Source organism: Bubalus bubalis, chromosome 15 (genome assembly GCF_019923935.1).
Source record: "Bubalus bubalis isolate 160015118507 breed Murrah chromosome 15, NDDB_SH_1, whole genome shotgun sequence".
Lineage (NCBI taxonomy): Eukaryota > Metazoa > Chordata > Mammalia > Artiodactyla > Bovidae > Bubalus > Bubalus bubalis.
In genome coordinates this window covers 38,768,366-39,056,723 of record NC_059171.1, presented here as the reverse complement: position 1 = coordinate 39,056,723, position 288,358 = coordinate 38,768,366, and the positions used below count along the sequence as shown (strand labels likewise).

At 40.7% G+C, this 288,358-nt stretch overlaps 2 protein-coding genes across 5 annotated transcripts; both read right to left on the bottom strand.

Annotated features, from left to right (window-relative positions):
• Positions 1-49,205: 49,205 nt before the first annotated feature.
• MRPS28 (mitochondrial ribosomal protein S28) lies at positions 49,206-151,752 on the bottom strand. The gene is made up of 3 exons (XM_006057047.4): positions 151,490-151,752; positions 134,979-135,160; positions 49,206-49,624 (listed from the first exon to the last, which is right to left on the bottom strand). The coding sequence occupies exons 1-3, from the start codon at positions 151,703-151,705 to the stop codon at positions 49,453-49,455; spliced, it is 570 nt and encodes a 189-aa protein (XP_006057109.3). The 5' UTR covers positions 151,706-151,752; the 3' UTR covers positions 49,206-49,452.
• An 8,255-nt stretch (positions 151,753-160,007) lies between these two features.
• On the bottom strand, positions 160,008-284,191 carry TPD52 (tumor protein D52). 4 transcript variants are annotated; one of them, XM_045162793.1, is made up of 8 exons: positions 283,814-284,191; positions 192,002-192,117; positions 180,819-180,967; positions 178,940-179,041; positions 177,885-177,911; positions 167,198-167,239; positions 165,634-165,682; positions 160,008-161,665 (listed from the first exon to the last, which is right to left on the bottom strand). In XM_045162793.1, the coding sequence occupies exons 1-8, from the start codon at positions 283,830-283,832 to the stop codon at positions 161,546-161,548; spliced, it is 624 nt and encodes a 207-aa protein (XP_045018728.1). In that variant the 5' UTR covers positions 283,833-284,191; the 3' UTR covers positions 160,008-161,545. The 4 variants fall into 4 exon arrangements, with proteins under 4 accessions (XP_045018728.1, XP_006057110.1, XP_006057111.1 ...); XM_006057048.4 differs by lacking the exon at positions 283,814-284,191 and adding an exon at positions 207,871-208,120; XM_006057049.4 differs by lacking the exons at positions 177,885-177,911; positions 283,814-284,191 and adding an exon at positions 207,871-208,118.
• Between the last annotated feature and the right edge of the window lie 4,167 nt (positions 284,192-288,358).

Sequence of the window (288,358 nt, the reverse complement as noted above, 5' to 3'; positions counted from 1 at the left end):
ATAAAGAATGTTATATGTATATGTCTAAATATATATGTATCAATTATTTCTCAGATTCTTTTCCCTTATAGGCTATTACCAAATGGTGAGTATAGTTCCCTGCTGTACATTAGGTCTTTGTTGCTTGTCTAGTTTATGTACAGGGGTGTTTATGTGTTAATCCCATCCTCCTAATTTAAAAGGTAACTGCCTGCAGAGTGGAAGATGGATTAAAGGAAACTTCAAAATTGGACACTGGGAGAACATTTAGGAAGGTATCGTAGAAGTTCAGCATGAGTGGTGAGTGGCTCAGACTAAGATGTGGTGTTGGAGGTGAAGAACAGCAGGTAGATTTGGGAGAAGTTTAGCAGAGAGACTGATAGGACCGGACGACGGATGGGGTCTGGGAGAGGAGGGAGCAGCAGGGTCACCTATGAGAGAGTGGGTGGACAAGATGCCATCAGTTAGACAGAAGCATGGGAAGAAGGCCTCCCATTCCAGCCATGCAGTGGAAAAGTGTGAATCTGGAAACTTCATAGCCGTTCCCCAAGCCAGCCACCCACAGGCTGGTGAGAACACCGGCTCTTGGGTTTTGATGCCGACAGTAGCATGGTCTGTGCTAATTAAAAGATGGAGCAGGTTGGCTCACACAGTGCACTCGTGTGCTATCTGACAGGGTGCTAGGCTTTCTTTCCTTCCTTCTTTTCTTGGCTGCTATCTCAGTCTGACAACAGGAACAAACGGAACTCTGTGATTTTCTTTTTTCTTTTTTCTTTTTTTTTTTTGAGCTCCCAACAGCCTTTTTACATAATCTTCAACAATCACCAGCCTTTGAGAGTACGGGCACAAGCTGTACCCTGCACTCAGAGACACTTATCTTCCACGCTTAGATGAAACGATAAGCATTCAGTCTATAGATAAAGCATTAGGCAACTCATGCAGCATTAGGCAACGTGTTTTCCGTTCTACTTTTCTGATCAACCATTAAAAGTGCCAGGGTGTGGGGATTTGCCTGGACTATCTTAATCCCACTTCACCTACTGTAGCTGTTTACCCTTGGTGATGGGTTTGACACAACACAGCATGGAACAGGCACACAGCCAGCCACTGTTCTCTTTTCTTTAAATGGAAAAAAGACAGGGATTCAAAATTCAAAAGAAGGAGCCGCTCAGATTCTAATTCTAGGGAGGAAGTCTTCCTGCTTCGTGAAGAAGTCAGAGCAGGGGAAGCCCCTTCGGCATTCCCAACCACAAAATCGTCACATCCTCACCACAGGCAGTGAGTGCTGTGTCCTCAGGGTGCCCCCAGCCAACATTTGGCCACGGAATTCCAAGGGGAGATTCGGTGAAAAGACTCTGACGGCCCACATTCTGGTGTGATCCTAGTTCTGGTATTAATGAGTCAAGTGACCTGGAACAAGTTACACAGCCTCACTTGTGTCATCTTTGAAAACAGACTGAAGTGAAGTGAATGTCTCGTCTCAAACTCCTTAAAGCCTTACTTGTCTGGGCAAAGTCAAAATTATATCCAGATCAATGTCACTTTCTTTTTAAACAGGCAAAAATCTTTTTTTTTAATTGAAGTATAATTGATATACAATATCATACAAGTTACAAGTATACAATATAGTGATTGACAGTTTGTAAAGGTTATATTTCTTTTATAGTCATTATAAAATATTGACTATTTTTCCTGTGTTGTACAATACATTCTTGTAGCTTATGTATTTCATACATAATAGTGTGCCCCTCTAAACCCCTACCTCTGTATTGCCCCTCTCCCCTTCCTTTTCCCTACTAGTAACCACTAGTTTGTTCTCTATCAATGTTGTTTTAGAGGGTTTCATTTTATGAATCATTTCTTGCCTTCCAACCAATGACCTTGACCGAAGGATTCATTGTGTTTTCATCATGTGGAGTTCATGCAGGAAGTGATGACAAGGAGTTTCTGCTCATAGTTTATTATTTCTCTCTTGTCAAGGGTGTACATTCCCCAAGAGCTGGGAACCTGTCTGTCTTGCAACAAATACTTGCTAAATGGAAGAAAGACTATTCTTTCCCTCATGAAAGACAAGATGAGGCCTTGCCAAAAACTAAAATCTCACTAAGTAGAGAAGAATTCTTTATTTTCAGGAGAGCCTAAGGACCTGGATCACCAAGGAATGACTCTTTACAGAACAACAAGCAGTGTTTTGTGTAAAGTGAGGCTTCTCTTACTTGGGATCTAACGCAGCTGTACATGAGAATTACATACAGTCAAGGGATCTTTATAAACATCAAAACAAAAATATACACTTTATAAAGTAGAATGCAGAATTATATTGACCAGTTGGAAGAATAAGCAGTGACTCTTGCAGGTTTGAGGCACAGTGAAGGGAAACAACCAGTGGACTAGTGCCAGAAACCAGGACCATTCCAGTAAGTTGGCTATTTGATTTTTTTTAATTTAAATTTACTTATTACTTATTTCTAATTAGAGGATAATTGCTTTACAATATCGTGTTGGTTTCTGCCATATCATAAGCTGGCTCTTTGACTTTGGAGAAGTTACTTCTCTCTGGTCTCAATTTTCCCACTTAGGAGGAGATTGGACTAGGCAGTCTCTAATACCACTTCCAGCGATGATGATTCCACAGGAAACAGGTGAAAACTACTTATGTAGTTGTGTCATCTGTTCAATTTTATCATTGGTTCAATTTGGTCTCTTACCTTAGAGAGACATGTAACTTCAGGGGAAGGTGGAAAATTTTGAAGATCAGATATTCTAAGACATTGCATCTTCCACCTGTCCTCCTCACTCTCCTTCCTTCCTCATCTTCCTTGATATATAGATAGGCAAATAGATAGATAGATGGATGGATAGATGAGAGATGGATAGATATAGATAGGTGGATAGACGGATATATATGAAATACTTCCAGAAAATGCCAGCCATGAACCCAGCTAATTCCTTCATCTACTAGTGTTTCAAATTTCTTTTCTCCAAACACCAGCATAGTTCTTGGAAAAACCAGTCTGATTTCCTTGTCTCGCCATCCAAGCATTCATTTGCACTTTCATTGCTTCCCATGTGTCTTGTACCCTCTCCACTCTACAAAACGTTATTTCCTTTTCTAAATGCAGCCTGATCAATCCTATGGCTCCTGGGCTATTCTCCTCCCTCCCTCAATGCCCCTCTTCCATACAGTCAGTGAGTCAGTTCAGTTACTCAGTTGTGTCTGACTCTTTGTGACCCCATGGACTGCAGCACACCAGGCTTCCCTGTCCTTCACCAAATCCCAGAGCTTGCTCAAACTCATGTCCATTGAGTCAGAGATGCCATCCAACCATCTCATCCTTTGTCGTCCCCTTCTCCTCCTGCCTTTAATCTTTCCCAGCATCTGGGTCTCTTCCAACAAGTCAACTCTTCATATTAGGTGGCCAAAGTATTGGAGTTTAAGCTTCAGCATCAGCCCTTCCAATGAATATTCAGGACTGATTTCCTTTAGGATGGACTAGTTGGATCTCCTTGCAGTCCAAGGGACTCTCAAGAGTCTTCTCCAACACCATGGCTCAAAAGCATCAATTCTTTGGTGCTTAGTTTCCTTTACAGTCCCATTCTCACATCTGTACATAACTACTGGTAAAACCATGGCTTTCACTAGATGGACTTTGGTCGGCAAAATGCTGTCTAGGTTGATCATAGCTTTTCTTCCAAGGAGCAAGAGTCTTTTAATTCCATGGCTGCAGTCACTATCTGCAGTGATTTTGGAGCCAAAAAATAAATAAAGTCTCTTACTGTTTCCATTGTTTCCCTATCTATTTGTCATGAAGTGATGAGACCCGATATCATGATCTTTGTTTTTTGAATGTTGAATTTTAATACAGTTTTTTTACTCTCCTCTTTCACTTTCATCAAGAGGCTCTTTAGTTCCTCTTTGCTTTCTGCCATAAGTGTGGTGTCATCTGCATATCTGAGGTTATTGATATTTCTCCCGGCAATCTTGATTCCAGCTGGTGCTTCATCTAGCCTGGCATTTCGCACGATGTACTCTGCATATAAGTTAAATAAGCAGGGTGACAATATACAGCCTTGACGTACTCCTTTCCTAATTTGGAACCAGTCTGTTGTTTCATGTCCAGTTCTAACTGTTGCTTCTTGACCTGCATACAGATTTCTCAGGAGGCAGGTAAGGTGGTCTGGTATTCCCATCTCTTTAAGAATTTTCCACAGTTTGTTGTGATCCATACAGTCAAAGGCTTTGGCATAAGCAATAAAGCAGAAGTAGATGTTTTTCTGGAATTCTCTTGCTTTTTCTATGATCCAACGGATGTTGAAAATTTGATCTCTGGTTCCTCTGCCTTTTGTAAATCCAGCTTGAACATCTGGAAGTTCACAGTTCACATTCTGTTGAAGCCTGGCTAGAGAATTTTGAGCATTACTTTGCTACTGTGTGAGATGAGTGCAATTGTGTGGTAGTTTGAGCATTCTTTGACATTGCCTTTCTTTGGGATTGGAATGAAAACTGACCTTTTCCAATCCTCTGGTCACTACTGAGTTTTCCAAATTTGCTGGCATATTGACTGCAGCACTTTCACAGCATCATCTTTTAGGATTTGAAATAGCTCAAGTGGAATTCAATCACCTCCACTAGCTTTCTTCATGTGATGCTTCCTAAGGCCCACTTGACTTCGCATTCCAGGATGTCTGGCACTGGGTGAGTGATCACACCTAGATCGTGGTTATCTGGGTTGTGAAGATCTTTTTTGTACAGTTCTTCTGTGTATTCTTGCCACCTCTTCTCAATATCCTTTGCTTCTGTTAGGTCCATACCATTTCGGTCCTTTCTTGTGCCCATCTTTGCATAAAATATTCCCTAGGTATCTCTAATTTTCTTGAAGAGCTCTCTAGTCTTCCCATTCTATTGTTTTCCTCTATTTCTTTGCATTGATCGCTGAGGAGGGCTTTCTTATCTCTCCTTGCTATTCTTTGGAACTCTGCATTCAAATGGATACATCTTTCCTTTTCCTTTCACTTTTTTTCTCAGCTATTTGTAAGGCCTCCTCAGACAACCATCTTGCCTTTTTGCATTTCTTTTTCTTGGGGATGGTCTTGATCACTGCCTCCTGTACAATGTCATAAACCTCTGTCCATAGTTCTTCAGGCACTCTATCAGATCTAATCCCTTGAATCTATTTGTCACTTCCACTGTATAACTGGGATTTGATTTAGGTCATAACTGAATGGTCTAGGTATTCAGACCATTCTTTTTCTGAAGTATGAAAAGAAAGTATGGAAGTAAGAAAGTATTTCCATACTTTCTTCAATTTAAGTCTGAATTTGGCAATAAGGAGAAGAGAATGGCAAACCACTTTAGTATTCTTCCAAACAGAGCCTTACACAAATTCAGTTCCGTTGCTCAGTCATGTCCGACTCTTTGCATCCCCATGGGCTGAAGCACACAGGCTTCCTCGTCCATCACCAACTCCTGGAGCTTACTCAAACTCATGTACATTGAGTCAGTGATGCCATCCAACCATCTCATCTTCTGTTGTCCCCTTCTCCTCCTGCCTTCAATCTTTCCCAGCATCTGGGTCTTTTCCAACAAGTCAGCTCTTTGTATCAGGTGGCCAAAGTATTGGAGCTTCAGCTTCAGCATCAGTCCTTCTAATGAATATTCAGGACTGATTTCATTTAGGATTGACTGGATCGATCTCCTTACAGTCCAAGGGGCTCTCAAGAGTCTTCCCCAAAACCAGAGTTCAAAAGCATAAGTTCTTCAGCTCTCAGCTTTCTTTATGGTCCAGCTCTCACATCCATACATGACTACTGGAAAAGCCATAGCTTTAACTACACAGATGTGCATCAGCAAAGTAATGTCTCTGCTTTTTAATTTACAAATTATGGACTGCGTAAATATTTGTCAAATTGAGTTTCTGAATGTCCAAGTATTATTTGATACTTTATGTTATTGAAAGGAACCCTACTCCTCTTCCTACAAAACTTTCTCTTCAGGAGACATAACCCCCTTTGGCCAAACTGAACTTAGGATAAAGCAAAAATGGCTAAAAATGACAAAGCTATTCCCTCCTCCCCCAAAGAGAAACCTTCTAAGGATGATGAACTTTCACCCATTTAGCTACTATCTTCTCTGAATCTCAGTATCTGTCTCCACTTGTCAAGTCCTAACTGTGCTTCAAGACTCATAAAATATCTGCCTAGAGCCCACGCCCTGCAACAAGAGAGATCACTGCAGTGAGAAGCCCTCGCACCACAAGCGGCAACTGGAGAAAGCCCGCACCAACACAACCAAAAATCGATGAATAAATAAAATTATTTTTAAAAACAAATAAATTGGACTATTAAAAAAAATCCTCATGGAGAAGATCATTATTGGAATCAGAAAGACTGCTGCTGCTGCTGCTAAGTCGCTTCAGTCGTGTCCGACTCTGTGCAACCCCAGAGACAGCAGCCCACCAGGCTCCCCCGTCCCTGGGATTCTCCAGGCAAGAGTACTGGCGTGGGGTGCCATTTCCTTCTCCAATGCGTGAAAGTGAAGTCGCTCAGTTGTGTCCGACCCTCAGCGACCCCATGGACTGCAGCCATCCAGGCTCCTCCATCCATGGGATTTTCCAGGCAAGAGTACTGGAGTGGGGTGCCATTGCCTTCTCCTCAGAAAGACTAGTTTTTTACAAAAAAATATATGCTCTTACATAAAGCTTTTTGTGACCACTTCTATGAAAATATTGTCTACATCTACTTTATCCATAGAGCTATGTGTTGTTATGATCTTTTTGGTATTTATCACATGTAGTATTATAGGCAGTAATAATCCTACAAAAAATAAGCTTCTTGAAAGCCAGGTCTCTTTCTTTTCTTTTTTATATCCTCCAAATCACATAATAGATACCTATTAAATACTTGTTTTTGACAGAAGATGATCATAGAATGTTCCAGGGCCAGACCCTTTGCAAAAATATGCTATAACTGCTGTTTCCCTAGACAAACCACATCTCTACTATCATAACAAGTTTAGCCTAAGAGTTCTTTTGGAGTAATCCGTTTGATTTTGAGAAGCATTGAGATAAATGGCAGAAGTACTGGTGACCCAACTAGAGTTTTACTGGTCCTAAAACACTCATCCATTCAGTCAACAAGTATTTTATGAGTACCTACCAATTACCAAGCACTGTTCTAAGCACTGGAGATATAGCAGTGAATAAAACAAAGAAAAACATCCCTGCCCTCATGGAGCTTACATTCTAAGGTGGAGGGGGATAGACAATAAACAAAGTAAGTAAGTATATGATATAATATCACAGAAGGTCATGAGTGTGTGGAGAGAACTAAGGGAAGGAGATGGAGAGTGTGGGGCAGTGGCTGAAACTTTAAATTTGGGTGATCAAAGTAGGACTCTTAGAAATTAATATTTGAAGAGATGAGAGAGGAAGGCTTATGGATACCTAAGTAGGCAGAGGTGGGAAATCACTGCAGGCAGAGGGACTGATGAGTGCAAAAGCCCTGAGGGCACTGGCTTTGCTGACTTTAATGAGCTTCAAGGTCAGAGTGGCTGGAATGGAGGGGCTGATGGGGAAAATAGTAGGAGTGAGGTTTGGGAGCTAACGGTAGATTTTGTACGACCTTCTAGGCCATGCTAGGGACACCAGGATTTATGTGGAGTGAGATGGTGCATTTTCAGTAGAGGTATGACAGAATTTGGCTTAGGCTTTCAATTCATTTATTTTTACTTTATTATTATTATTATTTTATTTTGGCTGTGCTGGATCTTCATTGCAGCATGTGGGCTTTATCTAGTGGTACACTGGCTTCCCTTGTAGAGTACAGGTTCTAGAGTGCATAGGCTTCAGTAGTTGTGATACTCAGACTTAGCTGCCGTGGGGCATGTGGGATCTTAGTTCCCGGACCATAGATCAAACCCATGTTCCCTGCATTGGAAGGCAGATTGTTAACCACTGGACCACCAGGGAAGTCTCCTTGACTTTGGTTTTTAAATGATCACTCTGGCTTCTGTGTTGAGAAAAGACTGTTAAGGGAGCCAAGGGAGAAGGATGACCACCACTTAGGAAGCTAGTGCAGTAATTCAGGTGACAGATGATGGCAGCTTGGGCCAGGATGATAAAGCAGAGGTGGTAAGTGGTTAGAGTCTAGATATGTTGTGATGGTAGAGACAAAAGGATTTATTGTGAAATCAGACATGGAGTGTACATCGAAGAGAGGAGTGGATGGAGTGAGTGGCCCAGTTAGGTGGGGACAGAAGTCTGTGGGAGGTTAGAAGTAAAGGGATCAGACATTCATTAACAATGTTTTACAATTCTGACCAGACAACATACTGGAGCACATGTTGTGTAAGTGATATACACACATATACATACATATGTATATATAGTTTAAAGTCTAGTTAAAAGTCTCATAAGACCACATGAGATCACTTGAGCAGAAGTGAGTATATATCAGCAGATAAAAGGTATAAGGACTGAGTCTGCACACTCCACTGTTAAGATGTAGGGAAACAGAAAGTGAAAAATCTGTTTGCACATTTTGAATCTGTTTCTAAATTGTATTCATCAATTCCCTAATATTCACCAGATCCCCTAAAGTAAACCCATTGGGGGTCCTTCTTCTCTGATGCCAACAACTTGTATAATTGGCAGCTTGTTGGCTATAATTTTCTAGAAAGTCACCTCAGAACTGGCTACCAAAACCGTCTGTTCTGTGTATGGGCCCTATATTCTAATCCTATGTTCTTTTTTCTTTGGAGAAAATGGAGAGGGGTGTCACTTGATCGCCCTTCAATAATATTTCCCAAGTAAATCCATTCTGGAATGTTCAGCTGCAAAATACATATTTGGAATTTCCTGGAAGTCCAGTGGTTAGTTAGGACTCAGCACTTGCACTGCTGTGGCCTGAGTTCAGTCCCTGGTTGGGAAACTAAGATTCCACAAGCCCAGAGGTGCAGCAAAAATACATAATATGTAAGTTCTCTTATCCTGCTAATTAAGACACTGTTCAGTTTTGTTGAGAAAGACAGAAACAGGACCAATGCATCTATGTTTGGCTGGGTTCTTGAAGAATACACAGAAACTTTGAGCCCTGAACCCTGCCACACCAGAGATTCTCTTATTACAAAGGAAACCTTTTACAATGTACTATTTCATGTGCATTTTATGTCTGGCTCTTGAGGTTTTAACATTAAGAAATTTTTTAATATAAAAATTATAGTAAATAGAATGCATGAGTTATTTTCTGATTGCCCTCTTCTCCCACCAACACTGGAAGGGGAGAGAAGTAGGAGGAGAATTGAATTTCTATGTATTTTTTATTTATTTGTGGGATGGGGCAAGAAAAAAAGACTAGTCAGAAAGTCAGCAAACGGAGAAGATGGTAGACTAATGTCCTAAAGAACCATCTTAATTTGGGGTAAAATTCAAGCTTCTTTTATGCTAGGGAAGGGGAAAGCAGGAGAGGGTTAAGTTCAGTAAGTGACTAACAATGGCAGATATCTGAGTGCCAGCAAGATGCTAAAGTGTATGCTCAATTGCTCCGTCAATCTCCAACTTTTTGTGGCCCCATGGACTGTAGCTTGCAAGGCTCCTCTGACAATGGGATTTCCCAGGCAAGACTACTGGAGAGGGTTGCCATGCCTTCCTCCAGGGGATCTTACGGAGTCAGGGGTCAAACCCATGCCTCTTGCAACTCCTACATTGGTAGGAGGATTCTTTACTACTAGCACCACCTGAGAAAGGTTGTGAAAACTCTGTTCCCAGTCAGTTGCCTTTGGTTGACATGAGTCTGGTCACAATGTTCCTGCTGGTATTGGTGGGTCCACTACAGAGGTGAGGGGTAGTGGCAACCCACTGAGGATACAAAGACACTGGTGTTGGAAATTCTGGGGAGCACCCACTGGCATGAGCCCTTCCAGAGGCCACCACCTTCTCCCTATTTATTTTTTGAAGTTTGAATCATTAAAATGTTAGCTCATTGAGGAACAAACACTATTATCTGGAAAGAAATCATGAGGAATGTAGATTTAAAAAAAAGAAAAGAAAAGAAAATTTGATATCATGGGTAAAGTGCTTCCCAATTTTCTTTTTCACAAGCCTAAACTTTGTGTTATTACCTCATTATACTCCTCAGAATTTCTCAAACCGCTAAACAAAGAGGTAGAAAGTAGACAACTACAAAAGGCTCCAAATCCTTTTTCTGTGTCAGAATACAATACCAGCCCCTTGTCCAATTACATAGGACTCTTTCCCTCTTTCTGAGTTGCAGAAAGAACAGGTCTCTTAACTTGCACTTGTGTTCATCAGGTGTCTCTAACTGCATTCTACTAAGCAAAGTCAGCAATAACAAAGGAGGTGCAGACACCTGACAAAATCTCTAGACTGATATTTACTCTGAAAAGCTTGAGTCTTTGTTGAAAAAAGAGGGAAAAGAGAACTGACACTTCATTGATACTGAATATTAAAACATAGTCTGTATATTTGTAGATGCCTAAGGACCTGGATGGGGCTTTCCTCGTGGCTCAGTAGTAGAGAATCCATCTGCAACACAGGAGCCACAGGAGACTCAGGTTGGATCCCTAGGCTGGGAAGATCTCCTCAAGATGGAAATGGCAATCCCCTCCAGTATTCTTGCCTGGAGAATCCCATAGACAGAGGAGCCTGGCAGGCTATAGTCCATGGGGTTGCAAAGAGTTGGACACGACTAAAGTAACTTAGCACACATGTATGCAAGGACTTGGATGCCAGTATAAGCAAATGGAGTTTCATTTGTTTGGGAAGGCACATGGAGAAACACAGGCTGTAGAAAAACACAGGCCTTTTTACTCAGCCATTAAAAAGAATGAAATAATGCCATCTCAGGCAACATGGATGGATATAGAGATTATCTTGCTAAGTAAAGTACGTGAAAGTGAAAGTGTTCACTGCCTCAGTCATGTCCGACTCTTTACGATCCCAGGGACTATATAGCCCACCAGGCTCCTCTCTCCATGGGATTTACCAGGCAAGAATACTGGAGTGGGGTGCCACACCCTTCTCCAGGGGATCTATCTGAAGTAAAGCAAAGCAAAGAGAAATATCATGTGATATCACTATGTATGTGGAATCTAAAAAGAAAAGGAACAAATGAACTTATTTACAAAACTGAAATAGACCCACAGACGTAGAAAACAAACTTATGGTTTTCCAAAGGAGAAAGTAGTGGAGGGATAAATTAGGATTAACATATACACACTATTGTATATAAAATAGATAACCAACTAGGACCTACAGTATAGCACAAGGAACTATACTTAATATTTTGCAACAACCTATGAGGGGAAAGAGTCTGAAAAATAATATATATGTATAACTGAATCACTGCACTGTATATATAAAACTTACACAACACTGCAAATCAACTATACTTCAATTTAAAAAAGGAAAAAAAAACTAGACCTCCATCACTTTTACTATCAATGAATACAAGGGCAAGTTACATTTTAAGCTTTAGCTTTGTCATTTAAAGAAGATAACAAATATCTTTCTCATTAGATTTTTGTTTTATTGAGGCATAACTTACATATTCAGTTCAGTTCAGTCGCTCAGTCGTGTCCGACTCTTTGTGACCCCATGAATCGCAGCACGCCAGGCCTCCCTGTCCATCACCAACTCCCAGAGTCCACACAAATTCATGTCCATAGAGTCAGTGATGCCATCCAACCATCTCATCCTCTGTCATCCCCTTCTCTTCCTGCCCCCAATCCTTCCCAGCATCAGAGTCTTTTCCAATGAGTCAACTCTTCGCATGAGGTAGCCAAAGTACTGGAGTTTCAGCTTCAGCATCATTTCTTCTAAAGAACACCCAGGGCTGATCTCCTTTAGAATGGACTGGTTGGATCTCCTTGCAGTCCAAGGGACTCTCAAGAGTCTTCTCCAACACCACAGTTCAAAAGCATCAATTCTTCGTCGGTCAGCTTTCTTCACAGTCCAACTCTCTACATTATACTAGTTTCAGGTGTGTGTCTGTGTGTGTATGTTAGTTGCTCAGTCATGTCCAACCCTTGTGACCCCATGGACTATAGCCCACCAGACTCCTCTGTGCATGGAATTCTCCAGGCAAGAATACCGGAGTGGATTGTCATTCCCTTCTCCAGAGGATATCCCCAATCCTGAGATCAAACCCAGGTCTCCCACACTGCAGGTGGATTCTATTCCATCTGAGCCACCAGGGAAGCCCTTCAGGGGTATAACATAATGATTTGTTGTTTGTATATATTGCAAAATGATCACCACAGTAAGTCCAATTAACATTTGTCATCATACAGTTACAAAATTTTTTCTTGTGATGAGGACTTTATTGTGTTTTAAAATAGACATTATGACTAGAGGGAAAACATATAACTCTTTTCCAAGTGATTAAATGTTGTGGTTTGCATTATCTTTTTTTTTCAATGAAAGGAAACCTTTGCCATTACCAAATCTATAAATGTAACTTTGTGTTTTTTACTCTAAGGAAATTTGTGAGCTTTTTCCCCTTTAAATTAGATGACAGATGAAAAATTTTCCAGGTCCAACTGAAGTGTTAGAATCAATTTTTTAAACAACCATTAATGAATTATCCTTGAAACTGAGCTAAGCCAAACAAAAGTTTAATATCTGAATCTCATTTCTGAAACTATATTTCCTTCCACCTAAGTTCTTTTCCGTTTTGTATGACTCAGGAGGAACCAAACTCTTATGATATTGTTTCCTTCTTTTTGAGCTTTTTAGTAAACCCAGATCTTCTTTTTTTTTTTTTTTTTCATATTTATTGGACCATAACCAGTAGTGGTCTGATATGCTCCATGTACCTCTAGTGTAACTTTCCATGTAATTCTTGTGGTCAGTTCTGAACTTTCATTTCCCAGATATTTTCTGTGATTTTATCAAACTGCATCCCAATCCTTAATGACTTACACAGACAATGTGGTGACCCAAATCTAACATGTCTAGAACTCATGATCTTTAGACAACTACCTCTGGATCAGAATCTCACAAACTAAGCAAAGTCAGGCCTTGATGCTTCTTGGATGGAAAACTAGATGAAAAGAGGATGTGAGCTGGGGATTATTTAGTGGATGATAATCCTTCCTGTAATCAGCACTGTACAAAACACTCCTTGTAATCTGAGTTTAACTGGAAGCCATCCATTATAATATGTAAAACTAAGGTGCTATTAGTTTTTCCTATTGCAATGCTTCATTTGTCTAACATTCTTGAGGAGTAAGGAATTCTCTTTTATATTTCACAAGCAACTGGAGCTTATTCCTTTAAGTGCTGAAACTTTCTATTTTAAATAAAAAACCTTTATAAAATTACTCTCTACATCCCCATTTTTCTAAACAGAGTGCAAAAAAGAATTGTTTCACTTGATCTTTTGGCCTTGATCTTTTCACTTGATCCATAAGTTCAATGTTTAAAGCTCATAATTATCATCATTTATATTGAGTATATATGAGAGTCCCTTGGACAGCAAGGAGATCAATCAATCTAAAGGAAATCAACCTTGAATATTCATCGGAAGGAATGATACTGAAGCTGAAGCTCCAATTCTTTGGCCACCTAATGCAAAGAGCTGACTCATTGGAAAAGACCCTGATGCTGGGAAAGATTGAAGGCAAAAGGAGAAAGGCGTGACAGAGGATGAGACGGTTGGCTAGCATCACTGAGTCAATGGACACGAGTTTGAGCAAACTCCAGGAGATAGTGAAGGACAGGAAAGCCTGGCTTGCTGCAATTCACAGGGTCACAGAGTCAGATACGACTTAGCAACTGAAAACAACAACAAATATTGATGTATACTGATGACCCCCAGATAGTTTATGTTGAAAAGCTTGGGCACAGTCACAAAAGGTACAGATGACTACTTGTTTTTAAAATTATTAATACTTATCACTTCTTTTTTTGGGCTTTAAACTTTCAGGTTATCAGTTACAGCCAACATCTTATCTTCCCCATTCTAATTATCTATTGTGACATGGAGAATTAAAAGTCCAATAACATTTGCGTTGTACCTCAGTTCAGTTCAGTCGCTCAGTCATGTCTGACCCTTTGAGATCCCACGAACTGCAGCACGCCAGGACTCACTGTCCATCACCAACTCCCAGAGTTTACTCATGTCCATTGAGTTGGTGATGCCATCCAACCATCTAATCCTCTGTAGTCCCCTTCTCCTGCCTTCAATCTTGCCCAGCATCTGGGTCTCTTCCAACAAGTCAGCTCTTCGTACCAGGTGGCCCAAGTATTGGAGTTTCAGCTTCAGCATCAGTCCTTTCAATGAATATTCAGGACTGATTTCCTTTAGGATGGACTGGTTGGATCTCCTTGCAGTCCAAGGGACTCTCAAGAGTCTTCTCCAACACCACATTGCATTGTACCTCAAGATAAAGCAAGTAGACTCTGAGAGGAGGCCTGTGGGAATGTCCTAATATTAAGGTATATAACCTCTCATGTGTGGTCTTCTTGGGCTTTTTTTTTTAAAGTGCATTCTAATTTGATAAGAATTTTGTGTTCAGGTAGGAGTCAATTGCTTGAGTGAATTTGTTTCCTTATAAGAAAACATAAAGCATTTAGTCCTTATCACCACCAGCGTTATTTTAACCAGTGAAGTGACTTAAGCAAGGCCAGTAACACAAGAGTAAGAACCAGACACAGAAACTACATCTTTTAACCTTTCTGATCAATTCAGCAAACTCATAATAATCTATAGGACTTGCACTTACCTGAAATTTCAATTAAGGTATTTTGTTTTGTTTCATGTGTAAATCAAACACAATGGACAGACTGATACCTGTTTATGACAATACTATATTTAGTGATTTCCCAAAATGATCAGTTTTCATACACAGAAGGGCTTCACCAGTGGTGTCAATGGACAGGATGCTTCATGGTACCTGTCTCTGCCATGTGGGACTCGGAGATGAATATGATTTAGACTGTCTTTAAATGAAAGTAACTGCTTATCATGTGACCCCTCAAGAACATGTACTAGAGTAATAGGAGATATGCATTTCTTGTCAAGCGTCTATAATTCCACCTGTTACGTAAAAGGCATTGAGTTGATTTCTTGGATTGTTAGGAGCGTAAAATCCTGCAGAAAAATGAACAGTACTTTCAGCCTAAATCTTTAGAACAAAAAGTTCTTTTTTAAAAAAATCGAGGTATAGTTGATTTACAGTATTATGTTTCAGGCGTACATAGTGATTTACAATTTTTAAAGGTCATATTCCATTACCATTATTATAAAATATTGGCTGTAGTCCCTGTGCTGTACAATATTTCCTTGTAGCTAATTTATTTTGTATATAATAGTAGTTTACTTGTTACTATCTTGCTCCAATCCAGTACACAACATTTTTATTTGAAATGTGGCAGTATCTATGATTAACAGATTTATTTGGCTGTATCTTTTTTTTTTCTTTAATGCAAGCACCAGACCCACAGACCCCAATAGGAAAATACATTAAAAGTATTATTAGTCCAAAAATTTCTGCTTTACCCTAGGCAAACTGATGGGAGGGCTGTGGGGTGTGGATTGGAGGACACCGGGTTACAGGAGTGGAGGGTAGCTGAAAGCAAGGTAATCACTGAACATCATGCCATTGCTCTCCCAGGTTGAGTGGAATACTGTTCCTATAAGGGACTTCCCAGGTGGCACTATTGGTAAGAACCCGCCTGCCTATGCAAGAGACATAAGAGACTTGGGTTCCATCCCTGGTTCAGGAAAATTCCCTGGAGGAGGAAATGGCAACCCACTCCAGTATTCTTGCCTGGAGAATCCTATAGACAGAGGAGCCTGGTGGGCTATATTCCATAGGGATGCAAAGAGTCAGCCACCGCTGAAGCAACTTAACAGCAAGAGGTCTCATTTTTCCCAGCCCAACACCAAGCTCTTAGCACTCAGAGAACGGGTTAATTCCTTGTTGTCTACAAGGAGTAAGGTAATGTCAGGTGAATGCTTCACTCAATGCAGTTAATTATCTCTTACATTAAATTCTGCTCATGTCCCTTACAATTTTTGAAACATAGACCTATCCATTTGGATATGGAGAAGCAAGCAAGCAAAAAAAAAAAAAAAAAAAAAAACCCTTTAATTTTGATGCCCTTGATCATTCATTCAGTGAAGTCTTCTGAAAATGAATGTAGTACAGAAAGAAAAAAAAAAATGTGTTAATAGGGACCAACTGAGATGAAACTGAGCCATTACTCTCATCTGCCAACTTAAGGAGTTTCTCAGCCTGTTGTTTACCTGGTTTTACTAGTTCTTAAAGGGTTAACGTTTATTCTGAACCCAGATGCACTCCACCTCCCAAACACACACAGAAGCACGCACGCACACGCATCTCCACTTCGGGTTCTGTAATGATGCCAAAACTGACAAGGAAGGGAAGTCAAGATTAACAGCAACAAGGCTGCTGCTGATGAAAAGAAGCTCAGCAAGTTGTATTTACACCGCATTTTCCTTCAAGAACCGCAGAGCTCTAGGCAGATAGGATCTCGCTAATCCTCAATGGAGCTTTCTCAAAGCGGCTTTATCCAGGCTCTCACTGGAGGAAGCCAGGCACCGCGAGCCTGCGGCGAGGCTGGAAACCGAACCCAAGGCTCCTGACTTGCAGGCCATTGTCCCGTCCCTTCCCCCAGGCCACCTTCCTGTCAGGTGTCTGTAAACAGGTTAACCGATCCGGTGATTAGGGTGCCTCCCACCTACGTGCCAAAGGGACTGCTGCAGTGCAGCTTTTCCCTATTAACACGACATCTTTCAGTACAAACCAGTGAAGCTGGAGATTTAGATATTGTCTCTAATTGCAGAAAACTGGCTCCGACCAAGCTCGATCTGGGCACGGGCGTCAGGAGCTGGCAGGGAACCGGTCGGACCCCGCGAGGTCGCTGGGGAGCGGCGGCCGCCCCGGGGGACCCCTTAGTGCGAGCCCAACCCTGGGGCGGGAGAGACTGAAAACCAAGCCTCATTTGTTCTTCTTTTTTTTTTTCTATTCGCAAATGCCACGGGCACATTCCTTTAAAAAAAAAAAAAGAAAGATAAAAGGGGAAGGAGAAAGGTCCTGAGAAATGATGGGAGCTTGAACTGCGGGGCGGGAGGGAGACAAGCATCCTTTGGCGGCCGCGGCGGGGCCAGCGCTTTCCCAGGCGGCCGGGGGCGATGGGGTGATGACTCCGCATCGTGGCGGCGGCTTTTCACACCAGCACCCCGCTCCCCGCGGCTCCTGGGAAGGCCTCCGCCGCCCGCCGCCTAGCAGACCGCGAGCCGCGGTAATTGGGCACAGGAGCCTTTTTCAGAGTCGCTCAGTCGGTAAATGAAACGTCAGTTCCCCGGTGATCTCGCGTGTGTGGGGCTACAGAGCAGGGCTGCTCTTTCACAGCCCCGAGCCCTGCGCTGCCCTCGGCGGCTGGCGGCCTCCGGTCACTCCCCGGGGCTCCCGCTTGGACTCTGTCCTCTACCGCCCCCTGCCCCCTACCCCCAAGATGCCCCTGCAGCCTCTTAGCCTGGTGCAACTCCTCTGAAACCTAGAGGCCAAGAGGGAAACCCTGGGGAAAACCTGACCCAGTCGTCTAGGCCAGCCCTCCAGAGATAACCAGGTTCACTTTGGTCAAGTATTAGCCTCTGCCTTTTATTTAACGTGTTGTCTCAAAGGGGACTTGTCACTCAGTTCGATTAGATGCTAGCCGTCCTAAAGTCATTTCATTGGAAACTGTCAGAACCGGAATGCACTTGGATCAACCCAAGTCGGCCCTGGCCTAGATTAAATTTCTTCTACCTGTTCAGGGATTAGTAAATTGCCCAAACTTTTTTAGTCTTCTCTGCGGCAGCCACTGAAACGTGGCTTCTTTCACCACCGCCCTCATTCTGCTTCAGGAGAGAGAGCTTGAGCTCTTGGGAGAGACAGGAGGTCCTTACGCCTCTCAGTATCACTCACTCCTAGGGGCTAGCAGGGTCACCGCTAACTGCCCTGTGGTGTCTGGGCTTCCTAACTGGTGTTAGGCCTCAGGAACAGGCCTAAGGGAACAGCTGCTTCCCACCTAGGAGAGCGACTCTTTGCGACCCCATGTACTGTAACCTGCCAGGCTTCTCTGTCCATGGAATTCTCCAGGCAAGAATACTGGAGTGGGTTGCCATTCCCTTCTCCAGGGGATCTTCCCCACCCAGGGATGGAACCTGGGTCTGTCACTTTGCAGGCAGATTATTTACCGCTGAGCCACCCGGGAAGCCCACACCCATTTCTGCACCTCCCAACAAAAACAGAGCAACACCATATACCTGGTAACTACCATGCACCATTTATTATTACCTGACCTCTCACAGCCATCTGTTTTGTGGGTGGAGGTTCAGAAACTCATTCAAGCTGCAGTTAGTATCAGGTTTAACTGACTCTATCATAATGGCCTTTCTCTTCCTCGTCTTTAAGGCTACAGTCCCATAACACCCATGCTTAGGACTTCATTTAACCTTAAATACTTCCTGAAAGGGCTTCCCTGGTGGCTCAGCGGTAAAGAATCTGCCTGCCAATGCAGGAACCATGGATTTGATCCCTGGGTTGGGAAGATACCCTCGAGAAGGAAATGACAACCCACCCCAGTATCCTTGCTTGGAAAATTCCATGGACAGAGGAATTCTTGCAGGAGCCTTGCAGGCTACAATCCATAGGGTTGCAAAAGAGTCGGACACACTTAGTGACTAAACAACAACTTCCTAAAGATCCTGTCTCTGATGTACTCACATTAGGGGTTAGGGCTTCAGCTATAAATTTGGGGAGAGGGGATACAATTTGGTCAATAGCACCAGTGATTCAGCACAGTTCCAGAACTCAAACTTGTGGTACCCAACCTCCAGTTGTAAGATAAATAAGTACTAGGGATGTTGTTTACAACATGATCTCTGTAGCTAACAGAGCTGTAGCATACATATGATATATACAAAAAATTGTTAAGAAAGTAGATCCTGAATTCTGACCACAAGAAAAAATTTTCATTTTTTTCTTTCTTTAAAACTGTATCCATATGAGGTGATGGATATTAACTAAACCTGTGGTGATCATTTCATGACATATCTAAGTCAAAACATTACGTGATGTATCTTAAACCTATACAGTGATGTATGAACGTATATCTTAATAACATGGGGGAGGTTGGCATGCTGTGATACCTTCTACAGCAACAAATACTTAGATATTCATTAATGCACTGATATTAATGGAAAAGGGGTAGGAGTAAACAGGAGAGAAGAAAAGTGATGCCCTTGTTGCTGCTGTAGAATCATTTCACATTTTAGAAGATATGACTTGATATTCATTATTTGCGTATACCATAACCAGGAGACCTTGTTTAGGATGGATTGTTGTATAATAATGCCTCTGACACTTCAGAAATTAGATTCTTTTCCAGAAAGGGAAATACACCCTGCATTATAGAGAATCATATTTTCAAAAGTTTTTCTTGTAGCTAGAAGCAACTTACACAAACTTACTTTTTTACAAAGCTAGAATCATTTCTTTAATAGGGCATTATTGCTTTTATTTTTTACTATTTACTTATTTATTTGGCTGTATTAGGTCTTCATTGTCTCATGTGGGATCTTCCCCTGCACCCCACTTACTCTCTACTCGTAGCAGGCCAGCTCCAGAGTGTGTGGGTGGGCTCAGTAGCTGTGCCAAGCTGCCTTAGTTGCTCCACAGAATGTGGGATCTTAGTTTCCAAACCAGGGATAAAGCCCATGTCCCCTGCATTGCAAAGGAGATTCTTAACCACTAGACCACTAGAGAAATAGAGCAGTTTGGGTTCAGGCTAATATGTCATGCAGTTCACTCGGTCACGTCCGACTCTTTGTGACCCCATGGACTGAAGCACACCAGGACTCCCTGTCAATCACCAATTCCCAGAGTTTACTCAAACTCATGTCCCTTGAGTCAGTGATGCCATCCAACCATCTCATCCTCTGTTATCCCCTTCTCCTGCCACCTTCAATCTTTCCCACATCAGAGTCTTTTCAAATGAGTCAGTTCTTCAAATCAGGTGGCCAAAGTATTGGAGCTTCAGCTTCAGATCAGTCCTTCCAGTGAATATTCAGAACTGATTTCCTTTAGAATTGACTGGTTGGATCTCCTTGTAGTCCAGGAGACTCTCAAGAGTCTTCTCCAACACCACAGTTAAAAAGCATCAATGCTTCGGAGCTCAGCTTTCTTTATAGTCCAATTTTCACATCCATACATGACTACTTGAAAAACCATAGCCTTGACTAGACAGACTTTTGTTGGCAAAGTAATGTCTCTGCTTTTTAACAAGCTGTCTAGCTTTTCTTCCAAGGAGCAAGCATCTTTTAATTTTATGGCTGCAATCACCATCTGCAGTGATTTTAGAGCCCAAGAAAATAAAGTCTGTCATTGTTTCCCCACCTATTTGCCATGAAGTGATGGGACTGGATGCCATGATCTTCGTTTTCTGAATGTTGAGCTTTAAGCCAACTTTTTCACTCTCCTCTTTCACTTTCATCAAGAGGCTTTCTAGTTCCTCTTCACTTTCTGCCATAAGGGTGGTTTCATCTGCATATCTGAGGTTATTGATATTTCTCCTGGCAATCTTGATTCCAGCTTGTGCTTCATCTTAGCCCAGTGTTTTTCATGATGTACTCTACATATAAGTTAAATAAGCAAGGTGACAATATATAGCCTTGATGTACTCCTTTCTCAATTTGGAACCAGTCTGTTCTTCCATGTCCAGTTCTAACTGCTGCTTCCTGACCTGCACACAGATTTCTCAAGAGGCAGGTCAGGTGGTTTGGTATTCCCATCTCTTTAAGAATTTTCCAGTTTGTTGTGATCCACACAGCCAAAGGCTTTGGCATAGTCAATAAAGCAGAAATAGATGTTTTTCTGGAACTCTCTTGCTTTTTTGATGATCCAGCAGATGTTGGCAATTTGATCTCTGGTTCCTCTGCCTTTTCTAAATCTAGTTTGAACATCTGGAACTTCACAGTTCAGGTAGTATTGAAGCCTGGCTTGGAGAATTTTGAGTGTGTGGGATGAGTGCAATTATGCAGTAATTTGAGCATTCTTTGGCATTGCCTTTCTTTGGGATTGGAATGAAAACTGACCTTTTCCAGTCCTGTGGCCACTGCTGAGTTTTCCAAATTTGCTGGCATATTGAGTGCAGCCCTTGCACAGCATCATATTTTAGGATTTGAAATAACTCAATTAGAATTCCATCACCTCCACTAGCTTTGTTCGTAGTGGTGCTTCCTAAGGCCCACTTGACTTCACATTCCAGGATGTCTGGTTCTAGGTGAGTGATCACACCATAATGGTTATCTGAGTCATGAAGATCTGTTTTGTATAGTTCTTCTATGTATTTTTACCACCTCTTCTTAATATTTTCTGCTTCTGTTATGTGCATACCATTTCTGTCCTTTATTGAGCCCATCTTTGCATGAGATGTTCCCTTGGTATCTCTATTTTCCTGAAGAGATCTCTGCTGTTGCTGCTGCTAACTCGCTTCAGTTGTGTCTGACTCTGTGAGACCCCAGAGATGGCAGCCCACCAGGCTCCCCCATCCCTGGGATTCTCCAGGCAAGAACACTGGAGTGGGTTGCCATTTCCTTCTCCAATGCATGAAAATGAAAAGTGAAAGTGAAGTCGCTCAGTGGTGTCCAATTCCTAGTGACCCCATGGACTGCAGCCTACCAGGCTCCTCCATCCATGGGATTTTCCAGGCAAGAGTACTGGAGTGGGTTGCCATTGCCTTCTCTGTGAAAAGATCTCTAGTCTTTCCCATTCTATTGTTTTTCTTGAATCTAGTTTTCACTTCCATTGTAAGGGATTTGATTTAGGTCATACCTAAATGGTCTAGTGGTTTTCCCTACTTTCTTCAGTTTAAGTCTGAATTTGGCAATAAGGAGTTCATGATCTGAACCACAGTGAGCTCCCAGTCTTGTTTTTGCTGACTGTACAGAGCTTCTTCATCTTTGGCTGCAAAGAACATAATCAATCTGATTTTGGTTTGACCATCTGGTGATGTCCATGTGTAGAATCTTCTCTTGTGTTGTTGGAAGAGGGTGTTTGCTATGACCAGTGCATTCTCTTGGAAAAACTCTATTAGCCTTTGACCTGCTTCATTCTGTACTCCAAGGCTAAATTTGCCTGTTATTCCAGGTGTTTCTTGACTTCCTACTTTTGCATTCCAGTCCCCTGTAATGAAAAGGACATCTTTTTTGGGTGTTAGTTCTAGAAGGTCTTATAGGTCTTCATAGAACTGTTCAACTTCAGCTTCTTCAGCGTTACTGGTTGGGGCATAGACTTGGATTACCGTGATATTGAGTGGTTTGCCTTGGAAATGAACAGAGATCATTCTGTCATCTTTGAGATAGCATTTCAGACTCTTGTTGACTATGAAGACTCCATTTATTCTAATGGATTCTTGCCCATAGTAGTAGATATAATGGTCATCTGAGTTAAATTCACCCATTCCAGTCCATTTTAGTTTGCTGATTCCTAAAATGTTGATGTTCACTCTTGCCGTCTCCTGTTTGACCATTTCCAATTTGCCTTGATTCATGGACCTAACATTCCAGGTTCCTATGCAATATTGCTCTTTACAGCATCGGACTTTACTTCCATCACCAGTCACATCCACAACTGGGTGTTGTTTTAGATTTGGCTCCATCTCCATTCTTTCTGAAGTTATTTCTCCACTGATCTCCAGTAGGATATTGGGCACCTACAGACCTGGGGAGTTCATCTTTCAGTGTCCTATTTTTTTGCCTTTTCATACTGTTCATGGAGTTCTCAAGGCAAGAATACTGAAATGGTTTGCCATTCCCATCTCCAGTGGACCACGTTTTTTCAGAATTTTCCACCATGACCCGTCCATCTTGGGTGGCCCTACATGGCATGGCTCATAGTTTCACTGAGTGATCAGATTGGTTAGTTTTCTGTGATTGTAGTTTTCATTCTCTCTGCCATCTGATGAAGAAGGATAAGAGGCTTATGGAAGCTTCCTGATGTTAGAGACTGACTGAGGGGAAAACCGGGCTTCCCTTGTGGGTCAGCTGGTAAAGTATCCACCTGTAATGATGTGATAGATAGAGTGCCTGATGAACTATGGACTAAGGTTCATGACATTGTACAGGAGACAGGGATCAAGACCATCCCCATGGAAAAGAAATACAAAAAAGCAAAATGGCTGTCTGGGGAGGCCTTACAAATAGCCGTGAAAAGAAGAGAAGTGAAAAGCAAAGGAGAAAAGGAAAGATATAAGCATCCGAATGCAGAGTTCCAAAGAATAGCAAGAAGAGATAAGAAAGCCTTCCTCAGTGATCAATGCAAAGAAACAGAGGAAAACAACAGAATGGGAAAGACTAGAGATCTCTTCAAGAAAATTAGAGATACCAAGGGAACATTTCATGCAAAGATGGGCTCGATAAAGGACAGACATGGTATGGACCTAAGAGAAGCAGAAAATATTAAGAAGAGGTGGCAAGAATACACAGAAGAACTGTACAAAAAAGAGCTTCACGGCCCAGATAATGATGATGATGTGATCACTGACCTAGAGCCAGACATCCTGGAATGCGAAGTCAAGTGGGCCTTAGAAAGCATCACTACGAACAAAGCTAGTGGAGGTGATGGAATTCCAGTTGAGCTCTTTCAAATCCTGGAAGATGATGCTGTGAAAGTGCTGCACTCAATATGCCAGCAAATTTGGAAAACTCAGCAGTGGCCACAGGACTGGAAAAGGTCAGTTTTCATTCCAATCCCAAAGAAAGGCAATGCCAAAGAATGCCCAAACTACCGCACAATTGCCCTCATCTCACATGCCAGTAAAGTAATGCTCAAAATTCTCCAAGCCAGGATTCAGCAATACGTGAATCGTGAATTTCCTGATGTTCAAGCTGGTTTTAGAAAAGGCAGAGGAACCAGAGATTAAATGGCCAAAATCCACTGGATCATCAAAAAAGCAAGGGAGTTCCAGAAAAACATCTATTTCTGCTTTATTGACTATGCCAAAGCCTTTGGCTGTGTGGATCACAACAAACTGGAAAATTCTTAAAGAGATGGGAATACCAAACCACCTGACCTGCCTCTTGAGAAATCTGTGTGCAGGTCAGGAAGCAGCAGTTAGAACTGGACATGGAAGAACAGACTGGTTCCAAATTGAGAAAGGAGTACATCAAGGCTATATATTGTCACCTTGCTTATTTAACTTATATGTAGAGTACATCATGAAAAACACTGGGCTAAGATGAAGCACAAGCTGGAATCAAGATTGCCAGGAGAAATATCAATAACCTCAGATATGCAGATGAAACCACCCTTATGGCAGAAAGTGAAGAGGAACTAGAAAGCCTCTTGATGAAAGTGAAAGTGGAGAGTGAAAAAGTTGGCTTAAAGCTCAACATTCAGAAAACGAAGATCATGGCATCCAGTCCCATCACTTCATGGGAAATAGATGCGGAAACAGTGGAAACAGTGTCAGACTTTATTTTGGGGGGCTCCAAAATCACTGCAGATGGTGATTGCAGCCATGAAATTCAAAGACGCTTACTCCTTGGAAGGAAAGTTATGACCAACCTAGATAGCATGTTAAAAAGCAGAGACACTACTTTGCCAACAAAGGTCCGTCTAGTCAAGGCTATGGTTTTTCCAGTGGTCATGTATGGATGTGAGAGTTGGACTGTGAAGAAGGCTGAGCACCAAAGAATTGATGCTTTTGAACTGTGGTGTTGGAGAAGACTCTTGAGGGTCCCTTTGATTGCAAGGAGATCCAACCAGTCCATTCTGAAGGAAATCAGCCCTGGGATTTCTTTGGAAGGAATGATGCTAAAGCTGAAACTCCAGTACTTTGGCCACCTCATGCAAAGAGTTGACTCATTGGAAAATACTCTGATGCTGAGAGGGATTGGGGGCAAGAGGAGAAGGGGACGACAGAGGATGAGATGGCTGGATGGCATCACTGACTCAATGGACGTGAGTCTGAGTGAACTCCAGGATTTGGTGATGGACAGGGAGGCCTGGCATGCTGCGATTCATGGGGTCGCAAAGAGTCGGACACGACTGAGTGACTGAACTGAACTGAACTGAAAGAATTGATGCTTTTGAACTGTGGTGTTGGAGAAGACTCTTGAGAGTCCCTTGGACTGCAAGGAGATCCAACCAGTCCATCCTAAAGGAGATCAGCCCTGGGTGTTCTTTGGAAGGAATGATGCTAAAGCTGAAACTCCAGTACTTTGGCCACCTCATGCAAAGAGTTGACTCATTGGAAAAGATTCTGATGCTGGGAGGGATTGGAGGCAGGAAGAAAAGGGGACGACAGGGGATGAGATGACTGGATGGCATCACCGACTCTATGGACGTGAGTTTGAGTGAACTCGGGGAGTTGGTGATGGACAGGGAAGCCTGGCGTGCTGCAATTCATGGGGTCGCAAAGAGTCAGACATGACTGAGCGACTGAACTGAACTGAACTGAGGGGAAAACTGAGTCTTGTTCTGATGGGTGGGGCCATGCTCAGTAAATCTTTAATCCAATTTTCTGTTGATGGGTGGGGCTGCATTCCCTCCCTGTTATTTACCTGGGGCCAAGCTAAGGTGGAAGAAAGTGAAGTCCTTCAGTCGTGTCCGACTCTTTTCGACCCCATGGACTGTAGCCTACCAGGCTCCTCCGTCCATGGGATTTTCCAGGCAAGAATACAGGAGTGGATTGCCATTTCCTTCTCTAGGAGATCTTCCTGACCCAGGGATTGAACCTGAGTCTCCCGCACTATAGGAAGATGCTTTACTATCTGAGCCACCAGCGAATACCTAAGCTATGGTGGAGGGCTTCCCTGATGGCTCAGACAGTAAAGCTGCTGCTGCTAAGTCGCTTCAGTCATGTCCAACTCTGTGCGACCCCATAGACGGCAGCCCACCAGGCTCCAGCATCCCTGGGATTCTCCAGGCAAGAACACTGGAGTGGGTTGCCGGTTCCTTCTCCAATGCAGGAAAGTGAAAAGTGAAAGGGAAGTCGCTCAGTCGTGTCCAACTCTTCGCGACCCCATGAACTGCAGCCCACCAGGCTCCTCCATCCATGGGATTTTCCAGGCAAGAGTTCTGGAGTGGGGTGCCATTGCCTTCTCTGAGACAGTAAAGCAGCTGCCTGCAATGCAGGAGACCTGGGTTCAATTCCTGGGTTGGGAAGATCCTCTGGCCAAGGAAATGGCAGCCCACTCTAGTACTCTTGCCTGGAAAATTCCATGGACGGAGGACCCTGGTAGGCTACAGTCCATGGGGTTGCAAAGAGTCGGACGCGACTGAGCGACTTCACTTAAGCTATGGTGGAGGTAATGAAGATAATGGCGACCTCCTTCAAAAGGTCCCATGCATGCACTGCTACAACTCAATGCCCCCAACTGCAGCAGGCCACCGCCGACCCACGCCTCCACCAGGGACTCCTGGACACTCACAGGCAAGTCTGTTTTGGTATAATTTTCATTCATTTAAAAAAAGAGATCCAGGGAGGCCAGATTGATCAGGAAGTTGATTATATTTCTCCATATGTGAAAGAAGAATCTGATTGAGAAGGCTTATCTTAGTCCAGCATAACGACAATGGAAGGAATGATTTCCTGTTTGCTTTCTAATGGCATTTTCTGTAGGTTGGGTTGATTGTGGGAAAGACCTAGGAACTAATGGCTGCCACATTCTAATAAAATTCCTCTCTGGCCTCAATGCTTGGAAAAGAAAAAGTATTTCCCGAGACTCCGAATGGCCCAGTATGACAAGAAATGATGGCTTTAACACTGACCTAAAGAATTGCCTCCTTCTGCTAGTAAACCCTTCAGTCCTTTACATCTTAGTGTGAGCTTGTTTTTCTCTTATGTGATAGATGGAATTAATATATTTTCGCACAGTTTAATCATTTCACAAATCACTATATAGTTTATAGTAGAGAGTGTTTCTTTCCACGATCTTCAGGCACTTTGAAAACCTATTATTAGATCACTAGAAGTTTTGATATGACAGAAAGAGATGCAAGTCAAGATAATTCTAGTTGCTTATGCCTGGCTTCCTGGATGGCAAGTCTGAGGGTAAGATGAGTAACTGATGGCAAGAGGATTAGAGCTTCAAAACTTAACCACTGAAGGCATTTTACTGTCCTGTGGGAAGGGGAAATAAGATTTCAGCAGATAGATAAAGAGGAAAGGAAGGGAATTGTAAACCAGATTTTATATGCTTTATGGTTTAACCAGATTAGGTCCTGAGCAGGGACAAAAATATCGTACACCAACCCTGGAACATGGCCCATTCTTGGCAGGAAGGTTCATGTGGACCTTCATAGCACTACTTATTGAGTCAGAAACAGAGGTTACAGAACTGCTATTATTATACATGATTGAAACAATTATTGCTCAGAAATAACCAAAGCATGGCATCCTAAATTATGGGCTTCCTAGGTGTCGCAGTGGTACAGAATCCACCTGTAACACAGGAGACACAGTTTTGATCCCTGGGTCAGAAAAATCCCCTGGTGAAGGAAATGGCAACCCACTCCAGTATTCTTGCCAGAATAATTGCATGGATAGAGGAGCCTGACGGGATACAGTCCATGGGGTTGCAAAGAGTCATACATGACTGAGCAGTTGAACACACATACCCACACACACACCCACATCCTAAATTATAACCTTTCAACTTTCCTGGGTTCCTAGGCTAGCTATACCCCTAGATTTACACATTTGTCTTTTACTTCAATAGACAGACCATATTAAGCCTAATTTCCTGGAAAATTTAGGCTCTATTTCTGGACCAACAACTATAGAGTAATCACTTAAAAACATTTTTTATTGTGGGAAAATATATATAATATCATAAAATTTATCTACCCAAAAAGAATTACAAGTATGATAGTAAAGATGACCCAAGATCTTGGATAAAGAATAGAGGCACAGATCAAGAAGATACAAGATGCTTAAGAAAGACCTAGAAGTTAATTAAAATTTAACATTTTAACTATTTTTAAGTGTAGTTAGTGTCATTATCTGCACAACTTTTTCATCCTCCCAAACTGACCCATTAAGCAATAGCTCCCCATCTTCCCCTCCTCCCAGCCTCTGATAAATGCTGTTCTATTCTCTGTCTCATTGTATTTGACTAGGAATCTCATAGAAGTGGAATCATATCTGGTTTATTTCACTGAGCATAATGATTTCAGGTTTTGTCCACATTGTAGCAAATGTCAGAATTTCATTCCTTTTAAAGGCTGAATAATGTTCTATTTTATGTATATACAATATTTTGTTTACCCACTCATTTATGGATGGAAGTACTTAGTTTTTAACAAGCATGCCAGTACTTACATGTAAAAATTACATGGTCTTTCAGGTATGAGTGGGGCTTCCCTGATAGCTCAGTTGGTAAAGAATCCACCTGCAATGCAGGAGACCCTGGTTCAATTCCTGGATTGGGAAGATTCACTGGAGAAGGGATAGGCTACCCACTCCAGTATTCTTGGGCTTCCCTTGTGGCGCAGCTGGTAAAGAATCCACTTGCAATGCAGAAGACCTGGGTTTGATCCCTGGGTTGGGAAGCTCCCCTGGAGAAGAGAAAGGCTACTCACTCCAGCATTTTGGCCTGGAGAATTCCTTCGACTGTATAGTCCATGGGGTCACAAAGAGTCGGACACGACTGGGCGACTTTCACTTTCACTTTCTTTCAGATCAGAGCACGTGAAAAGCTATACACTTAGTGATGACTGTTGTTAATGGCTGAATTGTGTTAAGGGCTGAATTCTTCTATACAGAATTCAAATGCTAAAACACTAACCCCACATATCTCAGAATGTGACTGTATTTGGAGATAGGGCCTTCAAAGAGGTGATTAAGTTAAAGAAAGCTGTTAGGGTGGGCTCTAAACTATTCTGACTAATGTCCTTGCAAGAAAAAGAAATTTGGACGCACATAGATACACCCGGGATACACACAGAGAGGAGAGACCATGGGAGGACAGAGCAGGAAGATGACCGTCTACAAGCCCGGAAGAGAGGCCTCGGGAGATACCAAAGCTGTCAACACCTTCGCCTTGGACTTCTAGCCTCCAGAACTATGAGAAAATAAGCTTTTGTTATTGAAGCTCCTCTGTCTATATTACTTTGTTATGGAAGCCCTACAAACTTGTGACAAAAATACACTGAGGGTGCTTTGTGGAATCGCCTCAGAATTAGCTTAAGCCCAGGTACCGAATCAGCCCTGTTGTTTTTGAGTGACGAGCAATGTTAGCCAGCTTAATTGCTAGCTTTATTCCATCCCACTTGGCTCTAAATGGCTTTTGACTCTTTAACAAGAAAGTAAATCCTCTCTTAAAGGATAAAAATGCCTTCTACTGAGCATATTCAAAAGAATCCTCTGCCAACTTTACGGGCACTTCTGAAAGGCAATTGTTTTGAGCAATAGCGACGGAGTTGAAATGAGTATTTTGTCTACCATGGTAACTTGCATTGAAGGAAATAGCACTCAGTAAGATATAAATGCTCTGTTATATTTGCTAAAAAGTCTGCCACTTAATTTTATTTTTTAAAATTTTATTGAAGTAGAGTTGATTTACAATGTTTTTTAGTTCTTCTGTACAGCAAAGTGACTCAGTTGTATATTCACACACATATATACATATATGTATATACTCTTTTTCATGTTTCTTTCCATTATGGCTCGCCACAGAATATTGAATATAGTTCCCTGTGCTCTACAGTGTGACCTTGCTGTTTGTCACTTTATTTTATATTCCTTCCTTTTTATCTAAATATGATGCATGTGCATTTGGAACTTGCCTCACCTTTTTTTTTTTTCCTCCAAAAGCTCAAGCTTTTCAAAGAGCTCCATGACCTGACTCTTAAACCAAAGCTTCAGAGCCTTCTGTTTCCTTAATCTGCAGCTGGATTGCTTTGATACTGTGGTGAAAGGATCAGCTGTCAATGGGGCTCAGTTCCCTGGCATGCTCCAGGGCGGCCCTCTCTGCATTGCCCTCAGAAGGAGCAAGTGAAGGTGGGGGTCATGATGAAAACACTGAGCGATAAGGAGGAGCAAGCAAGTTCTGGGAAACTAGGGTTTTGTGTCGTGAGGGAAAATGACTTGAAGTTGGAGAACTGAAGCTATTACCTGCACTTAGATTGGTGGAGACTTAATATTCTTCAGGTACTCTCCAAAAAAGCTTTCAATTACATAGTCTGGTAGAGTTATTCCACCAGGAAAGAGGAGTTTGGAATGAGGAATCATGGTCACTGTCATAATCGCATTGATCTCTGACTTTACCCACTGTTCTTGTCTGCCAACATCCCATTGGAAAAATTTCAAAAGTGGTGCCAACTAAGAATTGCATTTATTCTTCTAAAAAATTGAGTCCTGTTTCTCACTGGGCTGAGCTCCTTAAGGGTAGGGTCCGTGCCTTCATCGCCTTCCTAATTCAGCACAACATCGGGCACTTAGTGCATGTGTGCGTGCTAAGTCACTCCAGTCGTGTCTGACTCTGTGCAACGCTATGGACTGTAGCTCACCAGGCTCCTCTGTCCATGGGATTCTCCAGGCAAGAACACTGGAATGGGTTGCCATGCCCTCCTCCAGGGGATCCTCCCGACCCAGGGATGGAACCCATGTCTCTCATGTCTCCTGGATTGGCAGGCAGGCTCTTTACCACTAGCGCCACCTGGGAAGCCCCAGGCACTTAGTGGCACTCTATAAATGAATAATGACCTATAGTCCTTCACCAGGATTTCAGATCCTGTAATTCCAAAACCCATTATGCTCCATTGTGGCCCCTGTTTCTGTTCCATTGCTGCTGCTAAGTCGCTTCAGTCGTGTCCGACTCTGTGCGACCCCATAAACGGCAGCCCACCAGGCTTCCCCATCCCTGGGATTCTCCAGGCAAGAACACTGGAGTGGGTTGCCATTTCCTTCTCCAATGCATGAAAGTGAAAAGTGAAATTGAAGTCGCTCAGTCGTGTTCATCTGACTCCTAGCAACCCCATGGACTGCAGCCTACCAGGCTCCTCCGTCCATGGGATTTTTCAGGCAAGAGTACTGGAGTGGGGCGCCATTGCCTTCTCCATCTGTTCCATTACCACTTGATTTTCTCTCATTCTGTAATCTTCATGTTGAAGCCCAAATTTACAGTAAAATGTTGCCCCTGACCAGAATAGTTGTTAGGTCCTCACAGCTGTGAATTTGAATTGTAAGGCAGGTGGGGGCTATGAAAAGGAAATGGGTGCTGTAGAAGCCTGGATGTGAATCAGTTGAAAAAGGACTTGGACTCATGCTCTGTCCTCGTTTTGTTGACCATCTCTCAGACTGGTAAAGATGTGTCCAAGTCAAAGGAGCCTGACCATTACAGTGGACTTAAGGTTAGTCCTTTAGACTTCAGAAAGTTCATAAAATTAGGTTACTGCAAGAGAATTCTTTTGGTTAAGAAAAAGAAATTCTAGTGCATGATGACAATTCTTTTCATGGGAAAGAGACAAATGGACCAAAATATCCTTTCAAAGATCCACCTTTGTCCTTGGAGCTCCATGGCTGGTGTGAAATTGAAAGAACTCCTTCCACTGTTAATAACCAACAAAAACCTATTGTACAGCACATGGAATTCTGCTCAGTGTTATGTGCCAGGTTGGATGGGAGGGGAGTTTGGAGGAGAATGGATACATGTGTATGTATGGCTGAGTCCCTTCACTGTTCACCTGAAACTATCACAACATTGTTAATTGGCTATACTGCAATACGAAATGGTTTGGCTTTAAAAAAATTAAGTTTAAAAAAATGAGATCAGGTGAAAGAATTCCTTTCACTGTTACCCCAAAACATGCCACATACAGAATGACTCTATGTGGACAGAGATTAAGAAAGATACTCCCTGCCCCATAGTGAAAGAAGTGCGAATTCTTTATCTTTAGGAAAATACTTTTCCAGCAGACCATCGTGTAGGCTGGCAGGGTGAGGGCACTCCCTTTGTGGACACCAAATTCCTAAGCAACTTAACTGTGCCTGAACTTGGCAATGATGCCTATTGAGAATGAATTCTCTTTTTTTGAGGACTGAGGAATGCAATATGTACAATGTACTTTTTTTTTTTTGCTTCAGGAGTTATTTTATTCCTCATTAATGCCAAGACAAAGGGGTTATAAGGGCCCTTGACATATAAACGTCTAATTAGGAAATTTTCAAAGCTGACATCGTCTAAAATACTCAATTTTTTTTTAAAGTCAAGAAAAAGAAACAAGAGTTTATCATTAGACAGCTAAAGAAGGCCTCCAATAAAATAAGCTTTTTATTTGTATCATCCATGCAAGCGAGGCTAGGCTGCTGCTCTCATCCGCTAAGTCAAAAGTGCATGTTTTCATTTAGAACAGCCCTGGGGGCAGGTGGCATTTTTCACACACTCCTGGTCTCACCTTGGGTTCCCCGGAGGAAGAGCTTGACACCAGGGCTTGTGTGCAAATAGATAATTTGGGAGGTGATCTTGGGAAGGAAGAGACAGAGAGTAAGAGACAGAAAGTAAGAAAACAAAGAGAACACAAGACTGTGGGAAACAAGGGCTTCATTCTTTCCAGAGACCACCCAAGAAACCCACTTAATGCCTTCCAGAATCATCCTCTTGAAAGACAGGAAGTAGTTCCATTAGTTCACATCCCATCAGTCAAAGATCACCTTTCGGAGTGTTAACTTCCTGATCTATGCGAATGCTTGGGCCAAACCAACAGTCATCATATCTGTGGTTCTCCAGGGTAGAAAGCAAAAACATGTGATAAATTAGCTACTGCTGCCTGATCGATAACCTTCAAAGTTAGTAGCTTTAAAGCACAAGCAATTATTATTTCATAGTTTCTGTGAGTCAGGCATATAGACGTAGCTGAGCAATTCTAGCTCAGGGTCACTCATGATGCCGCAGTCAAGAGGTTGACCCAGGCTTCTGTCAACAGAAGGCTTAATGAGGGCTGGGGGGATCTGCTTCCAAGATGGCTCACTCACACGGCTGGTGGCAGTTCCTCATTGCTGTTGGCAAAAGGCCTTATTTACTCATCACTGGGTCTCTCCATAAGGCTGCTTGAGTGTCCTCGTAGCATGGCAGCTAGCTTGTCCCAGGATGAAAGTTCCAAGACAGACAGTAAGGCAGAAGCTATGACGTCTTCTATGACCTAGCCAGTAGTATCTATGCTGTTGGCCACACAGACCAATCCTAATACATACGGGGAAGGACTATGCAAGAGTGGGAATACCAGAAGTTGGAGATAATCAAGGGTCATCCCTTAGGCTGGTTACCACATGTGATTATGTGCTGAGGGGCACTGGCAGCACAAGATATACCAAAACCTACACAGAACTGTCTACCCCAACCGTGGCTGAATAACAACATGAGACCATGAAGATAAAAGTCGCAGTGTCCAGACACCTTTTGGAACCTTCCATCACTCAGATCGGATCATTTCTTGGGCTCCTCCAGTTCAACCTAGAAGGGTGTTCAAATTAAACAAAGATTTCAGAAAATACTGATGGGCAGAGCTAAGCTATAGAGTTCTAAAATACAAATGCAATACAGATGATCTGGAAATGGCATGCATCTTGGATTGATTAAACCACCTCAGAAAGTTTATTTCTTGGTTTTCTTTCACTCTGAACCTACAGCAAACAGGCTACAGAAGCCCACACCAGACTGTCTGCTTCTAGCAGGGAGCGAAGCTGATCTGATGCTCGAGTTTTAGGAACAGGGCAAAACACAACCCTAAGGGGAAGCAAATTTGTGTTAAAACACTAATGTTAATTGAATGGTTCATCAAAGAAGATTCATTTTGGTTGAAGTCCAGTTAATGCTGCAACAGACTCTTTCAGATTGTTAGGAGTCATTGAAATACATATGACAAATTTTGCATGGGTGTAGAAAAAAGCATTTTCACTTGCAGAGTAGGCTTAAAAACTATAAGTTGCAAACACAACTAATTGTCCATCCAACACCCATCTTTCCCCTTTTCCTAATTACAGAACCTAAACCTAACTTTTCATACTTAGCTTTAGAAAGTTTCCCATCTTCTCTGGCAAAGAGGAGTGGTCACGTGCCACTGTTCTGACCAATAAAATTTATGTGAAGTCTGCTGATGAACTCTCAAGTTTTGCTTTCCTGATACACAAGTCACTGTTACTGCCTGGAAAATTGAGATAGTGACTCGAGCTGGAGCATAAGCAGCTACCTTGTAGCCATGAGGAAAAGACCAAGAATCACAGATACCTTGAATCACCAAACAACCAGTCACTAAGAACAAGAAACCTCTCTGTAGCTTTAGCCACTATCATTGGCTTTTCTCTTAACGGTTGAACCTAATCCTTGATAAATACAGCTCACACAAATATTTTTGGATCACCCCTAATCAAGCAGGCTTCCCTGGTGGCTCAGTAGTAAAGAATACACCTGCCAATGCAGAAGACACGGGGTGGATCCCTGGATCAGATCCCCTGAAGAAAGAAATGGCCATCTACTCCAGTATTCTTGCCTGGGAAATCCCATGGACAGAGGAGCCTCGTGGGCTATAGTCCATGGGGTTGCAAAAGAGTCAGACACAACTTAGCAACTAAACAACTTCAATAACCAAGTCATAATTTTACTGCATTAGTTAAAATTTCACATTTTTCTTCATCTTCAAAGAAACAGTTTCAAAATTGTCAGTTTTGTAAAACCATCATTATTGATTTTCTCCTGAAAAAATACTCTGCCCATGATAATCCTGACACTTCTGCCCATTGATGTTTCTTCAGTCTTTGCATCTGGCCAAGCTCTTCCACAATTCCAGGTCTTCATACGTGTGCCTGCCCCCAGGTTCCCCCATATTTCCTTGCTGAGGTTCTTCAATCTAAACCAAGTCATCAGTTCAGTCGCTCAGTTGTATCCGACTCTTTGCAACCCCATAAATCGCAGCACGCCAGGCCTCCCTGTCCATCACCAACTCCCCGAGTTCACTCAGACTCACGTCCATTGAATCAGTGATGCCATCCAGCCATCTCATCCTCTATCGTCCCCTTCTCCTCCTGCCCCCAATCCCTCCCAGCATCAGAGTCTTTTCCAATGAGTCAACTCTTCGCATGAGGTGGCCAAAGTACTGAAGTTTCAGCTTTAGCATAATTCCTTCCAAAGAAATCCCAGGGCTGATCTCCTTCAGAATGGACTGGTTGGATCTCTTTGCAGTCCAAGGGACTCTCGGGAGTCTTCTCCAACATCACAGTTCAAAAGCATCAATTCTTTGGTGCTCAGCCTTCCTCACAGTCCAACTCTCACATCCATACATGACCACAGGAAAAACCATAGCCTTGACTAGATGAACCTTCATAGTTTCATGTAAACAACTTTTTGTTTATGGAACTTATCAAATTTCTGCTCATGTATTTATTTTTAAGAGTATGTGTACCCTGTCGGTTTCCTCACTGAAATGAAGCTCGAGGAGGCCAGGGCTGTACCAGCTTGGCTCACACTTGTAGCCCAGTCTCCACAGTAGTGCCAGGGGGACTGTGATGGCCACACTATCTTTCAGGGAAGCCCTGGAAAGTTCAAGCGTCGTGCTCTTGTTCTGAGGATGTAGAAAACTCAGACACTGTCAGAGCTATTCCTCATACTGGATTCTGCTCATTGAGATGTTTAAGCTTTTCCACTTGTTTCTCTTTGTTGAGTATTCCTCGCTGAAATCCTCTAGAGAGCAGGAGTACTCCCAGGAATAGGGACCTCCACTGCACAGTCCAGGTGGGTTTCCATGAAGTCCAGACAACTGATCAAGCTTCCAGGGGGACAGGCCAGGTTCTTACCCCTCAGTCTCCCTAAACAAGGGGAAAAATACTACTAATTGTCCAAAGTTAAAGATGAGAACCTCTTAAGGCTTTTTTAAGTGTGTGTGCCCATGCGTGTGTTTTAAAGGACTGCATTTTGAAGAGGTAAATACAGACTGGAAAATATCTGTTTACACTCTGGTGGCAGAGCAAGCATCTGGAGAGCATTTAACTATGGTGATACTTTGCTCCCAGGTAAAGGTTCTGTTTGTTACAATATGACAGAGTTATTTGGCTTTTCAGAAAGACGCCATTCTCCTTCTGGGTTCTCTACGAAATCAAAGACAAAATAAGCTATTTTGAGAATATTAAAACATGTGCAAACCAAAGTGAAAAGACCAGGAAAAACTGGAAAGGAATCCAACAAGCCATGAGAAAATTTGAAAATATATTATCTACTTGGAAAATATGTTATCGTTTTCTGCTGCTTCTGTTTCTTTTAAGCACCTACTACCACAGAAATGCCCTAGGTGAGTCTTGCCTACCCAGAAGGCTAATTAAGCCAGACCATCTGAGGCTTGAATGATGAGGAGGCAGGAAGTGATATAAGAGACGTGAGGAGGAAGAGGTTGGTTGGATGCTGCATCTCCAGGCAGAGATTATACAATGTGAGGCTGAGAGGTCTTAGTTACAGTGGGTCAGCTTGGAGACAAGTGTTCTAAGATATTTGGGTGCTTATATATTCAGATCAAGGAGATCAAACTAGTCAATCCCAAAGGAAATCAACCCTGAATACTCACTGGAAGGACTGATGCTGAAGCTGAAGCTGAAGCTTCAATACTTTGGCCATCTGATGCAAAGAGCCACCTCATTGGAAAAGAACCTGATGTTGGGAAAGATTGAGGGCAGAAGAAGGGGACAACAGAGGATGAGATGGATGGATGGTATCATCAACTCAATGGACATGAGTTTGAGCAAACTCTGGGAGATAGTGAAGGACAGGGAAGCCTGGTGTGCTGCAGTCTTGGGGTCACAAAGAGTAGGACACGACTGAGCAACTGAACAACAAAAACAAATATCCAGATAACTCAGGTTCCAAAGGAGCCAAGGAGAAGAATTTCTATTGAATAAATTAAATCTTAGCAGTGACTGAATTCAAGGTAGTAATTTTTATAAATTGCTCATTTTCTCCTGGAATTTTAGGATATAAATCCTAAAAAATTAACATTTAAATGACTAAAAGTGAACATAAAAGTAGGCTATATGAGGAGGGACACAAATCAACTTATGAATCCTTTAGTATTTGAGAGATAACTACTTGAAGAGGGAAAATATACTATTACTGAGGTTTTTAGTGTGACCTCAATACTCTAAAAATACAGTGAGAAAATAACAATTTTTAACTAATAATACTTTTCAGTGCCTTTTAGCCAAGGACTTATCGAAGGTTACTGGTAAGTTATCTACCACAGAGGTGACATATCATAAAGAATTGACCAGAAAGTATCAGAAACATGGAGATAATAAACCTAAGATAGAGAATGGTATACTTTTGTACTTTCTATATCTCTATAACAAGGGTAATAGGTTTAAATTCAAAGAGGAGGTGTTGTCTTTGCCAGAGACAGAAATGTTAAGTTTGGATGTTTTTCCACTGGAAAAAATGTTTTAATTTTTAAAAAAAAATTTAATATACTTTTAAAAGTTACTCTCCATTTACAGTTATTACAAAACATTGGCCATATCCCCCACGTTATCTATACATCCTTGAGTCTATTTATACCCAGTAGAGTCTGCCTCCCACTCTCCCACCTTTGTATTGCCCCTCCCCGCTCCCACTGGTAACCACTAGTTCTCTGTATCTTTGAGTCTGCTCCTTTCTTCTTATATCCACTAGTTTGCTGTATTTTTTAGATTCTGCATATAAGAGATATCATATAACCTTTGTCTTTTCTGACTTCTTTCACTTAACTTAATGCCCTCCATGTCCATCATGTTGCTGCAAATGGCAAAATTCCATTATTGTAATGGCTGAGTAGTATTCCATTGTAGACATATATAACCACATTTTTATCCATTCATCTATTGTTGGACACTTAGGTGGCTTCCATATCTTGGCTATTGTAAATAATGCTGCTATAAACTTTGAGGTGTATGGATCTTCTTGAATTAATTTTTTTTTTTTTTTTGGATGTCTACACCAGAGTGGGATTGCTGGGTCATATGGTAGTTCTATTTCTAGCTTTTTGAGAAAACTCCAAACTGTTTTCCACAGTGGCTGCACCAATGTACATCACCATCACCAACGTATGAGGGTCCCTTTTCTCCACATCCTCACTAACACTTGCTATACGTGTGCTTTTTGATTACAGCCATTCTGACAGGTGTAAGGTGATACGTCATTGTGGTTTTGATTTGCATTTCCCTGATGATTGCTGAAGTTGAGCATCTTTTCACGTGCCTGTTGGCTACCTGAATTTCCTCTTTGGAAAAATAGAAGACCTATTGAGGTCTTCTGCCCATGTTTTAGTTTACTTGTGAGTATCTAACATATGTGTATATATATATAAATAACTCATATAATTCAATATCAAAGCAATTTTTTTAAGCCAGGTGGGCCAGAATATCCATCTAGAAGTTCTGTACTTATAATTAAAGTCACTTTCAAATCCACAAAAACAGGGTGCCCTCTCTTTATCTAATCCCTGGGGGATCAGATACATAGAGCTGAACTTCCAGCATATAGATTATATTACTGCCAAAAACGTTTAGATAATGGCTTAAAAAAGTTTTTTTAATTGTTGTTGCTGTTTTGTTTTAACTACAACTTGGGATGAACACAGAAAAAGGACAGTTCTACATATCTGTTCTGAAGTTCTAATAGATAAATAAATGAAAAAATTCCTAGACCTTGCCCATGAGGTTATATGTAAGAAGCCTGTCTGATGTCATAAGTGAGTCTAGCCGGGCCTCTTTCATAGCTCCCACTGCTTACATTTTTAGGTAAATAATAGAAATATTTCACCTACTATGTCACAGCTTAATCCATGGGACTTGGGCTAGAAGAAACACAGATGGAACGGATGGAAGTTTTACTGTATAGACCATGCAGTTACTCACTAGGTCTGAGTGACATTGTTTTGTGTATAGACATGGAGAAAAGTTTAACAAGCCATTGTTAATTATGTGAACGGTGGCATAGGAGCGGTTCTCAAACCAAAGAGCAGAGATTATCTCTTCGTGAGGACAAACTTGATTAAAAGGCATTCTTGTTCACTTTGGGGGCCATTGAACAGGGAGTCAAAAGATTAGCTTCAATGGAACCATCTTTCCAGCATCCTTGAGGAAAAAGCTGCTTGTCAACACTTGGGTAAACAACATCTCTGAGTGATGGAGGGAAAAGTACCGAGAGGCAGAAAAGCAGTGGGCAGTGAAGCACCAGACCTGCAGGCAGTTCATGAACATACCAGAAAGTTCCCCCCCCCAAAAATGGAATTCAGGCCTTCCTCTCTTCTGTCTCCTCAAACTTCCCACATCCTTTAGGCCCAAGAACTTCTTCCCTGGTCGCAATGAATATAGTGACCACTCTAATGTTTGTGCCAACAGAGAAGTAAAAGAGCCCAGGTAACATAAAACAATGAGACGTCCTTTCAAGTAACACACACAGTTACTGCCTCTGTCCCTGCTCTGCAGGCCAGCAAAATGCTGAAGTAGGAGACAGGGGCCCAGCAACCAGTTTTTGCTAGAAAATTATTAGGAGACATGAACGAGACTCAGATGGATACATAAAATCTGTTCATGTAGCATCACCTCTCAGAGCTTCTGTTCAAAGTCTCTAAAACAAGTGGTGGCTGGGAAAGCATGGGGTGGCAGTGAGAGGAGGGGTGGGAGTGGGGAAGAGCAATGTGGAAGGGAAGCCAGGAGATTACTGATACCAATCTCATTGCTAACTGTCTGCTTCCTACCATGGGGGGCAGAGTTTAGAGACCATCTAAACTTTCTCTGTTGATAGAGGTTTTTCTACAGTGACCATTGAGACCATTGGTGGTGATAAAATGAGACCATTTTGTCACAGTTTCTTCTACAGTGACAAAATGAGACCATCCAGTGTACACTGCATCAACTAGATTACATTAAACAGATACGGAGGGATATTTCCTCTGTGTCTGACACTGTGTTGAACACAGAAGACACGAAAATGTGTAAAACATAATCCCCACCTTAGAGATATTTACAATTTATTAAGAAAGTGTAAATAACTCTCTAAGAGATAAATCTACAAAGTACAGTACTAATAGGCTTCAAAGCAGAAATAATTAATCAAACCATTCATCCATCACTTATTTACTTAGATGCTTCCGGCCTGGAAAATTGTATCAGGATACTCTTAAAATTGATCTAAAATCTTATCAGTTGTTTTCTCTTTTTTCTAAAACCTTTCATTTCAGTGATAGACTGATAGCAATTTTTGACATCTAAAACAGAGAGGTGGTCCTGAAAATAATGAGTTAAAAGGCTTCAAATAAAAAAATAGATATCACAAAAAGTGTGCACATATCTACAATGCTACAAAATTTCTCTCAACCTTCTTCCAAACTAGTGTAAAACAAGCATTTAAATTAGACACAGAAAAGAACACTGACATCAATAAAAGACATAAAAAAAAGACAGCTGACAGAAGAGGAAAGAAGGCGCAAAATGTTTGAAACAAACAGAAGAGCTGACGGATATTCATTGAGACTCGGTGTACAGCCACAATCCCCTGAAGTTAGATTAAGGGCAGCATGGGGATTACGAGAAGAAACAGGTACACTGGCACAAGTAAAAAGCATCAGGCAATAGCAAGAGAGGTAACAGGTAATAAGTTGAAAAATTTCAAATAGTGCAACGGTCCTGGACCACTCAGTAGGAACTGGCAACTCTACTCACCTTCATAATCCCTGGGAAATCACATCATTATGAAACTGTTTTCCATAATGGTGGCCCTGAGTCATCAAGGGAAACTTTAAATCCTGTTCAGTATTCTCTATTTTGAAAAGCAGGAAATGTCTGGGGGTGGGGGTGGGGCAGAAGACTGAGTAATCCATTTTAGAGGTTTTTAGGCAAGATTTCGGAGAAGGCAATGGCACTCCACTCCAGTACTCTTGCCTGGAAAATCCCGTGGGCGGAGCCTTGTAGGCTGCAGTCCATGGGGTCGCAAAGAGTCGGACACGACTGAGCGACTTCACTTTCAGTTTTCACTTTCATGCATTGGAGAAGGAAATGGCAACCCACACAGTGTTCTTGCCTGGAGAATCCCAGGGACGGGGGAGCCTGGTGGGCTGCCGTCTATGGGGTCTCACAGAGTCGGACACGACTGAAGCGACTTAGCAGCAACAGCAGCAGGCAAGATTTGGTTGTGTAGACATCTACATTTTTCCGAGCAACTGACATCTCTCTGATTAAACAGGAGTTTACCATATTTTGGATCATAAAAATTTAAAAGAATTTTCTTTAATAAATACCAAACATGTTAACATATAATTAGAAATGGCTAGTCAGAAAAATAATATTGTTTTCCATATATCTCTAAAATTATTTTTAGGTATAAATGTGGCTAATGGCAACCCACTCCAGTGTTCTTGCCTGGAGAATCCCAGGGATGGGGGAGCCTGGTGGGCTGCCGTCTATGGGGTCACAGAGAGTCGGACACGACTGAAGTGACTTAGCAGTAGCAGTATACTGGGGAAAGCATTTTGTGTTGAATGTATATTGATGAGAGATGACAGGGAGAACACTGAGAGCAGTAAAACAACTTGAAGAATAGGTGTTGTTTTGGCACCTTTGCTAATGCTAGTATGAACTCACTGTGCTGCCAAGTCTGTACTGCTCAGCGCATGACAGTCCAATAAGTCAAGAGGTGTTGGGGCAAGAAAGAGTGACTTTATTTAGAAAGCCAGCAGATTGAGATGATAGTGGACGAATGTCCCAAAGAACCATCTTGCCCTGGTTTGGATGCTAGTTTCTTTCATGGAACAAAGAAAGGGTGGTGAGGAGGTAGGTAAAGCAAAAAAGGCAGTAAATTGTTGCGAATATTTTCTGGTTCCGGCCAAGACTCTGGAAGGGATGTGTTAATTTCTTGCAGCCATTTACAGGTTGGCCAGGTCAGGATGTTTCCTGTGAGCTAAAAAAAGGTATTTTAACACTCAGGCATAGGAGGCAGAACTCCCAGAGATGGACCCTTATGTGTACTTCAAGCTATATATAGGCAACATCCCTGTGGTGATTAACTTGTGTGTTAGTCCCTCAGTCGTGTCTGACTCTTTGCGACCCCATGAACTGTAGCCTGCCAGGCTCCTCTGTCCATGGGATTCTCCAGGCAATAATACTGGAGTGGGTTGCCATTTCCTTCTCCAGGGAATCTTCCCAACCCAGGGATTGAACCCAGGTCTCTGGCATTGCAGGCAGATTCTTTACCAGCTGAACCACAGGGAAGCCCTTGTAGCAAAAGCAATAGATACAAAGGTTAAAGTAAAAGAAAGGGATGCAGTACGGAGTCAGATTTGGTCTTCCCCATTACCACTGCACAGAGACTGTGGTGGAAAGTGGAGGTAGGTCACCACAGGTGAGGCCCTGAGGTTTGGAGAACATGCTTCTATATATCTCGCTGCAACAGATGTGAAGACTACAGTGTTTTACCCCAATATGCAAATCCTGTCCAGGCCCTGCAGAAGCGGGGGTATACTTCTGGGAATGGGAAATAAACCTGACAAGCAGTCCTTACGCAGGGGAGAGAAGACATCGAACTTTCTCAGAGCTTCATTTTTCTGGGCTTTGACTTGGAGCTGTCTAGATATGCTTGAGGTGCTGTGTGAAGGAACACCTGGATGAAAGCAGAAGCTGCTGTCTTGAGACAGGAAGGTAGGAACAGAAGCCAAAACATACCCTCGGGTCTTATAAGGATAAGCAAGTCTCGTCTAATGAGCTCAAGTTCTTTGTTACAGGTGGGTTCTGAGTCTGTTTGCCTGAATAACTGTGGAAACTTTGTAGAGTCTTCCCTAAACATTACAGCCTCTTCTCAAGTGGTCATCCAATCCATGCCGTAAATAACCATGATGGATGACTTCCTAGGCTTAGAGAATTATTTAGAAGGTAGTCACTGTGAAGTTAATTCACCTCACATGAGTAAGACCTTAATTTGTGGTTTACCAGAGGATCTCACTTTATAATCACTCTTCTTGCTCTTTATGGAATCATGTCTTTTCTGTTTTTTCTAGTTCTGCTCCACACCAATCAAGGAACATTTAAGTTAGAATATGTGGAGGCTGATTATAATATCCACTTGGTAGATTTTCCAGGACATTTTCTCATCCATTAGTCATTTCAAATTTTAACACCTGCACCAGAGGCTGAGTGGGAAGGGAAAGGTGTTAACAAAGATAGAAATGACTAAGGGACCAGAATTTTTTAAAAAACAAAATTATAGGCATGAGATTACCTTAAATTATCACCTATCTTATGTGTTTTTATGGAAATTTACTAGTGTATGGGTCATCACTAAATATATCTGAAAGATAGTTATGCTGGAACATAACTCAGATGTACTGTTTCCCACCAAGAGGCTTGCAGAGTTTTCCCACAATCCTTGTCTCAGCTGCCTTCCTTAATGGAATTCCCACTCCTTTGGTCTGGTTTTGGGAGTTAGGACATCATTTTTATCTACTGGCTTCTGTGGTATTTACTGCATCTAAAAATGAAAGATGCTGTATTTAAATGTTGCCTGGAAAAAAAACACAGTATCTTGCTTTCTTTTATTCATTTGAAGTAATTATTGCTATCATAGTCTCATGTGCATTTTTCCCAAACCATAATGATTTGAGACTTATATGGTAAAAAAAAAAAGTTGGACTGTTTTTTCAAGCAGGCAATTTTGTAAAGCAAATGGTAGTAATCTGAGCCACTTTTTTGGTTTCTAAAGATTTCATCTGTCCACAGGATGATTTCAGAGTCCCATACAACTTCTTACCTGGAGGCTAAGACCCTGTGTTCAAAATCCTGTTTTCCATTTCCTACACATAGAATGCAGGTGTGAGAACATAAAAGCACACACATTCATTCTTAAGGGTTTCCTATATCCTTTCACTTAGAGCATTTCTGAGTTCTTTGTAATTCATTTAAAAGAAACATGGGGGGAAAGTTACAGTCATTTCAAATAAACTACAAGTTTCCCTTAGGAATTTATACTAAAATGAGTATTTATTTTTAAAAACCAAATGATATAAATATAAGACATGCAATACTGGGTCAACCCAATGGTCTAACCAGCCTGTGGTTTCAAAGTCTCGTAGTATTGCATTAATGTTGGCCTCTGAAGTTTTGGGATTCATTTCAAACTCCCTGGTTTCCTTTATTATTCGAATCTGGGTTTACCATTCATAGATTCATATAAATGTTTCCTGAACTTACTCATATCTTTAGGTTATATCAATTATGGAAACAATGAGTTCCCCAACAGCAAGGATTCTACACCCCATACATCGTGAGACTATAAGCAGGGGTTCTACTACAGAGGAAGGAAGAAATGGGGTGAAAAAATTCAACCTATTTTGGTTGTCCTCTTGGATACAACTGTTCACATCTCACTCACATGAAAAACTTATTCACTCCCATCCAATGACCACCCTCTCCCCTAAGCCTCACCTAATTATGGTATTTGTCAAAAGTCCAGGATCCTATGATTTGCATCAGTCCAGACTCCGCTACTCTCAACCCAGAGACCTATACACTGAATAGAAAATTATCTGTCTTCCACATACCTAAGGCAGGAAGCCTCTAGGATGACCCCAACGGCCCCCACCTCTTGGCATTCATGGCCTTGAGCTATCCTCTTCCTTTTAGTAACCTGCTTCTAACCAATAGAATATGGCAATGGTAAGGGGATGCCACGTTTGTGACGAGGTCACATAAAATAGTGACTTTCATCTTGCCAGCAGTGTCTTTCTCTTTTTATCTTGATGACTTTGTTGAAGCAAAGTGCCACGTGGAAGATGCCCTGAGGGTGAACCTCTACTCAACAGCCACCAGGGAGTTGAAGTCTTCAGTATAGAAACTCCCAGGGAACTGAATCCTGCCAACTCTGTGAGTGAGTTTGGGAGAGGGTCCTTCTCTAGTCACGCTCCGAAGTCTAGCTGACAACTTGAATGAAGGCTTCTGACAGCTCAGAATCAGAGGACCCAGTTAAGTTGTGCCTGGAGACCTGATCCACAAAAACTGTGAGATAATACATGTGTGTCATTTTAAACTGCTAAATTTGGGGATAATCTGTTACTTAGCAATAGATAATTATTTTAACACCTAATGTGCAATGCTGGAACATGATGACAATAATAAATACTACAATTTAAAAAGGCAAAAAAATAGAGGGCACACAGCACTGAACCACAGCAATTCTACAATCCCACTAGGTGTTACAGACTCCCTATTGTTAACCAGTCAAGCCCCTGTATCTCAAGTCAAGCGGTGTTCCTTGATTAGACCCCTATTCTGCCTCACAGGAGTAGCTCTCAAGTCCATTTTTCTCCGTTGTTTCTGGCTTCTCTGAAGTCCTTTCTGTTCCATCATGCTCCTTGCTATCTTGTGACAAGAACACAAGCACATAAAAACATACCAGCTAAGCCATTTTTTAAAGACCCCTTTCTTGCTGCAGGAGTTCAGGTCCATGAAGTCTTTTTATATCTTGAACAGTTTCAGTCTAGACTGGAAGCACTTTTGTCAAAATGTGTCTTCCCAAAACTTTATGGGCTTTCTACTTACTTGATTCCAATAACATCATATGCCAAAAAGCACGTCCACTTTTTTTTTTGAGCTAAGCCTTTATGTCTCTAAGCTTAATTACCTCACTTCGGGCACAGTCAGGCTTCTATGACACTTTGTCCTTAAGATTTCTGAGTTCTTCTGTTCATCTGAAAGAATCTACTAGACATATTTTAGTCCTTTCGAAAAGTCCTTTCAAAATGTTTTAGTTACATTCTAGATTTGGTCTTTACCCTGGGATTATGGCAACACTGTGGATTTCACTTTTGTTTGAGCTGTTTTAATGCCTACACCTTTGATAAAATTGTCCCTGAATTCATTTTAGTACCTTATTAAGTGCAGCTTATGCTTTCAACATTCTGCTTCATTTTTTTTTTTTTTGCCCAAATGTCTCTGTTAATTAGGTAATTTTCCTATCTTCTAAGTTACCTTAGGTGACAGTTTTAACAAATGTTTTGCTACTATTTAACACAGGCTGCTATTTTTTCAGTCCCTCATTAACTTTTTTTTGCTGCCCACCACTCAATCCCAGGACCAGTGTCACTTTCAGGTACTAATTTCTGTATCGGTTAACAAAAAGCCACCAAAATGTCAGTGGTTTATAATAAGCTTTCACTTCACTCACTGGTCTACAAGTCTGGGATGGTACTGTTTCAGGCTTGGCCCTAATGTGGGTCCATTAGGCTTGGCTCTACTCTGAGGGTCTGTGCCCCAGAGCAAGGCCAAACATGAAGGCATGCTTCAGCCTCTGCTCACTGCCATTAAGATACCACTGGCCTAACAGAGTCATACGCCCAAGTCCAAAGTCAAGGGGTAGGAAAGTATACTTCACCATCATGAGACCATGTTGAGAGTATGCATGTACAATATTACTACATTGAAGGGAAGAAACGAGATCAATAATCCAACCTTTCACACCAAATAAAATTTTATTTGAATAAGGGTTTCTGTGCTGACGGATGTTTTAAATTCCTAGTCTAAATTTTTAAGTCTTTCCTAGTTGTTTGAAACACCATGGAAATAGAAAGAACATTTGCGTGGAAAAGGGCAAATCAGAAAATACAGAAGGAGTCCAGTACTTTTTGTCAAAACATGGAGGGTGGTTATAGATTTCATCAAACACCTGAAGGGGTGCAAGAAAGGAGTTTGTGAAGATGCTGCACAATGAACCAGCTTATCTTGAATCAGCCCACTGTTTATTATGGGATAGCATATTTCTCTTGCATGCCCCAAGTTGTTCAGGTCACGGACTCATTCAATTGCAGGTTGAAAACTATATACTTATATATAGACCATTCAGGTATGGTCAAATCCCTTAGGATTATACAATGCAAGTGACAAATAGATTGAAGGGATTAGATCTGATAGACAAAGAGCCTGAAGAACTATGGATGGAGGTTCATGACGTTGTACAGGAGGCAGGGATCATGACCATCCCCAAGAGAAAGAAACGGAAAAAGACAAAATGGTTGTCTGAGGAGACCTTACAAATAGCTGAGAAAAGAAGTGAAGGGCAAAGGAGAAAAGGAAAAATATACCCATTTGAATGCAGAGTTCCAAAGAAAGCAAGGAGAGATAAGAAAGCCTTCCTCAGTGATGAATACAAAGAAATAGAGGAAAACAATAGAATGGGAAAGACTAGAGATCTCTTCAAGAAAATTAGAGATACCAAGGGAACATTTCATGCAAAGATGGGCACAATAAAGGACAGAAATGTATAGATCTAACAGAAGCAGAAGATATTAAGAAGAGATGGCAAGAATACACAGAATAACTATACAAAAAAGATCTTCACGACCCAGATAACCACGATGGTGTGATCACTTACCTAGAGCCAGACATCTTGGAATGTGAAGTCAAGAGGGCCTTAGGAAACATCATTATGAACAAAGCTAGTGGAGGTGATGGAATTCCAGTTGAGCTCTTTCAAATCCTGAAAGATGACGCTGTGAAAGTGCTGCACTCAATATGCCAGCAAATTTGGAAAACTCAGCAGTGGCCACAGAACTGGAAAAGGTCAGTTTTCATTCCAATCCCAAAGAAAGGCAATGCCAAAGAATGCTCAAACTACCGCACAATTGCACTCATCTCACATACTAGTGAAGTAATGCTCAAAATTCTCCAAGCCAGGCTTCAGCAATATGTGAACCGTGAACTTCCAGATGTTCAAGCTGGTTTTAGAAAAGGCAGAGGAACCAGAGATCAAATTGCCAACATCTGCCGGATCATGGAAAAAGCAAGAGAGTTCCAGAAAAACATCTATTTCTGCTTTATTGACTATGCCAAAGCCTTTGACTGTGTGGATCACAATAAACTGTGGAAAATTCTGAAAGAGATTGGAATACCAGACCACCTGACCTGCCTCTTGAGAAACCTATATGTAGGTCAGGAAGCAACAGTTAGAACTGGACATAGAACATTTCCTGGAGTTTGCTCAAATTTGTGCCCATTGAGTTGTTGACACTAAACTTAGCAACTTTCAAATATATGATACAATACTGGTAATTATAGTCACCATGCTGTACATTACATCCCCGTGGCTAATGTATCTTATACCTGAAAGTTTGTAGTTTTTAACCGCTTTCACTCATTTTGCCCACTGTTAGCACCATCAACTCCTGCTCTCAACTACCAATACATTCTTTATATCCTTGAGCTCTTTTTCTTAGATTCCACATATTAGTGAGATCATACAGTTTCATCATTCTCTGTCTGACATTTCACATTACACAGTGCCTTCAAGGTCAATCCATGTTGTCAAAAATGGCGAGATTTCCTTATTTTTTAATGTCTGAATAATATTCCATTATATATATGATGCATGTGTGTGCATGTATATCACAGTTTCTTTATCCATTCATGTATTGATAGACACTTGAAAGCGTTAGTTGCTCAGTCGTGTCCGACTCTTTGCGACCCTGTGGACTGTAGCCTGGCAGGCTCCACTGTCCATGGAATTCTCTGGGTAAGAATACTGGAGTAGGTAGCCATTTCTTTCTTCACAGGATCTTCCTGACCCAGGGGTCAAAGCTGGGTCTCCTGCAGAGAGGGAGGAGTTTCTTTATCCATTCTTCCATTGGTGGACACTTAAGTTGCTTCCATACCTTCAGCTATTGTAAATGATGCTGCAGTGAACACAGAGGTGCATATCTTTTTGAATTAATGTTTTCATTTTCTTTGGAAATACCCATAAGTGGAATTGTTGTATCATGTGATAATTCTATTTTTCATTTTTTGAGGAACCTCCATAATGTTTCCATTGTGGCTGCACCAATTGACATTCCAGTAACTAGTGCACCAGGGTTCCCTTTTAAAATTCCACATTCTCGCCAACCCTTGTTACTTCTTGCCTTCTGAGGACAGCCATTCTAACAGGTGTGAGGTGGGATCTTGTGGTTTGACTCATTTCCCTGATGCTGAGCACCTTCTCATGTAACTCTGGGCCATCTGTATGTCTTTTTTGGAAAAATGTCTATTCACATCCTCTGCCCCTTCTGCTGTATTTTTGTCCTTAGCGCTCATCACCATCTAACATGCTATTTATTTTACTTACTTGTCAATTTCCCCAGCCAAAGGTAAGCCCTAACAGACAAGCAATTTCATCTGTTTACCACTGTTTCTTTTGTATTTAGAACAGTGGCATACACATAGTGAACACTCAAAACATATTTATTGAATGACAGAATTTCTCAGTACAATTTATGCTATTCCAATCAAAGGAAAGAACGGGCATAAAAACAGGGGGAGGGGAGATACAGCTAAAGAAAATTCTAACAAATAAGAGCTATAATTATAGCTTTCATTTACTATGTCTTTTTCTAATCATTTATTAATAATTGTCTAATTGTGTTTGACTATCTGCATTCAACATAAAAGGAGTGAACGCACTCAGCAAAGTTCATTTATTTTCCTGACGTTCCTCTTTTGATTTTGAGTCTTTACTCTCCTGGAGTCCTAACAGAACTGCTTCAGCCTCTAGGATGGTTGTATCTGTTGTCGCTCCCAGGAACCTGGATGTAAGTTCAAGATCTAAAAGTCGCAGCCGGACTCTGGTTCCTTTCTGGTATTTCCTAAATAGTAAGAAAAAAATTCCATTAATTCTTTATATCATAAAATGAACAACTAAAATCAAACTCAAGTTCTAATTCTAATTTGTGTTGACTCCAGATAAGGAAATTAACACTGGTATCAGGGAAATAGTTGTTTTTGACAGAAAAGTTATTTAGTTGTATCAGAATTTTTATGTTAAAGTCACCTTTAAAGATTTTATAACTGAAATGAAAATGTATTCCAGACTGAAATTCAAACAAGTTGGTCCTTGAAACTGACATTTATTTTAATGTCATTCATTTTTAAAGTCAAAGAGTATCAAGGGGAAAAAATGTTTTCAGAAACATTTTGTCTTCTAAAATTAGTATCTTCTTTGAAAAACAAAATGGAAAAAAGTCTCACTGCAAAATACTTACTATAGGGGATTGACTGCACTGTAATTAAAATATAACGCTGGCCCCACAATGTATGATGGCTCCATTTGGTAAAAATAAAAATATTCAAGTATTTCACAATCCCAAGTCAAAACTGATGCTCATTTATCTTTCTTCCTTGATCAATCATTTTAAGAGCTTAATATCAACATTATGAAAAGGTACGGAGAGTGAAAATATTGCTACTAAATGAAAATCACAGCTCTTTCTTAAAAACATCTACATATACACCTCAAGTGCTCTAAGGTAACTTTAAAATTAAAATAATTTTATATAAACAGAAAATGAAGAAACAGAGTTCTCCCAAAAAGAGAAAATGATTTTGGTAGAGCATACAGTGAACAGCCTTCACATAATGTTTGATTAGGTATTCTGGAGGAATTTATAGGTGATTCATCAAGTAAACCTGTAGGTTATTTGGCTTTTTTCTAAGTCATTTTTCTTCCTGATTACAGAACAAAATGTCCTTCTGTAAAATTTGAAAAATCACAACGTCAGTCACACTTCCTAGTCTTTCTATATGTATATTTATATATATGTACGTGGGTGTGTGCATGTGATGGCACAGATCATACTTTTTTGTTTAAAAAAACTGAAGAGATATCCTAGAATAGCAAGGCCTAGCTTTATACTCTTAGAAAACAGAAATTCCCATCCTACTTCTCTTTGCCTTTTGCACTGCCGCCCTGCTTGGACCTTCATTATGAAAAAATCCTGTTGGTTCCCAGGTATCCAGGTAGAATGTATCTAACGCAGCCCTTGAGAGTTTCCACATTCCCCTTATCAGAATGTCGATTCTGTCACTGGAATTCCCAAGAAAGACAGCATAGCCAAGTAAGCACAAATGTTAGTGCCCTTCACTCACCTCTATTGGTTATCTGTGTAAATCTCTGATTTCTCATTAGATCAAACGCTCCCTAAGATCTGTCACTGTGTTTACATCTGTATCCTTCCAGGGCCAAAGCAGCAGGAACGCAAATATTTGTCAATAAATTAACAAGACACTTGCTGACAAAAGCCACCACCTCATCGACAGTCTAGATGCTCCATTCTCTTGGCTTTAGCAGCTGTGTGGCCTGGCTCATTTACTCAACCTCCCTGAAGTCTGCCTGGCACAGTGCCTGGTGCACTGTGGTTATTAAATGTTAGTTTTCTTCTTCCATTGTTCAGAGTTAGATAATAAACTGACCGTGATAAAGAGGAACAGTGATTTTTTTTTTTTTTTCCTTTTAATGAAAAGAGTTGAACATGCACAAACACTTGGGACATGCTATCTGGGCACAGTCACACTGAAGGGGCAGCTCTCAGTGGAGACAGTCCTGTGTCTTGTAAATGTTAGCAATCTCCTGTTACAAAAATAAAATCAGAAATACCATGAGTGTCCAGTATGTTTGGTAGTTTATGGAAAGCAAAACTGTCCCTATGTTTAGGTGGAGGAGCCTTTAATAATATGAAAGTTTTGCCTTCATCTCTAAAAAGTATGGAAATTCAAGAAGCTATCCAGTGAGTTGGTACCAGAAATGAAAAGTGAGCTGCAGGCCTTTACATGTGCTGAATGAATCAAGAATCACCCACACTGTGCCCTAAACAACAACAACAAAAATACCTCTAGAAGATTCTCTGACTTCAGTTGTCTGGAAGTAGCTGTTTCTACTTTTAGGGTACTTACTTTTCACTGTGCATTATTTGTAGGTGTTATCTTCCCTAGCAGACCATAAGCTCCTTAAGGGCAGGGCTTTTATCTCATCCATGTCTGTACAGTGCCCAGAGGAGACCTATACATTTCACACACCAAAAGCAACTGCAGTGCTCCTTAAAAATGCAAATGGGGGAAGCAACCCCAGAGAGTGAGTTGGCAGATCTGGGGTGGGACTCAGGAATTTGCTTTTTTTGTTGTTAAGAGTTATGTTTCATTCAGTGGGAATTTTTAGGACTTCACGCCTGGGAGACAGCATCTCAGGTAACCCTGAGAGAACTGCTCTGAGGAGGCGGGGGCATGGAGGGGCAAGGAGAGGGGAGGAGTCAGGTTATACAGAAGTTTGCAACAAAGGGCGGGTAGTCTGAACATCAAAAGTATTTTTATGAATTAAGAAAACCAGATTATCTCAAAAGTTAAGGAGTTTAGTGCTTTCTACTTTTCTATGTATGGGAAGATTCAAGTGTTGGGGCTCATTGAAATCATTCCTTCCACAGGCATCTCAGTGATCTGGGGCCAGTATGCTGAGATTTTTCACATCCTGAATTCTTCAGTGCTCACCTAGGGAGGGGCTGCAGGGGAATTTGCCTTTTTAAAGCTCCCCAGGTAAGCAGATGTAGTCTTCTCCGATCAGCATTTGAGAAAAATCTGGCCTAGAACCACCTGTATTATATACAAGGCACGGCATCCTACATGCATACAAAGGGCCAGTAAAACGAGGACCTCTGATGGACTTTGCAGCCACCGTGAACAGCCTTTGAGAGTAACAGATGTTCTCCACAAGTGATGACAAAACCAACAAACTTCAGGATGAGTAATTTAGATTAACCAAATAAAATAAAGCCAGGCAATGACAACATATAAAGGAGAAATGCGCCTTAAAAGAGTCCCTTGAACAAAGCCTGGTGACCACTGGGGCGGGACTGACTCTCGCACACACAGACGGTTCCCTCTGAGAAACCCAGGACGCGGAAAGGTTGGTAGTCCTCACTCACAGGAACAGCAGCCATACCATTAATGTGGAGTTTATCTTTGCTTTAAGTTTGAAATACTTCATTAGAGGAAAGTAAAGAAATGACTGATATATTTCAGAGAACTCCATTTCTGCCAATGTAATTTAAGGTGACCCTCCAGTACTGCAGTCTTTGATAATCATTTATACCACTTAGTCTTCCCATTTGGGTTTCCATTGTTTCACATAGCAAGATTTAAATGAATATGCCAGTACACTCTTTCCCCAAGACTGCATTGCTCATACAGTTTCCAAATGCTCCTTTTAGTCAAAGATTTTGGCCTAAGTATAAATATCCAGAAAAGGCAATGAGGTGGTGAAGACTGTAGACTCTGGAGCCAGATGATTAGAAACGTGCCCAGCTCCACCCCTAAACATGCAGCTCTGAGCTAGTTACTTCATCTCTATTTCAGTTTCCTCATTTGTAAAATTGAAATAATAATTATGGGCTTCCCTGGTGTCTCAGATGACACCAGATGAACTTCTAAGTGAACTTCCAGATGTTCAACCTGGTTTTAAAAAAGGCAGAGAAACCAGAGATCAAATTGCCAATATCTGCTGGATCATCAAAAAAGCAAGAGAGTTCAAGAAAAACATCTACTTCTGCTTTACTGACTATGCCAAAGCCTTTGACTGTGTGGATCACAATAAACTATGGAAAATTCTGAAAGAGATGAGAATACCAGACCACCTGACCTGCCTCTGGAGAAACCTATATGCAGGTCAGGAAGCAACAGTTAGAAATGGACATGGAACAGCAGACTGGTTCCAAATAGGAAAAGGAGTACGTCAAGGCTGTATATTGTCACCCTGCTTATTTAACTTATATGCAGAGTACATCATGAGAAATGCTGGGCTGGAAGAAGCACACGCTAGAATCAAGATTGCCAGGAGAAATATCAATAACCTCAGATATGCAGATGACACCACCCTTATGGCAGAAAGTGAAGAACTAAAGAGCCTCTTGTTGAAAATCAAAGAGGAGAGTGAAAAAGTTGGCTTAAAGCTCAACATTCAGAAAACTAAGATCATGGCATCTGGTCCCATCACTTCATGGCAAATAGATGGGGAAACAGTGGAAACAGTGGCTGACTTTATTTTGGGGGGCTCCAAAATCACTGCAGATGGTGATTGCAGCCATAAAATTAAAAGACGCTTACTCCTTGGAAGGCAAGTTGTAACCAACCTAGACAGCATATTAAAAGGCAGAGACATTACTTTGTCAACAAAGGTCCATCTACTCAAGGCTATGGTTTTTCCAGTAGTCATATATGGATGTGAGAGTTGGACTGTAAAGAAAGCTGAGCACCGAAGAATCGATGCTTTTGAACTGTGGTGTTGGAGAAGACTCTTGAGAGTCCCTTGGACTGCAAGGAGATCCAACCAGTCCATCCCAAAGGAGATTAGTCCTAGGTGTTCATTGGAAGGACTGATGTTGAACCTGAAACTCCAATACTTTGGCCACCTGATGTGAAGGGCTGACTCATTTGAAAAGACCCTGCTTCTGGGAAAGATTGAGGGCAGGAGGAGAAGGGGTCAACAGAGGATGAGATGGTTGGATGGCATCACCAACTCAATGGATATGAGTTTGGGTAAACTCCAGGAATTGGTGATGGACAGGGAGGCCTGGAGTGCTGCAGTTCATGGAGTCGCAAAGAGTCAGACGCGACTGAGCGACTGAATGGAACTGAACTGGTGTCTCAGACAGTAGAGTCGGCCTGCAGTGCGGGAGACCCATATTTGATCCCTGGGTCAGGAAGATCCTCTGGAGAAGGAAACAGCAACCCACTCCATTATTCTTGCCTGGAAAATCCCATAGATGGAGGAGCCTGGCAGGCTACAGCCCATGGAGTCGCAAAGAGTCGGACAGGACTGAGTGACTTCACTTTCCCTTTCACTTTCAGGTTACTATGAGCATAAAATGAGTTAACACCTGCCAAGTCCTTATACATGCTCAATAAATGTTGGCTGCCATCATCAATCACCACCACTACCACCACCATCAGCATCAAAACAAACCCAGTGACAGTAGATGTTCCAGCCTTGGCATGATGGAGGGTACAAGAACACTCTCAAGGGATATAGGTAGATGTAAGGCTGATTCACTTTGCTATACATCAGAAACATCAGCAGTGTAAAGCAACTATACTCCAATTAAAAAAATTATGACAAGAAAAAAAAATAAGAACACTCCCAGATATAATTTCAAGTTATAATTAAATCAGTTAAAGGATTTCTACAGACAGTAAGCTTTGCAGATGGGTTTTCTTTCAATAATTTGCTTTGATTCAAATCTTACTTATTTTAATAGTATAAACATTCCTCTCTTAAAATATATTATAAATGTCCTACCAAAAAGAAAAAAATTATTTAAAATGAATGTTGAATTTCTTTTGAGGATGTGAGGCAAACTAGCACTGAACAAAAGCAAGTAAAACTCACAGAACTACACACCACATTCACACCACATTTAATGGTCCACACTTCCCCACCTTAGCTACATTATACCTGAAAACAATAAAGTAGAAATATATGGTGAGTCACAGAAGGGTCACAGTGACTCATCCACTCTAGTATTCTTTTTGACAGGGGCTCAATGAACACTGAGGGGCAGGCAGAGCTGTCTAATTTTACCTTCTCCTATCACTCCTTAATTCTTGATGGAGTTCAGTGAATCTATTTTTAGCATATAACTATTTCTTGGAAGGGGAAGATGATCCTTTCAATAGGTTCATAATTTTTCTTCTTCTTTTAAAATTGACCATTTCAATAGCAGACTTAACTTCGAACCTGTCAAATATCCCTTTCTTTATAGAACTGACTCGACTTCCTCTGTCTTCTATGTGTCTTAGTCACTTGGTCATGTCTGACTCTTTGTGATCCCATGAACTATAGCCCGCCAGACTCCTCTGTCCCTGGAATTCTCCAGGCAAGAATGCTGGAGTGGGTTGCCATTCCCTTCCCCAGGGGATCTTCCTGACTCAGGGATTGATCCTGGGTCTCTTACATTGTAGGAGGATTCTTTACCATCTGAGCCACCAGGGAAGCCCTTTTCTAAAATGAGGTTTTATTCTTCTTTTGGACTTCCAAGGAGGCACAGTTGGTAAAGAATCTACCTGCCAATGCAGGAGATGCAAGAAACACAGGTTTGATCCTTGGCTTGGGAAGATCCCCTGAAGGAGGAAATGGCAAACCATTCCCATGTTCTTGCCTGGAAAATTCCATGGACAGAGGAACCTTGGCATGTCCATGGGGTGCACGGGGTCACAAAGAGTCAAACACTACTAAGCATGCACGCACAAAAAATTATTCTTTTAATTAGTTTTCCCTCATTCCTTTTATTTTATCAGTGGACTCTTCCTTCTAAAAATCACACAAATGCCCATAAATATAACGGGGGTACAATTTCAAGAGGTTCACAGATTACCTGAAGGTCATCTACGGACCTCTAAGATTAAGAAGTTCTGTTCTAGATTTTAAGTCTGTTTATATTTCTGGATATAATATAATCATATAATATAATTGGGAAAGGAGTACGACAAAGCTGTATATTGTCACCCTGCTTATTTAACTTATATGCAGAGTACATCATGTGAAATGCCAGGCTAGGTGAATCAAAAACTGGAATTAAGATTGTTGGGAGAATAGATATGCAGATGATACCACTCTAATGGCAGAAAATGAAGAGGAACTAAAGAGCCTCTCAAAGAGGGCGAAAGAGGAGAGTGAAAAAGCTGGCTTAAAACTCAACAGTAAAAAAAATACCCTAAGATCATGGCATCCAGTCCCATCACTTCATGGCAAATAGAAGGGGAAAAAGTGGAAACAGTGACAGATTTTATTTTCTTGGGCTTCAAAATCACTGTGGACAGTGATTGCAGCCAGGAAATTAAAAGATGCTTGCTCCTTGGAAGAAAAGCTATAACAAACCTAGAGAGTGTATTCAAACATTGTTTTGCCAACAAAGGTCTGGATAGTCAAAGCTATGGTTTTTCCAGTAGTCATGTACAAATGTGGAGTTGGACCATAAAGAAGGCTGAGTGCTGAAGAGTTGATGCTTTCAAACTGTGGTGCTGGGAGAAGACTCCAAAACTCCCTTGGACAGCAAGATCAAACCAGTCAAACCTAAAGGAAATTAACCCTGGACGTTCATTGGAAGGACTGAAGCTGAAGCTCCAATACTCTAGTCACCTTATGAAAAGAGTCAATTCATGGGTAAAGACTCTGATGCTGGGAAAGATTGCTGGCAGGAGGAGAAGGGGGTGACAGAGGATGAGATGGCTGGATGGCATCATCAACTCAATGGACATGAGTTTCAGCAAACTGCAGAGATGGTGAAGGACCGGGAAGCCTGGCATGCTGCAGTCCATGGGGTTGTAAAGAGTTGGACATGACTTAGGTATGTTGTGTCCAACAACAATAAATGAACAACAACAGTTTTTGAGGTAAAAGGAATGGGTTCTCATTCTATCTACACAACAACATGGCCTTATAATTACTTGTGTTGTTTTATTTCCAGTGTGTTTCTTAAGGAGACTTAGGACTTCAGTCAACAAGCTCACCGGGCCACTGCTTGCAGCCACACAGCTGTAAGTGGGAGAGGCAACCTCTACCACAGCCTCATTTTCTAGTTTAAATAAGACAAAAGTTCACGGCATATGTAAGTAAAGATGGAATTTTTCTTTTATTACCCCTGGTCACTTCCTTAAGTCTAACCCTATTATGAATGAATAAGGACAAGTCTTAGGTGCACAGCAGCACAATATTTTCAATTAAAAAAATATGGAACAGGGCAGGGAGGAGGTATAAATTAAGAGTTTGGAATTAGTAGATACAAACTGCTGCTGCTGCTGCTAAGTCACTTCAGTCGTGTCCGACTCTGTGTGACCCCATAGACGGCAGCCCACCAGGCTCCCCCGTCCCTGGGATTCTCCAGGCAAGAACACTGGAGTGGGTTGCCATTTCCTTCTCCAATGCATGAAAGTGAAAAGTGAAAGTGAAGTTGCTCAGTCGTGTCTGACTCTTCGCAACCCAATGGACTGCAGCTTACCAGGCTCCTCCATCCATGGGATTTTCCAGGCAAGAACACTGGATGTAAAATAAACAAACAACATGGTCCTACTGTATAGAGAACTATAGTCAATATCTTACATAAACTATAATGAAAAAGAATAAGAAAAAATATGTAACTGAATCACTTCGCTGTATACCAGAAACTAATACAATATTGTTAATTATCAGTTCAGTTCAGTTGCTCAGTCGCATCCAACTCTTTGCAACCCCATGGACTGCAGCATGCCAGGCCTCCCTGTCCATCACCAACTCCAGGAGTTTACCCAAAGTCATGTCCTCTGAGTCGGTGATGTCATCCAACCATCTCATCCTCTGTTGTCCCCTTCTCCTCCTGCCTTCAATCTTTCCCAGCATCAGGGTCTTTTCAAATGAGTCAGTTCTTTGCATCAGGTGGCCAAAGTTCTGGAGTTTCAACTTCAACATCAGTCCTTCCAAAGAATATTCAGGACTGATTTCCTTTAGGATGGACTGGTTGGATCTCCTTGCAGTCCAAGGGACTCTCAAGAGTCTTCTTGAACACTATAGTTCAAAAGCACAAATTCTTTGGAGCTCAGCTTTCTTTATAGTTCAACTCTCACATCCATACATGACTACTGGAAAAACCATAGCCTTGAGTACATGGAACTTTGTTGGCAAAGTAATGTCTCTGCTTTTTAATATGCTGTTAGATTGGTCATAACTTTCATTCCGAGGAGTAAGCATCTTTTAATTTCATGGCTGCAATCACCATTTGCAGTGATTTTGGAGCCCCCCAAAATAAAGTAAGCCACTGTTTCCACTGTTTCCCCATCTATTTGCCATGAAGTGATGGGACCAGATGCCATGATCTTAGTTTTCTGAATGTTGAGCTTTGAGCCAACTTTTTCATTCTCTTCTTTCACGTTCATCAAGAGGTTCCTCACTTTAATTAAAAAATAAAAAACATGGGAAAAATTAAATTAAAAAGTGTATGCAGCAAAAGAACAGGCTTAAGATGACGATCTTAAGAAGTTGAAGGAGGCTACCATCTTGAATATTTATACCAAGATGTGTTGGAAATGTTCAGAGGTGCTGTTTGGTTGTCACAAAGATCAGGCTGACATCTAGCAGGCGTGGATGGGATGGAGACATTGTGTAATGCAAGGAACTATTCCATGCAAGAGCTGTCCTACTAGCCATTGACAGTGGTGAAAAATCTGCTTGCAATGATCTAAGCCTGGAACTCTGTCTGCTAAATATTTTTTATAGGTTGTTTTTTTAAAAATAAGAGTTTAAGTAAACACTACATTTTCAAGAATGAGATTACAATGTAAATTAAGGGAAGACTGATTTTGTCCAGAATGTTACCAAGAGTTGTTCACAATTTCAGACAAATCACACCGTCATAAGAAACACCATCATTTCATTTTTGTGTCTTGCTACATGGGTTAAGGGCTTCCCAGGTGGCACTAGTGGTAAAGAACCCACATGCCAATTTCAACCTGTAAGAGATGCAGGTTCGACCCCTGGGTCAGGAAGATTTCATGCAGAAGGGCATGACACCCACTCCAGTATTCTTGCCTGGAGAATCCCATGGACAGAGGAGCCTAGGGGGTTATAGTCCATGGGGTTGCAAAGAGTCAGACACAAATGCAGTGACTTAGCATGCAGACACACACACATGGGTTAAATGTATCTTCTTTACAGCTTCAACTTTGGCTTATTCTTTGCACTGGGAGGAGATCAGTCTCCTCTATACCTGATATCTAAAAATATACAATTTATCTTCTTGGCTTTCAATGGAATACGCTGATAAAACTCGGCTTCCCTCCTAGCTAAGTTGGTAAAGAATCTGCCTGCAATGCAGGAGACCCAGGTTCGATCCCTGGGTCAGGAAGACCCCCTGGAGAAGGAAATGGCAACCCACTCCAGTATTCTTGCCTGGAGAATATCCATGGACAGAGGTGCCTGGTGGGCTTCAGTCCATGGGGTTGCCCAGGGTCGGACATGACTGAGTGACTAAGAACACTGGCATACATCCCTACTACTCAAAAATATACAATTTATCTTCTTGACTTTCAATGGAATACATTGATAAAACTTAATTACAATATCAACAATTCCAAAATATAACTTTCTATAATGACAGAAACATTCTATATACTGTGGTCATGGAACACCTGAAATATAACTAATGTGGAGAGGAACCAATTTTCTACTTTTATGTAATTTGAATTAAATGTAAACAGCCGCTTGACAGTGCAGCTGCAGACAACTTCAAATTGACAAGAAAAATAGTAAAATACTTGTCTTACAAATATATAAACACAATCACTGACAGAAACGCTAGTTTTACCAGAAAAATAGCACTTTGAAGTAATTTGTTATAATAAATAGCTATTGCTAATTAGATTCCAGCAAGAGTAAACCATCAGATCCATGCTTGCCATTCCTAACTGCTCATGTGTTTCTTTCCATTCTCTTACCTTTTATATTTTTCCTCATATCTGTGTGACACTGTACTAGACACATAGCAATTGAACTGTCTTTTAGATATTTAGAGGTTAAAACAAAATTCCCTGTAAAGATAGCTTACTCCACGTTATAGGTAGAAAATTAAGATACATGAAGTCATTTGCCAATACCACAAAGTTGTATAAGACGATTTACAGATTTTTTTTCCCCTCTTCCTTTTCTTCAGTTCTCAATTACCTTGACTTCTTCCAAGAACTGTAAACCTACTCCCTTTGGGAGTGATAAGAAGTTACCACTTCATGTAGTCTCATAATGTCATCCCTTTGAAATAAAATGTAAACCATGTTGCTGTCACCCAAGTAATTGTTTTAATTAGAAAAATGGTTACTGTCAGTGGTAACAAATAATAAATTATATATATATTAAAAAAAAAAACCCTGAAACTGTATGACTTCATGCAAGGTTGTCTATTTTTTATACCTTTTTTTAATTAGGAGGAAAAAAACCCTTAGATATTAGTTTTTCAGAAATGCTGTATTTCATATTAGAACCGTTGAATACTGCTGTCTTGAAAGCGAATAGGACGTCTCCAATGAGTACGTTCAAAATGAAAATAGCCCGTGTTTTCACTGGTCAATGTGTTTCTTTAACTTTGAACGCTTGCCTCTGCTGGATCTTTGTCAATTCCAGCCTAAACGGATTCAATCTCAGCCTTCACCACGACTGCTCTCTTCCAATGTGCACTTTCGCAGACCATATGCTTCAGTAAATGAGTCTGCATGTCTGAGCTGTTTAGGAAAAGGGCAATTAAATCTGGTTTTGCATTTCTGTATTAAGGACATGGTTTAAAAACTTTCCTTTGGAGGGGGTTTTGACATTCTTTCCACAGACATTCTTTAACATCTGTTAGTGCAGGCTGCTGACGGTTCTCATAGACTTAAAATAGAGACAGTGTCTTGACTAGTTCTTTGATATACATAAATTAAATAATACAAAGCCGACAAATACAAGTCTTGGATTGAATCTCAGTATCCAAAGAGAATTTTGTAAGGAATTCTGCCTTTGGAAGTCAATGTAGCTGCCTTACTATAATCAAAGTTCACAGAGATTTCAAGAACAGTTGTTTTCAAATCATTAACCATCTATGTTTTCATCCCAACAAGTTAAAATATTTTAGAACTTTTCCTGATTTTCTTGTGATCTGTTAAAGTTTTACGACTTTGGGAGTAAAATTTTCTTTTCTTTTTTTGTAGAGAAACAGCTAAGATACCTTTAATGGTTTAATTACTCCCTATTTGTTTTTTCTAATTTGTACAAACATTCGCAGTAATGCTGGCCTCTCTGTGAAGCCACACTTTGCATGTGTGCGCTCGTGCACGCATCTGTAAGGGAGAGTGCCTGCACAGGAGCGTGAAGGGATGTGTGTACTGTGTTCTCCTTTAATTGAACTCTCTGGGCATCAACTTCCCCATCTTTGAAAAGCATAATCTTAGAATAGACCTAAGGTCTTCTGCAGTTCAATGATTTTATTCTACTTTTATACAACTTAAAGTGTTTGAAAACTCATACAGTGCCGAGAGCTACTGAGTGCAAAACTGATTCAATATACGTACAAAATGCAAAATGTTAAGGCTTTTTATTAGCTACACATGATATTATTATAGTCTTAAATAAAATAAAATAAGTAAAATTTTATATGCAGGCTCTTTGGTATATTTCAGATGTGTCCCCCTTTTTCAAATGCCATCCACTGGGTTTCTTTGACTGTGTTTCTAGTCTGCTGCTTCTTTCTGCTCAGTTTGTAGGATGCCTATGAGATTGACTCACTACCATACTAACTATTCTGTCTTATCAAGCACAACAGCCACAGTTAAAAAATAAAGGTAGAAAGTGCTAGCTTTCTATAATTCCAATAATTATAACTCCAATAATTCAACTGATTAAAATTTAAATTATTGTTCATAATGCTAAAATGTACTTCCTCAAATTGCAATCATCCTGGAATTTAATCTTTTTCTGCAACTCTACGATAAACATATGATTTTGTTTTTCCCTTAAACCAAACGCTTTTTAACCTTGCCCTGCTGGTTAGTACCACAAACAAGCTTTTATCTCTTGTTCAAACATTGATTTATTTTATGAAATGAAACATTTTTAAACTTCCAATAAAATATTTCACTTTTTTAATAATGTGGAACATGCATACAATGTAATATATTACATATAGCATAAATAATGATAGTTACAAACTTTTCTTAGAGTTAGCAAAATAAGATGTGTCAAGAAATTAGGGAAAGAAATAACCTAAAACCTAATGACTAAATAGAGTCTATTTTTATTTTTTGAAAAAAACAAAAAACAAAATATGTGTTGCTGGTCAGAATATACATATGCAATAAAAAAGAATATATATATTTGGAGGGACAAAAAAATCCAAAGGAAACAGAAGGAATAAAGCCTTCAGGTACCTGAGATATGCTGATAACTAACATTAGATCAAAGCTGGAACTAGAATTAGAGTATCTAAGCAAAAAAAGGATATACCTTGTGGTATACAATTTTGTTTTATGAGAGAAGAAAATATATACTTTTATTGTCAGAGATAAGTTTAGTCAGGGTACAGCAGAGGAAGGAATATGAGTTTTAAAATGTCATAGAAAGGTCTAGATTTGACCATGACTGAGTATGAGACACTTAGCTCGTATGGACTGCTTGCCTGAATGCTTAGTGCTCAGTTGCTCAGTCATGTCCAACTCTGAGATCCCATGGAGCCTGCAGGCTCCTCTGTCCACGGAATTTTTCAGGCAAGAATACTGAGTGTTGTCACTTCCTATTCCAGAGGATCTTCCCGACCTGGGGACTGAACCCCCGCCTCCTGCATCTCCTGCATTGGCAGGTGTATTCTTTACCATGGAGCCACCTTGGAAACCTTGGACTGCTTACTTAGCTGTAAAGTGAGTATATAACACTTGGTAAAGCTGCTGAGATGCTTAACACGTTATGGCACATAGTACATACTCAATAAATAATAGGTATTATGAAATTCATTACATTGATTCTTATATATAATATAAAGTGTAACATAACTAAAAGGATAATAATTTCAAATATGAACTAGAACATCACTCAAATGGACAAGTCTGACAGCAGCCTTCAATATATACAAAAGAAACAAAAGGAAGACAAAACTGACTGAAGGCATTCTTTGAGTCTGAGTTTGGGGCTGAGGGATGAGGATAATAAAATCCAGAAGTTACTTTATAATTTACAGGGACAGACTTGATAACTCTGCAGGGAGTCAGAGCTGAGAGGCAAAACACAATCAATTGGCTGTGGAAGCTTTTTACAGTTTTTTTCTTTCCTTTTTTTATAAAAATACTGATGCCTGGGATCTAATCCAGACCTACACCATCCAAATCAGTAGGGTGGAGCTGGAGATTCATGCACATTTAGGAAAAACTTCTCAAATGAGTCTGGTTTGAAAAGCATTGGCTACAGTATTCATAAGTTCTCTGAGTATTTATGAGTATTCATGAGTTCTCAGACATTCTCTGAGTCTCTGTTTCAGTCAAACTCCAGATAAATGGTTCATGGCAGTCAAGGGACCGAGCTGAATCTTGGTCAATTCAAGCTTTAGTTGCCCTAACAAGTGCATGCAGTGCAGACATTACATAGAAAGTCAAAGTTAGAACTGCACATTTTAAATATCAAATATGAGATAAGCAAAGTTGCTTTCCTATTATGAAACTGAAGAGATTAATAATATGTATTTCTCTCTAAACAAGGGGCTTCCCTGATGGCTCAGATGGTAAAGAACCTATCTACAATGCAGGAGACCTGGGTTCAATCCCTGTGTCAGGAAGATCATCTGGAGAATGGAATAGCTTTTTACTCACTCCACTATTCTTGTCTGGAGAATTTCATGGACAGAGGAGCCTGAAGGGCTATAGCCCACAGGGTTGCAAAAGAGCTGGACATGACTTAGTGACTAAACAACAGCAAAGCACAGGTTCCACATTATATTTCCCACATAAAAATTCCAGTCTCCTTTCACTTTTCTGACTACATCTAGGGAATTGTCATCTGTTTGGAAAGAAGACAGTCAAAGAATCTTGCAGTATGTGAATGAAAAATTAAGGGAAGGAGCAGTTTGAACAAAAGTAGAAAAGGATCTTATACCTGTCTAAAGAATTTGGAAGTCTTTAATACTAAAGAGGTCACAATATTTATTTTGTGCATCTATTTTGTATGCCTCCAAGAAAGCAGAAATAAGAAAAATAGTTAGAAGTTATAGGGGATGGCAGATTTATGGAAGATTCAGCTTTAATATGAGGAAGAACTTCTAACAGGGTTGGCTGGAAGGGGAACTGGTTGTTTTGTGCATTACTAGAGGAAATCACAGGGAATCTTCATGACAAATGAGCACTGTGGTCAGATGAGCATGGTCATCTCATGATGGAGTTTGAATTCAGTAAGGGCTGAATTAGATGACTTCCAAAATTCCTTTCATTTCTAAAATTTTATGAGTCTATGACTCAAAATACTTACTAGGTCTCCCACCATCAGGAAGCACAAAAGCTGGAAAGCAAGTTAAAGAAAGAGCAGCCAAACAGTCAGAAGGTAGGCTGGGTATGCAGTAAAAAATTTTAAATCAATTTTTAGTGTACCTTTCAGTACTTAACTCTTTCAGAGCATGAAGTACAGTTACTCTCATTAATGACTTACCACCTCCTTTGGTGCCTGGACTTAGTTCTGGATAGCAAGATCTGTTAGGCACAATTAACTTACTCCTCTGGCTTGAATTTAAAACTAAATCATGCTTCTTGACATGACTGCTTGCCAGATGGCCAGCTAAATTTTGTTTCAGATACAATACACACTTAATTGAGCACAAAAAACAAAGATATTTTACCCTTTCTACTTGTCACTTCCCTCTGCTTGGATGGGCTTCCCTTGTGGCTCAGCTGGTAAAGAATTTCCCTGCAATGTGGGAGACCTGGGTTCGATCCCTGGGTTGGAAAGATCCCCTGGAGAAGGGAAAGGCTATCCACTCCAGTATTCTGACCTGGAGAATTCCATGGACTATATAATCCATGGGGTCACAGTCAGACATGACTTGAGTGGCTTTCACTTTCACTTCACTTCTGCTTGGATAGAAGTGAGAAAAGTGACAAATAAGCCAAATATAGCTACCATTTCCTGTTACCTATGGTCCTCTCTTTAATAAATTTGTTAATGTGATACTTTAAAACCTCTACTTTGTAACACTGTGCTACACTATACATAAAAGGAATTTGATCACATCTGTGGAAGACTATAATCAATACACTGGAGAAGGAAATGGCAACCCACTCCAGTATTCTTGCCTGGGAAATCTCACAGACAGAGGAGCCTAGCGACCTACAGTCTGTGGAGTCACAAAGAGTCAGACACGACTAAGTGATTGAGAACGCGCGCGCGCACACACACACACACACACACACACACAGAGTGAATATGTAGTCTCAAGTGCTTCACAAAACTTCTACAACTGGTTCTGCAAACTGGGAGTCTACATTTGACCCCAGTGCATTCCACCACCAGTCATATGTGTCTTAACTGAGCTCCAGTCTCAATGCCACACAGATTTATTCCAAGTCCTGAGAGCAGCCTGCATGTTGTCAGTGGGTTATAGGATGCTGCACATGCTGCCTGATCGCTGGGTCCTTCCTGGCAGAACAGGAATGTGACTACACAGTGACCAGAGGCTTCTGCTCAGCCAGTTGAGGATTTTTTTTTTTTTTTTTTTGCTTCCAATTTAAGAAAAGTAATTGTTTCCTTTTAACAGCTAAAGAAAGCCACTGTTTATTGGTTTATTGTTCAATGATAATTAGGACCATGATAACACACTGACAGTGTCTAAAAACAATTCTGTTCCCCAATTTACTCATCTTATGCAAACAATTCTATGATCATTATGTAATGCTGGGCAAGGTTATCTTTATTGTAAAAAGGTAATCACCACAGTATCTACCTCCTAGGACTGCTGAGAAGATGTCCAAGAGAATGCAAATAAAGGACGGAGGAAGCGTTCAGTGTGAGTCTAGTTTGGACAGGTCTTGCTTTAACAAAGTGATAGTTCAGGCATATAACTTGTTCCATCACAAGTAACGCAGGCCTGGCTGTAAGGCTCACTGGGGCCGGTAAGCTGATTTGGCACGTGGGTTGATCTGGGGATAGACATCGGTAGACAAAAACAGTTTTCAAAGACCTCCGGCTCAAAGAGATTAGGTTTAACTTTTGACGGATGTTGATTGCTTATCTACTGGATAAGCAGCTGGACTCTTGATGAAGTGTGTTCCTAGGCCCTAAATGGCCTTTCTGTGGATAGCAAGACTCCTATGACTAAGGATACAAGAACACTATATGAACCCTGAGAAAGGTGGCCCGCACGAGTGCTTGCCAGGGACCTGGGGCTCCAACCTGTCAGTTTGTTCATTGCTTCATTCATTTGACAAATATTTCTTAAAGGCCCATCTGTGGCAGGCACTCTTCCACATGCTGGAGTAACCAATAAGAAAGACAAGGTTCCAGTGTTCTTTGGCTAATGGAGCTTATGTTGTGGTAGGAAGGAAAAGACAAATAAACAAATCAGACAGGAGTAAGAGCTATGCAGAAAATTAAAATAAACGGTATTATAGAGAGGAGACATATAATGGGGTGGTGAAGGAAGGAATCTCTGAAGAGTGACATTTCAGTGGAGCCCAGAATGGTAAATCAGGGGCCAGCTGTGTAAAGATGGGGGCAGAGCCTTTCAGGCAGAGGCACAGTGAATTCAAAGGCTCAAAGACAAGGACAAGTTGGCATGTCGAGAGAAGGCCACTGTAGCTGGAGAGCACCCAGTGACAGGGACACTGGGAGGAGTCATATGGTGGACAGGAAGGCAGGGAGCAGGCCACCCATAGTGCCTCAGATGCCAATGGAAAGGGTGTGGGGAAATGCACCACCAAATTTGTTTTTAAGATCATTCTGGCTACTCTTCGGAAAGTGAATTGCAGGAGATGAGGATGGAAAGACGCTGGGTGTGGAGGACTGAAGTGCTAAGTACGAACTTATCCGTGGGCAAGGGTGTTGCACAGATACACCTGTGTTGGCACACCACAATCCAGGCTCAAAGATCTAATCCTACTGATAACGCTGCGTGTCTTGGTTACACTTCATCCAGGATCACAGTAGAACCTGGCTGAACCTTTTAATACACCGCCTGTATTCTTGTTTTAACAAACAATTTATGCCAGTGCAGAGTCATCTACTTCCTGTTATACTTGGCAGAGCCTGGCTGCAAGGTCCTCTGGGCTGGCAAACTGCCTTGGAAATGGAGTCAGATTCTTATGAAGATAGACAGCGGTTGACAAAAGTTTTCAGAGATGTGTGGTGGGATCTGGGGAGGCATGGCTTCTGAGACTTTCTAAAACAATGTCTGCTGCTACATTTGTTTACCGAAGTGCATACTAGTGTGTTTGGGCTGCTGCAACAAAACTAGGTGTTCAAACATCAGGAATTCATTTTCTCACAGTTCTGGAGGCCTGAAGTTCAAGGTCAAGGTTCTGGCTGATCTGGCCTCTGGAAGACTCTCTCTCAGCTTGCAGACTGCTGTGCTCTTGCACACAGCAAGAGAGGACTCTCGCATCTCCCCCTCCTTTTGTTGCAGGAAGGGGGACCCCTTCCAGGGCCCTAAATGGAGCTTTTGCCTAACACTTGGAAATGAGCTGTCTGAGGAGAAACACATACTGACAAAGCAAGAGACTTTACTGGGAAGGGGCGCCCAGGTGGAGAACAGGTAGGCAAGGGCACCCCGGACAACTGCTCTGCCACGTGGCTCACAGTCTCGGGTTTTATGGCGATGGGATTAGTTTTGGGGTCTGACCTATCACTCTGATTCAGGGTCCTTCCTGGTGGCACATGCATTGCTCAGCCAAGAGAGATGCCAGTGAGAAGGATTCTGGGACGTAGTAAGATACGTGGGATTTCCTTTTGACCTTTCCTCTACTCTTCTGGTTGGTGGTGGCTTGTTTGTTCCACGTTCCTTACTAGAACCTCCTGCCGTCAAATAACTCATGCAAATATTAATAGTTACTATGGCCCCTGGACTGGGTGGGCAGTTTCAGTCAGTGTGTTTCCCCTAACACTTTTATAAGGACACCAATCCCACTGGATACTAACCCTACTTAACCCTTAATGCCTTAACCTCATCCTGATCTCACTTAACCTTTATTACCTCCTCATAGGCCCTATATAGTCATAATGGGAACCAGGGCTTCAAAATATGAATTTGGGGAAGACAGTTCAGTACATAACAATGTGTTATTATGAATTCTCATTTGTGTGAGTACATGCAAATGTTAAACTTATTTGAAACATATTTATTGCCATTATATGCCAAGGAGGTATTCAGGGTATGAAGAATAAATCTGTGATCTCAAGAAGTTTTGCTGTTTATTTGCTCAGTTGTGTCCGACTGCAGTCAGACCCCACAGACTGCAGTGCGCCAGGCTCCTCTGTTCATGGGATTTTCCAGACAAGAATATCAGAGTGGGTTGCCATTCCCTTCTGCAGGGGATCTTCCTGACCCAGGGATGGGACCCATGTTTCCTGCATTACAGGATTCTTTACTGCTGAGCCACTTTATATTAGTTCAAAGTGAGTCATTATGCTTTGGGTAATTGATCTCCCATGAGGATTTCCTTTTTCCTGCTTCCTTTCCCTAAAATATTTCCTCCTCCCTATTTGCCCATACCTCATCCTTGGCCCAACAGTGAAATGTGGAACACTATACTAGAGGTTAGAGGCCATTTATACTAGAGGCCATTTCCTTCTCCAGAGGATCTTCCCAACCCGATCGAACCCAGGTCTCGAACCCAGGTCTCCCGCATTGTAGGCAGACACTTTACCATCTCAGCCACCAGGGAAGTCCATACAAGAGGTAAATTAATGCAGAGAATTCTCTTAGGGGAAAAAATGTCAGGAAACCCATAAGGAGAAGAACTGAAAGTTATGTTAAATTTTAGAGAATGAGTGGGAATTCACCAGTGAGGCAGACAAGAAAATCCAGACCTACCTCAAAACTCAACTTCTATGAAAAAGATTTTCCTTGACAGCCTGAAGACATATATCTTTTTACTGAGTTTCAAGGATAATTATTGTTTGCACAGTTCCTTTGGCCTTTAAACTACTGCTTTGAGATACAGCTTCTAGTATTATCTTAAATTATTAAGTCTTTCATTATCAATAAGTTTTAATGAGTGTATGCTTATGTTTCTTGAAGGTAAAAAACATATCTGATGAATCGTTCAAGAGTAGTAAATGAACATTCTTTGATTTGACGAGACTGAAGGATGTACAAGAGAGGACTAAGACAGGAGAATTAAGAGCATTACAATCAGGTTCTGACACCTCATTAACAAAGAGAATATTCCTGGTTAATTTCTCTGGGTCTCCAAAAGAGAGTTGATGTTTTTTGCCAAAAGAAAGAGTTGACTAGGTAGGTATCTATGGTTCTGACAAAGTCTATGAATATACAAGTTGAATCTCCATGAACCTTCATGTACACACTAGTTCAATCTCTCATTCAACAATCCTATTTAATTAGGGGTTTCTTAAAGGTACTAGTCTTTACTACTTTTAAGAAAATTTCCTTTCCATTCTCATTCAGATTTTATACAAGCAATTAAAAGCTCACCCAATATGATATTTAACATAAACAGGGGGAAGGAAGGAACAACAACAAAAAATTCAATATCAATCCTTCAAGATTAAATGTTAACCTTAAAATACAGTTAACATCTAAGGTAATCGTTCTATTTCAGGCAAACCATATGGAAAATCAGGACAGAAAACACTGGCAAGCAAATTATATACTCACTTTTGCTTTCTAATGATTAGATTTAAAACACATGGTCCAAGCATTTCACAATGTAGTATTTATGTTTAAACAAAAACACACTCCAGCTATACACAAAGAGATTGCTAAAATGTAAAACATGTAAGCCATGCACCTTCTATTTTATAACAAAAGCTCATCCCAAATGATCCAGTGGGTTGAGAAGAAGCAACTCAATTAAAAAGATATTTTCTACAACAATTCAGAAACAGACTAGTTTAGTAATTATCCAAAAACGGAAGAGTTCCATTTGAAAAGTTGGTTACAGTTCTAACTTTACATTCACAAACTCTTTTGTGGGATGATGTGAAACAAATTGGTTGTTAAAAACTAGTGCTTGCAAAAGGAATTCTGATGCCCAAGAAAGGAACAGGCTCCATGACCACAAACCTACGCCAGCTCTTCTACCTTTTCAACAGAGTTTGCCAAGATGAGCATGTTATTAGCCAGGCTTGGCTGGAACAATCCACTGCCCACAAAGTTACTTTAATGTACTGTCTCTATTGAAAATCACAGTAATCCAACAATACATCACGATACTTTCCCATCACTGCCGCAATTCCCACCACAGGCAACACTTTGTCTCCAACAAAGAAGCCTCACATTCTACGTCTGCACAAACCCTGATCCTGCCTAGTCCTGTGTGGCTGCCAAGTGGAACATCTGTGTGCTCGACAGTACACAAAACTGGCTCTTTTCTTTTTTCTTTTTCTTACTTTCTGTTTTCTTCTTTTTTATTTCCTAGACAATAAACTGTGTGATTGCTGGTAAGGAAATGGTCTTTCATTCCCTTCCTCTTCCCTTTTATTTATTAGTTTGTTTGTTTAAAGTGACAAACAACTACATCTGCCATTTACCCTTACTTTAATTCTAAATCCCAAAAGCACATTATTTTAAGTCCAAACCCTGATTCCCTACGCATTTAGACTTGTGATCATCTGAAGAGTATTGACTTTAAAGATAAAGATCCTTAAAGGTATATTAACAGAAAGAACATATTCAATTCTAAGAATATTCTAGAACTTCATTTATATTTACAGAGTGAAAAAAAAAACACTAAAAAATGGTAATATACTCATGAGAATAAAAAACTCATAAACTAATGTTCCTTGTAGAAAGTTTACAACAACAGCTATTATTTCCATAAAATATTACATTTTGATGTTTCATGCCAAAGAAAGACTTTTCTATTATGTTTTTCCTACTATATTTCACCTCAAATCAATATTTGGGCTTAAAAAAGTAAAAGAAATTAAGGCACACCAAGAGACAACTGCACAAAGAATATGACTAGGAATTAACTAGAGAAAAATTACATATTATAAACCAACAACTTCTATCTGCTCCCCAAACAAAAGAGAAAAAAAAAATGCTCAATTTCATTAGTCATCAAACAGACACAAATTAAATCTGGATACTTTTGCTATCAATATGACTAATATTTAAAAACAGAGTACACAGGTTTGCCAAGGACTGGAACAGTAGCAATTTTAAATTAGTACTACCTTTCCAGAGAGCAATTTGGAACTATGAGTGTTTATATCAACTGGCCCAGCAACTTCACTTTTTGGATTTTATCTAAAACAAGTGAGAAGACAGGCATCCAGATGTCTACTGTAGCTCTATTTAAAATAGAAACAATTTAGAAACAGATAAATATCCAATTATAGAGGCTCTGTTAAATAAATTATGATACATCTCTCTGAGAAGTACTATACAACCAAGAACAATAAAGTTTAAGGGAATATATAATTCATGGCATAGTTGAAAAAATTTATTTCATAGTTAAGTGAAAATAGCAGGTTATAAAATATGATACATAATGGCAATCCATTTTTTAAAAAATGTATGCCTGCTTAGGAAAAATAAAAAATGTTAATAGTATTTTCTCATGATGATGTAAAAATAAACTTCTCTATTTTATAATAAACTTGCCTTTAGTTTTAAACCAGAAAAAAGTCCCTGAATTATTTCTTCTTAGAATATATGGCAAATTTTAATTTATTATCATTAAAAAAATGAAGGGTAATTCATTTCTTCTCAAAGATACATTAATATTTTCCCAGGTTTTCAAAACCTGTTCCATTGAAAATCATGTAAAATTTCACATGAAAACAGTATCAAGAAACAGAAGGAATCTGTACAATAATTTCAGATTGAGAATGGAAAAATCTCTTAGATTTATCACTTTAAGTAGAAGTTGGCAATCATACAATTGTAACTCAAAAAGTTTAATGAAGATAGATAGAGCTGACACTGATTTCAGAGCCTGAAAGACCAGTCCATGTGAAATGTATCTCTAATTTTAGTCGATTAAAACAACATAAACAAACAACTATAATTTATGTGTGTCTGCTTATTGACAGAAATGGAATAAATAGAAAATAATGAAGTTTTTTAGTCTTTAATTCAAAGACAATATGGAGAGCGTTTTTTTCCTACCTGTCTTATCTTATACTACAAAACTAGATTAATAAGGAAGTGACCTTCCAGTTTTATTCTAACAAGATAAAAGGAATTTTCTGCTACTTTATATTTAATATGTTTACTCTCCTCTGACATCTTGCACAGGAGCCAGAAAGCTACAAAGAGAAGATCTGTGAGTTCTGAAAGCAGACAAAGTGTGAGCTTTATCCTTTGAGTTGTATCATTCTTTCACTATGACAAACTCTATAAACTAGTTTTATGCTTCAATCACCTGTGTATTTCTTTTGAAAAAAAAATAAAGTTAACTGCTAAAATGGCCATACACAAAAAAAAGTGTTTGGAAAGCAGCTGTTAAAGAAATGAGACAGACAGAGCTGTACTCTATTAATTGACACCAGTTTACTACGTAGTATTTAAAAGCCATCACTGGAAAAGCAATAAAAAGTGTCCTGCTTTGTGATCTGGATTTCCTCTCACTGGACACAGAGTTCATGTGATGTTTCTAAAGTATTATTATTCTATATGCTAACTTGTCCATCCATTCTTTCCGTTTGATATGACCAAATATGTTCATAAGTAAAATTAAAGTTCATAAGTAAACTTATGTTCACTAATATATGCTCAAATACATTCAGAAGTAAAATTAACCCCATGCATTGGAAGTATGGCGTCTTAACTCCTGGCCGCCAGGGAAGTCCCAGTCAGTGCTCTTTTTACCAAGTTATCGTGTCAAGAGAAGTAGATTGATTGAATGCTGAAATTGTAGGACCCCTTATGGTTGTAGTTTCAGCAGTAACAGCATCAGATCAAAGATACCTTACTTGTTGCCAGTGTTTTCCCTCCCCTCAAGACACCTGCAAAGTCCATTTGTTATAGCACAAGTTAGATCCAAACCACATGTTTGACATGAGAATTTATAGATAACTGGACAATGATCTTCTTTTTTTCTTTTTGCAAATCTGTCAAAAAGGCACAGCAGACTGTCAAGTTCTAACCTGACATCCAAAGAAGCTGAACTAACAGATATAAATGGGTTTTCTGTTCAGGGAATTTTGATTTGACCACATAAACAAATGAAAAAGAAACAAAATTAATCTTTACATACATTTGAGACTATTAAGTGAAACCAAACATTTAACATAAAATCCATGAGTGGGCATTCTCTGCCTGTGGGAAAGGGGAGGAGGGTGGCAAGATGTCTGTAGTGACTATTACTTCCGCTTCTAGTTTCTATTGATAGGCACTAGCAATCATAGTTTTTGACATTTATTGAAAGATTAGGGCAGAGTTTCTCTATGAATTTCTTAAGACTGGATTCAGCCACCTGGTTTCATGAATGATTTTCATCCTTCCCTTCAGGATGATTTTGCTTACACTGGAATAAAATACCTTTTGTGGTCACACCACATTCTTACACATTTCAAAGTGGGTCAAAACTCCTTTGACAAAGTCATTGCTCGCTGAGGGGCTTATTGATTCCTAAAGTCTCATCACGATACAGTCAAGCAATCAAATATCATCCAAGTCATCAATCGGCCATTTATCATTCTGTTAATCTTTTAACACTTTGCCTGCATGATAATTTAATTTATTTATTAAATTTTTATTGGAGGTTAGTTCATTTACAATGTTGTGTTAGTGCCAGGTGTACAGCAAAATGAATCAGTTATACATACACATGGACCCACACTCTCTCTTTTTCTCTTTTTTTATTTCAAGATTCTTTTCCCATATAGGCCATTATTGAGTACTGAGTGATTTTGAGTACATGTTGATTTTGAAGGAGAATGTATACCTAGTCAGAGTTGCCTAAAATATACATAATTCCTTGCCTTTTTTAGGTCACTGAGAATAGAACTGCATCTAAAATTTTACTGTACAAGCAATGTTATAATAAGAGGTAAAACTTAAAGAAAAAAAAGCCCAGCATGGTCTCAGTCATCATTAAGATGACTTGGTACTTGCCTCAATTTCCCATTTAGTTTTTATAAGTAAACCACTTCTGATCTCCTCTTAGCTGAGAAACCAAAAAAAAATCTTACTAAGAAATTACAGGTTAATGAAGGTTGGTGAAGCTCTTTACAAGCGTTGGAATTATACAAACATTCATTTGGAGTAAGCACTTGAAGTAGCTGAGGGATGTGTTAAAGGCTGATTTCTGGGCCTCATCCCCAGATGTTCTGCTTCTTTACATTCGGGGTAAAATTAAGGGATTACCTATTGAGCAGAAAATATCTAATAAGAAGATACCAGGTTTTAACACAGAAGTTCTGTGGCCACTGTTTTCAGAATTCCACATTATTTTCAGGTTCTCTGCTTTGTTCTGAAGAGCTATCATTATCGGAGTCTTATTCTAAATAAGTGATTTTTAAAGCTTTTCTTATAAATTTTGCTTTTGAAATCAGTATTGTAGGATGGGGTGCATACTATAAATTTGAAAAGAACAACAGGCAAATGATTAAGAAGCCCTGACTTTATTTCACAGCCCAAGAAACTACACAGCAGAACTATATCCTTCTACTTTTCTGTATATTTATTCTATTAATTTTTAAATAAATTTATTTTTTAATTGAAGGATAATTGCTTTCCAGAATTTTGTTGTTTTCTGTCAAACGTCAACATGAATCAGCCACAGGTATACATATGTCCCCTCACTGTGTTATTTTTGAAAGTTTGATATTGAAATTCCAACTACAAATCTTAATTTATCTACTTACAAAATAATTGTGATATATAGTGGAACTATACCTAACTTTGTTCTGTATTTTCCGAGTCTCCTGTAAATGTGTTATCATACTTTCACAATTTAAAAAAATAAAAAAAAAAACAAAGAGAAAAAAGAAAAAAAAGAAACTATACAGCAGAATCTTTCTTTTTTCACCATCTCTAAAGGTGGCGTGTAGCTTTCCCACAGTATCGGGTTGCTAGTCTAGGTACAAGCACAACCTAGGTGATAATTCACTCAGATTTAAACTACTTTTTTCAAGGCCAACTTTCCCCAACAATGCATCATCTACATTTTAAATGGTAGGTGAAATTCTACCACCACTCTCAAAAAAAGGGACAAGGAGGTGTATTGTACTGGACAAAAGAAATGGAGGAACCTATTGACAGTACAAACAATCTATAGCACCCCTGGCTAGAAAGATTTGTTCAAAGTTTTCTCACACGAGAAAAATGCAATGAAGCATGTAACACTGATTATATTTCATGATTTTTTGGACCTACGTGTTGAAATACCTGAAAAGAAACCATCATTTGTGAATATGCATAATCCCTTTTCCCCTACTGATAGAGAAATCAGTGATATAATCCTATGCTTAAATATAAAATTAAAATGTTAGATTAGCAGGACATTAGAAAAATAAGTGTCTTTAAAAAAAGTAAGACATATAATCAATCGCTGGTTGCTGCTTTATAAATTTAATCATTTGGAGAAATGTATGAAAAGCTCAACTATTCCAGCCCTTCCTCAATTCCAAATGTGGGAATGTAACATCTTGATCTATTTGCTCCCTCTGAAAGATGCTTTAAATGGCACAAAGATACAACTATTATTCTCCACATCCTTGCGTTTGTATAATTTTTAAAAAAAATTTTAATTGACGTATAGTTGATTTACAATATATTAGTTTCAGGTGTACAGCAAAGTGATTCAGTTTTATATATACATGTATTCAGCTATATATATATATATTTAGTTAATATATACATTTAGTTATATATGTATATATATCTTCTTTTTTAGATTCTTTTCCATTATAAGTTATTACAATATATTGAATTGAGTTCCCTGTGCTATACAGTAGGCCCTTGTTGTTGTGTTTGTACAATCTCAAACCCAGAGATGTTCAATACTCACACTAAGCTCACACTAAGTTTCCCACACTAAGCCATTACTGATTAAGAAAGGCACCTGCAGAACAGAACAAACTAAATATAGTATAAAATTTACCTTATTGAGGCTCTGAGAAGTCACCAAGTCAAACCTCCTGCCCTTGGTCCTCCTAAATCAAAAGAATGTATACAGCCATTCTAAATCAACAGGAGCCTGAAATACAGCTCCTCCAAGATTTTAGGTTCTATTTTTTTCTTTAAAGTCAAAATTAGCTGGCATTAACTAATGAGCCAAAAATGAATTTGAGAAGTTTGGTTTCAAATGTTGAAAAGTTAAGTTCAGTGTTACTTGCAAAAGAAGGAGAAAACTGTCAACAATTTATTCAGATCTAAAGAGAAGATAGATATATCTTCCATTATACCATCCGCCACAGGAATTTATAACGAGTATTGGACAGCAGGGCAAAAGGGATTAAGGTGAAAAATGTATTTCACGTTCATGCTCATGCTAATTACTTTGACCACTGCTATGGAAGAAGGAAAAGCGTAGTATGTGCATTTAACTTGGATTAATATGGTCAGATGGCAAGAAAATTTGTTAAAGAGGTTAGTAAGTAAGCTACATCAGATAAAGCACCTGGAGGTCTGAGACTCGACCTAAGACTCTCTAGTGCACACAGAATTTCTTACTGAGGGGACAAGATGTCTGACAATGGTGACCTTAAAACCTGGGGGTAACACATGCCGGGTGCAACTAAGTCTGCACACCCAGAGAAGCCTGAGAAGATCCTGCATGCTGCAACCAAGAACTGCTGCTGCTGCTGCTAAGTCGCTTCAGTCGTGTCCGACTCTGTGCGACCCCATAGACGGCAGCCCACCAGGCTCCCCCGTCCCTGGGGTTCTCCAGGCAAGAACACTGGAGTGGGTTGCCATTTCCTTCTCCAATGCATGAAAGTGAAAAGTGAAAGTGAAGTCGCTCAGTCGTGTCCGACTCTTAGCGACCCCATGGACTGCAGCCTACCAGGCAAGAGTACTGGAGTGGGTTGCCATTGCCTTCTCCAACTAAGACCTGAGACACAGTCAAATAAACAAACAAGTATTTAAAAAAATTTTATCCGGGTAAAAATGAGAACATTTTGATTTTCTAATCCCATAGAGAAGTGGGTAAGGAGATGATGATAGAGATTACACTTACTCCCCTGGCCAGGCCAGGCTGCACCTAAGGAAGCAATACACTTGGAAGATGGGTAAAGGTAAGGTCACAATTTCAAGACAGCCATACATTTTCAATAGCATAAACTGTGCTTTGCAGCTACCTCAGGATGGCTTGGGTTCAAGAACTGATTCTGCTCAAAGTAAAGGCATGACATTTCTGGGATTTTGAAGATGAGTCTCAAAATGCCAGAATTATCCCCAAATTTCTGGCTAAACGACCAATTCCAGGCAATGTTTGTATCCATCTGGTCCTGTGACACTAGTTTCTTTCATAACATTTCTGTGAACAAAGCCGAGAGGACCAGCACTTCTAGGCCTGGAGTCACAGTTGTTATGGGTCAATGTGAATTTATCCAACCATTCTCAAGAATACCAGTGTATTCACTGACTTCATCAAAACTCATCTCTGTGCAATACCAGACCACTATTTGTACGCTTTTATCATCTAAAGTTAATTGAGCTGGTCTTAAGATTGTTTTTAAAATACTTTAAAAATTAGTATTTTTAAAGTTTCTAACAAGTCATTGTAACTATGGCTAACCTAAGATAAAACCTCATTTTTTTGAGGTCTATAGATAAAAGGAATTTTTAATATGTGGACCTACTTTTGAATAAAATAAACAGTTGTATATGTCCCTGTCCTAAATAACTCAGGAAGGGTAGATTGTGAGGGAAATAAAAGGCTAGCAAGAAACTCAATTAAAACTACTTCACTCTCTTTCCATTAATTATCTGTATTTTTAGAGGAATCAATAGCCCTATTCCATTTGAATTGGCCAAGATCTAAGATTAAAAGACCCAACCCAGCCCCTGCCAATTGTCTTTTTCATACTTCTGTTAAATTTTGTTGTTAATACCAAGTGCTATTTCCCCAGCTGTGAAGTCAGGCTAGCAGCTGCCATAGCAAACCATGCCAACCAACACTACAACAATATATAAAGACAGCTGCCTTGCCTGTCTTTACAGATGAAAGAAGAGTGCTAAAGGCCTAGAAAAGTCTCTGGTACTGGCAATGGCGGTGCAGGCAGCTGCCTGCCCATCATACTGCTGTAGAGTGTGCTATGCGACAACAGCTACAAGAGACCAAGAAAGGATGAATACTACTAATTTCTACCAATGGCACGTCCTATTTCCAAATTGTTTTCTCTTTGGGATATTAAATGGTTTTCGATATTTAAAATTTTAGATTCTTCACCATTCTATGCACAGAGGCAAAACTTCACTATTACATAAGCAGTACTGATTTCTATTTTAATTTTAATAAATTAAGCAATAAAAAATCTTACAGATTTGTATACAAAAATTTAAGAGTTACAAACAGTAATAGATTTTTCTAACATAAACACTGTTATAAAGCTTCAAAATAATCTGATAATCATCCCAGGGTACAATTGACTTTGAGATTGACAATAATTTGATGGGAACTACCATTTATTAGAGTGTTTCTGTTTCATTAAAATGGTCCACTTTGTATACATTTCATATGGATTAAAATCTACATAGAGTTTACAAACAGATCTGATATTTAGATTTCTTTTTTAGAAGACATGTTTACTTTAATAAAAATATTGCATACCATACTTGATCAGGATGCCTGCAATTTACTTTGAAATATTTAAAATTATACTTACATACATTTCAGAGGATGGTCAACTGTAGTCATTAAAAAAAACCCAAAAAACCCATATTCTAAAGGTAGCCCCTATAAGTGCCTCTAACATCTGTATTTCAGAGGGCAACTGACCTTTTGCTAATCACCATACTGTCAGAAGAGGTTTTGCTGGTGAATATAGAGGCCTATTGGAGAAGGAAATGGCAACCTACTCCGGTAATCTCACCTGGAGAATTCCATGAACAGAGGAGCCTGGCAGGCTATACAGTCCATGGGGTTGCAAAGAGTCAGGCATAACTGAGCAACTAACAGTCACATAGAGGCCTATAACCAGCATGATGAATATTAAAATGGGGTCCCATTTGGGAAATAAAAAGCACATGTATACCTGTGGCGGATTCATTTTAATATTTGGCAAAACTAATACAATTATGTAAAGTTTAAAAAATAAAATAAAATTAAAATAAATAAATAAAAATAAAAAAAAAAGAAAAGAAAAGAAATATGGGCTGAATAAATAGTATTTTATCAACTTGTGCCATTGTTTCATGAGAAGAGCCTAGGGATCAAGTGGGCATAGATGCTTTCCTGATGGACCATGTCCTCCTTTAAATCCAACATTCCTTCATCAGTCTGAATCGTGGAAGACTCTACTTGCCTGTTGCTCATATGAAGGAGGCAGAATTTCCCTTGCAGTACCCCCTTTTCTGCAAGATGTTGGTCAGAGCCGCTGTGAGGTCTCAGAAGAGGGATTTCCTCCTATTCCAAGTACAGTTTTCCTCCTATTTCGAGCACTCCTTTGTGCCTTGTTAATACTTAAGCAACAAATTTCTATGTGTGTCTTCAGGTGCAGCAGAATCAGGTCTGAGATTTGCTTTCATTATAACTTGACAATGATGTTGTAAGAAGTATCTTAGTCTTCACCTACTTCAAATTTCTTTGGAGGTTATCATTGTCTACAAAAGGAGCCCAAGAGCAGGGCATAACCACACTTACTTAGGTCAATGTAGAAGAGCAGTAAAATATGTATACTTTAAATTAATCCTATTTAAAGCTACAATTTTGTCAAACACAAAACTGCAAATCAACTAATACTATCAAGGGGTGTTTATCAATAATACAGATTGGTCAGCATACGAACATGTGACTTCATACAAAATATATAACAAGTTTCAACAAAACTAGTATATAATTTTTGAAAGTCCTGGCACCCTGGTCACATGGAAAGCCATTCAGAGACCTTTTATCATATTAGAGAAAAATATACATATATAACCATGCAAAGAGAACAACTAGAGGGATGTTGGAAAGAAGCTTAACCAAAAGGCAGTGCGTTTATAAATTTACTTTTCTAAAATCCCTCAGCAAGAGAACTGAGGATAAATAATGCTGAAACAAACCTAAGTAGGGAACTTAGTATATAATAGAGAAAGCATTTTAATCTTGTACGAAAAAGGAAGAATCATTCAATAAATTGTATTGTACAAAAATGGGAAACATCTTTTTGACCTCAAGGTAGGAAAGATACACAGAATACAATTATGACAGCTGGATAAAAAATTACCCTAGAACAGTGGCTTCAAGTAACAACAATCATTTACTATGCTCAAGAATCTGAAGTGTGGCCAGGGCTCAGCAAGGACAGATCATCTCTGCTCCACATGTCTGCTGGGGTGGCTGGGCTGGGACCGGAGGATCCATCTCCAAAAAGGCTCACTCACAAAGCTGTGAGGTGAGAACTGGCTGCTAGTTGCTGTCCACATGTAACATCCTACCCGGCTTGGGCTTCCTCACAGGATGGGGGTTTTACTTCAAAAATATCCCATGAAATAGGAATTACATGTTACCGGTTTCTTAAACCCTGGGCCCCCCAAACTGCCACAATGTCACCTCTGTTCAGTCTATTGTTCAAAGAATCATATGGCTCAGATTCAAGAAGAGGTACAGACCCATCCTTGATGGGAAGAATGTGAATAGAATTTGAAGGCTGTGTTTTAAGACTTAACAATAGCCATTCCTGAAAGAAAAGTTGGGCAGAGTAGACTACACCAAAATTTAAAATCTTTGCATGATAAGTCACTGTGGAAAAGGTACAAGGTAAAACATAAAGACAGTTTGAAAAGAGGCAATTTGTAACATTTACAAGAAAGAATATATAGAAAATATTATATACATATATATATACACACACACACACACACGCATCAGTCGGAAAAAGAAAAAAACAGCAAACAGAGAAACAGATGAAGAATATGAACAGTCAGTTCATAGGAGGGAAAACCTAACTGGATACTATATGAAAAAGAGGCTCAAAATCATTTTATAGTGATAAGGAAAAACCAAATAAAAATACATCACCTATTAGACTGTCAAAGTCTTTAAGACTTAAAATACCCAAATTTTGATGAATATGAGGGAAAATGGCAACCAGCATAAACTTTGAGTTTTAAATGGAAAAATGATGTTAGCAATTTGGAAGTATTTAATAAAACAGAAAAAATATATATATATATATAGTTTTTAACCAATTAAGCTTTCAAGATGATATAAGGAAACAAATACATATGGAGACATAAAGAAGAATGCTAATGCTCATAATATTCATAATAGTTAAAAACTAGAAACCAACTCAAGTTTCATCAATAGGGAAAAGTATAAACTGCTGCTGGGAGGGCAAGGATTATATTTCCCAGCACCTTTTTGTTGAGGTGGAGTCATGTGACCAATAGAATATTAGCAGAAATGAGGTTGGTCACACAAAGACCAAGGAACTTAATTTTAAGCAGTGGGAATGCCTTTCACAGTCTCCCTTTTCCATCAGTTTGATCCATACGAGCACTGTGACCTTGGAAATGTGCTGAAAATGGTGGAGCCATAAAGTGGAAGGAGTCTGGGTATTTACCTCACCAGCCATCACCCAGGAACAGTGAGTGACATGGCAGTGTTACACGAGTGAGAAATAGTTGTAAGCTATTAGAATTTTGCAGCTTGCTTTAGCTAGCTTTACCTGAATAAATTTAATATATTGAATGACTTCAAAAATTTCAAAACTATATAGAAAGAAACTCTACAGTCTAAAAAGTGGGAGAGAACAAAAGAAAAAGTCCACACAAACAATTCTTTTCTAATCAGAAGAAAAACAGCTAACATTTCCTGAGCACTGAGCATGTGCTTTGGGGCTTCCCTAGTGGCTCAGCTGGTAAAGAATCTGCCTGCAATGCGGCAGACCTGGGTTCGACCTCTGGGTTGGGAAGATCCCCTGGAGAAGGGAATGGCTACCCACTCTAGTATTCTGGCCTGGAGAATTCCATGGACTATATAGTCCATGGGGTCGCAAAGAGTCGGACATGACAAAGCAACTTTCACAGTATGTTTTAGGCTCACACTGGATAGCTGTCATTGATAACAGCTAACGTTTCCTGAGCACTTAATATGTGCTAAGTACAATATTTTTAATGTTAACTCAGTATGTCCTTCAAACAATACTGTAAGGTACATTATAAAGCCCTAATTTAAAATGAGAGTCAAAGAGATTAGTGAGAAATCTTCCTAACACTACTAAATCTGTGTTAGGAACCCATCCAAAAAGGTCTAACACGATTTCAAGAGCAAATTTTGCTTATCCAAGGTTCTTAAAATGGAAATCTAAAAAATCTTTTTGACATCAATGCTCAATTTTAAATATCAATTCCATGGCTTAATACTGTCTAAATATTTCATGAACCCATTCTTGCCTTACATATCCAATCAGTTGAGTTCAGTTCAGTCACTCAGTCGTGTCTGAGTCTTTGCGACCCCATGGACTGCAGCACGCCAGGCTTCCCTGTCCATCACCAACTCCCGGAGTTTACTCAAACTCATGTCCATTGAGTCGGTGATGCCATCCAACCATCTCATCCTCTGTCGCCCCCTTCTCCTCCCGCCTTCAATCTTTTCCAGCATCAGGGTCTTTTTCAATGAGTCAGTTCTTTGCATCATGGCCAAAGTATTGGAGTTTCAGCTTCAACATCAGTCCTTCCAGTGAACACTCAGGACTCATCTCCTTTAGAATGGACTGGTTGGATCTCTTTGCAGTCCAAGAGTCCTTGACTCTTGAGAGTCAAGAGTCTTCAACACCACAGTTTAAAAGCATTAATTCTTCGGTGCTCAGCTTTCTTTACAGTCCAACTCTCACATCCATACATGACCACAGGAAAAACCATAGCCTTGATTAGACGGACCTCTGTTGGCAAAGTAATGTCTCTACTTTTTAATATGCTGTCTAGCTTAGTCATAGCTTTTCTTCCAAGAAGCAAGCAACTTTTAATTTCATGGCTGCAGTCACCATCTGCAGTGATTTTGGAGCCAAAAAAAAAAAAGTCTGACACTGTTTCCACTGCTTCCCCATCTACTTCCCATGAAGTGATGGGACCAGATGCCATGATCTTCGTTTTCTGAATGTTGAGCTTTAAGCCAACTTTTTCACCCTCCTCTTTCACTTTCATCAAGAGGCTTTTTAGTTCTTCTTCACTTTCTGCCATAAGGAGTGTCATCTGCATATCTGAGGTTACTGATATTTCTCCTGGCAATCTTGATTCCAGCTTGTGCTTCATCCAGCCCAGCGTTTCTCATGATGTACTCTGCATATAAGTTAAATAAGCAGGGTGACAATATACAGCCTTGACGTACTCCTTTTCCTATTTGGAATCAGTCTGCTGTTCCATGTCCAGTTCTAACTGTTGCTTCCTAAACTGCACATACCATTGCCCAAAGTTAAATCATTAAGTCAAAGTTAAATCACATCTTAACTATAGCAGTCATCTGGTACCTCTCTTCTGGGCTCATCTCACCCTTTTCTCCACCTAGAAAAAACTTAGAAAATTCTACGACAATAGTCATGTTTTGATACACTACACTGTGGCATTCTTGGATTGCTCTCTTAATATGTGTTTGCTTGAAGGGAAGAAGGAATAGATATTGGAACATAAGCTCCTTCCTACTACTGAAAATACAAACAATACTCCTTGCCAAAAGAGTTTAACTTTTTTTTTTTTAGCTGAAATCCAATTTAATATTCACTTGGAGGTTCAAAATCTTATAGGAAGAGAACCAATTTGCCAAAATTATAGCTAGCTTTTGAAAATATCATTCAGTCCTTCTCTGTTCAAGATATCCTACTTGGGAAACAAATCCTCAGACTGCAACACACGGTTATATTTCCAAGGGTCATTTGCGAGTGGTATGATTCATTTTCTTCTTTCTTTGTTTTTACATAATTTCTAAAATTTCCAGTTAGTTTTAAAGAAAAAAATATATCAGCAAGTTTGATCCTAGTTGTAGGTTTTTCACGCGTGTGTGTTAAGTCGTTTCAGTCGTGTCCAACTCTTTGCACCTACAGACTGCAGCCCGCCAGACTTCTCTGTCCATGGGACTCAACAGGCAAGAATGCTAGAATGGGTTGCCATGCCCTCCTGCAGGGGATATTCCCAACCCAGGGATCAAACCTGCATCTCTGGCGACTTCTGCATTGTAGGTGGATTCTTTACTGCTGAGCCACCGGGGAAGCCCTGTCGGTTTTTCACAGATGTCTGTATTAAGCTGAAAAAGTTCCCTTCTATACCTAGCTTGCTGAATGTTTACTATTGAATGTGTGTTGAATTTTGTCAAATGCTCTATGGCTGATTATATTATTCTAAGAACATGATAAATTACACTGATTGTGCAAAGCTTACATTCCCGGAGAAAAAAACTACGCTTGGGTCAAGACTCCTTTAAAAAGTTATTTTTGGATTGCTAGCATTTTAAGGATTTTTACATCCAAATTCATGAGATATTGTCTGCAGTTCTCTTTTCTTGGGACACTTTGGTCTAGTTTTGGTAGTCTATGTGCATGCATGCTCAGTCTCTCACTCTTGTCCAACTCTTTGTGACCCCCATGGACTGTAACTTGCCAAGATCCTTTGTCTGTGGACTTTTTCAGGCAAGAATACTGGAGTGGGTTGCATTTCCTACTTCAGGGGATCTTTCTGACCCAGGGATTGAACCCATACCTCCTGCATCTCCTGCACTGGCCAAGCAGATTCTTTAACATTAGTGCCACTTGGGAAGCCCTTCTATTCTGATCATTATGCGGTGGTGGAGAGTGGGCCACCCCAAGGAGATCTCTCGGCTAGTTTCATGAGTGTGTGACCAGTGCAGTCACTCAGCGCCTCATGCACAGAGAGGCCTGTGTTTGGGGTCATGCTTTATGGTCCTTGACTTGAAAATTTTAATAAATTGACCTTTGCATTTGTATTTTTAAGTGAAATACAATGAAACAATGGTGTATGCACTCAAGGCTTCAAGCCTTGACTTGCGTGTAGTCTTGCCTTCCTAGGGCAGGGTCTCAGCTCCCCTCCTCCATGCCATGATCAGTGAGGAAAAGCCCACGCTCCACTGTCACCCTCCACCCACAGTGCGGGGCCTGTGCACGAGTCCAGGAGCCCCTCACTCATCTGCAATCCAGGTTCCCCTGGGCACCCTGGCATACAGGTAGCAATCCTTTGGGGTTGTCCAAAGGATTAGGGTTGTGGGACCACAGGAAGGGAAGATTAATTTCCCTGCTCCTGATTTGGGCATCACACTTTCAGTCTGTACTGAATCTCGCAAATTTTGCGGCCAGCCCGAGCAGATCCTGACAAGTCTGAATCAGTCATGGTGGTCTCTTCCACCAATTCTGCTTCGTATCTTGGCATATGTTGAAATTCCAGCCAATAAAGAAGGAGGGATATTTGCAGGGGAACTTTTGGGAACGTTTTCTTACTCTTAAAAGAGACCTAAGAGACTCCCTTTTGCATGTGTAATCTGTCAGTTCTGGACGTGATACTCGTACTGTCACCACTATTTACGATCATAAAGAGACCAGCCTGAGTACAAACCTGTATGGAGGGGAGAGCTAGTTAGACTACAGAACGATAAAGGGGAGGACCCGGGGCACTTACCACAACTAAATCACAACTGTCCTACTTCTGGATTCCTTGTGATGTTAGTTAATATATTTCCTTACTGTTTAAGACAGAATGGCACTTTCTGTTAATTGCAGCTGAAGCATTCTAAGTGCTGAAGACATTTTGATATATAAGTTACTACAGCTTTGATAGCAATACAGACCTCTTAGAACCTATTTTATCAACTGTGAAAAATAACTACCTATTCCTCCGAGTGAATTCTATGCATTACACTGCTCATATTTTAAACTAAACCATTCAAAAACATGCCCTTTCAAAACTTGCTAGAATATTCTCAGTGGTTTCTAGATCACAGTTAACTAGATAGAAAAATATTTACTCCTATAGATTCAGGTGACTCATCATGATAGATTTAACATGGTATATTAGAAAGAAGCCAACTTTCTATTAAATCTATTTTCTTTCTCTTCCTATCTTGGCCTTCTAAAATCAAGCTCATCATCAGTGAAAAGTGAAAGTGTCAGTCACTCAGTCGTGTCTGACTCTTTGTGACCCCATGCACTATAGCCCTCCAGGTTCCTCTGTCCATGGAATTCTCCAGGCAAGAATACTGGATCGAACCCAGGTCCCCTGCATTGTAGACAGGTTCTTTACTGTCTGAGCCACCAGGGAAGTCCAAGCTGGCTACCACAGAAACAGAGAATAGGACCATATTTCCACTGAAACTAGATATGTCACTGTATTCTATCCGGTAAGAGAATGACACGAGCTTTTGGGCAGAGGTAGAAATGTTCTTCCTATGGAGCATTCCGGTACCAAGATCCAAATGGTCTGGAATTTCATCTCCACATAGCAAATCCATCATCAAGGAAAGCACCCCAACAGAGGCATTCCTGTTCTCCTACTCCACACATCTGGGTCCTCCACACAAGGAAGGGTTCCACACCCTCAACAGAGTTCCCTTTTTTCCCAGGAGCAGTTTCTCTGCTACAGGGAGCCAGCTGTTCGATACAATAGATGGTTAGGTGTCTTCTGAGAGCTGCCTGGGTCTGCACAGCAAATGGTCTATTCATGGACAAACATAAAAAGAAGACAGCATGCTGACATTCACAATTGGAGAAACGATAAATCTGTGTTAGGTAAAGCATCTCAGCTTTAGGGACAGAAATCTCATCAGATTTCGGGGAAAAAAAATCATAACTGACTGCAAAATCCCCAAACCAGTTAAAACATATGATTACAGCTTTCTTAGAGATAACTTTTGGTGGTGAGAAAACGAATTAAACATTCCTTGGAAGCCACGGGGCTGAAGTCAGTGCGCTGACTAAGGGAGCAGCTGTCAGTGCAGAGTGGGTTTCTGTCCTAGTCCCGTTCTGACCTCAGACTCGAGCCTGAGAACCTGTCAGAAAGGTGCTCTCACAGTGCAAGACATCGAGCAGCAGCTGCCTGCGCTCTGCAGGCTGCAGCCGCTGTCTCTCGATTAAAAAAAAACAACACACCACCACTCTGCTTGCATACTGCATGACACACGGGGTGTGCGTAAGTTCTCCTGCTACCACAGAGGACAGTGAGGATTCGACTCCATTACTATGAATACACTCCTGTCCCGCAGCAAAAATGACTCTACTACCGTCACACACAGGAACACAGTCATCTCAACAGGCTAGCAAAAGCAGCCAGACACAAAAACCACCCTCTCCACCGGTTCCATTTAAACAAATGCAAAACCCAGCCAAATTCACCTCTGGTATTAGATGTCAGGAGAGGCCTGACCTTTGCACAGGGAGAGGAGAGGAGGAGAGGACTAGTGGGGCAGGGGAGGGGGAAAATGTGAGGCACTTGAGGTAATAGTATTAATAGTTTCCTATTCCTTAAACTGGGCTTCCCCGGTGGCTCAGACAGTAAAGAATCTGCCTGCAATACAGGAGACGTGGGTTCAATCCCTGGGTTGGGAAGATCCCCTGGAGAAGGGCATGGCAACCCACTCCAGTATTCTTGCCTGGAGAATTCCATGGATAGAGGAGCCTGGCAGGTTGCAGTCACGGGGTTGCAAAGAGTTGGACACGACTGAGCGACTAAGCATAGCATAGCAAATTCCTTAAACTGGGTAGTGGTTACATATGTATGTTCACTTTGGGATAAGTTATTGAGCTGTACACTTAGGATTGGTATACTTTTCTTTAGGAATGGTATTCTTCAATTAAAATATTGAAAAAAGAAAAAAAAAGATTAAATGCCAAACACAACAAAACTCATAACCACTCTGACCAAGCAAGCTACCAACCCCGAATTAGGCAGCAGTTCTCAGCCAGGGTTTCCCACGTGGTTTCCAGACATGGAGTGTGACATTAGATATGGCTGGGACCTCAGCTGGGGCTGTCACCCAGGATACCTACCTCTGGCCTCTCCATGTGATCTGGGGTCCCTCACAGCATAGTGGCTAAATTCCAAAGCAGATAGTGAGGTAGGATCACCTTATGACCTAGCCTCAGAAGTCAGGTCACTTCCTCAGTCACTTCCACGGCCTCCTATTTGTGAGAAGTGAATACTGTAAGGCAAGCCTGTATTCAAAAGGAATGGAACTGGATTCCACCTCAGGTGGGAGGAGCATCAGAGAGTCTGTGGATATGTTTTAAAAATCACCACAGCCCAGTGATGACCACAGATTATTTCCATTCCATGCCCAACATCTCCACAAGTCTCATTTATAAAAATAGCACCAGGCTGAGGCTCAAAGTCCAAGGTTTCGTCATCTAGGTCAAGCCCAGGTGCAGATGAGATGCCGCCATCAGGGCTTCATGGGAGCAGAGTCTTTATAATAGGTCCTCTTGACATGAATCCCTGTAAACAAACAAACTAAGTGCACATCCTGTACACAAACACCCAGCACACAGTGGTGGGACAAGCAGAAGGTAACTGCTCTAAAGCCCCTGTTCCAAAAAGAGGGGAAATAGGAAGCACATAGCAGATTGTAACAACTCTGAAATCCAGTCAATGTTGCCAGTTGCTTGATTAGGGCTTAGTCTCACTATCTGGGAATATCTCTCCAGGGCTCTTCTCTGCCCTCTGCATTCTTGGTTCCTCTGAATTATTTTTCCTTTTTCAAAAAATCCAGCCTGCATTTGCAGAAGAATGGTAGTTTTCTCAGCCTGGCACCTCCCCTTAGAAATCCGAGTCCAAATACCTCTTCATTTTAGCCGGTCTATGTTCCTTTTAGTCAAAGCCAGCAGAGACTCCTCCAATACAATTCTCTTAAAAATTCTGGGAGTTTTCTGTGAGTCATTCTAGAAGTCACTCCATTAGATCAAAGCAAAGACACACCACAAATGTTGTTGAGATAGACCTTCTTTTACTTTAAAACTGCTATAGAATAATGTCCTTAAGAATATTAGAAGCTCTATCTAATCTATTTAATGAAAGAAGATAAGTGAGGCACAGCCATAAGATTTGAAGAGAACCTTTTGTCTGTTTAAAAGGGTCTAGAAGATACCGCCTTATTAAATCATTCTGAGGTCTTGATAAAGGGTTTTATAGTGATGTGCTGACTTCATCTTTAGACCATGTTTCCGTGAAAACACCCTTAGATTTCACCTTTGCCCATTAACCATTTCTTAATTTGAGAATCATCTACTATCTGGAGAGGCTAAGAATGAAAAAATAAATTTATTTTTTGAACCCAGCAAGTCCTGGCTGATTTATAGTTTGCATCTTGTATTTTAGTTTATTTCTCCTCTCTCGTCATTTTATTACAAAGGGGAGAAGAAGCCAAGGGGTTACCTTTAACCTCTGTCTGGAAAGTTCTTTAGCTAGATCATCTAGTTCCTTAGGTACATTTTCAATTTTCCATATTATTGTGATTATGTTGCTAAATCTCCTCCACTTTACATTAAAGATCCCTTTCCTTCAACTTCTGCTAACATCTGAGCCCTCACTGATAGTTTCTGTAAAGTCCTTTAGGCTCCTACTAACATGTCAAGGTTCATACAGCTTCAATCCACTGCCTAGTCCCAAAGCCAAAGCCACATTTTTAGGTTATTGTTATATCAGTATTCTACTTTCAGGTACTAGAATCTATGCCAGTTATCCTTTTCTCGGCAAGATACCACTCCAAAACTCAGTGGCTTAAAACAAAAACAGTTATATACTTTATAAAACTATGACTTATCAAATTTCGAAACAAAGGTTTTGGTCAAAACATTTGTTCTGTGAGTAAAGTTCCCTGGTAGCTCAGCTGGTAAAGAATCTGCCTGCAATGCAGGAGAACTTGGTTGAATTCCTGGGTCAGGAAGATCCCCTGGAGAAGGGATGGGCTACCCACTCCAGTATTCTTGGGATTCCCTGGTGGCTCAGCTGTGAAGAATTAGCTTGCAATGCAGGAGACCTGGGTTCGATCCCTGGGTTGGAAAGATCCAACCCAGGTGGAGGGCATGGCAGCTCACTCCAGTATTCTTGCCTGGAGAATCCCCATGGGCAGAGGAGATTGGTGGGCTACAGTCCATAGGGTCATGACTCAGCAACTAAGCACATGAGTAAAGGTGACTTTCTATAGGTAAAGATGACAATTTTTCAGAATTTCTTAGTTATTACTAGACAGTATTAGAAATGCTTCTGAAAATTAAGAATACCTACCTTTTAGAACACCCAAAAAAGATGTCCTTTTCATTATAGGGGACTGGAATGCAAAAGTAGGAAGTCAAGAAAACACCTGGGGTAACAGGAAAATTTGGCCTTGGAATATGGAATGAAGCAGGGCAAAGGCTAATAGAGTTTTTCCAAGAGAACGCACTGGTCATAGCAAACACACTCTTCCAACAACACACGAGAAGACTCTACACATGGACATCACCAGATGGTCAACATCGAAATCAGATTGATTATATTCTTTGCAGCCAAAGATGGAGAAGCTCTATACAGTCAGCAAAAACAAGACCAGGAGCTGACTGTGGCTCAGATCATGAACTCCTTATTGCCAAATTCAGACTTAAATTGAAGAAAGTAGGGGAAACCACTAGACCATTCAGGTATGACCTAAATCAAATCCCTTATGATTATACAGTGGAAGTGAAAAATAGACTTAAGGGCCTAGATCTGATAGATAGAGTGCCTGATGAACTATGGACGGAGGTTCGTGACATTGTACAGGAGACAGGGATCAAGACCATCCCCATGAAAAAGAAATGCAGAAAAGCAAAATGGCTGTCTGGGGAGGCCTTACAAATAGCCGTGAAAAGAAGAGAAGTGAAAAGCAAAGGAGAAAAGGAAAGATATAAGCATCTGAATGCAGAGTTCCAAAAAATAGCAAGGAGAGATAAGAAAGCCTTCCTCAGTGATCAATGCAAAGAAATAGAGGAAAACAACAGAATGGGAAAGACTAGAGATCTCTTCAAGAAAATTAGAGATACCAAGGGAACATTTCATGCAAAGATGGGCTCAATAAAGGACAGATATGGTATGGACCTAACAGAAGCAGAAGATATTAAGAAGAGATGGCAAGAATACACAGAAGAACTGTACAAAAAAGATCTTCACGACCAAGATAATCACGATGGTGTGATCACTCACCTAGAGCCAGACATCCTGGAATGTGAAGTCAAGTCGGCCTTAGACAGCATCACTACGAACAAAGCTAGTGGAGGTGATGGAATTTCAGTGGAGCAATTTCAAATCCTGAAAGATGATGCTGTGAAAGTGCTGCACTCAATATGCCAGCAAATTTGGAAAACTCAGCACTGGCCACAGGACTGGAAAAGGTCAGTTTTCATTCCAATCCCAAAGAAAGGCAATGCCAAAGAATGCTCAAACTACCACAGAATTGCACTCATCTCGTACACTAGTAAAGTAATGCTCAAAATTCTTCAAGCCAGGCTTCAGCAATACGTGAACCATGAACTTTCAGATGTTCAAGCTGGTTTTAGAAACTGCAGAGGAACCAGAGATCAAATTGCCAACATCCGCTGGATCATGGAAAAAGCAAGAGAGTTCCAGAAAAACATCTATTTCTGCTTTATTGACTATGCCAAAGCCTTTGACTGTATGGATCACAATAAACTGTGGAAAATTCTGAGAGAGATGGGAATACCAGACCACCTGACTTGCCTCTTGAGAAACCTATATGCAGGTCAGGAAGCAACAGTTAGAACTGGACATGGAACAGCAGACTGGTTCCAAATAGGAAAAGGAGTACATCAAGGCTGTATATTGTCACCCTGCTTATTTAACTTATATGCAGAGTACATTATGAGAAATGCTGGCTGGAAGAAGCACAAGCTGGAATCAAGATTGCGGGGAGAAATATCAATAACCTCAGATATGCAGATGACACCACCCTGATGGCAGAAAGTGAAGAGGAACTAAAAAGCCTCTTGATGAAAGTGAAAGAGGAAAGTAAAAAAGTTGGCTTAAAGCTCAACATTCAGAAAACGAAGATCATGGCATCTGGTCCCATCACTTCATGGGAAATAGATGGGGAACCAGTGGAAACAGTGTCAGACTTTTTTTTTTTTGGCTCCAAAATCACTGCAGATGGTGACTGCAGCCATGAAATTAAAAGACGCTTACTTCTTGGAAGGAAAGTTATGACCAACCTAGATAGCATATTCAAAAGCAGAGACATTCCTTTGCCAACAAAGGTCCATCTAGTCAAGGCTATGGTTTTTTCAGTGGTCATGTATGGATGTGAAAGTTGGACTGTGAAGAAAGCTGAGCGCCAAAGAATTGATGCTTTTAAACTGTGGTGTTGGAAGACTCTTGAGAGTCCCTTGGACTGCAAGGAGATCCAACCAGTCCATTCTGAAGGAGATCAGCCCTGGGATTTCTTTGGAAAGAATGATGCTAAAGCTGATACTCCAGTACTTTGGCCATCTCATGCGAAGAGTTGACTCATTGGAAAAGACTCTGATGCTGGGAAGGATTGGGGGCAGGAGGAGAAGGGGATGACAGAGGATGAGATGGCTGCATGGCATCACTGACTTGATGGACATGAGTTTGAGTGAACTCCAGGAGTTGGTGAGGGAAAGGGAGCCCTGGCGTGCTGCGATTCATGGGGTTGCAAAGAGTCAGACACAAATGAGCGACTGAACTGAACATTTACTGAATGCCACAAAACCTTTTAGCTTCTCATTTTCCAAAAGCAAGTGATAAAGGATGAAAGCTGTTGGAATGGGACTCAAAGAGTTCTAGGTGTCAATTCTGATTTGAACAAAGTTCTCTGGTCCTTGGTCTAAAGAATGAGAGGCTGAACTGAATACCTCCTTTCTGCACTTGAGTGATTATACATTTCTTAAGAAATGAACAGTTCTTAGAGCTCTTCTTTTGAGAAATTAGAGAAGCCTATCAGGATCCTGCCTGCGTTTGTGGTACTGCTGGTCTTGGTGGCAGCTCCTGGCATATGGACTCTTACCTAAGACGAAACCTGGGCCACTTGCAGTTCTTGAATTGTCTGGGCTTGTTTTGTTTTCCTCTCATCCCAAGGCCTTGTCATGAGCCATTCACTCCTTCTGCCTAGAAACCTTCATCTTCCTGGTCCATTGTCTTTTTCCTCCAATTAGACCAAACTCTTGTTCTCAAAGAAACGTCCCTCATGCATTGAGGCAGATACAGCATCCCCAAAACCCTCTCTAGGACGTCAAGTATGACACTGACATGTGTCAGCTGTGCTTATGCTTTTGTCTGTCCACTCTCCTAATGGTGAGACGCTGGAGGGCAGAAACTGTACTTTTGGACATGCCTGTCTTTTTAACATGTAGACTATACCTGGAATATAGTAGAAATTCAACAAATATTTGCTGAATGAATTGTATTTTAACTCTGCTGATAACATGGTCCAAGAAGCCACAAAGTCTAACAGTCAACTTTCAGGACTGTATTAACTTCTGTATTGTGGGTATTACTACAAGATATTAAAATCAAGCTAGGCTAATGGTTTAGTTCACATACAACTTTTATTTACTATGCTAAAGTAGTACAACTTGGGAGAGATTATCTATTAAGCAAAGAATATTAATTTTTATCTACAATATTTTCTGTAACTACAGTTTTAAAAAAACAGCTCTATTGAGCGAATTCATATATAAAATTTACCCATTTAAAATACAATTCAGTGATTTTTAGTATTTTCACAGAGCTGACCCACTATGGCCACCAATCTAATCTTAGAACATTTTTATCACCCCAAAGAGAAACCCTGCACTTCTTAGCAGCCACTCCCCACTTACCTCTCTCCTGGCCCCTGGCAGTGACAAATCTTCCTGTTTCTATGGATTTGCCTATTGTGGACATTTCATAAAAACAAAATGATACAATAATGTGGTCTTCTGTGACTGGTTTCTGTCATATAGCATAATGTTTTTGGGGTTCAACCATGTTGTATTATTACAACATCTTTATCTTTTGCAATGTTTGCAAAATCAAGAGCTAGAAGAGAAACATGTTATCATCACTTTTGCAAATCTCTCCCAGAGAGCATAATATAAAAAGAGATCACTGAGTGAAGGAGAAAAGGTTGAGATTCAGAGGAACTCGAAACCTATTTAAAAAATAATTTTTATTGCTAATTTTGATTGGTACAACAATTAAAGACATTTACACAGACACACACAAAGAATAGTCACTAAGTTGATTTTGTTGGGTTTCTCCTTAACGCAAATGGAAGTTCAGAGACTTTGTTGATGGGTGTGTATCAACACAAATTGACACAGAGAACGGCAGCTGCCCTGCTCTTCCACTCTGTCCACAGAGCTAAAACACTCAAAAACGTGACACATGCTCAAAACTATAGACACTGGATTCTGCTGGTACAAAGAGTCAGGGTGAATTTTTCTTAGATCTTGTAAGAAATGTTTCAAATTTAACCCCCAAGTATACCAATACTAATCGGGATCTGCTCAACTCACAAATCAAGCAAATTACACAACTGCAGTTAATAAGGGCTCACTGTAAGCCCTTGTACAACACTGCCTTAAAGAAAAATATGGGATTACAATCTAGTCTGGAGAGTTAAATAAATAATACAAGCCCATCTACGGCTAAGTACCAAAATAAATGTGTGATATAGACAATGGCAATAGGCTTTTTATAGCTGGAGTTACACAACAGATTTTAAAATGAAATTCTTTTCTGTTTTCACCTGTCAGTTTATAAACATTAGAGTATATACGATTATGTTATTGTAACTGCAGCAAAGATTATTGAATTAATGACAGTCTATTGTTAATCTGACTTTATTTGTAAGACCAAATCAATTCCAAAATACTATTACTAATTTTCTTATGATGGTGAAATAGCACTATATAAATAATGCTTCAAGAGTAGGTCACAGGCTGAGATCTTTGTTACACAAAAGAGTATAAAAGTCAGAGCTGGAGGTCTTTGTTATACAAAAGAATATAAAACAAATAAAAAACAGAACTGTCACTCCCAGGGAGGCATTGTATCTACTTGTAATAATCATAGGAAAAGTGACTTTTCTAAGTAAAAAGACGTAAGAGCTTTTTCTAAGACTGGCAAGATTTTAAAGTTACATGTTTGTTGGAGTCACAGTTTTTTAAAGCTGGATTTCATCCTGAAAGATTAAACAGTATGACACTAAATAAATGGGACAGAAGGAGGTTTCTAATGTGAAGTGGTTTCCCCTAACTGAAAATTTCACCCAGAAATTTTTTTCTGGCAGAAAGAAATATGTTTACTGTACAGATTTTTGGTACAAAATGAAGTTTACTATAGAAGCTTTAATCTTAAAAACTTGAGTTATGAATCATCAAACAGCAAATCAATTTATTTTAACCAGAAAGAGAAGTAAAACTATTTAATTAAAATCCTTGGTCTTTTAGTTTTGGACACTTCACAAAACCAGTGTATATGTTTTAAAACTCACACTGATAATATCTTATTTCAAAGGCTCATAACCTTGTGATAGATAATTGATTTTATCATTAATAATGACAACAGAAGTCATACTTTCTTTTCTTGAAAAAGCACTGAGGCTAAATAAACATTGACGGATTGAAACGTCTCAAAAGCTTCCAAAGCTCCCCAGGGACCATTCCCAAACCTCAAATCCTGACAAGATCCTGAGCCACAGGGAAGACCTCTTTCCATAGGGTGCAGCCTCAGAGAAAACTGCAGCCTCAGAGAGAAGATGGGCTTTCCTCAGGGGTTTAAATCAGCCCCTCCCTGCAAGGCATGAAATGAACCACTACTGTCTCGATCACAGGTACCCCTGCTCCCTTTGAAAGAGACAAATTACAACAGGAAAGCTGGATGGGAAATCGCCCGGTGCTTTGTCCCTTGTCTGGACAGCCTCACTTTCCCACAACAGGTAGGCACAAGCACAGACTGTTGCTGAATACTACAGACCTTGCCAAGATGCTGAAACCCACTGGTTTCCGCGGCTATCCCATTTTCTACTGATCCTGGCTCTTCGCCAGAGCTTAATTAAGCCACTGAAAATGCTAGATGGTTAATCCTCTCTGTATTGCACCCACCTACAATTATTTGCAAAGCACTTCGATATGTTTTCCCTCTTCCCAAAGATAAAGATAAGCACCAGACTATTAACAGTGTACCTCAGGGTGTGTGGACTGTGCGTGCAGGCACCCAGGGTACTGGTAATTGCTACCAGTACTTACTGTAAAGGAGAAACTCAACTGCTAAGGCCAGGGTTCAGAAAGCCATTCCAAAATATATGTGGAGTTTGGTTTTATTTGTTAGGGTCTAGAATAAAATGCAGAAGACTTCTACAGTTTAATCATGCTTAACCTTAGGGAACTAATTTTCCATTAAGAGAAAGAAAACAAGTATTTGGATCACCCTCTATGCTGTGAGTCCTTTTTATCATACGAACAAAACGTTATAGCGCTTTTGAAATTCCCAGAGTCGCTGCTGTTCATTAAAAGGAGAAAGCACCCTTTTAAGACTGAGGTGCTTTATCTTTTACAAAATGAAAAGATCAAACATAAAACCTTATTTGTAAGCAGGGCAATGGTGTCTCTGGGTCTCTCGCTAAGATCAACAGCGATGAGGATGAATGAGGGGAAGCAGTGACAATGGTCAAAATGGGTGAAAGGAAGCTCTCTGTTGAGGCCAGCCTTCCCTGATTGCAATCTCTAGACCCAAGCCCATAACTCTGTTTAACTACTATATCCTGACTAAAAAGTTAATTCTGCTCTAATGAGAAGCAAGTGAAGTCACATGAGGAGAGGAAGACTGAGTAACCTAATTGAGCCCCTACAATCTGATATCAGAGAAGATCTGTATTTGAAGATAATTTAAGGATATCTGAATTGGATTCAGGAGAAATGCAGGAAATTGATTGGTCAGGCTAATTATTCTCTCTTTTTGACAACAGGGTATCCCACTACACACACCAAATAATTAAGTGATCTTCTCTCATTCTGTATTCTCTAGCAACAGACTTGATAGATGCTCAGCTTCCATCTTCTTGATAACAATGAGGAAATCTTTAAGGGACCAAAGTGACAGGAGTCACTTGTCAGCTATCCAGTGCCAAATTCATATTTTCACTTTATCTCCCAAATTTCTCCCATTCTTCTTGTGCTTCAAATATCTGTACTTAAAATTTCCATTACTTTGTAGGAGAATAACACCAGAAGTTAACTGCTTTCCCTATTAACTATCATGGATACACACGAATATTCCTATTTGCTAAAGACAGAAAATTTCACACCTATACACACCACAATATGGTCAAAACAAAAGAGTGGCTTAATTAATTGCTGGCTGAGAGCCATGTTCTTTCCAAATCGAGGCTTCTGCAAGATGGCATATGGTTTGTTATTTCTTACAAATATGTAAAGCCTTTTGAAGTGATTATACTTGTATCTGTCAAAATAATTCTATACATGAAACTGTACAAAAATTTTTAAATATTATTTGCAAAAAAAATGTCATTTTAAGAATTTGGAAATAGTTTTCATTTCTAGGAGTTAAGACAGTGACCAGCATGCATTTTAGCAAATATTTTAATTTCACATAGTGGTTGTTCCATGTAGAATATACCAACATTTCTTAGGAACATTAATAGGAAATATAACTTTTAAATTTTTATTTATTAAAAAAAATTTTTTTTGGCCATGCCATGCAGAATGTGGGATCTTAGCTCCCAGATCAGGGATGGAACTTGCGCCTCCTGCATTGGAAGTGGGGAGCCTTCACCACTGAATCTCCAGGTAAGTCCCAACAGGAAATATAATTTTTAAAGTGAAAAGATTATTTCTTCATTTTTGGCCAATGTTTTCAAAGGCAGAATATATTCAACACTTGATTTTTTATTATTTATTCTATTAAATTTAATCATTATGCCATTTTTTCCCCCAAATTGTGCTTATATTGAGGATAGTTTAAAAAAAACAGGCATTTAATCTGAGTTCCCTGATGGTAAGAGTTTTATATTATTCATCATTATAGCTCCAGCACCTAGGATACAGGAGGTTGTGATGATATGTCATCCCTGAATAGTAACAGTCCCCCTGAATAACCTCACAGTCTCAAAGAAGGCAGCGCACCGAGCCCTAGCACCCTCGGAGCAGTGCACAGCAAGAGGGCATGGGCTAAGCCGGGTCCACAGAACTCTGGCTCAAAAGGCAGCACCATCCAAGTGCTCGGGCATCCGGGGTGTTCTCTCCTCAAGGCTCCAGTGGGATGATAACTATCCACTTAGACACATACGACATACAGCTAAACATTTAGGAGATGGGAAGTGTAAAAACATTAGAAAAACCTCGAAGCTGCAAAGTCTAAAAACTGTTTTACTCTGTCTCCTGCCTCAGTTCTATCCTGGTAGACTTCATAATGCTTGCTGCTAGTGATCATGTGAATCAGAAAAACTAAGATGGCAGATTTTTATTTTTAAATGGTAACCCAATACCTACTCCAGAGTCGATCACCTATCGGGCTTTAAATAAACATTGTTCAATAATGAATTATGGAGGTGAATGAAATACAGGTACAGCGTGCTCTCATGGTAAATGGATTTTCATGGTTGGTGGGAACACATTTCTAAATGTTTTTTCTTCTGCTAATATAAACGTATTTTGTTTCCAAAGGACATCGAGGATGTAAGGTATCAGGGCTGACTTATTCATAACTTTGGCTCCTTAGAATACTGAAAGAAACTAGAAAGGACAGAATTTATTAACATAACTAATAGCCATAAAGGCTCAATTCACTCCAGTGTACTTATGACTGGGGAACATGGACCTCTTGCATATATGAGCCGACACTGGGGGATCAGGGCAATAAAACACAATGGATAAAACCAGTAGGCAAGCAAGCGAGACAAAACTATGAGAGATAGATCTTTCAAAGTGACTTAGTATGATGGGCTTGTATGGGGTGGAAACATAAAAATTATCTTTACCTCACACACCTGAGAAACTAAAACTGAGCCAGGCTTACTCCATCTTGAGTCATGGGAATGCACTGTGTTATCAAAGGGAAGTGTATATGCAAACAGCTGTGGCAGAGGCTATTTTAAAGTACCCACCTTGCGGCTCTTTTAGTCCCCCTAATCCATTATCTATTTTCAGTTAAAAATCATTAATGCCCAGCATATAAGAACCGAGAGACAGACAAAAAACACACATTTTTCTTTTCCTATGGGGGTGGTAACCAGATGTCAATAGCTGCAGCTGTGACTATATAATTACCTGTTTGCATTAACGGAGACCGCAGTTTAGATTTAATAGGTCAGATGACAATGCAGCCAAACGCATTTAGCCTATGATTACCCCTTTTCAAACATTCTCTCACTCGCAACTTCGACCCTGGGAACATAGCAGGCACAGACTTAGGTCAATAAGAAACACTGGCCGGCACAATAGGCCTTGCCTCAAACAGCGCTGTTGACAGACACCAGCACAAAGGAAATGAATAGAGTCCCCCTCAGTTCTCACACAGAGCGAAGAATGACTCAGTGTACTGCTGCTTTGGTGCTCTGTTTGTACAGTGTATACAGCTTTTGTCCTCAGCCACTGTTCACAGCTCAATGGGGGCTAAAGAGCCGAGGAAGTGAAGGCGGAAGAATGGTCCACACTCTTCCCGGTGGCCAGCAGTTGTCTCCACAGGCACAGAACAGGTCAAGTGAGAACTGGAAAGTCACTCGATAAAACTCCTCCTACCCCAGCTTACAGGAATAAAGTGATTTCTGAGTTAAAATACAAAGAGGGCATTATTTAGAGTGCCTAGAAAAGCCTAGAAAAGTCACTGTTGGTTTGATACTAATATATTTATTGATTGAATTACTGGCCTTTTGGCATTTCGTTCTCTGTCACATTTCTTGTACTTCTTTTTTAAAAGCTTATGTTAGGTGCAAAGAGAAATTGGGGCTGGCTCGCAGTAGGGAACTAAAGTAATGCAGGCCAGGACTCACTAGAGACCACAGGAAAAGGGGTGGAGAGCAGGTGAGGAGTCAAAATCCAGGAAGGGGGTCCGAGGCATCAGTAAGGCCGGCAGAGGCATTTCTTCACTTAGGTATAAACAGCATACTGTCCCAAGGATACACACATCTCTCTTTATGCCTACTTCCCAAGGTAACAGGAGTTTAACAGTAAATAACCCAACCCAGGGATAAAGTAGACTTCTAAGACAATTCAGTGGAGACTGTGAACAGATAGCACCATAGGCTTAAGACTAGTTTGCTTGATACTGGCCAAGAAACCTAGATAAAGTGAGGGGCAGGTGCCAGCGATGAATGAAATGTCGTTGGCTTGAGCCAAAACCATCTTGGCAGAAATGCACTTGCATTTATGTACATGTTTTGAAACTGAACTGTGTTCAAACTCAAATCGTACTAGCTGTGTGATGTTGCATAACCGCTCCAATTCATAATTCCTGCATCTGTAAAATGGGATGTCCCTCCATTTCTTTATCCCAAAAAACAATAATGGAGATATTAATAGTACCTACTTGTACCACTGATGCAATGGACATGAACCTGGGCAAACTCCAGGAGATAGTAAGGGACAGGGAGGCCTGGTATGCTGCAGTCCTTGGGGTTGCAAAGAGTTGAACAAGACTGGATAACTGAACAACAACAACTTGATTGGTTGCTTGGAAGATAAGATACACGTAAAGCACGTAGAAGAGGACCTGCTATCATGTAAATACTCAGTAAACATTGCCTATACTCAGTGTTAGTCCCTATTGCTCTCAGAATGACTACTCTAATTCTCTAGCACTAACACCACAAACTCCATCACTGCTCCTGCAGAGAGAACTGCCTTTGCAGGACTCTACAGAAAAGTCTTGCCAGATAATTTAATTAAGATCACCGACCCTTAAATCCAGGAGGGTATTTCATGTACTCAGAGGCTGTTTTTAGTGGTCCCCAGTAAAGAAATTCAAGCTTTATTAACTAACACTATGCTGCTGCTGCTAAGTCACTTCAGTTGTGTCCGACTCTTTCTGACCCCATGGACTGTAGTTCACCAGGCTCCTTGTCCATGGGATTCTCCAAGCAAGAATATTCGAGTGGGTTGCCATTTCCTTCTCCATGTGAATGGTATACATGTGACATAAATTATAAATAAGATACATAACCCTATTAATATTCAAACTTTTTCAAAAAATGTGTATGATTTGAATTTTTCTCAAATCTACATCAACTGTAAAACCTGATAATTATTCCTAAGGGGGAAAACAATAGCAATTTTATGGCAGCACTAGTTACTCTATTGTCTAAATACTCTTCTAAGAGACTTATCCAAGGTATAATATTTTTACAGTGAAAAAATTCAAGGGCAAAGCATTAAGTAACTTGCTTAAGATTATACTGTATTTAACAGTATAATCTTAAGCAAGTTACTTAATGCATATTTAAGTATGCATTTACATTACACATTTAATGTAAATCCAGGCAGTAACGTTCCATCTTGTGCTCATCAACACTACATTGTACTATTTCATTAATATTCCTATGAAAGCATCTATAACAACTTGCTAAGTAGTAACTATTCTTACTCTTATACTTAACAAATGAAAGCAGTCCTTTCCATGGAAGATTCCGGCACAGAATCAAACCATATACCCACAGCAATCTTGTAAATGATAATATACTATGAATTAAGATGTTTAATGTATATCCTTTTACCCTTTTTGAGGACCAGGTAGTTGCTGACTACTAGTCCAGTAGGAGTCAAAAAGTAAAATGCTTTGTTTAATTGCTCTCATCACCACACAACCGTAATTAGTTTTGTGCTTATGAATTTAATCTTACATGTTAATTATATCTGCAATGATTCTGAGACTGCAACGAAGTTAATTAATGAAAAGTAACTGCCTTGAGGATAGATGCTTTAAGCATATAAATGATTACAAAAAGAAAAAAATGTACCCAATTTCAATAACTTTCAGAATGCCTCCCCACATCTAAATCTCTCATGGTATTGGTCAATGAAACATCAATACCAAGCAAGAACATGTCAGAAGTTTAAAATTCTGCCCTTATTTAAAAATTCATTCTGTATGGCTCTGATTTAACTTATTCTTCAAAATCTAGACTTATATAAACATAGACAAATATTCATGAATGACCTTTATTACAATGAAATTAAAAACAAAGATACCAGACTTCCATACCCAGCAGTATGTTAGGATAAGTAAGCTGACCAAAGCTCCTGCTAAAAAGAAAGAAACACAGTGGTTAAAATACCCACAAAACAGTTTTCTTTAATTGTATCAGTCAGCAGTTTACAATTGATTATAGAAAGGTAGAAAAAGAAAAGAGAGCCAGAACTCATAGAATAAACAGAGCACAGAAGCTGGGTTTTGAAAACTTGAGCTTCTTTTAACATTTTTATAGACACAAAGAGTCACTGCATAATGGGAAAAAAGGAGATAGTTACCTAGAGGATAGGAAATTCTAAATTTGTAGAAAAGAAGTAAAAAGTCTCAAGTTAAATACAGCAAAAATTTAAAGGATTCCTGACAGAAAAGACAAATCCACCATCAAAATTCTTTTAAAAATGGAACAGTTAAAAAAATTGATTCAAACAACTGACTTTTAAAAAGGAAATTTTAACAAATATAAAAAATTTGGTAATATTTTCTCTGGCCACAATACAATTATGCTAGAAATTAATAATAAAAAAATTCTCATTTGGAAATTTGAAATATACTTCTGTACAACTCATAAGTTAAGAAATAATGGAACTTTGAAAATAACATGAAAATACATAAATTAGCCAAGTTGTTCAAATGTACTATATAACAATAAAGCAGTTTAATTCTTATAATCTATTTTATTGAACAGCCTGCAATTTGTTTGGCTTTAGTTTTTTATAATTTATAAAAAGAATACTTGATTATCACAGTATAATCATGTATGCTAAGTATAAAATATGATCAATATTTTTTCATTAAAATAAACTATGTTCTGTTTGTGTGTGTGCTCAGTCCGACTCTTTGCGACCCCACGGACTGTAGCCCGCCAGGCTCCTCTGTCCATGGGATTCTTCAGGCAAGAATACTGGAGTGGGTAGCCATTTCCTCCTCCAGTGGATCTTCCTGACCCAGGGATTGAACCTGCATCTCCTGTGTCTCCTGCATTGGCAGGTGGATTCTTTACCCACTGAGCCACCTGGAAGCCCCATGTTCTATTTTACTCTATATTTATCAAGAAGCTCTCTTGATTAGGTTATCCCAAAGTATTATCTGTTTGAGTTAGTTTGGCATCTTAAAATTTTTCATCTTGAAGGTATGTATTTATGATTCTTTGAGTCTAATGTAAATATCCTTTTTAAAAACTTTTGAGCATTTGCATACATGTATGTAAGGCACCCTTGATCCCTGAACACCACAGAAATAATGTTTATGTCCCCCTAAAATTCATATGTTAAATCCTAATGCCCAAGGTGATGGGCATTATTTGGAGTTGGGGGCTTTGGGAGGTGATTAGGTCACAAGGGTAGAGCCCTTATGGGTAGAGCGGTAAGTGACCCTCTAAAAGAGACCCCAAAGACCCCTTGCAACTTCCACCAACTGAGAACACAGCGTGAAGAGAGCTGCTATGAACCAGGAAGTAGATCCTCAACAAATACCAAATCTGCTACTGCCTAGATGATGGGACTTCCCAGTCTTTGGGGCCATGAGAAGGAAACACTTGCTGTTTAAGCCACCTCATGTATGGTATTTTTTTTTTACAGCAGCCCGAAGAGACTAAGATACTGAATAAGTTCCATTTTTCTCTATATTAAAAAACTGGCTATAAAACTTGGCAAGAATCATTTGAAAAAAGTTAGGAAAAGAACAGTAAAAACCAGAACCCTGAATTAAGTGTTCAGAGATACACTGGATATGTACTTGGATTTAAAAACTTGTGTTGGAACCCATACCACTGTGTTTCCCACTTAAAATGGCTAATTGTGGCAATGTTCAATTCAAATGCCTAAGCTGGACTGAAAATATGAAGGCCTGACCTGTATTTTGAATCACTGAATCCAAGGATGTGGTCTGAAGGCCAAATACTTTTCAAAAATGGCAGCCTAGTGTGCTTGACAGCACATCCCAGTAGCATATCTTTTAAAAACCAAGAAAGAGACAAGAACAAGAAGGGTTTGATGTATAGATACTGACTCTCAGCTCTCCAAAACAGAAATTAACCTAAACTAGCTTAAGTGTCGGAGAAGGCGATGGCACCCCACTCCAGTACTCTTGCCTGGAAAATCCCATGGATGGAGGAGCCTGGTTGGCTGCAGTCCATGGGGTCGCTGAGAGTTGGACACGACTGAGCGACTTCACTATGACTTTTCACTTTCATGCATTGGAGAAGGAAATGGCAACCCACTCCAGTGTTCTTGCCTGGAGAATCCCAGGGACGGGGGAGCCTGGTGGGCTGCCGTCTATGGGGTCACACAGAGTCGGACACGACTGAAGCAGCAGCAGCTTAAGTGTACTTCCCTGGTGGCTCAGATGGTAAAGAATCTGGCTGCAATGCAAAAGACCTGGGTTTGATCCCTAAGTTGGGAAGATCCCTCGGAGAAGGGAACAGTTAACTACTCCAGTATTCTTGCCCAGAGAATTCCATGGACAGAGGAGCCTGGTGGGCTATAGTACATGGGGTTGAAGAGTCAAACACAACTAAGCAACTAACACTTTCACTTTACTTTCAGCTTAAGAAGAGAGAGAAAAAATGAATTCATTATAAGGCTATATGGTGCCTTCAGAAACCCTGGAGCAGACTTCTCTTGTGTCTCTTGCGTTGGCAGTTAGGTTCTTTACCACTGCACCACCAGGGAAGCACCTCAAGAAGGGCAGGGTCCAGAAACTATGAGGAGCCATGAGAGACTCAGGCGGTGAACTTTCTCTAATGCATCTCACCTCTCTTCTTGCCACATGACTATGTAATTCCTTCTTCTTTGAACCAGCTCTGTTCTTCAGTCTGCATGGCATACAGTATGGTTACTCAAAACCTTTCAATTTATGTTAAAGGCCAAGATATATGAAGAGACTAATCACCTTTTCCTTGTTAACAATTCCAAAATCCAGGGGATGGAATTTTGGTTTGATTCCAGCTTGGGGTCAGTGACTACTCTGGTCTAATCAGGTGAAAGAGCCCACGTGGCTTCAGCATGGCTGCCCACAGACCACTGTTTGGGTGGTCAGGTGTCACCAACGGTACTGTTGGAAAACAGTGTTGAAAACTGCAAAAGACACTCAGCATAAGCAAGAAACAAGGGTTGTGTATGAGCAATATGCTTTCTGATGGAATTTCAAACGGCCCTGTACAGGTGGGGCTAGAGGTAAAGAACCCACCTGCCAATGAAGGAGACGTAAGAAATGTGGGTTCAATCTCTGGGTTGGGAAGATCCCCTGGAGAAGGAAATGGCAACCCATTCCAGTATTCTTGCCTGGAGAATCCCATGGATAGAGGAGCCTGGCGGGTTACAGTCCATGGGGTCACAAAGAGTTGGACATGACTCAACTGACTTAGCATTGTACCCGGTAGATAGGTGTCATGTTGGATAACCAAGGTTGAGGGCATTGCCTGAGGCCTTGGGTAGGGGGATGGGAAACCAACTGGGCTCCAAGCAAAGAGGTGGAGGGTAGATTTCCTCAAGTAGCAAAACAGGCTACAGCAGAGAGAAGTGTGGCCAGCACTGCCCCAAATAGCTGACAGGACATGTTGAACATACATTCAACATGTAGAGAAACATATAAGTTTCTCTGTATTTGATTAGTGACTTTTGATAGAACTGCTAAGTTCCTTTTCCCTGGAGCCTTTACTATTAATAAATATTTTGAGATTTTGATGCCTATACTAAACATTCTGCTTGGTCTCAATTCACATAATTCGACACATACTCTATATTATCTACTCATTCTTTAGGAATCAATTCAAATATGACCGACCTCCTCTGTGAAGCCTTCCTTGACTGCCTCTGGCATTTATCCACTCCTGATTATAGAGTTTAAGAGGCAATCTAGAGGTGGTTAAGAGTATAGGCTTTGTAATCAGACTCCAAATGTTTGAATTCAAGCTCTGTGAGTGGGTGACACTTGGCCTTGGACAAGTTATTCAACTTCTCTGTGCTCTCAGTTGCCAACACTATAAAACAGGAATGATACTGTGTGCCAATTATAATGTTGTAAGGGTTAATGAGTTGATACATGTAAAGCATTTGCCTGAATCATAGCGATTGGTCATTAAATATTAGCTTCTTGTTTAAAAGTTACTCCTATAGCTGAGATTATGAACTAGACTTTTATATTAAGTCAATCAATTTAAGAATTCCCTTTCTTAGGTGTGGTATAAAACAACAACAAAACAAAGAGGGTAATTTATATGTGAACTTCAATGTAATTTCATTTACTTCTCAAAAAGTGACTGAGGATAATGTACTAAACCTAAAGAAAAGAGGGCATTTATATGGAAAGGCTTTTCTTTTGAAGTCATTCACTAGGGAAGTAGAAAAAACTTCAAAACTTAGATATCTATTTGAATTTCAGAGAAGAAAGCAAATATTGAGCCCAGCTTTGGGCTATTGTTTTTTAAATGTATAGAAAAAGAACTTAGAAATCTGGACTGAAATCTCACAGAGCAAAATTTCCATCATTTATCAAACCAAAAATTTAGCCAAAACTATATTTCATGAAATCCTGCAGGTTTTCAAAATAAGTAGAAACAGTACAAAACCTTTTTATGAGACCTGCCTTTTCTCTAATTACTAAAGTAATGTCTGAAATGGAAAAGACTGAGTGATGGAAAAATCTGGTCATCTGCAACAAAAGAAAAACAAATGATGGCTATGCAAGGTAAGAAGTAAATGGTCCTCAAACGCCTGCTCTGTAATGTTACTAGATGCATTCTCATTTTCTTATTTTGCTTCTGAACTATCAGCTATTAAGAAAGGGTAGACGGTAAAGAATCTGCCTGCAATGTGGGAGACCAGGGTTTGATCCCTGGGTCGGAAAGATCCCCTGGAGAAGGGAATGGCTACCCACTCCAGTATTCTTGCCTGAAGAATGCCATGGACAGAGGAGCCTGGAGGGCTACAGTTTATAGGATCACAAAGAATTGGACACAACTGAGCAACAAACACTTTCTTCACTTTCAGAAAAAAGATGCACTGAAATCTGGAAATAAGACTCACTTCTTCCATGGAACACATTTCTCCTTGGATCAGTTTCATTCATTCAATAAATATTCACAGAGCACCTACTATGACACATGTTTGGCCACAGCAGTAAACCAAAGAGCCAAGCATGTGTGTCGCTATTTCAACAAATCCAGCCACCTTATACGCTGCCATGAGGAACATATGGCTCTACCTCCAAATTATCATCATTAGTGACTCCAAAAAATAAAATTACCTTGCTCCCAGATTTCCAGACCATGGATTTTTAACCTAAGTCCATGGGTCTCTAAAGGTTAATGAATGTGTTGGGGGAACTGTGAACCCTGTGCTATTACCTGCAAAATGTGTATAGTATATACAAGTGTAAACTTTCCTAGACACACAATGTGCTTTCACTATATTTTCAAGTTGGCCTATGACCCCCAAAGTATAAACCATCACTGCTCTAGGCACAGGAAAATTCCAATAATTCTATCCTACTGAAAAGACTGTTGCCGTATACCAACGTGGACAGCAGCTAGTAGATTCTCATCTGACATTTTATAGCACAATATTCTACGATTTTATTGACAAGTTACATTTTACGCATCTAAGTTCTGACTTCAACGTTCTGAGTACCAGCAATCTAGTCAAGTCTGTTAGACAAAGACTTCTTCCAAAAAAACTGTTTACAGAACTTGGGCTCCAGCAACTCTTGCAATATAATTCTTGTGTATAACTGAACCACAGAAAAATAACTCCTTAATCTGTGGTTAGAATAACCACTGCAGAAAAACCTACGGTGGGTGGCATGAAACTATCACAATTATAAAGTAACCAAGCAAATAATATACTACGTCTATAACAGATAGAATGTTATAAATCCAAAACATACAGTGCTATAAATAAAGTCTGAGGTTATTTGCTGGGATCCTCTGACTAACACGGCAGTGACAAGGACCTCTCTGAGCTTGTTTTATAAAGGACTAACTAGAGCCATTTGACGGTAGACTCCGTGGCACCACATGTATTGTTTGGGCTAAGAAATGAGGTGAACTACACTGTATAGCAACTTTGGGAAAATGCTGCCTTTAATATAAACAAACAATGGACTTTCCTTTAGAAGCCATGATAAGGGAGAGGAGGGCAGCGGGATTAGTCCTATGAAATCAGCATGCCTGCAATTTTGGAAACCATGAATAAGAGCAGTCAGTGTGTCTAAATGCCTATTTGTTGACAGCTGTAATCAGATCATTTCCCCCCAAATTAAAATCATAGATTTTAGAGTTGGTAAGTCACAAAAAAGATCAACAAGCTGATGGGACTGAGGACCAAAGACCATACATGACTTGCTCAAGTTCACAAAACGAAACACAAAAGAAACTGGGCATCCCTGATGCTTCCATTTCTTTTTCAGGAAAGACTATTGCTCTCTGTTTGCATCTACCTAGGATTCAAAATGTCTTGACTTGGGGACAGAGGAGACACACCTAGCTTTATGGCAGGTGACACAATGCTTCTGAATCCTTTTCTTGGCAGGGAGAGTTGATCAAGTGAGTGAGTAGCATGGACAGCATAAATATCTAACTTTTGGCACAATCTGACTCCTTTCAAAAACTATCCAATAGAGTAAATCAAAGGGAAGCAGGAAGTTAGAAATGCAAATTCTAATGTGTAGATCCAGAACCATGCCTTGACAACCAGCTGGGTAACAGAATGTTCTGTTGGCCAGGTACTCACTGAAATTTATCAGGAATTCCAGAAGACACTGAGTATGGATGGTTTTCTTAAGACAGTACAGTGCTTTGACCTGGGCTCCCAGAGACACTTTCAGAGTACTTAGGAGATGAAAAGTTGTCATAATGCCTCGAAGATATTACTTGGCCTTTTCCATCATTCTCAAGTAAACACTGGATTTTCTAACTACAAAACTGAATGAAAAGAAAACAGAAGCCTATGAAAACCTTCCCCCCGCCACTCTTAAAGAGATCTGTGACAGTTTCAAATATAATCATGAATTATAACAAGATAACCATATGAAAAAAGTTACAATATAATTCACATAGCATATAATTCACCCATTTAGAGTAAGGACTTCAATGGCTTTATGTATACTGTACTCACTAAAAAAAGAGTTGTGCATTCACTATCACAATCAATTCTTAAATATCATCATCACTCCAAAAAAAATGCTATAGCCCCTAGCCATCAATCCCTTAAGCCCTTCCCCTCCTCTTCACACCCCTAGGCAACCACTAATCCACTTTACACCTCTCAATATATTTGCCTACTCTCATGTACATGTAATTGTACAATATGCAGTCCTCTGTGACTGGCTTCTTTCACCTAGCACAATGTTTTCAAAGTTCAGCCAGGTTGTATCTTCATCACTTTTTATACCTGAATCACACACACACATATAAATACCACATTTTGCAGTAGGTGGGCATTTGAGTTCTTTCCACCTTTTAGCTATTACGAGTAATACTGCTATGATCACTTGTTTATAAGTTTTTGAGTAGACATATGTTTTCATTTCTTCCGGTTATAAACCTGGGGATGGAATTGCTGGGTCATGTGGTAACTCTGTTTAAGTATTTCATGAACTACCAACCTAATTTCAAAGTGGCTACAGCATTTTATGTGTCCATTCATCAGAAAGTTCTTGCTTTTAAAAATCATAACAATGAAACAGATTGTGAATACAAACTCCTTATTTTCTCCTAACAGGTAACTGAAGAAAAAAATACAAGTATTGATAAATATGATTTTTAAAAATACATACTATTAGCATATGAAATTCAAATGCAGAGATCAAAAACACAGAAAGATAGCTTTAAATCACTATTTTTAAAAAGGAGTGCCATGTACTAAATAATCCCTGTATTACTTAAACCAAATGGAAATATTACACATGGACTATACATATTGGGGCTTCCCTTGTAGTTCAGTCGGTAAAGAATCTGCCTACAATGCAGGAGACTCAGGTTCGATTCCTAGGTCGGGAAGATCCCCTGAAGGAAGGAAATGGCAACCCACTCCAGTATTCTCGTCTGGAGAATGCCATGGACAGAGGAGCCTGGCGGGCTACATTCCATGGGGTCACAAGAGTTGGACACGACTTAGCTATACATCACTCTAAAATAGTGGGGAATCTTAAACATAATTTAAAAGGACAAATTAAATTTCTCAGAAACTAAACTAGAATTTATCTACTCAAGGATAGCTCATACTTTCAGTCATTAGAAAGAAGAAAACTATCTTTAATATGGAAAACTAATGCATATTCATAGGGCAAAGTAAAGGCAGTATGCTGATCTGGAGAAGAAAATGAACGCTATACTATACAACCATATAGTAAAGATGAAAAAGAGGTATTATCCAACAGGTTTGCGGCACACAATTTGGGAACAGCAACTTCCTAAACTATGCAGTAAACTGCATATTCTGGACAGTGAGGGGCTTTACTTCTATAAATTGGGTGTGCTTCCTATACAGGAAGACAAGGCAAGTTAGTATCTATAACTAAGTGTGTAGCAGAGATTAAAAGAAAATTTGGCCAAGCACCACTAACTCCTACCGGTGCTTCTGCCAAGAGGGAGTTTATAACATTGGAAACAGCAGCAGGCTGACAAGTGACCAGGGGGAAAGTGCGATTAGCAGCAGAAGACAGAGGGAAGCTATTCAGATCAGAAGATCCAGGCGCACACAAATCAGAGTTTTTATCACATGCCAGCACCAGCCACTTTGCCTTTTCTGGTCAGCAGTGGTTTTAGTCTTCCACAATTGCCTTTAACCTCACCTTTACAATCTCTGGACAACGATGGCTGACAAAGTAAGAAAAACGGTTCACACCATAACCTAGCACCCAGGAGGCTCCTTCTGGGATTCCCTGGTGACTTAGTGGTAAAGAAACCACCTGCCAATGCAGGAGACACAAGTTCGATCCCTGGTCTAGGAAGATTCCACATCCCACGGAGCAACTAAGCCCACAGGACCACAACGATTGAGCCCGTGCTCTGATGAGCCCAGGGGCTGTAACTACTGAAGCCCATGCACCCCAAAGCCCATGTTCTGCAACAAGAGCAGCCACCACAGCAAGAACCCTGAGCACTGCAACTAGAGAGTAGCCCCCCTTGACACAACCACACGAGAGCCAGCACAGGAATGAAGACCCAGCACAGCCAAAAATAAATAAATAAATATATTTTTAAAAAGAGAGAAATCTTCTATACACACATTAACACACAACTGAAATAAGTTTCTGAAAAGCTATAATCAGTCTTGCTATGTGCAGTGCATTCTAAAATACCCTATTCTATTTTACCAATGAAAAAATGCTGAGAATGACACAATACATTGTGGTTTACAGTCTTACATAGCTCAAAAATAAGTTAATAATATAAATAGTCAAAACTAGGGACTTGCCTGGTGGTCCAGCGGCTAAGACTCCTTGCTCCCAGTGCAGGGGCTGGGGTTCGATCCCTCATCAGGGAACTAGATCTCACATGTTACAGCTAAGACCCAGCACAATCAAATAAATTAAAAAAAAAAAAAGAATATTATTTAAAAAATAGTCAAAACTAATTTTGCATATGAGCAGGCAATGACAACCAAGTCACAAGTGTCACTTGGACAATAGAGATTTTAAGGAAGTAAGAGAGGTTAAAATTCAAATGAATCAGTCTTAAGAATAATAAAAGAAGGTAATACGAGCTCAATGCGTATCAGTAATTCTTATTATGGGGCAGGGGGGGAAGTAGCAGTTCTGACTTATTCCAAGATAAATTTTAAATATTTTAAAATAAAGGCTGAAATATAAAACTATAAAATACTAGAAGGAAACATATGCCAATATTTCCACGGAGACAATGGTTTTTCTGAGCACGACAACCAAAGTAGAAAGTATAAAAGAAAAAGCATATAAAAATCAATAATAATAGGAAAATGTTATATGACAAATGTAACCAACAGTAAACTGGTAGTAAATAGTTTTAACAGTTTGACAAAGGGTATAAATTAAAAAGTGACAAATCCAAAGACTAATGAGCAATTGGAATAGGCAAATGAAACTGGAATACAACAGTCATTCCAGAATTTAATAAATGGCAAGATGTTAACCACTGCTAGTCATCAAAAATGCAAACTAAAACAATGCCACTATTTTTGTCTATTAGACTACATGAAAGATAAAATGATATAACAACCTGTGTTAGGGACAAATAAGTCTCTTTGTGGCAAATGGAAAGTATGTGTAAATTTTTAGGAAATATACATCCTTTCCAGTCTTCCCATTCCAAAGAATTTACTTCAAGGAAATAGTCAGATAATCATACCAAGATTCATGCAGAGAATTATCTCTGAAGTGTTTATAAAGGTACTGAAAACTGGAAATGTCAATAATATCAATAGTTTAGTAATGGAATGCTACATGAAAAGTGAAAGTTAGTCGCTCAGTCGTGTCCGACTCTGTGACCCATGGACTGTAGCCCACAAGGCTCCTCTGTCTATGGGACTCTCCAGGTAAGAATACTGGAATGAGTAGTATTCTACAGGGGATTTTCCTGACCCAGGGATCAAACCCAGGTCTCCTGCATTGCAGTAGTTTCTTTACTGTCTGAGCCACCAGGAATGCCCACTATATATATATATATATATATATATATATATATATATATATATACATACACACATACACACACTATATGGTCTTTAACAATTTTCTTGATGACATACCTAGATATCTAACTATTTGGAGGGAAAACCTAGTTATAAAATTGTTGTTGTTTTAGAGGCTAAGTTACGTCCGACTCTTTTGCAACCCCACAGATTGTAGTGTGACAGGCTCCTCTGTCCACGGGATTTCCCAGGCAACAATACTGGAGTGGGTTGCCATTCCCTTCTCTAGGGGATCTTCCCAACCCAAGGAACCCATGTCTCCTGCACTGGCAGGCAAATTCCTGACCATGGACCTACCCGGGAAGCAGTTATTAAATAGTACTCAAAAATAAGATTTTTTGTTAAGAGCTTTTTTTACATTATTTTTTTACTAGATGATCTCTGTTTATTTCTGCTAATTTACTTGAATTTATTGTATTTTGCAATAAGCTTGAATTATTTCTGTAATAAAATGATAAAAAAGATGAACATTAATTATATCTAACACTCATCATATACATAGGTCAGGAAGACACTACAATCTCAAAAAGATAAATTAGCTCAGCAAAGAAACTGACAATTTATAAAAAAAGGAAATACTATTAATAAATAAACCTATGAAATGTTCAATCAGTTTGCATAAGCCTGAAAAATATTAATAAGCTTTGTGTGTGTGTTAGTCACTCAGTCATGTCCAATGCTTGTGACCCCACGGACTGTAGCCCACCAGTCTCCTCTGTCCATCGGATTTTCCAGACAGGAACACTAGAATGGGTTGCCATTCCCTTCTCCAGGGGATCTTCCCAACCCAGGGTTTGAACCTGGGTCTCCTGCACTGCAAGCAGATTCTTTACAGTCTGAAGTACCAAGAAAGGTCAACTTATTTCCATTAATCTTTCTTCAGGAAATAGTCCTAGAAGTCTTACCCTCAAAGATGTTCACAGTTGGGCCACTTACAAGAGTTAAAACAGCAGAAACAACCTACATGTCTAATAAACAGGACTGCTTAAAGAAACTGTGCTTTATTAGGTGATATATAAAGCATTCTTCATAATGAAAAAGGCTGTACTACAAAATTAAGTGAGAAACTTGTGATTCAAAATTATACCGGGAGATTAAAACCATATACAAATAAGATGAAAACCTGTATCTAATGAAAAGACTGAAAGGAAATTCACCAAAATGACTGGCGGATCTATGAAGGGTTTTTTGTTGTTGTTGTTGTTGTGCCTGTCACTTTAGCAGTTTTTTGGGTTTTTTTTTTTTGAGGTATAACTGACCATATAACATATTATATATATATATTTTCATATATTATATATTTTTTTGAGGTATAACTGACAATATAACACTGTATTCGGGCTTCCCTGGTGGCTCAGAGGGTAAAGCATCTGCCTACAATGTGGGAAGCCTGGGTTTGATCCCTGGGTCGGGAAGATCCCCTGGAGAAGGAAATGGCAACCCACTCTGGTCCTCTTGCCTGGAAAAATCCCATGGATGGAGAAACCTGGTAGGCTACAGTCCATGGGGTCACAGTCAGACACAACTAAGCAACTTCACTTTCACTTTTCATAACATATTAGTTTCAGCTTGAACAACATTATGTTTCAATATTTGTATATATTGTGAACTGATCAACACCATTAAGTCTAGTTAACACTCATCACCATACATAGTTAAATAATTGAACCTAAGAATTTTTCAAATTTTCCTACTTGGGAATTTCCCATAGCTTTTTTATGAGACTGCATTACTTTCATAAGTTGAAACAAAAAGAAAAAATTAACAATAGAAATTCCAACGTAAGTGCAATTTTAGTAGTTTGGCATGATCAATGGAGATAATTAGCTTTGACACTGCAGTGATCAATATATAGAATAAATAAATAAATTAAAGCTTTAATCTAAAATGAAGGAACCAACAGATTCAATTGAATTTGGCTTGGTCAGTAGCATATTTTTAAACAAGAGTATACAGAAGTATACTTAAAGAGTATACTTAAACAAGAGTATACAGAAAAATGGGAAAGACCAATAAGCTATCAATTTTCAGTGTAGAAGGACACAGTATTGGATATTTACAATGATAGATGTACACTTTTTTCTACTTTCCTTTTTTAATAATAAAAACACTGTTTAATTGTCCAATGACAGAAATCAAAAGGATAAACTATGGTTTATACTTAATAATGCTTCTTTATTATTTCACAAAAGCTTACTGCAACAAAAATGTTCAAATGTAAAAAGTGATACCTAGAGGCATTTTTTTCCTGGAGGAGGGCATGGCAACGCACTCCAATATTCTTGTCTGGAGAATCCAGCGGACAGAGGAGCCTGGCAGGCTACAGTCCATAAGGTCACAAAGAGTCAGATGTGACTGAAACGACTTAGCATATATGCATGCAGAGGTATTTTTTATTTGATAAACATGTTATTAAATATTTTAAAAGAAATGGAATGATCTAAGTGAACAGACTGCTAAGGATTCTATCCTCCCAACACATCGTGCAACAGGTTGGGCTCCAACCCAAACCCTACCGTGTACTAGTTCACTGATTGCAGAAGTCGCCTTATTTCTCTAGGCTTAGTCTTCTTGCCTACAAAATGTGAATAATGCTGCCTGGCTCAAAATACTACTGCACCTTATCCTTTTATCTCTACAAAATTCAATGCAACTTATCTCAAATATTAAAAAGACAAAATAAAAGCGTAAGCTATGGTTATGTATTTGAGGGCTGAATCAAGAATTAGGATTATGACCTTCATTTCACCCACTATTCATCCCACCCCCATCTCTGAAAAAACAAAACAAATAAATAAATATGCAGTTTCCAAGAATTGTGACATAATTTCATTCCAGAAAATGAAATCAGTGGATAACCACCCCTTAGGAAATGTGCACAGAACAAACTCATTTACCATGAGTTAAAACATAATAATTAGAACGGAAAGAGGCAAAACCTTATTACGTTAGTGATGTATTGAATATTATGGGTGTTTTTTTACTACAGAAAGTTGAAAAATGTTATCAGAAATTTCCTGAAATAAACATAACTTGATAATCATATCTAATAGAAAAGCACTCAATCGTTAATTTTTGGTTTATGTTTTATTTGAAAATAGGGAGGGACAAATAATTCATACCTTCAAAATTCAGCCAGCCTAAAAAGGTAAGTAATTTTTATTCTGAAAAACACAAAATTTTGAGAAGAAAAACTGTGCCTGTATACAGATGTTGGAAAATGGTTCTTCAAATTGTTTGTGAGGATGTCTTAATTCTTAGAGGCAGAACTGGAGAAATAAGCTTTGGAGCAAGACACAGCTGGATTAGGTGCTTCCCTGGTGGCTCAGTGGTAAAGAATCCCCCTGCAGGAGCTGTAGGAGCTGCAGGTTTTTTTCCTGGGTTGGGAAGATCCCCTGGAGGAGGGCATGGCAGTCCATTCCAGTATTCTTGACTGGAGAATCCCATGAACAGAGGAGCCTGGTGGTCTACAGTCAATGAGCTGGCAGAGAGTCAGATGCGACTGAGCACATACACACATACACCTGGTTTAGAATACCAGCTCTGCCACTGAACAGCTGTTGGAGCTTCAGGAAGATCCTCTGCAGGAGGGCACGGCAACCCACTCTAGTATTCTTCCCTGGGAAACCCCACGCACAGAGAAGCCTGGTGGGCCGCAGTCCATGGGGTCGCAAAGAGTTGGACACAACTGAAGTGACTTAGCATACACAGGCAAAGCTGCCTGGCCCTCTGGCTAGATAAGAGAAGAGTAATTCCCCTCCCCTATTCCCTTGCAGCACATCACTGTGAAAAGATTAAACGCTGGTTTTCAGAGTTTTCTCTGCAGTTAGGGAGGAGCCATGAGGTCTGATCAAGGAAAAGTGAAGTCGCTCAGTCGTGTCCGACTCTTTGCGACCCCGTGGACTGTAACCTACCAGGCTCCTCAACCCACAGAATTTTCCAGGCAAGAATACTGGAGTGGGTTGCCATTTCCTTCTCCAGGGGATCTTCCTGACCCAGGGATCGAACCTGGGTCTCCCACATTACAGGCAGACGCTTTAGCGTCTGAGCCACCAGGGAAAGGCAGGCTGAAATCTGGAAGAGATTGCTAAGAAAGGTTTTGTTTTCCTGATAAAAGAGGCAGAGAAACTGACTCTACCCTCCCCGACTCTCTTCCTCTCTTGAACACAAGACATGTAGCCCAGGGGAATCAGCAGCCTTTCTGTACCTGTGATGCGAGAAGAAGGCGACGCTAATGTCAAACAGCTGAAGCCACCCCAGAAACCACCAGCATCCAGGATTCTTATGCAAGAAAAGTAAGTCTCTTATTTGTTTAATCCACAAGTTTGTAAGGTTTCTGCTAAGTATAACTGATAAACCTAAATGATTTGGAAAGTCACTTAATTCTGTGAGGCTCACTTTCTTCCTCTGTAAATATGAGAGTTAAGATATGTATGTAAAGTATTGTTATCTGTTTGGTAACGTCAGCTGTTCATGAGGATGATGACAACCTTATTTAATTCTCACCCAAACCAATTGGACTAATCATCTCATTCATCCATTTTAAAGGCAACAAAATTGAGGGTCCATGAAGTTAATCACCTTGACCAAGATTACACAATTAGTAAGTTGAAGAGCCAGGATTCAAGTTCAGGAATTCTTATTTCAGGGCCACTGGACCTAAACCACTATGATGCTAAGTAAAGTGACTCAACATAGTAAGAGCTAAAGCTAGTAACTGCTGGCTATAATGATTATGATAATGTTAGACAACTATGAAGACAAGAACAGATACATCCTAATTTTCATTCTGGAAAATAATAAATTCTCATTAATTCAACATTAATTTCATTTTTCTGCTTAAAATTAAGATGACTCACTTCTTTATTGAAACAGGAATACATAGCACTCATCACTGAAGGCAATTTTGTTCCTTTATAATACAAAAAGGGAACTAATAATAGTGAATCGTGTGTACATGTGTGGTAAGTCATGTCTGACTCTTTGCAACCCCATGGACTGTAGCCCATCAGGTTCCTCTGTCCATGTGATTTTCAAGGCAAGAATACTGGAGTGGGTTGCCATTTCCTCCTCCAGGAGATCTTCCCAACCCAGGAAACAATCGAACCTGCATCTCCTGCGGCTCCAGCATTGGTAGGCATATTCTTTGCCACTGTGCCACTTAGGAAGCCCAATAACAGTATATGCCAACCCAAACTTGCAATACCTAATGTGAGCTAAATGCTTTTGTGACTCTTGTCTAACAAAAAGGTAAGCAATGACTGTTTATAGTGAACATCTACAAGGCACTATATCAGATATTCTTAAATTATTTTTGCCAAAAGGGAGATTTCATAAGCCAGTGCTAAAGTTAGGAAGTGGCTGCTGCTGTTAGCGATCATCAATGTCATCACCACCATCAGTTACATACCTAGAACTTATATCAAACTAGCACATACTCAGCTTTAGGTACCACTTTGGGAACCTTTTCCTTCAAACTCCAGAAAGTTTTCTTTGGTGAAATAAATGAAACCAACTTTTAAAAAATTCATGCTGAAGGTATAGTATTTGGAAAACAAGCAAAATTCAAAATTAAAGTTTCTAAAAAAAATAAATAAATAAAATAAAGTTTCTAAATAAATTACATTCAAGAAATAGGCAGGCTAAAATATTTCCAGTTGCAATTAGGAAAAGATATTTAGTTTCTGGAACAGATTGAGACTTTAAGAGTTTATGTTTAGCTGTTAACATTCAAAAATAGTTTGGCATATGCCTTTCCAGTAAATAAAAAATAAAGGTGAAGGCTAAAACTAAATGATGGTGAGTAAAATAGAAGTTTTGAGGTGATGTTAATTCAAGTAAAAATGTTAAGTCTCAAAATACATACCTTCACAGCAACATATTTTGGAAGCCAGATAAATTTCAATCATATATTCCACTTTGGAAGACGGATAGCTCTCTCCACTACATATCATAACAAATACTCGATAACCACATTTTCAAAGAAGGACTGTATATTTTAAATGCCTTCAAGGAAAATACATCAAGGAAAGAATCATTTGCTTAATAAATTAAAAAATGACACAGGCAACAGCATAAAATCCACATGAAAATTATAATATGTTCAGTCAGTACTAATTAAGGGTCTAATTATACCTATTCATAGCTAATTTGCATTTTTAAAAGGAACACAAAGTATTCTATTTTAGGTCCAAAATTAAGGTTCTGAAATAAAATTTTAGAGGAAATCTAACTGTAGTATACTTATGGAAAAAAATCTGTTCTTAAAAATTAAAACAAGTGAAAAGCAAAGCATCATACTTTCAAGTACAGGACTATGTTGAACCTGAATTTACCAAATGAAAGAAGTAATACATATAAACTGATACATTTATAGTGTCATTTATAGGCTTTTAAGAGGGCTTCCCAGGAGCTCAGTGGTAAAGAATCCACCTGCCCATGCAAGAGATGCGGAAGACATGATTTCAACCCCTGAGGGTTGAATCTCCAGGGGAAATCTCCAGGAAGATTTCCTGGAGAAGGAAATGACAACCCACTCTGGTATTCTTGCCTGAAAAATCCCATGGACAGAAGAGCTTGAGGGGCTACATTACTTGCAATTGCAAAGAGTCGAACACAAGTGAGCACTATAGTCTTTTAAAGTATTTTTCAATTATTATAATGCTGGGATTTTTTAAAATAGGAGAGCTCCAATCCACTGCTTTTTGAACAATTCTCTTGGTTAAAGTTGAGCTTCCCAGGTGTCGGAGTGGGAAAGAATCTATCTGCCAATTCAGGAGCCACAGGTTCCATCCCTGGGTTGGGAAGAACCTCTGGAGGAGGAATTGGCAACCCCTCCAGTGTTCTTTCCTGGAAAACCCCATGGACAGAGGAACCTGGTGGGCTACAGTCCACGGGGTGATAAAAGTCAGACATGACTGAGAGAGTGAGCATGCCTGGCTAAATTAACCTAGGCTTAAATTCTGGGGTTCAGTTCAGTTCAGTGACTCAGTCATGTCAGACTCCTCTCGATCCCATGGACTTCAGCATGCCAGGCTTCCCTGTCCATCACCAACTCCAAGAGCTTGCTCAAACCCATGTCCGTTGAGTGGGTGATGCGATCCAACCATCTCATCCTCTGTCGTCCCCTTCTCCTCCTGCCCTTAATCTTTCTCAGCATCAGGGTCTTTTCTAGTAAATCAGTTCTTCGCCTGAGGTGGCCAAAGTATTGGAGTTTCAGCTTTAGCATCAGTCCTTCCAATCAGTCCTGAATATTCAGGACTGATTTCCTTTAGGATGGACTGGATGGATCTCCTTGCAGTCCAAGGGACACACAAGAGCCTTACCAACAGTTCGACAGCATCAATTCTTCGGCGTTCAGCTTTCTTTATGGTCTAACTCTCACATCCATACATGACTACTGGAAAAACCAGAGCTTTGACTAGATGGACCTTTGTTGGCAAAGTAACGTCTCTGCTGTTTAATATGCTGTCTAGGTGGGTCATAGCTTTCCTTCCAAGGAGCAAGCATCTTTTAATTTCAAGGCTGCAGTCACCATCAGCAGTGATTTTGGAACCCCAAAAAATAAAGTCTCTCACTGTTTCCATTGTTTCCCTATCTATTTGCCATGAAGCGATGGGACTGGATGCCATGATCTTAGTTTTCTGAATGCTGAGTTTAAGCCAACTTTTTAACTCTCCTCTTTCACTTTCATCAAGAGGCTCTTTAGTTGTTCTTTGCTTTCTGCCACATAGACATCACCAGATGGTCAATAACCAACTGAAATCAGATTGATTATATTCTTTGCAGCCAAAGATAGAGAAGCTCTATACAATAAGCAAAAACAAGACCAGGAGCTGACTGTGGCTCAGATCATGAACTCCTTATTGCAAAATACAGACTTAAACTGAAGAAAGAAGGGAAAACCACTAGACCATGCAGGTATGACCTAAATCAAATCCCTTATGATTATACAGTGGAAGTGAGAAATAGATTAAAGGGATTAGATCTGATAGACACAGTGCCTGAAGAACTATGGATGGAGGTTCGTGACATTGTACAGGAGGCAGGGATCAAGATCATCCCCAAGAAAAAGAAATACAAAAAGGCAAAATGGTTGTCTGAGGAGCCCTTACAAGTAGCTGAGAAAAGAAGAAAAGCGAAAAGCAAAGGAGAAAAGGAAAGATATACCCATTTGAATGCAGAGTTCCAAAGAATAGCATGGAGAGATAAGAAAGCCTTCCTCAGCGATCAATGCAAAGAAAGAGAGGAAAACAACAGAATGGGAAAGACTAGAGATCTCTTCAAGAAAATTAGAGATACCAAGGGAACATTTCATGCAAAGATGAGCACAATAAAGGACAGAAATGCTATGGACCTAACAGGAGCAGAAAATATTAAGAAGAGATGGCAAGAATACACAGAAGAACTGTACAAAAAAGATCTTCATGACTCAGATAACCACAATGGTGTGATCACTCACCTAGAGCCAGACATCCTGGAATGCGAAGTCAAGTGGGCCTTAGGAAACATCATTACGAACAAAGCTAGTGGAGGTGAGGGGAATTCCAGTTGAGCTATTTCAAATCCTAAAAGATGATGCTGTGAAAGTGCTGCACTCAATATGCCAGCAAATTTGAAAAACTCAGCAGTGGCCACAGGACTGGAAAAGGTCAGTTTTCATTCAAATCCCAAAGAAAGGCAACGCCAAAAAATGTTCAAACTACTGCACAATTGCACTCATCTCACAAGCTAGCAAAATAATGCTCAAAATTCTCCAAGCCAAGTTTCAACAGTACGTGAACAGTGAACTTCCAGATGTTCAAGCTGGATTTAGAAAAGACAGAGAAACCAGAGATCAAATTGCCAACATCTGTTGGATCACTGAAAAAGCAAGAGCATTCCAGAAAAACATCTACTTCTGCTTTATTGACTATGCCAAAGCCTTTGACTGTGTGAATCACAACAAACCATGGAAAATTCTTCAAGAGACGGGATTACCAGACTACCTCACCTGCCTCCTGAGAAATCTGTATGCAGGACAAGAAGCAACAGTTAGAACTGGACATGGAAGAACAGACTGGTTCCAAATGGGAAACGAGTATTGTCACCCTGCTTATTTAACTACTATGCAGAGTACATCATGCAAAATGCTAGACTAGATGAAGCACAAGCTGGAATCAAGATTGCCAGAAGAAAGATCAATAACCTCAGATATGCAGAGGACACAACTCCACCCTTATGGCAGAGAGTGAAGAAGAACCAAAGAGCCTCTTGATAAAAGTGAAAGAGGAGAATGAAAAAGTTGGCTTAAAACTCTGGAGTAAAAGTGCTTTTACTGTACATACTGATTGTCAGAGGATTAGAGCCAAAGGCTTTTTGCCCTCCACACTCGTGTTCTTCCTGACACTTGCTTTGCTATCAACTTCCCTACACATTCCAAAAACCAGAGTATCTCCTTCCTATCATTTTTATTCTCTAAAATTTTAGAAAGCAGTTTTAGAGGAATGAAAAAAAAAAAAAAGAACAAGGAAAGAAGGAGAACCAAGATAAGGAGGTATATGACAATTTCAGAAATGAAAATGGTCCACAGACAGTACTGAACACTACGGAGAGCTTCAGCAAAGATAACTGGGCCGAGAGCCAGAAGGCCACTGATGCATTTAAGAGGGAGCTTTTAGTTAGCACTTGGCAAGGGCAGAGTCAGGTGGGCTGAGCTGAGGAAGAAATGAAATGTAGAAAATAAGGGCAATCTGGGAGACAGGGAGGAAGAGAACAGTTTGAAGGGTAAAATGTTTCAAATTTTATCACATTTTCTAGAAAAGATAATATCAGAGAAAATTTAAAGTAGAGAATAGGAAAGCCAGGGAGGACTAAGTTGAATTAATATGATATTTCAGATATTCAACTATTTTTTTTTTACTCTAAAAAGTAGCAATTTCATATAGATTAAACTAATGTATGAACTTAATTTCAATAACGAAGGAGCTAAAGCAATCTGCTAAGGAGGTAGAAGAGAGGAACAAGAGGACTAAGAGTAAAAAAGGTAAAGTAACAAGGACTCTACCAGAAATAAATGAAAGCATTTTCAGAACTCTGCTTAAAGTCCTACAATATGATCCTATGCTGAAAACACCTGGCAAGGTTGTTATCCTCTAAAAGGATCCCACCTGCTAGTTCTACCTTTGCATTTATTTCACTTTTAGAAACAAAGCTACTGAACTCTAACAGGATGCCTGAACCTGAACACTGCAAGATTTCTTTTGGGGGGGAAAAAAAATCACTCTTGCTTAATGTGCACTGATGCGCACTGATGTGCACTTAAAGCTGCACTGATGCTGTTGCCTTTGTTTTTTGTTTTTTTGCTGATACAGAAGATATAGAAACTTAGAGCCCAATATGAAAAGCAGAGACATTACTTTGTCAACAAAGGTCCATAGAGTCAAAGCTATGGTATTTCCAGTAGTCATGTATGGAGGTGAGAGTTGGATTATAAACAAAGCTGAGCACCAAAGAAATGATGCTTTCAAACTGTGGTGTTGGAGAAGACTCCTGAGAGTCCCTTGGACTGCAAGGAGATCCAACCAGTCAATCCTAAAGGGAATCACTCCTGAATATTCATTGGAAGGACTGATGCTAAAGCTGAAGCTCTAATACTTTAGCTGCCTGATGTGAAGAACTGACTCATTGGAAAAGACTCTGATGCTGGGAAAGATTGAAGGCAAAAGGAGAAGTGGATGGCAGAGGATGAGATGGTTAGATAGTATCACCAACCTGATGGACTTGAGTCTGAGCAAGTTCTGGGAGTTGGTGATGGACAGGGAAGCCTGGCATGCTGCAGTCTATGGGGTCGCAAAGAGTCAGACACGACTGACCGACTGAATTGATGAAGTTGCTAATTTCAGGTCTACTGTTTTTCTATATCCTAATTTCTCATAAATACAGCTGCAAATAGCCAAATATCTACAGAATAACCACATATCTAAAACCAAGCTCCATGCCCTGCCCTATGAAGAGCAACTCTATCCAATTTTCCTTTTGCTGTGACCTCCATCTTTCTAGTCACCTGGGCTGGTACCAGTCAGCAAAACCTATCAGTCAACTTCTTCGAACAGTCTCTCCTAACTTTCCTTTCCCATTTTTTCTTGCTCTAGTCCAACCAGCAGTCAGCCCGTCTGGATATCTATGATAGTCTCAGAACTGGCCTTGCCTATCTATCTCCCATATCACTACCAGTGTGTTATCCAAAAACACCAGTCCCCAAACTCAGCTCCTTTGTATCTCCACCATCATAAATTTTCATCTTGAAATTCAGTTTTCTGTAAGGAACCTTGACTGTCTAGTAAAGCAAATATTTCATTGTTGTATTTTAGTCATTAAGTCATGTCCAACTATTTGTGACCCCATGGACTGTTGCCCACCAGGCTCCTCTGTCCATGAGATTTCCCAGGCAAGAATACTGGAGTGGGCTGCCATTTCCTTTTCTAGGTGATCTTCCTGATGGAAGGACTGAACCCATGTCTCCTGCTTAATAGGTGGATTCCTTACCTATTCCTTACGCCATCTGGTAAGCCCAAATATTTCATTACTCCTTAAAATTTCATCCAAGCCATGGGCTCTTGACCCATGATAATTTTAAAAATGTACACATGCTATGTTCATACCTCCCTCTAAAAGTGGGGACTAACTCCTCAGCCACTGAGTGTGGGCTGGGCTTACTGACTTACTTCTAATGAAGAGAATATGGCAGAAATGACAATGTCTGACTAGGTCATAAAGGAAATCACAACCACTTCCAAGGTCTCTCTTAATCACTCAGGGGAGAGCTAACTGTTATGCAGTGAGGACACTCAAGGAGCCCTGGAGAAGTCCATGTGGTAAGGCCTAAGGCCTCCTGCCCACAGCCAGCACTAACTTGCCAGGCATGTGAGGCAGCCACTTTGGAAGCAAAATCTCCAGCCCTAGTTAAGCCTTCAGATGACTGCAGCCTGGCTGCATCTTAAGCTTCATCTTAAATGAAGCTCATAATAACCTTGAGCCAGGATGGTCTAGCAAAGATACTCATAAGTTCCTGACTCACAGCAATTGCATGAGATAATAAATGTTTATTGCCTTAATCCATTAAGTTATTGAGTAATATGTTACATAGATGGAGAAGACAGGCTTATTCTCAATTCTGTGCCATTGCTCATGCCATCTCCTCCACCACTGTCCTCTCATTGTCCATCTTCCAATGCCCCTTCCCCTACCCTTCAGATTCAAGCCAAAGTTTCATCTCCGTGAGGAGCCCCCTTCTTTTTTTTCATAAAACCACTTCAACTCTTCCTTCTCCAGTTCTACTTTGAACACTTCTATGCTTAATCACATCATTCATTTAGGCATTCACTCATATATTCCTGTGTTACTGGGCTATATGCATCTTTCCTCTTAAAGACATCATACAGTTCTTCTAAACTGCATTCAGCACACTGTAATTAAGATACTCAACATCTGCTGAGAAAATTAGCAAGTCACACATACACGTGCACCCTGGAAGTGCATTTGATGAGTACGTATAAAGTAGAGGTAAACAATATGGACTTAGAGCTAACAGTCTCTCCTCTCTGCTTATTTACTAGCTGCTGTCCTTGGGTAAGTTACTTAAAATCTCTGTAAGCCTTTATTTCTTCAGTGCTTTTTAATAAGGATTCTAACAGTATCTATTTTAGTATCTACTTAATCAAAAGATGTTTAAAAAAACACATGCAAATCTCTGAGCAAAGTGCCTGGCACAGAGTGTTCAACAAATGTTAGTTATTATTGCTTGTATTATTAACCACAAATGACAAAGGACATGTTGAAATTCTGGGTTCCTGAAAGTCTCTAGATGTTATCAAGTGGCAATTTAAATTAATATGAAATTCTACAAACTAAAACAGGATTCACAATTTCTATTAAGATAACTTAATTTTTCTAAAATCTACTTTTAAGTCAATAGAACTACAGCCTGAACCAATTGTACAAGTGCAGCCTAGACTTTTTATCCTTGTTGTCCTAATAGGATATTAACTTCAAAGCTTTTGTGGGAACACTTAATTGCTTGCATTCCTTAACAAGTAGCCACCTAAGGAGTTTCCAGATTCACTTTTAACCTTTACAGTCCTGAGAAAGAATATAAGGCAAACTTACGAGACATTTAAATTTACACAGTCTCTGGGTTGATACAGCTGCATGTATGTGAATAAGCCACAAAAAGTAAATGAATTTTGTACATCAATCAAAATAGAATCCAATAGAAAAAAAAAAATCAAAATAAAAGAACACTGCTATACCATATACCTGAGGGGACGTGGGTGGGAAACTATAATGTTATTCATTAAAAAAAATTTTTATTGTGGTATAATTGACATTTGCTATTATATTAGTTTCAGGGGTACAACATAATGATTCACTATTTCTGTATATTGTGAAAAGGTCTCCACAAGTCCAGTTAACATCCATCACCATAAACAGTAACAAATGCAACTTTTTGTGATGAGAACTTTTAAGATTACTCTCTAAACAACTTTCAAATATGCAACACAGTATTATTAACTGTAGTAACCATGTGGTACATTTTATCTCCATGACTTATTTATTTTATAACTGGAAATTTGTAGCTTTTGACCACCTTCTCCATTTCACCCACCCTGCAACCTCTGACAACCACCAATCCATTCCCTGTATCTATGAGGCCTGTCCCCTGTCTTTTTTTGTGTGTGACTAATGTTATTCAGAGTTGGAATTACATATGTTTCATGAACTCAGATCATTCCTAAGCTATTTTATAATTTACATATATTCTTAACCATTTCCTAAAAAATAATCGAAGCTGTGTTGAGAAAACCTAATAGAATGATTTTCAATAACCATTCTATTTAAAAACAAGCTTACTTTTTAACTGTGAACCAAGTCCTCTGGAATAAAAAGAGCTACTTAATTTAAATTGTTATTTTCTCTTTCCCCCTACCAATATACCTTGAAAACTTTAGTTTTTGAAACATTCAGTATCCATTCCACTCTTTATGTGACCCTATACATCACACAACCTGAAATAGAAACAAAGACTGCAAAATTAGCTTGTTTATTACACCTCAGTGTCAAACAAAAGTACAAATAATATTCAGTGCATGTGCTAGTTACCTTAGAACTGCCAATCATGCTTGTTTTGAAACCTTTTGATTTTCAGAGCTGTCAATCTTGTGTGTTGTAAGAGAGAAGTGTGTAGAAATAATGCTTTAAGAGATGCAATCTTCATGAAGCATGAATAAATCAATGGACTTTACTCATAAAATTAAATCTTAGGATTTGACAGAAAGGTATACAATTCTCACAAAAAAATAAAAATATAAATTAATGAAATTAATTTATTTAAAATTAATTAATTTAATTTTAAAAATATAAATTAATGAAATAAAAAAGAGAATAAGGCTCTTTAACCAAAAAGGTAAGCATGGTTCAGCCATAAGGATTTGATATTTCAGTAAAAAAGAGGAATGTTCTTTAACTGATACTAATCAGAAGTATTATAACCATCGAGTGGGAAAGGGAGAATCAAACTAATCTAAATCTGGACATTAAAAAAAATTTTTTTGAAGCAGGCGAAAGTATCAATATAAATTCTCCACTTCCCCAATACAACTCAATTTTCTATTTACCTATTCATTCGTGTCTAAAATCAAACACCATCAGAAGCTTTGCCCTCTGACTTGCAAGCCACAATTAGTCACCAACACCTGTTTCTTCTATCTCCTAAATTACTACTAAAAATCTCCTTTCTTGACCCCTAGACTTAATTCACAGAGAAGGCAATGGCACCCCACTCCAGTACTCTTGCCTGGAAAATCCATGGATGGAGGAGCCTGGTGGGCTGCAGTCGCTATGAGTCGGACACGACTGAGTGACTTCACTTTCAGTTTTCACTTTCATGCATTGGAGAAGGAAATGGCAACCCACTCCAGTGTTCTTGCCTGGAGAATCCCAGGGATGGGGGAGCCTGGTGGGCTGCCATCTATGGGGTTGCACAGAGTCGGACACGACTGAAGTGACTCAGCAGCAGCAGCAGTAGCAGCAGACTTAATTCACATTCTTGTTATTTCTTTCCAGAAGCTTCCTTACTGGCCTCTCTAACTCTGGTTTCATTCTTCTAATACATACTCCACATCACAGCCAGAATGATCTCACTGAAACACAGTGTGGTCCCTATTACCTATCAGGATATTTTCATATCTTTACCACTTTCAGAGTAAAGCCTCAATGTTTGAAAATGATACATAAACTCCTTAAGGATCTGGCTCCTGCCCATGTCCCTGATCTCCCAATTCACTTCTCCTAAACTTAAGCCAACTAAGCCACTTGAGTTCTCTCTCACTGAAAACTTTGGCAAGTACAGCTCCCTCTCATTTTCTGCACTTTGTATCTCCTATCCCCCCTCTACAACTCAGTTCAACTGCTAGTTCCTCTGGGAAACTGTCTCTGACACAAGCTGACTCCATCATTGATCCCCTCTTTTCCATGCCATTAGGGTACAGTAAATAAAACTTGACACGATACTATGTGTATTGGTTTACATCTCTATCCCCGAGCAGAATCACAAACTCCCTGAACACTGGGAATGTCTTTCATCTGTACATCACTAACATAAAACAAGAAGTGGTGCACAATAGCTGCTCATTAAATGTTTGCTGACTCAGTGAAAAATTATACTATGGCCTATTTGTTTAAAAATAAGGTTAATAAACAGAGAAGGCAATGGCACCCCACTCCAGTACTCTTGCCTGGAGAATCCCATGGACGGAGGAGCCTGGTAGGCTGCAGTCCATGAGGTCGCTAAGAGTCGGACATGACTGAGCGACTTCACTTTCACTTTTCACTCTCATGCATTGGAAAAGGAAATGACAACCCACTCCAGTGTTCTTGCCTGGAGAATCCCAGGGACGGGGGAGCCTAGTGGGCTGCCGTCTATGGGGTCACACAGAGTCGGACACGACTGAAGCAACTTAGCAGCAGCAGCAAGGTTAATAAAATCAGCAACTTAGTTCTTAAGATTAATAAAATGTATTATGGGTACATTCCAAGCCAACCAAACTAATCAATGCCATAAAGCAATACTTTGCACAAGGGCTTCCCTTGTGGCTCAGCTGGTAAAGAATCCGCCTGCAATGCGGGAGACCTGGGTTCGATCCTTGGGTTGGGAAGATCCCCTGGAGAAGGGAAAGGCTACCCACTCCAGTATTCTGGGCTGGAGAATTCCATGGACTCTACAGCCCATGGGATCACAGAGTCGGACCCGACTGAGTGACTTTCACTTCACTCACTGTAAGAACTGGCACCATCTCAAGTGATATTTGAGATCCAATAATCCCATCCTATTTTCACTACTGTTCCTACTAGAGGTGTTAAAGTCTCAACCACGACAACTGCTCCTGTCCAAGACACTCAGTACCTTGATTGATTCAACAAACACTTTTCTGATATGTGACCATCCCTATCAAGGGCTTCAGTGAACAGGTTAGTCAACATAGGGGCCAGACCCCGACCTGGTTACATGTCACTGATCAGGAAGTTAGTTATCTGGTGACATCAAGTCTCCACAGAACTCGGTGAGAATTAAGCAGGGGAGCTTAGAAGTGGTCAAGATACACATCGACACTCGCATACTAAAGCACATACACTTTACTTACTTAAGAGGCTGCTAGGTCCTTATTCAAACTCTAGTTGTCTTATTTTAAGCACAATTTTGATGACTGATTTCCCAGGCATCAGAATATTAGAAGAAAATTAGAAAGTGTAAGAAAGCTAAAAATGCAGACACAAATACAAATAGAAAAAGAAACATGACACCCAAAGGTGAAACACAAAAACTACAAAACTGGAGGGTTACATGGCTGAGGAACAATAATTCTATATATTTAAGTTGTGATACAATACAGAAATTAATGTTCATAATTATGACCTTAGGTCATCAAAACAAAGACAAACAAGTTAAACAATTTTAGGTCTAATAAGGTTCAAGAAAACAAATGATACATTTTATAAAATGAATCAATTAAAAATTGCGTTATACATAGAGAGTCAACTTTCTACCCTTTGCAAAATAAACTTTTTTGAAATATGTCTTTCCCAAATAACAAGAGGCATGCTGACTCTAAGCTACTTATCATTGTCAGACATTAACTAGTTCCTGTGACTACAGGAGTCACCACAATCATGATTCACAGCCGTTCCAAAACAAAGCCTGGACCTGCTGGCCATTAGATTATTGGTGGTAATACTACCCAAACACACTGTACCATGGACACCATAACCCAGGATATTAGAACTGACTACCTACCAGTCTTTAACAGACCTCTAAAGAGATTCACTACCATACTGCTTTCAAGGTCCCTGGTATTAAGCTGGTTCGTATGTCAGACTATTATAAGGAAGTTTCTATAACACTTTAGTACTAATAGCTACATGCTGTAGGATTTAGAAAGCAGCACAGCAAAGTGAAAGAACATTCCTGAGTGATGGATACACACAGCCCTAGGCTTTAATCCCTGCCTTGTTAATTACACCTGTGTGACTGCAGCGCCTTGTTTATGCTCAGAGACTTACTTTCGTTTTGGAAATGGGGATAATATCTTCTACTGTCTATGCTTCTTGTGCAGAACAAATCAGATAATGTACATAAGGTGCGAACATACGTTTTAAAAAGCCTGGCCATCAGGATTATCAGATATAGAAATGAAATGATCTTAATCCACACTAGGACAAATTTTGTGAGATTGTGTGCTGTATTAATAACACACAAATGTTTAAAGGGAAAAGTGCTTTATATTTTTAAGTCAGAGTAGAAGTCCCCTGACTCATAGATTGGTTTATGGAAAAGCAGGTCAAAGTGAGGACTCCATAAAACAAGTATACACATAAACTGTAGAGATATTAACTTAGCAATTAATGCAAATATTCTGAGAGGGGGCCAGGCCTTCTTACTGAGAAGAGGTCCACTCACTGGAGCTCTGCACTGATCTCCTCAAACAAATAATATCTATACTGCAAAGTCTGGGATTGCCAGAGTCAGTCAATTTAAACTAACCCAGGGACAGAAAGAACTGCCGCCCCCATTTCAATCTTTATAGTTTACTTAAACTAATTCAATAGCAATTTTAGTTTAAAAAGATTCCCTTATGGTGCCTTTCTAAAACATTAAAATTAGCTTTCATAAGAACAAAGACCCTTTCGAAACTATTTTATTAATTTATGTAATAATCAAATAAATTATTTAGCAATAATATAAATGGGTTTGGGAATAAACACAACTAGCTTTTGCTAAATATATACTTCAACTGAATGAAGCAAAAATGCCCAGCTATGGTACAGAACTATTAGTTTCTAATTGTCTAAGTGCTGATATCATCCTAAAGCAGATCAGTCCTGGGTGTTCATTGGAAGGACTGATGTTGAAGCTGAAACTCCAATATACTTTGGCCACCTGATGCAGAGAGCTGACTCATTTGAAAAGACCCTGATGCTGGGAAAGATTGAGGGCAGGAGGAGAAGGGGACGACAGAAGATGAGATGGTTGGATGGCATCACCGACTCAATGGACATGAGTTTGGGTGAACTCTGGGAGTTGGTGATAGACAGGGAGGCCTGGCGTGCTGCGGTTCATGGGGTCGCAAAGAGTTGGACACAACTGAGCGACTGAACTGAATTGAACTGAAGTGCTGGTATGGGTTAATGGGTTTTATAGAAGAAAATCTTGATTAAATTTAAGAAGTCAGTTAATTCAATGATAACTGCCAAAAAAGTTAATGCCAGGGTCATCTTGATTTGCTATAATCTGACTTCTGATTCCAAGTCATAAACTGATGTTTAAAAAACAAAATGGAGACACGTGTACCCGAATGTTCATCACAGCACTGTTTATAATAGCCAGGACATGGAAGCAACCTAGATGTCCATCAGCAGATGAATGGATAAGAAAGCTGTGGTACATATACACAATGGAGTATTACTCGGCCATTAAAAAGAATACATTTGAATCAGTTCTAATGAGGTGGATGAAACTGGAGCCTATTATACAGAGTGAAGTAAGCCAGAAAGAAAAACACCAATACAGTATACTAACGCACATATATGGAATTTAGAAAGATGGTAACAATAATCCTGTATGCAAGACAGCAAAAGAGACACAGATGTATAAGATGTGTATCAGATGTATGAGACAGCAAAAGAAACACAGATGTATAAGAACAGTCTTTTGGACTCTGTGGGAGAGGGAGAGGGGGGATGATTTGGGAGAATGGCATTGAAACATGTATAATATCATATAAGAAACGAACTGCCAGTCCAGGTTCGATGCAGGATACAGGATGTGTGGGGCTGGTGCACTGGGATGACCCAGAGGGATGGTACAGGGAGGGAGGTGGGAGGGGGGTTCAGGATGGGGAACACGTGTACACCCATGGTGGATTCATGCTGATGTATGGCAAAACCAATACAATATTGTAAAGTAATTAGCCTCCAATTAAAATAAATAAATTTATATTAAAAAAATATAAAAATATAAAACAAAATGATTAAAACTTTTGAGGCTGGTACTGTAAGAGTTAGGCCCCAACCACACTGCCAAAATTTCTGAATAATATGCCTACTTTGCAACTCACTCAAAGTAGATCACACCACTATTATTCATGCCTAAATACTATACTTAATATTCTAAATATTACTATTAATGCAATGCCTTTCCAGACTTAATTTTTCTTTTAAAGTGTTTTTCGAACTTTTTTTGTATGATAGAAATACTCACCACCACTCCCTTCAACACCTTAAACAAGACGTTACCAGAACTGTAATATATAAAAACAGTGAAAGCAGAGCTGCTCTGAAATAGGACCTAACTGCCCCCTTTTCTCCCAGAGCACTCTCTGAAGCCTTTTTGCATAACTTTATCTGATTCAATGGATATGAACCTGGGCAAACTCTGGGAGATGGTGAGGGTCAGGGAAGCCTGGCATGCTGCAGTCTATAGGGTTGCCAAGAGTCGGACATGACTTGGCAACTGAATAACAACATGCTTCTTGGGACAAAAACTGAAAATTTGTTCCTTTAAACAACAATCAGACATCAATATTAAAACAAAAAAAGCTACAGAACTTATTAAAAGGCTGTAATTTAGCTAATTAGAATATTCAGTTAACCAAAACAATTTGGGATCCTTATCAGTTGTTTATCACTTTTTTTAAAAAGAAGCATTCTGGTGGCATTTTAAACATTTAGCAATAGAAGTAAGGGTCAAAGGTCTTCTCTGATTACTGTTATCTTCTACTCACTGACCATCTTGTCATCATATTACCTCTTCTTACTCATTTAATTACCAATTTTTAAAACTGATTTGTGCACTAGTTTATTATCTATTCTCCATTCTCCCAAGAGAGTAAGTTCCCCCAACTTCATGGAAGCAGAGCTAATCTGTCTTGTTTATGAGCCCTTATAAACAGTGTCTGCCAAACTGAAGAGATCCTAAACTCTTGGGTACTGTTAGCAAGAGCAAGAGCTGATCATTTTTCATTAATAGAAAATATATCAGTAATTTGCAAATGAAGTACCTCTTTATTTCATGTAAAGAAATTCTTTCTTCTCCTCCCTACAACTGATAAGCTTTAGATCATGCCACCATGGATGCCACCCAGTTGAACTGGCCATACTTATTCTTACTAGTTGACCTAATGTGAAGCCAGACCAGCAGGTATTAGCTTTATAAAAAGATGCATTTTATATATAAGTCTGCTGAATTATGAATATTTTACCTGCTCAGCCAAATTTATTATAAACTGGCAAATGCCAGTGATATACATGTTTATGTTTGTATATATTAAAAATTTATAGAAAAAATTCATTTCCATCTTGCTGACTACTGTTTTCCAATCTCAGAGTTTTAGTTCTGCATCTCTGTTCCCTCTTTATATTCTACTCCCAGGTCTCCCACCTTAGTGGTTTTCATAAGGCATATTTATATTCACAATTATCTTTATCTACAAAGACTATAAACAGAATGAATTCTGTTCAAATAATAGGAAAAATGGTAATCCAGAGAGCAGATGCAAAACAGGAAGAAAAAAATATGATAAAGAATCAGAATTTGGTACAATAAGAGAAAAGAACATAAAGAAAGAAAAATCAGAGGTTTCTCTTGAAAGGCAGATGGAGACTGTGAAAAAGAAGAGGCACAAAAGTTACACACACAATGGGTTGAACAGCATGTATTATTTACTCCAAAGATGGTTTTAATTGTATGATGTGGAACGGTTTATTATCAGGATGGACATTCAAGTCTTCTCCAAAACTGATCTCACTGCTTTGAGAAGACATGAATCTAGCCTAACTTGACTAATATAACATGATGTGAACTTGGCCTACGTGGACTAACTGGCATGATGAAGAGAAATAATCCTATTTTTTATCTTTTCAAAAAATCACCACTTAAAGTCCAACAATACTTTTGAGATATCTCAACTTTTATGCACACTTTTAAAGCATCTGGAAAGGATTCTACTTACTCTCCATCCACTTCCGGTCTTGTACATACACAATGAAACTTGCCGCCAAAATCTATATAAAGATTGTTCTCCACAATATGAAAGATTCGCCCAATGACTATTTTATCCTTTGCAGGTCCCATCTGTGTAAGAGGAGAATGTCTCAGCATAGATGCGAAGGATTCCACATTTTTCGGAGAGCCCTAAAATATGAAAAGAGACATCGATACGTATGTAATTCAATGCAAAGGTATAATATGGTAAGCACAGTGACAGCTTCCGTGCCCACGCAGCCACCACCTCTTGGCTTCTCTGGTGACTCGGACGGTAAAGAATCTGCCTACATCGCAGGAGACCAGGGTTCAATCACTGGGTTGGGAAGATCCCCTGGAGAAGGGAATGCCAACCCACTCCAGTATTCTGGGAAATCTCATGGACAGAGGAGCCTGGAGCGGTCACAAAGATTCAGACACGATTGAGCAACTAACACACATACATACAGAGTAATAGCTTACAGGGGAAGTTTTTAAAAGTCAATTTGCTGTATATTTGTTTTGCAGCAATAATAAAAACACTGAAATAAAATCTTGCTTTAAAAAGTCAGGTACACTCTTCAGCTTCCTCCTCATTCTTTTCCTCCTTGAAGAGCCAGAGAAAAGCAGGCATCTGTGCTTGGGTGGAGATGTGGTGACCCCGGGTGCAATCTGGAAGGTGAGCAGGTAAGAACTGTCCTTAGACAAAGCCTCAGGCCTGGGGTGAGGAGGTGAGTATGCACGAAGGGTATCCAAGAAGGTAACTGGCTTCATTCCTATATGCTGTGCTTAGTCACTCAGTCGTGTCTAACTCTTTGTGATCCCACGGACTGTAGCCCTCCAGACTCCTCTGTCCATGGAATTCTCCAGGCAAGAATACTGGAGTGGGTTGCCATGCTCTCCGCCAGGCGATCTTCCCAACCCAGGGATCGAACCCAGGTCTCCCTCATTGCAGGTGTTCTTTACTGTCTGAGCCAGCAGGGAAGTCCTCATTCCTATATGACTATCTGCAAAAAAAAAAAAAATGCCTTTGAATACAGGTTAATGAAAGTGACTATAGTTTTAATACAAATTTAAATAAACATTAAGATAAAAATTATTATGGGTCATATAATTAGTAGTCTGAATTAGCATTCTTGTTACATAATATTTTTAAATGACCTGACTTTAATTTTAACGTTATATTTTAATGCTGTAATTTTCTTTTCCTAAAATAAAATTTTAAAGGAAAGACAGCTTTAACTGTTTTGTGTTACTCATTTCTAGAAGTTGTTTTACATACTGAATTTATTTGAAGTAGGGTTGCATATATAATACAGGGCGATTATTTCTTTTTTTTTTTAACTTACGAAAATTTTTTTCCAAACACATGCTTTTTCAGAAATCCATGAGTACATATTTGTGTGCCTTCTACTTATCTTTGGTGGAGAAGGCAATGGCAACCCACTCCAGTACTCTTGCCTGGAAAATCCCATGGACGGAGGAGCCTGGTGGGCTGCCATCTATGGGGTCATACAGAGTCAGACACAACTGAAGCAACTTGGCAGCAGCACTCATCTTTGGGCTTTCCTGGGGCTCATTAGTAGAGAATTCGCCTGCCACTGCAGGAGACACAGGTTCAATCCCTGGGTAGGGAAGATCCCCTGGAAAAGGAAATGGCAACCCACTTCTTTCTTTTTCTTCATCTATTTTTTGGGGGTGGAGGTATTACTTAAATTTTTTTAATATATAAAACATATGTGCATTGATGAGTGGTCATTTAGCCACGCCCAGTTCTTTGTGACCCAAAAGACTGTAGCCCACCAGGCTCCTCTATTCATGGAATTTTCCAGGCAAGACTACTGCAGTGAGTTGCCATTTTCTTCTCTAGGGGATCTTCTCGACCTAAGGATCGAACACTCATCTCCTGTGTCTCTTGCAATGGCAGGGGGATTCTTTACCACTGAGCCACCTGGGAAGCCTATAAAGAATATGCATAAATTAGTATGTATAAAATTATCATGCATATGAAAATATTTAATATACAGCTTGGAATCAGAGGAAGCAGGAGATAGCAGTGAGTGCAGGCACCTCCTTTCACACATGAATACCGTATCTGCTACTCACTACCACGTGACAGGCTGAAAAGTGATTTTAAATACAAGTTGTTTCAAAAGATGGAAAGTAGCAACATGACTAAAAAACTTAAAAGGAAGCAAACAGTACAGCAGAATAATAAATATTCAGGAAATTGGGTTCTATGAGTAACTCAGCCACTAAATAGCTAAACATCTTGACTGTCACTTAACCTCTCTGGATCTGTCTTCTCACTTGTTAATGAAAAGGTTGGCTACCTCTCAAGTTTAAGAGTAGGAATTCTTAAATATTCTACAATATAAAATGGTTTTAGAAAGTAATAAACTGTTGAAAGGGGAAGACAAATCCTACCCAGCTCCCTCTTTTAACACAAACAGTAACAAAAATAATGAAATGGTATATGTACCTTACTTCATATTAGTTAACAAGAAAAACATTTTTACATGTGTCTTCTCTGACAGGTAAATTAAAAATTACTTCCTTCTATTAACTGTACTACAACAACTTCAGTTTCTTCAATCCTAACCAATAAATGCTATGCTCATAACAAAGTTCTTTTAGTAAAATTAATGGAGTAGTGGTTCAAGATGGCACAGAGGAACCTTAACATTTTTCTCTCCCTCCCTCTGAAATTCCATTCAGTGATGGTAAAGAAAGAAAGTGAAAGTTGCTCAGCTGTGTCTGACTCTTTGCGACCCCAAGGCTTCTCCAGGCCAGAATACTGGACTGGGTAGCCGTTCTCTTCTCCAGGGGATCTTCCCAACCTAGGGATGAAACCCAGGTCTCCTGCTTTGCAGGCACATTCTTCACCTGCTGAGCCCTCAGGGAAGCCCAAGAATAATGGAGTGGGTAGCCTATCCCTTCTCTAGCGGATCTTCTCAACCCCGGAATTGAACCAGGGTCTCCTGCATTGCAGGCAGATTCTTTACCAGCTGAGCTCCTAGGGAAACCCAATGATGGTAAAAGAATGAACAAAAAAATTACAAACTGCCAATATTAAAGAGAACAGAATGGAGACAAAAAGTATGCAAGAAATTTAAATTACCTTCTAGTGGACCAAAAGCATGCAGAAGGGTGATAACTAGTGAAGGAGAGTGAAGGAAACTGCAGCTAAAAATACACAGAAGGAAGAACCTATGAAAATAAGCCAATCTATTCTGAAGAATCCCATAAAGGCACAGGACTCCATCATGCCAGGAATTATAGAAAGCTGGAATGAGAAGCGAGGCTGAAAGCAAGTGGAATAATTAAAAGAATATAGTCAGGGAAGGCAATTTTCTGTCTAGCACAGAACATTTGACAGAAAGGCCAAGTGCACCACACCTAGAAATAAGGTGTTTATTGCCCTGGCAAAATAAATACATTTTTTCTCTTCTCTAAAAAACATATAATTAAATAAATAAATGTTCTAGAGAAATAAGTCTGGAGGGCTGATTATGCAGCAACAGGTAACTCAGTCCATCAGGAAAGAAAAGAATCAAAATGACAGCTGTCTGGCAAGGCATGAGCAGTGGTAAGGCCTGGAGTAGGAGCACAGGCTCCTCAAGGCTCTGAGGTTGGACTGTGTGGCTTAAGTCCTGATGGTCCACTCACCTGCTCTGTGATTGGGGCAATGCACTTAGACTCTCTGTGCTACTGTTTACTCACATATAAAAGGGGATTAATAATTATGCCTATTTCACAGGGCTGTTATGAGGATTAAATAAATAAATAGCCACATGTAAAGCTCTCAAAATATGCCTCTGGTAGGACCATCACCCCCTAAAATGTAGCTTAAAAAAAAGCTAATCAATTCATTATAGACCCAGTCATCACTGGGGCTTCCTGGGTGGCTCAGATGTTAAAAGAATCTGCCTGCAATGCAGGAGACCCAGGTTTGATCCCTGGGTTGGAAAGATCCCCTGGAGGAGGGCATGGCAACCCACTCCAGTATTCTTGCCTAGAGAACCCCACGGACAGAGGAACCTGACAGGCTACAGTTTAAAGGGTTGCAAAGAGTCAGACACAACTGAAGCAACTTAGCACTCATGCACAGGCAGAGATTCAGATACAATATATTAGCCTAAGTGGCTGGAAGAGGCTTTTAATAGCTTGCTTGGTGGACTGAATGAAACCTGGACCCAATGACAGACTATACTAGATGAAGTTGAAATACCAGAACTTCCTTAGTATACCACTGAGAAAGGTGTTCAAAGGCTAGAAGAAAATATAACGTTAGGATGGATTTATTATTTATGATCTGTTCACCACCTCTTATTATGGCCCCAGCAGGATCTATAAGATACATACTTTACCAAGACTAAGAGAAACACCTTTGAGAAGGGAGTCCCAGCATTTCTGAGGGCCATGTGGTAGCTGTTCTCCATAGGCCAGGACTAACAGTGAGAACCGCTGCCAACAAGAGCTCCCTGAACTCAATGGGAAAATGAGATCCTTTAGCGGCAGGAGTCAGGTCAGCACTTCTTAGCCAACAACATGATGGGCATGGTTATCATAATGCTGCAGAGCCTAACAACCTGTAGAGTTTTCTGGTACTGGCTGGTTGGTTATGGTGTCCTTAGAAATAAAATAGATGGGAAAACTCTAATTCTAGAGAACAAAAGTCTGATTTGAATCACCACATATGAAACTCACGGCCCCTCAACCAATTCCCTTGAACCAATTCCCAGACATCAAGCTTTTCAAATGAAAAGGAGGTCGTGTCCCCTTGCGGAAGGATGCTATTACCAAACCCGAAATCTGGACCACCAATCTTCCTTCCAGCTTTCCCAAAGGGGTCTGTGGCTATTTACCAGAACTGAGGGAGGAGAAATTAGCAGACTTTTCAGAGATAATCTGAACTGACACTAACTCTTCCAGAACAAATTCAGTGCCAGTCAGAACAAGGGCTTATGGAGATTGCATGATAAATGGAGATTTAGCTCAGATCTACCTCATGAATCTGCTCTATGGTTATTCTCCCTAGAATGTACAACTGGAACATGTATAGTCAGCCACTGGCAGCATCTCCACACCGGTTCCTTGGTCTGTGGAGTGAAGGCTATTAGAGTAGGAATGGCCAAGTGAGAACTTCCGCTACCTACCAAAGGAGTAAGTCAAAGGCAAAATACCACCCTCCTAGGGCACTGCAGCAGTCAGCACCTCTGTCAAGGACCTGGAAGATGCAGGGTGGTGACTCCTACCACATTCGCATTCAACTTGCCTATGAGGCCCTGAAGAAAACAGGTCTTCCAGAAGGACAATTTATTGTCATAAACTTAATCAAGGGGTAACTCCAATTGCAGCTGTTGTTCCAGATGTGATTTCATGGCTGGAGTAAATTAAAATATCCCTCAGCACCTGGCATGCAATAATTATCTAACAAATGCTTTCTTTTTCTAGACCTGTTAGTAAAGATGATATACCTCCGGGTCACATTAACTCTCTAGCTCTATGCCACAGTCTAGTTTACATAGACTCTGAAGGCCACTCCATTCCACAGGACAGTATGCTACTCCATTACACATGCTGACTTGACCTGGAAGCAGAAAACTGCAACTACTCTCGACACATGGTAAGACACCTCTATGCCAGAGGGTGGGAAATGAATCTCACAAAAATGCTGGGCCTTGGTTGAAATTCCCAGGGGGCCAGAGGTCTGGGCTATGTCAAGATATCCTTTCCTACCACAAAGAAGCTCAGTGCTTAATGGGTCTCTTTGATTTTTGGAGGCAACAAATACTTCATATGGACATGTTTCTTCAATTCTTTTAACAAGTAACCCAAAAAGCTGCCAGTGTTGAGTGGGGCCCAGAACAAGATAAGACTCTGCAAGAGGTGCAGGTCATCAGGCAAGCTCTTCCACTACTTGAGTTTTATAACCTGGCAGACGTGATGCTTGCAGTACAGAGATGGACAATGAGTATTCTGAGAGGTCTCTATGAGTAGCGTATGCAGAACTAGAGTAGCCCTGAACGATAGCAGTAGAGGGCTCTGAGCAGGGCACTTGAAGGATTATCTTTCTGCAAAGACAGATGGCCTAAAGTGAGGACCAAAAATGATTTGTGTCAAGTGACTAATGATTGTGCTGGATGGTCAGAGATTTAGCAGAAACAGGATTGGGAAATATGTGACAAGAACGTCTGGGAAAGGGATAGGAAGACAGATCTCTCTCAAACAGGCACAGAGTGAAAAAATAAATGAGTCACACGTGAATAATTTCTTCAGCAGAGAAGAATATTAATAATCAAGGGACAAGACAGCTAGTCGTGTGGAGTCAGTCAATCTCTCTCCCTGATACTCTTGCCCACCTCCCCAGTGGGTTCAAGAACAAAGTTGCCATGACAGCAGGGATGTGCTTCTGTCTTGGGGGTAGGAAGAGTATCTCAACATGGCCCAGACCACTGGCCAACTAGAAAATTTACCAGCTGCTAGGCCCCTGAATTTCTGTGGTATGGAACTTATGCATAGATTCGGGAATACTGACTTCCACTCACCCTGTGAGTAGTGATCTGGCTACAGTCACTGCTAAATGACCAATCTACCATGGCAGAAACCAATACTAAGCTTCCAAGACAGTATGATTCCCTGGGAGCATCAGCCAGCCACCTGGTAGCAAATTGGTGACATAGGACTATTTGAAATGGAAAGGGCAGTGATATATTTATCACTGGAATGGACATTTATTCTGAATATGGATTTGCCTTTCCTGCCCACAAAGCTTCTACCAAAACCACCATTCATGAACTTACAGATTCTCATGTTCATTGTCATGGTATTCCAAATAGCATTATTTTTAACCAAAAAAATCATTAATTATGTGGGATAATGGGGTCACGCTTATGGACTTCACTGGGCTGACTAGTGCTGGACCTGGCAGACTAGTGAAATGAAACTTCTCTTTAAATTAAATTTTCTATTTTGAGACCATTGTAAATTCACATGCAATTGCAAGAAATAATACATGGAGAGCTCCTGCAATGTTTATCAGTTCTCCCAATGGTAACATCTTGTAAATCACAGTATATTACAACCAGGAAAGTGACATTGATGTGATCCATCAGTAGTATTCAGATTTCACCAGTTTCAGGTGTAATCATTTGTGTGTATATTTAGTTCTATATACTTTTACCATATGTGAAGGTTCACGTATACACCACCAGAGTCAAGTCACAGGACATTCCATCACCACGACGATCCCTTGTGCTGTCCTTCCACTCCTTATCTCCCTTCTGCCCTATCCTAACTCTTAGCAACCATATATCTGTTCCCCATCTCAGTAATTACACTATTTCAATAATGTCATATAAACAGAATCACAAAGTATGTAACTCTTTGGGATTGGCTTTTTTTCACAAAGCATAACTCACTTGAGAGCCATTCAAGTTGCTGTGTGTATCAATCACTGATTCCTCTTTACTGCTGAGTCATATTCCACAAGATAGATATACCACATTATGTTTAACCATTGACCAGTTGAAGGACATCTGGGCTGTTTCCAGTTTTTGGCTATAATAAATAAATAAAGCTCCTATGGCCACTTCTGTGTAAGTTTTTATATGAACATAAGTTTTCATTTCTCTGGGATAAACATCCTGTGCTCCAGTGTGCATTTATCTCCTTTGGGAGGATCTGACCATCTCAACCTGAGTAGCTGGTCAGAGGCCAGAGGACTTGAGTCGCTAACTTCTGGACTGGGAGTCTATCACTCCATGTTTGCCAGCTGACAACAGCAGAGTGCCCCAAGTTTTACAAAGAGAGGGAGAAGACAAATGGGATAATCACTGTTTAATTTTATTCCTAAATCCCTACAAACCAGGCTCTACTCAAATGCTATTGCTTTCTTTATTTCCTGTTATTTAATGCCAACAGATAAAAACAAACTTAAGCATCATAATCACATTAGAAAAATTAATCACAAGAAAAATCTTAATAAAACCTTTAAAAGTAAAAACAAAATAAAGGAAAATCCAAACATATTAAAAGAAGAAAGTGAGATGTTTAAGTAAAAGTAAGAGTTAGGAAAGAGACATAATAAGTGAAAGCTAATGCTGACTTGGGAAATCATAGGAGTCTGATTGTATACAATCAGAGCATATTACCACCCAAGAAACAGAATACATACAGAATATATTCATCTTTTCTTTTAGGCAATGGCACCCCACTCCAGCACTCTTGCCTGGAAAATCCCATGGATGGAGGAGCCTGATGGGCCGCAGTCCATGGGGTCGCTAAGAGTCGGATACGATTGAGCGACTTCACTTTCACTTTTCACTTTCATGCACTGGAGAAGGAAATGGCAACCCACTCCAGTGTTCTCGCCTGGAGAATCCCAGGGACGGGGGAGCCTGATGGGCTGCCGTCTATGGGGTCACACAGAGTCGGACACTGAAGCGACTTAGCAGCAGCAGCAGCAGTACTATTTATATCAATATGTATATTACAGCTGTTGATAAAAACCTACTTTCCTTAGAGATTTATATCTACCTCAATACACTCTTTCATTGTTATTATATTAACTGGTCATTTCCTCTAAACCTGCTTTGAAAATGTTTTACTCTACTGTGAAACTAAATATTTCAGAAGGCTTTTATTACTAACTTGGAGATAATTCTCCTAGAATTCTATAATGTAAAAATCAGGGAATACTATGGTTAAAACCAGAAATGTTTTGCATCATTTCTTTACATATTAGTTTTTAAAACATTGGTGTAATTTTTTAAGTTGTCAATATAAAACTAGTGAGAAAACAAAGGGGTAAATAAAGCTGTATGAGTATTGCCAGTATATGAATTTAGAAGACTTATATCTTATATTAAAAATAAGACAACTGAAACCAATCCTTCAAATAAGCTATTTTTGGACTTTTCAGTATTCTGAAAAGACAAAATATCTGATTTAAATATTCGGTTGGAATATTCCATCATTTTGAAATAAAAAATACCAATAAGAAATATTCATGAAAAATTTTAAAAATATTTACATAAAATCTATCTAATATATTGCTAAAATGAAACTATAAAGTGTATTATAACATCAGTATTCTACATAAATCAGCTAAAATAGTTACTCACCATCCTAAAACAATAAAATGTTCTGGGCGGCCTTAAAAACTCTTGCAACCCATTTTCTCAATGTGCTGTAAAGTAACATGCCACCCTCTACTGTTAAGAAACAGTAACATTCATAAAGCAGAAAACCAGTTTTTTGCTCAACTGTTGCCACCTGGTGGCTATAACATGGGTTTTTCACTACACCACAGCTCCCAATCGGCTTAACAGGCTCTACAAATCTCTGTTCCCTAGAGGAAATGGCAACCCGCGCCCCCAGCCCCCAATCCGCCCCCCCCCCCCCGCCCCCTCCCCTCCAGTATTCTTGTCAGGAGAATCCCATGGACAGAGGAGCCTGGCGGGCTACAGCGCATGGGGTTGCAAGAGTCGGACACAACTTGGCGACTAAACTACTACTATTACTAAGTGCCATAAGAGGGTTAAAGGTTTTAAAATATTTTTAAAAGGAAAAAGGCATTTGACTTTAAAAATGTAACATTTAGCAAATATTTACCAGGTCCTCTATACGTAAGCGTGTGTTACGTTGGTTACAAAAATGAAAAGGACTTGGTCCCCATCCTACAATAAATATAACACTTTACAGAGACACATCTTAAAATAATGAACCAAGGAAAAGAGAAATGAATAAGTGAGCATGGACGAATAAATGGACTTTCAGGTCACTGAAACTTGAGATCACTTGAGATCACTGAAATAGGCAGTTCACATGAATTGTCCTTGATTAAATTCCTGCCTGCAGGGGAAAGTTCCTTTTAAGGATAACTTACTTGGTTCTTACTAAATATTTCGTATTTCTGAGGTGCACATATAGATACATGTGTTTATATTTTAAAGATAAGAATTTAACCAATGGGTACAAGGTTAACTTTCATTCATTCATATATATATATATATATATATATATATATACACACACACACACACACGTGTATATGTGTTCACTTTCATATATATATATATATGTGTGTGTGTGTGTGTGTGTGTATATGCTTTCCTGATGGCTCAGCAAGTAAAGAATCGGCTGCAATACAGGAGACACAAGAGATGCAGGCTCAATTCCTGGGTTGGGAAGATTCCTGGGGGACGGCATGGTAACCCATACCAGTATTCTTGCCTGGAGAATCCATGGACAAATGAGCCTGGAGGGCTACAGTTCAATGGGTTGCAAAGAGTCAGACATGACTAAGTGCGCACACACACACACATTTTAATCAAAGCCCCTGGACTTTCAATGTAAGTCTCATCTGGTTGGTGAGATGATAAAGGCCTAAAACAAGAGATGATTTTTACTATGGAATTTGTAGGCAGGGAAGCTAATTTTAGGGGGAAGAGCACAGGTAAAGATATCATGCTTTGTTCAGGGAACAGCTGGCTAAAATGTCTGGCTCCAAAAGCTATCTTTAAAGCAGAAACCATGTTACAAATTAAATCTTATATAGAACCCAATATATATAAAAACAAGCATAGTATTTTGGTAGTATAAGTATATTTTATCAGTTCAAATTCATAGAATTTACTTAATATTAAATAAAAAACTGTGAACATGCAATTATTTTGATAAAAATTACAAACTAGTATCAGAAGTGAGGGATAACAACCCGGTTCTCAATTTCTGTATTTTGACTGCCCAATACCAAGAAAATCTACTTATAATACCCCACATGTGTAAGTGGGTGAGGAAACAGGCACTGTCATGCACTATAAGTGGGAGTGTGGTGCAGTGTTTATCTATCAAAACTCAAACTGGGTGTGCACACTTTTAGTCAGTATATATCCCATATATACGGATAAGGGTGTGCTCAGTTGTGTCTGACTCTTTGCAACCCCATGGACTGTAGCCCACCAGGTTTCTCTGTTCATGGAATTTTCTAGGCAAGAATACTGAAGCAAGTTGCCATTTTCTACTCTAGGGGATTTTACTGACCTAGGGATTGAACTGGCGTCTCCAGCATCTTCTGCATTGGCAGGTGGAGTCCTTACCACTCAGCCACCTGGTGGCTAAGTCATGTCCAATTCTTTTGCAATTTCAAGGACTGTAGCCCCATCAGACTCTGACAATGGGATTTTCCAGGCAGGACTAAAGGAGTGGGTTGCCATTTCCTTCTCCAGGGGTTCTTTCCCATCCAGGAATTGAACCCCCATTTCCTGTATTGGCAGGCAGAATGACAGAAGAATCATAATTCAAAGCAAGACCATCTGAATCAAGAGGTTTCATTCTTAAACATTAATGATGTAGTTAAAAAACCTGTATGTTTTTAAGTATATCTGTATATATAATTAACTTATATTCATATATGCATACATAAAATCTCTAGTAGTATGCATTTATAAAAATACACATTCCAGCTTTGAGAAAATGAGGGAAAGGAGGCTTTTATATGCACTTTGGCACCCCACTCCAGTACTCTTGCCTGGAAAATCCCATGGACGGAGGAGCCTGGTAGGCTGTAGTCCATGGGGTCGCCAAGAGTCAGACACAACTGAGCGACTTCACTTTCACTTTTCACTTTCATGCTTTGGAGAAGGAAATGGCAACCCACTCCAGTGTTCTTGGCTGGAGAATCCCAGGGACAGAGGAGCCTGGTGGGCTGCCGTCTATGAGGTCACACAGAGTCGGACACGACTGAAGTGACTTACCAGCAGCAGCAGCAGTAACCTTTACCACTGAGTCACTGGGGAAGCCCTATATAGTTCATAAATATGCAGAAAAAATGTAAATGCTCACTGTAGCACTGTCTGTATTAAGGGGAAGGAAAAAAAAAACAAAACAGCCTAGAAGCTCATAGTGAAGGTCTGGTTAGATGAATAATGCTACATCCAAACCATGGAATGCCCAACAAATATTTTTTCAGTGAGCTATACAGACAGCCTCCTGTATTTGCAGATGTGGAAGCTGCAGAAGGCTAACTGCACCATTTATATAAGGGACTTGAGTATCCAGGAGTTGGGTATCACAGAGGATCCTGGAACCAATCCCTTGTTGGATAGGGACAAGGGTAAGCACACTACACTACACATATATAATGATAAGGAAAAATATTCAAAGTTATACTTAAGTGAGAAGAGCAATTTTCAGCAGCAGCCATGAAAATATACTGAGTGCTCATTACCAGGTCCCTGTACTAAGTGTTTAAATAATAAATTCATTTAGTCTCATAAAAATCCCATGATAGAGTTTCCTGTTATTTAAAAAAAGGAAAAGAAGATACATGGATATTACATAACTTTCCAAGGAAACACAGGTAGTAAATGATAGAAGAATCATAATTCAAAGCAACACCGTCTGAATCCAGAGGTTTCATTCTTAAACATTTATGATGCAGTTCAAAAACCTGTATGTTTTTAAGTATATCTGTATATATAATTAACTTATATTCATATATGCATACATAAAATCTGTAGTAGTATGCATTTATAAAAATACACATTCCAGCTTTGAGAAAATGAGGGAAAGGAGGCTTTTATATGCACTTAGTAACCTTCAGTGCTATTTACATTCTCCTTTCACAACATCACTTTTATACTTTACAATTTTTTTTCAAAAATCCTGATCACACAATCAGATCAGATCAGATCAGATCAGTCGCTCAGTCGTGTCCGACTCTTTGCGATCCCATGAATCGCAGCACGACAGGCCTCCCTGTCCATCACCAACTCCCGGAGTTCACCCAGACTCACGTCCATCAAGTCAGTGATGCCATCCAGCCATCTCATCCTCTGTCGTCCCCTTCTCCTCCTGCCCCCAATCCTTCCCAGCATCAGAGTCTTTTCCAATGAGTCAACTCTTCGCATGAGGTGGCCAAAGTACTGGAGTTTCAGCTTTAGCATCATTCCTTCCAAAGAAATCCCAGGGCTGATCTCCTTCAGAATGGACTAGTTGGATCTCCTTGCAGTCCAAGGGACTCTCAAGAGTCTTCTCCAACACCACAGTTCAAAAGCATCAATTCTTTGGTGCTCAGCATTCTTCACAGTCCAACTCTCACATCCATACATGACCACTGGAAAAACCACAGCCTTGACTAGATGAACGTTTGTTGGCAAAGTAATGTCTCTGCTTTTGAATATGCTATCTAGGTTGGTCATAACTTTCCTTCCAAAGAGTAAGCGTCTTTTAATTTCATGGCTGCAGTCACCATCTGCAGTGATTTTGGAGCCCAGAAAAATAAAGTCTGACACTGTTTCCACTGTTTCCCCATCTATTTCCCATGAAGTGATGGGACTGGATGCCATGATCTTCGTTTTCTGAATGTTGAGCTTTAAGCCAACTTTTTCACTCTCCACTTTCACCTTCATCAAGAGGCTCTTTAGTTCCTCTTCACTTTCTGCCATAAGGGTGGTGTCATCTGCATATCTGAGGTTATTGATATTTCTCCCGGCAATCTTGATTCCAGCTTGCGTTTCTTCCAGTCCAGCGTTTCTCATGATGTACTCTGCATAGAAGTTAAATAAACAGGGTGACAATATACAGCCTTGACGAACTCCTTTTCTTATTTGGAACCAGTCTGTTGTTCCATGTCCAGTTCTAACTGTTGCTTCCTGACCTGCATACAGATTTCTCAAGAGGCACGTCAGGTGGTCTGGTATTCCCATCTCTTTCAGAATTTTCCACAGTTTATTGTGATCCACACAGTCAAAGGCTTTGGCATAGTCAATAAAGCAGAAATAGATGTTTTTCTGGAACTCTCTTGCTTTTTTCCATAATCCAGCGGATGTCGGCAATTTGATCTCTGGTTCCTCTGCCTTTTCTAAAACCAGCTTGAACATCTGGAAGTTCACAGTTCATGTATTGCTGAAGCCTGGCTTGGAGAATTTTGAGCATTACTTTACTAGCGTGTGAGATGAGTGCAATTGTGTAGTAGTTTGAGCATTCTTTGGCATTGCCTTTCTTTGGGATTGGAATGAAAATTGACCTTTTCCAGTCCTGTGGCCACTGCTGAGTTTTCCAAATTTGCTGGCATATTGAGTGCAACACTTTCACAGCATCATCTTTCAGGATTTGGAATAGTTCAACTGGAATTCCATCACCTCCACTAGCTTTGTTCGTAATGATGCTTTCTAAGGCCCACTTGACTTCACATTCCAGGATGTCTGGCTCTAGGTCAGTGATCACACCATCGTGATTGTCTGGGTCGTGAAGATCTTTTTTGTACAGTTCTTCTGTGTATTCTTGCCACCTCTTCTTAATATCTTCTGCTTCTGTTAGGTCCATACCATTTCTGTCCTTTATCAAGCTCATCTTTGCATGAAATGTTCCTTTGCTATCTCTGATTTTCTTGAAGAGATCCCTAGTCTTTCCCATTCTGTTGTTTTCCTCTATTTCTTTGCATTGATCGCTGAAGAAGGCTTTCTTATCTCTTCTTGCTATTCTTTGGAACTCTGCATTCAGATGTTTATATCTTTCCTTTTTTCCTTTGCTTTTCACTTCTTTTCACAGCTATTTGTAAGGCCTCCGCAGACAGCCATTTTGCTTTTTTGCATTTCTTTTCCATGGGGATGGTCTGGATCCCTGTCTCCTGTACAATGTCACGAACCTCAGTCCATAGTTCATCAGGCACTCTATCAGATCTAGGCCCTTAAATCTATTTCCCACCTTCACTGTATAATCATAAGGGATTTGATTTAGGTCATACCTGAATGGCCTAGTGGTTTCCCCTACTTTATTCAATTTAAGTCTGAATTTGGCAATAAGGAGCTCATGGTCTGAGCCACAGTCAGCTCTTGGTCTTATTTTTGCTGACTGTATAGAGCTTCTCCATCTTTGGCTGCAAAGAATATAATCAATCTGATTTCAGTGTTGACCATCTGGTGATGTCCATGTGTAGAGTCTTCTCTTGTGTTGTTGGAAGAGGGTGTTTGTTATGACCAGTGCATTTTCTTGGCAAAACTCTATTAGTCTTTGCCCTGCTTCATTCTGTATTCCAAGGCCAAATTTGCCTGTTACTCCAGGTGTTTCTTGACTTCCTACTTTTGCATTCCAGTCCCCTATAATGAAAAGGACATCTTTTTTGGATGTTAGTTCTAAAAGCTCTTGTAGGTCTTCATAGAACCGTTCAACTTCACACAATAAAGACAAACTTTATTCATCTTGTAATGTCAGGATACTCTGTAATTAAATGGTTCCAGAAACTTCGAAGAGCAAAATGATTTTTTCACAAAATTGAATCTTTACACCAATACCTATCAATTACTCATAGTCTTCATCATAAATATGTCAGAAAAATACTGAATACCTCCAATAAACACTGCTGCTGCTGCTGCTACTAAGTCGCTTCAGTCCTGTCCGACACTAAAATAAAACTAACGTGGTATGTTCGGTTTTCTTATTACTCTGACAATTATTCTTGCTCTGTTATTATTCTGGACTAGCACGTTTTATTAAGTGCTCAAGCCTGTGCTATCCTCACTTGTTCAACTGTTTGTGAGCAGTCACACAGAAATCTCAATTCAAAGACTGCCCAGGCTGTCTTGAAGTTCAAATGTGCACTATGCGTTCTATTCCTTCATTCATGCATCTGGCAAACACGGAGTGCCCACTAAGAGTCAAGTACTGTGCAGTTTTCTGTAACCCAGAACACTACCCGTCTGTGAACTGTTTGGGACTGGTTCCCAAGGGGCTAAGTACAGAAATTGGGAATTTATTTTTATACAGTTTAATACTGCCAACTTCATGTCTGCTAGCTCAAAAAAATCTAATTTGTTTTTCTGCCTATTTCTTCCATTTCACCTATCTAATAATTCTATTGTATTTTACAGAATTATTGCCTGGGGCAGATGGATTTTTTTTTTTTAAAGGTCATTTACAGAAAAAGTGAAGCACTGATAGGTTAAATTACTTGCTCAACTTCATAGTGACACTTATTCTGTCATTTACCTATCCACTGAATTAAGAAATATTTCTGAAGAGCCTGGGACACCAGACACTAAGCTCCACGCTGCAGCTACTATGCACAAGAGAAGCCGAGAGCCCAGCCTCTTCCAGCTGAGTCCCACTCGGAGTCCCAGGAGTCGCCCTAGACGCGCCGCCGGCAGCTCTCGCTGCTGGTTTCCCTTCTAGCCCTCAGTTCAGAAGACGCGTGCAAAGGAGTGTGGACAACGCAGGCCCAACATGTAGATACCATACTGAAGTACAACAAACCGAGGAAGAACACGACCGCACGCTGTTCCAAGAGACCAGCCCAGACTTTACTTCCTACGCTGGGCCCCGCCCCCGGCTCCGCCTCTCGGTCTACCCAACTTCGCCGGGCCCAACAACGACGTCAAGCTCCGCCCTGCCCCCGGCTCCATCGTGACTCCGCCTCCAACCCCGCCTCCGGGCTCCGCCCCCAACTCCGGCCCCGCCCGCCAACGGGTGCCAGGCTTAGCTCTCGCGACTCACCTTCGTCCGGCCGAGCTCCGCCTTCCGCCGCAGCTCCGAGTGCCGCTCCAAAGCGCTTGCGAAGCCGCCTGGGCGCGGCCTAGGCTCCGTGGAATCAGAACTCTCGCTTCCGGAGCCACTCTCAGTGCCTGTTCCTCGACAGGATCGAGAAAAGAGAAACACTCGCAGAAAATGACTCTCGGCAGTCACGGCACGGGTCCGACACAGCGCCGCCATGACGGATCCACGGCCTCTGACCTTTGGCTTCTCCGCAAGCGCGCAGGTCGCGGGGCGGAGCAACGAGGGGCCGCCTATTGCAGAGCCCTGTGGGCGGGGGCCGTGGCCTGGTCGGTGGTGGGGCCAAGTGTGGGTCGAGAGCTTCGGGTTGGTGGACAAAACCCTGGATGGCTAGCAGCTATCCCCTGCTAGCAGCGGCCCGCTAAGTTTTGCCTGGAAAGCGTTCTGACTCGTAGTAGTTTCGCCCTCCCAAGTACCCCTTGGGCGTTGTGCTGCTGTCAATTCTGGTAATGTGACACTTGCCGCCCCCGCCTCCCGCGTCCTTCCCCAGAATGTCCGAAGGTTCTTACCCCCACCGCTCTTCAGGACTTTGCTCAACTGCGAGGTTCTCCTTGGCTATCTGATGTAGAATTGGAACTCCAAATACTATCGGACCCCCGCCACTTAACACTTATTAATATGCCATGTAGTTTACTTACAATAATTGTGCTTGGCGTGTGTTCTGAATTTATGAACTCTATGAGGGCAGGAATTGTGCTGTTGAATCCCTGACAGCGAGCACATGGTAGGGCTTAAACATTTGGGTTCCAAGTGTGTCCTTCTTTGCCTATTCTGTGGTCAGCCCAGCCACGTTACAAAAATACTAATTTGAGACGTTTTGGGTCACCTCTGGCTGCAATCCCTTCTCTTAGGGAGTAAGTTCATAATGCCTAAATATGCACCACCCAGAGGACCCACGCTCACTTACGATTTTCTGCCTTCCAGCACCATGTTAATTGCCAGATTTGCCCACGTTCTTCAAAACTGAGACGAACACCATAGATGTGTTAATGAATTAAGCTGTCCATCCTTCTACCCAGCATTTTTATAATAATATACAATTATTTACTTCAGCAAGCACTGTTCCATCGCATTTGCAAGTACTTTGAGGGGAGGAATTTTTATGTATGACCCCAGACCCTATTTTAATAATGCTTTTGACTGTAAGACTTTTGTTTTTGGCCAGGCCAGGCATCTTGTAGGGAGCTTATTTCCCTGACCAGGGACTGAACCCTGAACTGGACAGTGAAAGCTCAGACTCCCAGCCAGTGAACCCATCAGAGAATTCCCAATAATGCTTTTGACTATGGATTTTAAAACTCTGATATTCTCATCAATTGTGTAGACAGTAGAAAGAACACAAGAAGTGGACTAACCTTTGTTGTTCAGTCACTTAGTCGAGGTCTGACTCTATGACCCCATGGACTGTAGCACACCAGGCTGCCCTGTCCATCACGATCTCCCAGACCTTACTTAAGCTCAAGAAGCTGAAGTTGAATGGTTCTATGAAAATCTATAAGACCTCCTAGAACTAACATAAAAAAAAATGTCCTTTTCATCATAGGCAATGCCAAAGAATGCTCAAACTACCACACAGTTGCACTCATTTCACATGCTAGTAAATTAATGTTCAAAATTCTCCAAGCCAGGCTTCAGCAATACATGAACCGTGAACTTCCAAATGTCCCAGCTGGTTTTAGAAAAGGCAGGGGAAGCAGAGATCAAATTGCCAACATCCGCTGGATCATCGAAAAAGCAAGAGTTCCAGAAAAACATCTATTTGTGCTTTATTGACTATGCCAAAGCTTTTGACTGTGTGGATCACAATAAACTGTGGAAAATTCTGAAAGAGATGGGAATACCAGACCACCTGACCTGCCTCTTGAGAAATGTGTATGCAGATCAGGAAGCAAGTCAGAACTGGGCATGGAAGAACAGACTTGTTCCAAATAGGAAAAAGAGTATGTCAAGGCTGTATATTGTCACCCTGCTTATTTAACTTATTTGCAGAGTACATCATGAGAAACACTGGGCTGGATGAAGCACAAGCTGGAATCAAGATTGCCAGGAGAAATATCAATAACCTCAGATATGCAAATGACACCACCCTTATGACAGAAAGTAAAGAACTGAAGAGCCTCTTGATGAAAGTGAAAGAGGAGAGTGAAAAAGTTGGCTTAAAGCTCAACATTCAGAAAACGAAGATCATGGCATCTGGTCCCATCACTTCATGGCAAACAGGTGGGGAAATGGTGGCTGACTTTATTTTTTGGGCCTCCAAAATCACTGCAAATGGTAACTGCAGCCATGAAATAAAAAGACGCTTACTCCTTGGAAGAAAAGCTATGACCAACGTTGACAGCATATTAAAAAGCAGAGACATTACTTTGTCAACAAAGGTCCATCTAATCAAGGCTATGGTTCTTCTAGTGGTCATGTATGAATGTGAGAGTTGGACTATAAAGAAAGCTGAGCACTGAAGAATTGATGCTTTTGAACTGTGGTGTTGGAGAAGACTCTTGAGAGTCTTTTGGACTGCAAGGAGGTCCAACCAGTCCATCCTAAAGGAGACGAGTCCTGAGTGTTCATTGGAAGGACTGATGTTGAAACTGAAATTCCAATACTTTGGCCACCTGATGCAAAGAACTGACCCTGATGCTGGGAAAGATTGAAGGCAGGAGGAGAAGGGGACAACAGAGGATGAGATAGTTGGATGGCATCATTGATTCAATGGATGTGAGTTTGGGTAAACTCCAGGAGTTGGTGATGGACAGGGAGGCCTGGTGTGCTGTGGTTCATGGGGTCACAAAGAGTTGGACATGACTGAGCAACTGAACTTTCATCATAGGGGACTGGAATACAAAAGTAGGTAGTCAAGAGATACCTGGAGTAATAGGGAGGTTTGGCCTTGGAGTACCAAACAAAGCAGGGCAAAGGCTAACGAGTTTCGCCAAGAGAACATGCTGATCATAGCAAACACCCTTTTCAACAACACAAGAGATGACTCTACACATGGACATCACCAGATGGTCAATACTGAAATCAGATTGAGTCTGTTCTTTGTAGCTGAAAAAGCAGCTCTAGATAGTCAGCAAAAACAAGACTGGGAGCTGACTGTGGCTCATATCATGAATTCCTTACTCCCAAATTCAGACTTAAATTGAAGAAAGTAGGTAAAAATCACTAGGCTATTCAGGTATGACCTGAATCAAATCTCTTATGATTATACAGTGGAAGTGACAAATAGATTCTAGGGATTTGATCTGATAAGAGTGCCTGAAGAACTATGGATGGAGTTTCGTGACACTGTACAGGAGACGGGGATCAAGATCATCCCCAAGAAAAAGAAATGCAAAAAAGGCAAAATGGTTACCTGAGGAGGCCTTACGAATAGCTGAGAAAAGACGAGAAGTGAAAGGCAAAGGAGAAAAGGAAAGATATACTCATCTGAATGCAGAGTTCCAACGAATAGCAAGAAGAGATAAGAAAGCCTTCCTCAGTGATCAATGCAAAGAAATAGAGGAAAACAATTGAATGGGGAAGACTAGAGACCTCCTCAAGAAAATTCGAGATAGCAAGGAACTAACCTTAGAATAGTGCATAATTGTATGAATCACACATTATTACTAGCCACCTGTATGGCAAGCCTTAAATTCAGTAGAGAGCTTAAAGTAAATTCTGTTCTAGGTGAGTTCTCTCCTTTGGTACATAAACTGTTTATTTCCCTTGCCTCTTGATGAAGTCTTGCCTAAGACAGTTTTGCATTACTTTCTAAGGCTATTGCTACTTCTGTTTCCCTTCAGGGGAAAAAAAAAAGTGTAGTGAAAAGCTTTGGCCAGTGCTCTTAGTTCTAATTCAACCTCCAATCCTGATTGCAGGAGAGCAGTTTTTTTTTGTTGCTGATTGGATTCCCTCACATACAACCAAGTTATTAGTCTCTATCTCAAGTTTAAGGAAGTGCTCTGTAAACTTAATCAGCATCTACAGAGCAAATGGGATCACTAATATCCAGTGTCAGACTCTATTTTGGGGGGCTCCAAAATCACTGCAGATGGTGACTGCAGCCATGAAATTAAAAGACGCTTACTCCTTGGAAGGAAAGTTATGACCAACCTAGATAGCATATTCAAAAGCAGAGACATTACTTTGCCAACGAAGATCTGTCTAGTCAAGGCTATGGTTTTTCCTGTGGTCATGTATGGATGTGAGAGTTGGACTGTGAAGTAGGCCGAGCGCCGAAAAAGTGATGCTTTTGAACTGTGGTGTTGGAGAAGACTCTTGAGAGTCCCTTGGACTGCAAGGAGATCCAACCAGTCCATTCTGAAGATCAGCCCTGGGATTTCTTTGGAAGGAATGATGCTGAAGCTGAAACTCCAGTACTTTGGCCACCTCATGCGAAGAGTTGACTCATTGGAAAAGACTCTGATGCTGGGAGGGATTGGGGGCAGGAGAAGGGGACGACAGAAGATGAGATGGCTGGATGGCATCACTGAGTCAATGGACGTGAGTCTAAGTGAACTCCGGAAGCTGGTGATGGACAGGGAGGCCTGGTGTGCTGCGATTCATGGGGTCGCAAAGAGTTGGACATGACTGAGCGACTAAACTGAACTGAACATCCCAGCTCAAAAAATCAATGGCTGTATTATATTCATGTCCTACCTTAGCCAGATGATAACTTCCTTTGTTTTGATAATGCATTTGGGGACAAATTCTGATGTTTTTAATGGATAAATGTGTATCAACTAACTTCAAGCATGCCTAGTTCTCTGTCTTTGGCAGAGCAACAGAAGCATCAGATAAGATACTGTCCTTCCCTATATCAGTGCCAATAGTAACATCAACCCTAATGGCAGTATGTTAACATCACAGCCCCTTCTGATCCTCCTCCGATTCCTTGAACCACACCTTCCTTCTTGATTTATTAAAAATACAAGCTGTTTTTTTCCCATGTAGCTTGCAAATTGTTAGTATGCTTTGTAAAAATAGTAATGGCAGATGGCAAGTGAATAAAATATAATTCAAGCTCTTTGTCTGCTAGCTGTAATCTCATCTATAAAATCATGACAGTTCAACAGCCTTGAGTGAGGAATTGAAGGAAGTGGGTGTGAAATGCCCATCACCTACTGAAAGCTCAAATAGTGACTACTAGTGGCTAGATGGAAGTGATCAGAAGGTGATTTAGAAGTTTATGCCTTTGAAACATGAAAGATAATCTGGAAAAAAAGGGCTAGTGATACACTGGCAAGACAGATGAGTATAACTGTAAAGATAAGTCCTTTCAACCATAGAGATGAATGCTATCATTAAGGAGATCATGTAGAAGATGACAAGAGATGGGCCATAACATTTAAGGATTTGGAAGAAGAGAATGCCAGAGAATAGTCAAGCAGGAAAATGAGAAAATAATTCCAGAAACCAAGGGGAAAATTTTCAAGCATGTTGGGATGGAGACTGTTAACAGTGAAAGTGGCCAGGCAGCATTTAAGTATGAAGTCCTGGCAGGTGATAGGTATGTGAGTTCTTTTGGCTTCTTTTAATTTTGGTTCATTTTTATTTCAGAATCAAAACATGGAAACTGAAATCTATGGTTTGTAGGTTTACTTAAAAGCAATAATGCTTCCTTCAGATCAGATCAGATCAGTCGCTCAGTCGTGTTTGACTCTTTGCGACCCCATGAATCGCAGCATGCCAGGCCTCCCTGTCCATCACCAACTCCCGGAATTCACTCAGACTCATGTCCATCCAGTCAGTGATGCCATCTAGCCATCTCATCTTCTGTCGTCCCCTTCTCCTCTTGCCCCCAATCCCTCCCAGCATCAGAGTCTTTTCCAATGAGTCAACTCTTCGCATGAGGTGGCCAAAGTACTGGAGTTTCAGCTTTAGCATCATTCCTTCCAAAGAAATCCCAGGGCTGATCTCCTTTAGAATGGACTGGTTGGATCTCCTTGCAGTCCAAGGGACTCTCAAGAGTCTTCTCCAACACCACAGTTCAAAAGCATCAATTCTTCGGCGCTCAGCCTTCTTCACAGTCCAACTCTCACATCCATACATGACCACTGGAAAAACCATAGTCTTGACTAGACGAACCTTTGTTGGCAAAGTAATGTCTCTGCTTTTGAATATGCTATCTAGGTTGGTCATAACTTTCCTCCCAAGGAGTAAGCATCTTTTAATTTCATGGCTGCAGTCACCATCTGTAGTGATTCTGGAGCCCAGAAAAATAAAGTCTGACACTGTTTCCACTGTTTCCCCATCTATTTCCCATGAAGTGATGGGACCGGATGCCATGATCTTCGTTTTCTGAATGTTGAGCTTTAAGCCAACTTTTTCACTCTCCACTTCCACCTTCATCAAGAGGCTTTTTAGTTCCTCTTCACTTTCTTCCATAAGGGTGGTGTCATCTACATATCTGAGGTTACTGATATTTCTCCCGGCAATCTTGATTCCAGCTTGTGTTTCTTCCAGTCCAGCGTTTCTCATGATGTACTCTGCATATAAGTTAAATAAGCAGGGTGACAATATACAGCTTTGACGTACCCCTTTTCCTATTTGGAACCAGTCTGTTGTTCCATGTCCAGTTCTAACTGTTGCTTCCTGACCTGCATACAGATTTCTCAAGAGGCAGATCAGATGACCTGGTATTCCCATCTCTTTCAGAATTTTCCACAGTTTATTGTGATCCACACAGTCAAAGGCTTTGCCATAGTCAATAAAGCAGAAATAGATGTTTTTCTGGAACTCTCTTGCTTTTTCCATGATCCAGCGGATGTTGGCAATTTGATCTCTGGTTCTTCTGCCTTTTCTAAAGCCAGCTTGAACATCAGGAAGTTCACGGTTCACATATTGCTGAAGCCTGGCTTGGAGAATTTTGAGCATTACTTTACTAGCATGTGAGATGAGTGCAATTGTGCGGTAGTTTGAGCATTCTTTGGCATTGCCTTTCTTTGGGATTGGAATGAAAACTGACCTTTTCCAGTCCTGTGGCCACTGCTGAGTGCTTTCTTAGTAACTGAAAACTAAATGGTCTCTATAATTAATCCAGTTACAGTGGGACAATTCACTAATTAATGGCCCAGTGTCTCTCCATTATGGATAAAAATCTGTTTTGTCATTTGGGTCTTAATATAAAGAAACATGCAATCCTTACATAGGACCTTATGCAGCATCTCTGGCACAAACTGAGCAAAAAGTCACTTACAAATGTCTTTGTGTAGTCAGCATGTAGCTTTTTTGTTTGATAAATTGATTCCATACAGCTACTCCTGGTTCTTTCTATACCCAGGATATGAGTCTGGAGAGAAGTTGTATAATTAATGGATTTACCACTTTCCTCAGCAGATAGGTAATACATACAAAAGAACTCATGCCCAAATTATAGAATTTTTATTGTTTTCAAATACTATACAAAAAAAAATAATAAACAGTAGTATTTCTTCATTAACAGATCCAGAAATAGTCCAAATTCAACATTTTTTTCCCCTCTATTTCAGTGGTTTGAATTACTATTAAAATAATCCAATGGTTTCTACTCTCTTCCTTGGATTACTTTGGCTTCATAGGTGTAAGAATTCTTGCTTTATTTCCCACAAGCTCCATAAATTAAGGATATTCCTTTGTAAGAAGGGGATAATTTTAGGAATTGTTTTCTTCTATCACACTTCTTGAATCCTTAAGTATCTGAGCTCTCACTCTTGTTGCTATGCTCTTCTAGTGTCAAACATGAAACACAGTAGAATAACCAGGATCCCTCTCTGGTGCTCTTAGTAATTACTGTGTTCTAAATTGCTTAAGTATCTGTGAATTTGTAATATTGGATCTTCCATAGAGACTACTTGGAATAAGATTTCTAGGTTTATGTGTATTTTTCTACATTTATCCTCCCTCTACTTTTTTGTTGCTTCTTTAGAGGCAGAGTGCTTTGCCATAGATTAAATCATTTCTAAATTAAGTTTAGGTAGATGTCTATAAAAGTGTTTCTCCATTTTCTTCTTTTACGACCATCACCAATACCCATGTACGCCCATCCCACCTTCCAACCCTATCTCTATCATTTCTCCCATAAAATAAAGAGATTTGAGGATATTTTGTTAAACTGAGGAAATTGCCATCTTCTCCATTTTGCCTTATTAAAAAGACAGTAACAGGGCAGGACATCCAAGAATCAATGGATGAAAGATGTGATAAAAGCAACTGAAAGACTAACTGGTTGAAAAAATAACTTACCAGCCTTATTGAGTAACCATAGTATCTCTTTAAAAAGACAAATGTATACACATGGATTCCTCTGGGACAATGCTTCAACAACTTTTGCCTTAAAGCCTTTTCAAGTAAATATGGTAGTCTGATACCATGAAGCAATGATATAAAGCAGATGGTAAAAAATTGCCTTTTTTTTTTTTTAAAGCCTGGGTACCAGTTGATTATGTAATACAACAAGCTGTTTCCAGACCATTGGTCTCATAATAAATACTGGGACCTGTGCTACTGACACACAGAATTTATTAAGCTTTTCACATGTAATAGAGCAGAGTTTCAATTGCATCTGAAGTGCTCACAAAAGCTCCAGCAATCAAAAAGGGCAGCATGTTACTTCATAACAATCAACACTTGTAGCTTTTCAGATTTGGTTTTCATAAGATAATTTATCCCCAAGTAAATCTAGTCATGCTTTTAAAAAATGCTTTAGGTCACTCCAAACTTGGCAATTAACATTTGGCATAAACAATAATAAAACAATCACAACTTGATAAATAACAAATACAACGTTGTAGGCCATAACCATACACAGCATAAGGAAAAGACAGTGATGATGAGTAAGTAGCTACTAGAGTTAATGAGAGTACCTTGGCCTCCATGCAGATACTTCCAGAGGCTTTGGTTCATTCAGCCCTGACACTCTGTTTTCAAAGCAGGGGGCAATGCCTACAGTATCATTTTGTAATTTCTAACAAACTGAAAACAAGTAAGTAGAAAATGATGAGTTGATTTTTATTAATGCATGAAATCCTCAGGAGTTATTACCAACCCCTTAGTATAAAAATTTTTCAAGTTATATTAGTCATATAACTTGGTGTGCTTATTTTAAATGCTGCTAAGTGAATTAAATGAAGACAGCGTTTCCCCTAATGCGATTGATTTTAGCACTTTTCAGCCACCTAGATCTAAAAAAACTTTCAGGCTTTGGAACTGAATGTTTGAGGACAGTGTTCAAATTTCAACCTATTGATAATACAATATACTTAATTTAGAATGTTACCTTATAATTTCCTCCAAAACTAAAATTTTAATCTGGTGAAAAATAAGTAGCTATAAGTGGCATAATAACCATGACACTGAAATGGTTACTGTCACAGATGGTGATAAACAAAGGGCTCCACTCTCAGTCACCTAGGATTTGAAATTACTGTACATAACGTCACTTACAAAACTATAAGAAACTGAATATAGAGCAGATTTATTTAGTCTGGTGTCTTCAGACACCCAAGATATAAGATACTTTATCCCCAAACAATACTCAAAAATATTTTGTGTAGCTGGTTAGTTCTTCCCTCGGAGGTAAAGAACATTTCGCCAAAACTTTTTTAATAAGCAGGATGCAGAGCATTTTAAAGAAGAGTCTAATCTAGGAATCAAATATACAGAGATTCAAAGAGGAAAAACAGAAACCTGTATAGAAGAAAAAGATCAAACTGGTAGCCCACACCCAGAGCAATTGTGTAAGCAATTATGATAACCCACAGCTTCTCATTTCATTCTAGTGAGGATCCCCAGGTACTAGATGTGTTTTCATCGTGACATTTGCTAAATAAAGGGGCTGAAATGCACACTAAAGGGTGTTTCCCAGGAATAGAAGTGAAGATACTTTTACATTGTTCAACCCACAAGCTATTTGGTCAAAGGAATATGTAAAGCTCAACAAAAGCACATCTGGTGGAAGTTCATGGCAATGAATGTTGACAAGATGTGCTTGGATCTCGCTTGCAGCATCTGGCAGTGAGCAGCAGAACAAAGGTGGGAGGCTCACAGGCCCTCCTGCGTCTGCTCTGGAAGAGGCTCCGTGGTGCTGGCACTGGCGCTTGCAGTCGAATTCAAGACTTCTCCGAAATCACCACCAGCAGGCTTGTTTCCCCCAACTTTAGACTTTGAAAAGTTCAAAAAGGAAGAGACGTTATGAAACACACACTTCGCTGACTCTGCATAAAGTAACTCAAATCTTACTTTGAAGAAAAAATAAACCAGGAGCCCGAGAGCTCAGTGATTATTAGATTTGTACAGATTTAGTACTGTTGTCATGTTCCATGCAGTTTCATAGAAAAACTTAGGCAGTTTCCATGCTGAAAATATTCAAATCGGTAAATTCTACCCCTTTACTTTATCCCCCTATCTGCTTATTGTTCTTCACAGGGAAATTTATCTTTATAAATATAGAATTAAATATAAAATATTATATAAATTTAAATATATTTAATATAAAATTTATAGAATTATATAAGGCCTGTTCTGCTAAAGAATCTACTGAACTCTCTATATCTAGATGACATTTTGTGAAATATTATTGAGTAAAACAAAGGAAAGAAATACATGTATGTTTATAGAATTATTATTTAATATAAAATTTATAGAATTGTATAAGGCCTGTTATGCTAAAGAATCTACTGAACTCTCTATATCTAGATAACATTTTGTGAAATATTATTGAGTAAAACAAAGGAAAGAAATACATGTATGTTTCCCAGACACAGCATGATGCTCTTAGCTCAGTCATGACTGGCCACAGACTCATTAACAGTTGGAATCTAGTTGAAATTTGCACTCTCATTCTTTTTGGCCTCCCATCCAAAATCTTTGAATTGTCTGAAAAATTTGCATGACTTGTATCCACTGTATGGTTGTTAAATTTATTAAAACATTCCTTAATTATAAGAAAATGTTAAGAAGACCTCTTGCAATTTATAAGTCTAAAATAACTCCTCCCCACCACTGGTCCCTTCCTACTCCAAGGCCGTGAATGGCAGTAGCACCTCCCAGTCAGACTGCTTTGTTATCCTTGGTCCTTCCCCATCTTGTTCCCCATCCAGTCAATCACTAACTTTTTGTCTGTCACTTCTAAATTCTAAATATGTTTCGACTCCGTTCCATTGGCACTAGCTCGATTCATACTCCATCATCTTTGGCCTGATCACACCACCTTCCTCCCACCTTATCTCCTTCTCCAGTCTCTCTCCCCTTAGTTCTGCAGGGCCAACACTGAATCTTTCTAAAATGCATAGAAGAATGCATGACTCGGATTGTTTAAAATCTTTCAATGGCTTCCCACCTTTTCTTTAAGGTGGCCCACCCATCTAGCTCTGTCTCTTGCTCTATAACCTATAGCACAGTGAAGTTCCTCAAAGGGTCCCCAAAGCTTCAAACATTCCTTTCAACCTAAAGGCCTCCATTTACATTACTGCATCTTCAGAGAAGCCTCTCTGATCTTCCCTCCTGCCAAGGGTGGCAGAGTCCCACTGCTGATCCTCACTGCGCCCTTGACCTCCACTGTCCTAGTGCTTTGTTGTTGTTGTTGTTGTTGTTTAGTCACTAAGTCATTTCAAACTCTTTTGTGACACCATGGACTGTAGCCCGCCAGGCTCCTCTGTCCATGGGATTTTCCAGGCAAGAATACTGGAGTGGGTTGCCATTTCTTTCTCCATGGCATCTTTCCAACTTAGGGATCGAAACTGCGTCTCCTGCCTCTCCTGCATTGCAAGTGGATTCTTTACCACTGAGCCACTTGGGAAGCCCTTACCCTCCCTTTATTTTCATTGGCCATTTAATTGCCTCAACATCTTCAGAAAGCATCTGTGTCACTCTTGGTCACTGTGGTATTCCCAGTGCCCAATACTCATCTCCTGGTACATGGCAAATGCTCAAGAATCACAGTTAATGACTCAATCCAAAACCTAAATGAAAGTACAAGTAGACCCCATGTTTAACTGAATATCAGTGTAAGTTAGGAAAAACTATATCCCAAGCATACAACTATATTTTACAGCTTCCTTTGTGATATTTGTCTAATACATTATATGCTTTTAAAAATTACATTTTTTAAAATCTCAATGGTGCCTAGTCATACTTCAAAAACTGATTTTATAGAGTCTGAATATACTCAGGAGGACAGTACATAGTAATGACCTGGAAGTTTCTCCTCCTCTTCATTGTTAAAAGAACAGAGGCTGCCTGGTTTTCCAGCTAGTCATTTCAAAAACTAACACTCAGGGTAGATTTCAAGGAGAGACTATGATATTCCTAAAATTTTGAGAACTGAATTAGAGTAAAATCTTGACTTCTTGGAATGCAGTTTGTTTTCAAATACCTAAGTAGGAATTAACAAGAATAAAGCAGGCCTCTGGTACTGACCTAGAAGAATGACCGTGACATATTTTTTTGCTCATCAAATATTTATTAAGTAGCTGCAGTGTGTCAAGGACTCTTCCAGGCCACTGAAAAGCATCAGTGAGCAAAAAGAACAGGGGCCTGAATTTGTGGATTCATTAGAGCATGCATGCTGGGGGCATTAAATGAACAAGTTGCAGGGCTGAGTGTACAGCGTGATTCCTTTTTGAAAAACACACATTTATGTAGAAAGAGAAAAGGTGGGAGTAGTGTTTCTATATGCAAGAAAAAAAGATCCAGCCTGTGATACAGTGTTTGGTTTTCTTTCTATTAGCATACCCTGATTCTGTAATTTTAAAAAGCTGTATTTAAAAAGAAATGACTCAATTACAATTCTGAAAGATAAAATGATTATTTTAAAGCTGATATAGATGAAATACTTAAGATATCAGTTTTATCTTAATACTTAAGTTACTAGTTTTAATTTGTTTTTAAGTTTATTACTTAAGATATTTTATTTTAAAGATATCCACCATAATTACCAGAATTCGTTTTGGAAAAAATGAACATATGAGCTTTGTACAAACTCTGTGGAGAAGGTTGGACAGTGGATGGGAACAAAACATCATTTCTCATCACTTGTGATCCTTGGTGATTTTATAGTTTCGAATATAATCTTGAAGGTAATGCAGTTTACAAATTCATAAAGTTGATTATTATGGGCAAATGTCCACCTTCACCAAAATCAAAGCAATCAAAAAATAAAAGTGAATCATCAATGATCACCACAGCATCATCATAATAAAAATGTCCAATAATTAAGGACTGAACAAACAATATCCATTATAAGGCTATGCAAGCAGCTGTTAAATATAATATTGAAGAATATTTAATGATACAGAAAAATGTTTATGACTTATGGTTAATTCTTTTTTAAAAAAAATATTTATTTGGCTGCATCAGGTCTTAGTTGTAGCATACAAGATCTTCCTTGTGTCATGCAGGATCTTTCACTGTGGTGCACACACTCCCTAATTGCAATTCTTGGGCTTAGTTGCTCCACAGCATGTGGGATCTTAGTTCCCCAACCAGGAATCTAATCTACGTCCATTGCATTGCAAGGCAGATTCTTAACCACTGGACCACCAGGGAAGTCCCTGGTTAATTTTTTTTTAAAGTGTAATAGTATAGTCCTACAACATATCACTGTTCCTGGGTTGTAGGACCATATTTTTATGTTTTATTCTTTGTGCTTTTCTACATTGTTTTTAATTTTCTACAATGAGATTTGTATTACATTTTGTCCAATTACAAAAGTATTTGAAGTGAATAATACAAAAAGCAGCACAAACTTCTGAAGTACTACTTTTAAAAATTATATGTTTCTTTTCAGCACTCATGCTGTCATACTACAATATATACTAAAAAAATTTTATTAAGAGTATGTATCACCTTGGTTGGTTTAGTCGCTAAGTCATGTCCAACTCTTGCAACCCCATGGACTGTAGCCTGCCAGGGTCCTCTGTCCATGGTATTCTCCAGGCAAGAATACTGGAGTGGGTTGCCATTTCCTTCTCCAATATATCACCTTAAATACCCATTAATAAGGTAAAGATTAAAGTTATTAAAGTTCTTTAAATATTTTTGAAAGGAAATTCTAATTTGAATAATCTACCCACAACAAAGAAAGTTCAGGCACCAAACAAGATAACAGAAAGACCCTGTTCTTTACTTGCCTTTAAGTTTTCAACCTTTTCTTCAAATGATTTGAAAGTTGGGGAGTTTCTATGGAGAGAAAAGAAAAATAATAAAATTACACACACTGAACAAAAATTTCAACAATTCAGAAAACATTATTAGTTGACTGTATTCCCCTTGGCCATTATTCTCAATCAGCAAAAGAACACATAAACCATATGTAACATCTGTACCATAGGCATACATACAAATGGTGTCTTATTATGTGAGATTATCAACTTCTGTTCTAAGATTTCTACAACAATCTTTTTGATTCTTTGAACAGAGCCAGTGTTAGACATACAGATAAAAATACATGTGTGAGAAGAGGGAACAAAGGTACAACACTGAGTCTATCACTTCCTCAACCAACTTGTCACCATATAAGAAAAAGCCACTGTTAGCTCAGTCTGACTTTGGTTAAAGTGCTACAGTCCAGAACTAATGTTTAAATTCATATGTTGCCTGGCAAGATTTCTACCTAAACCCACATCAGCTCAGCAGGACAAGCAAACCACAGGAGGTTCCACACCAGGGATCCTGGTTCCCAGGAGCAGCATAACAGGAGAAACAGAGACCGAAAGGAAGGGAGGGGCACGAAACTCGATTTGGCCACTTCACAAAGCTGCCCCAACTAACAGAGGCTCTCCAAGCCCACAGGAAGCCGCTCCCGTGCCTTCACATCCATCCACATTATTTAGGGAGGGTCACAGTGCCCGTGTGTCGCTTTCACCTGGGTTTCCAAAGCTTTTATACGATCCACCTGATCTCCAATATCCTTCCTGCTACCTTGATGAAACAGGAGAAGAAGGAAAAATGGGCTTCCCCCTTCCCACCATCGTGACGGGCAGTCGGTCCCAAAGGGTGATCCCCAGACCAGCTGTATCAGTAGCCCTTGGGAAGTTGTTAGCAAAGCAAATTTTCAGGTCCCACCCCAGGCTTATAGAATCAGAAAGTCGACATGGGCCCACCAGGCAGGGACTTTTAACAAGCCCTCCAGGTAGTTCCAATGAACACTAAAGTTCAAGTCAAGCGTACATTGTTGAAAAATTCTCTGCCTCTATAGAGAGGTCAGGTGAGGTAGTAAAAGGTGCCACCTGCAAGTGCTTACTGATGAAAGAGGACACTAGAATGAGATCCCAGTTGATTCCAGATGTCACAGTGGGATGAAGGAAGTAGAAATGGGGACGATGAGAAAAAGGGAGACTGTAACTAAAGCTAATGTGAACAGAGGAGGTGGGCCACCTACACCCATGAAAAGAAAAGGTTGATCAGATGAGCAGTGTTCAATTTTTTTTTAATTAAACAGATTCCAGAATGAAACAATTTAACAGGTTTACAAAATAAAGTAGAAATAATAATTCCTTTTTAAAATCACAAACATTTAATGGATTTCTTACACCAGCCTAATAACATTGGGAAGACCAACGGAAAGCTAGTAACAGTTTTCACAGCTTGTTTAGAGCAGACTTCTAGCTCCTACTTCAGAACATTCAAGAGAAACATCTGGATAAAAAGTAAGAAAGCATAAGACCAACTACATTTTGTGAAAATATACTTTACCTCATAGCAGGCATGCTAATTGAGTGTTGAATGGAGCGTATGCTAAGAGGCAGCATTAAAAAGAGACAGAAATGGAGTTAGTAAAGTGGCAATTAGATATTATAAAAAGCAAACAAAATTTAGTTTTCTAGAATCTTGTTCTTCTGGCACCATAAAAAATTACTTGCTTTTTGAGGTGGAGGGGATCAAAGTTAGCACAATGTAACTTTTATTCATGGGCCAATTTGATTCCAGTAGTTCATAATTCAGCTAATAAATCAACTTGGCATTTTTATAGCACTTTGAAAACTGTCGAGTGCTTTCACCAGTACCTGTAAGGCATCTGGCATCAAGCTCAAGAGTTAATAATTTATAGGTCACAGCAGAATCATAAATGGAACTTAGGTCTTTGAACTCCTAATCTAGTGTTCACCACCTCCCCTCAAAAGATAAAGCACACACATACAGGTACGTACACACACACACACACACACACAAGCAAGACCACTGAAGAGTTCCTGCAGCCATCATTCTCCCACACATTTGGTACCAGAACAGAAAGGTTTCAGAGTCACTATTTGACAACTTCAAGTGACTTTAAAATGACATCACTTCTTAGTAGCAGTAGTCAGTTTTCTAGTAAGAAACCTGTACTTGCTCTTAATTAAACTAAATGTCCTTATAGGCCATTCAAATAAGATTTGCCCCCTGTCATTATACAACTTGCAGCTGTCAACACCCTTGAGCATACGCCTATTTGCATTCCCTTTCCTGACTGGTGGTGGGTACAAGCCCTATTATGTACAGCACAGAATCAAGAGGAGACAGGGAGTATAAAAAGGGAAGCAGAGAGCGATCACTGCCACTCCTTCAGGGTCAGCCTGCTCCCATGTCTTGGGAATGTACTATCCCCTCTGTTTAGTAAAAGAACTGTAACTGAGCTGTAACCAGTCAGTCATTTCGAATCCTTGCTACATTGAGATAGGAACTGAGAAATCATTGAGATAGGAACTGAGAAATCCTGTCTGTGTGAGCTGTAATTAGTCTATCGTCCCAAATCTTGGTTACAACAAGACAAGAAAGGAGGAGAGAGAGAAATCGACCTGACATGAAGCTGCCTCTATTGCCACAGCCACCTTGCCAAAGCCACCCTCTACCATCAGTAGAGTTCCACCCACCAAAATTAATCTTCTGGTAATCTACAAATTGTTTAGACTGAATGAAAAGAAAAACACAACATAAGATTCTTATCTTGGGACTGTGTAATTAAAACACTAAGGTGCTAATCAGTTAGTGGTAGGCACTTGAGCTAAAATCTCATGGAGGCTTTGATGTTGAGGAAGATATTTTTGGGGAACAGGTAAAAGTTGTAAGAATACAGAGGAAGCCAATTCCCAAAGAAAGATTTGCATATGAGCAGAGAGGAAGAGGAAAGGAAGGAGAGATGACCATTAAGAAAAGAGGGCTCAAGTGTGAGAGAAAGGAGTTTCTTGGTTTCTTTGGGCTCTAGAAGCTACCTTGACTTCTAACAGCTTTCCAATCTGCAGGACTAGTCTGGATGGGGCTGGGCTTGCTTCCTTTCCTTGTCTTGAATTACAAAACAACCTTCATCCTGTGCAACGCCTTTCCCTTTTTAGGTGAGCAAAGTCACAGTTTTCTATTCTTCTTAACCAAAAGACTCTTCACTAGAACATTTTGGCAGAAATAATCAAATTCTGGCAAAAGAAAGTACATAATAGCTAAGCCAGTGATAAGTTGTTTGTCCACAGGACTCACACAGTGAATTCCATAGTATCAACAAAATGAGAAAATGGGTGAATGAAGTAAGTACAAATTCAGAAATGGACAGTTAATTCTGGTCATTGTCCCTAAGCATCTACATAAAAGATCATTTCCTCCAGTGGTCATCTGGTGTGTTCCATGCCCCTTTAAACCAGGAGACAAGTTAGTTTAAAGGAACTAGGGCAAAGGCAGAGTGAGGAGAAAAATCATAAAAGCGAATTAATTCTAGATGCATCAAATTGACTATGAAGTTAACATCCAGGGCAGAAGTCAATTCAGGATTATACTCCGTAAGAAACAAGTCCTGATCATAAAAGTTGAAAAACTGAATTGTAAATGTCACCTGGAATTTTCAGGGGATGAAGAATTAAAACAGGAAAGCAGTGGGGAGCTATGCATGACTCATCAAGGGGTCCTTTCTGGATTAGGTAAGAGAAGGATGGCAGTGGAGCATCACTGAGAGGGGACATCAGGGGGACAGGGGAAACTGACCAACAGGGTAAACAGTTAGGAGAAAACTCAATAATGTTGGAAATACAGACAACTTTTAAAAAATATTTTGTTTTCACAACATTATCATAGAAAAGTACTACCAATACGCTTCCAAGAAAACCAAAGTAGAAATGATCAGGGGCCTTTTAACTTATTAAGTGCCTGCTGCTGCTGCTGCTAAGTTGCTTCAGTCGTGTCCAACTCTGTGTGACCCCATAGACGGCAGCCCACCAGGCTCCCCCGTCCCTGGGATTCTCCAGGCAAGAACACTGGAGTGGGTTGCCATTTCCTTCTCCAATGCATGAAAGTGAAAAGTGAAAGTGAAGTCGCTGAGTCGTCTCCGACTCTTAGTGACCCCATGGACTGCGGCCCACCAGGGTCCTCTGTCCATGGGATTTTCCAGGCAAGAGTACTGGAGTGGGGTGCCATTGCCTTCTCTGTATTGTCTAGCAGATGCCAAAGATGTTTGTGATATGACTTAAAGAATGTTAAAAACGATCTCTTTGAGAATACTAATAGTATAGTATCTCCTGTAGAGGACTTTAGGGTCCTTTATGGGATAATGACAAAGTCAGTCTTGCTGGTATTGCACTTCAATCAGCAGCTATGGCAGATAAAGAATTTAAACATTTGAGTACCATGAAGGATGCACTCACTAAATATGTGTAAGTGCGAATGTGTAACAAAAAGCAAGGAAGTAATTAACAATAAGGTGTTCATTTTGTGATAAACACAGTTGAATTTGTGTATGTGTTACTTTTCACAATAAGAAAAGATTAAAAAGAACAGAGAATGAAATCAGAGTAATACAAAGTCAAGGTGTCGCCATTTTTGAAGTAGCCATTACAGCAGCAAGAACAAAGAGTGCATATTAATTTCAAGTCCCACCAAGGCTTCTCTACCTGAATATCTCTACAACCCATATTCAGATCAAATTCTATTTTATCGGTGGCTAGTGTGTAATCTAACAATCGGTCAGCTGTCTTTGCATTTTTAGCTTCCCTATGCAAGGTTCGGAGAAGGCAATGGCACCCCACTCCAGTACTCTTGCCTGGAAAATCACATGGATGGAGGAGCCTGGTGGGCTGCAGTCCATGGGGTCGCTGGGAGTTGGACACAACTGAGCGACTTCACTTTCACTTTTCACTTTCATGCATTGGAGAAGGAAATGACAACCCACTCCAGTGTTCTTGCCTGGAAAATCCCAGGGACGGGGGAGCCTGGTGGGCTGCCGTCTATGGGGTCGCACAGAGTCGGACATGACTGAAGCGACTTAGCAGCAGCAGCATGCAAGGTTACACAAAGTTTCAATTCTCTTCAACTTACATATCACCTCCAATTTCACTGATGTTCAAATATAATATGGAAAACTTAAAAAGCAAAAAGCCACGTTGCTCCTGGACCAGAACTATCTCTAATAGATGTTAATATATTGGGAAGATTAGCTAGCATCTATAAAGCAAATTTTGTTGCAAGTTTTTCCAACTGGATTTCAACCCTCAAAGATAGTAACCTACAATCAAAGCAGGAATGTAAATCTGGATTCCTCAAAACACTAAAGGAAAAAAATCAAAGAGGACAACCTGACTATCACTCAGACACACTAAGTATTTTACAATCTAATATTTGCTCTTACTTTGGAAGTTATTCTTTTAAAAAGCTGAACTGACTTTTTAAATGTTTGTTGTTTCTTACATGGTTGGTTGAACTTTTCATCCCTAATAATAGTAAAGGGGGAGGAGTAGAGGGAAAAGAAGAAGGAAGAATGTAGCAAATGGCAGACAAAGAAGAGAGGCTGGTCAACATGTTTCAAAGCATACTGTGTGCCGAGCATGCTTTTAAGAGCCATCCATGTATTGTTATTCCCTTTTGCCCTCAAAATAATCTCTTGATCACAGGTGATGAACCAAAGTAACTGCCAGACAGTGGCTGGAGGGTTGAAGTCTTAAGCTATCATTGCCCTGGGGAGACAGAACAAGGCAGAGGGGACCACAGGCTCCTGAACTTGTGTGTGCCTGGGTTCAAGTCCTGGCCTTCAGCCAGATGGCTGTGTGACCATGGGGAAGTCACTTAACCTCTCTGTGGCTCAGTTTTCCTCATCTGAAAAATCATAAAGCTAACAGTACCTACTATAACTGTTTACCATTATATTATTATTACAGATGACTTTATTTTTTATTTATTTATGTATTTGGCTGTGTTGGGTCTTAGTTATTACACACAAGATCTCCCTTGCATCATTCAGGATCTTTTGTAGGACCCCACGGACTCTCTAGTTGTGGTGTGCAGGCTTAACTGACCCATGGCATGTGGGATCTTAGTTCCCTGACCATGAATTGAACATGTGTACTCTGCATTTCCAGGCAGATTCTTTTCCACTGGACCACTAGGGAAGTCCCTACAGATGACTTTAACTGAAATACACATTAATGCTTATCTAAGATTATATCCTTTAAAGCTTTCAAATTTCACCCAGCTATTATTTTGGTTGGTAACTCAAATCCTACAGTCCAGGACAGTGCCTGGCACAAAGTTTTCATTCTATAAATACTTTTGAATTAAAGAATGAATGAATAAATAACTGCAGCAACTGAAATTAGGATGTATGAGCATGAAAGATAGGAAAGTGCATTAAAGTTTTTCAAATTCTGGAACTTCGCTAGTGGTCCAGTGGTTAAGATGCCACACTCCCAATGCAGGAGGCCCAGGTTCAATACCTGGTCAGGGAACTAGACCCCACATGCCACAACTAACATCTGGCACAGCCAAATAAATTTTTTAAAAAACCTTTACAAATTCATATCAAAAGGTACCCTATTATAACAAAAGAGATCATTTCTTATTAAGTGGTAGAAATTTTCAGCAAAATGGAATCATTTGGAATAACTTGAATGAACCCCAAATCAATTTTTAAAAATTAGAGGCCAAAAGGAGAAGGTTCCTTTGAAGAGAAAGGCAAATCCGCCTGAACATATCAGAAATATTTGTCTAATGAGGCTGCTGAATTATTAGAGCATGCTCTTAATAACATGAACATCAATTAAACACCTGCACCCAGTGAAATGAAAACACTCCTTTAAAGTTTCTCTCAACAAAAATAAAGGCACGAGTCCATGTTTACCATGTACATGCAGAAAACAAGCCAACAGCAGAGGAGTGGCTGTGAACACCCCACCTGGGACAAGACATCTGTCCTCAGAGGGCTCCTCTGGCCTGCTGCTGACCCCTAATTGTGAGGTTGCCAAAAACAGACATCTCTCGCTGTGTCTCTCCGTCGCTGTCTCTCTTCCTCCTTTCTTCTCTCCCTTTCTTGCCCTCTCTCTCCTTCTCCCCATCCCTCCTCTCCTCTTCCTCTTCCTTACTCACCCACCCAAGGCATACACAATATCTACACCTCAAGTGCTAACTTATTAACTGATAATGTATTAATAGTACAATCAAAACTGTTGCTGGCTCTAACAATGCAAGCCTGCAAAATGCCCACAATTCCACCAGAGACTGAAATCCTCGTCCCAAGTCTTCTGGTTTAGCATGAACTTGGAACAAAGGGTAGTCAACAGGATTACCCAACTACCACAAGCACTGGCAAAAAGGGGCCCCTGCATCCATCTCCATGAGAGGAAAGGCCATGCTGCTCGGATGGAAACCCTCAAGCTTGCTGCCCACGCTCCTCTTCTTATACAGTTCATGGGGGCATATAGTCAGTATCTGCCTCTGTGACTCACTCACCTAAAAAGATGTAGATTTTTTTATACATGTTTTCTAATATATATGTTTTATATATTCCTATTATATGTTTTCATATATTTTCTATTATATATAAATCAGATTACAATCAGGACACCTTGATCGAGAAATGATTTTCTAAAGTGAAATTAACTCAATTGAAAAGTTGAGTTCAGTTCAGGCACTCAGTCTCGTCCGACTCTTTGGACCCCGTGGACTGCAGCACAGCAGGCTTCCCTGTCCATCACCAACTCCCAGAGCTTGCTCAAACTCATGTCCATCGAGTCAGTGATGCCATCCTGTCATCTCATCCTCAGTCGTCCCCTTGTCCTCTTGCCCTCAATCTTTCCCAGAATCAGGGTCTTTTCAAATGAGTCAGCACTTTGCATCAGGTGGCCAAATGACTGGAGTTTCAGCTTCAGCATCAATCCTTCCAAAGAATATTCAGGACTGATTTCCTTTAGGATGAACTGGTTGGATCTCCTTGCAGTCCAAGGGACTCTCAAGAGTCTTCCCCAACACCACAGTTCAAAAGCATCAATTCTTCAGTGCTCAGTTTTCTTTACGGTCCTACTCTTACATCCGTACATGAACATTGGAAAAACCATAGCCTTGACTAGACAGACTTCTGTTGACAAAGTAATGTCTCTGCTTTTAAATATTCTATGTTGGTCATAGCTTTTCTTCCAAGGAGCATCTGTCTTTTAATTTCATGGCTGCAGTCACCATCTTCAGTGATTTTGCAGCCAAAAAAATAGTCTTGTCACTGTTTCCATCGTTTTCCCATCTATTTGCCATGAAGTGATTGAACTGGATGCCTTGATCTTAGTTTTCTGAATGTTGAGTTTTAAGCCAATTTTTCCACTCTCCTCTTTCACTTTCATCAAGAGGCTCTTTAGTTCTTCTTCACTTTCTGCCCTAAGGGTGGTATCATCTGCGTAACTGAGGTTATTGATATTTTCATGGCAATCTTGACTCCAGCTTGTACTACATCCAGTCCAGCATTTCTCATAATGTACTCTGCCAAGTAGGGTGACAATATGCAGCCTTGACGTACTCCTTTCCCTATTTGGAACCAGTCTGTTGTACCATGTCTGGTTCTAACTGTTGCTTCTTGACCTGCATACAGATTTCTCAAGAGGCAGGTCAGGTGGTCTGGTAGCCCCATCTCTTGAAGAATTTTCCAGTTTTTGTGATCCACACAGTCAAAGGCTTTGGTGTAGTCAATGAAACAGAAATAGATGTTTTCCTGGAACGCTCTTGCTTTTTCCATGATCCAGCAGATGTTGGCAATTTGATCTCTGATTCCTCTGCATTTTCTAAAACCAACTTGAACATCTGGAAGTTCACGGTTCACATACTGTTGAAGCCTGGCTAGAGAATTTTGAGCATTACTTTGCTAACATGTGAGATAAGTGCAATTGTGCGGTAATATGAGCATTCTTTGGCATTGCCTTTCTTTGGGACTAGAATGAAAACTGACCTTTTCCAGTCCTGTGGCCACTGCTGAGTTTTCCAAATTTGCTGGCATATTGAGTGCAGCACTTTCACAGCATCATCTTTCAGGATTTGGAATAGCTCAACTGGAATTCCATCACCTCCACTAGCTTTGTTCATAGTGATGCTTCCTAAGGCCCACTTGACTTCACATTCCAGGATGTCTGGCTCTAGGTCAGTGATCACACCATCGTGATTATATAGGTCGTGAAGATCTTTTTTGTACAGTTCTTCTGTGTATTCTTGCCACCTCATTTTGATATCTTCTGCTTCTGTTAGGTCCATACCATTTCTGTCCTTTATTGTGCTCATCTTTGCATGAAATGTTCCCTTGGTATCTTGAACTTTCTTGAAGAGATCTCTAGTCTTTCCCATTCTATTATCTTCCTCTTATTTCTTTGCACTGATCACTGAGGAAGGTTTTCTTATCTCTCCTTGCTATTCTTTGGAACTCTGCATTCAAATGGGTATATCTTTACTTTTCTCCTTTGCCTTTAGCTTCTCTTCTTTTCTCAGCTATTTGTAAGGCCTCCCCAGACAACCACTTTGCCTTTTTGCATTTCTTTTTCTTGGAGATGGTCTTGATCACTGCTTGCTGTACAATGTCATGAACCTTCATCCATAGTTCTTCAGGCACCCTGTCTATCAGATCTAATCTCTTGAATCTGTTTATCACTTTCACTGTATAATCGTAAGGGATTTGATTTAGGTCATACCTGAATGGTCTAGTGGCTTTCCCTACTTTGTTCAATTTAAATCTGAATTTGGCAATAAGGAGTCCATGATCTGAGCCACAGTCTGCTCCCGGTCTTGTTTTTGCTGACTGTATAGAGCCTCTCCATCACCCTCCGCAATGTCCCACACTGTCTGTGGAATGTGTTCTTCTCTAAATAAACCTACTTATTATTTATCACTTTGTCTCTCACTGGATTCTTTCTGAGATGAAACATCAAGAACCTGAGCTTTATTAGGTCCTGAAACCAGATGCCAACAACTAAGGGCTTTAGTCAACTTTTAACCTGTAAGAAATAATTCCAAAATGTAGCTCTCTTATATCTCCCACTTCCAAGTTGTCATATGAAGCCTAACTTTAACCAGGACCTGCACTGATACATAATATATTGATACACAAAGAATACATTATTCATTAATAACTAGAGTGAAAATGTTAGACAGAGTATGATCTTAATTGAATTTTTTTAATGAAAGGAAAAAAAGTGACTGTGTAAGCAGCAAGAAGAGAGCCACCAAACTCATATTATTTCCAGTGAATTAATAAGACAGCACATACTGAGCCATGCTGCTGCTGCTGCTAAGTCACATCAGTCGTGTCCGACTCTGTGTGACCCCATAGACAACAGCCCAACTACTTAGGTACATGTGCTTAATATTCTCCAAAGTATACAGAAAAAAATGGTGGTATGAACTGATGAAATCCTTCTTCAACAGCACTTACATAGTTTTATTATTTTTGTTTACATTATACCTAGTATTGTTTTATACTTAAGTATGAACAGGGCTCTTCCATTCTTTTGAGGCCACACCACACACCATGAGGGATCTTAGTTCCCTGCTGGACAGTGGTTAAGAATCCACCTTGCAATGCAGAGGACGTGGGTTCGATCCCCAGTCAGGGAATTAAGATTCCACATGTCCCAGAGCAATGAAACCCGAGTGCCACAACAACTGAGCCTGCATGAAACAATGATGATACCAATGGCTGCAACCAAGACCCAAGGCAGCCAAATAAATAAAACGGTAATAATAAGGCCACACAACACAGCATGAGGGATTTTAGTTCTCCAACCAGGGGCTGAAGCTGTGCCCTGGGAATGCAGCATCTAACCCACTGGACCACCAGGGAAGTCCCAGGGCTCTTCCATTCTTAACTCATTCCTGGGCCCCACCTCCCTTCTCCCATTCCATGCACTCAAAGATTTTAAGGCCTTTCCTAATAAGAACTGTGTCTGGTATAGGTTATACCCTTTGGATCCATCAACAGTGTACACCTTAATGTTAGCAGAATGGATTATGTGAGTGAACACATCCTCACACAACCCCTTAATGTTAGATAAAATTCTCTTAATAGTTTCCTAAAGCACTTAGGCCATTTTCAGTTGAACACCAAAGATACAGAATTGATTCCTATCACTGATTTCTTGTTTTTTTTTTTAAAGCACAATTCTAACCATAAGTAGTTTAACACTCAGAGTTTGTTTATCTCCCTGACTTACTCTTTCAGAGATAAGTGAGAAAAAGCCTCAGTTATAAGTATCTGCTTGATTAGTTAAGAAGGCACAACGCTAGCCACAGCAAGTGACTGCTTGAGAAGACAATTCACGTTAATAGGAACAGAGATAGAGACTAGTGTGTTAACTTTCCTACTTATACTCAAAAGACCTTCCACCTTCGTTTTCTGTACCTACTAATTGGATAATCAGAGAGTCTGTATGGGAGGGAGAGGAGAGGTTTGCTCAATATCACAAAGATTCCTTCCAGAAGGGAAGGTTTGGACTGACATCTTTTTAACATGCTTTCTTTTTTGGCCTAATACACTTTATTTCTCCTTTTGCAGCTATGAAATGTCCTTGTGTGCAGAGTTACAGAATACAACTCATGTAAAGAAATAATAAAATAGTAAACACTAGAGGCTAACAAAACAAGTACTAAAACATGCTGAATCATGGTATATTATCTTAGGCATATTTTACCATAATTAAAAAAAAATGTCACAGTAACCTGGAAAGAGAAAAGACTAACATTGTGAGACAGTACATATGCTGTCGATTACAGCTGCATAATGGGAGCCAGGTGAAGGGGGATTCCAACATCCTGACATAGGCACCAAAGAAATTACAGCATCAAAAACAAACAAACAAAGTCAGACATTAAAAGGGAGGAATTCTGCATGCCATGGTAAAGCTGATTCTTTTTTTTTACCAAACACACACATACACAAAAAGAAAGTAAAATGTCAAAATCATTTCCATATCCCTTGAATCACGTGTCAAATTATTCTCCTTTTAATGTATCCATCACCCATGGTATACAAGAAACCCTCCCTTGAAAATAGGAATGCACCAGAGAAAAGATATTCCAAAATGCAAGATTATGTAGTGGACAAACACGACCATCCAATGTGGCATCATAGCCTAAGCACACTTGTCTTAGACGAGAGCTGGGCTGCAGCGATGGTTTACACTCTCCTTACCTAAAGGAATGTGAAAAGGCTTGCAATCTGCAAGAAGCCAGAGTAAGCATTAAAAAAGAAAGGAAGTTCTCGTAAATCTAAAACAATTAAATAACCTACTTTTTAAGAGCTGTGTAAAGTTTTAACTGAATTCTAAAGGGCTACACAATCGGGAGTTAGCACAGAAAGAAAAGAGCTTACCTAAGAGAAGTATATATAATGGTCAAAAGGGTTTAAGAGAGCTGTGTTTATTACGTTGTGTTGAAATGATAATAGTCCAAAAGAGCAAGTCATTGGGTATTTTTGGTACAAGTATAAGACCAATTAACCAAACTTATTCAACCAACAAAATTCTGGTTGTAAAATCTACTTTCCCCACAAAAAGAAAACACAAGGTCATGCAATCTGAAGGGTTTAAAAAAAACAAAACACATAAATCTTGCATGCCAACAGAAGCACAGCCAATTTAATCCACATTTGTCATTTTCAGCACTATTTTAATCCACAGGGTGGGTGGCATGAGGTTACTGGTGGACACAAAAGCACTCTGAAGCGGTTTTATCAAAATGACCAGGAAAATTCTGCAGACACATTGAAAATAAAATGCAAAATAAATAGCTCAAAACAAGATTTTGGCCTGGGCATGAACATAGATGGTACAAAGCAGTACACAAATGAGTATGTGCCAAGCACACCATGGGCTAAAAATGTACCACCGGAAGTGAAGGCAGGACTCAGTGCTCCCAGACTCATCCCCACCAGACACCAGGCTCCGCTCACAACCACAGGTCTGCAGCCACATACTTACCCCGTGTGATCAAGAAGGGCTAAAAGGAGGAAAGTTCACAACCAGAATTTTTCAACAACTTTAAGTGTATTCATAAGACAATCAGTTTGAAGGCTACGCTTAGAAGGATTTAGGGATGCATTTCACGTCCTGGTTTGAAGGAGGGCTCTTCCTCACTCAAACAGGGGGAGTCCAACATCAGCCAGTACCAGGCAGGAAAGAAATGCAACCATGATAACAGATTTTAATCTGCCTCATCTTAATTAAGCAAGGAAAAATGAGGACGTACTTTACATCTTCCAGCTTTTTGGTGATGACAGAGCCAACAGACGAAAAAGCAGCTGAAGCCTTCTGTCCGGCCTGAGATAAGGTTTCAGAGGTCTTCTTGTACCTATATTAAATTACAAAAGAACAGAGCAAAGAAAGTAAGCTAACCTTTCCAATATCCATTATGTGGTGACAGAGGATGAGATGGTTAGATGGCATCACCGACTCAATGGACACACGTGTGTGTGCTAAGTTGCTTCAACTGTGCCCGACTCTTTGTGACCCTATGTCGCAGCAAACTCTGGGAGACAGTGAAGCACAGGAAAGCCTGGCATGCTGCAGTCCATGGGGTTGCAAAGAGTCAGACACGACTTAGCGACTGAACAACAATCTTTCTAATATCCACTATGCAGAGTTCAGTGATCACCACCTCTTGGAGAACTCTCAAGAAAAAAAAAAAAAAATAGAACATCCAAAATTCTTCATGACTGCCAAGTCAACATCATCACATCATCTTTTACTTAACCACCATTTCAAACACAACCTTTTGCAGCACCCTAGGACAGCCAGAAAGGCCCATAAAGGCAAGGCTGAAGAAATCTGGGTAAGAGTAAAAACAGTTATGAAGCCAAGATCAAAATGGGCCAGAGGTTAAATGAAACTATATCTCTGATTTTTTTTTTTCCTTTTTCACTTAAGCTAAACAAAACAAAAATGAAATCAAATTCCTCACATTTCTTTCACAACTTTATTTTCTAAAAAGGGACCAAAAGTAAGGTGGGACCCAGGAGTACGTTTTATCACCCAAATCAATTTGGGGCAGAATAAAGAGATTTTTCAGTTCTCCCTATATGTAGAGTTACCAAATAAGGACTGGTGCATTCTCAACAGGGTACATAAAAGGTACAACACTTCAAATGACTCAAGTAGGATATTTGCTGTAGCACAAAAGCAGAAAATTTACCACCCCCCTCCTCCCATCTACGCAGGGATGAGTGAAGGGAAAAACTAAACCAGACAAAAGAATATGGTTCTTATCCCAAAGAGGTTAAGCCCACATTGTAGAAAGGGATGTTCAGGCATTTTTACTTACCTTATCAAGATCAAATACCAAAAAAGAGAAAAAGAGAAAATGTTTAAGATGATACAAGGAATGGCATCCTGCATGTACTTCCGCTGCCTACTTATATGGAGAAAGCGGGTGGGTACCCCCATACTGCCACGTTAGGAAGCAGTCAGCCTCGCTGCTGCTGGTCACCAGCTCGGCAGACGGGACTGTATAGAGAACACCTTTTGGAGATTCAGGAAATGGAGCTGCATCTTGATAATGCTGTACCAAAACCGTGTGATCAAAAAAGACCAGAAGATTAAGGAGTGGTCCTCTGCCATTGGCACACATCAGAGATGGTGACCTGAGAGTCTCATGCTGTGTATAAAGCAGGGTTAAAAAAAAAATAAAAAGACTGGCTCTGCACTTGGCCAGATCTTAGTTCAAACAGTGCCTCCAGACTTTGAGAGATTTGTGATCTCAACACTGATCTGATCCTGTTTCTTTATCTACGGCTATCTCACTACCCACTCTACTGGGTTATTCTGAGGACCAAGTGACTCATGTATATATCTGGTAAGTCAGTATATAACGTTTTAAGAGCTTAGATTTTATTTCTTCAACTCACATAGGAGGCTGGTTTTCTCGCTACACCCCAGAACAGTCCAAAAGAACAGTTGGAGAAGACTCAGATACACTTGAGAACAGGCATGGTGGGGAAGGTTGCCCTGCACAGTATAGACAAAAGCTGCAGAAACCTCCTCAGTCCCTTTCCACCCCTCCCCGCTTCCAGACAAAAAGAGCAAAGTGTCCTCTACGTTCTCTAGAAAAAGGTAGGGTCGAGGGCACATACGCAGATGTAGCTGTCACATCTTGCCACCCTTTGGCAATGTTCTGTTTTAGTTCCTGTAGTGAATTGATCCCAAGTTTCCGCTTGATCTCCGTTAGGTGCTTCTCTTTTGCTGCTAACACTTGAGACAGAGTCTGGATTTCTTCTTCTACCTGCAAGGAGCGGGGTTGGGGTAGGAATAAAGTCAAAGAATTAATATGATAAGCCCAAAATTATATTCAAAATTCCAGTCGTTTTAAAACATTTTGGATTCATTTCTCTGCCTCTTTTAAAATAATATGTTAAGCAAATGGGTTGCTTGTTGATCTCTCCTGTAAAGCTGCTTTTCTCTCTTCTCTATATTTCAGTCTTGAGTTGTTCTCAGTCTCTCCCCTCTTCCTATACTTCCTTACTCAGTTTTGTCATAGAGGTTCAGGGTTCAAACCTTTACACAGATAATATTCAAATTATTCTAACAGCTACTCTGACTGCTGGGTCTGCATTTCCAGCTGAATACTGCTGCTTGAATGCCCATAAAAACTCACATTTATGTATTAAGTTAAACTAATCTGAAGTGAAAAGTGAAAGTGTTAGTTGCTCAGTTGTGTCTAACTCTTTGCAACGCCATGGACTGTAGGCCACCAGGCTTCTCTTGTCCATGGGATTCTCCAGGGAAGAAGACTGGAGTGGGAAGTTATTCCCTTCTCCGGGGGTTCTTCCTGACCCAGGGATCGACCACCCAAACAATCTGAATTCCCACCAAAATACATACAACCATGCCAAATCAAAACACAGCCATATTGCATATTTCATATAAGTTTACGCATGCATACATGCTAAGTCCCTTCAGTAGAGTCCGACTCTTTATGACCCTGGTCAATAGACTATAAACTGCCAGACTCTTCTGTCCACAGGATTCTCTAGGCAAGAATACTGGAGTGGGTTGCCATTCCCTCCTCCAGGGGATCTTCCCAACCCAGGGGTCGAACACAGGTCTCTTGCGTCTCCTTCACTGGCAAGTGGGTGTTTTTTTGTTTTGTTTTTTTTTAACCACTAGCACTACCGGGAAAGCCTCATATGAGTTTATACTTCCAATATAAACCACAGTTCATACTGTCAATCCATAAATAAAACACACTCTCTCCCAGAGTCCTGCAGAAGTGTGGGCCCCTCTGACCAGCCTCAGCTTGGTGGTTAGAAATAGGCTCCTGATCCATCAAGTGGCTACTAGCCAGTGAACTGCCTGATGTGCCAAGGGATGCTCGAATAATCAGAGTCTCACTCAGGAATGCAGTTTGAGAAACTAAGATCACACTGGGAGGAGAAACTGAAAAGACTTGGATAAAGAAGCCCTGAAGGACAGGTGGGGCCCAGCGAGATTATGTAATATTATAGAAGCCTAAATATACTCGAGGAGGCCAAAACTATAAACAGAAGCTATGAAGCAAAAAAAAAAAAAAAAGAGTAGAGGAAAAGGCACAGCTAGGAAAATAGAGGGAAAGGGGAGACCCACAGAGAGAAACAGACACCCAAGACTTTTGTCCCAGAAGCCGAAAAACTCCGGTCCCTGAAGTATAGTTGGCCCTTCGTATCCACAGGTTCCACATCCACAGACGCAACCAACTGCAGATTGAAAATATTCAGGGGAAAAAAAGTTCCAGAAAGTTTCACGAAGCAATATCTTGAAACTGCCATGTACTGGCAATTATTTACATAGCATTTATACAGTATTTACATAGCATTTACATTGCACTAGGTATTATAAGTAATCTAAGGATTATTAAAAACATATGGAAGGACGTGCATAGGTTATATGCAAATATTATACCATTTTATATAAGGGACTTGAGCATCTGTGGATTTTGATATTCACAGGGGTCCTGGAACCCACCCCCTGCAGACACTGAGGGATGACTGTACGTTCATTAATATTCAAGACCCTCAAAAGGAAGCTTCTCTAGGCTTGTTGCAAAGCTATATCTCAGTCTTGACCTACACAACACTTTCATGAGTTCAAAGACAGCATGGCCTTTAAAAACAACATAGAGTATTGTTAAGTGAACTGAGAGCACTCAGCAAAAGGAAAGAAGAATAAATCAAAAGTGATGTGGCTGCCAAAAAAACCCCCAAATAACATACTCTAAGATGGCATTAATTAGAATACAGGTCCAGAACAAAGATAATTATCCATGCTTATACGACTCCGAGCTTCCCTGGTGGCTCAGACGGTAAAGAAGCTGCCTGCGATACAGGAGACCTGGGTTCAATCCTTGGGTCGAAGATACCCTGGAGAAGGCAATGGCAATCCACTCCAGTATTCCTGGATAGAAAATTCCATGGAGGAGCCTGGCAGGCTACATGGGTTCCATGGGGGTGAGCTACATGGGGTTCATGAGGGTCACTAAGAGTCAGACATAACTGAGCAACTAACACAGTCTCTAAGATCCCAACTCTTAGTGACCCCATGGACTGCAGCCTACCAGGCTCCTCCATCCATGGGATTTTCCAGGCAAGAGTACTGGAGTGGGTTGCCATTGCCTTCTCTGGTCTATAAGATAGGACTCCACAAATTATACCTGTTTTTGGAAGTCACAAAACGCAACAATAAATGTATGAATGAATAAGGTTCAAAATCAAGCAAATTAAATGATTTGCTGCAAGTCACTAAGCTAATAACGCAGGAATCGGAATTTTAATGCAGGTTTTCTGACTCCACTTCTCAGTTTACTGGCTAATTCTCATTGCACGTTGTTAGCTTTCTAATACTTTTCTTTACCTTAATTACAAATGTTCACATACTTCAAAGAGTAGATACCCCTTGACACATCTCTGAAGTATTCACTGGCCCTAATGAAACTTAGAAAGACCACTATAAATCTTTCTGAACAATACATGACCCAATATATTTCCTGCTTTTGTTGATAATTGTGTGCTAACATACCTAGCTCAATCTCAGCACACTAGAGTGACAATTTCTTAATTCAACATTTATGTGTGTGTGTGTGTGTGTGTGTGTGTGTGTGTGTCAGAGACAAGAATCTCTGACATGAATCAAGAAAAATGGAATAATGAATAGAAAAGTTACTACAAAGCTATGGTAATCAAGATTGTGTGGTAGACTTGAGAGTCCAGAAATAAACCCATACATTTATGGTCAACTGATTTTCAACAAAGATACCAAGCAATTCAGTGGAAAAGAATAATTTTATTCCACAAATGGTGCTAGGACAACTGAATTTCCATATGCAAAAGAATGCAGTGGGACCCCTAAGTCAGACCAGATGTATTAAGATGGATCAGAGAAATCTAAGCGAAAGAGCTAAACTATAAAACTTTAAGAAGAAAACAGAGAGGTAAATCTAAATAATCTCAGATTAGGCAACATCTCTTAGATATGATACCTCAAGCACAAAAACCAAAAAATAAACCAATATCATCAAATTTTAAAACTGATGTGCTTCAAAGGATACTGTCATAAAAGTAAAAAGACAGCTAACAGAATTGGGAAAATGTTTTCAAATTACAAATCTGATAAGGGTCTAGTATGTAAAATATATTAAAAAAAACATAGCTCAATAAGAGAAAAGCAAATATCCAATTAAAATGGATAGTGGATTTAAATAGACATTACACCAAAGAAATATATAAATGACCAATAATCATAATCACCAATACCATTCATTCATAATTAGAAAAGTTCAAATAAGACACCACTTCATCCCTACTAGTATGGTGTTCAATAATCAGTAAGACAATACCAATAAGACAAATAATATCAAGCACTGACAAGGGTGTAGAGAAATTGAAACCCTCATACATTGCTGACTGGAATCCACAATTGTACAGTTTGGCAGCAAAATAGCATGACAGTTCCTCAAAAAGTTAAACATGGAGTTGCCATATCCACAAATTTCATTCCTAGGTACAAAACAGGAGAACTGAAAGCATATGTTCACCCAAAAACCTGTACATGAATGTTCAGAGCACTATTACTCATGACAGTCAAAAAGTGGAAACAATCTAAGTGTCCAACAGCTAATGAATGGATAAACAAAATGCGGTGTACACTTTCACAGTAGAATATTATTCAGCCATAAAAAGGAATGAAGTACTGATAGGTACTACAACATTGATGAACCTTGGAAACATTATATTCAATGAAAGAAGCCTGTCACAAAAGATCACGTGTTGTTTGATTCCATTTATAAGAAATCCCTTGAACAGGCAAATCTATGGAATCAGAAAGTGGATTAGTGGCTGCCAGGGACTGGGGCAGGGAGGATTGGGGTGAACACTGGCGGGAACAGGATTTCTTTGGGGGTGAGGAAATGTTTTAGAATTAGATAGTACTGATACTTGTATAAACTTGTGAATATACAATGAACTATACACATTAAAAGAATGAAATTTAATGTAAATTACATCTCAAAAAGAAGTTAAAAAAAAATGGATGGAGGAGATTTTTATCTCTTAATTTCTACAACTATTTCAAGCAGTAACTCTAACATAAAAAACAGAAAATTATCATGTTTTAAATAAGAGTGCTGGAGTGGATTGCCATTTCCTTCTCCAGGGGATCTTCCCGACCCAGGAATCAAACCCGGGTCTCCCGCATTGCAGGCAGACGTTTTACCATCTGAGCCACCAGGGAAGCCCCAAATGATTTTATTACATCTAATTATTAGGATCATTATTATCATATTTTATTATGATAGCATAATCTATATATGATGGGAGGTAAAGTAAGAGTATGGGCTTCCATGGTGGCTCAGTGGTAGAGAATCTGCCTGTGATAGAGGAGCCACAGGAGATTCAGGTTTGATCCCTGGGTCAGGAAGATCCCCTGAAAAAGGGAATGGCAACCTTCTCCAACATTCTTGCCTGGAGAATCACATGGACAGAGGAGCCTGGCAGGCTGAAGTTCATAGGGCTGCAAAGAGTTGGACATGACTGAAGAGACATAGCACACAAGCATGCAAAGTAAGAATATATCTGCCATATCTCATGGAGTTTTCATAAAAATTGTATAAATTTCTGATTGAGTATAAATACTACACAAATAAAAAAGTAAGCACACACATCAGAGTTCATGAGGACCTGGACACAAGACCCAATGCTGTAATGTAAGACCTTTGACCTTAATCTTCATAATTTTGAATTAGGCAATGGTTTCTGACAAGAAACAACTAAAGCACAAGTCACTAAAGGAAAAACAAATTCAACTTTCTCAAAATTAAAAACCTGTATGCTTCAAAGAGTGAAAAGGAAAACATATAGAATGGGAGAAAGTGTTCACATAGCATATGTCTGATAACTTGTTAAATAACATTACATAATCCAATGGGAGATTTAGATCTCTGTTTTTTTCTCCATCAAACCATAAAAACAGTAATATCTGCCTCATAACACTGTTATGAGGATTAATGAGAAAATGACTGTGAAGAGTTCAGCCACTCAGCAAGTAGTGTGTGCTTGCCATGCAGCAATAGTCTGTGAATATTAGTTGCTATTACTATTAAGTTAATATCATTGATAATGAAATAATTATACTGAGGGCTGCAAGGATTTGGAAAAACTGTTTTCTCACATACTACAAGAAATCTTCTGGCTAGCGTTTTGGCTTTGTTGGTGTACATGGTAATGACTGTGTTCTTAACACCCAGTAGGCCCAGGGATTCTATTAATACTTCTAGGAATTTATTCTAAAGAACTAATTAAAGGACTTCCCTGGTGGCACAGTGGATAGGAATCTGCCTGCCAATTCAGGGGACATAGGTTCGATTCCTTGTATGGGAAGATTCCACGCACTACAGAGCAACTAAGCTCGTGCACCGCAACTACTGAAGCCGGTGTGCCTAGAGCCTGTGTGCCTAGATGTACTTAGAACATCTAGGTGTGCCTAGAACCTGTGCTCTGCAGCAACAGAACCACCGCAATCAACAGCCCAAGAACCACAACAGAGAGTAGCCCCTACTCACTGCAACCAGAGAAAGCCCAAGCAAAGCAACAAAGACCCAGCACAACCAAAAGTAATAGAATTTTAAAAAAGAACTAATTAAAGAGGTGCCTAAAGGATTATATGTATCTCCATCAAAATACTGTTTATAATAGCAAAAAAAGGAAATAACTGAAATGTTATGCCCATTGATTAAATGATATGCCCATTAATTAAAAATGGGCTTGCAGCAATTAAAAAAACAGGCTATTCTACACCAATTTAAAATGAAATTGTAGAAGATCATTTACTGCCACGAAATTTTTTTTGAAATTCAATTAAGTGAAGAAAAGTTATAAATGTGTATTCTGATGTCTTCTTAAAATACTGAAATGTTATAGCAATACATACATAGAAAAAAGTCTGGAAACAGATAATCTAAAACTTTTATGCTGTAAAGGTAATTTTGCTTTTCTTCAATGCTTTTTGTTTTTACGATCAACATGTGCAACTTGCGTAAAAAGTATATTTGTTTTCTCTTTTCAAAATAACAGTATTAGGCATGTACTAATACCAAATACTCTGTATTTTTCATTCTTACTCTCCTGATTGGGCTTATCACCAATCTGCCTTACCCATCCTATCCCCACCTAGTTTATAAAAGCTGATGTAAAGAGGTAGATAGAACAAATAAGGAAACAGGAGATCTGAACACTATAAACCAACTATAAACAGAACACCTCACCCCAAAACAATAGAATACACCTTCTTTTCAAATGTACATGAAACATTCTCCAGGACAAAGCATATCATTAGGCAACAAAACAAATCTCAATAAATTTAAAATCATACAAAATTTCTTGATGAACCATAATGGAATAAATCTAGAAACCAGAAACAAAAGGAAAACTAGAAAATTTATAAATTTATCCAGTTAAACAACATACTCTTAAGCCACCAATGGGTCAAAGAAGAAATCAAAAAGAAATTAGAAAATACTTTGAGACAAATGAAAACAAATACACAACATATTAAATCTTTTTTTTTTCTTTAATTTTATTTTATTTTTAAACTTTACATAACTGTATTAGATTTGCCAAATATCAAAATGAATCCGCCACAGGTTTACATGTGTTCCCCATCCTGAACCCTCCTCCCTCCTCCCTCCCCATTCCATCCCTCTGGGTCGTCCCAGTGCACCAGCCCCAAGCATCCAGTATCGTGCATCGAACCTGGACTGGCAATTCATTTCATACATGATATTTTACATGTTTCAATGCCATTCTCCCAAATCTTCCCACCCTCTCCCTCTCCCACAGAGTCCATAAGACTGTTCTATACATCAGTGTCTCTTTTGCTGTCTCGTACACAGGGTTATTGTTACCATCTTTCTAAATTCCATATATATGCGTTAGTATACTGTATTGGTGTTTTTCTTTCTGGCTTACTTCACTCTGTATAATAGGCTCCAGTTTCATCCACCTCATTAGAACTGATTCAAATGTATTCTTTTTAATGGCTGAATAATACTCCATTGTGTATATGTACCACAGCTTTCTTATCCATTCATCTGCTGATGGACATCTAGGTTGCTTCCATGTCCTGGCTATTATAAACAGTGCTGCGATGAACATTGGGGTACTCGTGTCTCTTTCCCTTCTGGTTTTCTCAGTGTGTATGCCCAGCAGTGGGATTGCTGGATCATAAGGCATGTCAACATATTAAATCTTATGAAATGTAGTAAGAATAGTGCTCAGAGGGAAATTTATAGCTGTAAATGCCTACATTAAAAAAGAATATTTCAAATCGATAACCTAACTGTACACTCTTACAGAATTAGGAAAAGAAGAGCAAACTAAAGCCAAAGCTAACAAAAAGGAAGGAATTAAAGATTAAAGATAAACAGAATAAAGAACAGAAAATCAATAGTGAAAAATCAATGAAATCAAAGCTGTTCTTTAGAAAGCACAATGCAATTGGCAAACCTCTAGTCAGACTGACAGAAGGTAAAAAAAAAGGAAGATGCAAATAACTAAACTCAGAAATGAAAGTGGTGACAATACTACCAACCTTATAGAAATAAAGATTGTAAGAGAATATTATGAACAATTATATGCCAATAAACTAGATAACCTAAATGAAATGAATGAATTCCTAGAAATTCACAAATGATTGAAACTGACCAAGAGAAAATAGACAGTCTGAACAGACTTACAATGCATAAAAAGACTGAATCAATAATTAAAAATTTCCCAACAAATAAAAGTCCAAAACAAGAAGGCTTCATTGGTGAATTCTACTAAACACTTAAAGAAGAATTTAAGCCAATCCTTCTCAAATTCTTCCACAAAAGAGAATGGAAAACTTCCTAACTCATTCCAAGAGGCCAGCCATTACCATGATACAAAAAGCAGACAAAGATATAAGAAAAGAAAATTGCAAGTGGATCTCTCATGAATATAGGTGCAATAATACTTAGTAAAATACCAGCAAACCAAATCCAAAACCATATTAAAGGGATTATACATCAAGGCCTAGAATACATACACCTAGGATAAAGTGGAATTTATTCTAGGAATGTAAGGATGATGCAAAATATGAAAATCAATTAATGTAATATACCATATTAACAGAATGAAGGGAAAAAATGCACAATCATCTTAATAAGTGAAGAAAAGCATTAGACAAAATCCAGGACCCTTTCATGATAAAAACACTGAACAAACTATGAATAGAAGGGAACTTCCTTAACATGAATAAGTGTTTTTATAAAAACCAAGAGTTATCATCACACTGAACGATGAAAGACTGAAAGTATTTCCCCTAAGACTAGAAACAAGACAAGGATGCCCACTTTCACCACTGTCATTCAACATAGTACTGGAGGTTTCAGCCAGAGCAATAGAGAAGAAAAATAAATAAAAGCCAACTAAAATGGAAAGGAAGAGTAAAACTACTTTTGACTGCAGATAACATTATGTTATATAGAGAAAATTCTTAAATAATTCACAAAAAATTTAATAGAGCTAATAAGCAAGTTCAGCAATGCTGCAGGATATAACATTAATATGCAAACTTCAGTTGTATTAATATTTCTACACAGTAGCAATGAAAAAATCTAAAAGTAAATTAAGAAAATTCTGTTTATAATCACATCAAAAGAATAAAAAAAAACTTCAAAATAAAGGTAACTAAGGAAGTATAAGACTTGTGCCCTGAAAACTACAAAACATTGCTAAGCTAGAGAAGACCTAAATAAGTGGAAAGACACTCCATGTTCATGGATTGTGGGATTTAATATTGTTAAGATGATTACAATCTTAATTGTATTGTAATAATACAATACTCCCCCAAATCAAAATCCTTAGATTCAGTAATAATCCTATCTAAATCCCAATGGCATTTTTTGGTGTGTGGGTGGAAGTGTAGATTCTAAAAATTAATATAGAATTGCATGAGACTTTAAACAACAATTTTGACAAAGGAGAAAAAGGTGAAAAGATCATACTTTTCGATTTTAAAACTTACTACAAAGCTATAGTAATCAAGAATGTGGTACTCTCAGGAGGACAGACATATAGATGAATATATCAGAATTGAGAATCCAGAAATAAACCTTTACATACACACGAACTGATTTTTGACAAGGATGCCAAGAGCATTCGCTGATAGTCTCTTCAATGAATGGTACTAAAAAACCTTCACATGTGAAAGAATGAAATTGAACCCTACCACAAACCATATATAAAAATTAACTCAATGGACCACAGGCTTAAATATAAGCTTTAGCAGAAAATATTGTGTAAACCTTTATGATCTAGTTTTGGAAATGGATCCTTAGATACAATGCTAAAAGGGCAAGCAACTAAAGAAAAAAAAAAATTGGACTTCATCACAGAATTTAAAACTTTTGTGCATTACGACAGTATGAAGAAAGCAAAAAGACAATGTATGGAATGGGAGAAAATATTTGCAATTAATACATCTGATAAAGGATCTAGCATCCAAATATATAAAAGGCTCTTCTACCTCAACAACAAAAAGACAAATACTGTTTTAAAAATGTGGGAAAGGATTTGAATAGACTTTCTCCAAAAAAGGTATGTAAATGACTAATTTGCCCATGAAAAGATGCTCAATATCTTATTCATTAGTGAAATACAAACCAAAAGCACAACAAGATACCATTTTACAGTCACTAAGGCAGCTATAATCAAAAAGACTGAAAATAAAAAATGTGGCAAGGATGTAGAGAAGCTGGTGATGGAATGTAAAATGGCAACCCTGCTGTGAAAACAGCTTGGCAATTCTGGAAAACAAAAGTTAAACATGGAATTACCATGTGATGAGCAATTCTACTTCTGGGTATATCCCAAAGGAATTGGAAATGGGTATTCAAACGAGTACTGTTACACAAATATTCCTTAGCTCAGTATCTACAATAGTTAAAAGGTTGAAACCACCCAAATATCCACTCAACAGATGGACAGATAAACAAAATATAATAGATACATACAAGAGAATATTATTCAGCCATTAAAAAGCAGTGAAGTACCAATACAAGCTCAACAAGGATGAACCTCGAAAATATTATGCTAAATGAACCAAATCAGATACCAGAAATCACATGCTATGTGACTCCATTGAAATGAAATATCCAGAATAGGTAAATCCATAGAGACAGAGAGCAATTAGTTGCTGCCAGGGAATGAGGGAGGGAAGAGTGGGCATGCCAGCTTAGTGAGTATGGGGTCTCCCTTGGACGTGATGAAAATGTCTGGATAGAAATGATAGTTGCACAACATTGTGAGTTTGCTAAATGCTACTCAGCTGTACACTTTGAGATGGCTGATTTTTTAAAAAATTTTTAAAAGAGGAAGGGAGAGAGTGAGGAATGGAAAGAAAATTCAAAGAGCTTCTATCCACAACATTGCCAAAGGTAGAAAGAAGTCACCAAAGCAACTGAAAGCCAAGTGCATCAGGGCTAGTGAGGTCACTTAGAAGACACTCACTAGTGGCCCTCATCCATTTCTGATTTCACACTCTACTTCTCAGACCCACTTTACCCATAAATACCCTTCCTCGTATTAAAAACCAACTGGTCTCACATGTTCCCATTTCCTCCTCCTCACTCCAGCTCTCTAGGGTGAGTAAACACACATTGCTTTCTCTCCCCTGAAACTGACTATACAGTATCACCAGGTACTTTAGAAAAACAAATAATGACATATTTTAAGTGCAAAACGAAGCTCCAGAAGGATGGCTCCTTTACCTTTGCAAGCTCTCTTCTCAGCTCCTCTCGCTCCTCCTCTGACAGAGTTTCGGTGGCACCAATCGTGGCAGCAACATCTTCTCCTTCCTCAGGTACTGGGTCTGTTCTCAGCAGACCTTGTTGAAGACAAAAAAAAAAAAAAAAGTTTGTAAAGTATGAAAGCTAAGTAAAATTCTCCTTTGGACTCCTTCACAGCCCCAGCCAGAAGAAAGCCAATGAGGTAAGAGCCATATCTCATCTTCCTGCTTTCAAAAGGCCTGGCTCTCCTAGGAAAGGACAAGAAACAAAACAAAACAAAACAAAACAAACTTATGAGCTAACTACTAAAACCCACCAAATTACACTCTTTCAAAATAGGAATTTAGAAAATACAGCATTCTCTCAGCTTCTGTTCATTTCTCCAGTCACAATATACTTACTACAAAGCAGAAGAGTTAAGAGGCCAAGAATGAGATCTTGCCAAGACTTTAAATGCTTAACTAGTAAATCAGCATGACTAATATTCACAGAAGGAGACTGTAAATGTCTTTAGCTTCCTCTACTAGTCAGATTCAACTCTTATAGCCTCAGTGAAGAACAGCCTAAAGAAAGTGTATTCCATTTCTTTCCCTAGTGGAAATGGGAGACATCTTCTTGTAACTTTTTAAAAATATGTCTCATTCACTCCAGGCAAGAGAATTCCACGGACAGAGGAGTCTGGCAGACTACAGTCCATAGGGTCAAAAAAATCGGATATGACTGAAATGACTTAGCATGCACGCACTCATCCACTCAAATTTCATGAACAAGCTTACGGTTGCCAGAGGGAAGGAAAAGGGAAAAGGATAATTTGGGAGTTTGGGATGGACATGTACACACTGCTTTATTTACAATGGATAAACAACAAGGGCCTACTGTATAGCACATGGAACTCTACTCAGTGTTATGTGGCAGCCTGGATGAGAGGGCAGTTTGGGGGAGAATGTGTATATATATGTATGACTGAGTCCCTTCCCTGTTCACCTGAAACTATCACAACACTGTTAATCAGCTGCACCCCAATACAAAATAAAAAGTTTAAAATATAAAATTAAAAAAATATGCCTCATCCAGATAACCCTTTAGAATAAAATCCTAATTTATATGCACACGTGCTAAGTCACCAAATCATATCCAACTCTTTGCAATCCCAGGGACTGCAGCCTGCCGGGCTCCTCTGTCCAGAGCATTTTCCAGGCAAGAATACTGGAGTGGGCTGCCATTTTCTACTCCAGGGGATCTTCCCAATCCAGGGCTTGAACCCGAGTCTCTTGCACTGGCAGGCAGATTCTTTACCACTGAGCCACCAGGGAAGCTCCTAATTTATCTAGGGTTGGCCAAAAAGTTCTTCTGAGTTTTTCTGTAACATCTTATAGAACAATCCAAATGAACTTTTTGGCAAACACAATATATTCAGAGAAATGACCAACACCCATATAAAAGCTTTCTACATCATTTAAGACCAATCCTGCCACACCCACTGCCCTGAAATAACAGCCAGTGTCTACCCATCCACCAGGAAGAATTCTGTATTTCCAAGGGGCAGCCAGGGCGGCACCTGACTCTCAGCAACTCCCCCTTCTTCTGCCCAACCAACCAAGTACAAGGCTAAGAGCAAGTTCAGTGAGGCCCCTGAACCTTAGGTGCAGAATTTATGAGGGCAGTTAATTCAATATAAATAATTTTAATATTTTAATGCAACATTTAAAAAAAAAATAAAAGTTAATTCAAAGAATCCATGATGAACAAAATATCAAATTCTTAAACAGATAGGCTCAGTATGGCTGATTTTTCCTTTTTCCTCAGGTTCCAAGAGTGGCTTATCATAACACTGTTTCAGATCTTGTCTTTATTTAAAATGTTAGTATTTTGTTCATCATGCATGGATGCTTAGTCACATCTGACTCTTTGTGACCCCATGGACTGTGGCCCGCCAGGCTCCTCTGTCCATGAGATGCTCCAGGCAAGAATACTGTAGTGCGTTGCTATGCCCTCCTCCAGATCTTTTGGACCCAGGAATCAAACCCTCATCTCCTGCACTGCAGGCAGATTCTTTCTCACTGAGCCACAGGGGAAGCCCTTGTTCATCATGAATTTCTTCAATTTTAAATTTCTTAAAATAATGCATTAACATAATACTTATCTGGACTGCAGAGCTTTTCGATGCCCCCTTAAATTTTACACCTGAAACAAGGCCTCTATCACCTTTCCATAGTCACTGTTTTGCCATCCATTTCCATGGTTTGGGATTTTCAGTCTCCTCTGACAATAGCTAAGTCTTTATTGATTTTGTTACAATATTGCTTCTGTTTTATGCTTTGGTCCTCTAGCCATGAGGCATGTGAGATCCCAGCTCCCCGACCAGGGATTGAACCTGCACCTCTTGCATTGGAAGGCGAAGTCTTAACCACTGGACCAGGAGGGAAGTCCCATGGCAAAGGCTTTTTCTCAGAGGGAACCAGGGAAAGGTCTCCTTCTCTTCCTGTTCTTCGCCTCTTTCCACCAGTAAGTGTTACAGTAATCATACCAGCCCCCACGTCCACTTCTGGGAAGGGCTAGCTCAACCACAGTGGCAATGTGGCATCCGCCCAAAGCAAGATGCCAGGCAGCAGATGACAGACTTAGCAGGCGGGCAGAGATGAAGGAGAGAGAACAAGCCTGCTGTTCAACAAGCAGCAAGCACCATGGCAAGCCCAGAAGCATTCGTATGTCCATACATCCACTGAGTAAAAGGTACAAAGACACTTGCTCCTGGTCTATTGTATATTCACTGCACAATAGCAGTGGATAATTAAAATGACAACAATCAATAGCATAACAGTGCCCATCTGAAAGATGTTTACAGAATTGTTAAAGGCATAAAAGTAATACAAATAAAACAGTTCAAAAACTGGAGTGGTGAATAGGATATGATTAAGTCCTTTCATGCAGAAACGATGTGACAGGTACAATCAGTGGATGGAAAGGCTCAGTGAATAATTGCTTCTGCAGGTCCCTCCAACATATCTGCAAACGGATTGCCCAAGTCATGATCAAAATCTTATCACGTCACTCTCCGGCTTAAAGTGGTTCCTTTAGTGGTTCCCTGTTATTTTCAAGGCAAAATTCAACCCCGTAGTTAGCACATAAACCTTACTGGACCCATCCCCTGATATCTGGCACTGGAAGCTTGAGCCAAATCAGACTGTGCCAAGATGCTGTACTATGTACAGTCAGAAACCACAGAAACCCTGGTGGTCCAGAGGTTAGGCCTCTGTGCCTGGTTTCAACCTCTGATCAGGGAACTAGGATCTCACAAGACTCATGGTGCAGCCAAAAAGAGAAAAAGAAACCACTGAGGACAGACCATGTATGCTTGCAAATGGATCCCATGTACCAGGTTATTAGAAAAAGAAGCTTAAGCAGGAGAATGGAAGAGAAGCATACAGGCAACAATCGTACAAGGCAAGGGAGTAAGCACCACAACAGAGTTCAGTATGCTGCTGCTGCTAAGTTACTTCAGTCGTGTCCGACTCTGTGCGACCCCGTAGACGGCAGCCCACCAGGCTCCCCTGTCCCTGGGATTCTCCAGGCAAGAACACTGGAGTGGGTTGCCATTTCTTCTCCAACGCATAAAAGTGAAAAGTGAAAGTGAAGTCGCTCAGTTGTGTCCAACTCTTCATGACCCCATGGACTGCAGCCTACCAGGCTCCTCCATCCATGGGATTTTCCAGGCAAGAGTACTGGAGTGGGGTGCCATTGCCTTATCCGAGAGTTCAGTATAAACATCCTTAATTTTATTTTTAATGTTTTGCTCAGATGTCTCAAGTTCACTAGGATGCAACAAAGCCCAACTAAACTCAGGCACTAAACTTACCTTAAATAACAAAGATTCTTTTGTGTTTTTAATAAACACTATTTTGTAAATCTGCTTATGGGGGAAGATGCAATATCTGATGATGATGATGATGATGATGATGATATCTAATAATGCTTTATGAATAACTGTCCAATTCCAAAACTAATCTAAGATGATTCTATTAATACTAATCAAGAATTTAGTTGAGCTACCAGGGAAAATATGTGTCTCAGGAAATGGGGTTCTGGGATTGTCCACAGTTAGCTTTGGGACTACCAAAATGACCTTGAGATTTTATGTTCACAGTCTAAGAAAGCTAGTAATTACATGTCTGTTTTTTTCATATTAGCCTGTAGGTGGCAGCAAATTATCAATATTGGAATTTAAAGATGAGGTTTGTTTTATGATCATCAACTAGGGAAAAAAACTGGAAATTAAGGACATGAAGGAAGAACAGAAAGACAGATACCGAAATCATCTGAAAAAACCTAACAATCATGACTTAGTAAATTATTAGCCACTGCCACAAAGTGCATTTTATTTACATTCAAATTTGAGCTGCTGCTGCTGCTACTAAGTTGCTTCAGTCGTGTCCGACTCTGTGCGACTCCACAGACGGCAGCCCACCAGGCTCCCCTGTCCCTGGGATTCTCCAGGCAAGAACACTGGAGTGGGTTGCCATTTCTTTCTCCAATGCATGAAAGGGAAAAGTGAAAGTGAAGTCGCTCAGTCATGTCCAACTCTTAGTGACCCCACGGACTGCAGCCTACCAGGCTCCTCTGTCCATGGGATTTTCCAGGCAAGAGCACTGGAGTGGGTTGCTATTGCCTTTCTCCGAAATTTGAGCTAAGTGGTCCTAATACATTGTATCATTTACGTGTAACACTTGTGAGACAAGGATTGCCATCACCATTTACAGATGAGGAAACTAAAGTTTACAGAGGTTAAGTAACTTCCCCATGGTAACATACCTGAATACATGGTGGACAAGACTGTGAACCTGAACATTTTAATTGAAAGCATATGATTTAAATCATTGATTGTACAAAACACAAATAAAGACAAAAGTAGGGGGCTGAAGGTCAGACTTGGAAGATACCTAGAACCAGTAATAAATAAAAATGTAGAATAGATCAAAAGCAGTCTTTGCATCATTTCTGACCATATTTTCCCCAAGCCTGGGAATCCAAATTTTGCCCTAAATGAGTTTCTAGGTATTATCTATCCTATTTTGTACATGTTAAGTAAGAGTATATAACTGGATAACAATCAGGAAGTACTTTATAGAACAGGGAACTCTGCTCAGTATTACATAACAATGTAAATGGGAAAAGAATTTATAAAAGAATATATGTAACTGAATCAGTTTGCTGTACATCTGAAACTAACGCAACATTGTTAACTGTACTCCAGCATAAAATAAAAAGTTTAAAAAAGGGGGGTGAGAGTATATATTGCAGAGGTAGAATCTGGCATTTGGGAAATTCTCATTCATAACACAGAAGTTGGGAAATGGAAACGCTCTAAAGATTACTAAAAACTGAATAATTCAAAAAATCCATATTTGATCATTAATGCTAATGTTTCTCCTCAGAGTCTGACAGAGATCTATTTTTAAAAGACGGAATAAGCAGGAGAGAAAATACGACATATTTATTGAGGTCTAATACACTAGCCCCTGTGACGAGGGATTTAAACATGTACACGTTATCTAAAACACACACACACTCTTACAACCATCACCCAATGAGACAAGTAGTATTTGTAGTATTTATTCCCATTAGGAAACTGAGCCCCTCTGAGGTTCAGTAATGTGCCCAGAGTTGCAGAAATTCAAACATGGGTCTTTCTGACTCTAAATTCTTGCTCCTTCGTGTATATTTTTGTTAGAGAAACTCCAAAGAGCTGGGAAGACAAAGAGCAGGTCAGAGGAAAACTGGAAGCAGAGGGCTTTTCACTTCATTGAGGCTGTGAGAACACAAGGGGATGCCTGGCTTGAAAGTCACAGATGCCAATATTGAGCCCAAGTGACTGCAAATTAGTGACAATTTGTTCTGTCAGGTTATTACCATTTCAGCCACCTGCTTAATAATTCTTCTAGTTGTGCAAACAGATTGACAACCTGTCTTCAGTTGCACACATGGGATCACCCTAAAGAATTTTCATCTGGGGAGAAGGGCCTGGATTCCACGCACAGGCGAACTGTTGGGAGATCCACGGCCAAGAGAGCAATGGAGACGAACCAGAAGGAGTGCTCCTTTAAGTCCCAAGACACAACGCTTTCTTCTACATTTTACATCTTCTTACTGGAGATCATTGTACAACCAACTGGCTAAGTGGTCCTTGTGGTATCACTGTTTATCACCTGCCTCTAGACGTGCAAACCTAGAAAACAAGGTCCTAATATCACACCCTTATCTTTACACCTGAGGACTCATAGCACCCAGAACAAAGCGAATGTCTGTAAATACTTCATTTGAACTGACTTATTCGTTAAAGATTTGTTCAAACTAAGTTTCTCTTTTCTCTCGTCCCCTCCCTATAGCCATCCATTTGCCACTTATTTCCCAAAATTTCAACCAGGGAAGAAACTAGTTTTTTAAATAGAAATTTAGAACCTACCATTAAAGCTAAGCCAGGACTGAGAGCTTGGTGGGTACCTCTCTGCTCAGTGTGGTGGGTGCAGCCCAGGCCACCCCAGAGTGGAACCCCTCACCTAAGCAGTTCTCTCTTCCCTCCAGTTCTTCATCTTTGACTGTTTTTTTTCCAGTTAAAGTCAACTGTTCCCCTTCAAGGCTTTCTATGATTATCACTTAAAACTTTCACAATCATCTTCACACAATTTTAAATCTGAAGATAATTTTGGATCATTTAAATTCACACACTTCATTGTGTAAACATAGGAAAGACAGGGCAGAGATTTTTAAAATCAGATCATGTTGTGGGTTGACTTGCATCTCCCCCCAAAAAAGATACATTCTACTTCCAACTCCCAGGACCCATAAACTATGTGTTTTTATTTGGCAACAGGGTCTTTGCAGATGTAATCAAGATGATATCATACCGGACTGGAGGGTGGAATGGGTTCTAACCCAATGACTGGTGTCCCTATGAGTAAAAGGAAGCTTGGATCAGTGACCCGGAGAGAACACTGTGTAAAGATCCAGAGCACACAGAGACCTGGTGTGATGCTGCAGGGCAGAGACTGGAGGGATGTAGCGCCAGCCAAAGCAAGCCAGGGGGCTTCCCTGGTGGCTCAGTGATAAAGAATCTACCTGCCAATGCAGGAGGCGTAGGTCCAGGATCTACATAGATCTCTGGTCCAGTAAGATCCCACATGCCACCAAGCAACTAAGCCCATGCACCACAACTATGGAGCCTGTGCTCTAGAGCCTGGGAGTCCCAACTACTGAGCCCACCTGCCACAACTACTGAAGCCCGCGTGCTCCAGAGCCTGTGCTCCACAAGGACAGAAGCCACCGCAATGAGAGGCTCGCACACCACAACGAGAGAGTAGCCACCCACTCACTGCTATTAAGGAAAAGCCCGAGCAACAACGAGACGCAGCACAGCCAAAATAAATAAATTGTAAAAAAAAAAAAAAAAAAAAAAAAAGACAGGGGTTACCAGCAGGAAGCTAGAAAAAGGCAAGGAAAGATTTCCCTGCAGGTGTCAGAGGGAGCATGGCCCCGCCGACACCTTGATTTTGGACTTCCAGCCTCCAAAACCATAGAGGTAATACATTTCTGTCATTTTAAGCCACTCAGTCTGGGGTACTTTGTCATGGTAGCCCTAAAGAACTGAGTTCCGGGAAAGTGAACCCCAAACCCATTACCTGTTTAAAAAATAAAAAGGCAATAATACCATCTAGCTCTCCCGGTTTTTATAAGAATGTTTTAAAGGGTCATGAAATAAAAGGTGGGCACATGCTCAATGTTGGATGAGTACCTGCTGTGACTCACTTTCTTGGTCCTACCAGTCACCCTGGCTATTTCCTCTCCTCTTCCACGAAGCCTGACCCACAGGGCTCACTTCCTCACCTCCTATCACTCTCCAACCCCCTCCTCCCCCTTCAGCTGAGGACAGTTTCTCCATCAGGATCTCATTTGACAGCTCCAAGTTGCAAAGACTGAACCTCACTCTGAAGTCTCTGGTCCCCTGACCCCTCCCCGCCCCCTCACCCTCCCCAGGTTTTTTTCCCACCTCTCTGAGATGTGGCTCTGTCTCCCTCTCTATGAGTCCACTTCACGCCCCACCTCTGATCCCACCTCTGATCCCACCCAACTCAGGCTGTCACCATGCTTTGCTTATAGATTCTTGCCCCAAAGCTCCACGTTGGTCTCTGTCTCCTCCACTCCAATCACTATCCTGCCACCAGAGTGCGCTGTCTGAAACGTGACTGGGACTAGGGCACTCCTTGCCTTCAATCCCTGTATGGCTGCCCACCCCCTAGGAAAGCTCACTGCTCTTGACAATCTGGAGCCCACAGACTCTACCTCCTGCTCCTGTCCTCCTTGCCCCTCCCACACTCAGGGCTCTCATTGCATCTTCCAAATTGCAGTTCCTCTAGGGAATCATGTTTTACTGATTTTTTTCTTTAAAGGAATGTATTAATGCAAAGGGTAAGATAAAGTAAATGGCTTCCCATGTTATTTTTCCCAACTTTTTTATTATGGTAAAATATATAACATACCATTTACCATCTTAACCATCTGTTAATAACTTAATTTTTTAAACAACAAAAACATTGTGTATTGGGGTACAGCCGATTAACAACACTGTGACAGTTTCAGGTGAATAGTGAAGGGACTCAGCCATACATACACATGGATCCATTCTTCCCCAAACCCTCCTCCCATCCAGGCTGCCACATAACATTGAGCGGAGTTCCCCGTGCTATACAACAGGTTTTTGTTGGTTATCCATTTTAAATAGAGCAGTGTGTACATGACCTTCCCAAAGTCCTTAAGACCACCTTCACCATCTCTTTTAGGATCATGCTCTCCTTTTTTTACGTCTCTGTGTATGTTAGTTTCTCTTCCTGAAACCCTCTCCTTATTTCCAAGTCCCACTCATTTCAATAAAGGATTAGGAAACCTCTCCTGCTCCTGGAGGAATTCTCTGGCCCTGGTGGCCTGGGCCCACTCTGGGCAGAACACCCTCTGTGTATTGTCTACTGTACTTCGGAAAGAGCTGGCTGGGCAGTTTTTGACCTGAGCACTGTGCTCTGATCCGCAGCTTCAGCCCCACACAGAACGTGGTGCAGAGTGCCTGGAGATGCTCAACAACACTATCTGAATAAATGAATTGCAGGAAAGCACCCTCTGGAGTCAGGAAATGGCAGCCCACTCCAGTAATCAGGCCTGGGAAATCTCATGGACAGAGAAGCCTGGCAGGCTACAGTCCATGGGGTCACAGAGAGTTGGACTTGGCTCAGCGACTAAGCAAGAACAACAACAACCTCGTGAAGTCAGAGGGAAAGATAAGAACCCAGTTTCCCATCACAGTCTACCTTGCCTCGCATTATTTTATATATTTCATTCCCACTTCACTGTTCTCACCTAAAAAGGTTTTCTTATTTAAAACAAACACAAAATGTCACTTTCTGTAGAAATACAACTCTGTTTAATGCATAATCTATCCAAAGTTGTTAGCATTCGAAGCAGGGCTCCTACCTTCATGTGACAGAGGCGTGTACACAGCAAACACACCGTGGTCAAATAGGTGGGGCGCCGATGATAACAGAGCAGGAATATAACATCAGCTATCCCCAAGAACAGTCAGGAGCGGAGAAGTTGCCGGAAGTAAGAGGAGTCTAAGATACCTGCTACTGAAGTCTGAATGTTAATACTCTCTACCCAAGAGAATTTGTAAGAGCATAATCAAGCCATAGAAGCTTCTCTGGAAAGTAAAACTGTATATACACCTCTCTTACAAATGGCAGCCCACTCCAGTGTTCTTGCCTGGAGAATGCCACGGACGGAGGAACCTCGTAGTCTACAGTCCATGGGGTAGCGAAGAGTCGGACACGACTGAGCGACTTTGCTTTCGCTTTACACAGTCTTAAAGAGGCAACGACAGCTTTAAGACAAGAGTAGGAATAAGAAACATCAGTCTCTGGGATTTTCTTTAAGCACATACAAGAAGAAATATGAGTTTCCCATTTTTTAACCTAAAGACACACAAACAATAAAGGAAAAACCACATAGTTCAAAATATCTTTAGTGGTCATACCCACAAAGATGACAACATAAAAATGTTTCCCCTTAAAAGTCTGCACTTGAGGGCTTCCCTGGTATCTCAGTGGTAAGGTATCCACTGCCAGTGCAGGAGATGCAGGAGACACGGGTTCGATCCCTGATCTGAGATGATCCCACATGCCGAGGAGCAACTAAGCCCATGCGCCGCAACTACTGAACCCACACTCTACAGCCCGGGAGCCAAAACTACTGAGTCCACAGGCCACAACTCCTGGAGCCCACGCACCCAAGGGCCCACGCTCCGCAACAACAGAAGTCACTGCAGCGGAAGCTCGCCCATCGCAACTAGAGAGCAAGCAGACCCTGCTGACCACAACTAGAGAAGAGACACACATCAACGAAGACCCAGCACAGCCAAAAATAAATTCAAAAAAAATTTTTTTGAAGTCTGCACTTGAGGCTCTAACTTTCTATGCCTTATTCTGTTTCCAGATGTGACAAAATCCAGAATGGGGAGGGAATACTTGGAAGTCCCCACTTCAAAGTGGTTCTCCTTAAGAGATCCTAAAAGCAAAGGATCCACTTAAGGTGAGGCTTTCCAACTGCTACATGATGGACATTTTGAGCAGGAAGGTTCTTGGTGGTGGGGGTGGGAGGGTGTTATCTGCGTCCCAGGGGACATCTTGTGCACGTGCCCACTCCATGTCTGCAGCCACCCCCGTTACCCTGCACCCAGTGGTAACAACCCAAAGCATTTTGAAATCTTCTCTAGATATAGTCAGATGCCCCCGGAGGGGTGGAGACCAAAAAGTCCCCACTGACTTCAGGCAACGGAGCCTCTGAAACCTGCTATTTGACTCTGATTATCTTCAGAAGAGAGAGATTAGGGAGCATGGGTCATATAACTGATACTCCTTAAGGCTGTTATTTTCTCATATTTGTTCATGGTAAAAACAGTAAAACCTCTGGAGAAAAAAATGAGAATAATTGTCATCAAGGTAACAAGGAATAAGAAAGCAGACAAAACTAGTCATTCCACTTTGAGGCGGGGGGAGGGTGCCCAGGAACTCAGGAGGTGAATTAGGCAGTGCCAGGGTCATCAAGGAGGAAATTCCTGCAGAAAGGAGGGAGGGCAGACAGCACTGACACAAAAGGGAGAAGACAGCTCTCGAGTCAGACAGACCACCCATTCTGGGACTCAACTCTGAAAGTGGGGCCCCACACAGCTGTCAAGCGCCTGTCCAAAGAAAGGTCACTCTCCCCAAACTTCACCTGATAGATGAGTAGAGGAGAAAGAAAAGATGGCAAAAGAACACATTATATTTTCAAATGTTTCATGTGCTCCTCCAGATATTCCTAAACTGATTTTTGAATCTCTTTCATCTTTAAAAAAAAAGATAGAGAAAATCTTTAGCCAATTATTTCGAGTCATCTGCTCCCTAGACACCAATCAAGTAAAACTAGCCAAACTGGGTCACTCTATAAAAAGGGTGGCAGAAGATCAGCCATGGAGGAATTTGGGGACCCCCAGAGGGGAAGTCTTTAAATTTCCTCTGCAGGAACAAGAAGGTTCTACCGCTCTTCAGTTCTGCTCGGATTTTTTTTCTGTAAACCCACATATTTACTATTTAAGACCTGGACAATCCTGAAAAGCTTTCAAGAAGTGATAACCCCTTTCCTAAAAAGAAGAGAAAATGACTCAGAGTCTAAATCAAAAAGGGGAATGAAGCAGAATGAAAAGGACTCTGAGCTAAAGAATTTCAATTTGATTTTCTTCAGCGTTCTTAGAGTTTCAAATATGACAGCATAAAACTAAAATGTCAGAGTTTTAAATGGCTCCTATTTCCTGAAATCACTAGAAATAACCAGAAGTTTTTAAAATATATATATATAAGCCAGGGCTTGCTTTATCTTTCTGCACATGAGAAAATCCTTAAGAGGAAGAATGAATCTACATAAATAACACTGAAAGTTATCCTTGTAAGTGTTCACAGACTGGAAAAGAAAACTCAACCAAGGACAACAGGAACAAGATGACTGTGCCAACCGCAGGGCAACATGGAAAGTTCAGGTCCAAGCGGCACATGAGAAATCAATCAACTACCCACGTTAACCTTTTTTTTTTTTTTTTAAGTCCACACTGCATGGTTTGTGGGAGTTTTAGTTCCATGACCAGGGATTGAACCCAGGGCCTCAAGAGTGAGAGCACAGAGTTATAACAGCTGGACCGCCAGGGAATTCCCAACAAACTAGCCTACAGTAAGACCCTTGATCAAAGGAAAGGTTCCACCTTGAATGATTAACCTGTTCTATGATATCCGTTACTGGGCAGGTGCAGATTTCATGTGATCAAAAAACAAACAAAGCACACACACACAAAACCACTGGCTTGAGAACTGAGGGGTGACGTTGAGTCCTGACTTGGGCCAAGCTTTGTGATTTGGGGACTTCACAACACCTGTCTTGGCCTCCATGTTCACATCTGTAAGATGATCTACAGCGTGATTTGGTCTTTGCCAGTTTCATTTCATCCATTCACTCACTCATTCATTCAACCAACAGATATTTGTAGAGCCACAGCTGTCGAGTGCTAAGGGAAAAGCAGTAAATGAAAGAGCGACATCCCTAATGGAGCTTGTATTCCAGATTCTGAAATCAGTGTTTTTCAAACTATAGGCTGTGAAATCCTTTTAGCAGTACCAAATGAGCATCTTTAAAAAAAGAAACAGTAATAATATAAAATATCAGAGTATATCACACATAGTAAGGGTAAGTTCTGTTTCACAGAATCCTGCTTTAGCTATTGACATTTATATCTATGAAGGTTGTGGATCAAGAAGTACAAGGCATTTCTGAACGTGGGCTGGTTGTACCAAGAGAGTTTTAACATTACTGATAAAAGAATTTTTTTTGTTCCAGCCACTGGCCCTCATCCTGTCCTTCACTCAGATTGCTTGAGGAACATTCTGCCCAGAGATTAAATCTCTTTACCTTTTCATTTGCCCCATGATGGCATTTTGCATAAATATCAAAGACTATGCTTTTGAGATCAGTGTCCCCAGCCTTTTCTGAGTATGATTCCTTTTAACATCAGTTCTTTTTGTGCACTACTTGTCTGCTGACTGGGAAAATTCAGAGTGGCCAATAGCCACGTGAGCTTTTAAATGGAGGGCATGGAAACCCACTCCAATATTCTTGCCTGGAGAAACCCCATGGACAGAGAAACCTGGAGGGCTATAGTCCACGGGGTAGCAAAGAGTTGGACACGACTAAGTGACTAAGCACACACAGCACATAATGTATGTATCCATCCTAAGAGCTCCTATCTACAAATACAAAGGTTGCAACACACAGAAGGCAGTATTCATTCCATCTATGCCTCCCACTTGATATTCAAAAAGATTTGCAGGCTTCTTGTGCCCCGAGGAGTCACAAGCACAAAGACTGGAGATTCCTGTTGTAGATCCCAGCTTTGATTTGCTTATGTTAGAATCACGATGTTCTTACCAGGTGACTGCTTACTGCGGTTTCTGTTTGGTTAATGTTCTCCCTCCCCTCAAACCTTTTTAAAAATTCACACAAACCAATAAAGGTGAGCACAACTGGATACATGAGTTTGTTTCTAGTTTAAAATCATTTTGTGTCTAATCCCATGAGCCCAAACTCCTACAAATTGCAACTAGAAATTAGAGACGTAATTGTTCAAAATAGAGACACATCCACTGCTTCTGTTTTAACAGAAAACACTGAAAGGGTGGCAATTACTACAGCTGGGAAAAGGAAAGGAGGTGAAACAGAGATTCAAGAAGGGAGAGCCTTCCAATAAAGCAGCAGAATCATCCTGGGAATTTCCAAGCCTTGCACGCTGATCACCGAGGTCTACCTGAGGCCAGGTCAGTACAGTCCGGGCTCCCATGGCCCCGTCACTTAGGATTCTCTCTGTCCTTGAGCTCTAACTTCCTTCTGTGTACTGTTCTTGAAGCATTTACTACACGTAGGACTGAGCAGTGAGGATCAAGGGAGTCATCCTCTGGGAACAGGCACAGGGCAGGATGTACTTTCTGCAGAGTCCATGGTGGACTGCAAGGCCAGGAAAGGGCAGCAAAAGACAGATTCCTGGCAATCCAGTTCCCGCAACCGACATCCAGCTGCTGCCTGCCAGTCCCCAACTTCCGGAGACCTGCTCAACCCAGTTATTGTCAACCTCTTCCCCTTTCTGGAAAACCAAACTACACCCCCAAAGGTGGCCACAGATTGTGACCAATGGTGACAGGAATGCTGCATGCTCTCTAAAATGTTTATAACTAGGGTTCATGCTGTAGCCTTTACTTTTTTTTTTTTTTTTTTAATTATCTACTTTTTAAGCTTAAGAAGAGTGAAATGTGACCTAATCTTCATTAAAAAGGGAAACATTAACTTCGAGGAAAATCTGCTTACTTCTCTGGCAAGTCACAGAGGTTGTCTAACCGTCTCCAACCGTTAGCTGTAAAATGAGGGGTCTGGCCTGGACACGGCTGAGGCAACTTCTAGCTTCGTGCTGTTTGCTCATAAACTTAAGCTCTGCCCTGATGGTGGCTCCTGGCCTGCAGAACAGTCTTCTAGCGGCACGTGGGAAGGATGCCTGCTCCCAAAGGCACAGTAGCTGCGAGTTTTTCTCTTACAATCTCTCACCTGTATAATGCAGGCAGCTCAGTCCTGGGCTTTGTGCCAACCTAGAGGGTGGAGTGCAGGTGTGAGGTTCAAGAGGGCGGTGACATATGTATACCTATGGCTGATTCATGCTGGTGGTGGCAGAGACCCACACAATGCTGTAAAGCAATTATACTCCAATTAAAAAGTTTAAAAACTTTTTTTTTTTTTTTAAGAATATCGTTCAAGGAAAAAAAATCTCTCACCTGGGTCTTCCTGCACATTGCTCACAGTATTCCAAGCCCAAAACCTGGCCCGCTGTTAGCAGGACCTTGAATTTAGTCAGTGCTTCAGCTGCTTAAGCCTCATTTTCACAAAAATGAAATTGGGGATGCGGGTCCTTCCTAAATTAAATTACATAGGTGACCAGAAGCGAAGACCTCCAAATTCCCCCATTTTGGCTATTTATTAGGTCGATGAACTTAAGGTGATCAGAAGACCTCTAATGCCTATACAAATAGGTCCACTATTAAAAAATCTACTCAATATTCTGTGATATCCTTTATGGAAAAGGAATTTGAAAAAGAACAGATATATCTATATGTATAACTGAATCACTTTGCGGCACACCTGAGTCTAACACAGCATTATAAAATCAACTATGCTGTGAGGTGCTGTGCTAAGTCACTTCAGTTGTGTCAGATTCTTTGTGGCCCTATGGACTGTAAGCCCACCACACTCCTCCTGGATTCTCCAGGCAAGAATACTGGAGCAGGTTGCCATGCCCTCCTCCAGGGGATCTTCCCAACCCAGGGATTGAACCCAAGTCTCCCACATTGCAGGCAGATTTTTTTAACCATCTGAGCCACCAGGGAAGCTCCAAGTAATATAAGTCAATCCAAATGGGACAGAGGAGTCTGGTGGACTACAGTCCACAGGATCTCGAAGAACTGTGCACAACTGAAGTAACTTAGCACGCATGCATGCACATTTAAATACATATACATACATTCTAAACATTTAATAAGCCATCTAGCTCTCTACTTGGAATCCCGTAACAGCTTTACTAACCAGTAGCAACACAGCAACACCCTTTTCACACTAAGAATTATAAAGCCAGGCAAATCCCCAGTTGCATACAGGTTCCATCACAGCAAATGTCACTTTAGAAAACTAGGAGTTACCAAACTTCTGAAGAGTAGGTGATCCTGGTGGGGACGTATTTCCACTGGGAGACAGGTAGAGATAGTTTTTGTTTACTCCTGTATTAAAATCAAATGGGGACTCGTAGTCCTCATAAAAATCCATCTCTCTACCGTCCATTACAGGCGAATGCAGAACGCATGGTTCTACTGCCGCCACCTCTTCCTTGGTTGAGCGCGCTCTGGATCACTGCACCAGGCAATTCCGAGGAAGAGATCCAGCCCCGGGTTCCAAGAGCCTGGCTTCCTGGGACAGGTGCAGCCGTCACACCCTCAGGACAAGGAGGTTGTTTAATAAGTGACTTCTCCCCAGCAACCTGAGGAACAGCTCTGATCACCACCTGCTGTTCATTTCAGCCAACAGCCAACAACCCAGGCAGGAAGCAGAGCTTTCTAGAGCTTTCTTCAATAAACAAAGGAGGGCCCAGTGCTGTAGCATCGCCTCCACATACAAACAGTTCAGGCTAATGTCAGACACTGGCAGATTTATTTTTTTTACAACTTATTATTATTTTTTAAACCGTTCAGCTGACCACAACTGCACCAGGGCAGACTTAATCTTCTAGGACAAGGAAGGATTACCGGCCAGTAATCTCCCACAGAGGCCATCTGGGGGCTACGTTTTTTCCACCCTGGATTACAGGGGCAGCCTGAGAGCCGAGCTTCCTGGTTGAGCGATCAGTTTTCTGTGTGTGTATGTTGGTAGAGAAATAAAGTTCCACTTCCAAGACAGCTTTATCTAAAGCGACATCTGGCTTGACTGTAACAGAAATGTCAGTCTGACTTGTCGTCCTCACCTTGCTTTTCCATCCCTTCCCTTCCCTTTTGTGCAAAGATGGTGTTTCCCCGATGTGTACTGAGAAGAGAAGAAACCCCATGCAGGTGAAGGGCCCATGTCCTCCCACCCTCTCCTCATTAACCCAGGTCAGGCCTGCAGGGTGGCCACCTGGTCAGCTTGTAAAACAAGACTTCTCAGTCTCCAGATCCACTCCCCAGACTCTTTATGGACCCTTTCTGCCAGAACTCTGGCCTCGGCCAAAGTGACATTATGTATCGTTCCTTCTGCTTTCACTGTTGTGGCTGACCTCACGTTAAAGAGGTGAAAATAAAAGCGACCCTCCCTTAGATCAGTGGTGGTCTGTTACTGCCTGACAAAAAAAGCCTAAGTTAAATGAATAAATAAATAAAAAGGACTTCCCTGTTTGCTCAGTAAAGAACCTGGTAAACACAGGTTCAATCCCTGGTGTGGGAAGATTGCACATGCAGACTAAGCCCACGTGCCGCAACTACTGAGCCCACGCTCAAGAGCCTGAGAGTCGCTACTACTGAAGCCCATGCGCCCTAGAGCCTGTGCTCTGGAACAACAGAAGCCATCGCCATCAGAAGCTTACGCACTGCAATGAAGAGTAGCCCCCACTCGCTGCACCTAGGGAAAGCCCACTTGCAGCAACAAAGACCCAATGCAACCAAAAAGAAACATTTTTTAAAAGGAGCAGGGGACTTCTCTGATGGTTCAGTGGTTTAGAATCTACCTTTCAATGCAGGAGATTCCAGTTCAATCTCTGGTCAGGAGAACGAGGATCCAACAAGCCTTGAGGAACTAAGCCCGGCGCCACAACTACTGAGCCTACACGCTCCAGGGCCCGTGCGCCTCAACAAGAGAAGCCACAACTAAGAGGCCTGCACATCACAGTGAAGATCTCTCCTGCCCTGGTGAAGACCCAGCACAGCCAAAAGCAACAACGGCCATGCTCCACCTGTCCACATCTTTCTCATAAAAAGGGAACACAATATACTCTCCCTAGATTGGAAGCAAGTAGGAAATTTTTTTAAGTTATAAATATTTTAAGCACTAAAAAAGAAATCTGAGTGTGTATAAAACTATATAAACACCAAGATAGTTTACATTCATCTTAACTTATGATTCATCTTCTTTTTTTTTTTTTCTATTAGTCTCCTGTTGTACTCTATTTTTGGCAAGTCCATCTTAAGGTTTTTTTAAAGTTTATTTTTAAGAATAAAAAAAGATCAATCTGTATTTTTCTCCTAAAACATACCAAAATTGGGGTAATGATAAATGCTGTTTATTCTCTATTTAGAAATAAAATAACTGGTTTCTTTTTATTAATTGAAAAAATGAACTGGTCAATTTCTTGAAATCCATGGTATCTCTCACTGAGGTAGCACAGGTATTATGGTTACATTCTTAGACTAGAAATGGTTATTGGAGTCCTCGGCCCTCTCAATACTACATTTGGTCTACATTTGGTCACCAAATCACTGGTAAAGAAAAAAAAACTCTGCATTCTCATTCTTCCTCCTAGTCACAAGTGTCAGAAAATGCTATGGGCTGAAATTTGTGTCTCTTCAAAACTCGTATGTTGAATCCCTAACTCCTGATGTGATGGTGTTTGGAGGTGATTGGGTTTAGATGAGGCCATGGGGTGGGGCCCAGGCTAGCATCTGTGTCCTCATAAGAAGAGGAAGCCCCTTCGTGGATCACAGCCTAGTGGCAAAAGGGCTTGCATAACTCAATGAAATTCTTGCTGTGAGGGCACTATGAACAGCACAAAAAGGCAAAAAGAAATGACACCAAAAGATGAGCCCCCCAGGTTGGAAGGTGTCCAATATGCTACTGGGGAAGAACGGAGGGAATTACAATAGCTCCAGAAAGAATGAAGTAGAAACGACACTCAGTTGTGGATGTGTCTGGTGGTGAAAGTAAAATCCCATACTGTAAGAACAATACTGCATAGGAGCCTGGAATGTTAGGTCCACGAATGAAGGTAAATTGGATGTGGTCCAGCAGGAGACAGCAAAAATAAACATCGACATCTTAGGAATGAGTGAACTAAAATGGACGGGAATGGGTGAATTTAATTTAGATGACCATTATATCTTCTACTGGAGGCAAGAATCCCATAGAAGAAATGGAGCAGCCCTCATAATGAACAAAAGAGCTACGGTCTTTCCAGTAGTCATGTATGGATGTGAGAGTTGGACCATAAAGAAAGCTGAGTGCTAAAGAACTGATGTCTTTGAACTGTGGTGCTAGAGAGGACTCTTGAGAGTCTCTTGGACTGCAAGGAGATCAAACCAGTCAATCCTAAAGGAAATCAATCCTGAATATTCATTGGAAGAACTGAGGCTGAAGCTGAAGCTCCAATACTTTGGCGACCTGATGGGAAGAACTAATTCATTGGAAAAGACCTTGATGCTGGGAAAGATTAAGGGCAGGAGGAGAAGAGGGTGACAGAGGATGAGATAGCTGGATGGCACCACCAACTCAATGTACATGAACTTGGGCAAACTTTGGGAGATAGTGAGGGTCAGGGAGGCCTGGTGTGCTGCAGTCCATGGGGTCGCAAAGAGTCAGACATGACTTAGCAAGTGAACAACAACGAGAGTGCTAGCTGGAGCTCCCCTTCCAGCATGTGAGGACACAAGACAGCCATGTGCCAACAAGAAAAGGACTCTTACAGGGGTCAAATCAACCCACACCTTGATCTTGAACTTCCCAGACTCCAGAACTGTGAGAAACAAATGTCTTTTGTTATAGGCCTCCCATTCTGTGGTAACTTATGATAGCAGCCAGAACTAAGACAAATATACTAACAATGATATACATAATGCTGCAGGTCACAGCCACCTCCAAGGTCCTCAGATCCCTCAAAATTTCCATGTTCTTGACATCTGGTGTTGACTCCCATGCTACATTCTCTGCCTGAAATGTCTTTTTCTGCTTGCTCAACTCATTCATCTTTCAGGACTCGGGCAGAAATCCCCTCTTCTCAGAAGCCCTCCCTCTCCGGCTCTCCCTTCCGGCAACAGCACACAGGATGTGACGTGCCCACCTGGCAGTCCTGACAGCCTTGCCTGCAGAGCAGGGGCTGCATGCTCTACTGTACTGCCAACTATGCTATACAAAATGGAAAAAATAAACAATACAAATGCTTATTAAAGGGGGATTATTTAAATGCTAAATAGAATATTCATGTAACAAGAAAGTATGCAAACATGATGATGTAGAAATGTATATATTTTATAGGGAAAGATACTCTTTTTCAAAATATTTATTTGGCTGTGTTGGGTCTTACTTGTGGCTGGTGGGATCTTCATTGCCTCCTACGAGACCTTTCGGTGAAGCACATGGGCTCTCTAGTTGTGCTACCCATGTGACTCCAGAGTGCACAGGCTCAGTAGCTGCTGCACACGGGCTCAGTTGCTCTGTAACAGGTGGAATCTTAATTCCCCAACCAGGGATCGAAATTGCAGCCCTGCATTGCAAGGTGGATTCTTAATCACTGAACCACCAGGGAAGCCCCGGGAAAGATATTCTTGATACATTCAGTAAACATTCCAAAACTGTTTGCACTACATGATCCATAATTGGTGTGATAACTGGAGAGACTAACCAACATTGGCAGAAGAAATCCCAGGAAAGTGTGTATGTGCTGCAAGGCCAGCAGAGGGCACCCATAGGCAGCTCAGAAGTTAACTGTCCAGCCAGTGAAGTGCACACTAACTACACAGTAACAATTCAGTGGATGACTCGGGTTAGTGGAAATGGAATGAATACAAATATCTGTAAAGAATATTGTTTCTACCTACGTATTAACACATCATTTACATATGTCTGTGTAGGTACTCCCTAATTTTGAAGGAGTTAAATGTAAAATCTCTATGTGCTTAGTCATTCAGTGGTGTCCAACTCTTTGCGATCCCATGGACTATAGCCCACCAGGTTCCTCTATACAGAGATTCTCCACACAAGAATACTGGAGTGGGTTGCCATTTCATCCTCCAGGGGGAAAAAAAAATCTACGTAATACATACAAAAATATTACTGGAGGGGCCTTGAAGGGCACACAGACAGACGATGTGACTGCCCAGCAGGAGCGGCAGGTCACAGATATCAGACCCTGTGGACATGTCATGAGGACACAGCAGCCAGCTGGCCAAATATAGGACAATTTGATCAACAACATAATTAAGGACAGCAGTGGATTATAAACCATTAAAAACAGGAATCCAAAAAAATAAAAAATAAAAAAAAATAAAATAAAATAAAAACAGGAATCCAAGAGTCTGTATCCGGTGGTTAATTGTATGTGTCAATCTGAGTCATGAGGTGCCCAGATAGTTGATTAACCATTGTATATAGTTGCATCTCTGACGGTGTTTGTGGACGAGATTAACACTAATCAGCAGACTGAATAAAGCAGATGGCCCTCCCCAGAGTGGATGTGCTTCATACAATCTGCTGAAGGCCTAAACAGAACAAAGAGACTGAGAAGGGAGGATTCACTCTGCCCGTCTTCAAGCTGGGATATTGGTCTTTTGCATCTGGATTTGGACTTGGAATGAAACTGACACCATCAGCCTTCCCGGTTCTCAGACTCAACCTGGAAGTGCAGTGTGTGTTAGTCACTCACTTGTGTCTGACTCTTTGTGATCCCATGGACTGTAGCCTGCTGCTAAGTAACTTCAGTCGTGTCCGACTCTGTGCGACCCATAGACGGCAGGCACCAGGCACCAGGCTCCCCCATCCCTGGGATTCTCCAGGCAAGAACACTGGAGTGGGTTGCCATTTCCTTCTCCAATGCTAGGCTCCTCTATCCATGGAATTCTCCAGGCAAGAATACTGGAGTGGGTACCATTCTCTTCTTCAGGGGATCTTCCTGACTCAGGGATTGAATATGGGTCTCCTGCACTGCAGGCAGATTCTTTACCATCTGAGCCACCAGGAAATCCTATGGATGTACAGTAGGTCTCCCCTTATTAGTAGAGGATATGTTTCAAGACCCCCAGCAGATGCTGGAAACCATGGAAAAAACACATACTATATTTCTTCCTGTACATACATACCTATGATAAAGTTTTATTTATAAATTAGGCACAGGAAGAGATTAACAATAACTAGTAATAAAATAGAAAATTATAATAATATACTATAAGAAAAGTTATGTGAATGTGGTCTCTCTCAAAAATACCTTATTGTACAAACTTAACGCCTTTTCCCGGAGAAGGCAATGGCACCCCACTCCAGTACTCTTGCCTGGAAAATCCCATGGATGGAGAAGCCTGGTAGGCTGCAGTCCATGGGGTCACTGAGGGTCGGACACGACTGAGCGACTTCACTTTCACTTTTCACTTTCATGCATTGGAGAAGGAAATGGCAACCCACTCCAGTGTTCTTGCCTGGAGAATCCCAGGGATGGGGGAGCCTGGTGGGCTGCCGCCTATGGGGTCGCACAGAGTGGGACACGACTGAAGTGACAGCAGCAGCAGCAATGCCTTTTCTACCGTAACTAAAGGACTTATCATGCCCTGTGGCCATAACTTTCACAGTCTGAGAAGCGACAGAAAAATTAGCACGGACTTCTTTTTCCTTCTTCACAGTTTCACAGAGGATTCATTCTTACTACAAATCTTATCAACCTTAGCATGTGATATTTTTCTTTCCTCACTAAGTCAAGAACTTTCAGCTTTTCACTTAAAAGAAACACTTCAAGGCTTTTCTTTGGCATATCTGAATTGCCAGCATTGCGACTCTTGCATTTGGGGGCCTTTACTAAGTAAAACAAGGGTGATGTGAACACAAGCACTGTGATACGACAACAGTTGATCTGAAAACTGAGCTGGTACCGAGTGACTAGCAGGCAGGATACACTGAACAAAAGAATGAGCCACATCCAAGGAAGGGAAGACTGAGTGAGACAGCATGCGATGTCACCATACGACTCAGGCTGGTGCATGATTTAAAACTGATGGATTATTTGTTTCTGGAATTTCTGGCTTGCTGTTTTTGAATTGCAGGTAACTGAAACTGCAGAAAGTGAAACCACAGGTAAGGAGGAATGACTGTGTATCCTAACCCTCCTGGGTTTCCAGTTTGTGACTGCTTGGGAGAGTTCTTCCTTCATAACTGTGGGGTAATTGTTTCTAATAAATCTCTTATTTATAGATATAGAAGCACATATAGATATATTATTGGCCTATTTCTCTGAAGAATCCAGACTAACATGCCTTACAAGTAATAAATAGATACAGAGAGGAAGAAAGAAGACCTACAGAAAAACTGCATGTTAACCATCACAATAAAGATTCAGGCAAAAATCATCAATGGATGCTAACCCGAGGGAGAAATTTTTAAATAAGAAGCACATATACACATGGTCTTATGGGGTCTCCCCAAAGATTAATTAGATTTTGGAAGGGAAAACACAGTAACAATACAGTGGAAAAACTGAACCCCACCTTTAGTGGATGATCAACACTGTCATTACCAAAGAGTCAGGTAGACCCTGGTCTTCAAATGTGATATACTGAATACCTATGAGATATTCACACTAAGAACACAGAACATGAATCTTATGAGAAAACATCAGACAAATCCAAACGAGGAAACATCAGACAAATCCAAAATGAGAAAGGTTCTCTGTTTTTTTAAGAGGAGGAAGAGGCATTCTTCAAAAATGTTGTCATAAAAAGCTATAGAATGGCTCATACTAAAGGAGATGAAAAAGACACGACAGCTATACTCAAAGAAACATTCAAACAAAGTCCCATGAAAGAAAAAAAGTAGGGAATGCCTGCAAGTTAGAAGCAGGCCAAAGAGCCTGAAAAGAGCAAGAAATGCCTGATGATGGTGGTGGTGGTGGTGGTGGTGGTGATGGTGGTGGTTGGTGGCAGTGATAGTAATAATGATGGTGAGGGTGATGGTGGTGGTGGTTGGTGGTGGTGATAGTAATGATGATGGTGCTGGTGGTGATGGTGATGGTGGCAGTGATAGTAATAATGATGGTGGTGGTGGTGGTGGTGGTGGGTGGTGGTGGTGATAGTAATGATGATGGTGGTGATGGTGATGGTGGCAGTGATAGTAATAATGATGGTGCTGGTGGTCATGGTGGTTGGTGGTGGTGATAGTAATGATGATGGTGCTGATGGTGATGGTCGTGGTTGGTGGTAGTGATAGTAATAATGGTGCTGGTGGTGGTGGTGATGGTGGTGGTGATAGTAATGATGATGGTGCTGGTGGTGATGGTGGTTGGTGGTAGTGATAGTAATGATGATGGTGATGGTGGTGGTTGGTGGCAGTGATAGTAATGATGATGGTGATGGTGGTGGTGATAGTAATGATGATGGTGCTGGTGGTGGTGGTGGTTGGTGGTGACGGTGACGCTGACAGTAGCGGTGGTGACAGTTATGGCGGTGCTGATGGTGCTGATGGTGATGAAGATGACAGTGATAATGATGACTCACCCCTGACAAACCCTTACTATGTGCCAGACATTTTCCTATGCATGTCACACTAACCCTGTGGGGTAGGATTTTTCACTACCCCCATTTTATAGATGAGAACATTGAAGCACCCAAAAGTCAACTTGCCCCAGACAGATAACTATTAATAGCAAGTGATGAAGCTAACTCAATATGCCAGCAAATTTGGAAAACTCAGCAGTGGCCACAGGACTGGAAAAGGTCAGTTTTACTTCCAATCCCAAAGAAGGGCAATGCCAAAGAATGTTCAAACTACCAGACAATTGCACTCATCTCACACGCTAGCTTTGCTCAAAATTCTCCAAGCCAGGCTTCAGCAGTATCTGAACCATGAACTTCCAGATGTTCAAGCTGGTTTTAGAAAAGGCAGAAGAACCAGAGATCAAATTGCCAACATCCACTGGATCACAGAAAAAGCAAAAGAGTTCCAGAAAAACATGTTCTTCTGCTTTATTGACTATGCCAAAGCCTTTGACTGAGTGGATCACAATAAACTGTGGAAAATTCTGAAAGAGATGGGAATACCAGACCACCTGACCTGCCTCCTGAGACATCTGTATGCAGATCAAGAAGCAACAGTTAGAACTGGAACAACAGACTGGCTCCAAACTGGGAAAGGAGTACGTCAAGGCTGAGTGTTGTCACTCTGCTTATTTAACTTATATGCAGAGTACATCATGAGAAATGCCAGGCTAGATGAGCACAAGCTGGAATCAAGATGGCTGGGAGAAAGATAAATAATCTCAGATATACAGATGACACCACCCTTATGGCAGAAAGTGAAGAGAAATTGAAGAGCCTCTTGATGAAAGTCAAAGAGGAGAGTGAAAAAGTTGGCTTAAAACTAAACATTCAAAAAACTAAGATCATGGCACCTGGTCCTATCACTTTATGGCAAGCAGATGGGGAAACAATGGAAACAGTGGCAGACTTTATTTTTGGGGGGGCTCCAAAATCACTGCAGATGGTGACTACAGCCATGAAATTAAAAGACACTTGCTCCTGGGAAGAAAAGCTATGACCAACCTAGACAGCATATTAAAAAGCAGAGACATTACTTTGCTGACAAAGGTCTATCTAGTCAAAGCTATGGTTTTTCCAGTAGTCATGTATGGATGTGAGAGTTGGACTATAAAGAAAGCTGAGCACTGAACAATTGATGGTTTTGAACTGTGGTGTTGGAGAAGACTCTTGAGAGTCCCTTGGACTGTACAGAGATACAACCAGTCCTTCCTAAAGGAAATCAGTCCTGAATATTCATTGGAAGAGCTGATGCTGAAGCTGAAACTCCAATATTTGGGCCACCTAATGCGAAGAACTGACTCATTGGAAATGACCCTGATGCTGGGAAAGATTGAAGGTGGGAGGAGAAGGAGATGACAGAGGATGAGATGGTTAGATGGCATCACTGACTTGATGGACATGACTTTGAGCAAGCTCTGGGAGTTGGTGATGGACAGGGAAGACTGGTGTGCTGCAGTCCACTGGGGTTGCAAAGAGTCAGACACGACTAAGCGACTGAACTGAACTGAACTGAAACTGAGGATTCAAATTCAAGCTCTGGCTCAAGTGCCCTGAAGAGGCAAAAACATGAAAGAAAACCTTTAGTGACCAACATCACAGGAATAATGGGAGGAGAGAAAACGGACAGGACCAAATGCTACACTGACTTAAAAACGAGCCCCTGGACTTGGTGTCCTGAGATCTTGCAAAGAAATTTTAGTCAGAGTGATGGTGGAAGACAAATGAGGGGAGCAGAGACAGTGGAGGGAAGAGAGGCTAGAAGTAAGTGAACAGGAGGTGGGGCTGGCTGGTCTGCTTGTTCCTGCGTTGTGTGTGTGATGAATGAGATACAGGAGGCAGTTCGGGAGCCACATCCCAGGCTCGGGAGGAGGTTTCAATTCCTACACTGGATAATTTGACTTTCTTTTAAAATTATGTCAGCCATCAGATTAGAAATGTTACATTAGGATTTTAGGAAATACTCCCTATGGGAATGCCATTACTTTTTCTCTTTTCTACTGCAAAGTACTAGTCACTCAGTCATGTCTGACTCCGTGACCCAATGGACTGTAGCCATCAGGCTCCTCTGTCCATTGCCTTCTCCAGGCAAGAATACTGGAGTAGGCTGCCATTCCCTTCTCCAGGGGATCTTTCTGACCCAGGGATTGAACTCAGGTCTCCCACATTGCAGGCAGATTCTTTACCATCTGAGCCACTAGGGAAGCCCTTTCTACTGCAAAGGGAAGAGTCTATTGCGGAACTACAAAAAACCTATCCTCTTTGGAAACTCCTCAAGAACAAAAATGCATAAACTAATGAACGGATTCATAGTACTCAGACCTTAATACAAATACTCTTTAAGTGATAAAACAACTCTGTAACTTAACCTATTGACTTGCAAAGAAATTCTTACTTGGCAGGAGCTCCAAAAGAGCAGAACACTTTGGGTGGAGTGTTTTCTGCCCTCTCAAAACAATTAAAATTGAGTTTCAGCCAATAAACAGGTCATGGGCCTTTTTCTCCTTTAAGAAATGTTTTTTGAAACGTTAAAGGTCAAGAGGTTTCATTTCCTCCCCTCAACCTACAACCAAACCCTTTCTGACCAGTCCTTGAACTGTGAAAACCAGAACCTGTAGAGAAATCTCAAGAATGCCTGAATTCTCTACCCTCAGGGGACCGGAATCTAAAATTGTGCAAAAAAGTCTCTTTCAATGAGGTCATCTCTTATCCATTTGGACATGCTCCTGCCACTACTGCCCTCCGACTGAAGAGGTTTCATGGTAACAGAGCAGGAAATAATAGAACAGCTCGATATTCACCATGTGCCCAGATAGGTAACTACAATATACAAATTTTTCATTTTATAGAGTTTGAGTTCAAATGTTATGGTCCTTTCTCTCACTGATGGGTTGTTTCGGTCATTACAGGGTCAAGCTCAAGTTCTCCAACCAGCACTTCTGCAGCTTTAATGTTCACAAACCACCTGGGACCGTGATAAACTACCCATTCTGACCTAATAGTTATGGGTGGGGCCGGAGACTCTGCCTTCTGGACAAGCTCCAGGTGTTCCCTGATGTTTGCTTTGGACAACAGCAGCTAAATTGCCCTTAGGAAGAAAGCTGTTGTTAGTTGCTCAGTTGTGTCAGACTCTTTGCGACCCCATGGACTGTACCCCGCCAGGCTCCCTCGTCTGTGGAAGAAAACTGAAGCAAGTTAGTACCTGTGGGGCTTTCCTGATGGTTCAGTGGTTAAGTATGCGCTTCCACTGCAGAGGGAATGGGTTGATCCCTCCCTTTCCTGAGCTTGGTCAGGGAAGATCCCACATGCCTCGGGGCATGGCCAAAAAAAATAAATAAAATGGTTAGTTGTAAAAAAATTAATCTAATACTTGCCATTTTACATGACCTCAGCACTTTCTAAATATCTGTTTTGGAAAATAAGAGACAGATTTTGTAGCCAGAGGGCATGTGCTTCTACGGAGTTTGTTTCTGTGTTTCTATTATCCTAGCAGATAATGATAGGAGAAGGCAATGGCAACCCACTCCAGTACTCTTGCCTAGAAAATCCCAAGCAACCAAACTTAGAGGGGGGACAAAACTGGCTGTGTCACGATGGTGTATACCTGCCTGGTCTTTTCAATGTGATAATTACTTAGAGTCTGGAATTACAATAATATGAAGTCTGGAACAACTGCTCAGAGTAAGGATGACAGCAGGCCATCCTGCCTGAGTATTAATGATGTATTTAAGAGCAAAGGATATCTATGGTGAGATTACCGGAAGATAAAGAGGTTTCACCCAAGCTGAATGTTGACTGAGTTTAAACAGGGCTTTGGGGGTGTAGGGGAGAGAAACACACCTGCCTATCAGAGACCTGAAGGGAATAAATGAGCTGGAGGAGCAAATTTTAATTTGGATAAACTTACACAGTGCTTACACAGCTATCCTCAGCAACCAGGGGCTTCATAGGAAATGCTTTTCCTTAAGGGAATGGGAGTTGCTCGAGAACAGTAGGCACTTATTTAAAATTAATATCTGGTCATGAACTTCTATCATCAGCAAGCTAAGGCCAAGCATACATGTAAAGCAGCTGAGCTTCCTTTTAACTGTAATCAGTTACTTGGACATATTCGGTGGAGGGCTTCCCTTGCAGTTCAGCTGGTAAAGAATGTGCCTGCAATGTGGGAGACCTGGGTTTGATCCCTGGATTGGGAAGATCCCCTGGAGAAGGGAACAGGTGGCTACCCACTCCAGAGAATTCCATGGACTGTATACAGTCCATGGGGTCACAAAGAATTGGACACAACTGAGCAAATAAAATAAATAAAATAATCCAGTGGGTTGATCACTAAAAAAATGCACAGCACAAATATCGCCCACCTCTTTCTAAATTGTATTAATAGAATCTCATGCTGAAATATACAGCATTTCTTTCTAAAAACATGCTACTTCATTGAAGAAAAGTCATTTCCTGATCTCCCTGGTGGCACAGTGGCTAGGAATCTGCCTGCCAATGCAGGGGACACGGGTTCAATCCCTGGTCTGGGAAGATTCCACATTCTGTGGAGCAGCTAAGCCCAGGTGCCACAACTACTGAAGCCCAGGGACTTAGAGCCCGTGCTCTGCAACAAGAGAAGTCACCACAATGAGAAGCCTGAATACCACAACCAAGAGTAGCTCCCACTATCTGCAACTGGAGAAAGTCCATGTTCAGCCAAAGAGAAATAAATAACTATATAAAAAGGAAAGCCATTTCCAATACCAGATTTCACGTATTTTCCTTTTTAAAGGCAACAGGAGAATACCAATGCCACGAGTAAAGTGAAGAGGAATCTGTTATCTTGAAGCTAAATCAAAGGCCAGAAGGCTTCAAGACTGCCTCCGTCTTCTGACACAAGGACGAAGGACCTGCCAATTTTTAAATATTTGACTTAATAACAACCGTTTTTATTACTGTTAAGGCTTCTTACAGGCTTTTCTCAGTTTCAGGAGCCATCGTTATCAACCAGGTATTGGTTGAAACAGCACATATCTTCATTTATTCCTATAAGCTCTCTCAGAGGTAAAGTGATAGGATAACTCAAGATGCAATAGGAAGGGACACAGAGTGGGAAATGCTTCTCTAAAAAAGTCCCCAGAACTCTGATATCATGCCAAGTACTGTCCTGTCATCCCTGAAAGACCGAAGTAATAACTATTGTATGATTTAGTCATTTACTTAATATGGCTAAGACTGCTAACTAATCACACAACCAGTGTCCTCTTACTGCTACACATGCAGCTAGACTCCATTTCCCAGCCTCCCTTGCACTTAGATGGGGCCATATGACTAAGCTCTGGCCGCATGAAAGTGATGTCTATCAACGTGAGGGGCAAAGAAAGACTGCTGAGAGCCACTGAGACGTGGAGGCCCTTTCTTTCTGCAGGCAAAATTTAACAGGAAGCTGAATGACAAAAAGATTTTCCTAAACACAGTTCAGATGGATTATTTAAATTCCTTTTTTATTTTTTTTCTTCAGTTTTATTGAGACACAATTGACATAAAGCGCTATACAAATTTGGGGCTTCCCTGGTGGCTCAGACAGTAAAAAATCTGCCTGCAATGCAGGAGACCCAGCGATTGCCAACGGTTCAGGGGAAGGGAGACAGAGCACAGAAGATTTTCAAGGCAGTGAAACTATTCTGCACAAAACTGTCATGGTAGATACATGACATTTGCCAAAATTGCATTTGTCAAAATTCAGCAAACAGTACAACATAAATAGTGAGCCCTACTATAAACTATGAACTTTGGTTAATAATAATGTGTCAATATTGGTTCATTAATTACAACTTCTGTTCCACACAAATGCAGAATGTCAATAATAGGGGAAATAGGCAGGGCAGTGGGGGAAACATGGGAATGCTGTACTATCTGCTCAATTTTGATAAACCTACAACTGTTCTAAAAAATAATTTACTAATTAAACAAACAAACGTGCTTCACCTACTCTGCCATTCGGCCTATGGTAAAGCACCTGGGCACTGAAACTCATCTGCTTATGCTATTGTCAAGGCTTCACATGTTTAGAGCAGGTCTGAGTTCACAATAAGAGATAATAACCTAAAGATTAAGCTCCATTATTAACGCAAACTAGACATTCATCGGAGAAGGCAATGGCACTCCACTCCAGTGCTCTTGCCTGGAAAATCCCATGGATGGAGGAGCCTGGTAGGTTGCAGTCCATGGGGTCGCTAAGAGCTGGACACGACTGAGTGACTTCACTTTCACTTTTCACTTTCACGCATTGGAGAAGGAAATGGCAACCCACTCCAGTGTTCTTGCCTGGAGAATCCCAGGGATGGGGGAGCCTGATGGGCTGCCGTCTATGGGGTTGCACAGAGTCAGACACGACTGAAGCGACTTAGCAGCAGCAGCAGCAGCATTGTCATCTTCAAAGAATCTTCCGCTACAAGTGCGGTTAGCTCATAGAACTGGCTAGTGGGCTAATACCTCTCTAGAACTAACCAGAAACAGATATCTATCTATTCAACATAAGAGCAGGACACCAAGTTCGAGGACTACACTCATCCTGAAAGTCTTTTATTCTTGGCAAAATTCAGAGAAAACACTCTAGCCAGAGAGCAAACCCATCACTGCCCAATGATGTAATTCCAGTGGGCAGCCCTCATGCCTTTCTGTGGATTCCTAAGAAGACAGATGTGGCCTCAGCGTATCCACTAAAGACTGTTATAAATATTTAACCATCATGTTGATCAAAACAGAGAGCAATACCAAATTTAGATTCTCTATAAGAGGATTTGGTTTAGAAAGATAAACCTCTAGAGAAATCTGGCCTTCAAATTTTGAGATCTGGAAATCCAAGGCTGATAACTGCAGAGGCGGAGAATGACACCCAGAAAATGCTCCCAAAGACCCAAACCATTAAGATAAGGGGATGTGTGCATGCGTGCTAAGTCACTTTAGTTGTGTCCGATTCTCTGCGACCCTATGGACTCTAACCTGCTAGGCTCCTCTGTCCATGGGGATTCTCCAGGCAAGAATACTAGAGTGGGTTGCCATGCCCTCCTCCAGGGGATCTTCCTAACCCAGGGATCGAACCTATATCTTCTGCGGCTCCTGCACTGCAGGCAGATTCTTTACTGCTGAGCCACCAGGGAAGCCCACAAGATAAGGGGATACTTATCTTAATAGGACGATTATTGCTTGTTGGGAAGATCCCCTGGAGAAGGGAACAGCTACCCACTCCAGTATTCTTGCCTGGAGAATTCTGTGGACAGACGAGACTGGCAGGCTACCTACAGTCCATGGGGTCACAAAGAGTTGGACACAACTGAGAGACTTTCATTTCACTTCACTATTGATTTAAATAAGCTGATACATGCCCTAACAATTTTTCTCTGCCCCCTTCTCTTACTTCTCTTTACAAAAACATAAATACTACCCCAAACAACTTTTCTTTTTAGAGTTGACTGTGCTTTATTTTTTTTTTTTAGTATAGATGATTTACAATGGTGTGTTAGTTTCTATTATAAGGCAAAATGAATCAGCTATACATACACATATATCCCCTCTTTTGGGGGATTTCCTTCCCATATAGGCCATTACAGAGTATTGAGTAGAGCTCCCTGTGCTATACAGTAGGTTCTCATTAGTTATTTGTTTTATACATAGTAGTGTATATATGTCAGTCCCGATCTCCCAATCCATGCCATCCTCCCTTCTCCCATGGTTGGCTCTGGTGCTTAAGAACAAGCAGAGGAAGAGAAGCAGGAAGATTATGGAGTGTTCTCAGCCCTTTCATCTAAAACCCACAGAGCTTTTACAAGAGAAACTAGAATCCTCATCACTGGGAAACTGAATCAAGGTTTGGTCTGGCTGCTGGCGGAGGCCAGCTCACCAAGTGGCATCTTAAACAAGGACGAGTCAATCTGCTGCCCTCAGCCATGTGACCAGTATATATTTCAGTGTTGTGTGCTGAGTTGCTCAGTCGTGTCCAACTCTTGCAACCCCAGGGACTATAGCCTGCCAGGGTCCTCTGTCTATGGGTTTCTCCAGGCAAGAATACTGAAATGGGTTGCCATTCTCTCCTCCAGGGGATCTTCTAGACCCAGGAATCAAATCTGGGTTTCCTGCATTGCAGGCAGGCTCTTTACCAACTGAGCTACGAGGGAAGCTCACTGAGTGTTGTATGAGGGAAGCTCATTGAGTGTTGTACTGAGTGCTGGGTGATAGACTTGCAAATAAATAGCACCTCGCACTCAGTCACAGACATACTTAGGAGAAAGGGAGCAGAAAAGATCTAGGTAATCAATAAGCCTAACGAAGGAGTGAATTAGGCAATCTAGTGAAAGATGTGGAGAAGGCAATGGCAACCCACTCCAGTACTCTTGCCTGGAAAATCCCATGGACGGAGGAGCCTGGTAGGCTGCAGTCCATGAGGTTGCTAGGAGTCAGACACGACTAAGCGACTTCACTTTTACTTTTCACTTTCATGCATTGGAGAGGGAAATGGCAACTCACTCCAGTGTTCTTGCCTGGAGAATCTCAGGGATGGGAGAGCCTGGTGGGCTGCCGTGTCTGGGGTCGCACAGAGTCGGACACGACTGAAGTGACTTAGCAGCAGCAGCAGTGAAAGATGGGCCTTTCACGTGTAAATGTGTATGTGACATGGAGGGGCACCAGGATGTTGGGAATAAAGGGGTGTAACTCAGAAATTCATAATAAAATTGCAAAATGTACTAGTGATCTAAGGCTGTCTAACAAAGGATCCCAAAATTCAGCCGCTTAAAACTGCATCCATTCATTACCGCACAGTTTCTGAAGGCCAGGTATCAGAGAGCAGCTGATCTGGGTGGTTCTAACTCAGGGTTTCTCATGACGTCGCAGGCAAGGCATCTACTGAGGCAGCAGCATCTGGGCTGGAGGGGCCGTTCCCAGGCTCTCACAGAGCTGTTGGCAGGAGGCTTCAGTTCCTCCCCATGTGGGCCTCTCCAAAGAGCAGCTCACAACAGGGCAGCGAGCTCCCCCAGAGCAAGAATCAAGAGAGACAGACAGACAGAAGCCAGTCTTTTATAACCTAATCTCAGAAGTGACATCAGATATCATCATTTCTGCCATATTATACACCTGGTACCTTGTCACAGGAGGAGACTACACAAAGGTGTGAATACAAGGATTGCTGGAAACATCCCAAGGATGTTTGTGTGCTGGTTCTACAAGGGCTCTGGAAGAACATCTCAGTCATCAGTTGCAAAACTGGAAACTGGCAAATGGGCTTCCCAGGTGGCGCAGTGACAAATGCCAGTGCAGGAGATGTGGGTTCCATCCCTGGGTCGGGAAGAAACCCTCAAGAAGGAAATGGCAACGCACTCCAATATTCTTGCCTGGAAAATTCCATGGACAGGGGAGCCTGGTGGACTACAGTCTATGGGGTCACAAAATGTTGGACACGACTGAGTGAGTAAGCATGCAAATTCGCAAATAATAAAGGGTTCAAGCATATCTCATGAAGATAAAATTTTTTTAAGTTCTCAACTATGCAGAGTGATGCTACTTGCCTAACACAGATAAAGCATGCCCAATGAGGTTTTTCTCCAGTACTGGGAGGGATTTGCACAAATACATCTGAGCATAAAGAGCATACACTTGCAAGATTAAAAGGTTGAGTAACTAGATGCTGATTTAATGGAAGAAGCAAGTGCTCTGGAGTTGGACAGAGCTGGAGATCCATGACAATTCCACAACTCACTGGCTGTCTCACCTCTGGCAAGCTTCTTCACCAGCATAAGCCTCGACTTTCTCATCTGTGAAACTGATTAATACCGACTTACCCCTTTAGGGATGCTGCAAACAGCCTAGAACATGCTTAGCACACACCCAGCAAACAACAGCATTTGTTACTCAATAAACCACTCTATCTGGAAAATTAAGACATTAATTGACTCATGTTCTAACAAAAGTCACCAAGTATTGTTACCCTAGCACTGAAAGTATTAACAATATAGCACATGGGCAAATAAGCCATTCAGGGTATCTATTAAAAATGAAGATTAATGGCCTCACCTTCAGAAGTTATGATTTAGTAAAAACAAAATGACTGTATCTAAAACTAACGGCTTACAATATGACAAGCAGTGTTCTAAACACTTCACAAGAACTGACTGACATCTGTCCCTTGAACAAAGTGGAGGTCAAAGGCATTGTCCCAGCACACTCAAAAATCTGCCTCAAAAGCAAAGAAATTGAATATGACTTGCCCAAGGGCAAGAAGCTGAAATAGTCTGGATAGAATAAGGATTCAAGCCTAATTCTTTTTTGTTTTAATGTTTATTTATTTTTGGCTGTGCTGGGTCTTCATTGCTGCATGGGCATTTCTCTTGTTGCCATGATCTGGGGCTACTCTCTAGTTGCAATACGAGGGCTTCTCTCGTTGTAGATCACGGGCTCCAGGATGAGGAGGCTCCTTAGTTTGTGGCTCTCAGGCTGTAGAGCACAGGCTTATTATTTGTGGGGCATGGGCTTAGTTACTCCGCCACATGTGGGATCTTCCCAGATCAGGGATCAAACTCATGTCTCCTGCATTGGCAGGTGGATTCTTTGCCACTGAGCCACCAGGGAAGCCCCAAACCTAGTTCTTTTGATTCCGCATACTGTGATGTCTAATTGATCACAGAACTTCCCCTCCTCCAGTTAGCTTAAAGATATGCAAAATGAAAATACAGATACTATATTTATTGAAAAAATCTGCATATAAGTGGACACAGTTCAAACCTGTGTTGTTCAACAATCAACTGTATTTAACTCTCACAATGCTGTGAAATAGATATTACTATCCTTACCACTAGTATCATTCCGATTTTACAGATGAAAAAACTAAGGCACAGAAAGGTTAAGTATCTTGCCTAAGACTGCCCAGTCAAGTAGCAGGCAAGATTAAGAGGCTGAACCTAAAGGGACTAATCACACAAGTCTGATCTTAACCATTATCCCCTCTGCCTCTAAGATCAGGTCAAGGGCAAGGCCCAGGCATGTATATTTTTAAGTGGTATTCGAGTGATTCTGATACAGGTGGTCCATAAATACACTTCAAGAAACACTGAACTCTTGGTAATAAAGAATAATGCTAGTTTCAAAATTGTCTCTCTCTTCAATCTAAAAAGAAAAGGAGAGTTTATCAGGTTAGTTAACTGTTGGACTTTATTGCTAAGGTAAAAACACATAGCAAGTGGAAAAGAAACTCGACATTCAAACTGATGCATCAAATCAGCACCCATGTGATCTTCCTACCTCCAGATCTCTCCATTCCCTCTCCCTGTTCAACCCCAAGGACCTGGCTTCCCAGACTCTTCTCCCTAATGAACTACCAGGTTCTATCATCTGCCACCTGCTCACTGAAGCCTACCTTGACCACCTATTTCAACTCACTATGTTCTTTCCTAAACACCCCTCCACACACATAACCAGTTCCCATTATCCTGTTCTATTTGTCAACAGTATATATTACCTACCATACTATACACTTAATTATGCACATTGATTACTGACCTGTCTCCCCCACTAGAACATAAGTTATACAAGAGCAACATTTTTTCTTTTTTGTTTTTTTTTATGCACATTGTGCCCAGGACAGTGGCTGACATGAATAAATGTTTGTTGAATGAAAGTACAAACGAACATCACTGTCCAACCCTAAACTTTTCAATAGCTCCATGCTGTGCTAGGTCACTTCAGTCATGTCCAACTCTGTGCAACTGTATTAACTGTAGCGCACCAGGCTCCTCTCTCCATGGAATTTTCCAAGGAAGAATACTGAAGTAGGTTGCCATGCCTTCCTCCAGAGGATCTTCTTGATCAGGGATCAAACCTGCGTCTAAGTCTCTGCATTGGCCACTAGGGCCACCTGGGAAGCCCCTTCAAAACTGCCTGCCACTTATCAAATAAAGTCCAAGCATCCTCTCAAAGATTCTGGATGCTAACTGACCTCTCCCCAGCTTTAATTCCCATAATTCAGTCTCAGGGAGACTCAGAAACCCAGGGAGTCAGCAATTCCTCTGCTCCCTGCTGCCTTTATTCAGGTATCTCCTCTCCCAGGAATGCCTTGTCCTCTATGATGCCCTTACCATCAACCTCATACCACTTGTCAAAGAGATTCCACTCTCCAAGGCCTCTGGAAGGCTGTCTTTTTTCAAATACTTGCCTGAATTCAGAAGCATAACAGGGTCCACTCCAAAGGCTTAGTTCTGCCAAGTACCCAACTTGGTCTGCTTCCCACTAGGATGAGTCATATCTGAGTCACATCCCCTCCACTGCTGTGGTTAACAGAGGTCACTGATCACATCTGGGGCTGGGGGTACAGCTGCTCCCCACAGCGCAGGTGACTGGTGTGCTGCACATTTCACAGGTCAAGCCAAGCAAGGTGCACCTTCCACTTATCACGCTCCCTCTGGTTTTTCAAAATTCCTGTCACATGCACCTTTTCAAGCTTTTAAACCTTTTTAAACATAAAACTTGCCCTAGTTTCTATCACTTGACCCCACATTTGAAGCCACAACTGATCAGTTAGGGAGCTTCCCCCAAGTGCAAAGAGCAGCCCATTGGAAGACTGAAAAGAGGCTGGACAGAAAATTTCCACCCATCTGGGGTGGCTTACAATGAACAGTGTGAGCAGCCAGCCAATCTGATCTTTTCTCTGAATGGGAGGCTAAAATGGAGACAACGAGAGAGTCAGTAATGAGAACAGAAGCCATGGTGGCATAAAGACAGATGACAACAAGCAGAGCAAAGAAGCCAGCCAGCAGAGGAGAAAGATCAAGTCACTTAAGCGAAGAAAAGGTGGAAGAACCTAGCAGTTGAACACTACAGCAGAGCACAAGGAAGGACTGTCTCTAAGGAGATGGTTTTGGGATTTTCTATTCATCTAACCCGCAAAGAGGGCTTCCCAGGTGGCTCAGGGGAACGAACCCACCTGCCAATGCAAGATCCCCTGGAAAAGGGCATGGTGACCCACTCCAGTATTCTTGCCAGGAGAATCCCATGGACAGAGGAGCCTGGTGGGCTCCAGTCCATAGATCACAAAGAGTCAGACATGACTGAAGCTACTTAGCATGCACGCACACTAATCCAGGAGATGAAGGAGACATGGGTTCGATCCCTGGGTTGGGAAGATCGCCTAAAGAAGGAAATGGCAACCTGCTCCAGTATTCTTGCCTGGAGAATCCCATGGACAAAGAAGCCTGGAGAGCTACCGTCCAGGGGATCACAAAGAGTTGGACAGCTCTTACCAACTGAACATACACAACTGCAGAGAACAGGCTGCAGACTAACTTCAGGGCCACTGCTGTGTCCCAACGACACAACTTGATTACATGGCGGACTCTATTCTTCCTATTCTCTATGAATGTTTACAATAAAACACATCAACAGAGGTAAACCAAGTGTATTTGTTTCTCCAAGTCTAAAAGAGCCTAGTTACATGGGAGGCAGCAATAAATAGTAGTTAGGAAAATGAACTTGACACCAAGCCAAAATCAGTAAGGAAAGGGTAAATAAATTTGACCACACAAAAATGTAAAACTTCAATAAGGCAAAAATGTCCAAAAAAGGTAAAAGAAATGACAACTGGGGAAAAATATTTAAGACATATGTCAAAGTCTAATTTCCAAAACGTAACCAAAAAAACTCACTAAAATCAATAACCCAACAAAAAAGAGTAAAGGATAAAAGTTTGTCACAGAGAAATAAATGTAAATAGCCAATATATTAAAAAAAAATTAGCTTCATTAATTAAGTATAAATCAAGATAAAAATGTTCATACATCATAGGGGCAAATAAGAAAAAGTAACATTATTTTCAGTGCTGGAAAGACTGAAAAGAAACTTTCATACATACTGGTGAAAACTCTTATGAATTTGCTAATATCTACTAAAATTGAATATGACATTCCATAGTACAGGGATTGAGTTAGTAATTAAAATACTACCCACAAGGAAAAGCCTGGGCCCAAATGGTAAATTCTGCCAAATTGACCTGGTAAATTCTACCAAATATCAAAAAGTTGGTAATAGCAAGCACTGGTGAAGATACAGACCATTCATACACTGCTAGTATGAATGTAAGTTCGTACAGTCAGTGTAGACAACAGTCTGTGTGTGTGTTTGTTAGTCGCTAAGTCATGTCCAACTCTTTTATGACCCCATGGATTGTAGCCCACCAGGCTCCTCTGTCCATGGGATTTTCCAGGCAAGACTACTGGAGTGGGTAGCCATTCCCTTCTCCAGGGGATCTTCCTGACCCAAGGATCGAACCCGGGTCTCCTGCATTGCAAACAGATTCTTTACCTTCTGAGCCACCAGAGAAGCCCAGACAACAGTTAACAGTTCCTTAGGAGGTTAAACACAGAGATCAGATGAGTCAGCAATTATACTCCTATATACACACCCAAAAGAAATGAAAAGATACACAAACATAAGTGTACCTGAATACTCAAAACTGTCAAAAAGTGCAAACAGCCCAAATGCTCATTAAGTGATGAATGGATTAAGTAAAATGTGGTATAACCACACAATGAAATATTTTTTGACAATAAAAAAATTAAGTATGAATACATACTATACCATGGATAAACTTGAAAGTATCAGGCTAAGTGAAAGAAGCCAGTCACAGACGACCATATAGGTATGAATCCATTTACGTGAAATGTCCAGAATAGGTAAATACAGGGAAAGCAGACTAGTGTCTGCCTAGGGCTGAAGGCAGGGGCCTGGGGTGGCAGGGGCCTGGGGTGGCGGGGGGAGGTGAATGATAACTTTTAATGGTGGAGGGTATCTTTTGTGTTGATGTTCTAAAATTGATTGGGTAGGGAATTTCCTGGCAGTCCAATAGTTAGGGTTCTGTGCTTCCACTGCAGGAGGCGCAGGTTTGATTCCTGCTTGGGGAACTAAGATCCTGCATGTTTCAAGTTGGGGCCAAAAAATATGTCTATATAAAAAGTAAAATAAATAAAACTGTGGTAGAGACTGTACAAGTATATGTACATGTATACTGTACAAGTATATGAATATACTAAAAAAATAAATTATATACTCAATAAGTAAGCTGTATGCTATAAGAATTTTATCTCAATAAAGCCATTATTTTTTTTAAGTAAGGTAAAGTATAAAAGATAGTATGTATAGTATGATCCCATCTGTATACATTTTTACTGATGGTAAACGAATGTCCTGGAACATGGCTATAAGTTTTCTGGGAAAAAAATTAAAAATTTTAGCTATAATTAATAACAGAGAAGGGAAATTATGGTGAATGGGTTAAAGAAAAGGATTTCAATTTTCACTTCATCCCTTATATAAAAACTGTTTTACACCATGTAAAAGAAAATGTAGGGAATTCTCTGACAGTCCAGTGGTTAGGACTCCACATTCTCATTGCCAAGGGTCCAGGTTCAACCCATGCTTAGGGAACTAAAATCCCATAAGCCATGAGGTGCAGCCACAAAAAAAGAGAAGAAAACGTAAACTTTAAAAATTAAAGAACAAGACCTTTGTATGGTAATTAAAACCACACAGTACTTTGCAGATGTAGAAACAAGCTCGTGGTTTCCATTAGGGAGAGAAGAACTAGAGAGGGGTACATTAGAGAAATGGGATTAAGAGACATGAACTATGAACTACTAGGTATAAAACAGATAAGCAACAGGGTATATTGTATAGCACAGGGAATTGTGGCCATTACCGTGTAATAACTTTTAATGAAGAATAATCTGTAAAAATACTGAATCACTATGATGTACACCTGAAACTAATCTAATTTTGTAAATCAAGTATACATCAATAAAAATTTTTTAAAACCCACACAGTACTGGCAGGAGAATAAACAAATCTCTGTGTACAAAAGAATTTAATATATGACAAAGGTCAGTATCAGTGGAGAAAAGATAAACCATTCCTTAACTCAAGCCAGAAATTCCAGTTGGATTAAAAAGTTGTTTAAAAACATGAAAAAATATACTCAATAAAAATGTCTGAAAAACTATATGAGATTACCTGCATAATTTGAGTGATGACTTTTCTAAGATGTAAAACTCAAGTTACTAAAAGGCTGACAAATTTGATTACATGCAAATTTAAACTATTACAATAAAACTTAAGTTAAAACACAAGTGAGAGTGCAAGAAAATTTTTACAACAGAAGGGAGTTTACATAGTTCTTTAAACCATACATGTAATAACAATTCAATAGATGCATCTTAAAATAAAAAAATCAAAATTAACATTTTTAAATAAAATAATGAATATATTGAATTACAGGTTGATAAAACTTAAATACAATATATATTGTATTTAATATATATAATGTATATATAATATATATATTATATAAATATATAATACATATATACAATATGAATATTGTATATATGTATTCATATATGTATACAAAGAGCAGTGAAGAACAGCTGTAGACTTAAAAGCAGTTTGTAGGACTTCCCTGGTAGTTCAATGGTTAAGAATCTGCCTGCCAATGTAGAAGGCATGGGTTTGATCTCTGATCTGGGAACATTCCCCATGCCACAGGGTAACTGAGCCTGTGAGCTGCAACTACTGAGTCCATATTACAATAGAATATTACTCAGCCATAAAAAAGAAAGAAATATTGCCATCTGCTATAACCTGGATGGACCTGAAGGTATTACACAAACTAAAATAAGTACATGGCAGAAAGACAAATACCATGTGATTTCAGTCATAAGTGGAATCTAAAACAAGCAAAATAGGAACAAACAAAATAAAACAAAAACAAACTCATAGATACGGAGAACAGATTAGTGCTTACCAGAGGGGTAAGTGAAGGAGGTCAACTGTATAGTGATGGATTGGTAACTAGGCTTGTGGCAGTGACCACTCTACGGTGTACACAGATATCAAATGATGCAGTACACCTGAAGCTTACATAATAATAAAAAAAAAGCAATGCTTTCAACATAGCAAAAGTTAAAAAAAAACAACCTGATTATAATAATTTCAGCTAAAAAAATCTGAGATGAATATTTCTCAGTGAGCATGTTTTCTTCAATGACCACATCCTACAATACAAAGATATGTGTGTGTGTGTGTGGTATTTAAAACAAAAACTTCATACTAAAGTAAACACTCAAATTGATTTATGTTGTTTTTCTCTTCCTTTACCTACACAAATTTGTGCATATACCCAGTCAGGTGCAAGATCATTACCAAGAAGATCAAAATCAATACTCTACCATTTTCCACTAAGAATGGATAATCAATTTAAAACTAAGGATTATTTAAGATGAACAAGGCAAAACTGCCACCCTTTCACGGCCCCAGAAAAGCAAGGCATGACAGGAGTCCCAAATGCCCATGAAGTGACAGATCCTTCTTTGTGCAGCATAAGAGGTCACATTATTGAATTCAGTTCAAAGATGATGGTCACACAGACTGGAGGTTTGTGTAAGGAGCTCTCAGAAAGTCTTAGGGTTACTCTTACTTAATGCAGTCATTAATCCTCATGAACACCATGATGCAAAACTAACAGATACACTGTATAAAAATAGCCAACCCCCAACAGATCAGCCAAATGGTTCTCAGAGACCTCAGGAGCCACTCAGAAAATGTAACCACAACTATCTCCCCCTGAACTCTGTATGTTTGTTACAAGGAGCTCCTACTGGATTGCATTCTCAGTACAAATGCCTGAAATTAATTCCAAAACAAATCAAGCCAGGACTTTACCAAGTTGTATTTAAGATGCAAAATTTGTGTTGGTTGACCACTTCTTCTTTCTTTGAGTTCACAGAGATAGCCAGGTTTACAGATAGGGCTCTAGTCTGACTTTTCCCCTTTTCTTTATTCATTTGGAAGAGTTTTACTGATCTCCACCTGACTTCCAAGAGCTATAGCTAATAACTTTTTCAATTATTATTAATTATATAATTAATAATAAAGGAATTATGTTCATCATGGGCTTCCCTCATAGCTCAGTTGGTAAAGAATCCGCCTGCAATGCAGGAGACTCCGGTTCAATTCCTGGGTCAGGAAGATCCGCTGGAGAAGGGACAGGCTACCCACCCCAGTATGCTTGGGCTTCCCTTGTGGCTCACCTGGTAAAGAATCTGCCTGCAATGCGGGAGACATACGTTCAATCCCTGGGTTGGGAAAATCCCCTGGAGAAGGGAAAGGCTACCCACTCCAGTATTCTGGAGTCGCAAAGAGTTGGACTCAACTGAGTGACTTTAACTTTCACTGTGTTCATCATTATTATTTCTATTTTAAAGATTCCCCTTGTGCTTTCAGCATATTATCTCACTTAAGCCTTCCCACCCCATTTCCGCCCCCCCCAAAAAAAAAAACCCTGGACAACTATGTCTCATCATTAATACCGTTTTAGGGATGAGAAAGTGAAAAGAAGTGAAAGTGTGAAAGTGTTAGTCAGTCTTATCCAACTCTTTGAGGTCCATGGACTGGGGTCGGCCAGGCTCCTCTGTCCATGGGATTCTCCAGGCAAGAATACTGGAGTGGGTTGCCATTTCCTTCTCCAGGGGAATCTTCCCAACCCAGAGAATGAACCTGGGTCTCCTGCATTGAAGGCAGACTCTTTACCATCTGAGCCACCAGGGAAGCCCATAGATGAGAAAATTGAAAATCAAATCAATTATTTCATTTGGCTAAAATGTCCTGAGAACTAGAAATCAGATCTTCCATTATAACAATGTCTTTCTCTATTACAGCCCACTGCATCTCAAAACAACACAGAAAACAAGATTAACCAAGAATGCACAGAGGGAAAAAGGCATTGAACAGGAAGCAGCATTGGGGCTTAATGAATGGCAATAAACAAGGACATGACAGTTCTAGGACAATAAGCAAACTGGTTTACTAGAAAGCAAGGTCTGGAGAACCTTCACCGACAAGCTGAGAATTCTGACTTCTGCCTCCAAAGAAGAGCAGACCAGGAGCAAGCACGGCAAACACAGTGGTCACAGGCACCGTTCAGGTCCTCAGGGCAGGAGAGAGCAGCTGAGACTCAAGAAAGACAGTGGGAGTGGGAAGGGGGAAAAGGAGAGAAATGTAGGTGATGGAAAGTAGAGAGGTGACAGGAGATAAATGTAGGTGATGGAAAGTAGAGAGGTGACAATTTACATGTCCATCTTAGATGAGTCCCTCTGATTACAACGGAGGAGCAATTTGAGAAGGCACAAGTTGCAAAGAAGATTATGATACTGATAGAATAACCAAGGAAATAGGTTTATGTGAGCATACACTGGTAGCTGAAAATGTGAGGACATATAAGCTTTCTAAAGGAGCATATGCAATGGGGCAAGGAAAGGAATCTTTAAGTGATAGAGAATCTAGAGTCTTTAAGTCCTGGTCAAGGAGGTATGAGGAGCACTGGGAAAGTTCAACACCTAGAAATATTAGGAAATAAGAGTTTTGAGGAAAGGAATGGGCAGTGGTGTTCAACACAACAGAAATGCCCAATAAAATAAGGAAGGAAAAATCAGTGGCAAGCAGATGGTGACTGACGATTTTGGCAACAGCACTTTAGAGAAGTGGTGAAGTTCCTAGACCCAACCAAGACGGAAACGTGAGGAAGTGAAGACTCTGAGAGCTGCCCTCTCTTTGGAGAACTTTGCAGAAATAGAGGTAAAATAATAGACAGTACTGGAGAGGGACCAATGGGCAAAGAAGGGGGGTGCAGGCATGTTTCACAGATGAAACAATGGTTCTCCACCTGAGACAGACATCAGTTATTGTTAAAAGTTCCCCTGATGGTGCTAATGTGCAGCTGATTCAAGAACCACTGGACTCAGAGGTATTAGTTTATCAGAAATAGAGTGAAGGGTCAAAACAGGGAAAGGCTGACTGAAAAGCAACACAATCTCAGGTAGAGATGAAGATGCAATCCTAGTGCAGCTATAAGGGAGAGATGATATGGGTCTTTCTTTTTCCAAGCAGTGATGAATAAGCAGGTCAAAAATTTTGAGAGATCTGAAGTTAACGTTTTTCAAAATTAATCTGTCCTTTTCATTAAAAAAAAAATTTCTGCATTTCACTGAATCTCAGATGCCACTGACTATGGTATGTACCCCAATTTTAGAATCAATGAAATACAGTATTTTAATAATTGTTCATTTCTATGACGTCATCCCAATTTTAGTTTAAGGTCCTAAAGATTGTTGGAATGGTTACAAGTTTAAATATGAAATATGACAACACAGTAAGTTTTAAAGATAAACTATTAATCATCATCGTCCATCCTGTAATAGGGAATAACAAATCTGACTCCATACTGGATCCGTTTATTATACTTCAACTTTTATGACCTATTACTCTCGCTATGGGGCTTCCCTGGTGGCTAGGATGGTAAAGAATCTTCCTGCAAGGCAAGAGAGCCAGGTTTGATTCCTAGTTGGGAAGATTCCCTGGAGAAGGGAATGGCAACCCACTCCAGTATCCTTGCTTGCAGAATTCCATGGACAGAGGAGCCCGGCAGGCTATAGTCCATGGGGTCGTGAAGAGTCAGACATGTTTAAGTTAATCACTAATGGGATGTTGCCTATAAAGTATATATGATGGCCTGTCTCCAGGAACAATGCCTCCCATGCCTGAGTGTAAAGCTAAAATACCCTTGTTCAGCTGACAGGAAACACCCTGACCAGCACACCTGCTGCAAGAAAAAAGAAATTTACATATCCCCTTCAGAGTTTGACTAGAACCATGAAATGTTTGCAACAACTTATTACCTTTTTACTTTATCTCCTTACCTATCCTTCTTTGTTATAAAAAGAAACTAGCATCCAGGGACTTCCCTGGTGGTCCAGTGGCTAAAACTCCACACCCCCAATGCAGGGAACTGGTGATCCCTAAATCCCACATGCCACAACTAAAGATCTTCCATGCCACTACTAAGACCCAGCACAGCCACATAAATAAATAATTTTTTTTTTTTTAAAGAAAGAAACTAGCATTCAAACCCGGACAAAATGGTTCTTTGGGACGTTAGTCCATCACCCTCTTGGTGTGCTGGTTTTCTGAATAAAGACACTATTCCTTGCCCCAACACCACGCTTCTTGATTTACTGGCTTGTCATATGGCGAGCAGTATGAGCTTAGACTCAGTAACAGCGTCTAAGATGATACAGTAAAGTTCTATATAAAACCATTGACAGCCACATGCTCTATTAGTTTAGTTAAGAAACCCCATCCCAGGGATTTCCCTGGCTATCCAATGGTTAGGACTCATGCTTTCAGTGGCAGGGCCAAGGTTCAGTCTCTAGTTGAGAGCCCACAAGCCACACAGCATGGTTGAAAAAAACAAAGAAGAGAAACAAATCCCATCCCAGAATCACCCCCATGGGCCATGTGAGTATGTTAGAAGGAAATGCGCACTCTCCATTGGCTGCCCTGAATGATCCCACCAAGTGGTATGTATTCACTCTAGGAAATAAGCCATACATACATGCATACTGCCTACCACACTAAGTAAACAGAGAACCTGTACTAACAAGTGACAAATATAGATAAGCTGAACACTGCAGAGTTTCAATAAAATCAAATGCTCACACTCACAGTTAAATAGAATCTAAAATTCTCCTACACTTTTGATGTTGGTTTTATTAAACATGTGTATTTTGTTTATTTAGATAATTCAGATATTGCTGCCATTTTGCTCTAATTAATTTCTGAAAGCCTGAAAACAAATCTGTATCCATGCATGAGAATATAAATCTTATTATTTTGAGAAAGGGGAAAATATGTATCCAAAATGCCACAGTTCATTATTATTTCAGGTTCTATTCTTCTCTTTAAAAGGGAAAGATTTCATTCTTTAATTTGCTTTTGTTTTTATTTTGAAACCTTTTGAGATGCTTTGTGCAAACATTCTCTGTTCTTTCCAAATCAATTTTAAATATAGCCATTATTTCTCTCTGACTGAAATAATGCTTCTGAAGACAAAAGTTTAAAATTTTGCTTTTAAATTCTTCAGAATATTTGCATTCAAAATAGCACATCCAAAGAAATTTTAAATAAAAGAAAGTCACAAGTAGAAACCATTGTCAACTAATTGATTCAGCAGCTAACTGTAAATTTAAAGAACTTTTTGATACAACTTGCAACATTTTAACATCCTCCAGCCCTTAATTTTCACTTTCTGGCCTGAATGTTTTTGATAGATTACATTCTTCCTGCTTTTTGTACTTTCACTTTGTTTCCATTTATTTTGATAATTTGATAATCCTTTTATAAAAGCATGAATATAACTGTAGAATGAAACAGACTGACAAAAAATTAACAGAATGTTCACATATTCACAAAATCTAATTACTGATAAACTCAGAAGATGTGTATGACAGCATAAGTACAGAGCTCATGGTGCTTTTGCTCTAATTATGCAAGTAAAATTCTCGATTCACGAAAAATGGAGCCATGCTAGGACTGAACACACATTTTACTCAAATCAATTTCACTTTGCTGCAAATAAATTATTTTAATGCCTACATACATTCATTAAAGAAGTGCCTTCATTAACTGAAGATGTTATTTGACTTCATCAAGATAGCTAGCTGCAGAAGCAAAGAAATGACAGTATATTCAATAACGGGCAAAAACAACATGACAGCCATTAGGAAAAACACACATCATAAACCATAAAGCTTCATTTCCCACCTCAGTGATTTCTTATACACAAAAACATTCCAGGTGAGAAAAATAGTTGCCTATTTTCTTGTACATTTACTTTGTACATTTCTTCCATTTGTAAAATATATTATGAATTTTTTCAGAATTAACCTTGGAGTGGAAAGGACTTTCCAATATGACAGAAAACTCAGTTATAAAGGAAAAGATGGACAAATGTTACCTCATGAAGATTCTATAACTTCTATTTGGAAATATCTACCATAAACAAAGTCAAAAGTTCAATAACTGGGAGAAGGAAATGGCAACCCACTCCAGTACTCTTGCCTGGAGAATTCCACGGATGGAGGAGCCTGGAAGGCTGCAGTCCGTGGAGTCGCAAAGAGTCTGACACAACTAAGCGACTTCACTTTCACTTTCTGGGTATGTCTGTGAGGATGTTTCTGGGGGAGATTAGTATTTGAATCAATAAAGCAGATCACTTTCCTTAAAAAAAAAAAAAAGTTCAATAACTGGGTAGGTATTTGGACTATGTGACAAGCAAAGAGTTAATTTTCTTAATGTTAAAAGAAATTATTTAAACCAGTAAGAAAAAGAAAACTTCTATGTGGAAAGTTTGATAATATTGGGGAGATGGACAACAGGCACTCTGGGTCACTATTTTTTTTTCTAAATTTAATGAATTTTTAAATTAAAAAAAATTTTATGTGTTTTTGGCTGTGCTGAGTCTTCCCTTCTGTGCAGCCTTTTCTCTAGTTGCAGCAAGCAGGGGCTACTCTCTAGTTGTGGTGCTCATGCAGGAGCTTCTTTGTTATGGGCTTTAGAGCACATGGGCCTGAAAAGTTGCAGCACAAGGGCTCAGTAGCTATGACTCCTGGGCTCCAGAACAAGACCCAATAGTTGTAGCTCATGAGCTTAAAGTTGCTCTGCAGCACGTGGGATCTTCCCAGACCAGGGATTGAACCTGTGGTCTCCTGCATTAGCAGGTGGATTCTTTATCACTGAGACCCCAGGGAAGCTCTTTGATTCACTACTGAAGACACACTATTGCAAATGTTTTGCTCGTATTTGATAATATCTACAAAAATGTTAAATATAGACCTTATAATTCAACAATTCTACAAGTTTATCCTATTACTATACTTACGTTATACATGAGGTTATCCTTTATAGCACTGCTGATTATGAAGAAGGGAGGAAAACAGTGTCCATTAGGATAGTGCTATGCAACAGACTATTCTGACTCCATTTTTAAAGTGAGATTGCTGTAAATGTCAATACGAAAACATGTCTCATTACATTGCTAAAACGAAAAAAAAAAAAAAAACCCTGCTATGGCAGAGACTTCTGTTTGTTTACTAAATCACATCTCTTCTTCCTCCAGGGTATATGGCTAGACTACATTTCCTAGGCTTCCCTGCAGATATGTGGAGTATGTGACTGAGACTGGCTAATAGAATGTGTGTGAAAGTGACACCTGCCACCTTCAGACCTGGCCCAGAAAAACCTCCTGTGCAATCTCTGGTGTTCTCTTTCATATCCCTACAGGTATGAGTAAAGCTACCAGACAGAAGGAGCCTGGGTCCCCAAGATTCTGCTTAATACAAAGCTGCCAAGGAGCACCACCCAGCCAAGACACCACACACTTGACCATTATATGAGATTTGAAATTTTACTGTGAAATCCCCTAAATTTTGAAGTGATTACAGGTGTCATCCTATAGCCTATAACCTGACAAATATAGGTCCCATTCCTGATTTCTAAACAAACACACGTGTGAGTACACACACACATGTTGATATATCATATAAAATATAAAGATAAATATTAAATCATTAACAGCTGTTCTCTCTCAGAAATGGGACTAGGGGTCAGAAAATAGATGGGAATGTTTTTGGTTTTCACTTTATACTCTTTTATGCTATTTGATTTTTTGGATGCTGTTGTTGTACATTCACTAAAAATAAGTTCATGAAATCAGATATCTGCTGTAAATGTGAAAGATGATCTTAAACAAACTGCCAGCTGTCCATAGTTCTATTGACCATCTTGTACAAACAGAAGAAACAGTAATGTAAACAGAAGAAATAGTAATCTCATTTATAATGCCCTACTATATTTCAGCATTTATTATTTTACTTGAAATTTGTTCATTTTGTACATATTAAGCTTTAGAATTCATGAAATGAATTTTTTTTACCTTTAGCTTTTATTCTGATTTTTACTCATCTTTATACTCTGAAGGAAAAGACATGTCATGCTTTATAATGGTAAATTCTGTTTTCAGTAAGTAAAATATCTGACTGAATTTCAGGTACATTCCATTTCTTCTATCTTACATGCATAAATAATCATTTGTCATTGAATGTTTTATCTTTTTCATCAAAATTTGCAAAAAATTTTAAAACACTCATTCTGTCACCTCTTTCATGCTTTTAACTTTCTCCAGATGATTTTTCCATCTTGATTTTTGGGTGCGAAGGGTAGAATACTACCAGAATATGGTCACCCATTATAATATTATATTTCATCTATGAGATATATAAATTATTGCATCTTTTAAATCTTTCAACCTTTCAAGTCTGCTTGAATGTCTTGAAACTAACAGGTAAATTTTTGGTTGATACATTCCTTCACTTATTTTTGAAAGAGTGAAAATGTATAAGCAAGATCCTCATTCTCATCTCCATATGAGGTATGAGTGGCAGGGACAACGAAGGATTTTTCATCAGTAATAAATTCATTTTTCATCAGTAATAAATTCATGAATTTATTACTGATGAAAAGTTCTTAATTGTTCCTACCACTCATATCTCAGATAATTATGATGGTGTGATCACTGATCTAGAGCCAGACATCCTGGAATGTGAAGTCAAGTGGGCCTTAGAAAGCATCACTACAAACAAAGCTAGTGGAAGTGATGGAATTCCAGTTGAGCTATTCCAAATCCTGAAAGATGATGCTGTGAAAGTGCTGCACTCAATATGCCAGCAAATTTGGAAAACTCAGCAGTGGCCACAGGACTGGAAAAGGTCAGTTTTCATTCCAATCCCAAAGAAAGGCAATGCCAAAGAATGCTCAAACTACCGCACAATTGCACTCATCTCACACACTAGTACAGTAATGCTCAAAATTCTCCAAGCCAGGCTTCAGCAATATGTGAACCGTGAACTTCCCGATGTTCAAGCTGGTTTTAGAAAAGGCAGAGGAACAAGAGATCAAATTGCCAACATCCGCTGGATCATTGAAAAAGCAAGAGAGTTCCAGAAAAACATCTATTTCTGCTTTATTGACTATGCCAAAGCCTTTGACTGTGTGGATCTCAATAAACTGTGGGAAATTCTGAAAGAGATGGGAATACCAGACCCCCTGACGTGCCTCTTGAGAAATCTGTATGCAGGTCAGGAAGCAACAGTTAGAACTGGACATGGAACAACAGACTGGTTCCAAATAGGAAAAGGAGTACGTCAAGGCTGTATACTGTCACCCTGCTTATTTAACTTATATGCAGAGTACATCATGAGAAATGCTGGACTGGAAGAAACACAAGCTGGAATCAAGATTGCCGGGAGAAATATCAATAACCTCAGATATGCAGATGACACCACCCTTATGGCAGGAAGTGAAGAGGAACTAAAAAGCCTCTTGATGAAAGTGAAAGTGGAGAGTGAAAAAATTGGCTTAAAGCTCAACATTCAGAAAATGAAGATCATGGCATCTTGTCCCATCACTTCATGGGAAATAGATGGGGAAACAGTGGAAACAGTGTCAGACTTTATTTTTGGGGGCTCCAAAATCACTGCAGATGGTGACTGCAGCCATGAAATTAAAAGACGCTTAGTCCGTGGAAGGAAAGTTATGACCAAGCTAGATAGCATATTAAAAAGCAGAGACATTACTTTGCTAACAAAGGTCCGTCTAGTCAAGGCTATGGTTTTTCCTGTGGTCATGTATGGATGTAAGAGTTGGACTGTGAAGAAGGCTGAGTGCCGAAGAATTGATGCTTTTGAACTGTGGTGTTGGAGAAGACTCTTAAGAGTCCCTTGGACTGCAAGGAGATCCAACCAGTCCATTCTGAAGGAGATCAGCCCTGGGATTTCTTTGGAAGGAATGATGCTAAAGCTGAAACTCCAGTACTTTGGCCACCTCATGGGAAGAGTTGACTCATTGGAAAAGACTCTGATGCTGGGAGGGATTGGGGGCAGGAGGAGAAGGGGACGACAGAGGATGAGATGGCTGGATGGCATCACTGAGTTGATGGACGTGAGTCTGGGTGAGCTCCGGGAGTTGGTGATGGACAGGGAGGCCTGGCGTGCTGCGATTCATGGGGTCGCAAAGAGTCGGACACGACTGAGTGACTGAACTGACTGACTGACTGACTGACTGATTCATATCTCAGGGCTTCCTTGGTGGCTCACATGGTAAAAAATCCACTTGCAATGCAAGAGACCCAGGTTCAATCCCAAGGTTGGGAACATCCCCTGGAGAAGGGCATAGCAACCAACCCCAGTATTCTTGCCTGGAGAATTCCATGGACAGAGGAGCCTGGCGGGCTACAGTCCACGGGGTCACAAAGATTCAGACATGACTGAGTAACTAACTCTTCACTTCACTACTCATACCTCAAAATATGAATTCTTAAAAAGGACAATTTTGTATAATCTCTATTATTTTTAAAAAGCACAACCGGACACAAAATTTCAAGCAAATGTCTAATTATAAAATAATTAAACCATACCATTTACATTAAAATTAAACATTACTAAATTGAAAGTTATATATCCACCAAATTTGTATTGAAATTCACATGCCAGCTTTGCCAAATCAGCTAAAGCCCCAGCAGGAACAAACTCCCAGGCACTGGGAACAGCAAGTCAGCCACAGAAATGTCAATGCTGGAATTTGTTGGCCAAGTTATCTAAGTGTTTGTAGCTTTTCTTTGCTCTCGTCTTCTATCTTTATGCTTTTGGTGGCATTGTTTTATTTTTCCCCAAAAAAACACATTCCAGGGTCTACGCAGTCACCACATTCCAGGGTCTATGTAGCTGACTTCACTGACTTCAACAACTGGAAGGGCTAGAAGTTAGGAGCATCCTGTGTTCCTTTGAAACCCCAGTTCTCTTGCTGTATTTCTAAATGTTTACCCTGGATAAGAGGACGGTCGACTCACACACTTCACACCTGGACAGGGAAAATGATAAATCTTTAAAGTTAAGAAGGTGAGAGGCTCACATGTAACTGGCTCAGATTTGGGTGAAAGAAGCAAGAGCTTGTGGTGGGAGGAAGACGAGGCAGGGGTTGAATATGGGGCTTGAAGACACTGTCCAAGTTTGAAAAGACATGATGATAAGAGTGGGCAAGGCAACTGACACAGACAGAGAAAGGCACATGGAGCCTATATTACAGGCTGGATAGAACCACTTTTTAAAAACTCTAACTCATTTTTCAATGCTTGGGCCAAGGCCAGATCATATTACAAAACAAGTGAAAGTCACTCAGTCGTGTCCAACTCTTTGCGACCCCATGGACTGTACAGTTCATGGAATTCTCCAGGCCAGCATACTGGAGTGGGTAGCTGTTACCTTCTCCAGGGGATCTTCCCACCCCAGGGATCGAACCCAGGTCTCCCACATTGCAGGCAGATTCTTCACCAGCTGAGTCACAAGGGAAGCAGATAATATTACAGCACAGCATAAAATCCCACAAAGGCTCCCAAGTGCCCTTAGGATCCGATTTACTCGTTAATGTAGCACTGAAGATCCTTAGTCCCCTGCATACACCCCCCTCACATCCCATAAGCTGACCATTCTCTTCAGTTAGCAGTTTCACATCTGTTCCCTCCAAAGCCCTCTTTTTGCACAGAGCAGGGATTTGTTGATACCCTCTAAATTGAAATGGACCATATGAGGTCTAGAAATCACAAGTAGTACACTAGAAACAATTTTGCAAGCTTGTAGACTGAAATAACAGTCTGTGGTATCAGTTAAACCTTAAGATGCAGAGCTACCAGTTGGATGGGGCAGAGATGTCTAGTTGAACCTTGCCTGCCCTCAAGGTCTGCAGTCACCCTTCATCCAACCCATTAGGAATATTTTCTTCCCAATGACAGTCTTCAATTCACTACACGCGTGCTTGCTAAGTCTTTTCAGTCATTTCTGACTCCGTGCGACCCCACGGACTGCAGCCTGCCAGGCTCCTCTGTCCAAGGGATTCTCCAGGCAAGAATACTGGAGTGGGTTGCCATGCCCTTCTCTTATGTCGCCCGCACCAGCAGGCGTTTTCTTTACCACTAGCGCCACCTGGGAAGCCCTACAATATCAACTAAAAGATGGAAAATAAGTATCCGATTTCATGTTTCACTAAGGAAAAGCTGAACCATTTTAACACGTTTCAACTGTTTTCACCATTAAAAATAAATTATCACTCAATCCAAGGGCTAAAAAAAGAAAAAAAATTTGAGAGCTCCAGGAAGAAAGTAGTTGACCCAGAAGTTCCCCCAGGCTTTTCCCCAAGACTTTAGTTATTTTTGTTCCCACTCACATTCTGAGTGCCTTCTGGAAATCACTGAAGGGGGAAGCGGTTGTAGTTGTAAGAGTCAGTGACTGAATGGTAATTAAAGCCATGGTCTTGGGCAAGATAACCTAAAGAGAGAGAGTCACAACAAAGGAGAACAGGGCCAAGAAGAAAGCTTCGTACTGAGATGCTGAGGAAGGATCAGCAAAGTAGACTTCTGAGCTGTCCAAAAAGGCTCACCTGTGGTGCCAGTGGTAAAGAACTGCCAGCTAATGCAGGAGACGTACGAGATGTGGGTTTGATCCCTGGGCGGGGAAGATCCCCTGGAGGAAGAAATGGCAACCCACACGTATTCTTGCCTGAAAAACTCTATGGACAGAGGAGTCTGGCGGCCTACAGTCCATGGGGTTGCAAAGAATCAGACATGACTGAGCATGCAGGCGTGCACTACAGGGGAAATAAGTTGCCCAATTGGCCCAATTTCTACTCAGCATGACTGTCATGTTTCTCTTCATTATTATGAAAAGATTGTTCTGAGGATGAGAGTCTAGTCTGTTTTGCTAATTACAGCACACATGTGCTCTGTGTGCTTAGTCGCTTATTCACGTCTTACTCTTGGCAACTCCATGGACTGTCACCTGCCAGGCTCCTCTATGGAATTCTCCTCTATGGAATTCTCTAATACGGAATACTAGAGAAGGTAGCCATTCCCTTCTTCAGGGGCTCTTCCTAACCCAGGTATCGAAACCAGGTCTCCCACATTGCAGGCAGATTCTTTACCATCTGAGACATCAGAGAAACCCCCACATACACACACAACTTACAATTAAAACTGACTTTTCAGAAAACAGTGTTTACCACTACAACATGCAAGGCATTTTAGTATTATTTTGTTCTACTTTAAAAAAAAAAAAAAAAAGAGCTGGTCAGAATCTACACCCAATAATGAGTCCCAACATTTGGTGTGAAAAATATATCCTGTAACATACTACTGAACCCTCAGCAACTCCAGGAATCCTCCAAGTTAGAAAGTGAAAAAAAAAAGAAAAGTTGAAATAATAAATTTCACTCAGCCCCAATGATATGTAAATTCTTCGTTCCACTTCCCCACATTCATAAATTACACATTAATACTTGGGCTTCCACCTAATCAAGGACAACCTCAGGCAGTTTTATTCAAATGCAGATAATTACCCAGGCCCTAAAATTTTTCTTCCAGTCCTAATGCTAGCGACTGGAAAATCCACACACAACCCTCGCTAAAATTTCCTTATCATTCTTACCAAGATTGACTCTAAGGCAAATACTCAATCTTGTTAAATGTTTTTTAAAAAGGAAGCAGGAAGGCAGCAAAATAAAACATCAGCAAAAAAACTAAATTTGCTTGGATAGAAGACAGTAAACACATTTTCGTACTTCCACAAAATGGACCACTGGTTGCAGTTAAAAAGAGTACAATCAATCTGCAGAGACAGAAAGGAGATTAGCAGTTGCCTGGGGGTGGGAATGTGGAGGGGCTGCAAATGGAGAGGGCAGATGAAAAGGTTCTAAAATTGGGTTGTGGTGATAGTTGCACAACTCCAAGTTTACTAAAAGTCACTGAACGTACACCTAAAGCTAGTGAATTTTAAGGTAAATTATCTATTATTATTTATTATGAGTTATACTACAATGAGGCTTCCCTGGTGGCTCAGTTTTAAAGAACCCGCCTGCAATGCAGGAGACCCAGGTTCAATCCCTGGGTCGGGAAGATCCCCTGGAGAAGGGATATGGCAACCCACTCCAGTATTCTTGCCTGGAGAATCCCATGGACAGAGGATCCTGGTGAGCTACAGTTCATGGGGTCACAAACAGCTGGACTCAACTGAAGTGACTTGGCACAGCACAGCTCACTTACGGTCAGACTAATCAAAGTGCACACTAATTCATATGACGTGTTCCAATTTGGATTTCTTTATTTTGGCTGTCTGGCATGTGGGATCTTAGTTTCCTGACCAGGGATTGAACCTGTGCCCCGTACATTAGAAGCACAGAGTCTTAACCACTGGACCACCAGGAAATCCCCCCACTTGGATTTTTTATACACATCACTTACATGAACATTATTGGAAGGATATCCAAGGAGCTTGATCAAGATAGCTGTCTCTGAGAAATGGGTCAAAGGTGAAACTGTTAGTCGCTCAGTCCTGTCCGACTCTTTGCTACTCTATCAACTGTGGCCCTCCAGGCTCCTCTGCCCATAGAGTTCTCCAGGCAAGAATACTGGAGTGGGTTGTCATTTTCTTCTCCAGGGCATCTTCCTGACCCAGGGATCGAACCCGGTTCTCCTGCGTTGCAGGCAGCAGATTCTTCACCCATCTGAGCCACCACAGTCGAAGGTGAGAGTTTTAATTTAACTGTATATCCCTTTGTACTGTTTGAAATCTTTTGTCTTAACAGTAAGTACATAAATAAGCTCGTGAGAAGCCCTCATAGGCAGGACCCTCAGGAGTCCTGAGTAAACTATGACGCTAGTTCATATTGTCTGAGGGAGGGACCTGTCTGGTCCTTTAGAATTTAAATATTTCTAAGTAGAAGACTATGTTAACCAGGAGACTGACAATAAGATATCAAAAGTGACACAATCTTTCCTCAATCCTTACTGCATAAAACCCAACAGGAAGAGAATGCGAATGGCCTTTGAAGAGGAAAACGCGGTTTCCAAAGATTGAGCAGTCAGCTTCAGTCCTGCTGGAGGAGAACTCAGAGTGGTTTCTGCTTTGCAACTGTCCATCTGAAAAGGCATTCAATACCTTCTCTATCTGTACAGGAGTACTGCAACTAGGGAACAGAAAATATACTCCTCATCAAGATTGACAGAAAAGAATAGGGACTTCCCTGTTGGTCCAGTGGTTAGGCATCCACCTTGCAATGCAGGGGACGCGAGTTTGACCCCCGGTCAGGGAACTAAGATCCCACACACCTTGGAGCAACTAGGCCCATGAGCCATGACAAGAGCATCCGTGTGCAAGAATGAAAGGTCCCGTAATGAAGACCCTGTGTGCCACAAGTAAGACCAAACAACTAACCGTAACACAGCCAAATGAATAAATAAAGAACTGAAAAAGAAGAAAAACACACAATGAAAGAGCTAAAGATGAGCTCCAGAAGGCCACTGAACACCACAGTCTCGAAGCTCATAACCAGAGCTTGGTTCCTGCCCCAGATGGAGGCCTGACTTCTGCCTTCTGGCCTCACCTCGTTTCTTGGCTTTTGTTCATCAGAGGACCTGAAGGGGTCCTTCACCTGGCTGCTCAAGGACACTGTGAAGATTAGGAACTTGTGACTCAGTACATCTCCCTTCCCCCAACTTCCCAAGATGTGGTGATCAGCCCTCTTCTGCCTTCAGCCTGCTCTGTCACCACTTGGCTTCCGGATTTAGAAGGCAAAGGTACCCAGAATCTGGACCGTGAAATACTAGCATTCCCAATGGTGAAACAGGAGACTCACAGGTGACCTTCACCCAAGGCCATCCCTGGCCCCTCCCACCCAGCTCCTCACCCGGATGTGATGCATCGTCTTCCTCCCGCACCACCTTGACAAATATCCACCATCACCACCACCACTCACTTGCTGCAGCTGCAGACCTGCGACACGCCCCGAAGCGAATTCAGGCTGGAAAGTGAGGCACTCTGTGCTCCAAGGAAACTGATGGAACAGGTCTTTAGACAGATATTTTCAGGAACTGATTTCCCGATCCCAATCCTTGCACCTCCTCATATCTATAATATAAGTAGTGGAAACAGTGAAATCACTCAGTCATGTCTGACTCTTTGCAACCCCATGGACTGTAGCCCACCAGGCTCCTCCGTCCATGGGATTTTTTAGGTAAGAATACTGGAGTGGGATGCCATCTCCTTCTCCAGGGGATCTTCCCAACATATCTAGAAAAGCACTAAATCCCTTCTTGGTGACAGCAGCTCCTCGTGACTAGCAGAAAACCTTCTGTAAAATGAGGGCTTGATTGCATTGAACTCTTTCATCAAAATCATATACTGACCTTCCCCCACTGCCTCTTTGGAACAGTCTCTCAGAATTCTCTGAGGTACTGACTCCCAGGCTGCAGTCCTCATTTCGCCCCAAACAAAACTTAATTCGCAATTCTCACATTGCACATCTTTTTAGTCTACAAAAGCCTGCCTCAACTCCATACCAGCCCCACACTAGGAGTCCCTACCCATCACTGCACAGCCCCTGTTGTTTTACCCCCACCACTGCAGCCCCTGTTTCCACATTCATTTATCTGTGTTTATTCAGATTATTTCACTTACAGTATTCAACCCTGAGTCACCTATATGCACTGATCAGCCTCTATATCCAAGATACTAGTGGGGAGGCAGCAGTGATGGGATTTTTGTAGATAACCTTTAGGACAGGGCTTTGTTTTACTTTTTAATGGCAGCTTTACTCAGACAAAATTCATGTACCAAATAATCCACCTTGTAAAAGGGTAAAATTCAGTAGTTTTTAATCTACATAGAGCTATGAAACTCTCACCATGATCTACTGTTTGAACATTTCATCAGCTCTAAAAGAAACCCTGTACCCAAATGCACTTACCCATTTGCTTTTTTTTTTTTTTTTTGCAGTTTCAGACATGCAAACTTTAGAACATATAAAATTATAAAATATTCATGCTATCAAAAAACTGTATGTGATCTAGATTAAAATGGTTAATAATTACTCACTGTTGGACATAATGTAACTTAAAGGGCAGAGGTAAGGGCTTCCACGGGGGAAAAGTTCAGTACAACTATTAACAGGCAACAGTAAAGACCAGTTTGCACTTGGATAGTGCCTCATGTCTTACAAAACACACTTAATACATGGCTTTTTTTCTATCCTCTTGTAAGAAATAAAAATTTAAAGTGGTCCATTTTCAAGGTTAGCTAGCTTTGAGTGACAGCTGGCTGATGTAGCAGCTGTAAGGGTTACAAAACTGGAAAGTCTGGGCAAACAGATGGAGGATGGGATGCCTAGGATTTTCACGCAGGCTGATTTTATTGGTGAATTCAAAACAGAAGAACGGGAATAGGTCCGCAGGAAAGGAGGAAACAAGATGTCAGGGAGGGGCCTGCCCATAAAGAGGGAGGAAACAAACACTCTACCATTGAGCCACCTGGGAAGATAGTTCACCCCACAATACTCAGCCAATGAGGAACTGGGGGAGGGACTTGAGTGTTAGGGGATAAATTGCTTGCTATAGCGACTCTGGGTGTGCCTGTCCACCAGACACCCAATCTTGCAAGACCGTCATTAGAGCCTGACTTTCGGCTGCACCCGGTGTCTCCAAGTCCATTCTTTAGGTTTGGGTTGGTGGGCTTTTATTTCCCACACTCTCAAGCTTCCAGGTAGGTTAAATATAGAGCTTTTACAATGACCCGGGAGCCTTAAGTGTAAGAGTGCATGCTTGACCCACAAATTCACCCCAGCGGGTCCCCCAGACCAGCTCTTCTGACTCCCAGTCTTCTCACTGGACCCACACTTGCTCCACTGTTCCACCCCAGGGAAGAAGCACACAGCCAGCGCAGTGAGCCGGCCATGTGTGACCATTTAGCAATTGCAATTTTATATCTGCCTAGAGAAAGGAAAAGAAAGGAAGCCTATTTATACCCTCAACACAACAAAACATGCCTTTGTTTCAAGAGAAGGCCCTGGAGATTTGGTCAGCACTAGCCCAGCTGCGGCACACCCACGCTGGTTGGATGGCCCCTGCAAATGTTTTTTCTTTGTTTAGTGTTGAAAACGTGAGCCCTCGTCCGGGCCATCCTGAGGTCAAGCCAAAGTAGGAATGGAGCCAGGCTCAAGAGGAGACATACCAGTACTTTGCCCGGATGCTTAGCCAGACGGGTTAGACACTTTTAATTAAAGTAAGATAAGATTCTAATTAATTAACATTCTAATTGTCTCCAGAATCACATCATCTCTTACTCACCAAGTGCTTAATATAACCTGAACCACTGGGAACACCCTGTTCCACCTGGTTAACAAGAGAAAACAGCTTTTCAGTTTTTCCAGGAACATGAACTCCTTTTTCAGACAGAGGGTAGTATTTAGTGGGTTTACTCATTAGTCACTCAGCTTTTAATGGCCTGAAAGAGATTAACGAAGCTCTGGAAAGGAATCCATTGTAAGTAACAATGACTATGGCTTCCCCAGTGCCTACAGAAAATACCCACAGTGCAGGACATCTAAACACCGCCACCCACTCAGATACACACCACACACACTGACACACGCACCTCCTGCACTTACTCTATCTTTATCTGAATTGGTTACATATGGTAACAAACTCTACACAATCCCACATTAATGTTTAGCTGCACTGCCCTCTAGGAAACTAACACTTCCACACCTATTTCCGGAAGAGGCAAAAACAGAAAAAAAGTGGAGGGCTCAACATTATCACACCAACTAGTGAGGACACTTCAAACTGAACCTTAAAATCCAGTATTTGTTCCAAATTCTTTCATCCTGGCAGGAGGAATAAGCCAAGAGAGGCATTTACAGGGACAACACACAGTGTGCATATGCTGCTGCTGCTGCTAAGTCACTTCAGTCATGTCCGACTCTGTGTGACCCCATAAACGGCAGCCCACCAGGCTCCCCCGTCCCTGGGATTCTCCAGGCAAGAACACTGGAGTGGGTTGCCATTTCCTTCTCCAATGCATGAAAGCGAAAAGTGAAAGTGAAGTCGCTCAGTCGTGTCTGACTCTTAGCGACCCCATGGACTGCAGCTTACCAGGCTCCTCCGTCCATGGGATTTTCCAGGCAAGAGTACTGGAGTGGGGTGCCACTGCCTTCTCCGGTGTGCGTATGCATGCATGCACAAATCTGACTCAGCTCCCCAACTGGCAGTAACCTCTGAACTCTCACATATGTGATCTACAGCTCTGTATGTACACTGCTTTCCACCTGGGAGCACAGTTATGTATAAAATGCAACTTCCCACAAGACTAAGCTATCTGAAGGTTAATTTCACATCCCATGCATACCCCTCTGAGCTCACACAGCACTGATGTCAATTTCAGCTCCTAGACACCACTCTCTGCCCCCATAGGTTCCAGTGGCAGATGCTCAGCACCTTTTCCACACCTGGTACTCCCCAGGCCATCTCTACCAAAAGCCACAAGATGGTTTTCAAGATGGTGGCCAAGGACGGCTGGATGGTACCCACATGGTACCAGGGATGGTCTGCATGAACCACAGAACACTGCTCCTGGGTTCTCTCTAGTATTATTCACTCTCAGGGAATAATGTCACAGGTAGTCTTACAGGGATGCCCATGGAGTAAGGAACTGACACCTCCTGTCAAAGACTTGTAAATGTGGATACTGTCAAAGTTGACAAGACATTTTTGGCCCTCTTGAATATTTATGGCTTATTTTCTATTAGGACAAAGATAATTCCAAAATGATGAAACTGAAAGAGGAGAGTGAAAAAGTTGGCTTAAAGCTCAGCATTCAGAAAATGAAGATCATGGCATCCGGTCCCATCACTTCATGGGAAATAGATGGAGAAACAATGGAAAGAGTGTCGGACTTTACTTTGGGGGGCTCCAAAATCACTGCAGATGGTGACTGCAGCCATGAAATTAAAAAATGCTTACTCCTTGGAAGGAAAGTTATGACCAACCTAGATAGCATATTCAAAAGCAAAGACATTACTTTGCCAACAAAGGTCCGTCTAGTCAAGGCTATGGTTTTTCCTGTGGTCATGTATGGATGTGAGAGTTGGACTGCGAAGAAGGCTGAGTGCCGAAGAATTGATGCTTTTGAACTGTGGTGTTGGAGAAGACTCTTGAAGAGTCCCTTGGACTTCAAGGAGATCCAACCAGTCCATCCTAAAGGAGATCAGTCCTGGGTGTTCTTTGGAAGGACTGATACTAAAGCTGAAACTCCAGTACTTTGGCCACCTCATGTGAAGAGTTGACTCATTGGAAAAGACTCTGATGCTGGGAGGGATTGGGGGCAGGAGGAGAAGGGGACGACAGAGGATGAGGTGGCTCGATGGCACCTCAATGGCACCTCACGACTCAATGGACGTGAGTTTGAGTGAACTCCGGGAATGGTGATGGACAGGGAGGCCTGGCGTGCTGCAATTCATGGGGTTGCAAAGAGTCGGACACGACTGAGTGGCTGAACTGAACTGAAATCCAAAATATGAATGAATCCATACTTCTTCTGCACTACTGATTTAAACACCAGATATTTTCACTTTGCTTCTCATTGAAACCCAAAGTCAACTTTGAGATGACTGAAGCCCCAGCCAACAATTTTACTGCCATTTCATGGGAAGCCCTGAGCCAGAACCATGTAGCTAGCCAGTCTCAGATTCCCAACTTTCAGAAACTGTGTGAGAGAACAAATGTTTGGGCTTTTTTTAAAAACTGTTAAATTTTGGAACTCTTGGGAGTCCCTTGGATAGCAAGGAGATCAAACCAGCCAATCCTAAAAGACACCAACCCCGAACATTCACTGGAAGGACTGATGCTGAAGCTCCAAACCTTTGGCCACCTGATGTGAAGAGCCAACTCACTGGAAAAGACCCTGATGCTGGGAAAGACTGAGGGCAGGAGGAGAAGGGGATGGCAGAGGATGAGATGGTTGAATAGCATCCCCGACTCAACGGACATGAGTTTGAGTAAGCTCCGGGTGATGATGAAGGACAGGGAAGCCTGGCATGCTGCAGTGCAGGGGGTGGTAAAAAGTCAGACACAATTTAGCAGCTGAACAAGTTTGGAATACTATGTTATGCAGCAATAAATCCTAAAGCAATCTCCATACCACTTTTATCTGAAATGTTCTTTCCTAGCTCTAACTACCAAAATTCTCAAATTTGAGATTCAGTGAAGGTGGCTTATCTTTTATGAAAGTGCACTGGACTGTCCCCTCACCAGAATTACTTACTTTTCCCCTCAGTTCAAATTACACAGGTCACTCTTTACAACAGAGCTTCCTTTGTCTTATATTGCAGTTAAGGCTCACAGGCCTGCACCCCATAAGCTCTCCAAGGCACAGATCAGGTCAGTGATTCTCCCCCATCCCACACCTGTGTACAGAACAAGCTACAGAGTAATTCTATTGAATTTTAGTTAGGGTTTGGCTGGTCTTCAGTAATAAAACTTGATTATCCATGGAGAAACCAGTTCTAGCTGAGACCACGATTTGAAAAATGGAGTGAGTCAGAGAAAGTGGGAGAGAGCACAATCAGATTGGTCCTGGGCAGAATCCAACCCTTCCTTCCCTTTCCTACCCTGTGTTGCTGTTGTTTAGTCACTAAGTCATGTCTGACTCTTTGCGACACTATGGACTGCAGCCCACCAGGCTCCTCTATCCATGGGATTCCCCAGGCAAGAGTACTGCAATGGTTTGCTATTTCCTTTCCAGGGGACCTTCCTGACTCAGGAATCGAACCCACAGCTCCTGCATTACAGGCACACTCTACCATTGAGCCACCTGGGAAGCCCAAGGAATGCTGCACCCCTCTACCTTCCCCAATAATCCCATCAGAAGAGAGTGAGGAAGGATGAATAATTGACAGAAACGTCGTGTCTGCATCTTCACTGGGGGAGTCAGTCAAGCAGGTGGTCTCGGAAGCAATAGAACACCCCCTCCCTGAGTCAGCTGCACTGGATTCCAGCAGCTGATGGGAGCAGTCACACAGCGTGAACTTGGGAATCAGAGCCATCTGGGTTTGCATCTAGATCCCACAATCAGAAACCATCAGACCTAGGAAGAAAGCATCCAGTTTTTGAACATTCAGATCTTCCCCTTGTAAATTACTACAAATGACTAAGACAGCTGTTGAAAAATGAAATGAGATCAACCTACCAATTTATGTGAAACGTCCAGAAGAGGGGGAATCATCTCAGCCACTTCCCTTCCCCTCACTGAAGCCAAACTTCAGGAGAATGTGTGCCCCAAATGGGAGTTTAAGCCCTAACATGAGGACACCAAATCAAGCCATCTCTATTGCCCCTGTCCCATCCCAAAAGAGGCTCTGGGACTGGGGAGACAACCCCCATATTCACTTACATGCTTACATACAGCTCCAATTTAAAAATCTGACTCCTTCCAAACAAATATTTTCTCTTTGATCAGAACTCATTAAAACTTAGCAAAAGGCCACACATAAACAGGTTCTAGGCCAACTGCATGTAGTCTCACTCCAGAGAACTTACTGTAGCTAATTAATAAGCTGGCATCCCCCACCTGACTATAGCTTCCTCGGGGTACCAGAGCCAGGGATTCACTTCCTCTGTGTGTGCATGTGTGTGTGTGTGTTAAGCTTCATAATTAGCACAATGTCCACCACTTTAAAGGCAAATAATTGACCAATCAACTAGGAATTCCTAGAACATATAAGTATCACATAAGCCTACTCTGGGAACCAAGAAAGTAGAAACATTAAAAAACCTGGATAGTTCAATTTTCAACATAAAGCACGTCTATTAAGATTCTAGGGACTTCCCTGGTGGTCCAGTTGTTAAGAATCTGCCTGCCAATGCAGAGGACATGGGTTCTATCCCTGGTCCAGGGACTAAGATCCCATATGCTTCGGTGCAACTAAGCCTGAGCACCACAAATGAAACCCGTGGGCCTAGCGCCTTCACTTCATGACAAGTGAGGACAGTGCGATGGGGAGCCTGTGCGCTGCAGTGAGAGAGTAGCCCCTGCCCGCTGCAACTAGAGAAAGCCTGCACAGCAACTAAGACCCAGCACAGATCCCCAGAAAAGATTCTAGTACATTCCACTGTATTAAACACCAAAGCAGACAAAAAGAAGCAAAACACTTCAAAAAATGTTATTTACACTCTCATAACATTCATGAAATATAAAGATTACATTTTTAAACAATCGCAAAAGCCACAATTAGTTCACATGTTGGTCAATCTGTAAGGTGAAATCCATGTAAAAGATTCCAAAATTTAAATTATATATGACAAAGTTTGTAATCCGCTTAAAAAAAAAAAAAAAAGCAGTCAAAGTATAGTCAGAACCAAACCAGGGTAGTCATGCTTCTTCCAATGAAAGTAATCCTTGTCAGGCAAACGTATAGCATAATGTTTTGCTTTTTTATCTACTAGAAGAATCTCATGATAATATTTCAAACAATTAGTAATTTACATCTTAGTTTTACCAATACACAAAACTAGGATTTTGCAAAAGAAAACCAATTCTGACTAAGTAATACAGTACTTTAAAAAAATACTTAACAGTTAAAAATGACATTTTACATCGACATTTTACAATACGGGAAACTGCAGAGAAATTGATCAATACTCATCACAACCAACGGCTCTTCAAGCTGACTGAGGATAAATGACCTTTGGCTCCTGCTCCCCTTCCTGAAAGCGACTGAGTGTCTTGTCACACAGCTGAGACCAGCACCTGTCAGTCTCCATGGCAACTGCAGCAAGCCCTCCAGTGCCTGAAAGGGCACTAGATGCCTCTCCTTAAATACTTGATAGGTTTCAGAATAGCAGGCTTCTTGGGGAAGTTCATGGGAAGCACACACCACTCAGAGCCCACCTTTCTTCCTTCAAAAACACTTTTTTTTTTTTTTTGCCGCACCACTTGGCTTACTGGATCTTAGTTCCCTGACCAGGGATTGAACCTTAGCCCTCAGCAGTGAATGTGCAGGGTCTTATCCACTGGACTACCAGCGAATTCCCCCAAAACACTCTTTAAAAATATATACATATTTATTCATGTATTTATGTGGCTGCACTGGGTCTCAGTTGCAGCATGCAGCATCTTCATTGTGGCATGCAGACTCTTATGGCATGTGGGATCCAGTTCCCCAACCAGGGATCAAACCCAGGCCCCCTGCATTGGGGACATGGCGTCTTAGCCATTGGACCACCAGCAAAGTCCCCAACCATTCTATGAGATTCACTGGAATAAATCCAGAAAGGGAGTGTCCACAACTGGTTCCTTTTGTCAGGCAGGCGCTGGTCTGTCCCTTTTTACATGGTGTATTCAGTGTCTATTTCGGGTGTTAATCCATGGGGTCGCTAAGAGTCGGACATGACTGAGCGACTTCACTTTCGCTTTTCACTTTCATGGATTGGAGAAGGAAATGGCAACCCACTCCAGTATTCTTGCCTGGAGAATCCCAGGGACGGGGGAGCCTGGTGGGCTGCCTGCCATCTATGGGGTCGCACAGAGTTGGACACGACTGAAGCAACTTAGCAGCAGCAGCAGCAGCAGTACCCATTTTAATCAAATCTAAGTGCTTTCCATTTTTTTGATGTCATCTCAATCCCCTCAAGTACCTCATCCAATAAGCTGTAACAGAAAACAAATTTTTAATAAAGCACTGTATCTAAAATCTAATAAGCCTCTTAGATCTTGGCTATTTGGAAAGAATTAACATTGTAATAAGTTACTCTGTGGGTTATTTTTAATTTGTTTCCATACACAAAGTAAGATTCCACAAGATGCACAGTTCTCTCAAGCTCAGCTCGAGTACCCCTGGAGGAGGCTGCCCTATACCTGGGACACTCTCATGGTAAAATCAGCACAAATTTTGTTGTCACTCATTAGAGTGTCTTCACATCCCAAAGGGGCAGAAGCATTATAGCAGGTAACTGATACCCAGGTTTCCTTAATGACAGAAAGGATTTTCTTTCCATGAAAAGCTGATTCTCCCCAGAAGCTTGTTCAAATCCGGCCTGGGGCCAGAAGTGGAAGATTTTGATGGTAGGTGATCCTAGGCATGCGTGGCAGCTGTCACCGTGAAAGTTGGAACACCTCTTCCTGGGAAAGCCATCTGTGTGCTCCAGAAGAAGCCAGGCTGTAAGGGAGCTGCTGAAATGTAAGAAGTCCTTCCTCTGCTTCTTTTTCTCCAGGACTCGCTCAGTTCCTGGCATGACAGGACCACCCCACCCACAGCAGTCCACGCCAGCAATGTGGACTGACGGTCTAACAAACCAGTAAAGCCTGGCATGCACACATGCTAAGTCGCTTCAGGTGGGTCCGACTCTGTGTGACCCTGTGGACTGTAGCCCATCAGACTCCTCTGTCCATGGGGATTCTCCATGCAAGAACGCTGGAGTGGGTTGTCATGCCCTCCTGCAGGGGATCTTCTGATGCAGGGATCAGACCCGAGCCTCTCACATCTACCTGCCCTGGCAGGTGAGTTCTTTACCCCTAGTGTCACCTGGGAAGCCCAGAAACACCTGGTGCAGACATCAAACCTTTCATTCAAAAAACGACCAGTTTCCTTTACACACACTGACTCCAGACTAAATCATCAATTTTCACTTGTCTGAGGCAAAAGAGAAAACATATTTTCTTGAAATTGAACTTAAAAGTAATAACCTTTATTTTGAGGTATCCTTTCTGATTCTGGAGGAGGAAGAGCAATGTTAAAAAAAATCTCATATTTTAATTTTAGAAATGGTGGCTTTGTGTTTGTTGGTTTTAATGACTTGGCAAAACAAGGATGTGAGGACCCAGTGTGAGTTCCCCAACCCCAACTTTAATTTTGTTGTTGTTGTTTCGTGGCTAAGTCATGTCTGACTCTTTTGCAACCCCATGGGCTGTAGCCCACTAGGCTCCCCTGTCCACGGGATTTCCCAGGCAAGAATACTAGAGTGGGTTGCCATTTCCTTCTCCAGGGGATCTTCCCGACCCAGGGATCGAATCCGCATCTCCTGCTTGGCAGGCGGGTTCTTTACCACTGAGTCATTTGGGAAACCCAAGTTTAATTTTACCTGTCTATGAAATCCCAGGGCTTTCTCGGTGGCTCAGCTGGTAAAGAATCTGCCTGCAATGCAGGAGACCTGGGTTCGATTCCTGGGTTCGGAAGATTCCCTGGAAAAGGGAACAGCTACCCACTCTAATATTCTGGCTAGAAGAATTCCATGGACTGTATAGCCCATGGGGTCGCAAAGAGTCAGACACAACTGAGCAACTTTCACTGCCATGAAGTCCCAAGTACTAGGAATGTTAGTTCTAGGATGGAACACCCACTTAGCCTGCACTTAGCTATGACCACAGCCCCCCTAATACCTCCCAACTCATCTAGCACATATCACTGCCCAGGAGAGAAGAGAAAAAGAGGAATAACTGGTGTACAAGATGGAGGGCACAGGAATGTTGCATCTGGTTATAAACAGAGTCTGAAGGGGCAGAGGGGAGAATATCCAAGATTAGTCTAACAATGACTTTACCTAAAAGACACATTTGGACCTAAACTCTCTAGAAACTACATAAGCCACTGTTACTGAGGACAATGCTGATCCGTCAAGGGTGTTGAGGGGGGAAAAAACAGTTGAATATCACTGTTTTAGGAAGTCCACAAAAATGGAAAAAAGACCGCCCAGCAGCCTGAAGCTCATTTCAGGTTGAATTTGTAAAGAGCCCAGTCAGCACTCTCTTACAGTTTTCCTAGCAACTTGACTTAGCCCTAGATTGGAAGAATTAAAACAAATTACCCAATGCTGGGCATTAATGTGGTAAATATGGCAGAGAGTCAGGGAGACATCATCTCTTAGAACAAAAATAAAATTAAAAAGATACGTCCTCAGCAATTTCACTTCTTCATATTACCCTAGACGAAATAGCTTACATGAAACAGGAATTAAAACAAAAAGATGCTCAGTGCAGCATTTGTTTATTATAGCTTTAAAAAAAAAATACTATTAATATGTGTGCCTAGTCTCTCAGCTGTGTCTGACTCTTTGTGACTCCATGGACTGTACCCTGCCAGGCTCCTCTGTCCATGGGGATTCTCCAGGCAAGAATATTAGAGTGGGTTGCCATACCCTCCTCCAGGGGATCTTCCCAACCCAGGAATCAAACTGGGGTCTCCTGCATTGCAGGTGGATTCTGTACCAGCTGAGTTACCGAGGCAGTCTATTAATATAATAAATCAAAGCGCCCATTAACAGAAGTCAAACTAAGGCATATTTATACTCTGGGACATTATGCAGCAGTTAAGAATGAAATGGTCAATATGTACCAATTTAGAAAGCTCCCCACAACCCAGAGCTGATGAAAAATACAGAACCATGTATGGTATTAATTAATGTTTGCTTTGTTATTTTTTTAATTTTTAAATTAAATTTAATTTTTAAATGAATTATTGTTGTATTTATGTGTTTACATTTTATCTTTTGACTGTGCCCCATGGCATATGGAGCATGTGGAATCTTAGTCCCCTGACCTGGGATCAAATCCATGCTCCCTGCATTGGCAGAGTGGAGTCTTCTATCCAACGGACCACCAGGGAAGTCCTATAGCATTTGCTTTTTTAATAGGTGAGCACAAACACGCACCAATCAATTCTTAAAGTTTCCCAAATTGTGGTACCTGAACCTGGGAACTGGCTCAAAATGCAAGTTCTCAGACCTTCCCCCAAAAGGACTGAATCAGCCATCTGGATTCAGCAACACGTAACTGTACAAGCCCTCTGATGCACGCAAAAGCCAGAGGACTGCCAGTCTACACAACTCTATCTACACAACTCTATCTACACGTCCCCAAGGAAGGGATTGACAGGACTCATACCAACGGAGGTCTCTGAGCAACTATCTTTATCTATATACCTAACTCTCTTTTTAAACAAGGAGATTATATTCATGCATTGCTCCATAAGATAGAAATAAGTTTTTTCAAATACTACATGTAGAGATTAGGGAATGATTAACTACACAATTGTATTAACAGCGGAGGAAACGTTGATGGAGAGAACAGAAGTCCCCTAAGGGCTGCTGAAATGTCGGAGGTCACAAACAGGAAAAACAAGCCCTGTAGGAATTTTACTCCAGAGCAACAGTTTAGTTGGTCTTACTGGTGTCTCCTGTGGGGAAAATGCAGGGACAGTCAACTCTAGTAAAGGACAGCTGCTACCAAAGGAAAAAAAAGAACACTGCAGACATTGTTTTAGAAAAGCTAAACTTTTATAAAGTCTCTCGCTGTGCTGCTTTGTTGATCCTTCAGCATCACTCTGCAGTTGTCAAGGCCACGCACTACGCCACTGTCATCCTCGCATCTACTGGGACTGTTCTGCAGGTGACAAAAAATGGAGCTTTGAAACCGAAGTAATAAATCCTAGTGCTCGCCTCTAGCCACTATGCTTCCAAGTGTTGATTATCCCCCTTCAAGGGAGTGGGACCTGGAAACACACACGCAAACAAAGACCTACATACACACTGTATTTTATTTCTTAACTTGAGCATAAGAAGTAAAATCAACCATTACTGTCAATATTTAAAAAAAATAAACACACAAACGTAGTCAGGAATCCTCTTTAAAATAAGGTTTATAGGAACATATATTTAAAGAACATATATTTAAAACATGTAGAGGAATCTGTATATTTAAAACATAAACCTATATATTTAATTTTCAGTTGAGAGATGGCAATAAGAGGTAACCTATCAACCTCCATACTATTGCTAAAAGTCATGCTCTAATCCAGAGATACAACTAAGTGGTATTTTATAAAGATTTATTAATTTTCCAATTCTAAATTTTTTTAAAAAGTGAGAGCTTAGCTGACTTTGTATCAAAAGTGCATGGTGTCACCCTTGACACATACAACAATTTTAACAGCCAACATCTAAAACAGCCTAGATACTCTTCCTTAACTTTGCCACAAAAGATCAAGTAAAAGTTCTGTTTTCTATAACAAGTACTCTTCAAATTTCACTGAAGAGAAAAAGCTGAATAAAAGTACACTCTCACTCCGGGGTTTCAGGAACATCAGCTCCTACAGTTTCAAGCTTTATCCTCTTGGATATATCGAGGTCATCACAACCCACTTGTTCTTTGATACAAGCAAAACCCCATGCTGGAAGCAACTGCAGAACTACAAAAAGACAGCTGTATGCCATTCAATTTTCTGGGCCATGTTTCTCCATGGTACGGAGAAAAATAATTTCTTTTTTTAGCCTAAAAGCAAGCACAGTTCTCCTCATCTTCCATCATTCAACCAATTATCTTTCTTCCTTTAACAAGGCCAAATTCTTACTTGTATCCATGTAAGAAGCTTGGGTTCTTTACACAGAGAAGACAAAGCAAAAAATGTTGTGACACTCTCATATAATGGAATGTCCAATTAAAAAAATGACCACCACATCAAGAGTATTCAAGTCACAGACATAGAGAACAGGCTGGTGGTTGCCAAGGGGTAGGAGAGGTGGAAGAGAGGATTGGGAGTTTGGAATGATTAGCAGATGCAAACTATTCTATATAGAATGGAGACATCAGTACAGGGAACTCTATTCAATATCCTGTAATAAACCATAATGGAAAAGAATATGAACAAAAAAGTATGTGTGCGTATATACATATATATATAATGTATAACTGCATCACTTTGCTATACAGTAGAAACTAACCCAACATTATACTTCAACCAAAGAAAAAAGCATTAAAGAAAAACATACTTTACCTCTAAAGAGAACAAACTTAAAACTTAAGAAACAGAATAACTGTAAGGTGTAAACCATATTATAAGATCATTTTGCAATCTGTCTATTGCAATATATCTATGTCTAAATGCGTTAGGAAGAAAGTTCATGTGAAAGCAAGACATGGAATATAATTGCCTTTAGGTCAATATTGGTCAGAGAAGGCCTAAGCATTTACTGATAAGCAGCTCTCAGTATAAACAAGAGCCTGGCATTTGTTAGTTCAACAAAGGAGCACTATAACTCTGGGAAGCTGTGCCTTCTGGGGGTGTGTGGGCTTGAAAGGCATCTTCTAGAGCAGACATTTCTGAATGTCCAGTAACAGGTGAAGAAAGGCAAAAGGTTAGCCCTGCCTCAACCTCCCCACCAGGGCCCCCTAACCTTGGGAGCAGGTCAGTCTCCAACATCTTTTTTTCTCCCCTGCCCCAACTCCATCCTCATCACCTCCACCCAGAGGTATAGAGCTGATGCTGAGATGAGGGGCTGGCCACATTCTCAGGGTAGTCTGGAGGAGCCAGGCCAGCCCACCGCCGTAACTGACAGGACCACGTGGGCAGAAATGAACCATCTGGGCCGCGATGGGACCCAAGACAGCTGCAGCTCCCAGAGGAGGTACCCAAAGCAGCTGTGAAAATATCTGTCCTCCTTGACACCCACCCCCACCAAAATGTCCCTTGCACTGAATACTGGAAACTGTGCCTGGCAATCCCAGCTTTAAAGTCGATCTCTTGGGTGAAAGAAGTCAGGCACAAGCAGTTCTTAGGTTCCCTTTGAAATGAGGAAACCTGACCTCCTGAAGGCCTGCCAAAGAAAGCAGCCTGAATGTCAAGTTAAGGCTTGTGATTAAGAACCTGAGTCCTAACTCGACAGGGTGTGTGCAGGGCATGGGGAGGAGGGCGGGCAAACAAGTATTACTGAATAAAGAACATGAGGCCTGCACCTTGGTTTTCACTTTCATTAGAACGTTATTTCCCTGAGTACATCTGTCCCTTTATTAACATGTATATTCAAAGGCAGAATGATGCTTACAAACCAACAAATAAATGTGGGAGAGTACTTAAGATTACAGAGGTCACTCAGTTCTTTATAAAAGGAATGCTTTATTACAGTCTATAATTATGTAATATCTTCAAAAATAGAAATGTTTTATTGCTTTGCATTTCTACATGCTTCTCTAATAAGATTATGTTTAACTTATGCCCCCTAGAATGATAAAGAATTACTGCAAAGCATATAAAAATGCTAAACATTTTAAGTACAGCTGCTTTAATGACACAATGCCCAGGAACTGAAGGAAATTAACAATGGCCACAAAAGTGAAAGTTAAAAGTGTTAGTTGCTCAGCTGTGTCCAACTCTTTGCAACCCTACAGACTGGCTGTCAGGCTCCTCTGTCCATGAAATTCTCCAGGTAAGAATACTGGAACGGGTTACCATTCCCTTCTCCAGGAGATTTTCCCGATCTAGGGATTGAACCCAGGTTTTCTGCATTGCAGGCAGATTCTTTACAATCTGAGCCACCAAGGAAGCCCCAACAATGGCCATAGGCTATGTGCTAAGTCACTTCTGTTGTGTCTGACTCTGCGATCCTATGAACCATAGCCAGGCTGGCCATAGTTGCTTCCAAAAAGAAAAAAAGTGGGGGGCTATGGGACTGCCTGATAGCTGCTCACTGTTCCCACTGTTCCCACTGCTCACTATTCTCATTCCCACTGGAATGAGCCTCAGTAGGAACAATTCCTCAAAGGGAGTCCAGGTTTCCATGGGCAGCAGCAGGAGGTGACGACACGCCTCCCTCCCAGCTCTCTCTTGCCTCCATCTCTGTCTCTTCCCTACAATAGCCATCTCAAGACTGCATTTACAGATCCAAAATTTCTTTTTTTTTCCCGCCCTGAGTCTTCATTGCTGCTCTTAGGCTTTCTCTGGTTGCAAAGAGTGAGGCCTTTTGCAGTACACGGGCTTCTTATTGTGGTGGCTTCTCTTCTTATGGAGCATGGGATCTAGAGCGTGGGCTCAGTAGTTGTGGCCCAGGGGCTTAGTTGCTCCTTGGCATGCGGGATCTTCCCAGACCATGGATTGAACCCATGTCTCCTTCATTGGCAGGCAGATTCTTATCCACTGTGCCACCAGGGAAGTCCCAGACCCAGGGATTTTTGCCATATGGGTATCAAAATAGTTCACGCATCCGCAGTTCCCACAACGTTTCACAGGCAAGATTCCTTACACTGGAGACTTGATATTATTAAATAAATCAGCTCCACTGAGGCAACAAATATGTCTGCAACAAATTAATTTAAAATGAGATCTCTCTACCTGATCCCAGGTGCCTCAGTGGTAAAGAATCCTCCTGCCAATGCAGGAGAATCCGAGATGCGGGTTCAATCCCCGGTTCGGGAAGACGCCCTGAAGGAGGGCACAGCAACCCACTCCAGTGTTCTTGCCTGGAGAATCCCATGGACAGAGGAGCCTGGCAGGCTGCAGTCCACAGGGTCTCAAAGAGTCAGACAAGACAGAAGCAAATGAGAATGCACCTATTGAGAGTTGGTAAATATTGCATAGAAACTATATGATCCTGAGGGGGCTCTCCAAGCCCCCTACATATCAAACCCTCTCACTAGGAAAACAGAAGAGGAAGAGAACACCTACAGAGAGCTGAGGCGAGGGTAGGAAGAGGCATTCACCACCCACCACTACTTGGCTGGAGCCAAGACCGCACCAAATTAATGTTTTAGCATCATCGCCACATAAAAGTTCCTTTCTATGCACATAGTACTAGTCAAAAAGAATTAAGAATTTCAAATTCTTCCAAAACTGGAAGACCAAAACCATCCCCACCTTGTCCTCTGTACCCTTTCATTCACCTTTTGCAAACTCGAAAGAAAGGATAGCAGAAGTGCTGCTCTCTTGTGCAGGATGCACCTGCAAAGGACACAACAACATTTGAAAAAAGTGTTCAGTGTGGAAACTATGGGTGCAATGTACTGCTATTAACGGCAACACGAACACACATGAAAAATTCCCCCAAATGGCATTTCACTGTCAAAAGCAAGAGGGTGGCTGGGCAGACAGGCAAGTTGGTCAGGAGAAGCAGGAGAGTCAGAGAGCATAGGGGTTCCTGAAGCTCTCGCCCAGTAACAGCACCCAGAACCCGGGTGGAAGGAGCCACCCACCCAGAGGCCCCTCCCTCAGCTCAGGGAGCTGGAGCTCCTGCTGGTGGCCAACGTGTCATATCTAGTCCAAGGTGGAAGTGACAATATGACAAAGGTCCATATCCTGGCATGGCAACAGACTAGAACTGCAACTAACTAACCACTTCCTTTAATTCCTTTCTTTTTTTAATTTATTGAAGTATATTTGATTTACAATGTGTTAATTTCTTCTGCATAGCAAAGTGACTCAGTTATACATATACATATATACATTCTTTTTCATATTCTTTGCCATTATGGTTTATCACAGGATACTGAATATAATTACCTGCTATACAGTAGGACCTTCAGTTCAGTTCAGTTCAGTCGCTTAGTCGTGTCTGACTCTTTGTGACACCATGGACTATATAGCACGCCAGGCTTCCCTGTCCATCACCAACGCCTGAGCTTGCTCAAACTCATGTCCATCGAGTCGGTGATGCCATCCAACCATCTCATCCTCTGTTCTCCCCTTCTCCTCCTGCCTTCAATCTTTCCCAGCATCAGGGGCTTTTACAATGAGTCAGTTCTTTGCATCAGGTGGCCAAAGTATTGGAGCTTCAGCTTCAGCATCAGTCTTTCCAATGAATATTCAGGACTGATTTCCTTTAGGATGGACTGGTTTGATCTCCCTGCTGTCCAAGGGACTCTCAAGAGTCTTCTCCAACACCACAGTTCAAAAGCATCAATTCTTTGGCACTCAGCTTTCTTTATGGTTCAACTCTCACATCCATACATGACCACTGGAAAAACCATAGCTTTGACTAGACGGACCTTTGTTGGCAAAGTAACATCTCTGCTTTTTAATATGCTCTCTAGGTTGGTCATAGCTTTTCTTCCAAGGAGCAAGAGTCTTTTAATTTCATGGCTGCAGTCACCATTTTCAGTGATTTGGGAGCCCAAGAAAATAAAGTCAGCCACTGTTTCCATTGTTTCCCCATCTATTTGCCATGAAGTGATGGGACCAGCTGCCATGATCTTAGTTTTTTGAATGTTGAGTTTAAAGCCAACTTTTTCATTCTCCTTTTTCACTTTCAAGAGACTCTTTAGTTCCTCTTTGCTTTCTGCCATAAGGGTGGTATCATCTGCATATCTGATGTTGTTGATATTTCTCCTGGCAATCTTGATTCCAGCTTGTGCTTCCTCCAGCCCAGCATCTGTCATGATGTACTCTGCATATAAGTTAAATAAACAGGGTGCCAATATACACAGCCTTGATGTACTCCTTTCCCAATTTGGAACCAGTCCATTTTCCATGACCGGTGCTAACTGTTCCTTCTTGACCTGCACATAGATTTCTCAGGAGGAAGGTAAGGTGGTCTGGTATTCCCATCTCTTAAAGAATTTTCCAGTTTGTTATGATCCACACAGTCAAAGGCTTTACTGTAGTCAATGAAGCAGAAGTAGATGTTTTTTTGGAATTCTCTTGCTTTTTCTACGATCCAATGGACCTTAGTGTTTATCTATTTTATATACAGTAGTATGTGTCTGCTAATCCCAAACTCATAATTTATCCCTCCCCCATGCCCTTACCCTGTGGTAACCATGAGTTTGTTCTCTATGTCTGTGACTCTGTTTCTGTTTCATAAATAAGCTCATTTGTGTCATATTCTGGATTCCACATATAAGTGATATCACATGATATTTGTCTTTCTCTGACTCACTTTACTTAGCATGATCATCTCCAGGTCCATCCATGCTGCTTCAAATGGCAATATTTCATTCTTTTTATGGCTGAGTAATTATGTACATATACTACATCTTCTTTATCCATTCCTCTGTCCACGGACATTTAGATTGCTTCCACTTCTTGGCTATTGTGAATAGTGCTGCTATGAACATTGGGGTGCTATTAAGTTTTAAGAATTATGTAGCCTTTGAGTGTTCCTAACTTTGCTGAGACTCCACACAGAGAAACACAAATAGGTCAACTACTAAAGTATGATTTCTGAAAATTTCTAATTAATAATTTGAAATAATTTTTTCTAAGCTTTGAGTCACTATACACACACCAACGGGGGCAGAGGGGATCTAAATTAGCTACACAATAGCAATGACATTAATAATAAATAAACAAACTAGGAAATCTGTTTTCAGGGCTTTTTTTTAACCCCTACATAAAAAAAATTAATTCTAGTAAGAAACATAAAACATCTCAAATAAACCCATGACATCCCTTAAGTAAAAGCGAAACAAAAAGAACAAGAGCAACAAAACCTCTGGGTTGCACAGTATGTCCCACACGGAGAAAGATAGAGAAGAAAAAGGAGAAAATGGAAATTAGGTAGAATAAAAAGACACCAAAAGGAAGGAGAATGGAAAGGCAAAGAGGAACGACAGAAAACTCAGAGAAACAACTACGCATGCGCACACCCAAACTGAGGGGAACAGACAGACTGACGCAGAATTTGAGGTTTGCGCAGCACTGGATTGTAGAAAATAATCAAAGTGACCTACTACACTTTGTTTTCTGTTTGTTTTTTTTTTATATTGAATGAAAGATTCTTTAAATTCTAGAGTGCTTCACAGTTTTCAAAAGTTTCACACATGATTTCACATAATCCCACAGTAACCTTTCTCCCTTACCCCTACATTGCCCTTCTCTGCTCCCTCTCCCCAGTGCTAAACACTAGTTTGTTCTCTGTATCTGTGAGTCTGCTTCGTTTTTGTTTTACTTACTAGTTTGTTGCAATTTTTAGATTTCACATAGAAGTGATTATCATACAGCATTTATCTTTCTCTGACTTATTTCCCTTAGCATAATGCCTTCCAGGCATCCATCTGTACTGCTACAAATGGCAAAATTTCATTCTTTTTATGACTGAGTAGTATTCCATTGTATATATACACCACATCTTCTTTCTCCATTGTCTGTCAATGGACACTTTGGTTGCTTCCCTACCTTGCCAATTGTAAACACTGCTGCCGTGAACACTGGAAACCTAGTACCTTGCCTTGTAAACAATGTTGCTACGAACAGGAGGGACCCAGCACACTCTGAAAAGTTGGCTGTTTCATCAGAGGTCACTGCTTTTCAAATTTAACAGCAATGTTGCCGTTTTGAAGAGAATAATCAGACTAGGAAAATGTCATCAGACCTTCATGGGCAGTGACCACAGGCCCAGCCAGAGGTCACTGCAGGGCAGCAAGGTGCCCAGCCCTGGAGTCTCTAATCGGGGCTAAAAAGAGGCACAAAGTTTGGGAAGGGACTGTAATGAAGGGAAAAATAAAAGCCAAGGGAAATCTGCCATGTTATCTTCGTGTGCGTTATGTGTTCAGTCACTCAGGCATGTCCAATTCTTGGCAGCCCCAAAGACGGTAGCCCCCAGGCTCCTCTCTCCATGGGATTTTCATTTTCCAGGCAAGAATACTGAAGCAGTTTGCCATTTCTTACTCCAGGGGATGTTCCCAATGCAGGGATTGAACCCACGTCTTACACTTCCTACAATGATGGGCAGATTCTTTACCATTGCGCCTACCTTTACTGTTAGTCAAAATCTTCACTGAATGCCTGAAGCCGCGAATAGTAAGTAGCCACCTACTGAAAAATCACCAGAGCAGCTGACTGGAAGGTCAACAGTGACCCAGCTGGCTGACTCTCCAGTGAGGGGACTGCCATTCTGGAGGGAAAATATTTCTCAAGAGACTGTTTGACAAATTCAGATGTGGCATAAATCAATCCTGCAGCTGAGATCCTCCATGAAGAAAAGGGAGTGCTCACAACTTCAGATGTGCCCTGAGAAATTGCTGATATAAAAAAAAAAAAAAAAAATCACAGCTTTACTATGATTTGGCTCTAATGTCAACTCGAGGCTAAATTGCTTCTGTGGCCCTCATTCCACCTGGAGAATATATCATGCTTTCATTTCACAGATATTTAATAAGTACTCATTCCCCACAAGGTTCTTACACATTCAAGTGAATTATTACTTACAGACTTGAGCACCTTGAAGGTCAAACTCTACGATAGGACTATTAAAATACATTGTGCATTAAAAGCATCATAACCAAAACCAGTGACCTACACAGGACTGGTGCATCCAGTTATTCTCCCTTGCCTTGCTTTCTTCTCTCATTTTACAAACAGGCACAAAGGTCAAAACAGCATCCTCTCTGTGTCTGGAAGCAAAAAACAACACTCAGTGCAGGCAAGCAAATCACCAAGGTAATCCAGATTTCCCTTTAAAACACCATCTTGCTTCTCAAAAGGGCAGTCTCAATTTGTATTTTAAAAAAACCAAAACACACACACATTTGACCCTTCTCAAAGGCCCAAATCCATAGCATCTGCCCTGTTCCTTCTCAACTCCCTTCCAATCGTTGGAGTTTGAATCTTTCAGCATTATCCATAATTGGTCCTCATTACCAAAGCCATTATCTACTGTTTCCCTTCAATCTACCTGGCCTCTCCAGAGCCTGTGAAAGTTACACTCCCTATCCTGCACCTTCCTCTCCCTGCCCTGAAATCTTCAAATTCCATGTTCTGTTCTACTTTTGTTCCTGGGCCGTCTCAGAAACTTAATAGCTTCAAATATTACACATGCTAATATGGAAGTAACATGCTAATAATTAACAGCTACAAATGATCACATGCTCTCCTGCCCAGCTCCTTCTCTTAGAGATCCATAGTTCACCCCTAACCCAGCCACACCGACATCCCACAAGGACCTGGTGGTGGTTTTAAAATATGTGCACACATCTGTTGTATGCACCCTCTTCCCACCAAAAGTGGTGTCTAACTCTGCCTCCTTGAATCTGGGCTGGCCCTTGTGACACATTCCTAACAGAACAAGGAGGAAGCGACTCCACATGACTTTGAGGCGAGGTCATACAAGGCCACACAGCCCTTGCCAGCCTCTCTCTTAGGACCCATGGGTTGGGAGCACCGGGGTAATATAAGAAGCCTGTTACGGGGGCATCCTGAGGGGGCCTGCTGCTGCATCAACAGCATGGTCTCCACCTAAAAACAGGCAAGCAAATCCCCATCCTCAAACAGGTCATGCTGTTTCCACCAGAGACCATGGGGATTGAACCAGGTGCCTGAGGAGCCCCAACTGTTGGCCCCCATGTGACTGAGGAAGCCTTCAGATGAGCCCTGTCTTATGTTACAAGCCTCCCAGCTGGGCTGAGTGGAGGAGAGACAAGCTGTCCCCACCAAGCCCTGCCCACGTACAGGTCTGTGACCATCCAAAAAAAAAAAAAAAAAAAGCTATTGTTTTAAACCACTAGGTGTGGGGATGGGATGGTCTGTTATACAACTTTAGACAAATGGAACAGACCTCAGAGGTAACACACAACCCAAATGAAATTCCCTCTCTTTCCCTTGCCTCTGGTCCCTTTCCAAGTCCATGCGGTCTGAAAAGCCCAAAGGCTTTTCTTTATTCTCTGCTCTTCTTTATTCTCAGATCCTCACCCTTCACATCTGACCCATTCTACCCAAAGATCCCTCAGGAATCCAGCACCCCCCACCGCTGGCATGGAACACAGTGACAGCCCCTGCTTGGTTAGCTAGTCCCTTCTACATAGCTGCCAAAATGTTACTCTAAAACCAAACTCCCACTTGCCACCACCAGCCTATTGCTCTACAGCACAGTCCTGAATCTTGATCCCAGCACACAAGACAGCTCACACACCCCTAGTGACCACCGTGAACTCCAGTCACAGGGAATTTCTGAGCATCTTTTTGCCTTTCATGCCTCTGCACCTTTGCACATACTGAAGCTTCTTCCCAAATCCTCTTCCGCACCCTTCCTTCTCTTACCTCTTACCAGGATTCCTACTTTGCCTTCAAGTTCAAAGGTTACTTGAGGTTAGATTCCTGTCCTGACGACCAGCTAGAGTTCCTCATTTCCTTTTCAGTCAGCCAGACAGTCCTTACAACCTCCACCTCACACAGTGGCAGAATTCTCTGTATGTTTCTCCAGCCTGGCCTGTGAGGGCAGGCATCATATCATGTGTGCATGCATGCTCAGTCACTTCAGTCGTGTCTGACTCTCTGTGACCCTAAGGACTGCAGCCTGCCAGGCTCCTCTGGCCATGGGATTCCCCAGGCAAGAATACTGGAGTGGGTTGCCATGCCCTCCTCCACAGGATCTTCCCAACCCAGGGACTGAACCCACATCTCCTGGGTCTTCTGCACTACAGGTGTACTCTTGACTGCTGAGCCACCAGGCAAGCCTGCATCATCTCATAATTGTCTCCAAATAAATGAAATGTTTAATTTGAATTGGAAATCAGCGAATTAGCATTTTACAGAAATACAAACACTCCGTTTGAGAATTAGTATCTATTGAGCCCCCATGCCAGTCACAGATTTTTACTTAAATTTCACAAATAGTTGAGGTATAACCAACCTCAAAGAGGTTGAGTGACTTACCCAGTGTCTCATGACCAGAAAATGATGAAAACCAATTTTCAACCCAGACATACCTTCGGCTCTAGCATTCTTTACCCTGAATATTTTCAACCAGTTCTGGTGCCTGAGGACAGACCACATTCTGGGGTGGATACCGGTCCGAGCGCTCCCTTCCCCGTGGTAGCGACCACAGAATGGCATCATTTTGAACAACACCTTTCATTATACTTTTAGGTAGCATAAGGACAGGAACACTATGGCCAAATAATTCGATTTTAAAACCCAGCTCTGTCTGTGTCAAGCTTTGCGCTCCTGGAAAAGTTATTACTCCATTTTCTCACATCTTGTTTCTTCATTTGTAAAACAAGGATGTGGCTCACAGATTTGCTCTAAACATTTTCAAAATGAAACATGAAAAACATTTAGAACAGAATCTGGTATATGGAAAACCCTGAGCAGATGTCGTTGCTGGTATTAGTGGTAGTAGTGGTATTACTAAAAGTTGCCCAGTAAAACCCCAGCTAGAAAACTTAGGTCATTATAATGCAGAGCTTGAAGTGGTGTCCCTTCAGATTCCAATTCTGTTTTAATTTGTTGGAAGGAAAATATTTCTAAAAAGTGTGAAGTGTTCCCAGCCCTTTAAACTGCAAATGTAGCTGAAACTGTTCTTGGCTACCAGTTACCCTTTGAGAAACAACAGGCGTGGGACAAAGGTTTTGTAACAATCTCCACATCTAGCAGAGAATGGGGAAGTCCTGATCTCTCAGCTTCTGTTTCCTCATATATAAAACAAAAATGATATCAATCCTATTACCCTGCATTAGGAAAGACTGAATTGAAATAATATGAAGAAAAATTAGAAGGAGTTGTGCAAAAAGCAGGTAGAAGCATCATCATTCCCACTGCTAATAAACTGATACACCGAAAGTGATATACTCAGTATATACCAAAATGGAAAGTTGGTCATCAATTTGCTAAAATGCTCCAGCCAGCAGAAATGTTTGCATTTTCCCTCTTAATATCATTTTCATTCTGTTAACTAGTAGCAAACCCTTTCAGCCACTGTCAACATCCCCACTGCCCTTCTCAATTTAACTGAAAGAAAACTAAAATGTATCAACACCATCTATGCCTCTTAAATTCAGGATACATTAGAAGCAAATAACTACTTTTGATGAAATAGCATAGAAAACATTTAAGAAAGTTACTTAGTGAGCACTACATCCAACTTCCTTTGGAGAATAAACATTTAATCAGCACTTTCTCCTCCTCTACTTGTAAATGTATACATAAATACTCTTACGTGTACACTTGAGAAGTAAAGTACCAATTTGGCTTCTATTTACAGATCAGACTTTCAGTGATTATGTATAAAACTATAAGCACATTTGGAACCGGTATTCTTGGAACAGGTATTCTTGTCTCCCTGCCAAACTATCTTTCCCTGTTAACTGTTTCTATCTAATCCCATGTGACTCTATATACGCTAGAAATCTTCTAATGAATATATGTACAATAGGACAAATATTTATGGAGTACCAACTATGTACACACTTGAATGAGAGTCTGGAATACAAACCGAACAGTCTCCTACTGACACTTCATTTCTAACCAAGTACAAATCTTAATGGGTTGGATAAACTGCTATCTTTATTCCTACAGCCCTATTCATTACACCATAAGCTCCTTTACCATACCACAATGCCTCCAAAAAGCTCAGAATACAAGGGGTGAAGTTTAATCCTATTAAGTAAATTCTCAATCCAAAACTTTATATGGTGATGTTTTAAATCATTTTTAAGCTGACATTTACATTTGCACAGCTGTAACATGAAGTACAGTCACCATGCCTATAAGCCAAAGCATGTAAATTAGTAGTCCTACCTAGAACCACTACTTTTAGTATTGATTACAAAAGCATCTAAAGAGAAGACATAAACGCAGAGAAAAAAGTATTGAAGGCAACTGAGAGCCATGAAAGTTACTCTAAAAACTGTCACCAAGAAAATATCTGCTCTTCATAATGTCTTCTGTTAGAAAAATAACATAAAACATGAAACATAACCAAAACCAAAATAGAAAAAATAAATATTTTCCACAAAACACAAAGGTTTACTATGAACAGGGGAGAAGGGTGGCAGCAGCAGAAGGCAAACACACAATTTTAAAGTAAAGGAGAGGACTTCCCTGGTGGCTCAATGGTAGGGACATGGGTTTGATTCCTGGTCTGGGAAGAGCCCACGCGCTTTGGGGCAGCTGAACCCGTGCTCTCAAGCCTGTGAGCCACAATGCTGAAGACCGCGCACCTAGAACCCAGGCTCCGCAACAAGAGAAGCCTCTGCAATGAGAAGCCCGCACACCACAGAGAGTGGCCCCTGCTCGCCACACCTAGAGAACGCCCACACGCAGCGACGAAGACCCAGTGCAGCCAAAAAATAAGTCAATTTAAATTTTTTAATTTAATAAAATAAAAAGATATTAAAACAATGAAGGAACAACCAATGTCAAAAGGGGAACCAATGGCTAATATCATCTACAGCCTCTTAGAAGGTGGAAAACGTTTAAATGAAAAGAGATGGCATTTTTTTTACCTATAAGCTTTCTAATTCTTCTTTTTCCCCAAAGCAATGACATCTGTGCAGAAAAAGAAACAACCAAGAGTGACAAAGGCAATTTACAGAATGGGAGGAAAATATGTGTAAACCACATATCTCATAAGGCCTAAGTATCCAGAATACATAATAATTAATAATCCAATCATAGACATTTCTCCAAAGAAGACATAAAGATGACCGAGAAGCACTCAACATCACTCATCATCAGGAAAATGCAAATCATAACCACACTGAGATATTATATTATCTCAGCTCAATTAGGAAGGCCCCTATCAAAAATGAAAAGTGTAGCTAAAGATATGGAAAAATTAGAACCACAGAGGCTCCCTCTCTCTGCAGGTGTTTGGTCCCTACAATGTTCTCTCTAAAATAACTTGGTGAGAATGTAAAATGGTATGGCCACAATGGAAAACAGGAGAGAAATTCACAAACCAAACAAAACACCTAAGAACAGAACTACCATCAGATCAGATCAGTCGCGTCCGACTCTTTGCAACCCCGTGAATCGCAGCACACCAGGCCTCCCCGTCCATCACCAACTCCTGGAGTTCACCCAGACTCAGGTCCATCGAGTCAGTGATGCCATCCAGCCATCTCATCCTCTGTCGTCCCCTTCTCCTCCTGCCCCCAATCCCTCCCAGCATCAGAGTCTTTTCCAGTGAGTCAACTCTTCGCATGAGGTGGTCAAAGTACTGGAGTTTCAGCTTTAGCATCATTCCTTCCAAAGAAATCCTAGGGCTGATCTCCTTCAGAATGGACTGGTTGGATCTTGCGGTCCAAGGGACTCTCAAGAGTTTTCTCCAACACCACAGTTCAAAAGCATCAATTCTTCGGCGCTCAGCCTTCTTTATAGTCCAACTCTCACATCCATACATGACCACAGGAAAAACCATAGCCTTGACTAGACGAACCTTTGTTGGCAAAGTAATGTCTCTGCTTTTGAATATGCTATCTAGGTTGGTCATAACTTTCCTTCCACGGACTAAGCGTCTTTTAATTTCATGGCTGCAGTCACCATCTGCAGTGATTTTGGAGCCCCCCAAAATAAAGTCTGACACTTTCCACTGTTTCCCCATCTATTTCCCATGAAGTGATGGGACCGGATGCCATGATCTTCGTTTTCTGAATGTTGAGCTTTAAGCCAATTTTTTCACTCTCCACTTTAACTTTCATCAAGAGCCTTTTTAGTTCCTCTTCACTTTCTGCCATAAGGGTTGTGTCATCTGCATATCTGAGGTTATTGATATTTCTCCTGGCAATCTTGATTCCAGCTTGTGTTTCTTCCATAGGAACCAGCAATTTTATTTCTGGGTATTGAGGATTTCAGAACAAGTCTCCCTCAAACTACCACTTTGGAATTGTGACTATTTTGAGCTGATGGCAATCAAAATCCAGCAGACTGAGGAAAACCTTTTATTTCTCCCTTACCTGTCTAAAAGAATTTAGATAGAGTATCTGGTCCAGGAAGGGAACTATCACAAGATATTACTACAAATAGTCCAGGTGAGGTGGGGTGAACTGTGGGCAGCTGGACTGGGGCTAGAGATCAAAGTCCTTTCTGGGCCCTATCATCCTGCAGGGAATGGAAAATACTTTACCAAACCTTCTCTCCATCTTCCTGTGAATTGTCTTTCTCGCCTTTCAAGACCCAGAACCCTATCCCTTTTCTCCATAGCTCAGAGTGTCATGTAAGTCTCAACTGGCTAAATGCCTGAGGGTCTCATATTCTTGTAGGACCCCCGAACATATGCAACTAAATTTGGTTTTCTCCTGTTGGCCTCCCCTATGTTAATTTAATTATTAGACAAGCCAAAGAACTAAGAAGGGTAGGGAAAATAAACATTCCTTTCCTACAGTATATACCCAAGAGTGGAAAACAGGACATAAAAGAGAATTTGCACACCCATGATCACAACAGCCAAGAGGAGGGAGCAACCTAAATGTCCAGTGAGGGATGAACAAAGAAAATAAAAGATGATAAAGAAAATGTGGCATACATACACACTAGAATGTTATATAGCCTTAAAAAAGATAGAAATCCTACAATATGCAATGACATGGATGAACCTTGAAGACATTATGCCAAGTGAAATAAGTCATAAAAAGAGAAATACTACATGATTCCACTTTAATGATCTATCTAAAGTAATCAAACTCACTGAAGCAGAAAAGAGAATAGTGGATACCAGGGGCTGTAGAGAAAAAAAAAAATGTGTGTTGCTCAGTGGGTCCAGGGTTTCAGTCATCAAAATGAAAAGGTTCTAGAGATGTGTTACACAATAAAGTACATAGAGTTAACAATACTATCCTATACACTTAAATACAGTTGTGATAATATATTTCTTGTCATGCATTTTTACTACAATAAAAAGCAGTAATAATTATGTTTCCCAGAAAGTAATTTGGCCAAAGGCATGAAAAACCTAAGCATATTCACATCCTTTGTCCTGTCTCAAGAAATTTATCTTAAAACACTTTCTCTTTAAAGTATTATAATAGCTAAAATAAAAAGCAATCTATATTCCCACCAAAAAAAAAAAAAGTTAAACATCAAATGCTGAAAGAGTACAGTCATCAAAAAATATAGTTTGAAGATACTTTTTTCAATGGTACATTAAAATTATTATCTAGTAGTATCCAAAATGCAATATAAAATTGTATATATAGTATGTACAATACAACTATGATGAACATATACTGGGATATTCAATAAAGAAAAAAACAAGGAAACAGGTCTAATAAAAAAAATAGAAAGAGAAAGGGAAATGAGGAGGATAGAGAACAGGGGAAGGGAAGAAAGCTATATCAACTACATTTCTGTTGGATTTTCATCCAGACCAAGTTGATTCTAATGTTTATTTGGAAATAAAATCTGGCAAAAACAGCTAGAAAAACATCTAGTACTAAAAAGAAAAATAGAGTGATCAGGAGAGACTAGTCCTTCCAGACATTTTAACATGTTATGAAACCACAATAATTTAAACAGTTTAGTTGCTAGAACAGAACAGGGGGAAAGAAAAGAATACAGAAATTTAGTACTGACAACAGCAGTATTTCAAAGACCCATTCGTGAGTGAATGGTGCTGGACAATTGAGGAGCCAATTGAGTTGGGAAGGAGGTTAAGATTCATAACTCACATTTTTTAATCAAAATAAACTCCAGATGGATGAAAGATTTAAAGGTAAAAAATAAAAACATAAATTCAAAGTGAGGATAGCATCTCTATGAATGATTCAAAAGCTTGAAGCTATTAAATGAAAACTGCCATCAACTAATATTTCTGCTCAGAAAAAAAATCACCAGAAAGTCACAAAAGGAACAACAAACTAGGAAAAAATATAATAGCAATTCATGTCATGAAGAAATCAAGAAGAAAAGGATAAAACAATAGAAAAAACTGGCAAGGTATATGATCAGACATGTCCCAGAAAATGAATATAGATAGATCTCAAACATATCAAAATGAATATAGATAGATCTCAAACATATCAAAAGTATAATGGCCTTCATATTAAGAAAAATATATAATAAACACAGCCTGCGAAACATCTTTCCCCCCACAAGAGAAGCAAAGATGAAAAATGTGACAACACCCTGGCCACATGATAGAGAGAAGCAGATGCTCACACATAGCTGGTGGATTATAACTGGCACCACTTCTATGGAGCAGAATCTAGCACTATCAAAATTGAACAGTCACATTCTTCTAAGAATTCTTCCTACAGATACACCAGCACATTTATCAAATAATTTGCATACAGATTTATTTGCTGCAGCTTTGTTTTAATAGCAAAATATTAGGGGAAACCTAAATGTCCCTCAATAGGGAACAAGTATCATCTGTTTGGTACATAACATGGTACATCTAAAAATAGACATCTACAAATAGCCCTGAAAAATGAAACAACTCTATATAACATTGTGTTGAATGATCTCTAAAATATATACTGTTAGTATATATAGTATATATAGAAATACAGAAGTTAGGTGTGAAATAATTTGTGCACTACAGCTTATACAACACACACACTAATACTGTACATATTTAAATATAAGTGTGTATACCTACATAAGTAGAATCTCTCTGGGTGGATGGAGAAGAAACTGTTAATAATGGTGACATCACTACCCAAGAGAAATAGCCAAGGAGACAGGAATGGAAGGGAGATTTAACATTTTGCAACCTTTTAATCATTCTGAACTCTATCATGTGCATTAATTACCTGGTCACACTAGTCAAAATGATGCTGCAGAAGGGTATTTTAAAATACTGAGTTTTAAAGAAGAGGCAAGATACAAGATGACATATTCAGTAAGAGATTATTTTGTGATTTGTTTAAAAGGACAGCTATATGGATGGATACAAACCAACATGCTAACAGTGATTTTCCAGAATAGGATTATAGGTGGTTTTATGTTCTTTCTCTCCATGTGTATTTTCTGATTTTTCTAAAATGAACAATTCCTCTCAGCCACCAAGAAGTATTTTTAATTCAAATATTTTTTAACTTGCACTAGACATTAAATCCCTTGATCCCTTGGACATTTATTCTAATAAAACTACACTGCTAAGATTATGGTTTCTGGTACCCACCCAGTTTAAATAAAATCTGGGAGAGTCTCAGAAGAGAGATTTTAAAACAGTCAACAATTAAACAGAAATAATTAAACCTACAAGGAAAATAAAATAATGTGAGCCTCCAATACAAGGACCAGGAGGAGCACAGAAGGTCAGGGGATTTGGGTGTTCTCTTCAGCTGGGAACCTTGAGTGTATTTGCTTTTATTGTGTACATAGATTATTCTGTTTTGAGATCTCACTGATGGATCACAACCCCTCCTACCACTTAGCTCTCCCCTAGGGACCAAGCAGACTGCTGCATAGAAACAGATGCAGGAAGTGAATGCAAGTTAACAAAGACATTATCACCATATGGAAAGCAAGACTTGACCAAAGAAACCATGATGCTGAGTGACTCACACCCAGAGATCTGTAAGCAGACCCTCAAAGCTGTTACCCATTCATTTCTACGTTTATCTGTAAATCAACAACACCTCACCATTTTGTTATTTTGAAGGCATAATTACCAGGCTGAAATTATAGTGACCTATTATCTGTCACTGTTTCATTGCAGGCTTCCCCTTTCCCCAGTTGTTTCGACCATAGCAGCCTTCCCCTACCCCCTTAAAATAAAAAGCTGTGGTGCTGTTTTAATTCAAACACAGATAAAATGCTTAGTGGCTAGGTGACTGTCAATATAATGGTGCTAAACTACAAGTTATTACTAATATAAGAGAGTGTGCCCGTGCGCGTGTATGTGCACACGTGCTTAGTTATGTCTGACTCTTTGCAACCCCATGGACTGTAGCCCTCCAGGCTCCTCTGTCCATGGAATTTTCCAGGTAAGAATATGGAGTGGGTTGCCATTTGCTCCTCCAGGGGATGTTCCCAACCCAGGGACCCAACCCACATCTAGTGTCTCCCGCATTGGCAGGCAGATTATTTACCACTGCGCCACCTGGGAAGCCAATATAAGAGAGTACTCGAGCACAATTATCTATTCAGCCCCATAAAAGGCAGTCAGGAGTTTTTTTACATGGTGTATTCTACAGTTAGCAGGCCGCTGCACTTTCAAGGTGGGAAATGGCACACACGTTAAGTGTGCTGAACCCATAGAAACTCCTAAGAGGCAGTATGTCGTTTATGGTGAATTTTAAATCATCTGATGTTGACTGCTCTCTACATAAGCAGAGCACTGTATACAGAGTCTGGGTATGGGGGAGGGCACGAAAAATACGCAAATCTCAGACTGATACTGAAAAGCATTCAGAATACAGCGCTGAAATAAAACTGTTCATTTCAAAACATTATAGCTCTATTCAATAAAATCAGTAGCAAAGGCTAGATTTTGACAACTTCATATAAGAAGGAACAGATAAGGAGACATTTCAGCAGAGACATGCATTCAAGACAAGTAGTAGGCCATTTAATTTTGTATCTAGAGGATTTTATTTTCCTGGCCACACTGTGCAGCATGTGGGATCTTAGTTCCCCAACCAAGGCTTCCCTTCATTGGGAGCACAGAATCTTAACCACAGTACCACCAGAGAAGTCCCTAGAGTATTTTTTAAAGGGACAAACACAACAAAATCCACACACATTAAAAAAGTAAGTTAAATCCTAAAATATTATGATTTGCTTTTAGGTACTTTGAAAAAAATCACAATTCAGCAGACAATCACAGATTTTGAATAAACCTTATTCTAGCCAACACACTTTGCTGGTGAACCTGCAAGTTAAAAATCCAGGTTCCCTTCTCACTTTCAGCCAGGAGTCTACATGCACTTGCTCAAGAATTGTCTCCTCTGCTAGCTCAGAGAACTGACAGATAAACTTACTCTCCACACCCACTGCAGTCTTATCAGCAACTTTGTCCATCCAACCAGAGTTCTGTTTCTTTAAAACACAGAGAAAAAGAACAGGAGGAAGTGGGAAGCAAATAACCAACTCAGAGGGAATCAGTAGGTTTCAGGGGCTGCAAGGAGACTGGCCCTTGGGCACTTACCTTTCATCTGAGGCAGTCAACAAACATTTCTAAAAAACTGTGTGCCGTGGGAACATAAAGATGAAAAGACAAAAAAGAGGCAGAAGGAACCCAAAGTATAAGGAAACGCCAAGTGGTTGTTAAGACTGCCAAGCTATGTAGCCTCAGTTGACCTTGCCCAGGCAGCTAGCTCGTCTTTCATTTAGAGTCTGGCGTCCAAGTTCTCCACTTTAAGAGGATGGACTTCCCTCGCCCTCTAAGAATGACAATTAAATGCAAGGAGTAACATGACTAACAAATATCTTTACCAAAGAATAACATCCGAAAATTAGAGACAGAAAAAGACTCCTCTTATAAACCAAGGGATTTATTAAACATGTTTTAGACACATATACACAAACACACACACAAACAGTAATCCTACAATAACCATATAAAGTGTATCAGCAAATTGGAATATTACAGAACTACTACTGGCCGTGATTCTTACCAGCCAAACTAGAATACAAAAATCTAATAAAATCAGTCACTCCATTCACCTAATTCAAACACTACTAATATTTCATCTACTTTGAGGAGTACCAAATATAGCCACATATTCTAAAAACATGATTATGTTAAATATCACAGCGTAAGACATACACATGTATGCATGCTCACATGCTGGACACCCTTACTACCCCCATGAAAATCCAGATAGAAAAATACTGACTTACGTGGTAGCCTCTAGGCCTTCTCCTAACAATAATACACCTGAGACCTGTGAGGAGCTTTCCGACTCAACCATGTAAATGTTTACCATGTACAAATCACCAGGTTACTCAACTGTGGACAAAAACGAAATATATGCTTCTAACTTCAAGAAGTTTGAAATCTAGACAATATGTGGACACGTGTATATATGTACATATATAATGTATTACATATATACTGTAAACTACATATTGTATGGGGCTTCCCCATTGCTCAGCTGGTAAAGAATCTGCTTGCAGTGCTGGAGATCTGGGTTCGATTCCTGGGTGGGGAATATCTCTTGAAGAAGGAAATGGCAATTCACACCAGCATTCTTGCCTGGGAAACTGCATAGACAGATGACCCCGGAAGGCTACAGTTCATGGGGTGGCAAAGAGTTGGACACAACGGTGCACACGTGTACATACGGTATCAAATGAATGTAAGATGAGATTAATTTGAGGAGTTGAGAGAAAGGAAAAGCTGGAAGGCTCCAAAAATCCTATTTTACAACTGACCAGAAGTAAACTACAAAACAGTATACATGGAATATGGTTTGATTCGTATGCATGAAGGCAGATACTGGCCTTAACACACACAAAAAATTTGTGTTAAGACTCAAAATAGTAATAATTCCTATCCTCACTTCCCCAAATTAACCTCAATACTGTTACTTTTATTTAGCCTTTATATGTATATATTTAAAAGCTTGCCGCGAACCTGTGTTATGGTTAGTGTGGTTACTGTGTTATTATCAGTAAAGATTTCTAGGATGTGGCAATATTTAAATCTGAAAACCTAGTTCTACTATGCCACATCGCTCTTAAATAATGTTTACTGGAAGTAATTTCCCTTGAGATACTATTTTCAGAAACAAGTGCAGTCAAAGCTAGAGTAATCAGACTAAGGTTTTGTGTTGGAGGGGTTTCTCCTTTGACGGATAAAAGAGGACCCTCGCTACGAAAAATTCCCCGCCTCCAAACAAACCTAGAGACACTGCTCCAGAATTGGGGGATGTTAAATGTTCGCAACCAAAACCAACGCCACGGGCTCAAATGCCACCAAAAATCCTAACCACGTTAAGAAGGAGAGAGCAGAAAGTCTTCACGTATGGCTGGGAGGGCTTCACGCGCCCCTCGTGCGGGGCCAACCGACCCACCGTCCTCAGTCCCTCAGTTTCCACCGGTCCCAGACCGAGGTGAGCACGGCTCCCGGGCACCGCTTTTCACCAAAGCGCTTCTCGATCCGCCGCCCGGGCTCCGAACGCCTGGTGCCGGCCCTCCGCCGCCTCCCAGAACCTTCTCTATCTTTCCCGTCCTCTCTGCAGTCTCCAACACCCGCGCACCTTCGCGCGGTCCCATCCGCCCCCTCCGGGCGCCGGTTCCCGGCAGCCCAGCCACACCAGGACCCGGGATCCGGCTCCGGGGACGCAACTGGCGGCCCCAGCACCGCAGGCTCCGCACCTGCCTGGGCGCCAGGCCGCGCGCCGCCGCACCCCGGACCCGGGCCCCCAGCCGCGCCGCGCCGCGCCGGGCCCCGCGCCCACCCCGGAAGCGCCCGCGCCCTCACCTTGCTCGCTGCGGTCCATGTCTCCCTCCCGCCGGCAGCCCGTCCCAGCTCGGCCCGCCCGCCCGCCCGCCGCGCCGTGCTCCTCCCGTCCTCCGCCCGCTGCTCCCGGGAAGTCCCCTCCCCCGGAGGCGTCGGGCGCGGTGGCGCCGCCCGCGCGTGGTGGGGAGCGCTTTCCCGGGGCGTCACCCAACCACCTGACCCCGCGGGCCGGTGCGCTCCGCCGCGTCGGCGCGGGAGGAGGACCGGCGGGCGGTGCCGGGCGGCGGGGCGGGGAGGGCCGGGTGAGCGCAGGCTGGAACCCGCCCTGTAGGAGAGGGGAAGGCGGGGACGGCCAAGACGCGGCAGCCCCGTGGAGGCTGCGTGGGGACCGCGTGGAGACAGGGATGGCGTTACGTCGCACGCACCCTCAAGTTATTTATCATCAGAAGTTTCCTCCGGGGCGTTGAAGATGCCCTTTCTCTGCCTCCCAGAACACCTACTCTTCTGTGCTTATTGAGTGGCAAACCCAGGAAGGTTATTTTCAAATGCCAGTGGCTCCTTTTCCCTCTCATTCTTCATGTTCTCCTGCTCCCAAAATAATACCCTAGACTGTCTACCAGAGTAGGTCCGAAACAGGTCAAGAGGTTAAAATTGCAAAGAATCTCTGGAAAAAATGATGTGGCCTTGTCTTTTTAATAGAGTGCAGGGTTTTAAGTGACAAATTCAGAAGATTTTTCGTGCAATAAAATCGGACTGTTTTGAGTGCAGGATTAAGGACCACACTCTGAAATGAGTTAAATGAATTAAATTAAGCAAAGGGTAGACTTATCAACAGGGATCTTTTGAAAATATCAAAAGGCTCACGTCCATTTATCAAGGGACAGTTTGAAGTTCCTGTAATAACACTTTTCGTAATTAGCATCAACATTCTGTTTGAGTGTTCTGCAGTTACTGTCTTCAATGAAGTCAGGTTGATTATTACATAGTTCTAAGGTGGTAGCCCAATTTCCAAGCCATCTGGGTCTAAGAAGGAAGGAAGCTTCCTTGTGTGCTACCTAGAGACTCTGGCTAGGCCTCTAGCCCACATTGCCTGAAACATCACAGGAGTTTGGCTGTTGCTACTATGTTTTTAAATTAGCAATAGTTACCTGCTGCTACTACTGCTGCTAAGTCGCTTCAGTCGTGTCCGACTGTGCAACCCCATAAACGGCAGCCCATCAGGCTCCCCAGTCCCTGGGATTCTCCAGGCAAGAACACTGGAGTGGGTTACCATTTCCTTCTCCAATGCAGGAAGTGAAAAGTGAAAGTGAAGTCACTCAGCGGTGTCCGACCTTCAGCGACCCCATGAACTGCAGCCTTCCAGGCTTCTCCGTCCATGGGATTTTCCAGGCAAGAGTGCTGAAGTGGGGTGCCATTCCAAGTGTATCTGTTTCCCACCTGCATTGACAGCCTCTTCTCCTGAACTTTATTCGGTTTATCTCAATCCGATGAGACCTCTCCTCTTTGATTCTGCCTACTCCCACTGCACTTGGCTTCTCTCTTGTAGCACCCACCACTCTCACTCATCTCCCAGGCCAGCCTGCCACAGTCATAGGTTTATGTTCCCAGCCCCTCTAGGTTATAACCCAGCAGCTTATGAGCTCCAGGAGGTCAAAGATGGTTTGGGTCATCTTTTCACTGCTTTAATTATGCCATGCAGTGAATCAATATTATAAGTTTAGCTTTCAGACTAAAATTTCAAAATAAGATAAATTGTGTCCTCAGTCATATCTGACTCTTTGGGGCCCCAGGGACTTTGTCCATGAGTTTCCCAGTCAAGAGTATGGAAGTGGGTTGCCATTTCCTACTCCAGGGGATCTTCCCAGCCCAGGGATTGAAACCGCTTCTCTGAGTTTTCTCATTGGCAGGCAGATTCTTTACCACTAGTGCCACCTGGGAAGCCAAGATATTAATATAAATTGTATCTACTATTACTAACAATCCAGTGTTTATAACAAAGAAGTGCAATGATATATCTTTTCTTTTTAAAATATTTATTTATTGGCTGCATGGCACAGCATATGGGATCTTACTTCCCTGACCAGGGATGGAACCCTGCATTGGACCCACTGCATTGGAAGTGCAGAGTTTTAACCACTGGACCTCCAAGGAAGTCACTTGTTTTTTGCTCTTAAATGACCTTTCAAATGTAACAGTGAGGAGCCTGGTAGGCTGCAGTCCATGGGGTCACTAAGAGTCGGACACGACTGAGCGACTTCCCTTTCACTTTTCACTTTCATGCATTGGAGATGGAAATGGCAACCCACTCCAGTGTTTTTGCCTGGAGAATCCCAGGGATGGGAGAGCGTGGTAGGCTGCCGTCTATGGGGTCACACAGAGTCGGACTCGACTGAAGTGACTTAGCAGCAGCAGCAGTATATTTTTGCATAGGCAGGAAATATAATGTGGTCAAGAATTTTTGACTAGCTGCTGCTCAGATAAAGGATTGGAAAGACAATCTCTCTACCTATGAACTAACTTGTGGACAAATAAATAGCACTTGAAAATAACAATGTTTCAAAATGTTATTATTCTTATCTTTTTAATTTGCTATACAGTGATGATCCTGTTAATGTGTGTTGGGAGAGAGAAATGACTTGTATTTTGAAGAGTTTGTATGCTTGTTCCCATTCGTGGCAGAGATGGCTAATTACCTACCCATATCCAACTTTACCATTTTTCTTCCTAAGAGAACTCAAACATAATATGAGGCACCGGTGTGTCCAGCTTAAACACTGACCACTTTAACCTCCCCTGCAGCTGGAGGTGGCTCTCTGACACATTCATGACCAATGAGATATGAACTAGAAACCTTCAAGAAATCATTAGAAAAGAAAGATTTGGCTGGATCATGAGATGATCATTATAAGTGAAGTACTAGATCAGATAAAGAAAGACAACTAGTATATGATATCACTTATATGTGGAATCTAAAAAGACAATACAAATGAACATATTTACAAGACAGAAACAGACTCACAGGCATAGAAAGCAAACTTATGGTCACCAAAAGGGAAAACGAAGGAGGGATACATTAGGAGTATGGGATTGACAGGCTTCCCTAGTGGCTCAGACGGTAAAGAATCAACCCAGGTTCGATCGCTGGGTTGGAAAGATCCCCTAGAGGAAGGCATGACAACCCACTCCAGTATTCTTGCCTGGAGAATCCCATGGACAGAGGAGCTTTGTGGGCTACAGTCCATGGGGTCGCAAAGGGTCGGACATAACTGAGTGACTAAGCACATGGGATGAACAGAAACAGACTATCATACATAAATAGATAAACAACAAGGATTTACTATATAGCACAGGGGACTATATTCTGTATCTTGTAATAACCTATAATGGAAAAGAACCAGAAAGAGAATATACATATATATGTAACTGAATCACTTTGCTGTACAACTGAAATTAACACAATGTTGTAAATCAATTATACCCCAATTTTAAAAAGGCTTGACAACATTGTTTTTTTTCTTCAGCTTCCTCCTTCCAGCCTAGAAGGGCAGCAGCCATATTGAAAGCATGAGGAAGAAAGTCAGGTTTGGCAGCGTAGAAAGTCAGAAAGAACCTGGGTATTCAGTGGCATCACAGAGATGTTTCTTATGGGAGAAAAATAAATGCCTGAATTTTTTAAGCCACTAGAGTTGGCTTCCTGTTACAATGAGCAAAAAAAAAAAAAAAAAAAATCTAACTGGTACAACATACCATTTTAAAATTCCCATCCTGGCACATACCAACAGAGGTGGATTCATGCAACTCTGTACCTTAGGCAAATATTAACTTTTCTCTACAAGGCTAAATAAGCACTGTTTATATTATAAACAACCTAGTATATGATAGTTTCCCAAAAGCCTACTTTTCTCTTGTGTCTTTCAGCTACTTCATTTTTTTTTTCTTGACAAATATAATCTGCACTTGTAACTCATGCTGTGTTATTTCTAAAATGAACAGAGTTTATGTTTTAGCACACTGAAGGGTCTCTGGAGAATGGTTAGCACTTAATCTGAGCACCTGGGTGCATTATGGGAGCTAGCTTTTAAAAGGCTAGGTACAGGCAAGAGAAACTAGATTTATTTTGTAGTGCTGTTGTTGTTAATGGTAATATGGAATTTCTTTTTTTTTTTTAGTTTCTTTTTTCAAATACCCATTCGTTGGTGAAATTTCTACCAACCAGAGTCTGTCTTCCTGCTGGAAAATATGATCACTTTTCCAAAATTGTGGTATCATAGGCCTTTAGTGGTTTGGCTGATCAGAGTGCTAGAACTGCCTTTAGAGTTTGGGTTGATAGACTCAGCAAATAAAAATGCAGGACCCCATTAAGAATTTCAGATAAACAGTGACTAAATTCTTAGTGTAAGCATGTCACAAATATTGCAGGGGATGTACCTATACTATAGCATAATTTTTTTTTTTAACCTGAAGTTTAAATTGCACTGAGTGTCCTGTATCTTATCTGGCAATCCTAGACCCAGGTGACTGGGGACCCCAATACTGGGCCCCAGGCTTTAGAGATCATCCATGGGT

What these genes read in the sequence shown, in the direction of transcription:
- MRPS28 (XM_006057047.4), bottom strand. Translation starts at nt 151,705, where the DNA reads ATGGCGGCGCTGTGTCGGACCCGTGCCGTGACTGCCGAGAGTCATTTT. An exon ending in CGGAGCTCGGCCGGACGAAG is followed by an intron (nt 135,161 to 151,489) that starts GTGAGTCGCGAG and finishes TTCATATTTTAG; the next exon opens with GGCTCTCCGAAAAATGTGGA. An exon ending in AGACCGGAAGTGGATGGAGA is followed by an intron (nt 49,625 to 134,978) that starts GTAAGTAGAATC and finishes CTTACTATTTAG; the next exon opens with GAAATACCAGAAAGGAACCA.
- TPD52 (XM_006057048.4), bottom strand. Translation starts at nt 208,009, where the DNA reads ATGGACGGTAGAGAGATGGATTTTTATGAGGACTACGAGTCCCCATTT. An exon ending in GATGTGACAGCTACATCTGC is followed by an intron (nt 179,042 to 180,818) that starts GTATGTGCCCTC and finishes AATTTAATATAG; the next exon opens with GTACAAGAAGACCTCTGAAA. An exon ending in AAAAGGTTGAAAACTTAAAG is followed by an intron (nt 161,666 to 165,633) that starts GCAAGTAAAGAA and finishes AACTTTTCAAAG; the next exon opens with TCTAAAGTTGGGGGAAACAA.